At 39.8% G+C, this 285,440-nt stretch overlaps 19 protein-coding genes and 2 long non-coding RNA genes across 26 annotated transcripts in view; 8 read left to right on the top strand and 13 right to left on the bottom strand.

Moving 5' to 3' along the window:
* The window catches only part of LOC145468532 (uncharacterized), a 22,913-nt gene extending 14,075 nt beyond the window's left edge, over positions 1-8,838 (bottom strand). The window contains exons 1-7 of the mRNA XM_081452269.1: positions 8,657-8,838; positions 5,045-6,979; positions 4,023-4,144; positions 3,404-3,477; positions 2,893-3,041; positions 1,659-1,784; positions 272-595 (exon numbers count right to left, since the gene is read on the bottom strand). Coding sequence (XP_081308395.1) covers positions 272-595; positions 1,659-1,784; positions 2,893-3,041; positions 3,404-3,477; positions 4,023-4,144; positions 5,045-6,979; positions 8,657-8,723 — 2,797 coding nt within the window. The 5' untranslated portion in view covers positions 8,724-8,838. The remainder of the gene's footprint in view (positions 1-271; positions 596-1,658; positions 1,785-2,892; positions 3,042-3,403; positions 3,478-4,022; positions 4,145-5,044; positions 6,980-8,656) is intronic.
* A 2,600-nt stretch (positions 8,839-11,438) lies between these two features.
* On the bottom strand, positions 11,439-13,549 carry LOC145468934 (uncharacterized). Its single transcript, XM_081452648.1, has 2 exons — positions 13,301-13,549; positions 11,439-11,997 (listed from the first exon to the last, which is right to left on the bottom strand). Exons 1-2 carry the CDS (start codon positions 13,353-13,355, stop codon positions 11,588-11,590), a joined length of 465 nt encoding a protein of 154 aa, XP_081308774.1. The 5' UTR covers positions 13,356-13,549; the 3' UTR covers positions 11,439-11,587.
* Positions 13,550-17,722: 4,173 nt separating this feature from the next.
* Positions 17,723-34,020, top strand: LOC145467056 (uncharacterized). The gene is made up of 4 exons (XR_014042014.1): positions 17,723-18,292; positions 25,422-25,625; positions 28,688-28,786; positions 29,948-34,020. It is a non-coding gene; the product is annotated as an uncharacterized LOC145467056 (long non-coding RNA).
* Positions 34,021-37,370: 3,350 nt separating this feature from the next.
* LOC145467057 (uncharacterized) lies at positions 37,371-50,049 on the bottom strand. Of its 2 annotated transcripts, XR_014042015.1 has the most exons (4): positions 49,954-50,049; positions 49,334-49,436; positions 47,578-47,745; positions 37,371-41,049 (listed from the first exon to the last, which is right to left on the bottom strand). It is a non-coding gene; the product is annotated as an uncharacterized LOC145467057 (long non-coding RNA). The 2 variants fall into 2 exon arrangements; XR_014042016.1 differs by lacking the exon at positions 49,334-49,436.
* Positions 50,050-64,616: 14,567 nt separating this feature from the next.
* On the bottom strand, positions 64,617-73,323 carry LOC145467649 (ribosome production factor 1-like). Its single transcript, XM_081451228.1, has 8 exons — positions 73,110-73,323; positions 72,299-72,379; positions 71,601-71,696; positions 69,964-70,117; positions 68,233-68,315; positions 67,292-67,470; positions 65,866-65,992; positions 64,617-64,759 (listed from the first exon to the last, which is right to left on the bottom strand). Exons 1-8 carry the CDS (start codon positions 73,263-73,265, stop codon positions 64,718-64,720), a joined length of 918 nt encoding a protein of 305 aa, XP_081307354.1. The 5' UTR covers positions 73,266-73,323; the 3' UTR covers positions 64,617-64,717.
* Positions 73,324-74,685: 1,362 nt separating this feature from the next.
* Positions 74,686-85,339, bottom strand: LOC145467630 (ras-like protein 1). Its single transcript, XM_081451208.1, has 7 exons — positions 85,068-85,339; positions 82,015-82,165; positions 81,492-81,510; positions 80,582-80,601; positions 79,595-79,822; positions 78,447-78,542; positions 74,686-77,721 (listed from the first exon to the last, which is right to left on the bottom strand). Exons 2-7 carry the CDS (start codon positions 82,096-82,098, stop codon positions 77,587-77,589), a joined length of 582 nt encoding a protein of 193 aa, XP_081307334.1. The 5' UTR covers positions 82,099-82,165; positions 85,068-85,339; the 3' UTR covers positions 74,686-77,586.
* A 1,866-nt stretch (positions 85,340-87,205) lies between these two features.
* On the bottom strand, positions 87,206-112,239 carry LOC145468855 (3'-5' exoribonuclease HELZ2-like). 2 transcript variants are annotated; one of them, XM_081452546.1, is made up of 16 exons: positions 111,733-112,239; positions 109,563-109,808; positions 108,643-108,750; positions 106,634-107,024; positions 105,376-105,538; positions 103,238-104,222; positions 102,265-102,666; positions 100,776-100,851; positions 96,176-100,372; positions 95,029-95,505; positions 94,681-94,806; positions 92,980-93,638; positions 92,002-92,241; positions 91,212-91,368; positions 90,099-90,269; positions 87,206-89,492 (listed from the first exon to the last, which is right to left on the bottom strand). In XM_081452546.1, exons 2-16 carry the CDS (start codon positions 109,662-109,664, stop codon positions 89,362-89,364), a joined length of 8,385 nt encoding a protein of 2,794 aa, XP_081308672.1. In that variant the 5' UTR covers positions 109,665-109,808; positions 111,733-112,239; the 3' UTR covers positions 87,206-89,361. The 2 variants fall into 2 exon arrangements, with proteins under 2 accessions (XP_081308672.1, XP_081308673.1); XM_081452547.1 differs by having other exon boundaries at positions 109,563-109,805.
* Positions 112,240-112,271: 32 nt separating this feature from the next.
* LOC145468853 (uncharacterized) lies at positions 112,272-128,884 on the top strand. Its single transcript, XM_081452544.1, has 22 exons — positions 112,272-112,391; positions 112,486-112,602; positions 113,373-113,479; positions 114,147-114,290; positions 115,150-115,287; positions 115,692-115,756; positions 116,084-116,145; positions 117,022-117,137; positions 117,882-118,068; positions 118,841-118,927; positions 119,639-119,799; positions 120,417-120,548; positions 121,141-121,296; positions 122,119-122,203; positions 122,710-122,882; positions 123,862-123,945; positions 124,606-124,824; positions 125,141-125,259; positions 125,906-126,040; positions 126,687-126,789; positions 126,900-127,023; positions 128,153-128,884. Exons 1-22 carry the CDS (start codon positions 112,328-112,330, stop codon positions 128,380-128,382), a joined length of 2,808 nt encoding a protein of 935 aa, XP_081308670.1. The 5' UTR covers positions 112,272-112,327; the 3' UTR covers positions 128,383-128,884.
* Positions 128,885-128,957: 73 nt separating this feature from the next.
* On the bottom strand, positions 128,958-137,179 carry LOC145468854 (lactadherin-like). The gene is made up of 8 exons (XM_081452545.1): positions 137,005-137,179; positions 133,749-133,863; positions 132,182-132,398; positions 131,583-131,733; positions 130,642-130,841; positions 130,115-130,258; positions 129,876-130,029; positions 128,958-129,437 (listed from the first exon to the last, which is right to left on the bottom strand). Exons 1-8 carry the CDS (start codon positions 137,066-137,068, stop codon positions 129,193-129,195), a joined length of 1,290 nt encoding a protein of 429 aa, XP_081308671.1. The 5' UTR covers positions 137,069-137,179; the 3' UTR covers positions 128,958-129,192.
* A 5,251-nt stretch (positions 137,180-142,430) lies between these two features.
* On the top strand, positions 142,431-168,994 carry LOC145467573 (uncharacterized). Of its 2 annotated transcripts, none has more exons than XM_081451138.1 (21): positions 142,431-142,617; positions 149,122-149,248; positions 150,555-150,741; positions 151,858-152,008; positions 152,953-153,140; positions 153,580-153,726; positions 154,473-154,626; positions 157,276-157,581; positions 158,115-158,408; positions 158,993-159,277; positions 160,058-160,110; positions 160,380-160,621; positions 161,006-161,498; positions 161,947-161,992; positions 162,230-162,324; positions 162,865-162,992; positions 163,633-163,901; positions 164,525-164,591; positions 165,082-165,562; positions 166,448-167,084; positions 167,971-168,994. In XM_081451138.1, exons 1-21 carry the CDS (start codon positions 142,551-142,553, stop codon positions 168,123-168,125), a joined length of 4,572 nt encoding a protein of 1,523 aa, XP_081307264.1. In that variant the 5' UTR covers positions 142,431-142,550; the 3' UTR covers positions 168,126-168,994. The 2 variants fall into 2 exon arrangements, with proteins under 2 accessions (XP_081307264.1, XP_081307265.1); XM_081451139.1 differs by lacking the exon at positions 142,431-142,617 and adding an exon at positions 142,654-148,192.
* A 609-nt stretch (positions 168,995-169,603) lies between these two features.
* Positions 169,604-176,710, bottom strand: LOC145467576 (carboxypeptidase D-like). Its single transcript, XM_081451142.1, has 5 exons — positions 175,656-176,710; positions 174,497-174,748; positions 173,611-173,916; positions 172,919-173,040; positions 169,604-172,166 (listed from the first exon to the last, which is right to left on the bottom strand). Exons 1-5 carry the CDS (start codon positions 176,454-176,456, stop codon positions 171,575-171,577), a joined length of 2,073 nt encoding a protein of 690 aa, XP_081307268.1. The 5' UTR covers positions 176,457-176,710; the 3' UTR covers positions 169,604-171,574.
* Positions 176,711-177,310: 600 nt separating this feature from the next.
* Positions 177,311-181,593, top strand: LOC145467579 (carboxypeptidase D-like). 2 transcript variants are annotated; one of them, XM_081451147.1, is made up of 3 exons: positions 177,311-178,663; positions 179,085-179,456; positions 179,865-181,593. In XM_081451147.1, the coding sequence occupies exons 1-3, from the start codon at positions 177,470-177,472 to the stop codon at positions 179,865-179,867; spliced, it is 1,569 nt and encodes a 522-aa protein (XP_081307273.1). In that variant the 5' UTR covers positions 177,311-177,469; the 3' UTR covers positions 179,868-181,593. The 2 variants fall into 2 exon arrangements, with proteins under 2 accessions (XP_081307273.1, XP_081307272.1); XM_081451146.1 differs by having other exon boundaries at positions 179,085-181,593.
* A 5,039-nt stretch (positions 181,594-186,632) lies between these two features.
* LOC145468736 (uncharacterized) lies at positions 186,633-190,152 on the top strand. Its single transcript, XM_081452439.1, has 3 exons — positions 186,633-187,384; positions 187,924-187,982; positions 188,459-190,152. The coding sequence occupies exons 1-3, from the start codon at positions 187,180-187,182 to the stop codon at positions 189,473-189,475; spliced, it is 1,281 nt and encodes a 426-aa protein (XP_081308565.1). The 5' UTR covers positions 186,633-187,179; the 3' UTR covers positions 189,476-190,152.
* A 918-nt stretch (positions 190,153-191,070) lies between these two features.
* On the bottom strand, positions 191,071-192,827 carry LOC145467583 (uncharacterized). The gene is made up of 2 exons (XM_081451151.1): positions 192,654-192,827; positions 191,071-192,488 (listed from the first exon to the last, which is right to left on the bottom strand). Exons 1-2 carry the CDS (start codon positions 192,747-192,749, stop codon positions 191,634-191,636), a joined length of 951 nt encoding a protein of 316 aa, XP_081307277.1. The 5' UTR covers positions 192,750-192,827; the 3' UTR covers positions 191,071-191,633.
* A 1,312-nt stretch (positions 192,828-194,139) lies between these two features.
* Positions 194,140-205,582, top strand: LOC145467578 (EF-hand calcium-binding domain-containing protein 7-like). The gene is made up of 13 exons (XM_081451144.1): positions 194,140-195,161; positions 196,340-196,405; positions 197,020-197,165; positions 198,571-198,657; positions 199,033-199,197; positions 199,870-200,005; positions 200,868-200,959; positions 201,407-201,561; positions 202,400-202,533; positions 202,689-202,837; positions 203,404-203,619; positions 204,299-204,406; positions 204,849-205,582. Exons 1-13 carry the CDS (start codon positions 194,954-194,956, stop codon positions 204,921-204,923), a joined length of 1,737 nt encoding a protein of 578 aa, XP_081307270.1. The 5' UTR covers positions 194,140-194,953; the 3' UTR covers positions 204,924-205,582.
* Positions 205,583-207,621: 2,039 nt separating this feature from the next.
* LOC145467574 (zinc finger FYVE domain-containing protein 9-like) lies at positions 207,622-228,373 on the top strand. 2 transcript variants are annotated; one of them, XM_081451141.1, is made up of 19 exons: positions 207,622-207,816; positions 210,517-210,584; positions 211,100-212,286; positions 213,043-213,142; positions 214,074-214,277; positions 214,998-215,039; positions 215,464-215,517; positions 216,148-216,213; positions 216,764-216,837; positions 217,117-217,207; positions 217,791-217,888; positions 219,348-219,474; positions 220,023-220,105; positions 221,126-221,230; positions 221,983-222,130; positions 223,241-223,321; positions 223,720-223,882; positions 224,569-224,842; positions 225,287-228,373. In XM_081451141.1, the coding sequence occupies exons 2-19, from the start codon at positions 210,518-210,520 to the stop codon at positions 225,443-225,445; spliced, it is 3,123 nt and encodes a 1,040-aa protein (XP_081307267.1). In that variant the 5' UTR covers positions 207,622-207,816; position 210,517; the 3' UTR covers positions 225,446-228,373. The 2 variants fall into 2 exon arrangements, with proteins under 2 accessions (XP_081307267.1, XP_081307266.1); XM_081451140.1 differs by having other exon boundaries at positions 214,818-215,039.
* Positions 228,374-229,294: 921 nt separating this feature from the next.
* LOC145467584 (NADH dehydrogenase [ubiquinone] 1 beta subcomplex subunit 7-like) lies at positions 229,295-231,129 on the bottom strand. Its single transcript, XM_081451152.1, has 3 exons — positions 231,071-231,129; positions 230,769-230,937; positions 229,295-229,506 (listed from the first exon to the last, which is right to left on the bottom strand). The coding sequence occupies exons 1-3, from the start codon at positions 231,093-231,095 to the stop codon at positions 229,458-229,460; spliced, it is 243 nt and encodes an 80-aa protein (XP_081307278.1). The 5' UTR covers positions 231,096-231,129; the 3' UTR covers positions 229,295-229,457.
* Positions 231,130-231,571: 442 nt separating this feature from the next.
* LOC145467582 (uncharacterized) lies at positions 231,572-238,988 on the bottom strand. The gene is made up of 8 exons (XM_081451150.1): positions 238,676-238,988; positions 236,598-237,027; positions 235,685-235,738; positions 234,874-235,006; positions 234,060-234,138; positions 233,500-233,596; positions 233,032-233,088; positions 231,572-232,554 (listed from the first exon to the last, which is right to left on the bottom strand). Exons 1-8 carry the CDS (start codon positions 238,754-238,756, stop codon positions 232,475-232,477), a joined length of 1,011 nt encoding a protein of 336 aa, XP_081307276.1. The 5' UTR covers positions 238,757-238,988; the 3' UTR covers positions 231,572-232,474.
* A 1,264-nt stretch (positions 238,989-240,252) lies between these two features.
* On the bottom strand, positions 240,253-243,909 carry LOC145467581 (carbohydrate sulfotransferase 1-like). Its single transcript, XM_081451149.1, has 2 exons — positions 243,622-243,909; positions 240,253-241,642 (listed from the first exon to the last, which is right to left on the bottom strand). The coding sequence occupies exons 1-2, from the start codon at positions 243,656-243,658 to the stop codon at positions 240,426-240,428; spliced, it is 1,254 nt and encodes a 417-aa protein (XP_081307275.1). The 5' UTR covers positions 243,659-243,909; the 3' UTR covers positions 240,253-240,425.
* A 4,247-nt stretch (positions 243,910-248,156) lies between these two features.
* Positions 248,157-257,885, bottom strand: LOC145467577 (beta-1,4-N-acetylgalactosaminyltransferase 3-like). The gene is made up of 4 exons (XM_081451143.1): positions 256,795-257,885; positions 250,426-250,945; positions 249,032-249,176; positions 248,157-248,528 (listed from the first exon to the last, which is right to left on the bottom strand). Exons 1-4 carry the CDS (start codon positions 257,883-257,885, stop codon positions 248,380-248,382), a joined length of 1,905 nt encoding a protein of 634 aa, XP_081307269.1. The 3' UTR covers positions 248,157-248,379.
* Positions 257,886-271,045: 13,160 nt separating this feature from the next.
* On the top strand, positions 271,046-273,044 carry LOC145467580 (uncharacterized). Its single transcript, XM_081451148.1, has one exon. It carries the CDS (start codon positions 271,080-271,082, stop codon positions 272,715-272,717), a length of 1,638 nt encoding a protein of 545 aa, XP_081307274.1. The 5' UTR covers positions 271,046-271,079; the 3' UTR covers positions 272,718-273,044.
* Positions 273,045-285,440: the final 12,396 nt, after the last annotated feature.

Raw genomic sequence — 285,440 nt, 5'->3', positions numbered from 1 at the left:
AGATGGTCACGATACGCGATAACGCCTGCTCAGCAAAAACGACTGCAATGCATCCAAGCTTGTGTTTCATGTATTTCTGTCCGAGCCCTTAGGTATGTAAAACAATGTAGAGGTTTGACCATCTGGTTTCTTTTTAACTTGCGCCACGCCTCCTCCGGAGACTCTCTTTGGGATCGTCACGCAATCTTTCCTCCCCCATGCAGGAGGAACGCGTGACTCTAGTCAATGTCTAAATTGTTTCAAAATGGCAAATGAGGTATTCCATTTTTACCTTCTTTGATGGTAAGGTTAACTCTCCTTTCATCCCGTCCCATGACATTGATTGCCACACATTTGTAAACACCTTGGTCTACATCACGGGTGTTAAAGATCAAGAGTGAACCGTCTTGTTGAAGAATTTTCCCTCTTCTACTTTTACTACCATCATCAAGGTCTTCACTTTCATCAACTGGAGCTGTCGCGTTTACAGCGCGACCGTCGGGTATTATCCAACTGAATGTTGGTAGTGGAAGACCACTAGCGTGACATGTGAGTGTCACGTTTTCTTCAGTGCCAGTTTCGGTTGGTGGATCAACGTAGTAGATTGAAGGTGGGGCTAAAAATAGAGGTCAAATGTTAAAAGGGCTTTGTCACGCTAGTTGGACTCTTTTGTAATGTCAATCTTAAAACAAAACGAGCAATCAAAGTGATGGAGTGCGAGTGCGAAAGAACACAAAAGAATAACGATTAAGTGTCTTAATATACTGCCGTTGGCCCATGGCTCACTTTTAAAATCATTGAAGGTCTAGTGCTCAAGTGTCTTTGCAAGCACTTATGGGATTGTTTGGGGGCACAATGAACACGGGACGAAATGCCGACAGGAGTGGTTGCTGATTGCAGTGGGGATTTCAGAGTTAATAATAAGCTAGAGAAGGCATAAGGCATTATAAAAAAAACACATTCCCTTCCCCTCAGGTTATCGTGCACTTTCAAATCTGCGTTAAAACAAACAACTCATTTCCTCGCAAAAAGAAGAGAACTTTTCAACAATATTAACCCTGCTATATCACAAAACTGTGACTAGGGTATGTAAAAGATAGTAATGCTGCGGCACATTCTGATGATAGTGACATATTTTACGCAGTGATTCATCTACCAGCGCGTTCCAGGGTTCAAAATAGCGGCCGGTCAACGGACAATGTCCGGCCAGAATGGTGACTTGACCGGCCAAATACTTCACTCGCGGGTTCAATCTCGTTCCCAGAGTCTTCGTTCCCCTTGACCAGCGGTCGGAAAACGAGAACTCTGGGAGCAACCATTTCAGGCATGCGCCATAGATGCAGACAGCGCAGTGAAACTGGATGGGCAGAATCACCAGAATTCGGTTATCTCCTGGTTATTTCAAAATGGTTGCTCCCAGAGCTCTCGTTTTCCGACCGCTGGTCAAGGGGAACGAAGACTCTGGGAACGAGATTGTCGCGGGTCATGTTGACCGGTCACGTCATGTTGAGTCGGTCACGTTGTTCACTCTTGAATAAATAATCAAATCGTCAACGGTAAATCTTTGATTTCCAATCTCATTTTTATCATGACTTCTCATAAAGAAGAGAACTTTTCAACAACATTAACCCTGCTATATCACAAAACTGTGATAACTCCTGACTGATACCAAAACACACCTTGACAGAGTACACCATCACCAAAATATCCATCAAGACAGGTACAATTATACGAGCCAAGGGTGTTGGTACATTTTGCTTTCTCGTGGCACTCGTTGAGATCAGAGGCTTGGCATTCATCAAAGTCTGTTTCAAGTGTAAAAAAACAACACCCCATCAAAAAGGGAGAGGATATGTGCAACATACATGAAGTATATTTGTAAAAACATCATCACTTGAATGTAGCTTTTACAGTAACTGTCTAATTTCTCGCGCGCTGATTGGCTCATTTTTATCATCAATAAGAGTACAGACGGATAAGATTTTAATTTATGCAAGCTTTCAAGTTCAACTTTCAGCTGTCAAACTCTCAACGTTCTAACCAATGAGATTTTATGGACTTTTTTAAGTAGCCAATCAAAAAGCGAGAAAAGTTATTGACAATGTTCGCGTCGTTCTGAATAAAATTTACTTATCTATGTTAACGGCAAGTTTACGGCGTCTTTTCTCCTCATTTATTCCCGGCATTTGACCATTTTGGGGTCTTGTTATTGTACAAAACAAATTGACGTCAGTTATTTATGCGTCTGTCCTCTTATTGAAGTTTACTGCGGAACCACTCGCCAGCGGCTCGTGGTTCCACAGCCACTTTGACAATGTTATGACGCAATTTATCATCAATCAGGGACAGACGCATAAAAATCTGACGTCAATTTGTTATTTTGCATTAGTAGACCTTAGTAGGCCGCGCGATTCGCTCAATTAAAGTGCTCTATAAATCCTTTTTACCAAAAACTAAATAGCATTTAATTGTCCTTGAAACTATCTATAAAAAGTCAGGCATCGAGTCTTGAAAATTGAGACTCAAGATATATATATCGTCATGGTGTCTGTACTTGTCTTCTCTACCTCACAAAAAATATAGGTTACAAAAAAAACAACAACGGACAGAGAAAACCAATATAATTAAGGTTTTAAAAAACGTGGCAATTATTTCATTTCACTGAGCGCCGTTGGAAAAGAAAAGTATATTGCTATATATATATATTTTTTTTACAAGGGGACAAAAAAATTGCGCAAAAGTAAAGAATCTAAGGAACACCTTTTCGTTTTTCTCTCTAAAGAACTTTGATTCTGGACGAATGCTACGCAGTCAGATAAATTCAAAATAATAAAAACAGCGCAAGAAGAGCACATAAATACAGCAGCTGGAAATAACGAAACGAGCAGACAAAAACAAAAGGCTAGAGTGTACCTGTGGATTGAACTGAGCTGGGGTCCACTTGATATTTTCCCAAAGCGCCACTTTTCAGGGTGGTGTTTATGAAGGCAACCAGCTGCCGCTGATCGAATTGAGCCTCCGCGTCTATCTTAATGAGCATGCTCGATACCACACTACCATTGCTTGGCAAGAAGAAACAAAAAAAGCGAAAGGTTAATCAGGTAAAGCCAATAATTAAACGAACGTTTCGCCTGACTTTTACCGTATAACTTCAACCGTGTCATTTGTGAAACACATACAATCAGCACGTAAAATTAGCCGCTATTAAAAACATCTGAAGACGGCAAACTTTTTTAGTCACCGCAAGAAAAGGAATAATAAAACTTTTGGCGAAATCCTAAAAGTTTACGAAGTTTTAACGTTGTTTTCCGTTGGGGTCACTACTTTTGGGGATCCGTTGCCCTCGCAACTCTGCAGTGTAGACTGACAACATAACGTTGGATTTAGAACAAAAAAAAAACATTAGCAAATCCTAGAAGCTTACCTGAAAGATAGCGTTGTAGCTGCTACAAAGAATCGTCCAAAGTTTGACTTTGATTGAGTGAATGTTTTCTCTAACTACGAAAAAGAAATAGTTATTGAAGAAAAAACAAACTTAGCCTTCGACTCTATTTGAGAACAGAGTCCGCTGGCGAAGCATTGTGACACCCTTTGCTCCATGAGGAGCCTAAAGGATTAAATATAAGACAGTCCAAAATATTAAATGTAGAAATAGCATCAACTTGGAAAAAAATCCGACTTCCAGATGGGATTTGAACCCACGACCCTCCGTGATCTAGCCAGCTGCTCTAACCACTGAGCAGAATGGCAAAATACGTTTAGATTACTTTGTCGGACTAAGTTATCCCCAAAGAGTTTATCACGACAATGATGATCTAAAAATAACTCAGAGGTCAGTCTCTGTGTGCAACAGGTGACCACTCTCCTAGCTTCATGCTCTCCTGCTGACAAGGAGTTAAGCAACCTCGTTTCCAGTTTCTTTCATATTCCCGCCCTCTGGGGCTGGGAGAGAGAGACTCCGGGAACGTTGGGAGTTTAGAGGCGGGAAAACGGAAGGAATATAAGTTAGAAAACACGTTAACGTGGAGCATAATAATCTGTACCTCGAGTTCTAAACCGTCCGACAAAGATTTGAAGGACGGGGATTCCTTGTCTTTAAGTCCTGCCGAAAATCTCTCGCTTGTTACCCTGAATGACACTACGAAGTTAGTTGTCCTTCTGGAGTCTAACAAAGCAAAGGACAACGTTTAGATTAAACAAAAAAGTACAAATCAAAACAGATTTTAAAAAAAACAAACAAACAAACAAATGCTAGCTTTATGTTTTTTTACGGATTGGTAATTCATGAAGATTCCAGAATGTTTCCTAATCAGGAGCCTCAATGGCTCCTGGTCCTAATGTAGTTTAATATCGAAAAGCGCCACTCTGATGATTTCTTTTTCAGCAGAATCCGCACTAGAAAACCAGTTTCAATATCTAGTTTGTGGTCGTATCTTAATCACGTAATTAATCTGTCCTACCCACCCCGCCCCTGCTTCTCTTCATCCTTCAAAGAGCAAGCCTCTACAAGGACGTAAAATCTGAATTCAGAAATTTGAGTAAACGTAGCAAGTACTCCCGGCGGGGGGGGGGGGGGGGACTCCCGTATGAAAAGGGCGGAGGTGCTCGTTGTACATTTCAGGGGTTAAAAACGCAGTTTTGGTGCCTCTTAGAGTGTTCAGCCTCAAAAGTTCCACAGCGAGAGCTTTTGCGGGACCTTTTAGGGAACTGAGCCGACAAATTATGACAGGAGATAATGTGAATTATTTCATATATACTTCACATCAGGAAATAATGTGTTGTTTAAGAATTGGTATCTCTTAGGGGTGAAAAACATTTCAAGCCGCGCCCACAAAACAAGATCTTGGTACCTCTAAGGGATTCTTTTCAAAATTTCCGACGAGCACCCCCGTCTTTTTTAGATGGGAGACCCCCCGGGCAACTACAACGAGGCCTTTTTACACATAGCAAGAATTTCAGCCGTCTCTTTGAGTCGCGCTATCTTACCCTTGTGCATCTCAAGTAATCTTATGATGTAAAACTTCTTGCTTTAATTTTTCAGTTACATTTTTAACACAGAACTAACCTTTTGGTAAAAGCTGGATAACCTGTATTTGTTTTCTACTTTGTGTACACTTGTCTTCAACCGTCCACTCTCGATCCAGTCTCCCCACCTCGTCCGAGCAGTCGCCTCTGTATGAATCGCGGTGAGTGACTGTCACGTTTCTAGGACACTTGCTTGCGGTCACCTGAACGTTTCCAGTAAACTCTGGAACAAGATATTTCTTACGCCTGCAGGTGAAAGCCGTGTCGTCTGGAAAAGCGATTACGGGATCTTGCGGTGTGCTTATCTTTATAAACTGGCTAAGCGAGAGAACATTTTCACAAGGGTCTTCAATAGTCCACACGCGCTTAAACACATGCTCGCATTGTTGCCGCGGACTTACGATGCTGTCTTTGTGGGAGATGACTGTCTGTCCCCCACGTATTTTACAGACGCCTTGTGCCGAGCCGGTTGCAACGCCTGTAATTCCCGTGTTGGCTACAGTTGATGCCCCGCTACACGACAGCAAAGGCGTTGTCACGAAATCTCTCGGTACTTTAAAGTTAGGCTTTGGCGTGGCAAGATCTTCGTCGATGCGAGAATCACCATCATCGTCAACGCCATTGGCTAATTCTTCGTCTGTGGCGCCATCGCAGTCGTTATCGATTTTATCACCGCCTGTTGTGTTCGTTGGTAAACAGTCCCAATCTAATGGCTGTAGCCATTTCATGCCGACTGGAAAGGAAAATAATTTTTGTGAAGCCATACCGTACAGAACAGCTGAAAACGTATAATTAGCCAGTGGATTCTTGTAATAAACATGGTACACACCATCACTGGCGAGGTGAAGAGAAGCTCTAGAGAAACCTCCGGAAATAATTTTCCAGTCGATGCCGAGATCATCCGCGCCTTTTACACGAAGACCACTTCGAAATCTGGTGTCTATGACAACATTTAGGTAACTATCAAAAGCGTTGCCAGTATCGTCTTTAGGAACATAAACTGTGTAATCATTTGAGTACCATTTTTGGGGGGGTACTAAACTCATGGATGGACTCAACTTGAGTGTGTCGCTTCCTTTGGAGTATTGTACAACAAGACTTGGTTGAGAAGTTGATATGACTAAAGAAATATTCCAAGGTGCTTCAATGATATATTTATCTCCTTCGTTTAGCATGGTTTTGTACTGCATGTCAACATGGACAAGCGTAGTTTGCTCTGATGCTATGACATGAAATTCATCTCCCCCCTGACGGTTAGGCGTAGGGTTAGTTATAAATTCTAACCCCCAGTTGCTAACAGGGGGGATCTGTTCCACTAAGTGATTGCATGGCTGTCGATTCTTTGGCACCATGGCACAATCGTTACCAGAAAACACAGCGATTGGTTTCGATGACCTCACAATAGTACCGCTGAGATCAGAATCGCCCAGCACTTGAAATACATCTAACTCGTTCAAAGTATCGTTGATGAGGCCACCGTTTACATACCTCACCTCACCATAACGAACTCTACCATTCCTTGGAAGCCGTAACTCAAAAGATACAAAAGTGTTATCTTCCGTTGCTACAACCTGCACGATAGCGTTAATTGCCACGAAAAAGGTCGGAACAATGTAGTACATTCCGAGAGTGTCCACAGGCAGCCCAAGAAACCCTTCGCTCGTCCTACTCAAGATTGACAGTCCTTGCACTGACATGGGTTTATTCGCAGTAATCCGTATACCTTTCTTTTTCTCGATCCCAGTGGACCCAATTGTCCGCGTACTTCCGGGTAGTGTAATTTTTTGAATTCCTCCAGCTTTCAAGTTAAACAGTGTGTCGGACTGTTGCAGGAGGGCGGGAACATGGACACGACCTTGAACGTCCTCAAAGCTGGAGATGTAAAGGTTATTTGTTCCACCCATGTTGATGGGTGATCGTCCGGGCTGCGGCATGAAACTAACCACAAACTCTTTTCCTCTGTGATCAACTATGTCTGAAAAAGAAACAGAACGAAAACTGATTCATCTTCTCTAAAGTTCGTGCGACACATTCAACGGAAGTCTGCATGTGATTCTGTGTTATTGAGGGCAAAAAGTGCCTTGTTAAAGCCCCTTCTGGAAATTATCCCCGGATACAGGCTTCCTCCCCCCACCCCCAATCCCCCCCCTCCACGCCGATGACTCGCCCTCTCAGGTAAGCCGTTCCGTATTCCACCGCCTTCCGAGCGAAGACACTGGCAAGAGTTCGGTTGTAATGGAGTTTTGATCTTCGTATTGGACAACAATACATTGCTGATTTCAGCGCCACATTTCAAATTGTTCGGCTAATACTCAGCTCATTACCTAATTAAGCAATCGTGCTGTTTATTTTTTCTCTAAACTTCCGTCGGATAATAGGCCCCCGCCTTCTTCCCCCCCCCCGCTCCCCCCTTCCTCCTCCTCCCCCCTCTCCACCTCCTCCACAACCATTGAAACAAACGAACAAATTAACAACAAAGCCTATCCCAAATTTCGCCAAATTTCGAAAAGCTCAGTCTTTTGAGAAAAAAAGAAAAAATATTAATAACAATTCCCCTGAATCGTATCAATGCCGCAAACTGAAAATGAACAAAAACTAAAACACGGCGTGATGAGGGCACTATGAATAGCGTAACTGACGCAGTGAGGAAAAAAAAAACGATTACGTTGACAGAATAAGCTTTTATTATTACTACTGCAAATGAAGATCACCAGACCATAAATAGAAGCTTGACATGCATGAATAATAACTTGAAATCCTGTCACATTTCTCAATTAGGAAATTTACATACTTCCCAGCGCACAATTTTGCTGGGTTTACAAAAACGTTATCACACGTTCTCCGAAGACTACGAAAACCAACTGTTCAAAAACAAAGCAAAAATACTTCCGGACGAAAAATACTTTCAAATGCACGCAGGAATGATACCAGTGAGGACCATATTATTTATATAGCGCCTTCCTTCAGCTTTCAGCATTACAACTAGTTTTGCTTGAATGTGGATGAAAAGTCAGCACGTACTAAGAGAACCATAGACTACATGGTATTTAAGAAGGCAAGGATTATGGCAATTGTCCTCCACACGAAACGTTTTTAAAACTAACAACAACCTTCTTTCGGAGTGACGATTGACAAATTGAACCGAATTTTAAAAAGTTGTTATCGTAAGATTATAATTTCGACATGCTTCAATGATTTTCAGAACAAAGACTCAGAGCAGACAGTCACAATAGTGGGATGCCATTACATAAACATGATGAAAGGCAGTGGAGGAAAAAATGTCTTCCTCCTAATCATTCAAATAAAGTTTTTAATAGCTCTGATTTGTCAGCTCGAGAAGTTTTCATATAACTGCTTAATTAACGGAGTAACAATTAAGCTCACATGTGTTATGCTATTTTGTGAAGCAACCTTGAGTGCAGCCAACGTTGAACTTTCAAGCCCGAGAACTTTCAAGTCCGACAAATGTACAGCACATTGAATGGCATGATAACGTATTACAGACAGATGTTTTTATGTTATAGTTTTAGCGAAATCGGTGAACGAACAGTGTAGGATTTCATTTCCATCCGATTTTATTACGCATCGCATAACCAAGATTTGTGTGCGTGATCGTGTAGTGAATGTTAAGTTATGTCGCAATTTGACATACCTTGAAAGCTGATCTTTGAAGTCAGCATCAGTAGAAACACCACTGAATAGAACTTCACTCCAGCCATGTCGTTTAGTTCTGTCCCACGATTTCGAAGCAGCTCATTTCCTCAAACGCAGAGAGATCTAAATACGGTATGCTCGGCCAAATGCTGTGAGAGCTTTTTTTCCGATACAGGATATGACGAATAACACACCCAGATCACCGGAAGTCGATCGAGACAAACGACTTCGCATGACAGTCTGATGAGGATGTGGAACTGATCCAAGGAGTAACAGAAAGGAAAATTGAATAAAACTTGACAACGTTTGACAATTCAAAAGCCTTAGAGTTCCGAAAATTGCAGGAAATTGCAAATGTTTATCGAAATGTCACACAATAGTTCATTCTGCCGGAATGAATGGTTTCTACCGGGTTAAGGCTGCAGCAGAAAATGTCACGGGACTGTCGCTTTGAATCACCGCGATATTAATTTGAAAACAACACCATTAAGTCAAGCATGATAAGTGCCAGAAACAACGCAATATAACAATCGTATTTACATAACTGCATGAAAGAATGTTAATTTTCCCATACAACAGTGGGTTTTTTTGAAACGTCATACGTCACGCAACTCTCGGAAGTTACAATACACAATTTTTTATAAGAAATTTTTTTTCCGGCCGAGGCTGAATATTCTTATTTTTCTGCAGATTTTAGGCTGAAAATATTCTTGTGAATATTCTTGCCATTTCTGTTTTCGAATGTATTTGGTGTCTGGGTGGTGTTAAAGAAATTTTGGAGCCAGCCTGCAGGCATTAAAGTCCTTAAAACCTGATATCACGCACATCGCACATAACTTCTTTCAGAAATGTTATTAGCATCAAACATAAGGCTAGTGCTGCCATTTAAAGAAAGGAACAATTTCATACAGTTTAGTGAAAAACATATAATTGTATTATATTTACAAATTTTAAACACTCAAAATTATACTCTTTTCAAAATCTCAGCCTCGGGTATATTCTTAAAATATCTTACAAATTCGCAAATTTCAGCCTCGATATTCTTATAAAATATATTCTTATAAAAAATAAAGTGTGTAGTTAAGGAGCTCCACAAGTAGCTCGACATTTGTCTAAAAAAAATCCCAGAAAGGCATTTTTTTCGACCAAGTTGCTATATTGTTATGTATCGATCAAACAGAGACATCAACATCCCCTCGGGCATTTGACTACAGTAGTTCCCCCGCCCCCTTACCCCCGCGTTAGAGTTTGGAGCTGATGCAACAATCACCGTTTCTTTTCGTCACGTGGTCGGTGAAACATTTAAAGACGAGCATCTCTGGGGACGAGAATGCATTCATCAAGCGACATTGTAACTACAATTCAATTTACACTGTTATTCATTCTCGAATGTACCCTTGGATATACGTCGAGAAGAGGAATGAAGCTACGTTGAAGTGAAATTCTGTGTGAGTTCTTAGTCTGTCCGAATTCCACAGCGGCACCCAACGACCGTTTTCTCTCTAATGCTGTTAGATGCTGTTTTAGGCTATCTGGAGTACTTTTAAATTTTAGGTTGCACTAAAAAAATTTTATCTGTTCGGATATTCTAGGGGAACTTGAGTATTCTCGAATTTATTAGGGCTTTTTTGTCCATTTCCCGAAAATCTTAGGTCTTATCGCCTTCCGAAAATGATGGCTGACCTTTTTTCGCTACTCAAAACGACATTTTCAACAATCCGAAAACAACAGACATTAAATTTCTCATATCACGAAAGTTCGAGGTGCCAATTCTCTCAAGAAAATCAGAGGGGATTAAAGGCCTTCCGAACAGATAATTTACCGAAACGATCCGTTGGGTGCCCCTGATTCCAGTTGTCACAGATCTCCGGTATCCAGAAATTAGTGACAGATTTCTACCCTTAAGCAAGCCAAGCGAGTTGTCCAGAGTAAATTTTTCCCACGTTGTGTTCATTTACCGCCGTCGAGTTCCGTTTTCTCTTTCCGTTTCTATTTTCCGTTTCCAAAAGGGAAAGTTCAAGCTAGTTTCACAAGTGTCAAAAGCTTTTCTGAGGTCCTTTATGAGCATATCAACTTATCCCTTTATGATTAGTTCTGCCTCACTTGATCAAGCTTTGCTGAAACTATGTTGGAGAGCAGCCGAGATGTTATATATAGGTCTCGCAGCTTAAACCTGAATCCCTTTCAAGCCCGATTTTTTATTTATTTGTTTTGTTTTGTTTTGTTTTTTTTTTCAATTCAGGCGTTTTTTTCTTTTTCTTTTTTCTTTTTTTTTTTTTCTTTACAGCTGCTTAAGTTGTGTACCAAGAGTCCTCATGGGCCCGAGAGGATGAGTGAGTGTTAAGTTGTGTACATAGCGATGATGATAAAGATGTCTTCATTTCTTTCTCTGCAGTTCAAATATACGGTCTTTCACTTACATTCTTCACCATCTAAGGGTATATTGCGAACTCACGTGTACGTTACCAGCTCCCAATTGGTTATATTGCTGCGCCGGTATTGCAGAGGTCATGGGTTCGAATCCCGTTCAGGCTTGAATTTTTTGCTATAGGAATGGATGGATTCACGCAGAGAGACGCTAAAAAGACACACAGTTTACAGTTTTATTGAATAAAATGCTTACATGTTTTACGCTAAGACTACACTGCAAATAGCATTTAGCAAATCTAAGCGAGTAGTTTTATACTACTTGACTTAAATTAATATGAAGAAATTCTTACTATATTTTGAAATTAAACAAAACGATTATATAAATTCATACAAAGAAGAAAACGATTTGACTGATACAGGGAAAATTACTTCGTTGTTTGCTTAAGATCTCTATCGTACTACAACATCCAAAACGTCAACATATCAATATTCTCAGCCAGATTACAAACTAATGTGTTCACAAGTCAAGTATAAGAATCGTCAGAATATGATGTTCCGATTAGTAGTTGATACTAACAACTGCCAACAACAGACCAAAAAACAAACCCAGAACACTGCCGCTGGTAACAAGTGTTTTCCCTGAGCTCTTGCTGGAGTCATACCCAGCTGTATCGAGAATATTTCCTTTGTTGCATTCCTCTCCATAACAGCACTTTGCTTTGCATTCAGCGGAAGGCATGTGAGCAACTGGGCATACCTCGGTTATGTTTCCTTTTTCAAGCTGTTCACAGGCACGGTAAATTGCGCAGCCTTTGTAAAACGATTCGCCTTTCGTCGATCCATTGTCGAATACTGCGTACATTTGGAGGCATGGGTAGGTGTCGTAGCACTTTCGCAGTTCAGCAGTTTCCTGGCAGTCTTCGTAAGACTTCGAACTGGAGCAGAAATAACACTGTCGAGATTGAACACCTGTGGAGACAGTATGATTTGACTGATTTACTAAGTTATATAATAAGTCAAACTATTCTGGCATTTTGATTGGTTCTTACTTATGATCTATTGGAGGACAGACGTACAGATGACGTCAATGATCAACGTTTTTTTATCATTATATAAAACAAGTAGATTCCGTGTTGCCGTGGGTCTGTTCAGTAATAAATCACAGATGATGTCGAAATGTGGTAAGGACATAAAAGTGGCACACAAACCGTTGCCACTTTTTTGTCCTCATCACATTTTAACGTTATCAATGATCTAGTGAAAAGCACTCGATCAATCGATAAAATAAGCTAATTAAGTGCAAAATTGTGTTTTAGAAAAAAAAAAAGCACGTACTAATTTCTTGTGCATGTACGAAACCCTAGTATTTGAATTTTCCTGGCTTCGGCCGTCATTTAATTCCACAAAGAGAAGGTTGTAACTCTAGTAAGCAACCTACTGCTAAACTTCCGCCTTCTCTTCTCTTCTCGTTATAGGGTCACAACTTCGACTTTCCCCGCATTTCGACTTTCCTTGAAAAGGCCGAGTCATTATTGACATTGAAGCAAAGTTGGAGGTTTCTGGGAAACATACTTTCCACGAGGCAGAGCCTAGGAACTACAGAGAAACAGCAGAGAAAGGTCCGCATTCTCAACTGGAATAGGAAGCTGCCTTGCAATGCAGCAACAACTTTCCATAACTTTCAATAATTGTGTAATAGTTGGTAGTGTAATATCTGTTGCTACATGCGCATGTAAAACCCTCATTTTCGATGGCGAGTTCTAGGAATGTCGTATGACTCGCCTTAGACTGCAAACGATATTCAATGTCAACAAATTTAAGTCACAGATTTCGCAGGCCCATTTATATTTCCAGTAAAAATTGCTCAACAGATCTCTTGCCACTGTTAACTAAAAGCAGGGTTTTGTCAAACATTCGGATTTTTACCTTTCCTTCTCACTTATATTTCACGTGATATTTCGATTCGCCATAACGATCTTAATTCAATCGGTCATTTTTTACTGTGTGTCAACAGATACCCGTTCGGGGTGGCGGCCATGCAACAACCAGCCATCATAAAATAACTGTCGTCCCTCGATAGGACGCGATATTTTAATTTATGATTATGGAATAACTGTAGAACTTAGTCTTCTAGTATCCTATACTAAAGAAACACCTATTCTATGGCCATTCCAGTGGGTTCCCGATGTTTGCTTAAATTTATCAAAGCTATCCGTGTGTACAATAGGCTTCCGATCGCAAATTACTTTCATTTTGTCATAGTCCCACTTACCTTGGGCCCAGATTGAACAGAAGAACATAAAACCCACAAACAATGCGATTTTCATGATGTCTCCTCGTTTTATACTTCTAAAACACCCAAATGTTATCGGGTAAAGCCGCAGGGAGTATACAATCTTGTTGAATAGAATGAGAGTAAATAAGGGAATGAAAAGAATGAACAGTTTATAAAGCAAACTTACGAGGAAAACCGCTAGCCACAGGTGCTGCAAAACTCTTAGGCGCTAGCCTCGTACCTAGGCCTTTTTGCGCTGTGCAAAAATTTTTCTGGTTTAAATAATTATGGATTTGGCCAAGTCTAAAAGCGGAGCGCCATTAAAATACTAATCATTCACTCGATACAATAACCTTTAAAGAAATTTGACAATAAGCCATTTAACCAAACCGAATGAACTGAACAAATAAAACGAGGAAATCTCCATGAACACAATGGCCGTTTTTATAATAGAGGACGCATTATCCGTCCAGAGGGATAATGCGGCCTCGCCGTTTATATACTTAAGACGCATTGTCCGTCTGGACGAACTTGGGCAAACATTTGTACTTCGTCTAGTTATGCGTCTCTATTATAAAGACGGGCACAAGACGTATTATACGTCCAGACGAACTATCCTTCGAAATCCGTCTCGAACGACGCACTAGGAGTTCGTCTGGACGCATAATACGTCTTGTACCCGTCTTTATAATAGAGATGCATAACCAGACGAACTACAAATGTTTGTCCAAGTTCTTCCAGACGGATAATGCGTTTTTAGTATAAAAACGTACATTTTGTTCACGCACGAGTGTCAAATAGCAGGTGCCTCTTGAAAAATACTTTCTTTGCGCACTGCTTTAACAAAAACCTCGATAAACTACTTTGTATATATCATCGGGACTCCTGGTTTCAATATAAAGCCAATAGTAAACCGTAGAATCCGAAAATAACAATTGTTGTTTTTGTTTTGGAAGGCGCATGCAAGCCTTTAAAAGCAAAAATGACCGAACTTGGTAAACTGAATTACCAGCCTTTGTGTTACGGCGGACATCCAAACTGACTGGAATATATCACTCAAAAGAACTGAGATATGTTAAAGAGGGCACCGGGACATGAATAACGTGATCCCGCGTTACTCTTCGGGTAAACCCTCTTTTCTGCGCAGCCCGTGACGTGGAAGAAGCTGGGAACGACAAAAAATCCAACATGGCGACGGGAACTTGTAGTTTTGAGAGTTTACGAAAACCGAATCTAATAACTGTTTTATTATACATTGAACGAATTCGAAAAAAAAAATGGAAGTCATGGTTTTGCTTCCTCATCGACGGCAAGCAACACAGCACGCGAACTTGACATGATTACCCTTAGAAATCATGCACCGTGGTCTTACATAACATGATTACCCTTGACCTTGAGTGTCCTTGACATGATCATTGTATAATCTGCAGCTAGATGAATTGTACGCTTTCGGCCAATCAGAAAAGAGATAGTGAGTTCAATGGATAGTAATTAGTATTAACGGAGCTCAGGCGGCCCCAAGGGCCGCCAAGCGGAGCCCCATACTCATATGTTCTGTGTTCGCGTCCATTTGTGCAAAATAACAATTTTTTATCGAAGACGTTAGTGAGGACTTATTAGGGGTTTTTAGAATCTGGGATATGTATGTAAAACATAGGCACGCATGATGTGCATGAGTTATTATTATTTGTTTAAAATTAAAGGCCTCAGGATGTAGCAGCGTCTTGTGATTAGGTTAATCCCTCAGGTCTGTTTGGTTACGATGTACAGCAAAAGAATTTGCTTCACCTCAATAAGTGTAATATCAAGCCTAGTTTTATCAAGGTTTGATTTTGACAATTCGATCAGTAGCTTTGTTTATAAGAACTTCAGTGGAGCTGTTCCCAGCAAGACAGGTAAACATCATAGAGTCTGTAATAGTGGCTAACGGTAAAAGCAGATTGGTGGGTAATGTTTATGGACTCATTTTATAACAAGAACTAATTTAATGCAATAGCATCGCTTTATTCTGTTACCAGAATTGATCAGATTGATCATAGTTTCTTTGATTTTGACATCCCGAGAAACACATCAAATTAACATTGATTTTAAAAGCCATCCAAAACGAGAGGACACTTTTGAAGGTGAAACAACTAGACCTCTGTAACTCGCCAGAAAATCTGCAAAGTTTGGGAAGTTTCATTGCCACATAACTCTTTCCACGTCCGAAAGCCTTTTTTAGAAAGGGAATAGAGAGAGAGAGTACCTTAATTAGAAACATAAAATTTACTTCTGTTAATCGCGAAATCTGTGTTTTAAAACACACTGTCCCATTTTCCAACCAACAATTTCCACGAAGGACATTGTGTCCATTTTGACAGTGTACGTTTGTCGCATCCAACAAACTTTCTTGAACTCTACAAGAATTGTTTCATATTCAGTCGAAGGACCACTTTGGACATTCCAAAAAGTGGTCGCGTGCAACAACAGACTCGTTGTTTCAGCTCAGTATATGGCATTTTGCAATTGCTTAACGATCAATCGAGGCATTTACTGCATTTTAACGTTCTCTTTAATTTTAAACAGCACAACTGTCATTAAATAAATGTCAGACGTAAGTTTATCTTTTCAACGCAATAATTATAGGGAACATAAAATCTAGTTTAGTAGGATGATAGTAAATAAAGGGACATTTCATAGCCTAATATAACCCACAGCTGGAGCATCTCAACACCAATTTTGGTCTCACTAGAGCCAGGAGTTCAGGTAGTAGAGAGCCACATGTAAAACACATCAGAGCGCACGCTTCCGTCCCATTCCACTCACCCCCACAAACCGAGAGCCTGGAACAGGCTAATTTTGCAGCCGAGATAATTAATTCAAAATGTCCCATGCCCCAGAGGTTGCCCGAGGAGCCATGTTGAAGTTTCCAATAGGTCGGCCGCCGCCATGGAGTCTTCAGAAATGTCTGCACAATTTTCATACTACTACCTTTAGAAAAACTCCACAAAATATGAACGTTTTCAAATTCCCCTTATTTACTAAAATACTTACGACTACAGTATATTAAAATTCTCATGGAAACACAAATAACAGCAAGAATCACTGATTCAACAGTTCTAATTGCAACCACTTATCCCTGAAAAACTTTTAAAACGCACTGAAACAAAAAATCGTATAACTACCTTTCGCAACAACCCACGTTAAGACTTACAACAACACGGCGTAGTTTTGTCATGGGCAGCTGTACACAGGCTATTTTGTCACATCCTAGATGGGTATTAAAGGAGCTACGTCACCGTTTGAGCATCTTGAAAAGTTTAGCCTAAATTTTTCAAGTTCGTCGTTTGTAATCCGTGTTAATCTTCTCCATCCTTAACCGTCCTTGTTTCTTTATGGCCTATTATTATCTCTTTGGTGTTTTTCTATCTTAGTAAACTACGATTTTCAGGTTTCCTTAGCTTTAAAGGTCATTTTGCACATGGCCAAAATAACTCAAGATAGCGTGACTGAGCTCCTTTAGAAACAAGTTAGATAGCGGGTTGCTTTATGTTTTATTGTTAATTGTATTATTATTGATACAAATGATCCTCCCTACGGTGAAATTTCTTTACAACCGGGTTTTGTCTTCTTTTTCATCGCCCTGCAAAATCTCGTCAAGAAATAAGCACCACCCTCAAATCATGAGCGCTGCATTTTGAGTTTTGAGACGCGAAAACTGATTTCAAAAGGGCTGCGGTGCTTATTCGAGCAAACTCCGAAAGTAAATGTACACTAGGGTACGGTCATAGTCAAGCAGTTCAGTCTGGGATAGAGTTCTGAAATTAGAGAATTTAGGTCTACAGTAGAGTTAGCCAGGCACCTCAGATACCGCGTAATATTAGGTGCGAGTCGTAGCTATGTAAAGAGGGTCCCTAATAGGTTTGGCGGGATGCGGGGATTTGGCTTTTCTTTGAGGTGATATTTGGGATTCGAGCTGAAAACAGGGACGTCTGTAAATTCGAACCTGTAACGGCCACCTCTCCACAACGGCAACTTTTTTTGTACCATACATTCACTCTTGTTTTGACCTCTCTACAACGGCCACTTAAGACACAATTTAAGCGTGTTCAAACCGGCCAAAATGACCTCTTCACAACGACTGACAAACAGAGTATACAAAACCCCATTTTTGACTGGGCGTACAGCAATAAAAGTTCTCGAAACCTGTTCCGTGCCGTACATCGTCGGGTTGTACGGTACCATTTGACGAAAGGGAACATTAACTGTCTGTAGTATTTAAAAAAGCTTGCGGTTTATTAATTAGAAACTGAACATTTTGTTTCTGTTTCATATATATTTTTTCAAAACTGAAAACTTTTTACCCTCCCCTCCCTAATAAAATTGGTGTCATATTACAACCCTGCTTCTCCATGTGGAGAGGTTTGACTGTAACATTTAGCATTTATATAGGAACATTGTTTTTCCAGCCGAGGCTGAATATTCATATTTTTGCCGATTTTAGGATGAAATAATCTTGTGAATATTCTTAGATTATAGCGTATGACATTTCTGTTTTCGAATATATTTGGTGTCTGGATGCCGCATGGTGTTAAAGTAAGTTTGGAACCAGCCTGCAGGCATTAAAGCCTGTTATGACGCACACAACTTCCCAGTGCAGCAATAAATAACGTGATCCCGCGTGATTTCCTGGTTCCCGCGTAAACCGTGAAAAATTTTCGTGACGTTATGCGTTTTCCCGTGACGCGGAAGACACTGGTAAAGAGCAAACATGGCGACGGGAGTTTGCAGATTTGAGAGGATTATAAACTTATTTTGGTGCCAAAACCACGATTAATATGGCATCTATGGTATCATTTTACTTTTAAGCATATTTTCGTCGTTTGGTTGGATTTGGGGGCAAGGAAAATGGCTTTGACGGCTACAGAACACTGAAATGAAGACCACGTACGTACGCGTTTGATGCCGCTCACCAGCTCACTGACAATAGCCTGGCAAATTATTCTAAAGGTAAGCTTAAAAACAAAAGCTGCTGGTTACTGAATAATTTTTCTACTGGTGTTTTTCTGTTGCTATTACCTAAGTAAGCACTGAACTTGGTTGAATTACATTGTGAACACATTGCGCTTTTATAATTTATACAGCGGGAAATTCAAATTCTTACAACTGGCACGGGACCGCCGTGGTTTTGAACAAAAAGTGTCCGAGACTGACCTGTGTTTGAGCTTAAATAGGCTACAAAACTAAATCCCAACACCTTAAAAATCCTCTCGGACAATACTTAAAGTGGTACTATGACGAAAGTCGCATCTTTCCTATCGTATCCATTTTAAAACATAAGCAAGTACCCTGTGTGAGAAGAAAAATTCTGTTTACCATATTCAAATATCTCTTTTCGTTCCAGAGATATTCAAGTTTTTAAAATATGCAAATTAGCCCAGTGATGACATCATATACTCAACCAAATTTTGATAAAATAAGATGAAAAAAGACATCTCAGCCAATTTGTATCAGAAATGTTTGATTATTTGCAGTAAGATTCTACTACATGTGCTCCGCAATATGAGCTTAGCAGTTTGGTTACCATGGCAACATACTGGGTTCCAGACCTCCCCAGTATTAAAGGCATTTCTTGCCACCTTTGGTGTTCCATTTTGATATTTGCAAATTGTGCCTCATATGCTTGATCCAGCAAGCATATAAATATGTTAGCTCAAGTTTGTGGCCTCGTTTAATGTTTTGCGAGCTGAAAATCACCAACATATTGAAATCAAGTGGGTGGGGACTGGAAAAGAGTGAGTTGCCATGGGAACAGAATTTTTTACAGCCGTAGGTGTGTTTTCTGTAGAACTATTAGCCTACCAAGTTTCAATGGTCTGTGCCGCAAACTGACCAAGATAGCTCTATTTACATACTTGATATAAAATTGGGTTGAGTATATGACATCATCAGTCATCTCATTTGTATATTTTACACAGTTTTCAAACTTAAATATCTCCAGAACTAATGCAGATATTTGCAAATGGTAAACGGCGTTTTTATTCTTTCATTGAATTCTATGTGATACACCTAAAAAATTAAGGAGCAAAAATTTGATCATAGTACCACTTTAAGGTGCGAAAAGATGCTAAAAAAATAAAAGGTGCAAAAATTCTATTTTTTAAAAATTAGGCTTAAACACAGAGGATTTCCATCTAGCTATTATAGTTTGCTTTTTCATTTTGCATGTGGTAGCTCTGAACTTTTGGTTAATTATTTTAAAACTCTTGTATTTCGTTATGAATTTGAAATCCAGTGTGAACATGAACTAATTTAAATAGTACTGTGTCCATGTCCCTTTGTGCAAAATGAGAATTTTTATTAAACGCTGTGGCTAAAAAATTGATGACCGGCAGCCAGTCAAGGTTTTCAAATCACTAAATGACCGGCAGTCTGATATTTTTCTCAAATTTTAAGGAATTGAAGGAACCCATCCAATTCAAACTATCATATATGTCGATTAAGAACTGCCAAGCGATCCAGAAGAGCTGTATAGATTGCAAGTCTAACGCTTGGTTTACCGTCGGCTCAGAGAGCGAGACCATGGTTTTGACACTTCGGATATTTTGGATCGACTGCAGGTCATGGTTTTCAAATCACTAAATGGCCGGCAGCCTGATATTTTTCTCAAATTTTAAGGAATCGAAGGAACCCATCCAGTTCAAACTATCATATAATTATGTCGATTAAGAACTGCCAAGCGATGCAGAAGAGCTGTATAGACTGCAAGTCTAACGCTTTGTTTACACTCGGCTCAGAGAGCAAGACCATGGTTTGTGACACTTAGGATTTTTTTGGGTTGACTGCCGGTCATGGTTTTCAAATCACTAAATGACCGGCAGTCTGAAATTTTTCTCAAATTTAAGGAATCGAAGGAACCCATCCAATTCAAACAATCATATGTCAATTAAGAACAAGAATCTGCAAGATCGCTTTGCAGTTCTTATTTGAAATATAATTGTTTGGATATGATCAGTTCGCTCGATTCCCTAAACTAGGACTGCCAGTCATTTAGTGATTTGAAAACCATGACTGGCAGTCGACCCAGAAAAATCCTAAGTATCACAAACCATGGTCTCACTCTCCAAGCCGAGCGTAAACCAAGCGTTAGTCTTGCAGTCTATACAGCTCTTCTGGATCGCTTGGCAGTTTTTAATCGACATATGATAGTTTGAATGGGATGGGTTCCTTTGATTCCCTAAAATTTGAGAAAAATATCAGACTGCCGGTCATTTAGTGATTTGAAACCCTGACTGGCTGCTAGTCATTTAGCCACAGTGTTTATTAAAATGGCTCATTTTGTGGGTAGTGGGTTTTGTATGGAGAAATTAAGGTGACTGAATTGTCCCTGATCAGTTAGAACTGCATTGTTGTAGCAAGGAAATAAATTTTAGGAACAAAATGGATAAGGATGGCAATTGGTCTGTCCTGTTAAAAAGGGGTGGTGAATGGTTAATTCAGTCTGAGTTTGTGAGAAGGGGAGAATAGCATTTCCTTTACAATCTCAAGACATTTTGACTTTTTGAATTGCGAGACTGAGGCTTCAATAAGTGATTCAAATGCGTGCATGAGACATTGAGACTCTATTATGTTCAGTCGTCATTTACAAAAACAAATCAGGACTTTGACACTTCTTAGTCTTGCAGAAAAATTGAGACTCTGAGACAGTTTTGTGAAAAAATTGAGACTGCAAGACACACATACTGTAGTCACTGACAAACGCTGGTAATTGTAAAAGGGACAGGAAGGTGCAGATGATTCCTTTGCGTTTCAATTGATAATACTATAAAAGTTTTGAGTTCAGTAAATTTCTATCAGTATATTTTTGGGTCAGTCAGGGCTGTCAATATTATAAGATTTGAAGTAGGCAGAGATATGTAGAAAGTAGACAGCTATGGGGGCCGGAGGCCCAGGCCCCCCCACAGGCAAGGGTCTGGGGACTGCTGAGGTCCCCAGCGGGGTACAGGGACAGAGCCCTGTTGGGGGTCCAGTGGGGCAAACCCCCGGAAGCAAAACGAGTTTAACGTTTTGACATTGCCAAAAATTGCCTTTCCTCAGAGAAATTCCAACAAGTCTCACTTCTTGAAAAGAGCAGTATTAATGATTAGTCAGTTATTTTACATATTTATTCTCAGTAAGTTTTGAAGTAGATGGCTGATAAAAAATAGCCAGCCTTTTCCTGGAAACATTTTAAGGCAGGCCCTCTTATAAAAACAATAGAAGTTTTTGTCTACAAATGTTATGAATAAACTCGAGTTTGTTGGCTGGTGAAACAGTTCGATTGAATTTGTAGAATAAAGTATAAAGGAGGGAGATTTTCATTTAGTTCTCTGACATTTAAGGACGAGCTAGGGAATCTCAGTGAAAACTACCTCATAGGATTCCTACAGTGTTACCAGGCAAAGGTCATTCCGGTTCAGTTACTCTCATGAAATGCTAATTAATCGTATCAAGTTGTCTTGTGCAAAAAAATATGACACTTTTAGCAAACCTTGTGGTTGAAGTTTTAAAATGTTATACACTTATCTTTTGGTGTCTTAGAAACAACAGTGAAAAAATTATCCAGCAAAGCTTGTCTTCTCTTCACAACCATATTATAAATGTATAAGGCTTTTCAGTCACGGGCAAGGTCACACTGAAATGTTATGTAACAGCAGAGAGGAGTCCTGGTAACTACTCGGTACGCAGCGCGGACTTTGTGATATGATATATTGAGAAACCTACTTTGTCATTACTTTTCTTGGAAGAAAAGCCGGCAATTCGGAAATAAGATGCTTTACTTTTCACATTTCTACCAAGGAAATGAATATGCTGGTCAGACTTGTTCGGTATCTAAACTTTTGGTGTCATTTTGTGAGTGAAGTACATGTAGCCGGCGATTTTTATCAGAATACGTGGCGATGATCGCTGGCTGCCGGCTACTAATGACAACCCTGAGTCAGTTAATTATTCCAAGAGGTTTATTTTTCTATGTTCTATTTTATCATAAGAGCCAAGTGGCCCATCAGGCGGAAGCTTATCCCAGTTTCTGTAGCATGAAGTGACTAGGAGTATTTCTACTCCCCCCTGGATGGGATGCCAGTCCATCGCAGGGGACCTTACCCCCAGCTTTAAGTTTGCCGGTACCCATTTATATATCTGGGTGGAGAGAGGCACTGTGAGAGTAAAGTGTCTTGCCCAAGAACACGACGCAATGTCCCCAGCCAGGGCTCAAACCTGGACTGCTCCAATATTATGTATATAGAGGATATTACATTTTTCAACACAAGAAGAGAAATTTCAAATCTCTTTTTATTGTATAAAATTCTCACATTACATAGCAATGTTTTTGGCAATTTTCTAACAATTTCTGACCACTTTCCAAAGATTTCCGAAGATTTTCAAAAATTTGTCTGAAGGTCAGACAAAAGTTTCCAAACATTTTCTGAAGATTTCTGAATTTCTGAACTCAAGATAACTGATAGCCTGGATAGCAGTTGTTTCCTTTCCTTTTCCATGCGGAGAGATTGAACAAGCAATCGAGCAAGCGGGTGAACGAAGGAGTGTGCCTAGGATGAGAAAAAAATGGGGAGGGGGTGAGCAAGAAGGGGGAGGGGTGCAGATGGGAAGAAAAAGAATCACCTGCATTCAATTCCAAACATTTTACCGAACTCCGTTGGCTCACGAGCAGGGAGCAATAGTGCAATTTGATTGGTTAGTAGCCTGTCAATCAAAAAGTGGCATCAGAAATTTGACATTCATGCATATGTTGACATCCGGGACTGGACAAGATCAAAATACACATCACCGAGTGCAAGGAAACATTCAAATTTTCTGTTCAAGAAATGTTGAAAGATCTGTCACAAAGTGGCAAACACATTGATCTAAAACCAGAGCAAGAGTCTAGTCGGTGGACGGGATGTCCTTGCAATCCATTTATCAAATACTCGTGGGAGTGAAGGAGAAAAGTTCAAAAGCTTCTGGTCTGTCCAGTGTTAAATAGGGTTTACTGGCCTACACAACTCCTACGGCTCATGACATTTTGTATATTTGCCATTCTCTTTTCTGTCTCTCAACCTTTCTTTGCTTCACATGTGTTTATAAAAGGCACTTTATGTTGTGTTATTAGTAGGAATTTTAAGTAGAGTGGAGCCGTCAGACAGTGTTTTTGCTCATTTTTAGAGGCCCTATGTCTACTTGGGTACTGCTGTTATCTGCATGTCGCTTCACAGAGTTTGACACCTCTCTTGAAAATTTACCATGTGCTTACACTTTGTATTGGCTCATTTCTATTACAACATGTGTGTTAAAGTCTATAAGTATTGGCTTTCGAGGGAAAAAGTTTGACATACATATAATTGTGCACATCTGTTGTGCCGCCTGGCTTAGGTCGATTCAGTAGAACTGTTCACAAGTACAGTATGTTGCCTCTAGATTATATCACGATATCACAGATACATGTATCATCTCGTCCAGTTTTTCTTCAGAGACTGCCGTTTCTTTACTTTGAGAAAGCTATACATTTGTATAGAGAAGTTCTTATGTTTCTTGCATCAATTTGATCCAGCTTATGTATCTCCATTTTCCAAACTTTGTTTTGTTTTTAAATGAACAATGACAGGCGTGAAGCCTTATCATTATAGAATGGAAGAATATTTACATGCACTATTTGCTTTTAGCATACTCTATCAAGCTCATGCTGGGCACTTGTCAAAAATTATTCACCGGATGTTAATGATCATTGGTTCTCATGTGACTGTTGCTGCCTCAAGGGAGCGCGGCATATTTGGGGGCGTTCGGTAAAATGTCTGGGATTGATTGCAGGCGTTTCCTTTGTTCACCTCACCCCCTCCCCCTGCTCCTTATTTTGTGAATTTGCTTGCAGTTTTGTTCCCTTTGTTGCTTTTTTAGAGACGCCTGCTATGCAGACTAGATAACCAAAGATTACTGAAGACTTCCAAGGAAGTTCCGAAGATGTTTCGATCACATACCAACAAATTTAAGTGCATTTTAAGGGGAAGAATTTTATCAAACATGATATCACATGCTTTGAATGAAATGATAATTATCCTCACATGTGGGATATAGTTGTTATCGATTTGGTACCACTTGGTATACCAAGCAAGCTGAAATTCCTTTTTTTTCAAGCCTTGATGAAAACTAAAGAATTCAACTTTAGACACGGGACGTGCATTTAACCCCCCCTTCCCCCCCCCCCCAAACAGGGCCTTGCTTATACATCTCGTAGTTTACTCACCCCAGATAATTGAAGGCTTGCGTGCAAAAAGGGCGAAAATAGCATTTTGGGTCGATTTTTATTTTTTTGCAGGGTTGAGCTAATTTTTGGCCGACTGACTTGTTTTGACATGAAGAGCATCGTTGCGTAATTGTTTTTGTTGATTTGCCCTTCGTTTTTGAGAAATTACCTATGCAAAAAACCTCAGTTTTCCGAGCAGCATCTTTTGGAGCGAATCCTTCGAAGATGGATTTTGATGTAGCGCAAACTTAAATGGTTACTTTTAGCAGCTTCGACAGCACGGTTTTTTTAAATAGATGTTTTGATTTTTGAAAGAAGTAGAGAAAAAAAGAGATACCCTTAGAAAACCAGGTCTTTTGCATACGTTATTTTTTGAAAACAAAGTGCAAATCAACAGAAACAATTATGCAATGATGCTTTTCATGTCAAAACAAGTCAGTCTGCCAAAAATTAGCTTGATCCTGCAAAAAATAAAAATCAGCCCAAAATGCTATATACGCCCTTTTTGCACAAAAGCCTTCAATTTAAAAGTTTAGAGTGCATCACTTCCGACTGTTTTAAAATAAAATAACAGTTTGATTTGGATCTAAAAATGATGAAGTGGCTAAGAGATTTGATTATCTCCTCTGAATTCAGATCTCCAAATTGAAGCACTGGGAGGTTTATCAGTTTTAACCCTTCTCCCTTACTGTCACAGATAGAGTGAGGGGTTTCAAATTAAAGTTTTGGATATTTTATGGAATCATTAAGGCTATTGTTTGTTGTTGTGAAATCATGGCTGAACATGAGAGGACAGTACTATTTTTAACAGTAATTGTCTGACTTAAATGTTACATTAATGTGTACTATTTTCTTTTTTGTCAGGCTACTTGAGGAAGAGCTGGATTGATGTACAGTACATGTACGTACCAGATTAACAAGACATTACCTAGAGAAGATAAGGAAAGAAGGAAGGTTGCTAAAGACTGAAGTGGCAAAGAGACAGACCAAAAAAGAAAAACAATGGACTGATGCATGGCAACAGGTGCAACTGGAAGAAACCAAACCAGTTACCTTGACTCAGACCAGGTAAATACTGCAAATGACTGCAGAGTCATCCTGCTGTAACTCCAAGCAATGCCAGAACTGCTGTGACTATGAACTGCAAAGGTGTGGAAAAGAACCAGAGTTTTAAATTCACATTGGTGAATATCACGCTGGCCAACAAATAATTTGCAGGATAGCCAAATAATCAGCAGGATAGCCACTTGATTATTTCTCCTTCAGCTTGTCCTCTTAAGAGACTTTTCATTAAGGTGAAATAATGAGAATCAACACATTCCTGTTCTTGGCACAGACAAGCAACTGACAAATTAGACTTAAGCCGTATCCTGTGGGCAAAACTGCCAGAATGTTTATCTTTTCCAACTGAAAGAACCATCATGCCTGATTCTTGCATAAATTCGCTCATCATTGCTGGTGAGCTTTACATGTAACTCTCTCAAAGCCCAAAGTTGCTATTAAGTCTTTGTCTGCTGCCAATTTGATCAAAGTGTTCTAATGCTTTCTCTTAATGTTCTGACGGCTAACTAAGTATGCCTAACGGATGAGGAAAACGTTCTAACAGTTGCACAATTTGTTCTAACAGATGACTGGAGCCCTGTAACGGTTGTCTAACGGTCTACATCTAAGGACGTTTAACGATTGTCTAATGGTTTACATCTAAGGACGTTTAAGGGTTGTCTAACAGTTTTCATCTAAGGACTTTTAATGAATGAATAGCGTAGGTTTCAGTCCGATCTTATAGGCACATAATCCTGCCAAACCATCATTAGTCTTACACTCATGATTTTTAAAAAAATGAATCACAAAGTGCCAATTTCATCAGTTGTCGATGAGACAAACATTAAAAAAATACTTCCACGGTGAGCATTGAAAGCAAAACTTGGTGATATAAACTATCACTTCCTCATCGAGACAGACAAACTCAGAATTCGAGCCCATCGTGTGTGACGCGAACCTAGCATTGCTAAAGCCGCGTGTAAACAATTTAACTCGCCAGTCGGGGTGAACATTTTGTATTGTTTTACTCAAATGGATTTGTCGCTTGTACTTATTTTTACACAATGACTTTGTCGAGAGTTTTTTAAAAGTAACTGTTTTATCCAGCTGTGGATTCGCAAAAGATTACACTTTCTTGACAGAGCGTGCGAAAAGTGGTACCTTGTGAAGTCACGAAGTTAGTATCAAAGTGACAGGCATTTTTACAATAGCTGTCTAATTTCTCGCGTACTGATTGGGTCATTTTTATTATCAATAAGAGTACAGACAGATAAAATTTTAATTTATTCAAGCTTTCAAGTTCAACTTTCAGCTGTCAAACTGTCAACTTTTTAACCAATGAGGTTTTATGGACTTTTTCAAGTAGCCAATCAAAAAGCAAGAAAAGCTATTGACAATGCTCACGTCATTTTGAATAAAATTCACTTATCTTTGTTTATGGCAAGTTTACGGTGTCCTTTCTCCTCATTTATTCCTGGCATTTGACCATTTTGGGGTCTTGTTATTGTAAAAAACAAATTGGCATCAGTTTTTTATGCATCTGTCTTCTTATTGATGATAAATTGCATCATAACATCATCAAAGTCTACTGTGGAACCACTTGCATGCGGCTCGTGGTTCCCAGCCACTTTGACAATGTTATGACGCAATTTATCATCAATAAGAGGATAGACACACAAAAAACTGACGTCAATTTGTTAATTTGTTGGCACTGGTTTCATTAGATAAAGTTGTTTTTGTCACATACATGTAGTTTGAAATTGGTTTCTTCTGATTCAGAGTCGGACAACAGTCTATCAAAATATTCTTCTTTCCACCGGAATATGGCCATTTCTCACATCTTGGAAGATGTAAACAACTTTATGCAAATTTTTGAACCCGCACTTTGTGAATTGACACAGGAGCACAAGTTCTTGACACGTGATCAGTGTTTACTTTGCAGAACATCTTTATTCATTGCATGGCCATTTTGGTTGAGTTTTCTCCATGTTTGTTTCGTCCATTTATGGCACTTCTAAGGTATTTTTAACTTTCGTTTGGTCACGAATTACAGTAACAAATTACAAGCTCTTAAAACAACCGGACTTTGCCGAATAAATAAACCAGTTCATATAATGATGATCATTGTTATGATTTTACATGTCATTTCTGTTTTCAAAAGCAGCAAATGTGTCTAATGGATCCTAATGGCTTCTCTACCCTCGCTAATGGATACAGAGTTTTTGCTAACGGTTATGCTGTCCTGTCTAAAAGTCTGATGCTAACAGCTAATGGATATGTGTCTCTTGCTAACAGTTGCACTCTCTGTTCTAACGGCCTGATGCTAACATCTAACGGTTGGGCTAACGCCTCTAACATTTTTAAGAAAACTTTCTAACGGATGACTAACTGATGCTTAACGTTTTTGCCTGTCTAACGGATAAGCGTTAACGTATGTTTTCCCGTGCAGGGTCACAACTTAGAATTCTGTGGCCACCAGTAGCTGCAGAAGAGAACAAAAGAAAGTTCTTAAGGTTTAAGGCCGGACTCCTCAGAACAGTGTCTCCAACCGCTTCCTCCTCTCCCCCCCACCCCTTCTCCTCTCCCTTCCTGTCTTTTTCCCCCACCCCATCTCTTCACTCCCTCCTCCCATTTTATACCTGCTATGCAGGCTAAGAGATCCGTGGCATCTAAATAGACTGTGTGTAGAGAAACATTTTGACAAATTTACCCACAAACGTTTTAAGAGGGGCTTTGATCCAAAGAATGATCAGGGCTCGAAAAAAACTTGAATTCCAGCTTGCCCTTGGGACAAGCAGCTCTCAAATTTTGCTTGCCCTGGACAAGTCTCAGTTTACTCTTTTAATGATTAAGTTGGTGCACAACTTGCCTGATTACTTCACCATTAGGCAAGTGAGAGTGAAAAGTTACTTACCCAGAAGGAGAAACTACTTGTCCTGACGACCTAACAGCACTTTTTTCGAGCCCTGAATTGATCAATCAACTCTTAAATAAGTTAAGTTCGTTCGACATCTGTAAATGTACACAGTTACTGTGGATCATGTGTCAGGTCATAATCAAGAATCTTTTCTGAATGTTTTATTACACAGTCAACAATGGATGGACAGTGGAGAAGGCTGGAAAGACAGTGGACAAACCTGGATGGACAGTGGACAAACCGAAAACATTCAGACCTTCACCAGCCTGAGGTAATTGCTTGTAACTCTTTTTGCCAGTTATCCTGATCAAATTTCAGGCAAAGTAATGTCAGCCTGGTCAAATACTCATAGCTCATTACTTTGGAAAACCTTACTACTGACTCTTAAATACAATCATGTTATACTACCAACTGAGTAAAAAAACTAACAAGAATTCAAGGCTTTCCATTCAAGTGGAGCTCTGAAAATTAAGAACAACATTTATTATATAGACATGAATGTTTTACTGGAGAATACAACCCTCGTAAAATTCATTATAAATTTATGTCCAAGACTGTATTGACGCACTGTATTTTCCATATCCTCACTAGTGTAGATATTGATGATGTCATTTTGCCCCATTGCATTACACTGCTGTCAAACCTTACCAAACGCTGGTTGAAAGATGGCGAAGGATAGGGAAATCTTTTTAAGGATTTAATTTACTTCTTTGCTCGGGATTTAATTTTGGGAACTCAAGACTTTGTAAATTTTTAGGTCTCTTAAATTTAAACACCTGAAATCTCATTTGTATTTATTTTACATCAATTTGCATGTAAATTTTAGAATTATATTGAACTTCGCAGTCTTTATATGGGCTAGCTAGACTTATCTTTTTACTGCCTTTAAAGGGAGTGTTTCACGGTTCAGCGCATGTCTCTAAATTAATATACTTTTGTTCACTTCTTATCAGTGTTATTGCTTTAAAAACTCACTCAGATGTAGTTTAGTAATCACATGCTATAGTTAGTCATGGCAGGTACATGTACATTTATAGGGCTCCACTCGTGCCAGAGCTCTGCTATAATATGCCTGCATTGGAGGCTAATGATTAGACGATATAATGAGCCCTTAAAACAAACAGCTTTGCAAGAGTCCAAAACAGGATAGAGTTTGTGTAGCATGGGTTAGCAAGGTCTACAAATGAGTTGAACTAAGCAATGCACAGTCTTACCAGTAGGCAGTCATTAAAACTAGGTACAGGTAATTAGTGGATGAAATTAAATTATTAATAAGTAATTTTTATTTTATAATAAATGACTTGTAATTACAATGTTGTTGTTAAACAACATGACAATCCAAACAACTGGTAAAAATATTTATCTTTTTTTGGTAATTAATGCTTAACATGGGATTCCACAATAACTTATCCTTTTGCTTGTTTCGTCACAGGATGCTAGACAGCAGAGATCATCACCAGACGGCATGGACTTGGAAAGACAAGAAAATGGGCAACAGGCCAGACACAAAGGAGGATGCTTAAAGATTGGCTACCAAGACAAGACAACAAGATGGTTTATTAGCTAAAGTAGTTTGTCTATTTAATTGAGTATTTCCTATTTTGGCCCAGCCCGGGAGGCCTTTGAACGTGGGGTACAGCTGGCCTGGGGTTTTCCTCCTAGGGGCAAGTGGACGTACGGGGAGGTTTTTCACCCAGCTGTTGTTCCACAACCCCCGTTCAGGTTAGTTGGTTATTTGTTTAGCTTGATACAAACATAGTCTTAAACTAGATTTTCATAATAGACTCTTGGCAAACTGCTTGCATTGGTTGGAGCAAGTCAATCTGATGAACTCAGACATCACAAACTCACAAGAACAAGTAACTCTCAACCGATACCAACGACTACTTTTCTTTCACCCAACAAGTTGCTTTTTCGTGACCTCAACAAACTTTAACTTCAAACAGAACCAACACAAACTTGACTAACAGCAGATGGATTGAGACAACACAACATCTAACACTGACAACTTTACACCTTACAGATAATTTATTGGAGACCTGAGCAAACCAACCAACAAACTTTAATGTTAAACAGAACCAACACAAACTTGACTAACAACAGATGGATTGAGACTACAAAACATCTGACCTGTAACTTTACACACTACAGATGACTAACCAAACTTTAGTTTTAGACAGAACCATCACAAACTTGACTAACAACAGATGGAGTGAGACTTCACAATATCTACAACTGACAACTTTACACCTTACAGATGACTTATTGAAGACCTCAACAAACCACACAACAAACTTACACTTCAAACAGAACCAACACAAACTTGACTAACAACAGATAGAGTGAAACTACACAACATCTAACACTAACAACTTTACACCTTACAGATGACTTATTGAAGACCTCAACAAACCAAACAACAAACTTTAACTTCAAACAGAACCAACACAAAATTGACATTGACCTTCTCCCTAACAGCAGATGGATTGACACTGACATCTGAAGCCAACAATTACTTACATCTTGAAGATGACTTATTCACACAAAAAAAGATGACCTATTTACAACCTCCACAAACTGCCAAACAAACTTTTATTAACTTCAGACAGAACAAACACATTTACTTGATGAACATAATACTGTAGATAGATTGAGACCAGCAACTACTTACATGTGACAACTGACTTAATTATCAGGACCTCAACGAACCTAAAAACTGCACCTGCATGACTCTAGGACTTCATTGTAAAATGAAGAGACTGTCATTGATACTGCAGACTACTACTGACTGCTGCCATGTACCACGATCACCAAAACTACAGAAACTGCACAAGCTGCATACCAATGCAAGGATCAGCATTGAGTCAGATAATGTTATTATTATATGTAGATGTGTGTGCCACCATTGTTCAAACAAGTGCCTTTTTTGAGCAAACCACCCTAGCTGTATACTACTGCATGCGATTAACTAGGTCATTGATAGGGCTCAGAGATCTCTGTTACTGTATGTAGTTTTCACTCTGGTATGCTTTAGAAAATTATTTTTATTTGAAATAAATTATTCAAGATGTTGTTGTTTGTTTCATGATGTAGTCCCTTAGGATGTAGATTGCAGTGTTATGACTGCTTACTGCTGGTCTTCATCATCTTCACCTGACAATGAGGGCTAGCAGGAAGTAGTTAAGCACCACCATCTGCATCCTATGGGAATACATTGTGGGACAGACAATAACTCGCTTTACATTGACCAGCCACCATCTCTTTCACAGTAAATTTTACACTTTTTTTTGGATGCATATTCTTGAGAGAACTACATGCTGCAGCAAAGATCTCTGACTCCATTTAATGAACCAGTTAGTCAAGAAACCCATTCCATTTGGCTGATTTGAATCCATTGCTCGGTAAATTAATTTTTACTTTTGCACTTGTTTGTTCCATTTGAGGTAGGGTTGAAGTTTCCCGCATAAGAGTCCCTTGAGCAGTGTTTTTTTAATTTTCCCTTTACTTAGTTGTGTGAAGTACTGTAGTGAGTTTCTCTGAGACAAAATCTCAAGAATTAATTGTTTACAAAAGTTGACTTAAAGTTGTCACACAATCTGAAAAATTAATCATAAAGAAACAAACCAGTATAGCGCATATCAATTTAAACCATAATATCAACCTAGAAATTCTCTTATCTCATCTCTACACCTTTCTTATAGGTACTGATTGATCATTAATTTTTAAGAACATTTGAAGACAAAATGTTTTGTGATGCATGATCATTTGCTCAATTCTCACGATGTGCCTGCTTCACTTTGTGAGGAGAAACTAGTTGCTGATCATTTTGGGGGCTTAATTGGATTAAACAAAGATTGACAACAACAGATCATGTTCAACTAAATTTCAGTACAGTTTATTTGTTTGATTTAAAATGCATACTCTTTACAAAACACTATAGATACACATATGATGTTCAGTTAAAGAAACAAACAGGAAGCCAGTTATAGTAGCTACTAAGCAACTTTTGTCTTTTGAGCACATACTAAGGTTTCATTCTTAGCCTAAACTTTAAGATTAGAGGGTTTCAGCACAGTCAGCACATGTACAGGACACCCAGCTTTCCACTGTTCAGCTTACCATGAAGTTTGCTTCATTACGGGCTAAGATAAAAACTCTTAGAATTTAGCTAACACATTCTTCACCGCTCAAAGGGAAACTTGCTAATTCATTGATTGTCATTTACGTGTGTTTTTTTAGAATCAATTAATTTAACTGATGACCTCTAACAACAATCAACATCATGCTGCCATGCAAACTTATTACCTACTGTAGCTTTGATAAATCTTAAACTAATGTTTGTATTTTGAAATGTTTTGTCGAAACTTGTTTATTAGTTTAAGCCATTGATTTGTTGATTTTGAATATGCAGGCAGTAATTCAAAAATAATTTCCTTTTTTCAATTGCTTTTTCTATTTTAAGTGCTTGGCAACTTGATGGTGGTTATTTAATTCATAAACAAGGGAAGCATTTAATATTATAAATATGATAATCTTAAGATAGTCAGACAAATATTTTTTATTTTTCAATTTATATCAGTTTGGATAAGAATGATTTCATCTCCAAAACTTGGCCTGGGTAAACAGACGTCTTTTGCATTCCATGTTCAGTTGTCATAAGGACAGGAAGAGGGGTGCAAAATGACATCTGATAATTAATTATTAGGCTGCTACAAAATTCAGCAGCTTTGTATTGGCAATTTTCCTATTTTAATGACACTATTGTAATACTGGTAATTATAAATGCTTCCTTTGTTTATATTAGTTTACTTTGTACATATTATAAGTAGATCTGCAAGCTCATTAGCCCAAAATGAAATTACACATGCATAGAATTAGCACTTATTTTCAAGAAGAACAAATTAGGTTGTCGCGACTAACTAGGTGCAATGAGAGTCTTATTGTTGCCACTCCATCATATTTACCTTCTTGACTGAATTTATTACTTTCAAGACTTACCAAAATGTTCATTAATTTGCAAATGTTATATGCCTTAAGCCAAAAAAATACGACACTAGTCGATTGCAGAAAAGGATTGGTGGCATCTCACTGAAAGAGAATCAACCATTTTTTTTCACTTAGGAGTTTTTATAGAATTAGGCTACTTTTTGTGTTCCAAAGTCTTTAAATTTTTCTTTCATTTCATTTTCAATTTCTCATTTTTTGATTCAATTATCCTGGCTAATGGTAATATTTAATATTAAGATTAGACAAAGTAAGATCAACAGTCTGCATTTTTAACTTAAGTTATTGCTTTTTCTCATGTTTTCCTGTAATTTTAGTAATTTACAAACAGCATCTTGATGTTTTCACGTACATGTAAGTATAAAAAACATTTTTGCTAAGCCTCATAAAAAATGATCCCAGCATTAATTACACAACTTTGATTCATAATGCAGACTGTTGATGAACATCAATTTATTTTCATTTGATTTGCACAGATTGCTTGGTTCTTTCTTGGTGTTGCAAGTCGTCATATTTTAAGGCTCCTTTAGGCCTCCTTTAAACTTTTTTTCAATTTATATCCTTCACAAGTTGTAGGGAATTTTTTGTACTGTTTTCTTTGTTATGCTTGTAGGCATTTTTTTGCTTTGCACCCTAAACACACACAACACGCTCACAAACTAGCTTAAGGTTTCAATCTGGTGTTATTTTTTCCTTGACATGTATCACCAAGAAACAGCCTTTTTTTCTTTAATAATTTAGTGATAATGCTAATGAGCTTGCATGTATCTACTAATTAAGTTGGTAAGTTCTTAATTAATTCCAGGACAGAAGGTGGCACACACATCAAGACCAAAGATTGTTCATATTCAAATCTAGCCAATCACGTCCCTGCTGGGTTGTGGAAACTCTGCCTCTGAGAAGGTGTGTGTTTCTGATGTCCTCTGAAATATTCCAACTGAGAAATCCTGGGAAACTTTATCTGATCCTGTAATTCAAGCTGGGGACAGTTGGGCACTTGGAAGAGTTGGCCGTTTGCTCTCAAGTGGGGTGGACAGTGTGAAGGAAGGTGAGAGTTTGCTTTTCATGTCTTTAGGGTTTCACTTAATTTGTCACAATACCACACCATCAATTTCGGCCCAGCAAGATGCTTGTTTGCAGTCAATGTATCAGGAAATGTTCCACAACCGAAGATGTAAAACAGGAGTGCTGAATTGTGGGGCTCAAGGAAGGTGCATCTCTAGAGGAAGCATAGACAGAGGAGATCACTGAATTTCATCGGTCTGACCTGATTGGATTTTCACAAATGACATTAAATTGAGCTGAGTTACTGGGGGTCTCTCTGATTGAGTTGCTACTGGGTCAGGTTTTCTCTCTTTTCTAGGTTTTCATTAAATAAACTTAAACTTTAAAATACTAAAATTAAGTCCTATAGGCCTTATTGTAAACAAAACACATCATTTTGAAAAAATTTATTACTAAGCATTTTCTTAATTCATTTTCATTTTCTCTTTTAAGGAATTTCAAATGACTAAATTATTTTCATTCTCTGTTTTCATTTTCATATAACATAATTTTATATTTTAACAAAAATCTCTCATTAGTTTGACACTCCACAAACTTTAGGGAGGCTAAGCACCAACTTTTGGCACCTGGGTCTCTGGGACTGCCTTGGAAACCAACATGAGCTGTGATTGGGTCAGCTGTTGCCTCGGTAACCATCAAACAATTATAGCTCATGCTAGTTACCAAAACACTCCCAGGAATCCCTGTGCTGACAGCTTGTGCCTAGTCTTCCTGAGGTTTCTGGAGTGTTTGATAGTTATTCCTATTTGTCAATTGGCTATTTATTAGAAGCTAAAATATATAATAGGGGTTTGAGGAGTAATTCTTCACTGGTAGGCTGGTTAACTGTTAAGTAAATCGGTGACATTCCATTTAACAGTTAATTAGTCTGTCGATGAAGGGTAACTCTGAAACATCTTACATTGATTCTGAAGTGTTTGATAGTTATTATTCTCATTTGTCAATTGGCTATAAATTCATTAGAAGCTAAATTATATAATAGGGGTTTAAGTAATAATTCTTCACCGGTAGACTGGTTAACTGTTAAGTAAATCGGCGACATTCCATTTAACAGTAAATTAGTCTGTCGATGAAGGGTAATTCTGAAACATCTTACATTGATCATTATTTTAAGTACTTAAGTTAATACAATTTCTAACTAACCTAAGTAATCAAACAGGAATTTAATACTTTTGACCGCCAATTTATAAAGATATAAATTAAAATCAATGTAGTATTTCTATATTCTGAAATTTACTTTTTTTGTAATAATAATATAAATTTATAATCATATATATATATTGAGGGGGTGATACTTTTCTAGGTAGGTTCACAATTTATGGGTTTTTTCCTTTTTCCAATCATACCCACTAAAATTCAGAGTTCCACGGATGGTCACGCAATGCTCCTCCACAAAGTGAGCAGAAATTGCGTGAGCAGAGAAGTCACGGGTGCGAAGGCTGCAATCTCTTTAACGGGAATTTTTGATTAACAAACAAAAATATTTTAAACTTCTACGATGTAACTTATCGAGTTAATTAAGTTGGACTTTCAAACCATTTCAGTTCAAACTCGGCCAAATTAAAAAAAAAAAAAACTATCGCAACCAAATTTATTACACAATAATTTTGTAGTTTTAAGTCTTCGCGCGAATAAATATTTAATTTAAACACAACATAGCTTTAGCACATACTGACTCCAAATTTTTTAATACTCTTAGCAGCGATTCGGACCTCTAGCTTACTTTAGTTTTCATATAACAAGACCCGCTCAGCTTCGTATGTTAATTGCTCATTTCGGATCACAGATGTTCTCTGGAGAATTGTCTTTCTAATTATTCATTCATTCGCACGGGAATTTGATTTGCATTTGAATAAACAACTCTCCAGAGTAACGTCACGTGAAATGAAATAGGACAACAAACAAACAAGCTGATTAAGCATAATTAACTGAAACCTTTTGCAATATTTTTATTTTTAAAACAAAAATTAACCTTTTTTCGCTATATTAAATCGGCTAATTTCTTTCATCCAAATTAAAGAGAGATACCCGACATCGGTAGCTTCACAGATGAGAGACTTTTAGCAGCTTGTGCTCTTTGGTGAAGTTTGTGGAATGACGGTCGGTCGGAGGTTTGGTCGGAGGTCAGACTGGCGGATTCTGTTTTCAAATCTTTCTTTGATTTCAACGGTGATGCACTGAAATTGAGCGCCATACTTTAGCGTTTCAGTTTTTCTTGTCCTGGGTGCGGACATTTCCAACTTAAATGGGTTTTCATCGAAAATATTCCGGGAGGGCGAGCTTATCGGCAAATTATTTTTTTCCGATACATTGACTTGCGGATTAGCATCTTGAACCAAATTACGAATTTGGCATATTAATTATTTTTCACCTCATTAATTCCAAAATTACTCACGTGTGGCATTGTGACAAAAGACTGAGACCCCGGAGGCATGGGAAGCAAACTCTCACTTTCCTTTACGTTGTCCACCCCACTTGAGAGGAAACGGTCAGCTCTCCCAAGTGTTCAACTGTCCCCAGCTTGGATGAAAGGATCAGATAAAACAGACCAGGATTTCAAAGTTGGAATATTAAATGAGGACTAAAGAAACAACACCGACTTGGAGAAGCAGAGTGGAAGCAACCCATAAGGCAGGGACACGATTGGCTTGATTATTTTTTTTTTATTTTTTTTTTTCATTAAAGTAATGGACAAGAGAGAGAATTTTTATTTCAATAAAATATTGTTATCTTTCCTCCCGTGTTGTTTTATTTTGCAATCCAACCGTTTGAGTGAACCAGATAAACTCTCTAAAATAAGCCAAGTTCTGGAGAAGTCTTAAGAAAACTTTGCAGTACGATTAACACTTAGTTTTAGTAAACAGCTCGTTTTTCATGTCAATGTACGCCACAGATACGTCTTTTCAGCATTTCAAACTGCACAAAATATATTTTGTTACCGAGCATGCAAACCCTCACGTAAGGGTCGTCACGCAAAGGGACAAGCGTGACAAGATGTCACGTCCAGTTGCGTGACAATCCTATGTGCCAGGTTGTTTTCCTATTAAATTATGAGCGTATCTGTGGCGCACATTGTAACAGAAACAAACCGTTGACTAAAACCAGTCTGGAATCGTACCGCTTAGTTTTATTGAGACCTCATGATTACTATAAACGTAACCGTATCAGTCCCAAGCTGGACATATCAATTCTCCTTACTAATTGCCCAATGTGTTTTCATTCTAGTTTTGAGAATTTGGTGTTATATCAAGACAATATCCCAAGCTGTTAATTTTCTTTATTCCCGTCACCTGTCTGCTTGGAAATGTATTAATATTGTAAGGAGAAATAATGTGTCCATTACTCTTGGGACTGGGTCAGAGTACGTTTTTCAAAACCCTCAACTAAAATTCCACTGTGGCGCTCATTTCTAAATAAATCGCTGGTAAACTCGAGGAAAATTAGAAACCGAGTACAAAATGGATATTTTTGGTGCTTGTCGTGCTTAAATTTGCTGTCAACAAAAAGCGAAAAGGTTCCGAAAGCATGTCAAATGAACAACCAAAATACATCAACTCTAGCGACAGCATTCAATTTAACGCCAAAATTTCTGCGCGTAACTTTAATTCCATAATTTCCAAACTGGGAAACATCAAGAACTTCATTTGAGATTGCAGCAAAGTTGTTGTCAAAGTTACAATTTTAATTTGTGAAAACAACTTGGGCTCGAAATCCGAAAAACAAAAATATGCAAATTTCTGTACGCTGTTTGCATGCATCATATTAAATATCTACATCAATATTTTTGAAAGATCAAAACAATATTTTGAACTTAATTTCTGCAATCAGTTGCTCCTTAAATTTTCATTTTCTCTATGGCTTCAAAACAATTCTCAATCTGCTGGAAAAAAAATAGATTTGAAAGAACTGTTTTTCTTCTAACTTTGCTGTTGCTTGGAAAAATTGTAGCTGAAAGAAATCTGCTTTAGCTGAAGTTTCGAAATAGTTAGAAACATGTGCTTCTTGCCTTGCATAACATTACTTTCTTTTAGTAACAAAAGCTAAATCAGTCACGTCTTTAGGAAATGAGATGTAATGACCTTGTTCTTTTTGATTGAACAAGCATCTGTTGCCGAATTTAACGAAACCCGATCAAACAGTGGTGAAAAACAAGGAAAATGTTTTGAAAAACGTACCCATCAAGGTTTACAGTTAAATGAAATACAGTCAAACCACCCACAGGCGACCTCCTATGAATTTTGCAAAACCAATGAACTGCAAAAGAACGTTTAGCAATTTGGCTGTGCAAGACAATTCTGAAACTTGTATATCAGACTCGCGAGCTGGTCACTTTTCACAAAGTGGTCTGGTCGCTTAGAGAGGTTTGACTGTGTTCCATACCCCAGACATGCAATGTACTGTACCAAGATCACATGAATAAACAGAGGCTCTTTATAAAACTGAACTTAAGGACGTTCGCGCTAATTGTTTCTGCGCATGCAAATTCACACGCCACCTCATGCATCGAGCGCGTACTAAGTAATAAAATGAACAATGACAGGGCAGATGGCCATTGCTATAGCTTTGCCTGGATTTAACAACCTTGGACATTCGGTGACCCCCTAGTTTTCGTTTCATGGATCATTTTCTCTACCGCTTTTCTACGTTTAGCGAAAAAAATGAAGAAAATCTATCGATTAAAAGCTTGAACTTTTTGCAAAATGCATCATCGAGTTCTGTTCTTTTTAGCTCTTCGTTTATCAGTGCGGCGGTTTCAAATGCCTCTTGAAGGGTTAAGTTTCGTGAAAGCGTTGGCAACATTTGGAATTATCAACGCAACGGATTCAATTATACAAAATATTACTAGAATAGTTTGTCTCCGTTGATTCATCTTTGATATTTTAAGCTAAAAACCGTGGAGATCAAGCTGATTTACGAGCGCCAATTTTTCAAAATCACACTAGTTTTCCACGCGCTTATCTCTGAAACGAAGTCCGTCATCCCCAATTTTTTTTCCTTTCTGAAACAAGTAATTCATTATCTGTCCGCAGTAGAATTTTGAAGAAAATGTATCAAGTAGAACATTTTCGCGCGAACGTCCTTAAAATCAAGTACGTAACTTAGTTTGCCAATCAGGCTGTTTGTCTAAATTGGTGTCTGTCTGTCTGTCTCTTTCTGACTAACATGGTTGTCTGTTAGCCCGTTTGTTAAGTTGTCTGTTAGCAGGTTATCCATTGCTCTTTCTGCCAATACATCAGTCAATCAGTATAACGAAATGTTCAACATTTGGCCTTCAGCATTTGATCAGTCACTCACTCAGTCAATCCGTCCGTCCGTCTATCAGTCAGTATCTCAGTCAATCAGCCAGCCAGTCAATGAGTCGATCAATTGGAGAATCAAATCACCCAGTCAGTCAGTCAATCAGTCAGACAATCCAATCAATCAGTCAGTCAGCCAGTCAGTCAATCAGTCAATCAATTGGAGAATCAAATCAGTCAGTCAGTCAGTCAGTCAATCGGTCAGACAGTCCAGTCAATCAGTCAGTCAGTCAGTCAGTCAGTCAGTCAATCAATCAACCAAAAATTAACCAGCCAGTGTGGCAGTCAGGCAGTCAATCAAATAAATAATCAGACAATTGATCACTAGTCCCAGGCAGACAGGCAGGCCGTCAGTACGTCTGTCAGTCTGTCATCCAATCAGTTGATCTGTCTGTCTGTCTGTCAGTCCGACAGACAGTTGGCCAGTCAGTCTGGCAGTCCCTGGCAGTCAATCCTTTAGTCAGTTCATCTGCCTGTCAGTCAGTTAGTCAGGCAGTCAGACAGACAATTAGACCATCCACCAGTCAGTCAGTTTGTTTAGTTCATCAGTCGGCCAGTCAGTCAGCCTGTCTGACAGTCAGTTAGCCAGTCAGTAAATTAGACAATCCATCGGTCAGTTAATCAATAAGGCAATTGACCAGTCAGTCCATTTTCAAGTCAATCAGTCAGTCAGTCAGTTAGTCGGTTTATCAGTCCATCCATCTGTTCTTCCGTCCATCTGCCAGTCCGTTAGTCAGTCTGTCCGTCCGTTCCTCTGTCCATCAGCCCGTCACTCAGTCAGTCAATTAGACCATCCATCAGTCTGTCAATCAGTCAGTCAATCAATCAGGCAATTGATCAGTCAGTTAGTTAACTAGTCTGATGGCAGTGTAGGACTTTTGAATATGGCTAGAGAATATTTTAACAATGATTTGATGGACAATTAATTCAAAACAGTATTGTTAAAAAAATGTTTTATTTGAGAGCTCTTCAGTCTATTCATTGCAAAAATCAACCATGGCAGAATAGATTGCATCACTGAATTCAATTTATCAATGTTGAACTTGGCTTATTCAAGAGCTTTCTTTACCTGGTTCACCCAAAAGCTGGATTGCAAAACAAATCATGCAGCCCTTCTTAAGATAACTGCTTCATGCCTTGGTCCACTTTGTCACTGATGGCATCTGATCTGGAAAAGAAAGATTTAATACTTTCCTTCAGAGCCAAGTTAACTAACTACCAACCACTACACAATTCACAGAATTTAAAGCTATTTTAAACCTGCTTTTGTCATAGTTTTCATGATCTTTCTGGACAGCCTAGGTAAAATACATGTAGGTTTAAAAAAGGGCACCTAAAGTCAAACCTGTATTAGGCAGACACCCTCGGGACCCATGCTAGTGTCCACTTAATACAGGGTGTCCGTTGAAAACAGGTTCCTTCAGAATTCGTCTTGAAAAGCTTTAAAAGGGTCATATTAATATACATCAATATTGAAAAGGGTCAAATAGCATTCTCGTGCACAGCTGATAACCCTGAAATACTGTATTTCCATAAGCAATGACAAGTATGTGAGGTAAAGTGATTTAAGTATGCAGCATCAGTTTCTATATTGATCGAATTATGAGAAGGTTCACAAAATCAAACAATACCAAAAGTTTCGTAAAAACAAAACCAAATAATAATATATCGCATTTCTGTGATAGCTCTTTGTCTGCAGACTTAAATGACTGATCTTTTAAAATGTGGAAAAAAAAACTTGCGTCCTTTTGCAGTGTCTGTCTAATACAGGTTTCTAACAATAGAAATGACCATAAAAGTCAAGTTTGAGCTGTCTGCATCCACTTTATAGAGGTGTCCGTTGATTACAGGTATTTTTTACAGTAAATGTGGGAAAAGAAAAAAATGGGACTTGCACTGATGTCTGCTTAATAGAGGGTGCCCGCTTAATATGGGGTCCACTTAATACAGGTTGACTGTATGTTAAAGCTATTTATACCTGTTTTATGTCTATTCTAAAGCTATTTTAAGCCCATGTTACAAGGTTTTTTCCTATTTGCCTTCATTTTATGCCTGCTTTATGGCTATTTTCAGACTATTTTCGAGCTATTTAATTTTCAACTTGTCTCATTCATGCTATTTTAATTCTACATGTATGTTCTCATCAAGTAGCATAGACATTATTTACTATTTTAAGGCTATTTTTCTGTTTTAGTGCTATGTATGTTCTCGATGAAAAACACAAATAATATGCAGAGAATTTAGGTTCACAACTTCTAAAAGGTTTGTAAGAATTATTACACAAATAAAATATATTTTTACAAGTAAAATTTTTTCATGTGTGATTTGGAGTAATCCTTCATTAAAACACTTAATGTTAGGGCCAGTCCCCTAAAATCTGGAGATCATATTGAGAAACCTGTTGTGCGACGTCCTAATCTGATAGAAAATCATGCATGTAATTAAGAACTGAATAATTTGGACAAAGATCTTTGAGGGTATTGCAAGATTTTGACAAGGTCCTTGAAAATCTTAGCAAGATCCTTGCCAATGTCCCTGTGCATCTTGAACAATTCTTTATCAAAATCCTCAGAGATCCTGGTCAAGATATTCAAGGTTCTTTAAGGATCTTCAAGGATCTTCAAGGATCTTCAAAATTCTTGCCAGGATCTTTAAAGTTCTTGCCAAGATCTTGAAGAATCCTTAAGGATCATCAAGGATCTTCAAAGTTCTTGCAAGGATCTTTAAAGATCTTGCAAAAGTCTTTAAAGATCTTGAAAAGAACTGAAAATCTTTCAAGGATTAACAAGAACTTTGAAGATCCTTACAGATCCTTCACGATCTTGGCAAGATCTCTGAAGATCCTGGCAAGAATTTTGAAGATCCTTGAAGATCCTTGATGATCCTTAAAGATCTTGACCAGGATCTTTGAAGATTTTGATGAAGAACCTCGCAAAGATCCTCGCAAAGATCCTCAAGGATCGTTGAAGTGATATATCAAACAGGAGAGACTGTGTTTGACCACATTTCCAATCACCGAGAAGAGAGTTGAAAACACAAGGAGCAACAGAATATTTTTGACGAACTTCGAGGTGTTTGGAAATGTGGTCAAAAACTGTCTTGAGCGTTTGATATATCTTCTCAATCGAAACCAAAACTAAGGAGAAAACGGAGAAATAAAATCCTAAAAATCTATGCTAATTAAGATCATTTATCAAACACTGTCATGGTCATGACTTCCTTTGTTTAAACTTGATGAATCATTAATGAGTTTGAGAAGATCCTCGAAAGATTTTCACCAAGGAAGGGTACTGTCAAATGTGTTGTTCAAATGGCTAATAATTATGTTCAACATAATTGTATGAACATGGAATCTACTAGCTTTGTATCATATGGTTCTTTGACAATGTATAATAGTATAATTCAATATTGAAGTCCCTAAATAAAAGGCATGTTTCTAATATTGATGGTGATCAATATGGATTACATGCACGTATTTTCAGGAGCTATTTGCTGGAAATATGTTTGTAGCAACAATTGTTTGCAGGATTTTGTTTAACATCATGAAAAAAAACTAGCAAAAATCATAACAATTGAAGGGGTGAGTGTAAAACCATGCTAAGTGACGATTTTGAGTGAAATTATTTTTTTCTCAAAAGTACCTGAATTTTTGCATATGGTCTTCAATGTAAAAAAACATAAACATGGTCCTGTATTCTTGCGGCTGGTTTTTGCTTCGTTTTCAAGATATAATGTGTGCAAAAATACTAGATTTTCTCTGGTGGCCTGACTTCAGGTCTTCACATGTTAGAAAGTCAGCATCCAACCACAAAGATATTTTTTTCCCACTTAGCGAACAGTGAAATGTTCATTTCACGTCAACTTGTGACTGCACAGATATTGATTTCACTTCAAAACCAGTGAAATGTTGATTTCATGAGAACGCATGAGCTCAAAGATGTCGATTTCCCTTCAAACACAGTGCAATGTTGATTTCACGAGAACAAGTAAACTCAAAGATGTTGATTTCACGAGAACGCGTAAACTCAAAGATGTTGATTTCACAAGAACGCATAAGCTCAAAGATGATTCATCATGTTGATTTCATTTTAACACAGCAAAATGTTGATTTCATGAGAACATGTAAACTCAAAGATGTTGATTTCACGAGAATGCGTAACCTCAAAGATGTGGATTTCATGAGTACGCATAAGCTCAAAGGTGTTGATTTCACTTAAAAACACTAAAATGTTGATATTTTCACGAGAACACGCAAGCTCAAAAATGTTGATATCACTTAAAAAACACTTAAATGTTGATTTTAAGAGAATGAGTGACCACAAAGAGATGCTCATTTCACTTAAAGAAAACAATAAAATGTTGATTTCACAATAATGCGTGACTGTAGAGATGCTCATTTCACTTAAAAAAAACATTTATATGTTGATTTCAGGTCAATGGGAAAGCTCAGAGACATTAATTTCACTTTAAAAAAATACACATACAAGTTGATTTCACGTCAAAAGGCAACCTCAAAGACATTTTCCACTTAAGAAACAGTTAAATGCTGATTTCATGAAATGCGTGACCACGGAGATGCTCATTTCACTTAAAGAAGACAGTTGAATGCAGACGGACGAAAGCTCAGAGATGTTGATTTCACTTAAAAAAAAACATACATGTTGTTTTCATGTCAACAGCCAACCTAAAAGACAGTTTTTACCCCTAAGAAACAGTCAAATGTAGATTTCAAGGGAATGCATGACCACAGAGAAGCTCATTTGCCTTATGACAGAGCGAAATGTTGATTTTATGAGGCTTCTGAGGTTAGAGTTCTGTCCCCTGATCCCATAAGTTCGAAACACCAAATCATGCCGATTTGAAATAAAATTGCTGTTATAATCGGTTGCTACTTGTTAGCCATTGTCTGCGGTACTCCCTGTGTCCAAAACTACGTAAAATCCACTTCTTCTTACTTATATTGCTTCTAAAGCCACAAAATGCCCACTGCGCTTAATCACAATGCACGTGCGGAAAACATGGCAGTCGATGCAAGACATATTTTGTAAGTCTAAAATCAGTACTCGCTATCCAAACTTTGATGACGGATGTGCTTGGCAAATGGGCCACACTTTGAACACGAGAGGATTGTTTTCTTAGGCAAGAACTGCTCTTACACTTTGCTGCCTGGATCAATCTGACTTTAAACCCCAATATGCTGTTACCTCGATTGTATCAGATTGTTCGAACATCAGAGAGCACATTTTGGTTCTTTAACTTTAATTTTCAGGCTGGATATGGACCAAATTACTCCAATCTACTCAAAAAGCCATTTGAAACATGACAGCATGCCTTTCTAGAATAGGGTTTTATGACATTTTTGCTTGGGCATGCGCAGAAATCATTATTTTGAGAGAAAGTGACCTACGTCTTTAGGCTTTTTGTTTTTTTTCATTTTTTTCGCCTTTCCTTTTTCTCCTTTTCTTTTCTTTTTGCTGCAGTGATTGACCTTCTACTGGGGTTGCTTCCAGTTCAAAAAATTCTGAGAAAGCATCACCAAGACGGGCAATTTTTATCATGGAGTAGCCGCATGTAGTCAGGGGAAATTTTGCTCTGAGTTTTTCACTCAAATTTAGCCGATCACTCTGATCTGGGTATCATTGGAAAGATCTTTTCCTCCGGCAGAAGTTGAGTATAGATGATGCCAATTTTGGTCAAGAGTGATGACGTCAGAAGTGGAACAAACGCCAAGGCTCGTCATGGCAGGTTACCAGCAGCACAGGAGTCAATGGGTTAAATCGTGCTGATGACTGATGGGTTTATCAAGGCTTTATTATGCCTTTCAACCACCAGGCAGGCAGGCATGCAAGTTGCGTACTTTAAAAGAAAGCTTCAATTGTTAGTCGACAGAGCTCTAAAGCATCGCATCTCTTTTCTGTTTGATGGTATTTCCTTTGACGCCTGATCGATTTCATGCATGTGTTCCACGTCACAGTAACCAAATTGAATGTAAATAATGCTTTTCAGATTCTCATGCTGTTCTCTGACTTACAAGGAAGACAGCTAACTGATACTGCAGGATTTGATTTTGACTTTGAACACTATAAACTATAAACTATAAATGCAGAAGTTGTGCTTATATTCTTTTCAAAGCTGGAGATAAATAGAAGAAAGTTAAATGTCGGATGAAGAAATGAAAGAGGAACGATTTGCTTTATTTCACACGCAAATTTTCTTTTGACCACAAGAACTAATCTAATAATCAAATTGTCACGGAACAGAACGTTCTGTTGCCACCTTTAACATTAACAATAAAACCACTTAAATTTAAAATACACACTGATATTGATTAATACAATTGAGAAGCATTTCAATGCGAAGAATTGAAAGGAAACAGAGCTACTTGACTGAGAATATATCCTTCATCGGTGAACGAGTCCCCCTCAGAGACTGATAAAATTTATGCTTTCAGTAGGTGCCACGGAGTCTGAAACAATATTTGAGCAGTTTCCTGTTGTTTTGGGGGGTATTTTTTGTACAATTTGACAAGTTTTAATGCCACTTACTCGGGAAAGTTTCGGTTGCGGGTATGAACATTTTAATCTGTTTGATAGAGACAATTAAAGGATGAAACAACAGGTGACATTTCTTGAACCAAGTGAGGCATAATTCCAAAAGAAACGCAGTCTCAGTAGCATCCTTGTATCGCGCCAATGATACTAGAACACTTCCATATGACTTGTCTGGGTTCTACATGTACCACAAGGAAAAGTGCTCAACGTTAGTATGTGACTTGTGTGAAATGTATCTTCCACCTGGTATGTAGCTGAGACTAACGCCTATTAACCTGCGTATATGTTTAGAGCAAGTAGTAGTTTTGTTCTAAAGAGAAAAGTACCACAAGGAGAACAAAGGGTTTTCTGAAACAAATATAAAGCTTTTTGAAGCGATCAAAGAAGTAGTGTAGGTACATGTACCACTCATTTAACGTAGTGCTCACAAGTAGCTACCCCATCCTACCCCTCATCCTGTGAGCCTAATTAATCAATTGAAATTAATTAATTAACCAAACATTAAAGTTTACACATTATTGCTGTAAAGCAATAGTGCCTTATTGCCAAAGGGCTTTAGCAGACATCAACCCCCAAACCATGCACTAAAAACTAAGTGTTTTTTTTTAAAAGGTGTTCATCTTCCTACGGTAACTTTTTACGTCATGAAGATAAGCACAACTTGTAATCACCAATGATTGTGCATTGTGTGATACAGATATTGTAAAATTTTTCGATAAAGAGTGGTAATATTGATCTTTCAAAGAATAAATGATGCAAAGTGCTGAAATCTGTTGCCAGCCACCTTAGTCTTAAATTAGCAACTTTGTTACATAATTGAAAAAACATTAGTCGATGTTCCAGTCCAGAATCCAGTCGTTCTTTTTGAGCATGCAATCATAGAAACCCTCATAAATATCATGCACACATTGATATGTAATTGAAAATGAGAGTCTTTTCACTTCAATTTAAAGATAACTTACAGTTTTTACAGCTTCCAATTTGCTGCAAATGCCCTTGTAAACTATGAGCTAGCTGATGACATTGATGGACCACTTTGTGTGGAAGATATTTTTCAACTTTTCATTACAAAACAATTGTACAATCATTGAAAAGGCTTTTGTTTGAAGATGAAGTTATCCTTTAATATCAAATTCAACCCTTACCTTTTTCTTGATTTCCAAGCTCCAGAGGTGTTCTGACTGTGGACGCATGCCATCTGTCCATGTATAACTAAGCCAGTGTATAGTTCTTCACACGCGCTGCCTTCCACAGATGATGGAAGATCTTGTACCCAAGGCCTCCTGACTTGTTGAGGGAGACACAATGTACACCTGCAACAAGAGAACAACGCACTCCTGTTAGTTTCACAACGTGAATGCAGTTATATGGTAGCTGGCTGTTTATAAGACAGAGGAGGACAGAGTTTGCATGTTGACCATGACAAATTATGGACACTGTTGAGCAAAATAATATTATTGCTCACTGTTTTTTCGCCTTCCCTGTGAATGACCTAATTAAATCATCTGTACAGGTTGAAAGCTTTCCTGTATTAGAATCATGTGATTTGATTATTAACTGGTTTGTTCCGGAGTTATTACTTGCACTCGGACTTCTGTAGGAAAGCCTGAGTCATAAAAATATTAATGCAAGCCATTTTGTCTTGGTCGCAAAAAGGAGGGGTCAAATACATGGTCGTAGACGTTCCTAGCATAGAGCATGAAAACTGGGGATGAGAATGTGACAGACTGCTTTACAGCTCGCTCTTCGTGAACAACATAATATGCAGAAAGCTGTGTTTTGGAAAGAATCACACCTTACACATTCATCTCACATACAAAGATGTCAATCATTTTTGGAACGGGTCGGTACACAAATTATATTGCTTGAAAGCCTGCCAACTAAGCAAAGTTCATGCTCGTTCTCATGAGATAACATATGAGCCATGTACAAAGATGAACACCTCAGATGTTGAAAAAAAACAATCATCACAAACAGAACTTTAAAGATGTGGCAAACAGCATGTAATTGAATAAAGAGGATACTTGCAATGAAGCAACTTGAATAGTAAATATCTAAGCTGTCTAAGCGTAAATACTGTGTTAAAATATCCTGATTCTTTTACATTGTTCTTACTGTGTTCAATAACCTTACTTGTAAAGTAGGATTTGATATTTTTGTACGAAGCGCGAGTAAACACTTTTGGAGTGTCTAGTTTCCTGTAGTCCCTTATGACTGAATTCGTTTGACTAAGACCCGGGGAGGGTACTCCCAGAAAAGTTGAGTGGGGGTATGTGACCCACTTCCCAAAGCCCTTACCCTATGACCAAAATTTGCAATTTTTAGCTGGCACACTTGCCCTAAACATAAGTTGTGAAGGGCTTTTGTTGACAGTGCTATTGATAATGATGAAAAAGTAGCTTCTTCCAAAAACATACCCAATTCAAGACTAGAGTGCTAAAACCATACCCTATTTAAGCCCAAAATGGCCAAAATTGATACCCTATTTATGACCAAAACAGTGGAAAAACCATACCCCTTGGGGCCGCACTTACCTACATAGTCCATATAAGGGAGTACCCCCGCCCCCCTCAGAGACTAAGATAGATTAAACAGAGAAAGGTCATGATTACTGAGAGGGCGATAAGGCTAGCATTGCTTTTCATTCAAGTAAAAACCTTTTCAATCACAGTGCTTTCAATTCAGCCAAGTAAAAGAACAAACAAAAGTGAAACTGGAGCAAGACACCAAAGCAAAATCACCTGACCAAGTTGCATTAGTTTTCCTTTGCATTCTGATTGGTTGAGTAAGCCGTGAAAGCTTTTTAAAACCAATCACAGAGCACATAACTGTTAAACCAAAGCATCCCAGAAAACTAGCCTTCAACACTCAATTGAGGAGTATTAACGTAGCAGCACTTACAGCAGTTCTTGCTGCTGGTCTGTCAGATCCACCATAAGTTTGGAATACTATCACAGTTGGACTCCAACAGAACGGACAGTAGAATGCAATTGGGCACAAGATCCTGCAGTGAAGAACCTTTTGTAACTACATTGTAGATTGTCAATGTAAACTACCAGATAGAATTGATGCTACAACAATGGTATCAAACAAATGCGTGAATCAGCCCAGAGGAATACCTTTTGCTGGGTTTGGAGGGATTAATAAAGAGAGACTTACAAGAGAGGCAGGAGAAAGGGGTGGGGGTACCTATTTTACGATGAAAATATCCTAGGACATATTAAAATGGATCTAGTGGAGACCATTGGATGTTTGTTTCTTTATATATTCAGTAACACATTCAATAAAAAGTTACCATTAAAATGAGATTTGGTGGTGCAGGTCCAACCTTGTGAATTTGTTCCTTTGGTAAGAGGATGGAATATCCAGAGAGCTCAATCCAATGTCATCCTCATTGTAAAGCTTGCAAACTGGGAAGATTTTTGTCAGGTCTTCCAGGTGCAAATCAAGGCTGCTTTATGTAATTATTGTGGTTTCCTAACAAATGTAGGAATGTTCATTAAACAGAACTTTACTCTAACCTGTGATTTTAGAACACCATTTTCTATCATCCATCATGATTTTCAAGATATGCATTCCAGCTTGACCAATGATGTCATCGTGATCTTGCAATATTTACCTTTAATTGTAGAAAAAATAAAGTTAGTAATCATTGATTAACCCTTAAATGCCACACAGAGATAGTACATGATACCCCGGCGAGGGGATGGGGGGTGGTGGGCTCCCTTTTATGGGCTATGTAGGTATGTGCGGCCCCAAAGGGTATGCTTTTTCAGCTATATTGGTCATACACGTAAATAGGGTATCGATTTTGGCCATTTTGGTCATAAATAGGGTATGGTTTTTGCACTCTTGTCTTGAACTGGGTAGAAGGAGCTACTTTTTCATCATTATCAACAAGACCATCAACAAAAGCCCTTCATAAATTACGTTTAGGGCAACTGTACCAGCCACAATGCTCATAAATAGGATATCAAATTCATCAAGTGTTAAAGGATGAGGTTCAAGTATTAGCCCCTCCCCCCAAACCTAACATTACTACTAGAGATTGAAGCATTCATGTGTAAGACCTCATGGCCAAGAACAGCTTTATTGCAATACTGTTTCATTGCCTCTTGTAGAGGAGGCTACTCATGCTTTAAGTTCACTCAGGAGTTGAGCAAACGTGCATACCAGATAAGATACATGTAGTCCTAGTAAAACCTGGTGCTTAGTGAACTCCAGTTTTCGTAGCATCGAGTAGCCAAGAGTACTGCCTCTCCCCATGCCCCCATCCCCCTGAAAGGGGTGCTAGTCTATTGTATTGATTGTTTCTCTCAGTATTACATACATAGTTACATAGATACATAGAATTACACTTTATTAAATATGGTAGAAACATCAGTTACGTTACAAGATTGAGATAAAAAAAAACTGATTTACATGTTTGCCACGTGGGAGTACGAGGACATCAAATGACTGATTTCATTTTTTAAGTAAAAAAGATCTAATGGCTCTAATGTTAGATGGAAGGCTACATGTATTCCACAAAATAATGTGTTCCACTGTAGCAGAAACTACACTTTAAAAAATTGGTACAGGGCTTGGGCAGAGCTAATTTGTTTTCAATATTTTCGAGTCCATAGTCCATGCTGAAGGGTTTAAATAAGCCTTCCAGGTACTCTGGAGTCTGATCATTCAATACTCATAAAGTCGAACCTTTCTAAAACGGACATCAAAGGGACAGAGCGAAGTGTCCATATTAAAGAGGTGTCCATATTGGAGGGGTCACTATACGATGACGTCACTTTTAGTTCTCCACTGACAGTTTAGAGTGTTTAGTAAGTGAGCTAAAATCAGGCCTAAAAGTGAGTGTCTTGCGAATTTCTGAATCTAAATGATTAAGTGTCAATGTTTGTGTAACTGCCGACAGGAAATTGTTTATACCGCAAATTATCGACACCTGGTCCATGGAGTGTCCGTAATAAAGAAGTTAAATTTGTATGAATTTACTCCCAGTCCCTAGGGCCAAGATAAACCTTTTAGAGAGGGTCTGTATTATAGAGGTTTTTTTAGAGGAAATGTATGAGAATTTTGTCAGTACATAGGAAACTATCCGTATTAGAAAGTTGTCCATACAGGGCTTGAAATTGCGACTCATTGGTCGCCAATGCGACCAAAAATTGAGCACTGGCAACTTAATTTTCAGAACTGGTTGCCAGCTGGCGACTCGCATTTTGTCCGATAACTAAAGAAAACCACGACACAACTTTTGTTTTTAAATCTTTATATTAGGAAATCAATCGGATATGGTAGCTAGTATACAACTCACCTTTCCACCCCCAGTAAAATAATGTCTGAATATTACAAGATAATCGAAAAAATTGAACGTATTTCGACACATTGATACTGCATTCACAGCGCGCCATATTGTTTCAGCGGCTTCTTCCGAAACTGGGTTCGCAGGTGCACTTCAACACCATGTGCTTTTCATTTGCCGCGAAAGTGACGGCAGATACCAATCAGTTGAAGGAACTACGTGAGTTTTTACATGTAGGGAATGAAGATTCAGCCAAAAGGTTAATCCAAACTTTGACTCCTTCATCAGTCGTTGATGTAGGGAAGGTGGATTTCACCAAACTGTCGACAGCGAAAGGCGTCGAGGAAAGTAAGTCGAAAATAAAGAACGACACTTCGAAGAAGTAGCAAAGGGAAAATACGCAAGGACCCGTGTTTGTCTCACAATGAAAACCATGGACTTAAAATGTCTTATGCTTTGCTTCATTTAAAATGACTATGGAGACAACCATCACCTTCGGACCAGAGACATATCACCTGAGAACAACAGTAGCTTTGATAAATTAATAAAGATGGTAAATTTTAAGCTCGGTAATGAAATGTGAAGGTGAATTAATCAACATGACACGAATGTGGGACAAAGAAAAATTCTGAGTCCCTGACAGGAATCGAACCCATGACCTCCCAAACACTGGGCGGGCGCTCTATCCACTGAGCTACGAGAACTCATAACTCGTGGTAAAAAAAATCTACCATCTTTGTTAATTTATCACTACTCACGATGACTTTGATAGCGTTGATCCTAACAGTATGCAGGACACCTGTCATATATGAACTCAGTTAAATGACCTCACTCTCCATGAGTTCTCGTAGCTCAGTGGATAGAGTGCCCACCCGGTGTTTGGGAGGTCATGGGTTCAATTCCTGTCGGGGACTCAGAATTTTTCTTTGTCCCATGCTCGTGTCATGTTGATTAATTCACCTTCACATTTCATTACCAAGCTTAAAATTTATCATCTTTATTAATTTATCACTACTCACGATGACTTCGATAGCGTTGATCCTAGCAGTGTGCAGGACACCTGTCATATATGAACTCAGTTAAATGACCTTGCTCTCCCTCAGTTCTCGTAGCTCAGTGGATGGAGCGCCCGCCCGGTGTTTGGGAGGTCATAGGTTTGATTCCTGTCGGGGACTCAGAATTTTTCTTTGTCCCATGCTCATGTCATGTTGATTAATTCACCTTCACACAACAGTAGCTTTATAACTAAGAGTTACTCATGTTGTTTCTAATTGTTTTCGCTCTTCAATTTTCTGTTAGTCGCCAGCTGGCTCCCGAACGAAAAAGTTAATTTCGAGCCCTGCCATATTAGAGGTTCTGTATGGAGAGGTTCGCCTGTAGTTTTAAACATTAATTTCAATTTTTGCTTTTTAAACTTGCAGCCATGGGCTGAGCACAATTCATGTTCTACCCGTGGCTTTTTTTTTTTTTTTTTTTTTTTGTCACTGACCAGACCCAAACTTCCTCTCGGCCAAATTTTGAATCATGCAACCTGTGATGTTTATTCACCAAAAGCTGTTGAAACATTAATACAAGGACAATGTTACAGATATTGTTTTCTTTATTCGTATTTAAAATATATTTTCTTTTGGTTTTATTGAAGTGTTGGATTTAAAGGGAAATAATAAATATGCTAAAAACACTAAAAAAGGGTATTAGGTCAGCCACGGAATGCACTGACGTTGCAGCTTTCATTTTTGCTACGTGACAAATAAGATTGTGTTTACTTTGCAAGTTTATTAGCGCCTACTACGAGATTAAGTGTCCGTGGTCCATTTTACAGAGGGTCTGTGTTATAGAGGTTTTTTTAGAGGAAATGTATGAGAATTTTGTTGGTACATTAAACTCTCCGCATTAGAGAGGTGTCCGTATTAGACGTTCCATATGGAGAGGTTCGCCTGTAGCTTTAAACATTAATTTCAATTGCTTTTTAGCTTACTTATTTATCGCCTACTTATTTATCGTCTCTTATTTCTCTTAGGCTCCCATCCAAATATAATCTAAGGAATTCTAGCGATAAACTTTTACTTAGTTATCCGCCCTTTAAATCAAAAGCTACACCAGGAGACTGTTCTTTTACCTGTGCTGCACCGAAACTTTGGAATGCTCTACCATTTGACATAAGAAGTGCCAGCACTGTTAGTATTTTTAAAGCCAAGCTTAAAACTCACCTTTTCCGTCATGCATTTTTATCATAGTTGTTTTTATTATTGTAAGTTTACTTTTAATTGTAATTTTTGCTTTTTAAAATCATTGTAAGTTTACTTTTAATTGTAATTTTAGCTTTTTAGCCTTTTTATTTCGTTTTTAATCTTGTCATGCGCATTTGAACATTTTATGAAATTTGTGCATTATAAGTGTTATTATTATGATTATTTATTTCGCCAGGAGTGAGGGTCATTATTTGGAATTTTATGAGTATTTCTTGTGCATTTCGGCAAATGAAGCGAATTCTTTGGCTGTTTCATTGCAGCGAGTTAAGGTCATTCCACTGAAATAGAACCTGCATCGAGATTTTTGTACAACTTTGCCTATTGATTGTTAATATTGTAGGAACTTAAATTTTGAAATAAAAATGAAGGATCCCCATGTTCATATAGGAGCAACAGCACCTTGTTTATACCCAATAAATCCTTATAATAGCACCATGACTGTAGTCACAATTGCTTGCTAAATTCACATTTCCTACGATTGCTTTTTGTTTGACACTGAGAATTGGTCCATATTTATTATACACAGAGAAATTTATTACTCAATTCAAAACAACAGAAAAAAAATGATAGGTCACCATACTCGTTTGCGAGAAAATGACGATTTACCTCTATGATGAAGTCCAGCCATAAAGAAAAAGCCGCCATTTTTTTACTGTGCACGCGCTAATCACGCGTGAAATTATGCACAGTAGGGATGCACAATGCAATACTGGGGAATGACCTTAAGAGATTTGAAGAAAAATCAAATATTTGCCGAGGTAAACAAGGGCTTGCCAGAACTTGCATCGTTTAGGTCAGTGCCAGGGGAAAAAACACAACCATTCTACAATTAGCCATGGATAGCGTGAACCCTCTGATTGTGTGACTTGTAGCACTGACTACTTCAAAGCACAAACAATTTAAATTTTGACTTTTTAGGAAAAAAGCTGCTTATTAAAAGCGTTATTAATAGCGTGACACTTGTTTCCTTTTGGATCATTCATGGGCATATCCCAAGTGAACTTCCAGATTAAGACCATTACGTCATCATAGATTTCACAAAGGCTAAGAGTGATGGTGCAATAAGTTATAACTCAGTTTGTGTTGATCAAGTGATGTGTTTACAGTAATCAATGAGTCATCAAGGACTGCTTTGGAATGTGCACTGCATTGTGACTAAAGTATTAACAAAACAGTTAAATTTTAAAAGTGCGGTTATAAGATCTAACAGATCTTCTTGTTCCTTCTGATATACAGATTATCCCATACTGGCTTTAGGGTGGTAGTGCTAGAATGGTAATCAGACTCAGTGATAACCCTAATAGCACGATTTTGCAGTTTTTGTCATTTGTCGGCCAACTTGTTGTTGAGACTGTCCCACACAGGACAGCAATAATCAAAATATGGTTTGATAATAGCTCTATAGAGCAATATAGCTGTGTCTAAACAAAACAGCTTGAACCTTTTAAGTACACCCATACCAGAGGAGGTAACCTTGGCCCTTGTTAAGACCACATCAAATTTTGATCGATACAGACTCCTGAGGAGTTGGTGTGGAGCACTCTATCAATTTTGTGACCTTCAGTTTGTATATTAAGTGAATCACCAATGGTACTAGCAAGTCACTGACGTCTATTAACATTAGTTCAGTTTTTGCAATATTCAGGCTAAGTTTATTTACATTAAGCCATTCATGAAGGTTAGCTACTTCAATGTTTAGTGCTGATTCAAGCTCTGGTAAGCTACTGGCAATGATGCCAATGCTTGTATTGTTGGTATACATTTGTGGCAAAGCTTTACTCAGGCAGCTTGGCAAGTCATTAATATAAATCAGGAAAACGAGGGACCAATAAGGCTTCCCTGTGGGACACCACAGGTGACAGCACATGCAACAGACAGCTCACCATTAACTAGACACTTTTGCTGATGATCAGTTAGATAGGAGTCAAGTTGCCATTGATAACAGTTCATTGGTACTCAGTTAAATTTCTGGAAGGAGAGGGGCATTGTGAGAGAAAAGTGTCGGTGATTCCTATTAAGAAAACAATGCAATGATCCCAGCCTGGGTTCAAATCCAAACTGCTTGATCCATTAGACTGGTCACCACACCGCTACAGTAACATGGCCATCTACTAGCTTGCAAATTTACATTCATGAGAACAGTACAGGTAACAAGCTAATACTAACCCGGCTGAGTAACAAGTACAGTTAACCTCCTGTCAGTCTGTCTGTTTGTCTGTCCATGCTTATCGCGAGAACTTGACATTGTAAAATGAGCCGCTTAGCTTAGCTGAAGGACAAAAAAATACATCAATGGGATGGTGACATAAGGTTGATACATCGTTTATATATAGTTAATAGAAGGGGACTGGTTATGAAGCCCAGCAAACATCAAAGGAGCAAACAAAGATGCCAAGATTTATGTTGGAAGGTCCACCACCTTGCACAATTTTTTGTTTTGTGCTCATACACTATGCATCAATATTACGTAACCAACACATTTCTATTGGTTAGTTCCTCAGTACGGAGTAAACAACTATTGTGTTTTGTGGATGGTCAAGGCCAAAAAAGTGAACAAAAGCATACAACAAAGAACTTTGTTGGGTTTCATAACCATTCCCCTCTATTACCTATGGTTTATATCAGTATTTGATTACAATATACAGCAATATATGTTTTTCCTTTACTACATGTATAACCTTTGTAACATTAATTTCTCGTTCTATTTTTTGAACTAAGGAAGTTGCTTCCAAGTGATTTGCTGAGAGCAGGCAAATTTAACATATAAAATGAATAATTTACACTGCAGTGAAACGTACTGAATGCACGTGTATTTGTAATTTTCTCATTCACATAACAAATGATCAAGAAAAACACTTGGTGCTCTCACAGGTATCACTCATAGGGTAAGTCCTTATTCCACACACATTCATACATTTACCAGTCAATATTGGGGAGAATTGGGAAATGATAAAGACTGCTTTCTTCTTTTACTTGCCTCCTCTAGCTGTGCACTACAGAAGCTTATCAGAGATTCATATTGCTTCTGAAAACAGTAAGATTCAGCTGGTTTCCAAACTTCTGGTCCCAAATTAATTAAGGTCCTTGAGACAGATGCAATGTTGCCACAGGTCTCAAACATGGGTGAGGGATTAGTGACATGGTGAGCCTGAAGAACCTTCCAGTTAGTATAATAAATTGCTCACAGGTAAGTCTGTCTAGGCATGATAAGTTGTCAATGGTGGTGATGACAACCCTCACACCTCACCCCCGTCCCCTCCCCCCTTCTAGACCTGTTGCCATTTACAGTCAGCTCTCAATAATAGAAATGACAACACCCCTAGCCCCACACCCCCTACTTCTCACCCCCACCCCTGTTTTAGACCTGAGGATGTTTCCGGTAGCCACATTCATAGAGGCCAACAGAAAATATATCTTCTCAGTTTACAGAAAGGGAAAATCAGTGACGAGAACTTAATGATACACACATGATTTTGGGGATGCATGCACTCAAAGGAAAATGTAAGTGTTTTTCAATTTGTATGACATCAACGTGAGCACAAAAAGCAAAACCAAGAGTGAGTTTTCTTGCCTTTCCTAAGGTGAATTTTTTTTTTAAATTTGACTCAGTTGTAACCACATACAATTCCTATAAAATACCCTATTTTTGTTAAAATCTGTAAGGGCTAATCTAATATATTTAGAAGAATGACAAATTACAAAATATTGGAAGAACCGTCTGAACAACCTTGACTTTTTACCAATTCAAAATGTCAGGCAATATCATTTCCATGATGTGGCAAAGTATGAAAAAATTTCACCCATGGAAAGTATAAATATTAAGGAGTTTAGGCCAAAATTCTAAATGCACAATAAGAATTCTAAATGCGCAATAAGAACCTTTTATTATTATTATTATTATTATTATTATTATTATTATTATTATTATTATTATTATTATTATTATTATTATTATTAAAATGAGGAATATATCTGCCTGTCATTAGATGAGATATTGCCATGGTAACGGCCTTAATCCAAAAATTGACAACCAAAAAATAAGCCTTTACATTTCAACAGTACCCATACTGGTAAATCTCTACAGGGAAAACTTTAAGAGAAATTAACTAAGTTTCCTTTTCTAACACGCGTTCTATAGGGAGGGTGTTCGCAAATACCCTAGGGATCGAGCCAGCTTAATTAAGCTTCTTTCCCCGGGTTTAACTTAAAAGTTAACAGCTCCGAGTATTAGTCAGACGAAACAATCCATATGTAAAAGCAATTAACGTAACCGAATAAAACTAATAAATCATCACAGGTTGGTTAATTACCTCTTCAGAGAAGGCTTCCAGCGATACACTCTTCATTCAACGACAGATGATAGCCACAAAGTTCGCAAGTTCCACTTGTGGTAAAACTCTGGTTAATCAGCGGGTTAATGCTTACAGTACATGAACATAGATATTCTGGGCAACATAGATGATATTTTGAAGCTAAGATCTTTGGTTTAACCGATTTATTTCCAGCAGAAACTACGGAACGAAATTCAAATTTCTCTTCATTTCCACGTGCTAGAAAGTGTCTAACTCGTCCCCAGGGCATTCTCCTTGACGATTTTCAAAAGGGCGGCTCTTCTCCCCAGGGACGAGGCTGAGTACCTGAAACATAGGCACGCAAGGCGTGCTTGAATTATTATTTGTGTGTGTGTCTGAAAAGCCCCTAGAGGAAGCAGCATTCACTGGACTCTAAACAGTTATGATAAGGTTAATACAACAAGTCTCTTTGGTTACGATGTACAGAGCAAAAAAAAAAAAATAGAATTTGATTTTTTTTATAGGTGTAGCTTTCAAAACCTTCTTTAGTTCGTATTAAGTGATCGTCGATCGTCCGGGTGAGGGGAGTTCTGAAAAGAACTGTTGTTGGTGACTGATGACGTATCCACAACCTGAGCGGAAGTCATCTTCAGAGTCAAGTGAATACTGTTTGTCAGTCGATGGTGTTATAAGTTTGGTCCGTGGAAAGTGATTGCTCAGTTTTTTGGCTGTAAGACTCGTAAAGTTTGCCAGCAGTCACTGGTCGGTTTCGATGAGTCTGTTGTTTATTTATTATAATTTAATGGCGAAGACAACATGGAAAATACAAGCAATAAAAGAATAAAATGGCCATAAGGATGGTCAGCAAAAGAGACAAAGTCCCCATACTAGGCAGACCAGCTGACAAAAGAAAAAAAGGGAAAAAAATATTGTTATTTATTCTATTCTATTTCGCTTCGCTCAGCCAAATAGAAAACATTTCTGTTACAATTAGTAAAGGGTGACCGCGACCGCTTAATAGAGGTCAAAATTACAGTAATTAAGGGAAGTAATTTTCGGGACTTTGATAACTGACCATTTAATAGAGGGTGACTGCTTAATACAGGGCCGCTTAATACAGGTTCGACTGTATGTCTATTTTGGATCCAGTGGCCCAATGCTGTGGTCAGTACGTGTAGGACTCATGTAGGTTAAACAATCCGACAGTAGCGATAGGAAAAAGCTGCTGAATCCGAGTGTAACAGCGCCTAGTGGCAGATTATTGAGGGTTTTGTTCTTTAAAAAAGACACAGGCTCAAGCTTCAGCTGCGAGATGATCAGTCATCTTGCGTATAATTGTTTCTTTTTTTTTTTCGTTTTTCGTTTTCCTACTACATTGAAAGCGAAATTGGAACTTTTATTTTCGTTTTTCGTTTTCTCATGACCTCATTTCCGTTTTACAACTACTATTTCCATAAGACATTGGAAAATCAAGTTTGAACTTCGATTTTCGTTTTTCGTTTTCGTGTTCTATTATATTATCTCAAGACAGTAACCTATTAAGCAGACGGTAGCGATCTTTCGGCTTGTATTATTGCCTCCCTCTACTATCACAAATCACGGAATGAAATGGCTATTTAGGTCCCACTATAAAGTCAGAAAGGCTTGTCATGATCAATATCTTTCAAAAACGAAAGGCGAAAAAAGGAAATGACAATTAGAATTCTGTTGTCCAAAGTTGTGGAAATACGAAAAACGAAAATAGAACTTGGAATTCCATTTTCAATGCAGTAGGAAAACGGAAAACGAAAATGGAATCTCGAATTCCCTTTTTCGATGGGGTGGGTAAGCGAAAAACGAAACTGGAAGTCCGAATTCCGTTTTCCGTTTTCCCACATCGTAGGAAAACAGTTGGCACTACGGTAAACGCATTCGTCTGCTTAAATAGGTTACTGTCTTGAGATAATATAATAGAACACGAAAACGAAAAACGAAAATCGAAGTTCAAATTCCGTTTTTCAATGTCTTAGGGAAATAGAAGATGAAAAACGGAAATGAGGTCATGAGAAAGCGAAAAACGAAAATAGAAGTTCCAATTTCGCTTTCAATGTAGTAGGAAAACGAAAAAGGAAAATAAAAGTTCGAATTCCCTTTTCCGGTGGTGCGGGTAGACGAAAAACGAAACTGGAAGTTCGAATTTCATTTTCCTATGTCGTAGGAAAACAGTTGGTACTAAGGTACACGCATTTAGCATCATCTAAACACTCGGAGGCTTGGGAGAATTCTCGAAAGTTATGCAAACCCTCCACTACGTCTCGGGTTTGCATAACTGTCTCGAATTCTCCCAACCCTCCTCGTGTTTAGTGGTTATTTCGGGTTGCCAGAACCCTGATTCTTCGCAATATTTTATATATTTCTGTATTAATTAATGAAAAAAGGGTAATAAAGAGGATGTTGTTGTTGTTGTTGTTGTTGGAAAAGTGCTCTCTTACTTAATTAATTGATTAGAACAAGAAGAGCGATCGTTAATTAATTATATTATTAGTTATTTAACATACCGAATGACAGATTAGCTTAATTATTCCACAATTCAAAACAAATTTTCGTTTAAAGTTTGTCAGCCGATGTTGGGATGTGGGATGTTGTGTACATCTTGGACTCGCTCCCTTGATTGTTTATGTGTAACTTGTTTAGATAAGTTTCCTTACCGCATTCTCACATTAAGTTTTCTCCTTCCTTCCTTCTAGAGTGAATTTGTCTAAGAGGCCGTCGAAGTTTGCTAGTTTTGCAAAGTTCTTTACTACAGGTGTAGACTGAAGCTGAAGATTGAACGTTTTTGTTAAAATCTCTGTTGTCACGTGACAAACTTGGTTCAGCAGCCACGTTTTTGGCGCGAAAAATTCGCTTTGCTAGCTCACAGGGACTGAGCTGACCCTTCTCAAGACCTGGTGAAAAAAAAGGGGCCTGGTTTATACGCCGAATTTCGGCCATGTGGAATTCAATTAAACGAATTAAAGTCGACAGAAAATGTTCTCCAAATTGTTTTCCAATGTTCTCAAAATAAATTCTCCAAATTTGTGAAAATTAAATAAGTGCCGGGCCAGTTATGGCTTTTGCAAAATCGCAAAGTGAAAATGTGGTGAAAATTGCGTGAAAATACTAACCGATGAATACAGCTATAGAAGTAAATTTGAATCAGAAACAGTTCAATCCTTAACACAAGCTATGACTTCCTGAAAACTCGCGAAAATTCAAGGGCTTGTGCATGTACCCTTGGGCATTGAGCAACTTCTTGTCCCCCGGGGGGTGGGGAGTTTGACGACAGAAGTTTTTCAGTATTGGTGCGAGGCAGTTGGCACCATATGGGGGGGGGGGGGGGGAGGGGAAATTTCCCGGAAGTTATAGTCAAGCTCATCAAGGGCAGACAGCACATTTCTTTCTAACATTGTCACTCACACAGAGAGGCCTTCAAAAGCTTTGTGCTGTTTGAATTTTATCGGTTGTACATTTTAATGGTATACTGTAAACAGAGTGGGTCTGTGAAGGAGTGACTCCATCAGTGCTTAAGTGCTAAACTCTTTGTTTAGCTTGTACCATATTTTTATATTACCATTCTTTTTAAGGAACTATTGTTTTTCTTGTATTTATAGAATATTCATACTGTTTTTTTTACTTGATAATGACGTCCGAGAACGTCGAAATGTCGTGTATTTTTTAACTGTGTTCAAGAATTTCTTAAATGTTTTTAAGAAAAGTTTTCACGGAATTTTTCATATCTAAATGTTTTAAAAAGCGCTTCTTTTTAATACCGTAAACTGCCGCTTAAAAGCCCCTCCGATTATCGGCCCATCTGCCTGTAAACCAAAAAATACATCCGGTTATAAGCTCCCCCGGATATAAGCTCCCCTCTAACTTTCCTTGTTTTGAATTCGTTTTATTACGATGCTTAAAAGCTTAATTTTGCTTTTCTCAAGACGTGAGCTTGGGACATCTGTTCTGTCAGAAGTAATCATTTGTTTACTGGTAGATGGGCCTAAAGCTGCGGGGTGGGCAGGGGGGGGGGACTTCTAAGCGGCAATTTACTGGGTATGCCATCAAGCACAGACCAACTTTAATTCGACTGTTCTACAGAATGCTCACAATAAACGATTTTGTCAAAAGTCGACTGAAGCTAACGACGCAGTCGACGATAACCTGTACCGTCATAACAAAAACAAATTTTATGCGTTCACCACGGCTATTTTATCTGCCTATCTATCAAAACAAGACCTCTTTTTAGTGCCTTTGCCTTTTTTTTTTCCTATTGGAAAAAAAGGGATTTGGATCACTGGGACTGGGATTTAGACAAAAGGATAGGCTGGGAAATCGGGAAATGGGATTTTTTAAAACCACTCGCGCGCGCTACCCCGCATCTACATGGATTATTTTCGTTAATTCACCGTACGAGGTTAACTTCAAAGATTTGCCTTCACTACACAACCGAACACACTCAAAGGTTGAGGCATGGGCGCGTTGGTCAGCCAGGCCCAAGATAGAATGTCACAAGTTTCTTAACCGTCTCTTTTTACAAACGTACTATCCATGAGCCTTCGCGTACTACGCTCGCACCCAGTTCTCCGTTCCTTATCGGCAAAATATTAATTTATGTCAATACCGATTATCACAAATTACCTGATTTGCCTTTTCAACCGGCGATCATGTTGAGCTGAACACCACAGAAGTAAGCTGACATTTGACGTTCGTTGCGACCAAATTGGTTTAGGTGAAAGGCTTAGAACTTCGTAAGTGCGATCCTTAAAAAATACGCATTGGAACAGGGTGTGAGAAAGAGCTACTGAAATCAGGCACACAAAACTATGCTGTTGGTCACTGATCTTTTTTATAAAGTTCGGAGACTCCTAAAGGAGGCGTTACGGTTTTTGCAGGAGTAAATTACATGATTACATGAATGGGAATCTAAATCAAATAATTTCTTGAAGACATGAAAAAATTTCCTGATCAAGTTTGAGACATGTAGATGTGAAATCGGAATTAAGTTAGTGAATTTCAATAAATTGAAATCCTGGATGGAAAGGAAAGTGGTAACGTATTACTCAAAATTCTTCTTGGAAAATAGAAAATGCAAGCGATCATTAGAATGATTGTATAACTCAGGGAGCTGTTGATGAAGAGATTGCACAAGCTGGAAGATTTTTAAAGTTGACAGTAAAGAACTGACTTCTTTGCATTTTCTCAGGATTATAATAAAAGTGTTAAAGTCTTTATCAAGTTTGGGAGAACAAGAAAAAGTTGTGGCCAATGGCCTGCTTCGTTACCAGAACAATTAGACTTATTCGCCCAAACTTTCGCTCACGTTAAGAATTATTCTTAATGTGATTTTCCACTCTTTCTTTCCACAATAACTTATACATCATTGAAGAAAATGATGATTGAAATACAACAAAAACCTGCGCATAAGAACCCAGGTTTTTTCAAGCTAGTCTCCATAGGTTCCTATATAAATGGTGTTTACTCTGGAATTAGGCCACCTAGGTTCTTCATCAGGTTCTTAATTTCTATTAAAAAACAACTTGTACTCATGGGTGTAGCCTTTATTTTGAATCATTCAAACATTATATTGAATGATTCTAGTCTGCAGAACAGGCGTAATTTTTTTTGCGTATTTTAGGCGAACAGAGGCGAAAGCGAGGCGAGCGCGAAGCACGAGTCGCGCGCGAGGGGAAGAACCGCCCGCCTCGCTTTCGCCTCTGTTCGCCTAAAATAAGCAAAAAAAAATACGCCTGTTCTGCAGGCTAGAATCATTCAAACATTTTTGTTACCTTTTTTCGTATGGCATGTGATGTACTGTATTATATCTGAAAAAACTCTATACATGTAGTTTGAAGATAAGAACCCGTATTGATATTTTAGCCTAAAATGGTCTTTATGTGAAGGATGCTTAACTGGGAAATTGTAGCCTAACAGGTTCTTACACGTGCGGTTTTTACTGCATTGATGATAGTGATGATGGCAATGACGTCGAGGAAGATCATTCATCTGTTTGTAAGTGGTAAGTGATCAGGTGTCAGTGAACTGTTCTCTGCAGTTACCATAACGATATGAGTAATTTGCCCAATTTCATCTTGTGTAACACTCATTGTGATCACTAAAGGAGCTACATCACTGTTTGCGTATCTTGAAAAGTCAAGTCTAAATTTTTCAAGTTTGTCATTTGTAATCCGTGTTAATCTTCTCCATCCTTAACCATCCGTGTTCCTTTATGGTGTATTATTATCTCTTTGCTGTTTTCTACCTTAGTAAACTACTATTTTAAGGTAATTTTGTATGTGACTGGTCAAACATAACTAAAAAAACTGCAACTGAGTTCCTTTAATAAAAACAAAGGTCACAGTATTGGTAAGGCAACCCAACAAAAGTTCTCTGTTACACAATAAGACATTGTCCACCAGTCATTCCACCATCATCAAAGAAAGAACTTTTTACGGCTAGTATCCATCTCTTTTCTCTGCAAAAAGACAATAAATTATATGAGGCCATTACATAACCAAGGGAAATTTTTAAAAAATTGGCAACTTTGGGTTTTGCATTTCTGTTGCCAAGTACTTTGGATTCAAAGATGTCATACGGCTGCCCCTTCAGCACAAAACAAGAACGTTTTTTTGCGGAAAAGTGAAATGTACAGAGTACAGTACCCAAGCCTCCCTTGTAAAAGATCTTTCAATATTTACTTAGAACAATATTCCTCTCCTTTATACAAGAAAAATCACATCTCAACTCTCTCCCCCCCTCCTGCCACCGCCTCTGTTGAGGACAGGTACATTCACAACGGAAAAGGTGTTCTTACAATACTGAGAAGATACATGTTGCAATTAAGAAGGTAATTCATCAAAGTGACTACATGTATGAGCCACTGAACTCAAAAACTGAATTATGTACAGGTACAGGCCACTGAACAGAGTTCGTTTTAAAACACTGGTCAAGGGGTCCACTCACATGCAATGATTTCTATTTTTCACTACCTCACATGCACACTAAAGAGTACATGTACATTGAAAGTTGTATTTTGACAAGATCATTGCTTGATCATAAAAACTGTGGGTGTCACAGAGATCATTTCGAGTTCTTCCTGGTACTGTTGTCCAAAATGGGAAAAACAGTTTGTTTGGTGAAATGTGCTAGTTTACTGCACCTGTTAAATAAAACCGCTATCGAATGTTTGAACAAATCTAAGGATAGAAAATGTACAAACCAAGTCTATCTACCTACTACAGCAGCATTTGCTACAGTTATGATAATCATGGTGTACAGAACATTAATTTATTTTTAGGCTGTGTTCACATTTGGTGCCCAAACACTGGTGCATGGGCATCAGCACAAATTAGCGTTGTGTTCAGGCACTGGGTACTCCGAGTACTTAAGTACCATTTTGTGACTGAGCACAAGGTCCAGACCTTGCACTCCACACACGGGCACTGCGCCTGAATTCTGGTGTGAGTACTTGTAAAAATGGTTTGTTCACATAACTGACCAGCGAGAATTATCCTCGTGCACACTCAAGTGTGAATATAGCCTTAGTGTTATGGACAGCACTAGCAATTGAATAGAACAAACCTTGTGAACCCACTCATATTCTCCGAACTTGGAATCAAAAGACCCTCTTTGTAAAGAACGGAGTTTGAGAGTAAACCTAGGTCCCAGTTCCTGGAGTCCAGCCTTCTTCTGATTCTTGAAAATATATCTACAAAAAATGAAATACCGGTACCACTGTCAAATACTTATACTACGCCCCTTATTAAGCAGCCAGCCATCCTCCGAAATCATTGTCAGTAAAATACTGCAAACAAAACCCCTATTAACTGGCCACCTCTATTTAGTGGCTGTGGCCACCTTTTGGTCATACCGATGAGGGTTTTCCTGTTTTCTTTACACCTATTAAATAGTCACCCAAAATTACAAACATGTACATGTAGTTTGGCTTTGTTTTGGAACACTGGTGATGATAGATAAGTCATAAATAGAAACAAATGCCCAATGAAATCATCTAAACACATGTTTATCATGACTGCCTAGATTTGATTCCATGTTCGTTAAGCAGTTAAGCCTTATGGTGAAAAAAAATCTTCACAGTACACCAACCCCTATTAAGCGGCCACCTCCTGTTTCCCTGAGGGTGGCCACTTAATAGGGGTTTGACTGTAGAAATACCAAAAAAGACACTAATTTAGTAAGAAATTAAGAGAAAGAGACATTTTCACTTTACTAATATTAAAGTAAGCAGTAAAGTACTTTCAAAGAAAGGATTAAAAACAAAAAATTTAGAGATGACAATAATTTTTTCTGATTTACTGTATTTCTTGGGTTTTGATTTTTTTTCATGATTAAAATAACATTTTCTTACACATGTAGATGTACATTACAAAGTTTACATTGCAACATATTTACATTGCATCGAATCCTGCCACTTTTAAGTTGACTATTTGGCCACAGATGCTGCAAACCTATCAGTTAAGTTTACGAACTCACAGTTCACAAATTCAAAACTGATTACTAGCCACTGACAAACAGAAAAATTCAAATGTAAAGTTGGACTTCTGTATAGGTGAAGCCAAGTGGCCCATCAGGCCGGTGCTTATCCCGGTTTCAGCAGCACTGAATGCGATGCTAGTCCATTGCAGGATTACCCCCAGCATTAAGTTTGCTGGTGCTCATTTATACACCTGGTTGGAGAGAAGCACTGCCAGAGTAAAGTGTCTTGCCTAAGAACACAATGTCTCTGGCCAAGGCTTGAACCTGGACCCCTCAATCTGGAGGTGAGCGCACTAAACATGAGGCCATTGTGCCTCCACAAGCTTACATGTACTTTATTTTCCATCAAAAATTTCACCCTGATAATAATTACATCTACAGGTAAACTAGTCAATACCCCCTCTTGGAAAAAGGCCCCAATAACTTGAGACTCCATGAAAATACAAAACTGAAGCAGAGTCTTGTCTTCATAATTTTACCATGCATACAATAGGAGAGACATACACATTACCTGTGACGTCTAAAAAATATAAAATCCCTTTGATTATGAAATGTGACACACTGTCTGCCTTGAAACTGTGGATCATGAGGAAAGAGGGCTGCCAGAAGGCGGGCAACAGAATGACCAAGTCTTGTACTGAAGTTATTCAGGATGACTTCAGGCCTATGGCTTGTCATACGACCATGGTTCTGCAATGAAAATGTAAACATGCACTGTATTAGTGAGCGTCACTTCAGTGTTGGAGGTAACCTCATCATGTTAGGGAAGTGTATTGTGAATGAAGTGATCCAGTTTGTGTCCTGGCCGGGGACATTGTGTTGTGTTCTTGGGCAAGACACCACCCAGGTGTATAAATGGATACCGGTGAATTTACTGCTGGCAGGTAACCCTGCGATGAACTAGCGTCCACTCTAGTGGGGAGTAGAAATATTCCCAGTCATAATCTAACACACAAACCAGGATAAGCTACTGCAGGTACTGAAACCCAAACTGTTTCTCCCAAAAGTTCATTATTCTTAACGATATTTTGCTTGAATGTTCCCGCAGTCTTGGAAGTACAGCCCCAATTTTTGTTTTGATTAAAATAAGAGCCCTTTTGAAAATTTGTTTAACTTTGTAAGAAATATCGTTTCATTTAATATTTTGTTAAATTTCATCGAAAAGTTACCAAAAATTGAGACAAGCACCAAAATTTGTTTCCATTCTTTCTGCACAGTACTGTAGGCATTTTCATTATCCAGCTCTTCCCAGATGAATTCATTACAAACAATTTGTATTCAAAAGTACAAAAGGTAATATCAACCTGATTATTATTCAGCAAACTTGTGTAATGCTTGTATCAGACATGAGATCATAAGAAACTACTCCGTGAGTGCGGTTGGATATGAGATGAAAGATAACCAATGAAAACACTGAACATGATGATGGATGATAACAAGACACCGCATTACCTTGATATCCTTGCCCAATTTAACACTGCTCAATTTGAAGTGTGCAGTAGGTCCATCTGGTAAATGACTTATAATCATGGCATCTAGAGACAGTTAGCTAAGGAGAATCACACACGAAACACCAGTCTGTATTCTAATTTATCATACAGCTTGTTCTTGTAGCCGATATAACATGTGCTCTGATTGGCTAATTGTAGGGCATTATTCTCCTGTATTGCCCATGGGCCAGTTACAAGCTTGCAAAAACAAAGCAAAAAGCCATGTAATAAACAACTTATTAACCTTGAACGTTTGGTCTTTACGGGAAAATCGCTATCACTCAGTCAATATGCAAGGTCTCGGTCTAAGATTTTCCTGTAAAGACCTCACTCTCAGTTAATAAGCAGTTAGTAATTTTATTTTAGCAGCACAGTAAGAGAGCACAGTGGCTTAATAGTCAGTACATTGGATCTGGCATCATGAAGAGATCCAAGTTTGCATCCTAGCTACATGTAAGATGTAAGTGTTAGGGACGGACCATTATTTTTTCAGGAGGGGGGAGGGGGTTTGGAGCAATTTTCGGGGGCATTAATTTTTTTTCTCACCTATAGGTTGTGCATGAAATTTTTGGTCGGCAATAAAATGTGCAATAATTTTTTTAAAAGTAAAACACAGGACCTAAATAGCAAAAAGCACTTGCTTGATTTTTTTTGTTTCCATGGCTCCCCTTGCATGATTTTTTATTTTCAGCAGTTTCTGCTGTGTGCAGGAATTTTCTTTTGGAAATTCCCGAACCACCCCCCGCCTCCACCCCCCTTCCCCATGCTCAAATCTACATTTGATTTCATTGGTAAAGTTGTTAGACATAACACCAACGTTAAAAATTGTACAAAAGGTTGATTAAGAACAGTAAAAATATATCTATACAGTCGAACCTTGATTATCTGTACCTCGATCATGCGAATTTCTCGATTATCTGCACTTTTTCTCTAGTCCCAATTTTGCCATGAATATTTATTAGTCACGATCAAGATCCATAGCAATATTCTTTCAAAAACTATAGCATTGAAAAGTGCAGTCAAAAGCGAGTTTGTTTTGCTTTTGAAGAGCAAAAGCAGTGCTCGCACGGCTCGTAACTACTGAAGAACACTCGAATGAGTTTTGATTGGCTCAGATGTACAGTAGACCGTATTGTTTTCCAAACGATTTGTAAAAGTGCTGTTTCACGATTAATTATGTTGCTTTATTTAGGCAGTTTTGTTCTTCATTAACGTTGATATTTTCGAGTATCCAGACCCTCGATTATCCAGACTATTTTGTCTAGTCCCAACGAGTCCAGATAATCAAGGTTTGACTGTAGCTACTTGGACAGAATAAATATGAAGTAAATAAAATAGGGGAAATAACTAAAATACATAAATTAATCCGTAAAATACCTTGAAATCTTAGTCTTAAATGTCTCCAAAGAACTATTTTTAATAATGCCTTGTGGTAATTTGTTCCACATCCTTTAAGTACATGGAAAAAAAGGGAGATTATTTTATAGTGCCTCTCTTTGCCCATTAGTACAATGTATTCAATAAGATAAAATAAATTGTTACTAAAATATTAGAAACAAATACACAATGTACTTCATATCAAGGTTAAAATTCCCACTGGCAAGAGGTAGACCAGTTGGTTATTATTTTTTGAGCACGATCAAGGAGTTAAATTAAACAAACAAAAACTTTGTTCCAAAGACCAAAAGGATACTCGGTAATTTCCTGTCTTCATTGACAACTAAAAGAGCTGTAAATCCTTTCTCTTTTGCTTGAGGAATTATTTTCTTCAAATCCAGACCTTTACGTACACGGACTTCAGAATTAGGGATAATTCTTCTGAGCTCTTCCATGAACTGAACTGTTTTCTAATGATAACAATAAGACAATAATAAAAATAAATGACAACAAACAATTATAAATAATAACTACAGTAATTAAATATGTACATACAATAAATAAGTACTTGCAAAATGAGCAATAATTATATTTTCTCCCTTGTTTAGTTTTGATTGAAACACCCTAGACAGTGATTCATTAAGTTCCAAACACCTCAAAGTTCAACAAAAATATAAAATACTCCAAAGTATGTCAGTTTTTAAACTTTCTTCTCAGTGTATGGAAATGTCCCAAGACACTCTCTTGCGTTTTTGATAATTTACTGAAATGAACCCTGAAAGTTTATTCTAGGGTTAACGTTATAGATGGAATTGGTTTGGACATATAATGAGGAAGGTCAGAGAGGAGCACTGTTTTACAGAATTAGAGTGGAGGCCAGAGGGGAGGACAAGATCAAGACATCCCAAAACAACATAGAGGAGAACAGTCAAGGAAGAAAGGCATGCAGTTGGGTAGCTGTCACGAGCGACTGTCAAAGCTCTAGCAGCAAATCAAAGTGGATGGATGCAAGGTCAGAGAGGAGCACTGTGTTACAGCATTGAAGTGCGGGCCAGAGGAGAGGACAAGACCAGATCATCCAAAACAACATGGAGGAGAACAGTCGCAGAAGAAAGGCATGAAGTTGGGTGACAGTCATGAGCGACTGTCAGAGCTCTAGCAGCAAATCAAAGTGGATGGAAGGAGAGTGTCAAAGCTTTATGTGCCTTATGACATGATGAGATCGTTATACAGCTAAGGTGGGAAACACCAAGGAGGTGATCTAATTAACTCAAAAGGGAGATTAAGCAGGATTGCAAAAGATCACAAACTGAACCTAATGTGTCAGTGTCAGGAGTAACAAACCTCATTTACCTACAGCAGTATCTGAGGTGCTCTCCTCTGAAAAGCTCTGCTACTAGGTAAGAAATGATTGGAGAGTAAAGTAATGTACATAAACGTATAGAAAAAAAATTGTGACTTGTTAGTGTTGTCTTAGTGACCTCATTTTCACTGTAACAAGTGAAGAAGGAAGAAATCTTGACAAATTATGTATGGGAAATCACTTCTAATTCCACTTGCTACCACATTATTACCTATAATAATTATTGTTCTCATAACATCACAAGTGACAAATTACGCCTTAATTTTGGCACAAAATTTCTGCATTAATTTATAATTTTACATGTGAAATTACAACATCGCCATGGAAATGTTTGGTGCGAAACTTCTCGATACAATAAATAAGTCAAAATATAAGTCATTTGCCACCCATCATATCAAATGGTACACTCCTTAAATTGAGAAATAATCTTACTTTCAGTTTATCAAAATTGTAATTATTTCACTCATCTAAAGGCTTAGAAAATAATTGTAATTTTGACAACACACACATCTAATTATTTCTAGATTTCACTCGTCACCATTTGATTATCCATACCAATTTTCAATAGCCACTCCTTTCGGTCAACTTACCACTTTTGATCTGTCACTTGAGGTTATAAGAACCTTTGGTACCACCTCGCGTCTGAAGTATGTTGCTAGCTCATCACTTTCTTTGTCATGTATCACCTGTTCATCAGCAAAGTATATTATTATTTAGGATTTCAAATCCTTGAGGGGTGGTGAATGGTAAATGCAAGACTTTATGAGAAGGCAAGACAAGCGTTTTTCTTTGCCAACCTGAGACATTTTTTTACTTCTTCAATAGCAAAACCAAGACTTCAAAGTGTTTTAAATGTGAACTCAAGACGTTCAGGTTTTAAGACGTTCAGATGTCATTTATGAAAACAACAACAACAACAACAATAATTCAAGACTTTCTTAGCCTTGCAATAACTTGAGACTGCGAAGCCCCATGAAATTCGACAAACATTTTGTGAGACAATAGTTTTTGAAGGGCCATATGCCAACCCTTCCCATATGTGCCATGTTTATTTTTATAAAGCTTGCAAATAATAATACATCACTGCTCAGTTGGGCATTTTCAAAGAACAGCACTGCATGAATTTATAGAATGATGTAACAGTGCAATGACATCACAAATTACCATAAAGTAAACATGGCAGCAACCCTATAAAGAACCATTAAGTATCCCTTTGAGCTTAAACTGTTTTTAAGCAAATTTTCCTTTAAAAGCCCTCTAAAATGTGTACTGCATCTTGTTACCTTACCTCATCATCTTGTGGCTCCACAATGGTGTCATCAACAACACGAGTATTGTCAATAGTTCTTGGAATTTGCTTCGGCTGAGGCTGTCAGTAAAACACAAGGAACACTGTTAGGTTATTAACATTAATATTATTAAAAGTGACTTTTGCAGGACCCCGGAAAACTGTTTTCCTTAGTACTAGTTATTTGCTTCATCTGCCTATTAGTTTCCTAATATGCTTCTGTGTGGCATTGCAACATTTCCTGTCCAACAAAGAGCTATACAAGAATGATGAGATGATGCCTTTTCCTGAAATGATAACAGATAGGTGCTGGAGATGGTTAGGCCATGTTGTAAGGCTTGGGAATATCAACAATGCTAAGGTGTCTTTAATGTGGAGCCCTGAAGGTAGAAGAAGAGATACTGTAGACCCCAAGACAACCTACAATAGCATTGAACGGTTGAGAGTGAATGGTAGAGACTTGGCTTTACCTCGTGTACATAGATTGAAAATGTGGTGAAAGACCGTGCAAGGTCGAAAGAGTTGGCGTAGGGCCTTACACATCCCCCTGACGTGTTAGAAGGACGACAATAATGATGATTGCAATACTTGCTTTGCAAGAAAACCTTAAACCGCCCGTTGTATGCTGCCTACTTTAGTTACCATATTTATTCAGTTAAACGCTGCCCTCGAATAAACGCCGCATTCTAAAGCAGAAATATTAATAAATGCCATCCTCGAATAAACGCCACAAGTTTCAAAATCAAACACGTGCCTACAAGTGTGGCAGAATTTGTTTACATGTAAAAAAGTCAGAAACTTCGTGACTTACCTCTCCTTCCTCTTGGGACTCTTCCCGTTTCCTTTTCCGTTTCCTTTCTCTCTTTTCTTTTGCCTTCCTTAGCTTCTCTTTCTGATACAGCGTGCTCCTTCTTAGTTTATTCTTAATTTCAGAAAATGCAATCTCTTTCCCTTCCCTCGCCGCCATCTTTGTTGACAATACTGGTGCCAAGTCCTTCTCGTTCAAAATCTCATTGCTCGTTCCCAGGGTACCGAACAACTATCAAATGTAATAACATAACTAAAGCAAAGCGCGCGCTCTGATTGGTTAATTTAGCGTCTACTATTTGCCCATGGGTGTACGCTGCTGACGTGTGTGCTAATGTTTACAAAGCAAATCTTTTGACAGACATTGTTTCCAAAGTAATGGCCGACGTCCTTCTCTCAGAAATGCGAAACTGTCTTCACAGTTGTGTGAAGATGAAACTTTATCGAGTTACTGGTGCGCAGTCGGTTGTCATGAATGAATTTTCGCGCGCTTGTTTTCTCTTGTCATGTAAGACTACACGAACATTTTTTTGTGATGTAGCTCAATAAAAGGACTTCTGTTGTTCAATGTCTCAATGTTATGTTATAAAACAAATGGTAAACGCCATAGCGTGTACTATTGAGTTATGGATGCACTTGGGAGATTTGCTAAGCACTCAAGAAGCTATAGTCGTACTCGGCTATCGCCTCGTGCGACTCTTACGCTTCTTTCGTGCTTAGCAACCTCCCGCGTGCATCCATAACCCAATAGTACACGCTATGGCGTTTACCATTTGTTAATTTTCGCTCGCGCGCGATTGGTCTAAACACGTCACGTGATCGAATATTCCCCAGCTAAAACTGGGGAATATCCGAGATTATAATTCATCAAATATTTTCGCTCGCGCGCGATTGGTCGAAACACGTCACGTGACCGAATATTCCCCAGCTGAAACTGGGGAATATCCGAGAATGTTTCCAACTTTCAAAACTGCGTGTGTGGCGAAAAATATTTAAAGGAAAATAACTACAATAGCCTCCATTTAGCGCAAAAATATGCACGGATATTTGTCCTTGGACATTATCTGTTCCTTGAGGCGCACAGTTTTCCTCGAGCTTCTCGGAAAACTGTTCCCTTCTCGGAACAGATAATGTCCGCGGACAAATATCCATGCATATTTTCGCGCAACAGTGGAGGCCATTGTTTATAAAGTTCTCCAATTATCAAAACTCCATTGGACATAGCTCACAGTTTTCCTAGCGCTCTGTTCGCTATTTGGAACAGATAGGCACAGATAACTTCCGAAGAGTTTACTTTTGTGCCAAATGGAGGCTAATGTTTCTACATTCTTATGGCCGTGTCTCCCAAGGAAGGTTCAGTACTACACTAACTTCGCGAATGCGATTGGATAAAATCGATATTGATCGCAGTATAGATTTTTTTCATTTAGACTCGACGATTTTGAAAAAATTTTGCTCCAATTACGCCTTGCTCTGTCACGTGTAAATTAAGAAATTTGCACCCAGCAACGGTCATTTTCAGTAAAAAACAAACTGCTTATAAAATGCGTTACATTCAGTACATTTCATTTGGCCTCATGGTTGGTGCGCTCGTCTCCGGATCCAGCGGTCCGGGTTCGAACCCAGGCCGGAGACATTGCGTTGTGTTTTTGGGCAAGACACTTCACTCTCACAGTGCTTCTCACCACCCGGGCGTTTAAATGGGTACTGGCGAACTTAATGCTGGGGGGTAACTCGAAAACACTGACCCCCGGTCCACGGACCCCCACTACGGACCGGGTGCGCGGACTACCTATGGACCTGTCCACGGACTTCCCCTACGGACCCCCCTCTACGGACCACCACCCCCCCCCCCAGAAAATAGAATAAAAATAATAAATAAATATTTCAGTTACGGGTTGTCTAACAGGTTAATCATGACGGCGAAATTTCGAACGTTACATTGTGGGAATCCTTCAGGAAGCCTCCGGGAAGCCTTTGGGAAACCTCTACATTTGTGCTCTTTCCCCTCTGCCATTTTGTTCAGCCAATTCTCTCGTGGGTTCGCGAACTCGTTCCAGGTATCACAATTTGCTCAGCGGAATTACAGATACAAACAAGCTTAAACGACCCCAAAACACATCTTCCATAGCCGGATTGAGGGATTGAGAATGGAAGGTAAGAACGTTCCTTCTTTTTTCCATCGGCTTCTCCTTACGCTGAAAACAGCTTTAGCGCATTTTTTTTTTTTGCGGGGGAGGAGTGTTAAAACCCAAGTCTGTTACATTTGCGCAGTGACTGTGTAACTCTCGAAAAATCACCGACACGAGTAATCTATTAGACAACCCATAAGAGAAATCTTTATTTATTATTTTTACCTTTTTTGGGGTAGTCCGTAGAGGGGTCCGTAGGGGTAATCAATGGACCGGTCCGTAGGGTAGTCCGCGGACCTGGTCCGTAGAGGGGGTCCGCGGACCGGAGGTCAGTGTTTTCGGGTTACCCAATGCTGGGGGTAACCCTGCAATGGACTAGCATCTCATCCAGGGGCGAGCAGAAATACTCCTAGTCGCTACATGCTACAGAAACCGCTTCTGCTACAGAAACCGCTGTGCCTGTCCTTATTACGCTGTACCTGTCCGTGTTACGCTGTACCTGTCTGTGTTACGCTGTGCCTGTCTGTGTTACGCTGTGTCTGTCCACGTTACGCCGTGCCTGTCTGTGTTAAGCTGTCTGTCCGTGTTACACTGTCTGTCCGTGTTACACTGTACCTGTCCTTGTTACGCTGTCCGTGATACGCTTTGCCTGCCCGTGTTAAGCTGTGCCTGTCCGTGTTAAGCTGTGCCTGTCCGTGTTAAGCTGTGTCTTTCCGTGTTACGCTGTCTGTCCGTGTTACGCTGTGTCTGTCCGTGTGACGCTGTGCCTGTCCGTGTGACGCTGTGCCTGTCCTTGTTAAGCAGTTCCTGTCGTCCGTGATGGAGTTTGGTTGCGCTGGCCCTTGCGTGTGCCCGTGCTATTTAGGAACCAAATATGGACCCTAATTCCCTTTACAACCGTCCATCTCTCCGAACGAGAGCGATAGACAGTTTTGATTGGTAAATAGGCAGTTGCTTAAAGGTGATAGATTTTTGACTGGACTGTATCGGTTTCTCTCCCCGTGCCCTTCCAAGCTTTTCGTGCATGGCCTGGGAAGGAAACGAAGGTGTGATCTCTTCCTAATAGATTGTTTTCGATATATTAAAATTCAGCTTGGCAGTGAGGCCTAGAGGACACAAAACAAAGGAAATTGAACGAGCATGTTTATTCATTTCCTTTGTTTGTGTCCCCTAGGCCTCGCTATCAAGCTGAATTTTACTGCATCGAAAGTAGTCTATTTTCTCACGCTTTCTCTTCGAAGGGCACTTGAAAGAAAATATTAACGATAGACCTCCAAGGAGACGAGAGAGCTGACAAAGGATATTAGGTAACCGATCGTTTCGCCCCATAACCAGTTTGCTTCACCGGGACTGAAAGTTTGAAGACCAATGTAACAATATTTTAAAATTTCTCTTTCTTTAAACAAAACTAGCGAAAAAGGACACTTTTTGGTCTATCGATCTGAGATGAACATTGACATTCTTGGGTGGACTTTTCAACCTAATAGTACCCCCCCCCCTCTCCCCTCCACTCCCCTCCCCCTCCTGTCATATTAATCTCTTCCAGGCGTTCAAATACTTTAAGCGAAGCGCGAAACATGGCACATGAAAAAATAGGGTAGAAGGGCGTTGCCAAACCTCTCCTTTTTTGGCTCGCCGCTTTTTGACGCTACGCCCCAACTAAAGGAACGCCTGAAAACCATTCTCAGAAATAAATCTAATTACCTCAACACTTCAAAACTAAGTTACCACGAAAGTCTTTCATACATTTCCTTCTCCACATGTTAGCCATGGCCAGATAGTTTACATCATGGCCTCGAATGGGTCGCATACTACTCACATTACAAAGTAGGCAACGAGTAATCCCTCTTTCGCTTAGTCCGTCACGCGTGACGGGAAGAAAACCGCGCGAAAAAAATGGACGCGCGAAATCCTGAGGGCAAGAAGCGCGCGAAAAGCTTCTCGCCACCAGGATTTCGCGCGGCCATTTTTTTCTCGAGGTCATCTCTCGCGTCACGCACGAGGACTAAGCGAAAGAGGGACTACTCGTAGTCTAAGTACAAAGTTACCACGTGAGATCTTCCGCCCTTTTTTTTTTGCTGAATAGCGCGACATAAATAAGGGCAGAAACGTCCCAATTAACCTTCACTTGTTACTAAAGGCTCCAACACGATAAACTAAAATTGAAAATTCTAGGAGTATTAAACCTTTCAAGGTACACAATACCCTTTTAAGACCCGAAGAAAGCTGAGCTGGGAAACTTGAATGTGGAAGCTCGCTCTCCTCGGCAATGTGATCAGTATCAAAAGTCTTTTGTTTTTTTGCTAAACTGCAAAAGTTCATACTGTTAATTATATTTATCTACTAATCCTAGAGTAAAACGCATTTTTCTGGTTTAGGCGGTTTTCCATGATTTTTCGGTACAGTTCTTTCTAACAGCGCTGGTTGAATTCGTTGGATCTGCTGCATCATAAGCTGAAATGATTCCTCTACGTTCAAACCAGTCTGAAAAAGATAAAAAAGGTTTCTAAGTCAAGCTTAGTTACCTTAATGATGCAACCTCATTCCCAGGGCCCCTAATCTTCCCATCCTCCTCTCTTGCTCTGGAAGATGAGACCCTGGGAGCGAGGCTGCCTAAGGATGGTGTGTACTAAATACAAAGATTACAACCATGTGGAAAAAGTAGATGATAGCAAGGGCTATTGGAATCCACAAAGAAAACTGGGGGTAGCTTGGCTCCTTGTCCATAGCAGGGGTACCCCCAGTGCTTAACTGACCAACACCCATTTATACACCTGGTGCAGGGAAGTGAGAGAGACACTTTAAGAGTTAAGTGCCTTGCCCAAGAACACAATGCAGTGACCCCAGCCAGGGCTTGAACCCAGACTGCTCGATCCGGAGTCCAGCACATTAACCAGCTGGCCAATGCACCTTCAGCATGCCTATGTACGAAAGCCCAGAAGGGACTTCTGACTTCTGACTTGGTTAAGTTTGACTTGATTTCCAGGGAAATAAGTTGCATTTCAGAAATTGAGGCCTATATATTTTGAATTTGGGAGTCGGGGTCAGGCCTTTGGAGTCAGGATTGAGGGGCTTGGAGTCAGGAGTGAGGAGAGGGGAGTTGGGAGTCAGGGGTTGGGAGTCGAGAGTTGGAATCCCTCCTTGGCTTTTGTACCAATGGCAATGGGTACTAAATATTGCCTAAAATGGACTGCAGTAGGGGAACAAACCTTTGCCGATGTCTCAATTAAAGGAACATTGACATCAGAAGAATTGCAGTATTCCAGCACTTCCTCTTTATTCACTTCTCGTTCGCCCTCAAGATCCTGCAAAAACAACAATGACCACAACATTGAGCAAGTAACACAGTGGTACCCACCGAAACCATGACTCTATTTATTTTTCAGAATTTCCAGGCTTCTTAGCTTTCAATTATTGTAAACAAAAATGTGATTTTCTTCTCACTTTCCCCTCATTGTGTGCAGTTCATGTAATTCTACAGGATACATTGATGTAGTCCATGTGTAATGTCACTTTTCACTTATGGTTGTCATGTGCAGCATGATAACATGACTTGGTAAATACATATCACACAGGTTTTCCCATGTGAAACAACAAAATCTTAGGCCATGTTAACAAGGAGGAAGGGTAACCCTTACGGCCTTAGCTGTCCTGTGGGACACGATGAGGAATGAGATGAGGGTAACCCTACTACTCTGAAGTCTCAGTCTCACAATTAAACAAAGGTCGAAATGTCTCGGGCTCGCAAAGAAAAGTGCTAGTCTCGACTTCTCGTAAAGTCTCACATTCACCACTATTCACCACCCCTTCAGCTCTTAGGACAATATAACTGTTGGGCCACAAGGGACTTCTGGTGAACTAAGTCATCTTCTAGGTACATCAGTGACACTTATGTTTGGCATATTACTAGGATTAGCAATGCCAAAAGTGTCCTACAGTGTATGTGGAGTTATAGTTCACCTCTAAATTTTCTCCAATTCTTATTGGTTTAAATTGATCATATGACATGATAGTGTTCATTGGTGGAGAGACATCTGCCCATAGTGCCATAGTGTCTGTTTTCATTTTTTTAAATTCTACATTCAGCTTTCACACCTTTCATCCAAAAAAGTTGAAAATAAATTATTCAACATGATTTTTGAACTGGCACAAGGAAGAAAGTTTAGTGGTGAACAATAAAGACAATAGAATGTTGAAATCTCAAACTATCGCTCTCATAGCTGTGCCGTGGAAATCTGACGTTCTTAAAACTAGCATATTTGTTTTAAGAACATCAAATTTCTGAGGCAACTATCAGCCTCTATTGTTTAAATAGAGAAAGTAAGATCATAACAGATAACTATGCAATGGAACTTACCAATTTATTAGCCACTATGACCATAGGAATACTTGAAATCTGTTGGCGATCTTGAATAATTTTGCTTCTTAGATCCTTAAGCTCATGCCAACTTGATGTAGAGTTTATGGCAAACAGCACAAGGAATGCATCACCGGTGGCCACTGACGAGTCGCGGAATGAACTATACTCTTCTTGTCCCGCTGTATCAATTATTTCCACATCATACAGCTTGCCATTATATTCAATCTAGAATTTGAAAAAGAAGAAAAATCGGTAAGGCAAGTTTCATGTTCCAAGGCCTTTCTCATGGTTACCACAGACATGACTTTTCGAAATTCCCTGACTTTTCCCTGATCAAAATAAAATTTCCCTGAGCAAATAAATACAAAATGTCAGATCTAGTAGCGGCCTCTGGCCTCAACTTACAGCCCTCCTTTACACTCGTACATAAGACTGACAAGTTTTCAACAAATTTTACTTCTTCACTGAGTAAAAATATGGTTGAGATGCCAATGACCACAAATGTTTCTTCCAGCCTTCAACAGTATTATATCAGCCCTATTAAACTATTTTAATTTTCCCTGACTTTTCTTCAAAATGTCAATTTTTCCTGACTCAAAATAAAATTCCTTGACTTATCCTTGACATTGAAGAACTTTTCCTGACCTGTGGCAACCCTGCTTTCCGAGATATAATACAACTTAGAATATTATTACCATGTTGGTTCTTGGGTCAGATGCTTGACTCTCAATGTCTCTCTCCACCCAGGTGTATTTATGGGTACTGGCGAATTTAATGCTGGAGGTAACCCTGTGATGGACTAATATCCCATCCAGGGGAGAGTAGAAATACGAATAGGAAAATAAATAGAAATTACTCTTTTATTATGAGTAACAAAATCTAAATTCTCATTGTTCAAGCAAGTACATCAACAGATAATCATTTTGCTAGTTAGCTTTAAGCATGTACTTTCTTCCAGGGAATTTTATAATATTTAATACATACCTCCTTTCTGTATGTCTCCTCTGATCACCAAACATATGAAAAGAGAGAAAACAAAATAATTTTACTATATTCACTTTCAAATAAAGCTACCATTATTAAAAAGATAGTTAAATGAAGTAAATGTTGTTAACAGGTCTCTCTTGCAAACCTGTTTCCCAAATGTGAAAGGATTATCACAGATAAAATAATTAATATTATAATACATGTAGTACTTTTCTAATAGTAACCAAATAAAATATTTAGGATTTTCTCAGGAGCAAATTCACAGTTATTAATTTAATAGCAACAATGTCCATGCATTGTAGCCCTGTTCACTTTCTTTTTTACCAACTTAAAGTGTATATGACACAAAAATTTTCTTAAAGTATTTTCCTTCCTTGATATATGTAATAAACGAATACTGTTTTGAAAATGCAAAAAAAAAAATAATTAGGATGATTTTTTTGCAGCCGAAATACAGCCAATTTCCCTATAAAAGTGTCCCGGGAAACTGGAGACGAGAATTGTGTTTGTAAAGTCACAGTGTTTGATAACATTGCTGTTGTGGGAAGCTGCCTTGTCATTTCTCTTGCACATGGCTTCAAATGTGCCAGTGATTTGCTAGCTAGTAATGCTAATTTTCGACCAGGCTCATGCTTCAAACGTTTCCCTTTGTTTTCAGCCATATTGGTTTGTTTATCAAACACAGTGACGTCACAGACGTAAATCATGTGACATTTTGGATGTGTGATCTCTGGGACAATTTCAAGATGAAAGCAGGTGTATTTTGAATGAAAAAAAGGGGTTTCAAAATATTCTCACAATCTTAAAACTTGACAACCATTTTTCTAACATTATTGACAACCAGAATCAGCGAGAAAAAATGTGTCATATACACTTTAAGGTGGTTCTTCAACTCTGTCAGCCTTACCTAATGTGGGGTCATAGTACTGAAAAATGAATAAAACAAAAATAAGGTGAGTATGTAATCAATGTAATTTGGAAAGAGGATCAGTACCAAGACCAAGAGCAATCTGGAAGAAGATACAGGAGAGCAGAGAAAGCCAGAAGATGGGGAAACCAAGGGAAAACCTTGCAGTATCTTTAAGATGTTCAAAGACCCGCCAAATGTCCACAAAGATGGATCTTTCAAGGATGCGTAAAACAAAGGAAATTGTAAGAACTTAGACTGATCTCAAAAGAACACAAGGATCATGCAAGCAAATAATTGGATCCTTTAGGATCCACAAGGATTTTAAGGAACCAAAAAATAAATTTGTTGCAAAATCTTGCAAGATCCTTGAAGACAATTTTAAGCATCTTTGGCAAAAGACAATGATGATGATGAGATTAATGCTAAATCATTAACTTTTACCACCACAGACAAAAGTAACAACCTTCTCAAAGTTGTTTTTGAGATAGAAACAGCATGAAATGTGTCTAATTTAAATTACCTCAGTGAACTCATTCTTCAAGTATCGAATGGTTAAAGAGCTCTTGCCAACTCCACCACTTCCAACAACACACAGACGAAACATAACTCTCAGCTACTGTTGATTGCTTGACTAAAACACTTTTCCATCCACCACTGAAAGGATGCAAAACCTTACAGTAAGAGAAATCAAAACTACCCATTACAAACGTTTATTTCAACTAATCAATGCCTTTAAAAGTGTTTTTTTTTTACTTAATAAATATTCAATCATCCATGTCCATCTCTTCAATTACTGTGGTTTACATGATAATGTTTTCTGCAGTCCCCCAGTAGGGTAATAGTAAATGTGCCTGACTGCACTGTTGAGTTATAGTTCAAGCATGCAGGTTTTTTTTTTTTTAAATAATAGGAGGTTGTAGAGAAACATGAAGTACGGCTAAGTGTTTCTTGCACTTCAAAATTCTAATGTGCTAATACAACTCAACAATCACAAGAACGCTCGATTATCACTCCTTTCATAAAATATTTCAGAAATTACCAGCACTCAAAGTTGTAAGGCAATCTGCATGCATTCTAGTCTAACATAACATCACAGATGTGGTAAAAAAACTTTAACGAGACATAATCTGATCATAGCATGTGCAATAATTATTCTTGGAACATTTAGTCATAATTGTACAATTCTCATGGCAAATTGATAAAAAGTCAGCGCTCTTTTAACAGACACCTTTATAAGACAGGCAACTGCGACCAGTCCGGATGGTGTCTGTCTTAGAGAGGTTCCCATGATAGCAAGCGCCTCTCGGAGATGATTCCCATATGAAAAGGTCAGGAATGCTTGTCAGGAAATTTGAATTAAACCCCTAACAGAGACCAATCTGGGTGTGGCTCGAGGTTTATTTGATACCTAAATGATACCAAATAAAATGGAATAGGCTCAATTACCAGCCCCTGCTCAGGAAGGGAGCCCCGGCTACTAGACTGCACTTGAGAGACCAGTGGAAATCAAGCCCAAAATAGGAAATAAGAACATTTTTTTAAACATTTTTAACATTATTATTTCTTTGAGTGCACCGTAATAGATACTTTGACAGCTAAAAATAGTGGCGTTTCGTCATGAACACCCCAAGTGAGACAAGAATCCTTGATTTATTCCCCTAAGTGAGACCTTTTCACATAGGAGCCCCCTGCCCCCACCCCCCGGCAACAAGTCCCTCTCCTCTCCAAAAAACCCCATCCTCGTGTCTCCTCTCCCGCCCCTGTAACACAACTGGGGAAACAAATCAAGGGGTGGCAAATGGTCCTTCAAAAACTCTAGTTCTCGCAAAATTTTAGTCAAATTTCACGGATCTCGCAGTCTCACTTTTTAAGCTTCTATGTGCATCTTGGACTCAATTTTTTAATAAAGCTGTCTTGGAGTCTCAGGCTGTCTTTGGGCTCACAAAGAGAAATGTTAGTCTTGCTGTCACAATAAGTCTCACACTTACGATTCACCACCCCTAAATTAAATTAAATGGTGAATGATTCTTGATCATACTGTCATGGCTGGTAATATACATGAAAAATGCCGGTTGATTTCAATTAATTTGTACATGGAGTAGGAGATAAAGTAGGAATAGTAGGAGATGAAGATGCCGTGTCAGGTAAAATAGTTTTGAACCTCTAGGCATTATGTGTCTATCAATGTTAAACCCAAGGGGTGCAGGGGGGAGGAGATCCCAGGCATATGTGGGGCATTTGACTATGATTGCCTTCCTCACCCTTGGGAATTAGATTAACAGTCTGGGCTCCAGGGGTGGGGCAAGGAGGAATGGAACCATATCAATGAATAAAACAACTACTTCTCACTACTCACTTTCAATATAAATTGATGGAACACCTCACTTTGTGGAGATTGCATTATAAACCGTAGGAATTCTAGTATTTTACATCCACTGACAGTGAGAAATTATGACCCTCTTGAAATGAATGGAGGCCTACAGGACAACACACTATGGTGCTATGCTGAGGCAGGGATATTTGATCTGATTTTACCCATTTTACCCGCTGAACAGATCTAGACAATTTGGAATTTCGCTGATACAATATAAATTCATTTTTGACTAGGCGTTGTCCTCAGTGTTGCTTAAGCTCCCTATTGATAGACGCATTACATGGTGTCGCACTTGCCATCACACTGATTTAGAAGACAAAAAACAATGGAATTCTCCCCCTCACTTGTAAGCAATTGACCTAGTTAGCAAATTATGCATAAAAATTTGCATGTATTTGACAGTATCACTTTAAGAAGTGAAGACACCCTTGGAAGTATTTATTAATAATGTTATTCACTGCTGTCATATTGAATTTCATGTCAATTGTACAGCACTGAAGCAGGTCAAAATAGCAAACACTCACAGGTCTCCCAAACTTCTCAAAAATCAAAGGACGCGGAAATAATATCAGTGAAGTGAACATGTCCATGTTTGTCTCTGAAAGGCTTCCATGGCGTTGATCGGGACAAATTTAGCCCATACTTTATATCTGCCCATCCGCCCCAAAGACTGAACTTGCCATTTCGATTGCAGCACAATTAATCTCAAGCTTACGTGCGGTATACAAAATTAGTCTTAAGGGAAGAAATAAGCTAAACTTAATAAACTGTTCTACAAAAGCAGTGACTCGTGGTGAACACTCCTTGTATATATATTCGCTCCATTTTGAAGCTATGGAGATCTTTGACAAAGCTAAGCCAACCTCGCTTTGAAAAAAAATAATAAGTGTTTTCTAAATATTTTAGCAAGGTATCACTGTTGAAGAAAATGCTTCTGTAGAACAAAGGACGTTAGGGAAAATTAAAATAATGTGATACGAAATTACGGTATCAAAGAATTCATCAAGTTAGCGTGTTTTATAACCCTGATCAGTTACCGATAAGCTTCTAATTTACAGCACAGGAATTGCATTTTTTCGCTTAGTGAAAATCATGTTAACTGCGAGGTTTCGTGCACGTTAACTTATGATCAAAAACAGTTCTTCATTAGCATGTTTGAAAAACAACTTGGTCGAAGGGAAGTAGGAAGCTTCACTTACCAACTCAAACGGTTCGAAGCCTCGCGCTTGCTCCGAGCTTGTAAGAAGGGCGATGCAAGGATTCGACCAAAACAACTAAAGACGTAAAAAAAACGCGACTTAAAACCTAGAACAGCTGCAAATTCCATTCAATGGAAAACCCTCAGCATCCTAAACCTGCCCTCGGTAAATACTTGAAAACAGTCTTGTACAAAAATACATGACGTCATCACCAATCAGCAATGAGCTGCACACGTGCTAAAGTTGTTGTTTGTTTCCCTGTGGATTACAAACTGCGCACCGACAAAGTAAATTTTTAAGAAGTGTGTACGACAAAAAATTACGAAGTCTTATATATACCTCGGACATATTGTGTTGATAGTAAATTTCCTCAAAGAAAATTGATATTTTTTCTCCAACTTCTCAGCCATCTGGAAACCGGAAATTCCAGTTGGAAAATCAAATGGTTCGCGCCATTCCGTTTGGGAAGCTTCAGAAAATATGGGCTGTGATTTGAGGTGATGCTATTTTTCTGCTCTTTTAAGTCTCTCTAGCTGATGTGGATATACTTTACAGCGATTCCCTCTCCCGCAACGTGGCATTCAACTGTTTAATGTTTATGCCTGAAATTTCCAACCGGATGGTTTTTGTAGATGGTAAGCACCCCTTGCTTTCTATCAGTTCTCAATAACTGTTTTGAGTTTTTCTGAGGATGTCCTTGGCCCGTAAGAACGTGCCATAAAAATATAACAGCTATCGTGCTGAGTAGCTTGTTTGTCAAAAGGCTTCTTATTTTTAGGATTAACATATCAAAAACACGGAACAGTACAATCCTGAGGAAATAATAAGAAATTGTTGTGATCATGAAACGAAAACAAGTCCCGGAAGGTCGTGCGCGCCTGACTCACGTTTCGCGTTTACGTCTCGCATTTCCGTCTCGCGTTTCGCATGTACAATGTTAGAAAAGGTCTAATATAATCATGAACGAAAGAACGTCTTTCTCTTAGGAGTGGGAAACCAAGAAAGCGATAAATAACTAGTAAAAATGGCCTCGTTTCAGTAGAGTAAGCGACCAGACAACAAGCGTAAATATTCCCGTACAAAATATTTCCATAAATATTCCCATACATACTAGTTATCCGGGTAGTTATTCAACGGTCTCTCGTGGTATACCATGGACTAACCCAACGAGTCGCTAGTATTTTCTCGGTATACACACTTTAGCCTTTAGGCGAGTTTGAATGCCGCGAAAATACTAGAGACAAGTGGTACATTCCATGGTATACCACGAGAGACCGTTGTATAACTATTTTATACCATGCCATAGAAAATACAGTGGCCAACAGAATCTAAGCGACATACACGCGACGCATGATGGGAAGTTTGGGCGTAATACCGTTGAATATAAAACGGCTTTAACGAGGAATAAAACACAAATAGCGGTGATAAACATATTAAACTTACGCATTTTAATAACTTGACGTTTCGTATGCTACGCAACATACATTTTCAAAAGTGGAATAAAGACCGTTACAATTTTTGAAAACTATATATGAAATGTAAATAGGGGGTCTGGAAACGAGATTGAGAAGCATACAAAACGTCAAGTTATTAAAATGCGTATGTTTAATATGTTTATCACCGCTATTTGTGTTTTATTCCTCGTTAAACTATGATGGCCCAAGAACAAAAGCCTTTATAAAACGGCTTTCCTGTGTTCTGATTGGCTGTATTTTCTGTGGCATGGTATACAAACTCATATTTTCGCCATAACCTATATTACACGCAACATAGTCTTCAGACAAATGGAACTTGGGCCGCGTGTAATGCCACCCGCGATCCATTCCCGTTAAACGTGCGTCCCAAAGTTAAAAAGTTAAAACACGAGATAAAAATTAAAAAAGTCACTTAATTTAAGTGCCATGGCATTTAACGCTGCTGTGGTAATTGGGGACACTTCAAATAGAAAAACAATTCTTGTAAATAGAACTGAAAGCTTGTTTTTAGCCTGCTCACGGGCCCTCTAGTTTGTCTTGAGTTCGTCGAAAGTATCAACCGCATCGTCTGTGGACAAACTAATTTGTTTAACAAAAAGATAGAAGAAAGTTAAGAGAGTCAAACTGAAATTGCCTGCTATAATGAGGGAATTTTTTTCTACTTCACTACAAAGTGCTTTCTTTTGTGCAATGTTTGGAGAAAGAAATTCGCCGAGATGAATAGGAACCAATCAGATCCTCCTTTGTCTCAACCTCGTTCCCATGGCCTTTTCCAAGCAAGAGAAAACGTCATGGGAACGAGGTTGGCTTTGTCTTCTTTTCATTATCAATCAGTTTACTGTATAAATGAATTGTGTTTATGCTTCAGGCTGTGATCAAATAGTCGAACTGTAGCATTCCAGTTGTAGTTTGGTATTTATTTTGGTCTGATGCTGAGACGGGTGGTCAGATGGTCTGAAACAGGGTGTTGTTGATTTTATGCCAAGGGAAATAGCGCAAACATACTAGAGTCGCACAAGATTTGAACGAGCGAGAACTAAAAGGGTGGGGAAGGGGGGCGGGGTCGGACATTGGAGAGTGCTAATTTGCGCGCATGCAAGAAAACAAAACATCTGTGACCAGACTAGAAATAACGGAGAGTTCGAAATAGCAGAAGGTAAATTACTGGAAAGAGGAAATAAGAACATTTTAGACTCGTAACCTTGAGCTCTTTCAATTTCACGTTTCGAGATTTCCTAGGCCTGTCCGAAATTGAATGGAATGGAAAAAGTTACGGGAAAAGGTTTCGAAAATTTTGAAATACACTTTGGGTGCGCCCTCTTTGATGGAATTTCCACAGTTATCAAAATTGTGTCCTGTCGCGACTGATGTCGGTTTTAGGCTCCCCAGCGACAGTGAGCTCACCTGGACACGCGAACAACACGCGATCGAACTGAAACAATGATGGTGGCCTAAGCAGTATATCACCCGGGGGGTAAAGTCTGCATACGAGCCAAGTGGCCCACCAGGCCGGAGCTTATGCCGGTTTCTGTAGCATGAAGCGACTAGGCGTATTTCTACTCCCCCCTGGATGGGATGCTAGTCCATCGCAGGGTTACCCTCAGCATTAAGTTCGCCGGTACCCATTTATACACCTGGGTGAAGAGAGAGGCACTGTGAGAGTAAAGTGTCTTGCCCAAGAACACAACGCAATGCCCCCGTCCAGATCCGGAAACGAGCGCACTAACCATGAGGCCACCGCGCTTCCTATCACCTGGGGGACTCCCACACACACACAAAAAAAGACGGGGGTGCTCGTCGCACCTTTTAGGGGTTAAAAAGACGGTGTTGGTACCACTTAGGGTGTTCAGCCTGTAAAGGTCCACAGCGGGGGCTTTCGCAGTACCTTTCAGGGTATTGAGCCGAAAAAAAATATATTAGGAGATATTTGACAATCAACTGATTTTTAATTTTTTTTTTCTCATTTACAATCCTTGTTATCGCTATAACAAACTGTGAAAGTGTGCGTTAATGTGTTGCTTTAGAATTGGTACCTCTTAGAGAAGAAGAGCTTAAGGTGGGGAAAGGAAGGCAGGAAAGGAGGGACGGAGGCACCGATGGTGTAAGTTAGAGAGAGCACGAAAAGACGAAGAGAGTTACGCTAATTCATCTTCAAAGGCAAGTAAATTGCGTAATTTATTACAAACATGAGCGCAGTTTTCAACACTGTTTACTGAAATAAATAAAGTAAAAATATTCTTGAAATAAATCAAAATGGACATTATAACTTAAATTGTTGTCCAAGACTTATAAAGTTAAAAATATTGTTTTAGAATTTTTGAATATTTTTACGTAAAAGCGAATTATTAAGGAGATGAGCTTCTCACTATATTTCTACCTGTTATAGTACGACAAGAATTTGTAAAAAACTGTAATTTCTCTTTTTTTCATTTCGTCGTTCTCGTAGCATTCAGACAATATTTCTCCAACTACACAAACTAGATTCATTAATATAAATAAGGACGCTTATTCGATTGAATTCAAACACCGCAAATCAACGAAACTGGAGGGTGAAGAAGTCTCTACTACAATTTTCACAGACAATGTACAGATAACCACACCTGTAAGCCTTATACAGGAAGTGATTCAACGTAGTTCCCAGGTCCTCTCATCTTCCCGCCCTACCGGAAGAGCGGAAAGATGAGAGAACCTGGGAACGAGGTTGGATGTGATTCTAATCTAGATGCTAAATATACACAGCTTTAATCCAGATGAACGACCTAAATTTCTGGCCATGGAGTGAGGGAAAAATAAAAGACACCAGGTCTCTTGTTTGAAGATTACCGTCTCACTGTAAAAGAAGGTTGTATAGATGACAACCAGGATGTTTCGTCCACCAAACACTCTAATCTCTGACAATGGGTTATCAAACTGCTCCACATGCTATGCACTGCGAGCAAATGGCGATTACCTGGCAACACAAAAACAAGTTAGAAAGCACGAACTGCAAAGGGACTGGGAAAATGTGTTTGTTGCAGTCTGGGTTCGTAATAGACAAAACCCCATAATATAAAATAGTGCGTTTTCATTCACGTGGCCAGCACACATGCAAATTTATTGGAACAAAAGGAAGTGTTTACGTAAGAAAAGAGTTCAACTCCCACAGGATTGGTTTGGTACACCCACATGGCCGCCATTTCACTGTTTTGGAACACCAATATGGCTGCCGTGACGTCATGTGGAAACGCTCCATTGTGGTAATGACTAGACAACAGAGCCAGCAATGTAGCTTGGGAAATGAGAAACGCGATGCCTGATGTGCGTCCTACGACCGCGGTGCGTTATTTTAACACATTTCAAAGAAGGAAGACAGGAGTGACGAAAGTCAAAAGACAAATCAAAAACTGAAGGACAAATACCATGAACAGAATTCTTCACTGGAAACTCACAAACTCAAGCTAATTCTGGATTGCGTTGCCACCACCCCTGCTCATACTGGACCTAAGTAGTGTAGAGTGCGCATGGCGTAATGAAAGTTTCCGAGCCCGCCGTTCGCAAAACTATAGCAAGAACTCACCGATTATCACAAGCCCGTGCTTTGCACGAGTTAGAGCCACATTCATTTGACGTTCGTCTATTAAAAAACCAAGATGGCTCGTTAACCACTGTTGGTTTTCTGCACTGCCTGTGAGCTGCTCCACTGGCAAACTACGAACCGTGGACAACACTACGAAGTCTCTCTCAGCACCTAGAAATTAAGTGCCAACAAGCTGTTACTTCATGTATACGAATTTTGTTGTCAAACTACCCTTGCCCCTTCCGCCTCCCCGTAAGTCATCCTTGCTTCTTTCTAGTTTAGTAACCTATTTCTCTAATATTTTTCTGTCTTAGTTAACGTATTAACCTTCGCTTTCTGTCTCATTGAAGGTAATTTTACAAGTAAATCTAGTACTCTTTTTGTGGGCTCGTAAGAAAAAGATTTGAGTACCGTAGCAACATTAGCTATCGCTAAGGCTCCTAAAGGGACTTTCTCTTTTCAAGAACTCTTGAATCTGAAGGAGCGGCACGGGAGAACTGCCATAGAGTAGTGGGTTTATTTTAAATCGTAAATCAGCAAGCGCACATTTAATAGATTAAGAGACTGTGTAATGTTAATTTCTGTCGCAAAAAGGTAAGAATGAAAATTATTTTTGGCGGATAACTTTACGACTATATAATAATATACCTAAAGGCAATTATTTTCTGTTCATAAATTGTCTTGGCATAACATCATGGAAAGGCGGTGTTAACTTGGTACAAAGCTGGACGGAAGCGAGTTCCTTGTGTGACTTTCATTAAACTACGACAGATTTCGAGCTAACTATGAGTTCTACGCGTTCAAACCACTGGAGCCTAAAACATATTGACATAAGAAGGACGTTGGGTCGTTATGTTTGCAGTGTGAACATCCTGACATAATGACATAAAGAAAAAAACTGATCTTTTCGTCATGTCTTTATGTCGATGTTCACGTTACCGACAAGAGCGATTACGTCATCATGTTGTTTTGTCGCGAGTGTGAACCAGGCCTAACCGGCCAACGGGGAGGGTGAAAGGGGGATTCTTTCAGAGGCGAGGCATAAAAGCCGGGCCGTGCAGGGGGCGGGGGGATTAATAAAATTTTTACGATCGCTGAAAACATAAAAATTACCTTGGCCAGCAAAGACGGAGAGAACTTCTGAATTACACGAGTTTAACGAGGTCTGAAGCGCTCGGGATATTTTAGCTCTTTGGGCAGAGTACGGAGTAAGTACAGATATCTGTGAGGAATTTATCCCATGGGACATCAGGTACCTTACAACTCGTAACTACACAAGAAAATCAGAAAAACAGACAACATTAACACAATAACTCAGGCTCCTAAGAATAAATTCCTCAAACAGGGCTGTCAAGACGTTTTCAAGTAGCATCCCTCATTTGAAAGTAAGCGGTAGACTACTTTTCGAGGGCAGAAGGTACTAGCCTTGTAGGGGAGTCTGCAGGCATGTTTCCCAGGCATTTCTGAAATTCAGACGCTTTGAAATGCTGTTTTCAGCGTTTTTCAGTCAGTATTAATTTGGGCCTAAAGGAACAATCAAACCCATGACTTTTTTTTTTGCCGTGTTTTAAAATTAACAACTTTTACTCCAAATCTCAACGGTCTCAATCAGAAAATCTTTCATATACGTAATCTTCCTATGAATTTGGCGTTAGCATTTCATTCTGCTCTGCGGAAGACGAGAAGACCTTGGTAGTTTTCTCCTTTGCTTTTTTTTTCCTTCCATAACGCCCGGATAATGCCATTGCCTTGTTGATTACAGCTTCACATTCTTTTACTGGTGGCCTCCTTATGGAAATATGTAGCTTCTACAGTTTTCCAGTGTCAGAGTTAGAAAAGTCCCGATTAGAGTGACATGAGTCACATGACCAAATTGGACAAACCGTATACAAACAACACTTACCACTGCCTCAACCTCTTGAGGGTTGTGCTTAGACTCCTCACGGCCCTCGGGTCCCGTGTAGTCCTGGGGACTTTCCTCAGTCCCCATGACATGACAAAAGACGACACGAACGTGTGACCCCCCGGGCCAGAATCCTGGCAGAAGTCCAACGGACACGTGTTCTGGGCTGGTAAGGTGAGAAGCGTCCTTCAGCACACCTTGATAGAAATGTTGTGATGGAAACTCCCTGATACTAGGATGCTAGTAAGAGAAAGAATTAGAAATACAGGTTATTGACCAAGCGTGAGGTCAAGATGACTGGATATTGGCCAAGCTCTTTTTTTTTTCCGTGTTTGTTGGCAGAGACAGAGTCGAAGTCCATAAACTCGCAAAAAAAGAGCGAGGCCAATATCCAGCCATCTTGACCGAACAAGCTTCGTCAATAAAGGATTTATTATATGGCTTTGAAAAAAAATTTTCCTTACTGGGCACAGCGGGTAGTCCCGAGCGGGCAAGATAGCGCCATCTTGCCCGCTCGGATAGCCAATCACAGCGCGAGGATTTGGCTCATCTTATAGTAAAAGATATTAATAGGACCATCGATGAAATACGCTTTCACAACTCATTGTCGCAAGACGCCTAGCAAGTTCCCCTCTTCTCACTAATGAGGCCCCTCTCCCCTACCACCCCCTCCCTTTTCCTTCACAACCAAAGTCAATAAATAATAAACTTCAATGCCGGTGCATTTTTACAGTACGATTTCATCATATCTATAATCAAGAAAAACCGTAATAAATCACGAATATAACTAATCAAAGTGCAGAACGAAAAAAGTAATAGTAGATTAACGACCTTCCTGTGTTTACTAAATTATGCGACTACCTATCTCTATTACGGGTACACATGGGCTAGCTGCCTTTAAATTTGCGTACAGAATGCTTTCAGGACAGTAAACATATCACAGCATTATCACTATTTCTTGGTACTGGAGACACTTACCATACGATATTGTGTCTGCAACATGCATGAAGAGTAAGTCTTGCCAGCAGAAGGTTCGTGAAACAACACTTCAAACAAGGACTTGGAAAGACCAAGCTTACGGGGAGCAGAGCTCATGACCACGGCACCCAATTGCTTGTGGTCACCTAGCAACACGACTTGCTGAAGCCGCTGACCAGCTGTACTAAGGGCCACTAAGCTCTCTGCCTCCAAGCACATGCTGGCTTCGTCTATTATCACGTGACTGACACGCGCATGGCGCTTGACACGTGAACTACCTGCCTCGATGCACGTGCACAGGATCACTTCAGATCCGCTCTCAGCAATTTCGTAACCTTCCGCTTCATCTAATGCCCGGTGAAACTCTTGGACTTTAAGAGACAATTCCCTTCTGTTTTTCTCGTGATCTTTCACAGGACCGTTAGCAACAGTTCGCTTCCTCAACTGCATCACTTCATTTTCGATTAATTTAACTCTGGCCGAGTGTGGATTGCTCTGATTGCGGATTCGAAAGTGCAGAGCGATCCCTTCACACGTCTTGTCCATGACACTTTGTGCGGATGACAAGTTTGTTCTAAGAGACTGTTTGAAAGTTTGGTCCTCGATTGTTCTTCCATAAACACGAAGGACCTTCACTCCGGGCACGGTTTGCAGCATTCCTACAAAAAATACCACAAATTCAAGCATCCATAATTAAGTAGATTTGTTTTTATCAACTGGGTTGATAATGTGAATTGGCCACCGTAAAGAGATTCGAAAGCTGACGTTTCGAGCGTTAGCCCTTCGTCGGAGGGAATCCAGTTGAGTTTAGATTCGCTCCGACGAAGGGCTAACGCTCGAAACGTCAGCTTTCGAATCTCTTTACGGTGGCCAATTCACATTATCAACCCAGTTGATAAAACCAAATTATCTTGTTATATTCCCCATCGACGCAGCACCACAGTCTCCAGTCTCTTTAGAAACTTACCTCCTCTATTCATAATTAAGTAGGGCGTCTATCTATGCGCTATTAATTTTCATTATTTTATTTCCAGTTATAATCATGTAAACACATTACTTCTAGGAAAACAATGGCCAATCTCCTCTGCGAGAAGGGAATCATGGTAGTTGTATTCATCATCTTGGACTGGATATTTGTTTTGATGAATACAACTACCATGATTCTCTGCAGGCGAATCTCAACCTCGTTCCCAGGGTCTCTCATCTTACCGCACCCTGGAGCGAGCGATGAGAGAGATGAGAGACCCTGGGAACTAGGTTGGGCGAATCTCAGAGACGGAATTGGCCACTCAAAATTTAAAGAACATTATTTTGTCGAGTTAGGGAGATCATTTTTTTGTTTTTAGTCAGCACGAGGCTCTGGGGAATAAACACCACAAACTCAGTAGTTATTCCCCAGAGCCTCGTATCGAGGTCTATTGTTTTAGGCTGAATTTTAATATAGCGAAATTGATCTATTAAAAACCGCTCTATACGTTAACAAGTTCAAATTTTAATTTCCTATAAGGGAGTCTCCTCAGTCCCCTTTCTTCTGACAACAAACCGGAGAGAGAGGGCACTGGGATCGAAGCTGACTACAACCGACGTCTGCGTGAATCTCGTTCCCAGGGTCTTTCTTCTCCAGCCCCTGGGGCGAGAGAGGGCTATGAAGAAGAGAGAGCCAGGGAAGGAGGTTTCGTCAGTTCAGGAGACTACGCTTACTTGCAGCAACATCTACAGCATGGTTCGATGGCGCACAGAACAATACTTGTCCTCCATTGCCCCGTTTTCTGTTCACTGCTGCAAACTGGTAGGCGATCTCGACGCCAGTCCAGGTCTTCCCTGTACCTTGAAAAGCAAAACACAACCAATTGTTTATCATTAACCGCTTCAAAACCCGAACTAATGGTGGGAAAACATAAAAAAGGGTGTGTGGTGGCAAAACAAACAGCCCCCGGCCCCGGAGTAAACAGTTTAAACGTAAATAGTGAAGTAATTCAAAGTCTCAAACATTCATGGTAATGCCAGTCGTGTTAGTCGTTCACTTCCGCTGAGTTGTCTTTTAAATACCTGGTGGTCCTTGTATCAGCGTCAACGGTGAAGCCAAGGCATTCATAACTGCTTGTTCCTGTCCGGGGTTTAGAGTAAGAGTCGTCTTGATGTCCTCTTTTGATTGCCCTATAAGCCGGGGATTCCGCGCAAGGTACTTGGGAATGTCCCTTCGCAGGAACACGCTCCTGATAAGTTCCGTGGCGGTGCCAAGGTTTTTCACTGCACTTATCATACGGCGGAAGGACAACCCTCGGGCGATAACCTCCATGCTACAAAGCCACGAAGTCTGATCCAGGTTATCAACGGAGAAACCGTCAGGGACCTCCACCAGGTTGATTTGAATTAAGTCCCTCTCTTCAGTACTATCCACATTACTGACACAGCAGTGGAAGATACAAGGTGAAACATGACTTCTAAGACATATGAAGTCTCCACTAGACAGCTGTAGCCCACGGGCTATACACAAGGTTTTGGACAACGTGAACTGCCCAACATCTGCGATGAAAGTAAACCAAATCACCATTTAAACGATTTAAATGTTCGTTAATAGAACTGAAACGTCTAGGTGTATAATTGAGCAATCGTCAGATCTCCCATGGCACACATGATCGGAAAGATTTGAAACACCTTCCAAAAAGTCTTAGTGAGCAGTGTTTATCGACTGGCGAAATAAATATATAAAAAAAATTAAATTAACAGCAAGAATATCGCAGGTGGACAAACCGGAATTTTTTTTAGCCCCAAGAGTGTGCTGACAGAGGATTCCACGGTATTCCCTTTAACAAGTGCATTAAGATGAAACTAATACGTCCATAGAGTAAATACACTCTGTACCGTTGTCACTTGTTAAGTTCTTTTATCACCTTTCACCAGGCATTTCTGAGAATTTTCTAATGGGTTCGATATTATTTGACTAGTCAAAATCTGAGTGTGTGTTCATGCCCGCGTGTGTGCGTGTTCATGCACGCGTGTGTACGTCAGTGGGAGACGCCCTTTCCACGCGTACAACCTTGACTTGCTATTGTGTAAGTTGATTGACGTGACATATATTATTGTTTTTCCTACGTCTCCCACCCACGCACACACGCGTGCACATACACGTGCGCACGTAGGCGCACACGCGGGTACGGACACACACTCAGATTAGTCAGTGTGAGAAACTTACTGTCATTCCACTGCACCGACACATTTTGAAGAATGACTTGCACCGTGGAGTCTGAATTAACACTAGAAGTGGCAGCCTCGCACATCAACAGTGGCAGCATAACTGCTTGATACTCTCGCACATCACTGTAGACTGCTTTTGTGGATGACATCTGTGAAACTCCAAATGACTTGGTGGGATGACGCCGATGCCTCAGGCAACACATAATGGAATCAGTAAATTTAACAGCCAGGATAGTCGGCCTGAGCAATCCACGATGCATTTCAGCGCCCAAGTAAACGGAGATTGCGTCACCTCTGCGGTAGAACTTCGTGTGGGCGTTCAAATCATCATGCAGTGCAAGTGAACTCATGGCAATGGATTCTTCAGGTGAGTTGTTGCCACTGGTATTCAAATGCGTGTTTTCAAACGCAACCACAGCTTTCGTGTCGATCATTTGACGCCGTTGGTTCATCTGATGGAGGTCATCAGCACGGAATTCTTGCAGGAATTCAAGCCAAAGTTCCTTAGGTATCTTGAGAAACTGTCGAGCAACCCCGGAAGAAGCTTCAAGTTCAGCAGAAGAGAATGCGTCATAGAGGGCGTCACCTTCTTGGCTGGACTCTTTTCTGAGACTTTGGCCTGTTACGTTAATCTCCAGAATGTTCCAGCTCAATACCAATTCCTCTTCCTCTTCCAGCCACTCCCTGGATGACGGTTTGCAATCATGTATCCTAACATTCCTGTTAAAAGAAGAAACGTGATCCACTTCGTCCCCTCCTAACAGCAGGTAGTCTGGCGTGAGGCAATCGACCTTGGCTACTCTCCACTTGGAGTCTCTTCTTAGCACATCTGCCCTGGACACGGCTGCAAGTTGGTTCTCAAAACAATCTACACGTGTAGTCATCATTTGGCACTGCTCACATATGCTCTGCACTTGGTCTTCCGTGTAGGGCATCTCTGCGTCCTCGAGAACAGCCAATAAGATGCGATGAACAACAATGTCCATGTAACGACGTATGGGGGACGTGAAATGCGCGTATGAAGCTACATTGAGAGAAAAATGGCGCTGCAGGTCCGAAGAGAGAGTGGAGGAAACAACATAGCCACTTCGTTCTTGGACAGAGGCCAAACGACTCAGCACTTTACCAACACCGGATTGGCTGTCATGACGAAGAATGGAGAGAGTCACTTGTCCAAGGTCTTTTTCATCTAAGGCCGCCGATATTGTTTCCCATGTCTTTAAGTTAATGTTAACACACTCGTCGCTGCACTGCTGAGGTTCGTCACTCGGAGGTTTTCGTAAAGACTGCAGAGTGAAAAACTGACTTGGTTCCATACCTTGCTTAACACATGAGTCGTGAATATCACGCAAAAGGTGGGTCTTCGGAGGAAGTTGTCGGCGTAGTGGTACCAGCGTCTTGGCCAGAGGGTTCTGAAGCAGTCGTTCGGCAACTGTACGGTTACTCTGAAGCATAAATTCTTCCACCATCTTTTCAGAGGACAGCACACCACATTTGGTGACATCAGGCTCGAATGAGACATAGCCTTGACGAACTCTTCGCGTCCACATTTTGAAGGAAAGTTGACCCAAGATTCCGATACCCTTCTCCACACTCTCTGGGACACCGTCGGCCTTTTTCCCAACAAGAATATCCTGACACTGATCAAAGGTTAACTTGCAGCAAGACTTCACAACGCTGCGACAAATTTCAGGCCGTTCCACCTCTATTCCGTCTTCATTTAAATGAAAGATAATTGAAATGGCCAGTCTTTCTTCATCGGGAAGCAAACTGCATAGCTCTGTACTAACATAGGAAGGCAGCATTGGATTGTGGTAGGCCACTTCGGTGCTTCCATACACAGAGGTTCCATGCGAGAGGGCAGCCTTGTCTAAATTGGAATTCTTGGCTACGAAGAAACTGGCATCTGTAATGTGAACACCCACTTTATACGTTCCATCAGTTTCCCAGCAAACACTCAGTGCATCGTCAACTTCAACACATGATGCGGGGTCTATGCTGAACACATCATCAAAATGCATCCGTTTGGAATGCTCTGCCTCAGGAATCTTCCATCCTGGAGGAAAATCCTTCTTAGCTTCATTCTGGATTTTCTTTGAATGGCTTCTATGAATGCCATGTTCTGCAAGAAGGATCGGGATGGACAAACGTGGATCTCCTCCTTCTGTGAAATAGTGCACAACAAAGCCAAGAGGGTACCTGTAGCTTGCTCCCCACTTCATGAGCTGCACAAGAAATAACTTTCCTTCCGTTTCCGCAACAAAACTTGTAAAATTTATTCTGCCATCCCTCATGGCGAAAACAGCAACGCCAGTCTGGCCTTGATGATCTCTGCTTTGTAGGATGACAAACTTGGAGTTGCTCCTGTTGATGGGCGTCATCATGTTCTTATCTTGGTTGTCCAGCCTGCAAACTACCTTTCGAGGATGCATTTCTTTCAGAATTGCCATGACTTTTCCTTGAGGATCCGCTGAACCCTGATGCTTGTGGTTGACGACTTCCACTGCAACTATGTCTCCATTGAATGCTCGGTTAATGTCAATGCGGCTATTGATGCGAATGTCGGGGCAGTCTGGGTCACAAACCTTGGCTACTGCCGTATTGCCATCGCTGAAGTTGTCAATCTGTAAACAACACGCAACAAGTTCGCCTTTGGCCAGTTTGGATTGAGTCTCCTCCTTTCCTAGATGTTCCTCATTGATGGAGTAGCTCTCAATATAGACGGTGCTCTCACTGGGCTGCAGGATCCACCCCTGTAAAGGTGAAGTGTCCTGGCCTTCACTGGTACAAGTCGAGGCAATTTCACTGGAAAGCCGCGAAGAGGTGTCCCTCGTTACCGTCTCCGAAGAAATAAGGCTTTCCTCAGCATTGTGGTCGCTTCTGGATGTTAGCGTTTCAAAAGCTTTAATATAATCTTGGACAATGGGGTCCTTCTGCTGGGCACTGAACCACTCTTCTGTATCCGAATCTTCAAAGTCATCCTCTCCGTAGATCTTGTTCGAGTCAGATGGGTTTGGTCTCTCAGAATCATCACCTCTTGCACCACCAACGTGGGCACTTTCAGATTGCTCACTGCTCGCGAGGCTGCTAAGAGAACTAAGCAGTTTGGAACGATCCTCAACGAGATTAGCTTCTTTCTCAGCAAGGCTGATCTGCCTTTGAATGTTTTCTCGAAGAGCGTGGTGAGCTGGTGAATGAAATGATGCTTTTAACTTGTTTAAATGATCTTTTTCTTTTGTGATCATTTCCTTTCGGCTGGTCAAGTTAGAATCAAGAGACAACACCAGCGCCCTCAGTGATTCATCTGGTGAAGAAGGGTCTGGCAGAGGTTTGGTCTGACGACTTTCTTCTTGCTCTCTACTGGGCATTTGCATCACTCTGAGGTTTTCATAGCTCAAGTTGGGATGGACAACAGTTGTTGCAGTCTGCTGAGTTGATGTCATGTGTTCTGGCACCTTTTGTTGTGCAAATACCCCGACTTGAGAGTTATTGGGCACAAGGTGTTGACCTCTGGGCCAGGGAGCCAATGGATGTGGCAAGCCCCCTTGTTGTGGCAGATGAAGCTGTGGTATAAAACCATTCAATGGATGCTGCTGAAAAGGATTTGGAATTATCGGAACAGAATGCAAGGGGAATGGAACAGCTTGCACAGGGATTCCAAAAGGACCAGGATTTCCAGGAAAAATTGGCCGTCCTGCGAAGAGACCAGCATTCTCATGGATTGGACCAATTGGCAAGAAAGGAAGGTTTGAAGTAGGGGCTGGGATAGCTTGTCTTGGGAAAAGAGAACCTAGTACTTCTGGTGCTACATTGACAAGATTGTTGCAGGGTGAACCACTACCTCTGTGTACATTTAACGCACTTGGAATTTGCTTAGACTGTGATGTGTTGTTTTCTCTGTCATTCTTTGCATCCTTGGTCATTCTTGTCACAGTGTCAAATGGCAGGCGGTAGTGAAAGGTTCCATTGCTGTTACACTTGCTGAGGATCGTCTTCCAACACACTCGGCATTCCCCTACAGAGCAAAGAGCCACAGGATCCCCAATCACAACAAGGCGGTAGCGAGCCCTCGTGATGGCTGTGTTTAGCAACTTACAATCAGACAGGAAGCCCAGGTTCTTTCTGCTTGTTACATTCCCTTTTGTACCACTTAAGGTTCGCACAGTGCTGATAAATAGTACGTCAAACTCTAACCCTGCAAAACCAAATAAGGTGTAAATTTGTTAAATAACTTTTCAACTCCAGTGCCCAAAACCACTTGGCGATGCCGCCTCCTTAATCACCATCGACTGATGACCAAATTTTCACTTGACTCTGAAGGTAACTCACACTCAGGTTGTTGAAACACCGGTCAGCAAGAGCAAGCCTTTTAAACATTACCCTCAGGTGGATGGTCACACTGGAAGAATCACAGCGACTTCTCAATTATGCTTTCCCCCAGGGGTGCTTGTCAGAAATGTTATAGAGACATCTTAGTTTTAGGAGCAAGTCTCAAATTCATTTTTATCCAGAGGCAGTACAAGTTGTTAGTATTACCCTGGGACTCCTGGTCAGGGTGTAGCACATTATTTTTACAGCAAATATGATTATGAAATTACCTTGCACATTATTCACACCTTCCACCTGAACACCTCCTAAAAACTTGGCCCGAAGAAGCCTCCTGATTTCTCTCACCTAGCAAAACGACAATAAATATTTGAAAAATACTATGAAGAAATCGGTCCAAGTTTCCCTTCAACTTTGGTGTTTTCATTATTTAGCTCAACATACAAGAATGACAACTGTTTTGATTTTGTTTTTGTTTTTGTTTTTTTTTGCACATTGCTTTGTCTTTCTACACAGATCGTACTTCGGTAAATCAAGAGTAAGAACATACCAGGAATAACAGTTACTGAGTTGTCTGCAATGGACTAGCATTGCATCCAAGAGAGCAGCAATACAAAGGAATTTAAGATAGATTCAAAGTCTATGGATTATAACTATACACAATTCAGTAACTGCAGCATGTTCTCACTTTTGGTCCTCAGAAGTTGTTCATTTCTTGAGCCTAGCCGTTGTCTCTCTGCGACAGTACGTAATCCATCGTAGGAAAAACGATGGCGGCTGTACATCTTACCACAATGCCTTGCAAACCTAACACAGCCTATAAGGCACTAAGAAAGCCAAATGTTTATAATATTTGTCCCTGTACAAAGGACATTGCGTAGCCTGGGTTTGAAGATTTTACAACGTTTCTGTACGTTTTTATAATCGTTTTTAAAGTTGTCGTGCGCTAAGAACTGTGGGTAAATGTACCAGTCGCCATCTTTTTTCCTACGGATGATTGGCTCAGTTTAAGCAATGCTTAGGTCTTCATTTCCCACATACGTCAATATTCTAATGGCATTTGGATGGAGGGAGGAGGTGCACAAATGCCAGTTTTTATTTAAACTTTTGTCTATTTGTCAGTTGTCGGGTAAATGTTGGGCCATTTGTCAGTGGTCAGTTAGCCCCATCCAGACCCTCTTCTAAACTTGTATATTATTTAGGAAGCCTGTGAGTTAATTTTGATAAGAGAATCAACTTTGTTCTGTAAGATTTTTCGCTTTGTTTGCTGTTCTACAGATAGCTGCGAAAAGACCAAGACCTAGTAAGAAGACTACAATGCAGAAACGTTCGTACTAGACCCAGACCCTTTAGCGCTGCACATCTAACTTATCTAACAGTAGCTGTGGAACCATTGTCTTAAGTCTTAAATTCCTCATTACACTGCAATATGCCATGGAAGCAACAGTTTACCTAAAAGGAACTACGTCACGGTTTGCGCATTTTAAAAAGTTTAGCCTAAATATTTCAAGTTAGTCGTTTGTAATCCGTGTTAATCTTCTCCATCCTTAACCATCCTTGTTCCTCTATCTATTTTTCTATCTCAGTAAACTACGATTTTCAGATTTTATTCAATTTAAAGGTTATTTGGTATGAGGCCAAAATACTGTGGCTGAGCCCCTTTAAGCACTGACAGCTATCAGGCTTCGTACGCCCCTAGGATTAATCGGCCACAAGTAAGTTCTTCTTGGAAGAGGTCAATCACTGCAATGTTTCCCATACCTGAGTTGGATAAGGCGCCAGTACACAAATTCGTGCTGGATTTGCATTGCCCCAAACTTGAGCTGGCCAGAGTTTTATCGATTCTTCCACGCGGTCAGCAACTTCAGCAGCTTCTCCCCTGTTGAGAAAAGATGGTGGCTCATCTGCAATCTCTTCCTGACCATGGACGCCATAGAAGACTACTGAATACGGCAGACTGGCTGGGCGTTTTAGATTCGCAATGAGCGTGTCTTGATAGAACAGATGCGATGGTATATCCACGATGTCATCATAAGCACGGTAGTTTTGCAGTAACAGAACTTTCGATCTTGACATTGATGGGTACAATTCAGACAAACGCACCAGAAGAGAACGGCCAAGAGCCAGCCGTTGACAAACTTCAGACATGACAGGAGGACTGAGCTAGACAGTAAAGAGAAAAGAAAATCATACTTACTAACAAGAATCACTTGTTGAAAGTATGTTACAATTCTGACTATCGGCCGACTATTGGTCGACTGTTAACCGACATGTCCGCCGACACGTTGGTGGGATCGGGTCTTTACCTTTATAGACCCAATGCACATTTAATACAAAGACCTCTTATTGACCGAGTTCAAGGATGATACTGTAAGTTAACGATTCTTGTTTTTTCTCTTCAATTCACGCGCGCTTCAGCGAATTGCTTTTCAAACCGCTGTACAAAGAAAACAGCTTGCCATAAAGTAGAGAATTCATTTTTCTTAAGTCTGGCCAGGAAAAAAATTCAGTTCACTTTCACCAAAGCTGACCTATGCTCAACTTTGGCATGTGCATTAATCAAAAGTTCCGGGAACAGCTGCCCCAATTTATCAGCAGAGTTTTACAACAACCATTATGTGGTTGGAGCCTTTGGCCCCGTCCATACTACACTGAAGAAGTACCCCCGTCCTTTTTATATGAGTCCCCCCCCCCCCCGGGACAGACCTCGCGGTCGGTCGATAATTTTACATACCTGTAGATGATCTCCTGCTAGGACTATCTGAGAATTATGACCTGCTAAGCACAAGGGAATGATCGTTTCTGCTTCCATGGCTTGGGCAGCTTCATCGATAAAGATATGCGTGAAAAATCCACGTGGCAGATCAAGTTTAGCTAGGGATGCTGCTGTCACAAGAGTTGTCACCACAATTTGATGGTTCATCATTGCTTCCTTGCTTGGCATGGCAAATTTTCCAGTGTTCAAGTCTAACAGACAGTACTGGAGAACCACATCAGAGACCGTACTGACAAAACGGTTTTCCCAGCAAATGCGGATGGGTTTAAATCTGGATGCTGATATCTTTGATTCTGTAAGGAAGGGGTGAAGGTGATTTTTGATGTAATGATCAGCAGCGCTGTTGGAGTGAGTGCACAGAAGGATTCTGTAATCTGCTTGACTGTGTAGCTGAGTAGAAATTAGCTCTTTGATAGCTTCCGCGATAGTTCTGGTCTTCCCTGTTCCAAAAGGACCCAGAATCAACAACGGAGGTCCAGGGTGTGGCGACAACATCTGTTTTAACGCATACATTTGAGACCTGTTCAACAGCTTATTACAAGAGTGATTTGACCACTGCTCATTGACTCCTTGTGGAACAGTTGGGAAGACTATGTCAAGGCTTACATTCTCCACAGCCCAATGCATATATTGGTAGGTGTCAATAAAGCGAAAACAAACAGAAGCTGGCAGTGGTCTTTTAGATTTCAACACTTTCTGAAGCTCACTGCTAGCTCGAAGCAAAACACGATTTTTTCTCAAACTCTCCACCACAACTTCATAGAGTATTGGGTTTGACATGCCGTGCGGTTGAATTCTAACCAGAGCATAACCTCCGCGACTGATCAAGAGACTGGCATCATCCATTAGATCTTCTTGAACTGGTAGAACAAGGGTAACTTGGGAAGGGTCGCTTGCACATTGCTGTGTACAGTGGAGAAGGTCTGTGCAGTGTATGGTTAACCTGGAGAAGAACAATGCAAAACCAGTAAAACTCATTTCTAAAACTCATTAATAACTCATTGAGTTTAAACAAAGAAAATTATGATCATTACAGTGTTTGGATATCTGATGTTAATAATTTATTACAAGCTGTAGTTTTAGATTGAGAAGATATATCAAACATGAAAGACAGTTTTTGACCACATTTCCAAACACCTCTAAGTTTGGAAAGGTGTTTGGAAATGTGGTCAAACACAGTCTTTTGAGTTTGATATATTACATGAAAATACACTTCACTTGCACATTTATTTTTCTGCAAATCACACTCATTTTTATAAGAAAAGTTTTTATTATATGGCTAGCTCCGTGAGCAGGTAAGATGAATCAAATCCTGTTCTGTGATTGGCTACCCAAGTGGGCAAGATGGAGCTATCTTGCCTGCTCTGCATTACCTGCCATGTCCTGCAAGAAACATTTCCCCGAAAGCCATATAATAAATCCTTTATTGACCAAGCTTGTTCAGTTAAGATGGCTGGATATTGGCCTCGTTCTTTGTTTATGTACCTCGACTCCGTCTCGGTCCATGAACACACACACACACACAAAAAAATTGGCCAATATCCAGCCATCTTGACCTCACACTTGGTCAATAACCCATACATACGAGGACTCATTTTTGAAACAGAGGCAAAAAGCAACTTTCAAATGGTATATAACTTTTTTTTGGCCTGATTTTCTGAAGCATGAAATACTCAATTTGGATGACATTTGGTTGTTCAACATCAACACTAAGGAGAAACTTAGGAAATCAAAAAAATCAATACTAGCACAAACATGTTGCACCAACAGTACTGTATGTCAAATTTCACAGCCTTTCCAAATCTCTGCCACCCCTGAACAAATTGTTTGACAATGAGAGAGTTTTTTGAAAATAAAAACTAAGGAAACAGACAAAAAATTGGCACAATTTTGCAATCAATTGTTTCACACTGGAAGCAGGGGGAGGAGGGTCTTTAGCTCACAAATTACACCACTGGTTTTCCAGCAATAGTTGTGTAAACCCATAAAATACTTGTTTTTTTGTCTTGCCTTTGCTACATCAAACAGGCAGTACTTGAACATGTAACCCTAACCCTAACCCTAACCCTAAAGTAGCCTGGAAATGATTATAGAACCTTGTCATTTGGCGACGACGCTCAAATTCTTCAACATGAAGAAGCATGTGGAGACGTTGTCTGTAATGTTCACAGAGCAGGCTGTCCTCAAGATGATCAAAATGGCCACATTCCAGAGCAGTTCCAAGGCTAGGTGGAAGCTGAAACTCAGATTTCCTATGCACTGAAAAAAAACCAACAACTTTGACACTGAAATTACATGTGTGCATGTAAGAGAATAAAAAATTGGTTCAAAAGATAAGGAAGTTCAAAAACTCAAGGGGAAACTAATCACAATTTTTTTTCCCATGGGAGAAAAATTGCCTTGAATAATCAAGAGTGGAGTTAGAGAGATGCATAAAATCACTGAAAAATAGGAAATAAACAAACAACTATAGTTGAAAACATATGCGGCCCCAGGAAAGATCTATACCCACCCAAAGGAAGGACATTAGACAATCAAGGGGGGGAGGAGGAGGTTGAAACATAAAGTTTTAACAGGACAGAATAGTGAAGCCAAACCAAAATTTTCAGCATAAATTGAGGAAATAATAAATTCATTTATTGTTTTCTGAATCTCTGGCTCTTTTTCTTGAACCCCCCACACTTGGCACTTTCATGTTCCCTCACAAAATACAGCTGAGATGACAAGGCCCACAACACAAGTTAAAAAAATTCAGATGGAGTCAATAAATCATTTCATTATAATTATGGCTGTGTCTCACAAGAACTGGGAACTACCAAATTCATGAATTTGATTGGCTGAAATCGATATTGAAAATGGTCTAGATAGGGAAGTGGTAAAAAGCCTGATGAGGAAAAAAGTAAAGAGAACAAGCAAACTGTGGCAGATTCAAGTTCAGCTCATCGCCATTTGCAAGCAAATGTCAGCTAGTACACACCAGTTTACATTAAACATATTAAATTTTTCTTCTTTGCCACATACTGTACAATGTAATAAATATCTTTGATTATTGACCAAGCTTAGTTGGTCTGTATAGAATCTTGACCTCAGTCATTTGTACAGACCTCACAGCATTGAGTCTGTACTCACGACCTTCTTCAAGATTCTCCCATACAGACTTCCTGCTCTGTTAATAAGAGCTAAATACAGAGAAGAATAAAAAATTTTGCTTTTGCTAAGATCTTTTCAATATCATTTTTGGTGACAATAATTTAAATAAAGTGGTCCCAACCTTAACCAAACACATCAAGAACATTGTATGTCCAGTTCTGGAGAAAAAGAGTCAATACACATGGTCGCCTAAATGTACTGTACCTTGCGTATCTTGAGGATCAAAAGGCACCACTGTGTGTTTACTAAGCCATGACAGTTCACTATCATCTTCACAAATCACAGGATAGTGGATTGCATGAAGGAGGTTTAGCTCTGGAGCAACTACTACCCCAAGCTGCCGAAACACATATGGCCGCTCGCCAAAATCAAACACAACGCGTTGTTGAAAACTGCCATAGTCTGCCGACTGAAAGCGGAATGTGATTTGGTAGCTTGTGATTGGACGGCCAATATCATTCTCCCACTCCTGGCATCCTGGGGGTAGGATCTGCTTTGGATGGCCATTTGCATTCACCTCCACCATGCTGTACTCTGGGAGATATGGATCCAGTGTTAACACATGGCGTAATCTACACCACTTGCTGACACGACTCTGAAAGAAATTTATCCACATTATAGTGTAAGTACGTGTGAGAGCATACTTAAGCTATTATTTAGCTTATTATGTACATGTTATATAGAAAAAGCAAAACTTATGTGTGGCAGGGGTTTCATGAAGGCTGGGCAACAGGCAAATTGATTGCCCAACTGGTTTGACCATCTAGTGAAAAGTTTTTCTTATAGAGAAGTTCAGTTCAAATACATGTAGTTTTGTCTGGCTGTGAAAACCAGTTGCTCTCCAGCTAAAATGTTCATGAAACCCCTGAGTTCAATTATACATGTTTTCCTTTCCTTTCTGAAGAGGTTTTAGTTTTCAGTCCAGGAGAAGGGGGGGAACCTTGTGAAAGGGTTGGGGATGCTTGTTGTCTCACTTAAGGCTGTAAATCATGGATTTTGGTTTCACCTAAGCCTGGTTTTCACTAGCGGCACAAGCACAAAAGCAAGCAATAGGGATGACCCAAGTGAAAACGAAATTCGACGCAAACACAAGCACAAGCAAAATCATCCAAACCTTACACCATTTTGGAAAACTGTTTGGGCATGAGGTACTCTGGATCCAGTGTTTTCATTGGTCAAACATAACCATGTGTGGTAAATATCCTTGTGTTTGTGTTACGCCTGAACGGTACTTCATTTTCACTTGTTGCAGCGCTATTGCAAGCACAAGGAAAAATTTTGATCCTTGTGCTTGTGCTTGTGCTTACAGCTGTATGCCTGCGTCAACGCCGTTTTCATGGTGAAATAAGAATTATTGTGGTTGCACTTGTGCTTGCATTGCTAGTGAAAACCAGGCTTCAGGGTGTTCGGGACAAAATGCCACTTTTGTTTAGCTGACTAGGTATCTTTTAGGGTTGGACTCAAAGAAGTAATTAAAAAATACTGCCTGACTGCTTCAAAGTAGTATCTTTTAACGGTCAAATAAAGCCCGAAACACTCCCAGATTGATCTCTTTTGATGTTTAATTCAAATTTTCTGATGAGTGTCACATGGAAGTCACCCCCAGGGAGGAGGGGACATGTGTGTGTTTCAATTGCTGAAAGGTTTCAGGGGTGTCAGGAATTGAGACAGAAGAACTTCCCAATTGCCACAACATTGACTGGGACTCTGCTCAGTGCTTAACCTACAGTACAAACTATTTTCAACGACTGTCTCTGGAAAGCTGGTACACTAACCTAGAACAAACGCCTCTTAACAGATGTCAACAACTACCAGCACCTTACAAACGACTTATCCATGACGGAAACGAAACCGACAAACGGACTTCTAACAGACCGACTTAACAATACACGGACCAAAAACCGACCTATTTGACTAACAATAGACAGATCGAAACCCACCCACTTTACACAAGTCCTTCAGCCAATACCATTATGGCTATACTGACCAATCACATTCAACGGACCAGACTTATAATATCATCGACTGACAAACACTATTCACTTGACCCTGAAGATGACTTCCGCTCAGGTTGTCGAAACGTCAGTCACCAACAACAGTTCTTTTCAGAACTACATTCACCCGGACGATCACACTATACGAACTGCTTTATACTATGTTAGCCACAACAAATGTCTATTAAAGAAACTACATTAAAGTGTAGAGGCACTTACACTTGACGACACCACAAAAGTCCAAGTAACTGGTTTGTTCTTGTCAATGTGTGGAACAAACAGTTTTTCATTGCAAAGAATGCTGTGATTTCCACTCATTTCAACCATCTAAAATAGTATTGAAAACAACAAGTCATTATTTACGGTTAAGTCCTCTTGAACTTCTGAAGCTTTTGAAACATAAAGAGATGATACTGGGAATGCTAATATTATTGTTTACATGAAGGGTGGCACCCTGACTCCTAACACAGCAAGAGACAAAATCCAAATTAGAGATGAACAGGTACAACTACATTGCAAAAAGTCTGCACCTGGCGAAGTATCTGTACCACCAAAGCTTATCCCAGTTTCTTTAGTATTGAGTGACTAGGAGTATTTTTACTCTCCTGTGGATGGGATGCTAGTCCATCACAAGGTTACCCCAAGCATTAGATTTGAGGGTAGCCATTTATACACCTGGTTGGAGAGAGGCACTGTGAGAGTAAAGTGTCTTGCCTAAGAACATAATGCAATGACTGGCCAGACCTCAAGACAATGTACATGTACATATATGCTTGATTCAGAGTCCAGCCTACTAACCATTTGGCAGTAGACTACCGCCTCTCTCCTCTGAAGAGGCTCAAAGGTTTTTTTTGGGGTGGGGAGAATCTGCTTAAGAATATGGGTGTAGGCACAGCATTACGTAAAGGGTGACAGCATAAGGCACCGCCCAATCCATCCAGTTGACTCTGTGCCTGCACTCACCTCACACAGCAGCTTTCTATAATGAATGTTTTGAAACCCTGCAGAGGAGAGAGGACTACCATAACAACTCTCAAACCACCATGTCTACATCCTACTCTTTACAAAAGACTTTCCTACAAGTGGTTTGCTTTTCATTCGTAAGGTAATGGATGAGTTTGATAAAGCACATTGCTTACCATATTGCTTTCAGGAAAGCCAATTTCCTTCTGACGTTCTATTTCCTGTAATAACATTGCAGCAGCAGATAGGGTAGGCCTTGAATTTTGTTGTAAGAACATCTTTTCTCTGTTACTTTACATCCGTTTGTGTATATATTTACATGCAAGATCCTTGAGACAAATATTTACAACTGAAGAACATACAGAGCTGTCTAGCCTTTGAATCCACTGGCTCTGTCACTGTGACCATTTCCAAGGCAGCTACTGTGGAAGAAATGAGTATGGTTAGCTAAAAACATAACGTCAAAATAACAGGTAAAGGTAAAGAGTCCATACATTGTATATAAACCCTAAACAAGGCAAACACAAGGATCAAAATAATTATTGCACACTATACTTGCTTGCACACAACTGCAGGGTCCGAAACTGCGCTTTCCTGGTCGCCAATGCGACTAAAAATTTTGCACTGGCGACCAGAATTTCACAACTGGTTGTCAGCAGGCGATTAACTATTTGATGCCACGATAATTACACAAACAATAACTTTGATTTTTAGCCAAAGCAATTAAGATAAAATTCAAAGCCGCCCGCCAATTGGTCACTTCCTTTTTACCTTTCCGCTGCTTTTGAAGTATAAAACCGATTTTCCTGTTATTATAAATCTACCACAACGTCTCACAGCGATGATCAGTGCGAAGCTTCGCTGCCATGTTTTTTCAGCAGTTTTCCCATAACATACGTATTGCAGACGCAAGAGGTCACGTGCATTCTTTTGTCATGAATATTTATCCAGGCGATGTGATGTCCAAAGATGTTCTGAAATCTTTCCGTAATTTATTACAAGGTGGAGACAGAATATCCGCAAAGAAATCAGGTGAAGATTTAGATATTCTCTGGGCATCAAAAGGTGGAAATGTAGATCTGTCAAAGTGGTCAAAAGATGATTTCAGTACTGGTCTGATTCCTGATTACATCGATTGCAAATATTTTGCTGGCAAGCCTGTGGTGACCAAAAATTTTGGTTTGTGTTTTGTTGCAAGGGAAAAATTTTATTGACACTTTTTGGCGACCACATTTTTCCATTTGGCGACTGACAAAAAAAATTTCAGTCGCCAGTTGGCGCCTGCTGAAAAAAGTTAATTTCAGACCCTGAACTGTGAGACTTATGTAACTACACATCAGTCTTCATTGCGCCATTGGACGCATAAGGCCTGTAACTACACAGTCCAGCAGTCCAGCAATAATATTATTGTTGTTATCATAAGCACCATTGTAAGGTTTCTAGCTAGGAATTTTTAGCTGCATTGAACACTTAAATTGACACAAGGATCAAAATAATAATTATTGCACACTATACTCACTTGCACATAATTGTGAGACTTATGTACATGTATGTAACTACACAGTCCAGCAATTGTTGTTATCATAGGTAGCATTTTAAGGTTTCTAGCTAGGAATTTTAAGCTGCTTTAAACATTTAAATTGACACATTGTTTCTGTGTCAGATCATCTTTTGTTCTACTCAACTGGGTCCCAGCTGCCTAATCAGATGTGTAACCGCAATGCAATGGACATGCAAAGACAGATAAGATTGCCGGTGTATGACATTTGCAAACTGCAGAGTGCAGACTTTCTAACTAATAGGGTATTCCGTTTTCGTTACCGAGAGCTGACCTTAAACAGGCTAACCTGAGACCTATTCAGACTAACCTGAGTGACATTCAGGCTGACCAGAGCGCTATTTCATAGTTTAAGTGTAGTCTGCAGTCTACAGATGTCATACAGCCTCATTCTCTTCAAGAAACATAGATGTGTTATTCGTACCAATAATACAGCTGAATAATCAAGTGTCTGTAGTAATCTAATTTATTATTTGTGTCAGTTTTGTGAACACTTAAGAAAATTGAAAACACTCATTTACATAATATAGATTATGCTTTGTAAAATTTCTCTCGTATGCTCAAATTTACAGCGTGTTTTGGGTAAGACATGGCGTCGACTCAAGCGACGATCTTTACGAATACACGTGTTTGCTGAGAAACTAAGGCCAATTTATTCAATAAGAACACCATTGTCATCATCATTCATGGTATTATAAATCCCTTAGGAGAGCAAACCGAAAAACGGGAATTTTCCAGGCCAAAGGAACTCTTTTAAAACCACTCTTAGATGTCATTAAACACCATACCTTCAAAATCAAACCATGCAACTGTTCAGAATTCAACACTGCATCCAAGCTACTGTCGCTTCGTCAAGTGTTTCATGTCTTTCGTGGGACACATGCCTCTGACTTCCAGAGACTCTCTAAAGCACGACCAAGCAAGGTCGCCGATGAAATTTCTTGTTATTCCTTTCGATATTTTTACGGCGAAAACCGTTCACAAAACAGTAAAAGCTCTTGGCGCTCACTCCATCTTGAACGATGTCTCGTTTCCAGTACTCTATGCCTCCCTCTTGCTTAAGATGTCGTGACTGATATCGGCACATCGTGACTGGACTGACCGATCAGTCACAAAAATGGCATTAATGAAATGACAAAAACTGCTTGAAAAATCGAGTGAAGTGTCGAATGAAGCCAAAGCTGTTAACTATCGGAGTTTCCGTCCTCGTTTATAGACCTTTATAAGCCATGACAGTATATTAGATCACGATTTTTCACTGGACGTCTTGTGACGATTACATGACACTCTCACGCAAGTCCGCAAGTTCTCTACCTTGACCACGAGAATGAAGATGGCGGTTTTGCGTTGCTGTGTGTCACCCTTCTGATTCGGAAACCTACGATGCAGTGGTCGAGCTTGGTGATAGGGAATTTCCTCGTCTTTTACAAAATTTTTCTATGTTTTGGTTAGTTAAAATGATTTTACTGGTGATTTAATGGATTGAAGTGAAATTAGTGATGTCACTCAAGTTATATAAACCGTGAACTTACATTTTTCAGGAGCTTCGAATGTAAGCAGCAGCATCGATGACCTGTTAGTTTCTAAAGAAGAACTCGAAATCCTAACTAAAAAACCCACAGGAAAATGGCCCTTCTGTGTATTCTACAGAGATCCAAGTAAGTCTTTAAGTGAGTAATGACATGTCACTTTCATCTAACAAAACCATCATTTTGTCAATCTCTCAACCAGTCAATCAATCAATCAGTCAGTCAGTCAGTCAGTCAGTCAGTCAGTCAATTAATCCTTTGGTCAGTTTATCAGTCACTCAATCCATCCATCATTCAGTCAGTCAGTCCTTTCATCCGTCCCTCTGTCTGTCCATCTGTTCGTCTGTCCACCCATCAGTCAGTCAGTCAGTCAGCCAGTCAGCCAGTCAGTCAGTCAGTCAGTCAGTCAGTCAGTCAGTCAGTCAGTCAGTCAGTCAGTCAATTAATCCTTTGGTCAGTTTATCAGTCACTCAATCCATCCATCATTCAGTCAGTCAGTCCTTTCATCCATCCCTCTGTCTGTCCATCTGTTCGTCTGTCCACCCATCAGTCAGTCAGTCAGTCAGCCAGTCAGCCAGCCAGTCAGTCAGTCAGTCAGTCAGTCAGCCAGCCAGCCAGCCAGTCAGTCAGTCAGTCAGTCAGTCAGTCAGTCAGTCAGCCAGTCAGTCAATGCCAATAGATCCATTCCAGGGATCCAGATCAGTAGATCCCGTACTAAGAGAAAATAGGAACAAGTGATACTATGGAGAATTTGAATCTTGACCATGGCACTTAGAAGGGTGAAATCTCCAAGTATGCTATTATGCTGCCTTAACACTGTATAGAGTCTATATAATTACTGAAGTTGAACAGCAAGTGTAACAAAGCTCACTTAATTTAATTTTTTTTAATGTTTTTAGCAACTGCTTTGTCAAGGCTTGAGCAGAGTTTTGCTGAGTTTCTTAGAAGTCTATCAGAGAATAGCGCATTTAAAGAATGGAACATTGTAGCATTTAACCTTGACAAGGTAAGCCTTTCAAATGCTTTGTCCCAGTGTTATTTATAAACGTTTAAATGAGGGGGCTTTGCTCTATAAGCTGACTTAGAAGTACTGTATCTCACATCAGTTATTTTAGGCTGTATTGCCATGGCCTATACCTAAGATACAGTGTAAGCCAGCATGACACAGGCAAACTTAATGCTGGGGGTAGTCCTGCAATAGACCAGCACCCCATCCAGGAGAAGTACAAATACTCCAGTAGTCACTTCATACTACAGAAACCAGGATAAGTCACGGCCTGATGGGCCACTTGGCTCATATGCAGACTTCGCATTAAACTTAAGATATTCTGCAAGTTAAGGTAAGGTAATGTAAGGCAAAGTCTACATTGGGCCAAGTAATACATGCTACCAGAGTTTTCTGGTTTCTATTAGTGTTAAATGACTAAGAATATATCTACTCTCCCCTAGATAGATGCTAGTCCTTGACAGGGCTACCCCCGATACCCATTTGTACACCTGGGTGGAGAAAGGTATTGTGGAAGTAAAGTTTCTTGCCCAAGAACAAATCGCGATGACCCCAGCCAGGACTTGAACCCAAACTACTTGATCTAGCATCCAGCATGCTAATCATTAGGCTGCCTGAAGTGTCAATTCTGTTTCTTTATTGTGTATGCTGACATTTTTCTGCATAGGGAATGTTATCATGGGAGGGCCATCCAGGGGCTGTTCCTCTTCTGCAGTGTCACATTGGAACAGCTGAGTCACCATTGAGCTACCCATCACCCAACAAGGCTCACAGAACAACCAGCTCATTACATCAGTGGTTTAAAAATGTGGTATGTTTATTATGCAAGAACTGTTAGTGATAACACATAAACATAATTGACAACTACAGGATTTCTTGGTCAATGACGTGAAATGTTAATCCTGGAGGTGTTACGTGGAGCAGAGCTGTCATCAAGTTTTTGAGTCAGCTGTTACCTTGATCATTGCATCCATAACAAATGTGTTGCTTTGTAGATGAATTTTATCCACAACAGGTGAATTAACCCAGTGCATCGAGGGCCCATCACGATTAGTCCTGAAGCCATAACAGATGTTATTGGTTACAGCTTCAACCATGACAGCCCTTGTGGAGGGGCAAAGGGGGAAGAGAATCTGAAAGTTAAGGGGGATGAATTTTATGAGAGTTGAGAAAAGAGAAGCCAGGAAGTGGGATTTCCAAGGTAGTGCAAAGAAGTGGCCACCGTTTTGTTAACAAGCACTCACTGCTATGCTACTCACTATCCACATGAGCAGAATAGAATAGTCAGTAGCATAGGCCAATCAGGGAGTGGCATTCATGATAGAACACTAGTAGATTTATACCATGTCTAAATAAATCCTTTTTATAGGTGTCTTTTAAATTCTGGATGAAAATACAAATTACCAGATCTCTCAGGCAACTTTCTGTTTTGAAGGCAATTTTGAGTTAATTATTGTAAAGTCAAAATGGACCAAAGAAGTCACAACCCCGAAATTAATATGTACATGTTGATGCTACTGCAACCCTTTTTGTGTCTGAGATCTGAGAAATTTATTTTTTGAGGGCTTATTTTGAGGGAAAGGGGTTTGTTGTTAGAAATAATTTAACTGTTTATTTATTTACTAGTTGTTTTATATAGTATAAATTTATAATAACGTTGTTATGGACAGAACAAGATGTTTACCAAAAGACTACCTCTGGTCAATATCAATCATTTGGCTGGCGTGGTTGTTAGTCATGGAGGATATACGGTGGTGGGAATTCCTGGTCATTTACATCACCAAACAGTGGAAAATACACTCAGGAAGGTTAGAACTACACGTACATCAAAATAAGAGAAAAACAAATTAAAAATTGTTCGAGACTACACATTCACGTTTTTTGCAATAAGCCTAGACATCATTTAAGTTACCGGTACAGACATTGATTGCCCTTTTTCGATTGTTACCAAGCAACAACCAATCATATCGTCTAATGTAACAGTATGAAACCAAGTATTTCTTTCCATATGTTTAGAGTACGCATACCTCTTATGCACCTGTTGTAAAACTGAATACCAGAGAACTAAACTCATAATTATAAACCCAAATGATTCTCGTGATTAGGCAAGTTAGTCTAGTGAAACCCTACTAGTAAACTAGGCTAAGTTCTTTTGCCCATTGCTTTTAAAAAGTTTCAATTTATATTTGGTTGTTGTTTACTCTTTATGCAGTTGGCTAAAAGTTGGAAAGACAGAATAAAAGTTTTTGTTGTGATTCCATTCACTGATGAGGAGATGTAAGTTGTTTTGTTAAACTAAAAAGAATCGTGTACTATAAAACATGTGTACATGTACTGTGTATTATGTTAAGCTTCCTAGAGAAACAAGAGAGTTGCTCATTAATTTTCCAGTGACAGAATGTACTAGGAAAGTCAAAAAGACTCTTATTATCTTTGCAGAAAGCAATGGTTTGTAACATTTAAACTCAAGTGGCCTCTGTGGGTCGAATATGACTACATGTTTTTTCTTTTTTCTTTTTTTATATTGGAGACCAGACTATTATTTGAATCTACTATAATTAAATACTTGTATTACATGTGTATTTTATTAAATCCCATTAACAGGTTTATGATGCAGATGTACAATGTCAGTCAGCTACCTGCAGTTCTAGTTTTTAGTTCACAAGGTAGATTATAGCATCACTAATAATATTATTCAATCAGATCTATCCCTGTATGTTGTTGTTACAATGTTTTCAAAACTAGGCACAAATAAATATTATACAGTGACTTAATCACTGGTTCCAAGGGAAACAGGTAGTTTTGGTTTTCTGAGAATCTCGATGTTTCCTGAGACAAAAACAACTTTAGAGAAAAATCAAGATTCAAGGGGAAAGGAAACAAGCTGTTTCTCAAGGGACCAGTGATGTGTTTTGTTATACATAGCTCAAATTTACAGGAGGAGTGAAAGTAAACTCTGGTTAGTGTGAGAGTGGGCAACAATTACTTAACTGTTGCCTGCCAGGAGATATTTAGATTTATAATGTAACCATTGCCACAGGATCATAATTAATCAAATGAAACAACGTGTGTTACATTCAGCTCAACTCCAGCAGGTACATAGTATATTAATATGTTTTGTCCCGCATGACTTTATCCAGCACAAAAAGTCATACCACTGGACGTTCATCCCTGTTGCATGCTCTTAAGGGTTAATAATTTCATTCCAATATTAAAACTTACACTGTTATCATGTACGCAATGAATGACTACAACAGTTATCAAAGTCTTTGAGGAACCTATTCAGTTACTGTTCATTCGTTCATTTATTTGCTTTTCCCCCATGGAAGGGATTTCCCCCCACCCCCTCCACTCCTCTGGAAATTCCAGTGAAGCTTCAGTACACTTCTTTAAATTTTTGGTCTTCCAGAATTCCCCACCCCACAGGAAATTCCAGTCCCTTCTGTAGGGGGAGTATGGATATTTTCTGGAACTGCACATTCCAACTACCTTTATTGTTGTTGTTGTTGTTTTTTTTTTTACAAATAATTTGCTTCTCCCAGAGTGGAAGGAAACAGAAAAACCTTTGCTTGTGCTGCAAAGTGTTGGTGAGGTAGAGGAGAGAAGACTCGAGACCATGTTGGTAACTCTTCACAGCCAAGCTTCTCAGCTGAATCTGGTCAGTGTACAAAACCTGTATACTGTAGGCTTTTCACAATGAGCAATGAAAATGTATTCACATAATTATTTATAAAAATTTTGAAATTTAATTACAAATCAAGTGAAATGATTTTTAACAATAATTGGATACTTCTTGGTTCTAGCCTATTATCATGATTTGCCAGCATCGAGAAGATCAGTTATTTGCTGAAGAGGAATGCTGAGGCAAGACAAACTGACGGCTGCTTGCAGGCACTTTCAAAGAGCAAATTATTGTGATTTGTTAGCTAATTAGTATGTGGCAAACAGATCAGTCATTTGCTAAAGCAGAATGCTTTGACAAATAATTGATCTGCGCGACAAAATGCCAGCCACCTCTGCATTTTCGAAGTGTCTATGAAGAGGATCTAGATAACACTAAAAGCCTGGATTAGACTATTCGCTCTTGATTTCTATGAGTGATAGTTAACTTGCCTATCATGCAATAGAAATCTTGAGCTCATAATCTAATTGTTAAATTGAGCATCATTATTCCTTTCAGTTCCAAATGCAGTTATCAAAATTGTCCAAACACAACTCTTCTCTTTCCTATGGAAAAACAAAAAAGATGAAATAAAGAGAGCAGTTATATATCAGCCTCTGGCAGAAGGGGGATCATTATTGTTAAGATTAATAACCTATCTGAGAAACACTTATAATAAGTTACTGAACAACATTGTTGTACATGTATGACTTTTTTTTCTTGGGTTAAACATTTCACCAGGGCAATTTCATGGAAGAAGTTTTAGAAACAAAACATCCTACACCACCAATGGCTGTGTGTTTCTACTCTCCAAGAAGCCCACGCACACTAAACTACTTGAATGCCTTTCACCGTTCATATGACACATTTACAAGAATGCAAGTCTCTCTGCGATTTGGAATGCTCAACATTGTTGATCATCCAGAAGGTATGTTATTTAATGTCATGACCCGTTTTAAACGGAGAGTAAACGGACACTAAACAGAAAGTAAACGCTTTGCTGTTTAAAACAGTATTAGCGTTAGTGTACGTTTTCACTTTCCCAGTCATAATGATGACATGGAGTCATCGGAACGTCGTTCACTTTTCATATCGCTAATTTTCATTGTTAATTAATTAAGGTAAAGATCTCTGAAAATAAGAAATTCATGAAACAAAAGGAAATTTTCATCAAAATCTAGTCAGAATTGCTTCAGTCTTAATCTTTTCTCTTCACGATCAACCTCTTTGACCAGAGAAAAGAGTTCAACATATGATGCATAACAATACATCAACAATATCCTCCATGCACCAAAGCTACACATGTAAACCCCCAAAACCTCTAATTAGGAAACACAGGGACGATTTGCCTTGATAAAATGCAGTGGTGTTAACTTTTGGGGTTTTAAGGTTATTTCATGTATATAAAAAACAGCATGAAAGACAAATTAAATAACACTATTCACACAACACTAAATTAACCTTATCTGAAATTGCGATTGGTAAGGCTGACTGTAGAATGTCACAAGTTTTTCAACCATTTCTTTTTAACAAAATAATGTAATGCACATAACCATGTGCCATCGCATACTATGTTCGCACCCAGTTGTCAGTTCCATGTCAGCAAAATATTAAGTTATGTCATTACCGATAAGTTAATATATACTGGTATTTATCACAAATTACATTAATTATTGCTTTTGTTATATAATTATATTCAGTGGTGTCAAGATATGTACATGCATCAGATGTGTATGCTGTTCCATTTACTGTGGTTTTCTGGCAGGAAAGAGAATTGACTACACAGAGTAAGTACGTGTAGAAGTAAATTGGTGACTGTAAAATTCTATAACCACACATCATTAATGGCACTACACAAGTTGTGATAAAATTTGATGGCTGTAGATAGTTAATGCATGAATTTACTAGTATCCTCACTGGTAAATTCCTGACACAACCAAGTATAACAATCTCATGACTCGCAATTGGACCTGGATAATGTTGGGGGTACATTTAGGTTAGTGGCAGATTGTTTGAACAAAGGTAGGTAGGTAAAGTCCACATATGAGCCAAATGGCTCATCAGGCCCGCACTTATCCCAGTTTCTGTAGCATTAAGCAACTAGGAATATTCTACTTCCCCCTGGATGGGATGCTACACTGTAGTCCATCACAGAGTTACCCCCAGCATTAAATTCGCTAGTACCCATTTATACACCCGGTTGGAGAGAGGTACTGCGAGAGTAAAGGGTCTTGCCCAAGAACACAACACAATGGGCTCAATCTGAGGTTGAGTGCACTAACCATAAACCTAATGTGCCTCCAGTGGGGGGAGGGGGGTAGCAATACTCTACATACACCTCGCTTCATGCTATAGATCCCAGGGAAAGGTGTGGCTGCATAAGAGATTTTGGCTTGAGAGCAGACTTTACATTCAGATTCAGTTTCATATTTAATTTTGTTCCTGCAAAAACTACTTAATGCTTATTGGCCTATTTTGATAACTTATTGAACAAACAGGGTTTACAATCAAACAACAAGTATTCGACAGGGACGTTCCCACACCTCTGCTTCTGTTTGAGTTTCTGCAAATGCTGCCTCTCAACCTGTACACAGCTCTACCAGAAAATGATGATGATGATGAGCCATACAATCCTTGGAAAGAAAGTGATGATACCAAGGTGTGTCTTTAGAAACAACTAGAAGCTAGTAATTAATTCAGAACCATATTTTTCATTGGTTTTGTGAAGATCATCATAATTATAATTAATTGTAATAATTACTACTAACAATTATTTCTCTGATCACCGAAACTGTAATGGGCTTGATTACCAGCTGCTGTTCGGGAAAGGAGCCCGTGCTCCTCCCACAAAAGCTGGACTCAAGAGAGCGTTGGAAATCAAGCCTAATCGAGAGACAGAGGACAAGTCAGTGGGATCTGTCTTCAGGACTACAGTTGCACCTCGCTATTTTAAACTCTGTCATCTCAAACTCCCTGCTATCTCAAACTACGGACATTTCCCTTGAATGTACTTTTTCAGTCATTTACTATCGGCTATCTTGAACATCCGGCACCTTAAACTATTTCTTGTTTCCCTAAAGATTTTGAGATAGCAGGCTTCAACTCTATGTGGTCATATCTGGACTTATCCAAGATAGGGCTGATCCCTTTTAGTCAATCCTCAAAAATGTCATAAAAAATTTTCTTCATGGATAGAACAGAAATTGAAATTATTCTCTTACAATCACAAATTGCAAAGTCTTTTTAACAGTGATTTTGATATTATGTGGTTCCTAGAATGTGTGCAACCTTTTGCTACAAGATGCGTGCGCCATAGGAGATAACAGTACATTAATAGACAAGACAGGTTTTCAGCAGAATGACGTCATGTTTGGGCCACCTTTACCTCCTCCTTCATGGCCGACTAAGGTGAGCATTGATATAGCAAATTCTCTTTTGGAAAAATTATTGCTTAATGTTTGCCTCGTAGTATAATAATACAGCTCAGTAATTTGGAAATTATTTGAGCGTGAGGCCACAAAAGACCAATTTTGAGATATTATTAATTCTAACTTGGCCCCAAGGCTTAGGAGAATAAAATGAGAGAAATCACATCGAGGTTGAGGGAGGAGTAATTGATTTCTTTTGTTTTTTTCCCCCAAACCTCAGACCAAATTTGAATTTTGATATATTGAAACTGGCCAATTCTAAACTGTGGGCAACAAGTTTATAACTTCAACTAGTTGAAGCCGAAAGCTTACCTTTGAAAAAAATTTCTTAACCAGAGAACCTTTTTACAAAGATGACTTTTAATCCTGGTCACTCTTCCATTTTTAAGGCTACTAACCTCAGAAATGTGTAGACAAGAACTCAAAAAATTCCATTAACATGTGCCAATTTTTTTGTCCAGAAGGCATTTTTTAAACCATGTAAACTCCCAAGCATTTTACCCACTTGCCCATTCTACCTTTTTTAGCACTGTACTTCGTATTCTGATGTTAAGTCTGAATGTCTTTATTAGGCTAAAGTTCAATCAAAGGTGAAAAAGAAGACTTTTCAATTTGAATATGTAAATGACCAGACCTGGGCTTCACTCATAGAGCAGTCAGTTGGTCCAGTGAAGTCATACTCTGCTCTACCAAGGAAACAATCATCTCGTTTGTTTTCTGTAGCTTTGGTAAGTCTGTAGCTCTGTTGAATTCGACTTGGTATTCTAGCCAAGTGAGTGAGTGAGCAAATTAACGTGTACGAAAAGGAATACCCGCGTGTCGCGTCTCCTCGTGCAAGGTGATTTTCGCGCGCGCACTCGCCCATTCGACTCACCGTCCACAGGCATACATACTTACAGTCGTAGTCTACTCGTTTTGAACCTTTCGCTTGCGGCTTCAAACCTCAAAGTCAACTAGTGTGGTTCTACAATATACTGTTACGGTTTATAGTTGATGAAGAGGGAAATATTAAACCATGTGGGATTGGGTTGAAAACTCTTGGTGGTGTAGGGTGGCGGACAAAAATATTGAGGGGAGAGATTTTAGACCCTGTTTTACCGTTGTAGCGGGAGTGAGGGACTGTCTCAAGTCCTCTGGCTAAAAACCAGTCAACAACCTTCATATTTAGATGATATTGTTTAGTTAAGTTTACATGTAGACTGACTTTAGTCTGCCTTAGCTTAGTAAGAATATCAGAGTAGCGACAGGCCCTTTACAGTCAAGGTTGCCACGTCTAAGTGGGAAAAGGGAAAAGAAATGGCTCCTCGGCAATTTTGACTAAGGACGCTTGATAATTAATGATGTAGTCTAGGAGAACATGCAGCTTAGAAAACGTGGCTTTTGAGGCAAAACGTGGCACAGTAGAGGAAAAGTCACTAGTTTTGCAGATGTAATAGAGAAACAGTAACATTACATCATAATTCTCTAGGAATGCTGTGGCAGGCTTTTGATGTTGGAAGACTCACGTGTCGCACTGGGGTAAACACTGGTTCCTTTTTCTTTTTCTGTAGGTTGTTTTTCTTCTAGATGGCTGTGGTTACTGTGCCAAGATTTTGCCAACAATTGAGAAGGTATCTCTGGATGCCAAGTATTTAGGTGAGTACTGTAAAATTGTTACACAGTAGTTTGTCATGTTGTGATTACGCAGGGTTGCATGGCATTGTTGTTTTAAATTTAATAGTTAAATTTGTGAATTCCATTTTGATATATTCAAATAGGTAAATCTTGCTTAGCATTGGTGTCCTCAAGTAGAATTTTGGAGCTAGATGGAGCTAAATGCCTTGACACTTACGTTAAGTTGTCATTCATTCTTCGGAAACGCTTTTACGACGTCTACTGCTCAAGTATCAACGAATGAAGACTGGTGCTCAATAGAGTTGTCGTGCAATATTGTTGTGAAGTTAAGAATGTTTGCGTTGTACAAAATTCTACCTTTAAACGAAAGAGAACTTCAAAATGATGGGTTACTAAGATAGAAAAATACCAAAGATATAATAATAAAACAGTAAAGACCAGGGATGGTTGAGATAAGGGCAAGATTGTGATAGATTTCGAATGATAAACTCATTGTCTTAATCATTGTCGTTTTGTTTGCTTCATAGGTGCTTCGGTGTTCGTGCACAACTGTTCATCAGATCCGCTCACCTGTGAGAGATACAGCATTACAGGCTATCCTACACTCACTGCATTCCGCAGTCTCAGCTGGTCTACTGTTGAGAGTTGTTCAAGTTCTCACTCTACTTACCTCAGACTTGACTACCACGGAGTTGTCTTTGTAAGACTTCATAATTTAGCAGCTAGTTTAGCCCTATAAGCATCAAAGTAAAAACGTACCACCGGCCAAAACCGCGCGAAAATGTGTGACAGGTTCCAAGCGCAGGAAAACAAGCAACGTGTTCCAAGCGCGCGAAAACGTGCAACAGGTTCCAAGCACGTGAAAATGTACAACGGGTTCCAAGCGCGGGAAAACATGCAACAGGTTCCAATCGCAGGAAAACTTGCAACAGGTTCCAAGCACGGGAAAAGGTGCAACAGGTTCCAAGCGCGGGAAAGGTGCAACAGGTTCCAAGCGCGCGAAAACGTGTAACAGGTTCCAAACGCAGGAAAAAGTGCAACAGGTTCCAAGCGCGGGAAAAGGTGCAACAGGTGACAAGCGCACGAAAACGTGCAACAGGTTCCAAGAGTAGGAAAACGTGCAACAAGTTCCAAGCGCGGGAAAACAAGCAACGAGTTCCAAGCTCGCGTAAACGTGCAAAAAGGTTCCAAGCGCGCGGAAACGTGCAACAGGTTCCAAGCGCACGAAAATGAGCAAGCTCCAGCGCGGGAAAACAGGCAACGTCTTCCAAGCATGCGTAAACGTGCAACAGGTTCCAAGCGCGCGGAAACTTGCAACGGGTTCCAAGCGAGGGAAAATGTGCAGCAGGCTCCAAGCGCGCGAAAACATGCAACAGGCTCCAAGCGGGCGAATTCAACAGGTTCCAATCGCGTGAAAACGTGCTATCGTTAAACTCTAAGAAAAACGGATTATTTTTGTTTTTCTCCTGATTGGGTGAAGTAGTGGCTCGACTCAAATTGTAGCCACGACAAAGAATTCATAGGAGAGTGTTAGTTGTTGAATTGTCTCAAAGACAACGATTTCTGAACATCGCCAATGCCATTCCTTATAATGACATCTTTGTATCACATTTTTTCCAAACTTTGTTCTAATGAAATATTCAAATACATGTAATGTTGCCTTTTTTCTTTATTAACAGGCCAAAGATGTTTTGGAGTGGTTATCAAACATCAGTCAACCTGTCGTAGATAGAACGCACATGTTTGACTCAATTCCAGACATGGTATTTGTTGTAATGTTCTTCAATACCTTCATTAATCTATTCAGGCACTGAGGCTCATTTTAGACTCAAAATAAGTGCCATGACTGGCAAGGGTGTGGTGTTTAATAGTGGCGATTCTGTTAGTATTCGATGAGAAGTGTAGTGGGTGAATTAAATGCTGTGATGAAACAGCATTCCCATCAAGGGGGAAGTAGCACTACTCCTTATGGCATCCTAGGTTCAAACACGATTATTAAAGCTAGTTGACGATAATAATGAACTTTGATTTCAGTTTTGCAACTTTCCATTGAGCTTTTCTGTTAATATTTCAGGTCTTTCAGTTTTCACTACTTATGTCGAACTCCTCAAAATATTGGGAGTAAAAAACACTTGTTTTTTTGTTTTGATGTTTTTCTAGAAGAGGATTAAAATCTCTCATCTACTGCAAACTCGGTATAAGTGTTAATCACCTTTCGAACAACTGGCCTTGGCGGGGCGGGGGAGGGGGGCGGGGGTTGGGTAAAGAAACTAAGTTAGCCGCTGGCCTGTTGAAACTATAAGCAAACGTTCCACCCAAAATCGATAGAAATGCGTTTTATGTCGAGCTCCACGTGAATTAACATTTATGTGAAACTGTTGTCCCTCTGTACTTCAATATCTGAGTTCCTTCTCTCTTTTCAGGATGTGGATGTCAGGTTAATTGGTACTTTGTACACGCGGTCCTTAGCTCGCCGCTATCTGGCGACAACTCTCGTGAACAAGTGGTATCCATTTAACTGTTTTCAGCTGGTCTGCGAGCTTCTTTATGGTCGAGTACCATGCTATGTAACGTACACTCGAGATGTTGTCGATGACGGTAGCAAGGTGAACGCTAAAGATCAGGATCTTGTTTTGTCGAAGGTGAGTTCTTTGCAGAAGACACGCTGTTGTTAGAGACAGTTTCAACTCTCGCCCTTGCGGACAACCCACTATTAAGACAGAAGCTACATCCCCGTACGACAAAACGAATCGACTTATCAATCTTCATCGACGTCAAAAAAATTCATGCCAGTATACTTTTTGTAGTTCCACAATTAACACAAACTATTAGATAACTACTATTTGAAATGAAAGGATCCGAATATGTCGGGAGGGCGTTACTCTAGCTTATTCTTTTTTTTTCGAGATTCTCTTTGTTGCATCATTTCTAATCTGTTTTTTCCTCGTTTGTTTTTAGCTTGAGCTTCAAAGAAGTGATGGTGTGCGAGTCAAAGTGTTTCAGTTGGGTCAAAATGTGGAATCTTTAATCAACAACCAGAGGGACACGAGACTGCACATGTTTCACGACACTCACAGGTTTGTTCTGTCGAATTCGTTCAGTTGTCTTAACCATCTAAACGGATCTAGCGGTATTGGTGGTAGACTTGTCATAAGTCGACTTCTTGTTAGCACTTATCTTACTGCGAGAGGTCCGTGTAACGTCTCTGATTGGTCAAATGAGGAAAAAACAACCAATCGGAGACTACTTCATGGGTATGGAATATTTCAGCTCATGACTTCTTTGGTATTCTTCTAGATTCGATGGCTATCAGATTTTGAGGTTCGCCACAATTAAGTAAACTCATCAGCAATAAATGGGCTCGGAGAATGGTGCCTGAATGGAAAGTGGAGCCCAACAGCAAACTGAACCGGTTGTCCAGCAGCGAAAACACGCGGAATGACTTGACACCCGAAGTCGAGCTGTAAAATCACGGTTTCCCTGCACAAATTCCCCGGCCACCCCGTACACCACCCTGAAGGAGCTGCTGGTCAGCAAAATTGTTTCGTGTTTAACTTAACCTGAATTACATTTAGCCACTTTAAAAAAAGTTTTTCATCGGGAACTTACTCAAAATTCGTGAAGCATAATGTTATTTATACATCTATATCATTACACGTCAATTATATTTGAACTAAGCAGTCGGCATTGCAACTTGAATCACGTCAGAACTTGATGTTTCAGATACGACTTGCCAAAGAACTTCAAGTGTGAACACGACCACAAGATCTGCACTGACATTGCCGTGCGCTTTGTTCAAGACCACCGGCGTCTTCCAGTCCTTCACATGACGTCAGCGGCATTTCACACCAAGTTAGGGTCAGTACAAGAGAGCAAGAAAGCGAAAACACGAGTGAACGAGAGTTAAGCTACGATTGTTAAATGATAATGAGGTTTCTTCAATTCTCATTTACTTTCGTCGGCGCGTGGTCAAACTTGCTGAAAGCGGGTGAGAGTTGGCCTCTTCTACGCATGCTCGTCAAATGAGAGAACTCCCGTCGACTCTCGTGTAAATTTAAGCTGGTTGATATTCGATGACGGCGCAAGAGTGAGAGAGAGTGGAAGATCAAACGATAATAGCAGATTGATTTTTTTTTCTGTCTTACTGTTACGATGATTTTGGTGCATTTGTGGACAAAACGTTGCTAAAATTATAACTACCTGTGCTCATACACGAAATATGACAAGAACCAATATCAAGTTGAAAATGTTACGGAATTGGTTGCGAAATTAGAGCAGATTGAAACAGGGTTTTAGAAGTTTTCTCAAGGCAAAATGTTTAGAATCTGGGAAAAGAACCTGCCCAACTTTTACTATTTAAGATCAAAACCTATTGCTTATTACAAAACCTCTTAAATATAATATATCATTTGGCTTTTGACGTTTTAAAGGCATGTTCGTGACAGTGCCCCCTTAAATTGCATTCTCTGACTGATCGTAACAGTTTCTTTTGTTTCTTTTACAGTTCTGAGGAGAATGCAAACTTTGAACCCTTTGCACACAACTTGCCCATTTTATTTGCACTGGCACACAAAAACAACGTATCCAAAGACAGCTCTTTTTACAAGGTATGAAAAACAAAATGTCACGCCTGAGTTAAAGGAGTTGCGTGACAGATACGTCACGTTTCAATGACAGACCAACGAAAGGCAGTTCAACTGTATGCTGTTTTTCCTAGGAGCTTACAGAGTCAGCTTACGCTATGTATAGCGAGATGGTTTTTGTTACCCTGGATATTGATGAGTTTGCGCACTGGGCGAGCCGCTTTGTACCCAAAGACTATCATGCCAAGCATGCTTTTGGTAAGTAGCTTTGTTTGACTCATTAGCTTTAGAAGTCTCATAAAAAAAAAATCGATATAACGTGGGCAATTTTCAGTTAAAAATCGGCGTATACTAAGGGGACATGGTGCGGGGAAGTGAAGTTGGGACAAGCTCCTTCATGTGTACGCATAGGACGCGTGTTTCAGTGACAGTATGCAAGCTGGCGCACACGTAGCGGATATTGGTTCATTTCTATGGTATAGCGGGGACAGTTTGCAAAAACAGTCCGCGCGATGCGAAATTTAAAATTGAAGTCTGCCGTCATTTGTCCCTGCTTCATGACCCTCGAATTCAAACCAGCTGAATTTCATTCAACAGTTTGCGGGAACACAATTTTGTTCCCACTTGTCAGACTCGTAAGATATATTAGCAAGATACAAGCCAAATAATTGTATCCTATTTTATGATGAATATTTGGCTATGGATCCGATAAAAAGTGGCATGTGGACCGGGTTCGAAACGTATTGTTCACACTACGTTTTGGAGAGGTCTTTAGAACGTTTTAGTGTGACCTGGGTGAAATACTGATTTACACTAGGCCTACAACTGTATTTAGTTTGTTTTGCACTATAAACGGCTTCCAAAACCTGGCCCCAGTTGTTTAAAGGCTTGATAACGCTATCCAGTGGATAAGTGTTAACAAAACAAACCACGCTATCCACTGAATAGTGATTTATCCGGTGGATAGTGTTATCCACCTTTCGAACAACCTGGGCCAGAAGTCTTTTAGACTTCTGCCATAATAGACAAAAACGGATAATTCTACGAAATCATGGACACCAAATTATTGTGCCTGTAGATTTTTTCTTTTGGACCTTTTTGTTTTGCCCTTTTCCATTTAAAGTGTAGACCACGAGTAGTCCCTCTTTCACATAGTCCGTCGTGCGTGACGCGAAAGAAAACCGCGAGAAAAAAAAGGGCTGTGCGAAATCCTGGGGGCGAAAAGCGCCAGGATTTCTCCCACCCATTTTTTACTCGCGGTTTATTTACCGTGCTCGCTCGACGGACTAAGCGAATAAGGAACTACTCGTAGTCCATTTAAAATTTGGCTCGGTTCCCGAGTTCCTTTTCCTTGTAACCTGTAACAAAAGCTTGTCCCTTTATTTAGGAAGACAAGCCGAGAACGTTCCAGCGTTATACCACTACCCCCGGTTGTGCATTATTCAACACCAGGATCACCAACATGCCGCGTTCTATCCTCCTATTGAGGAAATGCAGAGGCTGGGGACTAGAGTCCAGGCACGTCTCGACCAGATCACTTCCCAACAGATTATTAAGTTTGTTCAGGATTATTTAAAAGACCCTGCGACGTTAATTGTGAAAACTGAATTTTTCTAAATGCCAGAATTTAATGTAAATATGAGAATATCAAAGCTAGCTTGTGACTTTGCCATCTTAAGGGATGTAGGCAATTCCCGGAGTAGAAGGTCTGTAGTTGCTAGTTGGGCAGTAGGCCACAACCGTATTCCCGGTATTAGATTGGAACTAGCTTGCAACTGAGGCTAATGCAGGGAGTCTTTTCAAATGCAAATGACATTAATCTCTTTTTAATGATATTCCCCCGCATGAGCCTCAATTGCAAGCTAGTTCCAGTCCAGTACCGAGAACACGAATATGGTCCATTAAGGGAAATGATTCTGTAGAGAAAATGCCCTTTCGATGGAGATAGCATAAAGTTAAAATGGTCTGGATCAAACATGATATAGTTAGAATTCTGCAGCAATTCAATACTTTGCTATATACAAGAAGGATATTTATTTTTATACCTATTTATTTAAGTTTTATTACTTTGTAATAGTTTGTACTTTTAACTTTTTACATAAATGAGCTGTGCTTATTACGCGACTGTGTTTTTGTGTGAAATTCTACAGCGTTTCTGTTTCTTGTTTAATACTAACTGAAGGACATTTTTTTTTATAAAAATCCCTTTTGTGGCTAATTTTCGTTTTAAGCTGTCTCTTTTCTTTGCCTTAACGAAATAACCACCTGTCGATGAGCGTAGGTTCCCTTACTCCGCAATATTTAAATTTGCTTTTATGATCAATTCAATGCTTTGCCGCTTGTTCGCCGCTTATCAGAAAGCGAGCTCCGTAGCGCTAGTCATCTGCGGAAGTCTGGGCACGACTCGAGCCAATGCACCTGTAACAGCTATTTCATAACAAACGTTATCAGTATTAACCATACAGTCGCTAGCCACACGGGGTAAGTCGCTGTGTTTCTTACTCCGTTTGAGTAAATTCTCCTGACTTCCTTTGAAAATCTCGGGTTTTCCGGTTGCGTGAATGTGTTTATTGTCTTATCTGATGTGACAGCTCCTAAACCAGTGTGTGTCTGATCTGATGAGGACGCTGCAGCCGTCGTTTTTGGAAGCGGGTCTGTCGTCCTGGAACATCCTGCAGTGGTCATAAGCAGTAAATATGTTTGAGTTAGTCTTTTTAATACATCTTTAGTAAACTTATATTTTTATACAATACATCTACTTACATTATTTAAAATACTGATACTTAGCGACTAACTTTACAGTACATCTACTGACACAACGTAGAATAGAACACAGCTACTTTACACTACTTGCAATACTTGACATTGTTTACAATACTAACACATCTACTCTACACCACTTACAATACTTATGCAGCTACTTTACACTGTTTACGATACTAAACCAGTTGCATTATACTACTTGCAATACTAATAGCTACTTTACACCATTATTTCTTACTTTATATGTCTTAATTTTAATACATGATAGTGGAGGGAACACTCGGTTGCCGCCATGTTGAATTTTCACACTAGAGTAGGGGCTGGGTTCGATTTTATAAGGAACGTACCTTGGTAAACCTGGCACAAGTAAATTTCCACCCTCATGCATATTTGACCGAGTAGTCTCCAGGCCCTCGGGTTAAATCGAACAAAACGAGCTCTGATTCGCCGCTCAAACATGTTCTTGTTAACTGTCATCTCGTCCCAGTTTCCACGGAACACCTGTGAATCAATAACAAAATTTGCTGCAGCACCTCGACAGTGGGAAAGTCGCATTTTAGTAGATATCGTTGTCTCTTATTCTTACCTTCGCCTTCCCAGAGTGATTGCTGTAGGTTTCCCACAGTAAGCCGTCCAAACTGTAATTTAACGTATATTCTGTTACCCAGGTCCCCATCGAAGAACCTTGAGTCGCAACGCCAGAGATGTTCCGAACCTTTTTTAAGTCGACCTGCGAAAATGGTAAAATGTTTACTAAAACCTTCACGGGCTATATCATAAACATGACTTCGAAACGTTAAAAGTCAAAAGACACATTTATATCAATGGAGACTACAAATAATTGTGTAGCTTTGTTAAAAAATTACTATACTAGTGCATTTAATATTTAAGCTATTTAAGTGATGCTATCATGAATTTCACATGCACCAGGTTTTAATCTCAAATTGTAAAATTCGGGCAGAATGTTTCAAATTCCACCCTTGTGTCTTGGAAAAATTGCTAAATACCAACTGCAATTTGTTCTTTGTTCAATTCAATTCTTTATCTTGAATGAGCGAAGCTTTCTTTGCAGTTGTTGGAAGTTTGACACATAAACGATGTGTGGACTGGTACCTGTATGTATTGGAACACATCTTCAGTCTTTGCACACCAGCTCCCCCACAATGTAGAACCATTGACTTGTTTGACCTCGTTATTGAGCCTGCCTTGTGACGGGTGGTGTCCCTTGATAAAACTGGACGCAGAAACCTGTTCATCAGGTATTTGCCTTTTCTCCAATCCTGCTGCAGCGCGGCAGTCCTTGTAGCGACCGTCTGTCGAAGGATTAGTGAAAAGAAGAATCAACTTAGTGCTTTGTGTTGATTTATTGAAATCACTAACCCATACGTTTAAACCATCTGAAATACCAAAAAAAACACTCTGGAATACCAACATGCTTTGAAAGGCTGGACACCAAAGTGCCATCTGACCAATCACAGCAAATGTAAATGACCAAATAAACCAATCAGAACTCGAGGCGCTTTTGCAACACCAGTGTCAAGCGCAGGAAAACATGCCACCCGTGCCAAGTGCAAGGAAACATGCGCACGCAGGCATTAATTACAGGCGCGTAAAAAAATCTAACAAGTATCAAAGGCAGGAAAACATGCGGCCCGCACTAAGCGAGGAAAAACATGGTATCCTTGCCAAGTGCGAGGAAACATGCAAGCTTTGTCTGTCGCGGGGAAATAAAACAGGTTAAAGGCAGGACAACATACAACCCGTCCCAAACGCGGGAAAACGCACGTCAGCCTAGTCATGGCTAGTTTAAACATTGATCCATCCTGATTGGTTGATCAAACTCACCAGGATTGGTAAGGGCACTTTGCATGCGTTCTTTCAACCAATCGTTGAGCTCATCAAACAAAAATTAAGATAGAATTGTATTTTGTTTTTTAAATTCTTTCAGTGAAACTGTTTTTTTTTTTTTTAAATAACCCACTCATGAATGTGATTAGCAGAGACTCAGAGTCAGAGATGCGATATCTCCTAGTTATGGACTCATCTGAATTTACCTTTCGTGCTACATCCATAAACTTCTACTCTCATGCACGCGGTGCCGTGTGCATTCCATTCCAATGCTCTGATTCTTATCACTTGTGCTATGATAGCCTCATCTAGCTTGTTTGTCACGACGGAATTGTCATCGCTGTTTCCCTTCAGTGCCTACGAAAAATTCAGCATGTCGTTAGAAATTTGTTACATGTCTGAAATGGTCTCTCGTCTCCTATAGAAGCTGGAGTCTCTCAGATTATGACAGACTGGGCTCTGACCACTCAATTCATTTTCACATGATATTGCCTGTATCTTCTGTTTTGTTGACATTGTTGCAATGTTTAAAACAATTTTAAACAAGGGCGTAAATTAGTGGACTCAGATTCCTTCTAACACTGTAGGTTTACAACTTAGAGAACCAGTTTGGCTTTTGTTTTAGTTTTTGTTTTCTTGTTTGTTTTTTCCATTGCTCCCACCTTGAATAACTGTGATGCATATTTCGGGTTCAAAAGTATTTCCACATGTTTCTGTTTTCTTCAATTCTTGAATGATTTTCTTTTTATGCTACTGTTGCTGTTGTTGTTCTTAGAGGCAATGCTGTCTGAATATGGATATTTACCGTGTGTTTGTCAAAAGTTTGATATGTTTTCCAGCTCACTCCGCCGTCACAACTGTAGTTTAACGAATACTTTTTGACCCAGTTCCCCAGTGGATAGTCTAAGCCCTGCGTGGCCACGCCTGTTATCACTGTTTCTTGGCCGAAATCAATCTGCAAGTATGGATTATCGTCCCAGTCCATCGCACACCAACCACCAAAGGTCTGGTGCTGAATACGTCTACACCGGGAAAACACGAAGAACCAGTTAGTAAGTTTGTTCATCTTTCAAAGCGAAAGAAACAACATCGCGGGGTTAATTAATTTAACATTAGAGCGGTTTTCATTTGAGTGTCGAAAAGTAACTGATTTTGCACCAACTACGCTACACGATTGGCTTAAAAAACTCGCGCCACTTTTTCGTCCAATCAGAAGTAAAACCAAGCTCACTCGCACTCGTTTTCTCGCGCTTTGCGTCAGCTACATGTAATTACTTTGAGTTTTTGATTGGTTCACTGAATTGTCTGCGTCCTTTGTGATTTGCTGGAGTAATTGCTTTGGTTTTGGTTTTACGACACTCAGTTGTAAAATGCTCTATCCTATGATGGCATTTAAAGTACTTAAAGAAGCTACGTCACGGTTTGGACATCTTGAAAAGTTTAGCCTGATAAATTGTTGAAGTTCGTCGTTTGGAATCCGTGTTAATCTTCTCCACCCTTAACCATCCTTGTTTCTTTTCTTTGGGTGTTTTTTTATCTTAGTAAACTATTATTTTCAAGTTTGCTTCAATTTAAAGGTAATTTTATACGTGGCCAAAACAAATCAAAATTCCGTGAAAGTGTATGCTTATCTATTAATAAGGTGGATGAAAGCCGAGTGTGTGACCTTTCAAAGGAAAGCTATTGAGTAGTACTTTCACGAAGTACTATCACATACTCTGTAACGTGGTTCTAATTTTAAGTTTGTAGGTGAAACCCTAGTGTGTGACCATTTAAATGAAAGCTATTGTGCAGTACTTTCATGTGGTATTGTTTATTCTGCTGTAAAAAGTGGTTCTAACTATGAAGTCTGTGGATGAAACCCTAGTGTGTGACCGTTCAAATGAAAGCTGTTGTGCAGTATTTTCATGTGGTGCTGTATATTCTCCTGTACAAGGTGGTTTTAACCTAACTTTAACGTTTGTTGATGAAACCCTAGTGTGTGACCATTCCAATGAATGCCATTGAGCAGTACTTTACATTGAGCTACAACTTTTGTGCACGAAACCCAAGTGTGCAATAATTTGATGTTGTAATGTTTATTTTGCTGTGAAAGGTGATTCAAACTTTTAAGTCTCGCCTGTAAATAAAATCCTAGCTAGTGTGTGACCGCTAAAATGAAAACTATTAAGCATGCAATGCTTTAACGTGGTAAGTTGGACTTTCATCTTGCGAGGTATTTGTTGGTGAATTCAACAAAAAATACGCAATTTTTCGGTTAAAATGCTTTGGGTTTTTTGAAGCAAAAGAAACATGGAGATCTTATTAAAATCCAACCAAGGAATTCACAAACATTGCGTGCTGTACTAAACATCACACTGGTTCCCGCTCACCTTTTGTTCCAGAGTCTGCCGGCAAAAGGCTGCGTCCACACCGAGTTAGAAGACGAGGCAGTAATCTGAGAGTCCCGGATGTCGCCCGTGACCATTCCCAAGGCAAGATTACAGTCTGTACAATGGAATAAAACACCATTAACTTTATAACAAAATAAGCCTCGAATCTTTAGTAAACTGAGCTAGAAAAGTATAAAAACGTAACAATCATTAATCACGAAGAAATATGAGGGTAATTAAGGTTAAGAAATACTGAAAAGAACTACGAATGATGATTTAAGAAACATGACGTGGGAAATTTTTCACGATCTACGTGCGATCAACGACCTCCATAATACGCGCTCAAAGCTAGAAAGTGAAAATGTGCGGAAATATCAAATTTACCAAGGGGAAAAAAAACAGTATTGAGATAAGTAGGTATTTTGAGTAGTTTTGCAGCCCCATAGAGATCGAATGTAGGCCCGCACAGTTGATTTATGATTTACGTACAACAAGGGCCATATGTTAAGCCGTTCTATTGCGGTATCACAAAGTAGGCGTATCTGAAATGAATCTAGATTGAGCTATGACTGGTATTCCACAAGTTATTTACAGTTCAAGTGCCAGAGTTTGATTTATTTTTTCAAGCTCTCCAATAAATAATTGATCACTATTGTGTTTTTTCTTTTCGCGAGTGTTTTATTTTCGACAATTATGTCAGTGAGAACATGCGAAAGTTTATTCTCAGAACGTAGAAAAAAGTCAGTATTTTCTCTGTGCCAAAACGGGACATATTGAACCATTATCTCGCGAAATTGGAACCTGGCAGTCTTCCGACTAGTCTTGGGAATTCACTTTCTATCAAGTGAAACATTTACCTCCGTCGAAACACAAATTCTCTTTTTGACTTGAGTACGGCGAATTCGAAAATAATTTTCCATGACTGTTATGAAAGGTCCTCAACGTGGGATGATTAATAAGGAATGTCTAGTTCAGTTGGAAAGCTAAGTTATATTAGGTAGAAAGTTGTTCAGCGAGCTTTTCACTTCTTGAGCAGAGCGCTAGCCAGGAAACGAAGCCGTGGTAAAGGATGCGAACATTTCAAAGAGCTGACGGTTTTCTCTCATGCAGTTTTATTTAGTCTCCTGAAAAGAGAACGGCGTGGATCCCAGGAAAGTTAAACTCCTGCTTTAATAATTGCCATTCATTATCCATTTGCTGTCTTGATAAAGATGTGCACACTTTATTTTCACTACTCAAACCTCTGCAAACAATTTAAAGGCCTTTTGTTCACAAGTAGCTTAAGTTATAGGTCACCGGCAAGTTATTACTTCACTAAATAAATAAATGATAAGTAGCTATAGTCTGCTCAAAATAAACGACCTGTTTTTCACAGGCTTATGTTTAGTAGTAATTTAGAGGTAGGCAATTCGGTCAGTTGCCTACGGAATTTTAACTTATTTTCAAGCTCTGCTCGTTCAATGATTCGTAATTAGCATGAATACGGTTTAGAACTCTTCCTCCCAAGTTTCAGAATTTTTTTACCTTTGCAGACAGCGGTGCATAAGTAAGTGGAATACTCCAATTTCGAGCGAAGAAAACTGATTTTCGAGAACGGTTAACCTCTTCAATTCCAAATTTTTACTTGTCATTACCGGGCGATTTAAGCCAGAGTTTTTTCGTACTTTATCCAATTTTCACACCGATTTGCAATATCTTTATTCGTTCCTTCAACTTAACTTAGTATTTTATCCTGTAAAAGTTAATTTATATAAAGTTAAAATATTCGAGAAGATGATAAAGTGAACTGATATTCAATGAAGGCGTGTCCATTCCTACCCCTGTGTTCAGAAAAGTCTTCTCCAGAAGCTAAAGACAGGCGTGTCAAATGAAAAACTATCATTATTAAAACATCATTCAATGCTTCTTATCCTCTACTTCAGGTATTAATTGTTGAAATTCCATGATTTACAATTAGTCTAACTCAGTAGATCATCACAGTGATACAGTGATAATCCTGAAAATGTATGACGTGACCTGCCTTGACAGCGCAAGTGTTTTCCAAGGTTAGACCGTTGACAGTAATTAATAATCATTAATCTTGTTCCTTGACAGTCCATCTCAAAGTGGTTTCCGGGGCAATTTTATGTCTGCCGCTCGGGAAAGCATGCAACGTCCAAATTTACACATAATTAATCATTTGGAGATTTCAAATGACGCGCCGCCCAAAGAACGCTTTGCTTATCTCATAAATTCAGAAGGCATTTTAGAACATGACGAAATATTTCAAGTTAATTCTTATTCTACTTATCACGAATAAAATCACTGATTAAAAACCTAAAAACAGGCAATGAAATATCAAAATGTTTTCTGTTGTTTTTTTTCTGTGTGTATGGCATTGTCGTTAAAATTTAAAGTCCATTACAGCCCAACAAAGTTATGTTCGGTTTCGCGTAAATAATTCTGAAATTGTTTTAAACGATGCACTTGGGTTTTTTGTTTACATAAACCGGCAAAGCACTTGTTTCGCAAGGAATTATATACTCCCTGATTGTAACAACCTTTGTAAGAAAACGTAGCACTTTAAGGTTGACAAGTATATTGACTTCAGAGAACCTCTAACAAGGTGACTAATCTCTTTGTAATCCTCTGTTGTTAGCAGAGGAAAAACCGGTTATCAAAGGAACTATCGATCCGGAATCAGTCTACAAAAGGGCAGGGAAACTCTGCTCAGCCACCAACTACAAATCATACAAACATCTCAAATATAGTATTCGAGTTTTAAATGATCCTTTGTTGTATATTTGACGATTTTATCGCGGCTTTTCGAAGCGCAATCGGCGAAGGTCCGTTCTCATTCTCCAAAACAGGAACGAAGATTCACTGCAGCAATTTATCGGCCAATTCACTCACGGTCACTGCAACTTATAAACAGTCAACTTGTCCCAATTGTATCAGTAGTAACAAATGATATGAATCTCTTACTAGAATAGAATTGAAAGACCTTCTTCACAGCTTAAAGATGCACATTTTACATGTTTTTTGTGTAAGAATGAAGGTATATATAATATAATGTTGATGTTGATCTCTGATGAAGTTTATTGTTCAATGTTATCAAAATATAGAATGAGTTCAGAGTTCTCATGTGTTCTTTAGTAGATTATGTAGGGATTTTCCACTGCACTTTCGGTTTAGTTTTAAGATATTATTTAGTCTTATTTAAGCACACTTCTAAAACCATCTAAGAGACAGTCATTCAAGACTCGATTGTACTCACCAGACTCAACATGGTGGATGAAGGAAAGAATAAAAGCGATAACAACGCCTGTAGATGCAGCCATCTATTCCGTAGCAATAGTCCAGGTTATCCTTTTATAATTGGCGAGTTGTGAAGAAACAAAACGAGTCCTTTTCTGTAACCTTTTCGTTGTAGGTCGTTGTGTAATGCTAGCCGACTGGTCGGACAAATAAAGAGATAATTAATCTTCGTCAATTACCGTTCTGTCTCATTTTGGTATGCGCGCTAGTTTCAATTACGTGATGTTTTATGAAAAGATAAAATATAAGGCAGCTTCTTCGGTAAACAGTCAATCTTACTTACCAAGTACAGACTTGGAAACTAACGTGAGGTCAAAATTATCATAGAAACATCCAACCATTCCTCAGCTATCATTCCATTAAATTGAGCTTCTACTTTGGAATGATAGAAGATACCGGAGAGCATCGGAAATCCGTTCACCTAAGTAATTTGCCAAACTATTAGCTACTCGTTTTTTTCGAGTATTCTGGCAGTCACCGAGCTAGCTTATTAGTAACTTTCCTTTGTTGAATCAGAATTATTTCATTTTTATTTAGTTCAGTATTTTTTTTCATTTTTTCAACTCACTTTATGATTTTGAACATGTTTTTTCAAACCTCTTGCTTTCTCTCAACTTTATTCATTTCGCTCAGCTCGCGTGTCACGTGACATGTTTTGACCAATCGTGCGGGAGCGGCAATTTTCAATAGTCTGGATTCTGCCCTTACTGCATGTAAGAAAATAAAAGTATTTAGCTGTGCTCATAATGCTAGAAATTTATAGTTGGCTTTAGGCTTGTGGAACTAGACAAAAATTTCAAGCAGTTTAAGACCCACGTACGGAGACTAGATCTAGACAACATCCTAGATGGATGCAGTGGCTGCCATCTTTGTAACTCATAATTTTAATTTCTCTTATAGGACTTTTCTGCATATTATTTTTAGATAGTTCTGTTAGGTGTCCCCTATTAGCAGTGGGGATTCTCCACTGCTAGATGTAACTGACACGGTAATAAAGTCAATATCATCATCATCATCATCATTATTATTACTATTATTATTATTATTATTATTATTATTATTATAACTAGAGAACGTTGGCCGAAAGTTGCAGTCAGTTGCATGAGTTGAGAAATGGGCTCAAATTTGAACTGGTAGCTCAGAAATCGCCGAGTATTTAACTGATAACTAAAATTCCATACCCTAACCATAAAAGTCTTACAAATATCAGATCGAGAGGTCTAGGTTCCAGCCTCGTTAGAGTTCTTGTTTTTTTTTGGGCAAAGCATTTTACTCCCGCAGGGTATCTATAATGAACTAAGCATTAAGTACTAAGTACTAAGTACTTTGCCAGGGAAAAGACCCTGGAAACGAGGTTGCTAAGTACTTCACCCTTCCGGAAATTAAAACCGGAGAAATTTTTGCTTATAACAATGTATTAGCCTTAACGGACCTTGTGTAAGGCGCAACAAAAAATCTTCGGTATTATGTATATATCGTACAACGCCGGAAAATAGCCGGAAAAACAACGTTGAATCAATATTGAAGGTAAATTAAAAATGACCTACTTACTAAATTTCTTTAAATTGTCCTGACCAGGATCATATGACGGAGTAATTAGCATGTTATTTTCCCCACAACATGTAACACTGCAATGTCGTTTCATTCCCGGAAACAACTGTTCTTTTTGGAAAATCTTTGTTGAGTCACCCTTTCAAAGTTTTTCCGAATCTTGTCACCCAATCAAAAGCAAGCTCGAGTACTCACGAGTACCAGTACTGCGCAACCAGGCGCGCCAGCATAACGTAATAAGTATACGTCACGTTGCTTAGCAACGCCGGTGACGAAAATGTCGTCATTAACTGATACTTATTCCCCCGCGTATTCAGTGCAGGATAGTAGTGAGCGATTGTATTCTATCTATCAACATCATTTTCCTTTGAGTTCCCAAAAGAATATAAAAGTTTTATTTTTGTACTCGATCCGGATATAGTATTCTTGACCTCACAAACTTAACTGTTCCACAAAAAGATGCAAAATGGAATTCCCGCCTCAATCCGATTAATACCACTGGCATGTCATTGGTATGTGTACGTCCTTGGTGTAAGTTTCTTTTAACATAACTGGAACCTTTCCGGATACAGGCAACCCTTACCACAAGCTATATTAATAGACTTGATATATTACTAGCTTTCCTTTTCAGGAGGAATCTTATACCCAGAGGAAAAAGGCGACAAGCATGTGTACACACGATAAAAAAAGATAATAACACAGACGAGGAGGTGCAGACGGCGCCTAGACTGAAACACCTCCTAAAATACCCGTGTCATAAATATAAGACGTCCAAATATGCCCTAAGATACTCCATATAGACACAATAAAATGCGCTAATCCTCACCTTAAGCCCGAAAGTGTTTCTTAAAACACCACCCGACCTAATGAATGTCACAGAAAGGTTTTGGCTCCCAAAAAAAACGTTTGTTTCCGATGTCATAACAAATTGAAATTTCCGTGTCACTTTCCCGTCAATTTAACTCTTCTTTCCTCCCCTCTCCCTGCCCCCCACCCCGTCACCACGAGAAATGCGTATGTTTATTTTCGGCCAGGTAGTACGTCCTAACCGTTAGAAGCAAACTTCGTCTTTATAGGCCTTTCCGAGACAGAGTCCATGCCTGGAAGTAACCTGTGTAAGTCCAGCGTTCATTCCTATTTGCGGACCTATTTGTTAGACCGATTCGTCATTCCGCGACTTCTTAGGAGGAAATTTTGTCTGATGATAAGGGGAATGGTTTCTAGCAAAACTGTTCTGCTGTATTAGCGAACAAGGCAAAACCTTGAAATCGTCTCTTTTTCAACTTGGACATTGTTATAGAAATTGACCGCCAATGTAAAGCTATGCCACTGACGATTCGGGCGTCAGCCCGTCTGTTACCACCATATAAAATATCCTGAAGCCTCACAAATCTCAGGCATAGAAAGCCCTGCTATTATATGCCATTGAAAAAAAAGCTCATAGATTTAACTCCGTAAAGAACCAGCACAAAGTAATATACAGAATACAGATCACAATGATTTCCCATCATTTTGAATGAATGACATTTCTTTTTCGTTATAACTGTTGTCTCTGTTTGATTATAATTCAGAGTCGTTTCATTCAACACATGTATGTAAGAGATGCGGCCGTGCTGTACATTTTACTGCAAGTATGTAACTTAACTTGGGTTACTTTAGAGATTCATCATTTTATGTTGAGACACTTGTACCATACGATATTTTCTTTTATACCTATTCTTTTTAAAGTTGTAAAATGGTTCGTACCATTTTCTTTCAAACGTACAAGTTTTTTTACTTTTCCGATTAGATGTCTCTCTCCTACCTGCTGCCAATACCTTGACGATTTATCCAGCAAATTGAAATACGAAGCCCAGGGCTTTTTGGAAATTTTAAGGATCTTTAAGGTATCTTGGTAACATATAACGAAAGCAAAGTCAGCGAGAATTAAGATAAATTTGACAAAGTTAAGTATCTCGATTCTTGTGACTCGGTTGTCCTAACGGAGACGTGCAATTCCACATGACCCGAGGTTTCCAGGCAACCAAGCTCGAATACTGGAACACACAACTACTTTAAATAGTCTTTTCAAGAACAAATATCCTGATATATCATAAAGCAGAATTTTGGTAAAAAAAAAAAACAACAACGTGGCGGAAATCCTGGCAGCCGTATGGACAGCTCAGTGATGAGATATTTAACGGGTTAAAACGGGCGTACACATGCGCTAAGTAAAGGCAAAACTTGGCTTTGTTTTAATGTCTTCTTTGCTGTTTATTAATCAATCAATCAATTTATGATTGCGTGCCGGGTAAAAGAAACAGGGAGAGAAGAAAATTAACGAGAAGGATACTTGAAGAAAGACTGTTTCAGTTCGTTTTTTCTCTTGAGAATCTGCGAGTCTGGAAAGAAGTTATTCTTAGATTATTTAATGATTGATAAAATGTTGCGTGGCAATCGATCGGTTAGCGCGAGAACGGGGCGAAATTACAACTTTTTATACGATTGTTTGACCGTCGTACTGTTCCATGGTCAGTATACCGTACTGCTTGAATGAGACCTATATGAACCCATAAAAAACTTTTCAGTTCAGTTTTGGACGAAGAGGTCCACACAAAAACAGAACCAGACTGCTTCATGCATCTGAGCCCTGCTTGTAAGAACCAATATAATTAAAGGGAAAAAGCAAGATTTTCCTAACTTCGTTTTAAATTTAATGGCGTCACTATTATATCCACGTGGGAACCGAGTTAGTAATTTTCATTCCCTCTTGTATATTTGAAAATAAAAAAAATTCGATATATCTCATATATTATTCTAGAGCAAACTAGCTTATTTTAGGCCGAAAAGGCAAAATCTATGACTCTTTCGGGTTTACACAACTAAAAGACATACACTTTTAATTAGGCCTGCACATAATCTGGTAGGACGTGAGACCACTTTAATATGTACCCCGATACCGCAACTCCCTTTCTCTGTCCCACAATTTTTTTTTTTTTTTTTTTTTTTTGGTTCCAACATTCTAAACTGGTAACCCATATCTATATGTGTGAGTGGTTTATGGTTTATCGCAGTTCCGATCGTGGCGTGGCGATCCGCCGATCGATCCACCAAGAGTGAACTCTAAGAACCTCTCCAAACCGCCAAACGCGTAAGTATGATGTCGAGTCGTTTGCGAACTTCCTAGGTGGGCGGAAACACGCTATCACCACGCACCTTCGATTGGCGCGGAAAACGTAACCCCTCAACCCCGTTGAAAGATGTCCGGAGGTGTAACCATTGTATGACATGACCGATCAGTCACTTACAAGAGCTTTGGTCTTTGAGCAAACTAACATAAGATGGAAATTATCAAAAGTAAATTACGTGCACAGATAACCTTTTTCAACCTCAATCGTTCTCTTCTCTGACAATTCTGGATTTTTTTCCCTTTCTCAGCGTTTTCACGGCAGGTTTTATAGCTAGAAAGAGTGAAAGTTGTCCGACCTTTGTATCTTTCATTCCTCGCGTATCATCCCGTATTTATAGCCAGCGTATGATTGATGATTTTCTACCCCTCTGCAAGAGCTCTGTCAGACAGTCTGGTTTTTGATGTTCAGCAGTTTCGTAGTCAATTATTAATATCAGATTAAATATGAAACTTATATCATAGGGTAACAAAACTGTTTCACAGCTTTTTAATTCCAACGTTAAGCCCTTCTGAATATAAATAATGTTGATCTGTCGAATTTAGATGTTCTTGATTGTTCTGGGATGTCCTTGAGACTTGATAGCTTTGTTTGTGTTTGTGCCTATGTCATTTCCACCCGAAATGTCAATCAAACCGAAAATAAAAATCCTATTAGTGGATTGAAACACAATAGCTGTCTTGTGTGCCCCCTTTGTGTGAAACGCATGTCTTGTCGAATTGTACATCGAAATAATTGTCTCCGAACAAACGAATCAGTTTAAATCGTGAAAGCTTTACAAAGAGTTATGAGGATAAAGCCATACTTACTTTGGGGACTTCTCTTAATTTCATGGATGAGGGACGTTCATGGAGGTAAGAATCTCGAAGTAGTCTTTGTGTGAAGTTAGCGCTAATGGAGTCACATACCTCGAAAGGAAATGCGGAGCTGTTTCGGTATTTGGTAATTATTTCACGAAAATGTATAAGTTGGGATTTAAAACGTTGCTCATTCGCCCGTTGATAGCTTCGGTAAATCACTGCAACCCTTTTGTTGAGCTAATGGCGACTTCTAGGAGTGTAAATCGAAGTCCTGTTTTGTCTACGAGAAGCGTACCGCGGTCTCTTGTTGAACGAATAATATGACCCGATCAGAAAAGTTGTTTGTTGATGTCTGCCCAGTTTGTCTACATTTGTCTCTTTGCCTTCAGTTTGATATAATATAAATGCTAGAAATGCCTAAAGTAATAATTTTGCGAAAGACGCGAAGTTCGTAGAAATTCTCAAGCTCGAGCTCTGTATGTTCTCACTGTTGACAGCGACACTCCGGGTTGTTTATTCAACAAAATTCGACTAGACATAAGCTACTAAAGCTTTAGTTTTTTTCTCGGTAAGATTCCAAGCGTGCAGTGTAAATCTTCAGTGGGTTTCATGCAAGAAGGGGAATTTCACTGAAAAGCTCTCAGCGAAATGCAAGCGTGACCACATCAACTCACTTTTCCCGTGAGATCGGCCGATTTGAAATCCCAATTCTTTCCGTGTCCGCTATCTTTAGACTTCTTAAAGCTCGGTTTAAGTTTGTGAATGAGCACTCGACAAGGCGTTTTTGCAACTCCAGGCGTTAAAGACTACAAAATAAAGCTTAGCTTTTTCTCGTGGAATAATTTTGACACGTCCATTATACAGCTTAGCCACCCTTTCAATATTTGCACTTTCTCATTAGCGAATTGGAAATGTAACCAACAATTATTACTTTTCACTTTTTCGCTCTTTTGTTTGCTTCGGCAATTGTGCTTAATGTACGAGATTTATGTGGGAAAACTAATCTGAGTTGCGGATCCTAAGTAATTGGGTTTCACAGAGAAACCGGTAATCTGGTGATAAAATATCCAAGTCGCACGGGGGGCTAAATTTCCTTTCACTGTTTCGTCGGCGCAGAAGCAACAACAAAAACTTGACATTATATCATTCATGGTATGGACAAGGACAGAAAAGATTCACAATTCTGACCTTCCAGTACCAGAGAAATTCTACTCTTTCAATGCCGAACTTCTCTTCCAATTTAAACTAAGCCTTTTCAAATGTTTATTCAACAACGTACTCAGTGTTTTTTAACAGTTTTATCTCGCTCAAATGTAAGCTCGGCGCTCACCTATGCTATTGTGTATTGGAAGTCACGTTTTTAATCAGGTTTCTTCCTTTTTTCCACATGAAACGTTATTTCCCGTAGCATTCGGAACGAACTTATCTCGTAAGTGCAGGTTTTCACCTGTAAGAGTGCCGGCTCGTGTAGGAGGAAAGCTGAAAATGTAAAGCATGAAAAATATTTCACTTCTTAGTCAGTGTTATATTTAATTCAGTGAAAAAAGTTGTCGGACTTTTGGAGACAGACAAAATACGTGGTAAGGAGATTATGGCATTCACTACGGTTTATGAACCAACCAAGATAACTTTTAAAATGAAATTCAAAAACTGAATTTTGAGACTGAATACAGCTTTATTTGTTGAGTAAACAAATTTGGCATTTCATGCGGACCCACCTATTTTAATTGGCAGTTAATTAAGAACAAAGCTAAGAAAAGAACAGACAGTTTAACCATAGGCAAATAATCCAATTACGCCTAAAAGTTATTTTGCCTTTCACTTTATGTCATATTGAACAATTATTTTTAGCGTCTTAATTATGTTTTGCATAATTTTTATACAGCCTTTTGTTTTGAACTTTTATGTTATGATTCATGGCTTCAGCATTGCCTAAAATTTGCGTTGCGTCATTCAACTGACCTAGAATGCCAAGATTTGCTAGTATATTTAAATGAAAAACCTACTTGGTGAATTTGATGCAGGCAATTTGCAGCTCCCTTAAGTTAATTATAATCCATATTTTTTTTTACCACCTTTATTGTTTTCTTTGGGTTTTTAAATTTACATACATGTATGTTATATCTAAATGGAAATATAAGTTCCAAACCACTAATTGAGTACTACTTAGGTATAAAAGCCCTATCAAGGACCTCCTGGGTTTGGAAGGGTAGAGGGAAGTAGTGGAACAGAGGGCACAAGCTATTAATTTAAAACACGGTCACTCCGTACATAGTTGATACAGGGGAATGGTTTTAAAGGGCAACAGAGTTCATTGCTGTCTGTTTTTGTTCCCTTTTTTGGCCTTGACCATGCACAAAACACAAGTTGTTTACTTTTGTCTGAGGTACTAACCAACAGAAACGTTTTGGTTATCCAACTCATACATAATGTATGAATGCAAGACAAAAGATTGTGCATGGTCATGGACCTTCTAACATAAACCTTGTTGTCTTTGTTTAATCCTTTGTTGTTGGCCAGGATTTGTAACCATTTCCCTCTATTAACTGTGCTCAGTATAGTAGTGTTTTGAAAAGATATGGGTATTTATTATTCATCTTGTAATAATATGCATTAGTCATGCCATCAAAATAGATTTAGCTGAAGTTTCCTGTTTAGAACACTTTTCACAGAAAACAACACCAAAAAAAAAAAAATAAATGCGGTGGTTTGTTTTTTTTTCCTTCTGCAAATACAAGTTCACAAAAGACTACTTAATTTGCACTTAAAAGTACATGCTGAGAAAAAAAGGAATCAAACAGCTACTAGAAAAAAGGTGTCAACAGTTGCTCTTCTATAAGTTGACGAAGTTATTTGAACCATTTGATATAGTGAAATTGAACTTAATTGTTCTTTTTTACCATATGACATTCAATCTGAAAACTTTTTTCTAACTTTCAAAAGCAAGATGTCAAGAAAAGAAATCACAGATGTTAGAAAACCCAATCTGAAAATTGTGGCATTGGTCGACAAATTATTTCAAAATCTTTTAACTCGATATCCTTGCATATGTGCATAATAATTATATGCATTTTAGTACAGTGAGTTTATGGGTACATGTGATGTTAGTCTGGTAAGGGTGGAGCTTACACTGATTTAGAGGACAGAATGTTTTGGCCAAACTTTCAATGTCTTCCACTTAAATTAACTAACTTTTCGTTTGACACCGCGTAATATGTTATTGTCACTCTTTTTTGCATGCATTTACCATATTTATCAAATATGAAACTATTTTTTTAAAGACAATTGGAAACTGTTGACAAAAGATACCATTGAATATAGTTAAGCTTTTATGACACTTAATTTTGAGGGGTTTTGTTTTAATTGCGAACATTGTGAAAATTATAACTCCCAAAACTGCAGCAAAGGAAGGTGCTTTGTGGGTATTGTATGAAAATGAACTATTTTGGCCACCTTAACAGCCTCGCAAGTCATTCTTTCCCCTTCTCCATTTAATCTCCTCAGACAATTTTGAACAAGAAAATAATTATATATTTACAGTTTGATAAGGCTACATATAGTTTAAAAGTGACGTTCCTCATCTGTACTTTTATTGGAAAAATTAACTGTTTTATTCTGAAAGTCCTGAACAACTTCAAGCATAACTTGACTTCCAACAAATAATCAATGAAATGATAGATGTAGCAAACTGTACCAAAATGAGCTGATGTTTATTTTACATTCCATACTACAAAGGTAGTATATTACAGTAAGTCTATCTAGATGTAAGATTTTCTTCCAAAAGTATTTATCTCTATTGCCCTAATGTATAAAACAAGGGCTGTTTCATTCCGTGAAGTTTAATTTAAAACATTTTTTTTTATTATTAAGATTGATCGGTCTTCAAATGGGGTATGTATGAAAACCTTACAAAAGAAGCGATGGGACAAGGCTGTTAGATCGTTACTTTAATACGGAATATTTTTTCAGTACCATTCCACTGCACTCTTTTTTTATATAAATTATATAAGAATATATTTTATAAGAATATTGAGGCTTAAATATGGACATTTTAAAAATGTTTTAGGAATAAACAAGAGGCTGAGATTTTGAAAAGAAGTTAAACAATATAATTTTGTGTGTTGAAAATTTGTAACTACCAAAGCGCAAAACTAGCCAGAAAGCAACAAAAAAAAAAACAGCACTAGCCGGGCAGGCAGTCTGGCTACAAAATTACTACACCAAATACATTTGAAAACAGAAATGTCATACGCTATGATCTAAGAATATTCAAAAGAATATTTTCATCCTAAAATTGGCAGAAAAATAAGAATATACAGCCTTGGCCGGAAAAACAACACTCTAATATAAAAGAGTACAGTGTATTAGCTTTTAGGATTTTTATCTCAAAATTGTGCCTTCATTACATATATAGATTGTAACGGTTTATAAAGATTGCATTGAACCGTAGAAAAATTATTGGCAACGGCCTTAGGTCGGAGACTTATTAGCAGGAATTCTACAAATTGCTATTTTCTTTGCAGCACTACCAACACTGCACGTCCTGTAAAATGGCTGACAACTCTCCATTGAAACAAAACAAAAGTCGAAGCGTTTATTGATCTGGTTGGTCTACAGAGCATCGTCCACACCCTAACACTCGACTAGCACCCTTTAAACGTTGTGATTTTGCCATGAAAATTATGAATCGAAACGCATTACATTCACTGGCAAGTTATTGTCTAAAGTCGTTTTGCCCTCCCTCGCGTTGGAGAAGGAAATTATTGAATGCTAAGAACGCTAGTAAAGAAAAATCTTGTATCGAACCGATTTGCGTGTGACCTTTGTCAGGTGTAAGTGTTTGTTCCAGTTCTCAAAACAGACAAGCCAGAAGAATTGAGAAAAAGCAAATATGTCAGTGATGTCATACAGTCGACTTCATTTAGTCACGTAGCGTACAACATGAACTTAAAACTGTAATGTGAACATCTTCCACGTTTTCCGCGATGTTTTTGTGTCTTTATTTTCGTTTTGGACGAAAAGTTTGGTTACGAAAGTTCCCACTCGTTAGCGCAAGGACGTAAAAATGCGAACTTCGCTAAATAATACCGGATGAGCTGGGCTTTCAACTAGTCACGATGTCTGACTCAACGGAAAAGTTTATTTGCCAAGGATTAGTCCCTCAAAATAACAACAGGGAAAAGTCTTGCATATTTGTGATAGCTGAATGATACAGTCACTACGTGAGTACGGGATGAAAACTGAAGGCCTTATCTATTGACGCAAACACGGATTCTTACGCGCAGAACGTTTGATTCTTTTGTTGCAATAATCACAAATGGTGATCTAATTTCGTGTGTTTGTTTGACACCAGTTTCCTAAGATTGCCTCGTTGTATCATTCATGCCCGAAATTAGCATTTCAATGACTAGCGTAGTATTTTTCACACCCAGTGTTTGTATTTTCCGGTAAAAGATGATTAAAATTAAATTTCTTTTCTGCGCTTTGACAGAAGAGTGCGTAGTTTTGTGAATTTGAATCGACCTAGTGCGAAGCGGACAGAAAACGTGTCTCACTCTGTCTTTTTATACTATGACCCGTTTGGCCACGTTAGCTGGTTTGATTTTCATCACACAATCAGCGTGTTACGGTAGGTTAAATCTCTTTTAGGGGGCGTTAATTAACGAATTTCCAGAATCGATGTATGTTATTCAGTGACCACAAGAAAAATTGTCTTTGAAAGATATGTTAAATCTCGTCGACTTTTACAGTGATTTTAGCCATTCCCTTAGCGTGCTAGCTGACGGGAAAACTTTTCATTTTACATTTCTCTCCAACCCGGGTATTGCTATGCTTGAAAACGTGAAAATCATACGATTTACAGTTGTTGTCAAGATGTTTTAGTACTCGGTTTTCATTGCTACTTTGTCCTATACGGAACATTTTCTGAGCGACAAAGTTTCTTTGGTTTGCGGGTTACGTTGATTTTCAATTTTTACGAGATTAGTTTCTCTCTCTTCCGACTTAATGTTCTATTTCAAAGGTGAACTCAAATGAAAATATAATACCGAATGTGTATTTACACTTCTTGCTACCATGTACTGCGTAAATCTTAAAGAGCTCTTGCAAAAAACGCTTAGAGACATTGGCGCAACAATTCAAACGTTTCTCTACTTGCATTTCTCAGTGTTTTCTTAAACTTCAGTGATTGCCTTGCTTTTATAAACCATACAGGGTCGTGTTTACCCCAGGGTTTTGCTTTCTATTAATTATAAATATAAGTGAATACATCTTTTTATTTTGAAGGCTGCGTGGCCGAGTGGTTAGACTTGAAATCCGGAGGTTGCGGGTTCAAGTCCCGCTCTGACCACTAAGCTGGAGTTGTTTCTCGGTAGACCCTCGTTCAACTCCTTGGCCACTCCCGTCAGTTGGGATTTTTAAGGCTAATGTATTTATTTGATATATTTGTTTCTTTCAGTTTAAGTGGCATGCATGTGAACTAGCCATGTATAGCTAAGCTCATTGTTTGACCACCAAAAACAACAGCATTTGAACGCATCTGTTTTTTTATCTTGGTAGCTTGTTCTACAGCTCTGGGAATGGAGAAAGGTCATATTACGAGTATTGGTGATAACCAGATCTCGGCTTCCTCACAATTATCTCTTCAAGCCAGACCATCTCTGGCAAGATTGAACGAAGATAGGGAGTAAGTTACTTACCTTAGTAGACACTAGCGCGCTTTGCGGGTAGAAACCCTTTTGGAACTGGCCAGTTTTGCACAAAAACAACCTTAAAGTTGCTCAGTCACGGTATTTTGTGTACTTAATTTTTGCCACGTACAAAATTACCTTTAAATTGAAGGAAACCTGAAAATAATAGTTTACTAAGATAGAAAAACACCAAAGAGATAATAATAAACCATAAAGGAATAAGGATGGTTAAGGATGGAGAAGATTAACACGGATTACAAACGACAAACTTGAAAAATTTAGGCTCAACTTTTCAAGATGCGCACACCGTGACATAGCTCCTTTAACGTTCCGAAGTTCTGATCCGAAAACAGGAAACATGTTTTTAACAAAGTGCGAAGAAATCAGCCAATTCACATACGTCTTATGTAAAAGGTAGCCTCTTCCAGGCGTTGAGTTAGTAGGGGTGCAGCGCGAAAAACGCGAGTGAAAAATAGAGGAGAAGTGCGACGAGAAGAAGCTTTCTCTTCGCACTTCTTCCCTGTTTTTTTCGCTCGCCGTTCGCGCTACGCGAACGCCCTTACGAACTGAACGCCTGGAAGAGGCTATATAGATGAAACCAGTTAGGATGAAATGCAGTTATTGAAAAGTGCACATCTTAACAAAGAAATGAGTTTTCTTAGTCATTAGCTAGTAGTGTAAGTTATCTCCAATGGCCTTCTACTGAATGACTGATCGTGGTAGTTATGTACGCAACTTCGGTAGCTTACCATCTACGGGTATATTAAGAACTCACAACGTGACCAGCTCCCATTTCGCTTAGAGCACTGCAGCGGTATCACGGAGGTCAAGGGCTCGAATCCCGTTTAAGCCTGAATTCATTTGGGGTTTTATTATCGCAGCTGCCTAGTCTAGGATGCGTACAAAACTGCGATTATCTAGAATGTCTTTAAATCTTTATCACGTTATTCAAATATATAATCTTTCATATATTCATTGGTTATAATGACTTATTGTTTAAAAAGTGTATATGGTAGTTTGAGTACGGTTCTAAACGACTATATAAGGTAACGTAAACAAAGTCTGCATGCGAGCCAAGTGGCCCATCAGGCCGGCGCTTATCTCCTGTTTCAGTAACATGAAGCGACAAAGAGTATGGTTGTGCTCCCAAGCATGAAATTCGCCGGTACCCATATATACACAGTACGGTGTCCCCGGCCAGGGCTCGAACCGTGACGAGGCGAGCGCTTTAACCATGAGGCCACCGCGACTGCATCGAGACTGCACATCCGATCTAAGTGGTATTATATGTTCTTATTCTAGTCTTAGAGGATGGTGTGCACGTCGAGACGATAGAAACCCGTATCTTCAAATCGACCTGCTGATGCCTCACACCATCACCAAACTGGCAACACAGGGAGCTGCGAGCAACTGGGTGAAGGAATTCAGCTTAGCCTTCAGTTACGATAACATAAAATGGTTTAACTACACTGTCAACGGGAATCTGAAGGTAGGTTTAGAGGTGACAAGTGGATTAAAGGATCTGTAAGGTCCTCTCTTGTTTTGTGTCTTAGATCGCGTTCTATTGGGATCAACCGTTTCTGGTTGGTTGGTTTTGTTAGTTGTTTTTTGTTGTGTTGTAATGGGGAAAAACCGTTTTCGGTTGGTTTAGTTGAAAAACCTTTTCGCCTCAAACCAGGTTGAAACGACTGAAAAATCATTTGCGTGATTATGTCGCGTGGTTGTAGCTCACGTAACGACTATTTCCTGGAATTTTCGCGTTTCAACGGAGAACGGTTGGAAAATTGTCTCATTAAGACACGTCAAAGGCATCAAGCCAAACCGGGTGTGATTGAAACGGTTGATCCCAATAAAGCACGACCTTATTTTATGGTCCTCATTACCTTATTCCTGACGAAAGTGTATTGTAATGTTTCGATCGAGGAGCTAATAAACTTTTGAACGGTAACAGTAACGATGGCCTGCGGGCAGGCTGGCGTTTGGAGAACCAAGGGCGTAGTTAGGGGGGTCCTGGGTTTCCTGTGACCCCCCCCCCCCCCCGTTTTCTAAGCCTGAAGCAAACAACCTACAACAGGTGGAGAAAACGTTATGACAATCTGGCGAGTACCCTCACTTGACACAGTGTGACCCCCCCTTTGAAAAATTCCGGCTACGCCCCTGAGAACATACGCGTTTCCGCGCCTCCCAGGCAGACTGCCTCGCTCGCCGACTCGCTGTCCACTCGTTGCGCGCTTGTGACTCAGGTAAGCCTGTTTGACGGCTACAGCAACTAGAAATACATGGCTAGAAGAAAGATAGACGAGGGCTTTTTTCTAGGCTGCTCGTGAACTAACCGAGCGCTTAGAGTAGGCTACTTTTCCAGCGCCTCACTTAAGCCGTTTAAGAATAGACATTCTACACAGCGTTTAGTTTTTCATGCTCGCCGGAAGCCTGTTCACGGGCTGTCTTGGTACCCTCTTATCTTTTAGCCAATAGCGTCACTCAACGCTCCTCCCAGCTCGTAGAGAAGAGATTGCGTGACGATCAACGAGCGTTGCTTGACCAGCCAAATTTTGGCTGAGGAGACCTTTAAGAGAAGATAACTTGATGTTGTGTTATTTTTCAGTATTTTAAGGGTCCAAGAAACCCATATCGGGCGGCATGGAATAACCTAACACAGCCACTCACGGCTCGCGCTGTTCGTTTTTACCCCGTGTACGATCCTGTTGTGTCAACCTGTCTTAGGGTGGAGCTGTATGGCTGTCTACCAAGTGAAGGTTAGTACATATGTAATATGAACGATCATTTTCTGACATGCTTTTAAATGATAGCCTCCTTAAGGTAAGCAGACCCGTCACGCTTTGGGCAAGGTAAGATTACGTGATTAGGCTACTTGTTTTCAAATGTCAGTCGAACAAAAGTGTTTAAAATGTTACTACTTCGTTAACATGATAGAAGCTACTTTAAGAGACTTCTTCTTGGATAACTGATTTGTAGTAATCAGAAGCTTGGAACTTTGGAGAACTTTCTAAATCTCTGATTGCCCAGGACATGTCCTGAAACGTTCGTCCGACGTTAGTCACCGAGGGAAAACTAAGAAGATCGCACTATGCGAACTACAGAAAACACAGCGATCGAAAATGTGGCTAACGTCTCGAAGTCTTGTAAAAGTGAAGGCAATGAACATCACGAGTGGAGCTGTTTGACCGCCTTCTGTGTCTTTGAATTTGCGAGTTTCGCGTGGAGTTACAACCGATCAGAAACGTGGATCCTGTTCTCCACAGAAGAACGTCACTAGAAATGAGCAGGCGAGAAGAAACCTTTCGTTTATGCGGATAAAGAAGAACAACTGAATCTCGGAAACTTTCACTTTTCATTTTGAACATTAAAATCTCGGGATTCTTCTGAGGTTAAGAATGATTTTAAATCTGTGTTTCAGCTAGTTTTACCGAGAATCTTTAGAAAATTAAGAAAGTAAAAGTCAATATGGCGGACTGAAGAAGCAGATGTTTCGAAGCAAGAAAGCTAGTCCGCCATATTGACTTTTACTTTGTTCATTTCAGTTCTGAAGAAAGCAACTTAAACTAGCCGAATCTTCGGGTTAAAATCATTTTAAACCTCGACCCGAGAAAGAGGGAACAAGTTTTGATTAAAGGAGAATAGGTTAGCAGTAGTGTTTTATGAAAAAAAGACTCTTCCCTTTTTCTCTTGCATTTCGCAGATTGTAACACTCCAGTCGGCGTTGAAAGTCGCAAGATCTCAGACCAGCAGATATCCGCCTCATCTCACTGGAATCAACATTACGGCTCCAATGGTCGACTTAACAATAAAGCCGGCGTCGACAGCTCCGGTAATCTGACTTGGGGAGGATGGTGTACAGATAAGCTTGATGAGAATCAGTATTTGCAGGTCAGTGTTAGTGAAAAACGTCCTTGCTATGTAAACATTGTGCTTAGGCTAATTTAGGAGAGTTGGACGGTCCAGGCCTGTCCCGTCCTGCGTTGTCCCTTTCTTGTCGCGTCCCGCGTTGCCCCATACTTGTCCCGTTCCGCTTTGTCCTGTGCTTGTCCCGTCCCGCGTTGTCCCATGCTCCCGCCACTTCGTCATCAAATCAGAATTAAAATCGAAACCAAACGTGAGCGACTCACAAGTATTTTCCCGCGCTTCGCGTCAGTTGCATGTTGCGTGTATTTTCGAGTTTTGATCGGTTCAGTGGATTGTCAGTGTCCTTTTTGACTGGTCAGGGAGATTACTTTGAGTAACACCTACTTTGAGTATGGTGTTACGACACTCAGCTTAAAGCCGTTTTACATTACTTATCAGTGATTGCTCATCTGGTGTCATTCAGGTTGATCTGGGTCGAGTGCGGTCCCTCTCCGGAGTAGCAACCCAAGGCTACATGTCGGGAATGTTTGTATCCAGTTACAGGGTGAATTACAGCACTGATGGTTACACGTGGCGCTCCTACAAGAACAGAGGAGACAGTCGCAGCAAGGTATGAGAAATCAAGTCCCCGTCCACATTACGCCGGAAAAATTTGAAAACGGAAGTTTCACACTGAAAACGCATCAAATGTTTTCCGTCCACAGTACGCCGGCGGAATTTAAAAACGCAACAATCACCGGTCATTTTGCATTTGTGTTTGAAGAAACCCGGGCAGGTAAATCACGTGATTATCGTGACGCCATCGTTTTAGAAAAGCTCCGTTTTCTAACATGCGCTCCGTCCACACGAAAATGAAAACCCGGCGTTTTCAGATTTCTCCGGTTAGAAGAGCGTTTTCGAAAAGCGCCGTTTTCGTGACGGATTAGTGTGGACGGTAGGACTAACCGTAGAAATAAAGCTGCGTTTTCAAATTTACTCCAGCGTAGTGTGGACGCTGCTTAATGCAGGGTTGTCACAGGTCAGGAAATGGATTCACGAACAAACGACAGCCACAGTTGTGCAGAAGAGCACTTATTTATTCATAACACAAGAACTCTGTTTTTGCGGATCAAGTCTACTCGGTTTCAACTTAAACTTACTATTGGCGGTTAAAGGGGGCGATAAAGAACTCAATATAGATAATCATTTGACTTTTGTAGCTTATACGTAGACAGTCAGTGGACTGGTCACGCGTTCCTCCGCTACAAGCTTGCGTGACGTGTCGGAAGAGCTTCTTGCAAGATGGGAAATAAATGACTAAAATACAGTAAATCCTGTAGAAAAGTTTGGTTAACTTGGAATTTGTTTTGCCTTTAGACTTTTCACGGTAACTGGGACAACGAAACAGTCATAAAGAAAGTGTTCTCGAGGAGGATATTTGCGCGTTACATTCGCTTCAACCCTGTTACTTGGAACGCAAATGGCTACATCTGCATGCGAGTTGAGATCTACGAATGCCTTCCAACCAAAGGTAAAGCTTGATATATTCCTGGACAATCAAGCAATCAAGTGTTTGAAAGCGGAATTACTTCATTATATACTAAATCTTTTTTTAGGCTAATGACGACATTTCTAAGTTAGGCTGAAACAGAAATTTGTCTTCGCGTATTTAGTTCTTGTCCAGTCGCGATACTTCCAAGCTGATAGTGATGACGTCACTCTGCTACGCCGCCTATGATTGGTTGTTTCTTGATTTTGAATTTTTGCGCGCAAGTAACAACCAATCAAAGACTCTGCACAGAGCTTCGTAGAGTTGCGTCATCGCTGTGCAATTTTTCGTTTAGAAGCTCGGAAGGCTCTCTAGTGGAGGAAAACGGATTACGCCGAGAGAGTCAGACACTTCTAAGTTTTAAGTGATATACCTCCATGTTCATTTATAAGGAAATAACAATGTTTACAGAATACTGATATATGCGTTAACGAGTAAAATAACCCGGAAAAATAAGTTCTTACAACGTTTACAGAGAACTTCTCGTCCAAAACTCGAGCTTCAGAAAGTTAAGCACATACCGTAAGAGACACGTAGTCCTGTTTTGGCGCTCTCTCTGACACGTAACGCTAAGCTATTTCCCTAGCGTTGCGTGACATAGAGAGAGACAGAACTGGACTTATGAGTCGCCGTGCTTATCACAACAAGAAAATCAATCGAACAATTTCGTTCTGTTTTCGTAATTTCGTTTCTTTAAGGTCGTACATATTTGACTTTGTTTGACGTTGATCCGTTTGCATTTTAGTTTTTTCGTTTAATTCATACAGCTTAAAAGTCCCATCATTTTTTGGCAAAAGATGTCGCCTGCTGTTTTAGAGAAATCAAGGTTTATTTATCGCCACACAAGTGTTTTGAACTAACTTTTCCTGTGACGCTGACGAAGATTTTTTCTCAAACTTTGTGCTCTGTTCACTGGCAGTATGCCGGCATATTGAGATAAATGTTAAAACTAAGGATCTGTGAAGAATATTTAACAGTGACATAGCTGAATCCGAGTAGGATAACAATTGTACTAGTAGTCACAATTTATAATAAAGAGCTTTATTATCCAACTCGACTCAGAGTGCAAGTAACGCGCCCAACGAGTACAAATATTTCGCGATATTTGTATTGTGGGAAACCGGTTTAGCAGGTTGGTTGTGGTCGTTGAATCTTCCGCCGCGCGCAACGGAAAACTGGGTCCAAAGTCTGGATTTCGTTGGATAATAAATCTCATATTAGACCTCTTTACCTTGGGCGGTTTGTTTTTCCATTACAGACCACGTGATATTCTCTAGAGAATTTTCTTTTATACATTTGAAAATAATTCATCTACATACACGGGAAAATTTGTAAGCAAGAATTCTCAAGAGTATCTTCACATGGTCTGAAATGGGGCAACAAACCGCCCAAGCTAAAAAGGTCTATTGACTCCATTTTGTGCCTTCCTTCCAACACATCGCCCCCTCTCCTATCAATGCCCCATTTGAATCGGGATCTTTAGAAAACAGTACCAGTACTAGCTCATGTACGAGGGTAGCTTTCAAATTTTAATCCAGTTACGTTCCTAGAGCCATGACTCCTTCTTGTCGTCAACCAGTTGAATAGGAGACTTTCAGTACCAGATTAATGTGAAACGTGATAATCGAAAGCATAAGCTCTGCGTTGAAACGTGTTACTCGTAATCAATCCCCGTTCGAAAGGTCCCTGATCAGTAAACAAGCGACCCTATTCCATTGGCACAGCCATTACTGTTTGAGTAAGGGATCTCTAATAATCCACCTTTATCTATTGATCACATTTTCCCTCCAGCACAGATTTGTGGGGCGAGTCTGTTTTGACAACCTCGGATTGTTTAGTCTTAGACGGGGGAAAAAAGCTCCGTTAGTACGTCACGTACCCAGCGAGTTCCTTAGCAACCTTATGATCTTGCTCCAAAAAAAGAAAACTCGCAAGGATCCTGTGTTCTTTTAACGCAATCTCGTATTATCCCACAGTAAAATTAGGGTTATCTGGGTTATATAATGTTTGTTTTCTTGCTGATATTCTTCGGAGTGGAGTAAAGTTTTGCGTGAAAACATTTTGCAAGCGAATCGTGAAGAAAACCACAAAATCGCAAAACGTTGGAACCCGGAAGATTTTTGCCACATCCTGGATTACTGCCCGGTTCGAATTCAATTTAAAAGTGATTTATTATCGAGAGAGATATTTATGTCAGTGACACAAGCTGCCGTCATTTCCTGTTTCCATACCAATTATTATTTCTTTCGTGTTTCTGTGGAACATCTTTAAATTGGAGGGAAAAAATGCCGAAAGCTTAATGAATACTCTGGCGACCTGTCTGTCGGTTTCTGTAGCATGAAGTGACTAGTAGTTTAGCTGCTCCCCTCTGGTTGGGATGCTAGTCCATCGCAGGGCTACCCCCAGCATTTAATTAACCGATACCCCTGCGTGGAGAGAGGCGAGGTGTTCTTGCCCAAGAACACAACACAATGATCCCGGCCAGGGTTTGAATCCGAACCGCTCCGCGAGGCCAGCGCGCCAACCATTAGACAACCACGTCTCACTTAAACTTAGTAAGTTAAAACTAGCAGACAAGCGTTAATCGACCTCTGGGCTTATCGTGACCTAACGGTACCTATTTTCTTGTAGGAAGCGTACCGGAAGTGAGCCCTCCGAGTGAAACAGTAGAACTGAACCGTACGAGCTCCGTCAACTTGACGTGTCTAGTTTCCGGTCAGCCGGGAGCACATATGGAGTGGTACAAGAACGGACTGCGGATCCCTGACCCACCCCTGTCCATCATCCGTCGCACACGATATGGCAACGGCAGCGTAAAGAGTGTGTTGACTCTAAAACGTGTCAAGTACAGAGATCGAGGCTCTATTGTGTCCTGTACGGCCTGGTATCCTTCACTGTCGATCAATTCGACACGGAATATTCACCTTCTTGTACATGGTATGTGGTACCGCTCGTATATTGTTTACTGATTATGGAAGACTGTTAGATCCCATGGTTAAGGAGTGCTGGTTGAGACACTTACCCTGATTTAAGTGAAACTGACTCCTCTCCACACCCTATCCCCCTTCCCTTCCTCCATTTCACAACCCCCCCCCCCCCCGCCCTATGATGTTGAATTTTGGCCTTCCCACCCGCCTTACAGTAAAGCTAACGCGTATATTTAACAACATTTCTTAGTAGGCAATGACCTTTTCGACTTTGAGACAACTGTTTTGAAAAGTCTCCAACTACTTCCGACCAATGTTTTATAGTATGAGAACGGGATTTGATTGCAAGCGTTTGCAAACTGCTAAAAACTAAAGCTTTATCCAAGCAATATATTTTACGTGGTTGAGTTGCTTGACTTTTGGATAGTTCTGCCATAAGTCGTTCTTCAGTTGTAGAGGTGTAGTTTTGAATTAGATTAAGCTTGGTAACGACTTCTTCACTTATTGAGTAGACCTTGTAATGAATCATTAATTCGTTCCCAGCTCCTCGCCCTGTCATGGCTATCATTGGAATCCAGTCCCGCACGGTACAGCTTCGAGTAACAGACCCTACTCCCACGGACACAGCGAAGTACATTGTGCGCTATAAAACACGCTCATCTCACTCAGACTGGGTACCAGTCTTACGAAACAAGACCAGCGCAGTTCGTGTTACAGTGATCACCTTAGACGGGTTACACCCTTACACGACGTACCTGATGGAGTTAGCGTCTCAATACAAGGATGGTGACGAAGGACCGTATAGTGTACCACATTCGTTTGCGACAGAACAAGCAGGTACGCTCTTTGTTTGTAGCTGATACAAGGTTCTTATAAGATTTTTTATAGGATTTGTCGAGAGACGATAGAAAGGCGATCAGGACTGAAGAAGCAAAAGGCCCCTTCACTCGGTTTCCATTCTACACGGTTTGAAAACTAGAACAGGCTGTATAGTTATACATTTCAGCCGTATTTGAATAGTAAAATCCCTATCGACTTTGCCCGCGAAATTTATAAATACAGGAATCAAGGGACCTAAAGGGGGGGGTAGAATGAAGAAAGAGGAAAGGGTGCGGGGTCTGAGGGGGCTGTTAAGAGCTCTGAGTCCTTGATGTTATCGATTTGGTTCTCCGAGCTTAACACTTTTCTCTTCTTGTAACCTGGACGAAAATCTGTGTTCTTATTCTGTCAATTCTGTCAATTCTTATTCTGTGAATCCGTGGAGCACTAATCGTTGTTCGTCTTGAAGCCTTTCCTCAGTCTTGTAGTTTTTTTCCCTGGAGTTATGGACTCATGAACCCCTCTTGGATCTTGAAAATTGTTGATATTTTGTATGCAGAATGTTAAGGTCGATATTCCTTTCTTTCCCTCGTGGTTTGTAGCCCCGAGTGGTCCCCCACGTGATGTCGTCATAATACCGCGTGGTAAAAACACCATCAGAGTGTCATGGTCCATCCCTAGTGCCAAGGACAGCAATGGAAAAATCACCAAATACGAGGTCGTGTTGTACAAACCAAATGGCGAGATGGAAACGTACGTGAATGAGGAGAAGACGCTGTCAAAGGACATTAGTGGCCTGGAAACTAATCAACAGTATTACGTAGGTGTGAGGGCTTACACAAGAGTGGGGCCTGGGCCCTACAGCAACAATCTCACTTATTTATCAGGTATTGAGACTAACTACATTTCAATGTTTTATTGAAAACGTCTTCTCTCAAATAAATACCTCTTAGGTTAGGAAAAATTGCGTCGTTTTTTCCTAGTAAACACTGTATTCGATAAAAACGTTAGACTTCCTGCTCTTTGCTTTAAGATCTCTTCTAAAGCACGGTAAAGACCCGAGTCTACTAAAACTTGTATGCTCTATTGGTGATGCTCCATAAAGGAGCTCAGTCACGGTATTTTGAGTTATTTTGGCCACGTACAAAATTAACTTTAAATTGAAGGAAACCTGAAAATCTGAGTTTACTAAGATAGAAAATCACCAAAGAGATAATAATAGACCATAAAGAAACAAGGATGATAAAGGATGGAGAAGATTAATACGGATTACAAACGACGAACTTGAAATATTTAGGCGAAATTTTTTAAGATGCGCAAAACGTGACATAGCTATATTAATAAAGCTCTGTAGGTCCTTTTGGGTGGGGAAGAATTTTCCTTATGCTTGCTGTGTGCAAACGTAAGAGTTAATGAAATTGGCCTTGACACAGACGATTCTCAATGTATTAACTCCAAAGCCAGTTTGATCAAGTTTTGTTTGTTTTATGTTAATCTTTATTGCAAATGTTACATTGAAGCTTTAAGGCTGTTACAAAATTGCGTTATTTTTGGAAAAGAGGGGCTTAGTAGAGTGGTTTTGGATTGGTCTGTAGACATATGGTTTTTTTTACTCTTTGCAGAGCTTTTGATGAATAGTATTGTGATCTTTTTTTTTTCTTTTCCAGAGGAAACTAACCAAGGATCGGAAATAACGCGTGCTTTGGAGAAACTCAACAGGGTAAGCGAAAGAATATTTACCGATTAAATGAAAGCAATTTAGACCTCCTTTGTGCACGTCACGCAGTTTTCGTCCGGCTAAAGATTGCATGACAAGGACAAAAACCTGTCACGCAACTGATGTAATTAATAATGATAATGATAATGATAATGATGATGATGATAATGATGATAATAGATATTTGTATAGCGCCTGTCCAGATCTGTTCTAAGACCTTTACAAAAGTAAAATAAACACAATAAATCGCCCTTGTTGTTCATCTTTCCTAGGTCCCAGTAACGGATACCAATGCACTTAAAGTTATGAAAGAAGTAAAAAATATTACATCGAAATCTTCGGAACTGCAAGAGAAGGATATCTCCATTACAGCACACATTCTTCACAAGGTGGTCAAGACAAACACCACGTCATCTGATGTTGGTGATCACGTGTTAGACACCATTAGTCACGTGATGGACGCTAAGACTGATGTCCTGCAGAAAACGCAAAAACAGTACAACACATCCGCTAAGTAAGTATTTAAAAGCGTTTTTATATCAACAAATCATGCCCGAGAATTGAAGAAGTGGGAACGTGTTGTGATGCTAACATCCATGACCATTCAAATGAAAGCTATTGAGCAGTACTTTCATGTGGTGCTGTTTATTATGATATACAAGGTGGTTATAACTTTTAAGTCTGAAACCCTAGTGTGCGACTGTTGAAATGAAAGCCGTATTGAGTATTCCTTTTATGTGGTTCTGTTTATTATGCTGTGCAAGGTGGTTCCAAATTTTAAGTCTGGAAACCCTAGTGTGTGACCATTCAAATGAAAGATATCAAGCAGAGGTTTTAAATGTTGCTATTTTCAATACCTAAAAAAACAATTAAAAATTTCTTTGTTGTCCCCTTCCAGATTTGTCAAGATTCTTGACGATTATATCGAGAAAGGTGGAGAGTTCAGCAAAAGTACCTCGAACATTGCTGTTCACAGAGAGTTAGTTAAAGACTCTTTCAGGGGTATTCATCTGACTGTTCAAACGAGCAAGGACAAAATCGCTATTAACGCGACCGTGAATTCCACAAGCGGCGAAGACGAAGCAAGTGTGACAATACCCAGGTCGGTTCTAAACTCCACCGATAACACTACGTTAATTGTTGTTTACTATCGCACAAGCGTTCTTTTTGCGCCGGAATATCGCAGAACTGAGGTCTGTGAGGATAGCTTTACTACAGAAAAGGTCTCCAAAGTGGAACGGTCGCCTCCTTCTTCGCGTTATACAATGGAAAACTCCAGTGGTGATGTTGTCACAGAGAGCAGTCCAGTGCTCGCTGCAAGTTTGAGGAAAAGACACGTGGCAAACCTCTCCTCGCCCATTATTATCAAGTTCCAAATGCCTCGTGACCAGGTGAGTTACAAAGGGTGAGAACGACTGCTGTCATTTTGGCGGGAGAAACCTGGAAGCCATTGTCAGTGTACACGCATGTAAACCCTGGTCATTTTGGCGGCAAACGTGGTAAATACGCACGAGTGAACCAGGGTCATTTTGGCGGGAAAACCATGGTAATTGTTGTGAGAATACGCGCGTGTGAACCGGGGTCATCTTGGCGGGAAAGCGTACGGGCGGCAATGCAAATGCACTAGAACTAACATTAAAGCGTTAAATGAAAAATTAATAAAAGAAATTGGGACGAATTACGAAACGTCCTTCTTACGACGTAACGTAGTGTAACATAGCGTGACTTTACGTGACATCGTGCGTTTAATGATTTACTCGACGGTAAGACCTATTGCTTTTTTTAAAAAAAAACTCTGCTAGAGCACCTTAGTAACTTGTGTGTTCCTTTGCTAAACAGATCATCGAAAACAGCACAAGATGTGTGTGGTGGGATTTCGAAAAGAGTAAGTGCGATCATTCTGTTGCTTCTTTTTGTCGTATCCAGAGATCGGTTTGGCTTTAAGTTTGAAGATGTTCTGGTTTATTCAAGGTCATACTTTGCGAGAAAAATCTTTTTCGTAAAACTAAGAGACTATGATCTCATAATCTCCCCGAGTCTCTTGATAAAACACTCCTCGTTACAGCACTCCTTTACAAGCTAATCTGATATTTGTGCATTTTGTATTGTTTTTTAAATCCAGATGGATGGTCCAAGGCTGGTTGTTCTCTTCGCGGCATAGTTAATGACACGATTATTTGCGAGTGTGATCACATGACCAACTTTGCAGCTTTAGTGGTGAGTATTCACTAGTTAACTTACTGTGACGTAACTTCCCTCACCCACCCAACCCCTCGCTCGCACAGACACGCCTTTTGAGGCATAGGGAATGTTGAAGGTTCCTTCACTCATTGCGATCCTGAAAGAAGAAGGACAGTCAAAGCAAACGCTAGAAGCAAAACGCTTTGGCTGATAATTCAATTTGAACCCAAGTTTTTAGGTCTTGGTCCATTGAACGTCCTCGTTTTCTCTTGAATTCCTGTTTGGATTCAGCTACAGCTCTTAAAGGAGCTAAGTAATGTCTGTGCTAAATCTTTCAAGTTCGTCGCTTGTAATCCGTTTCAATCCTCGCCATCCTTGACAATCCTTGTTCCTAAATGGTTTGTCATTATCTCTTTGGTGATTTTCTATTTTATATTAGTAAACTACCATTTTCAGGTTTCCGTCCAACTGAAGGAGATTTTGTACGGGGCCAAAACAACGCAAGACACCGTGACTGAGCTCCTTTAAACATAATTAAATAATCTCTAACATAGCGGCTTCTGTTCTTGTTTACAGGATGTCGATGGTCCTTCAACCAAGGCGTGTGGTAAACATTCCATGGTGTTGTCACTCATTAGCTACATAGGCTGCGCACTGTCTATTTTGGGACTAACGCTGACCATTTTCACTTTTGGATTTTTCAAGTAAGGCTCTCTTTAACCCTTTTCAATTTCAGATTTAAACCTTGAGCTGGGCTGATATTTGAGTCTGTGTTTGAAACCTACGTGTGATCACTCAAACAAAAGCTATTGAGCAGTTCATGTGGTATTGCTAATTATGGTGTACAAGTTGGTTCCAACTTTAGTCTGTGTATAAAAACCAAGCGTGTGACCATTCAAACGAAAGCTATTGAACAGCACTTTCATCTGGAACTCTTTATTATCCGGAACTAGTTGGTTCTAACGTATAAGTCTGTAGATGAAACCTTAGTGTGGGGCCATTCAAATGAAAGCTGTTGCGGAGCTGTTTACTATTTTATTCAAGGGGTTCTAATTCTATTATGTTGCAATGTAGGCAGTTAAGGCTGATTTAACTAAAAACCAAAGTATTCTAATTCTAATTCCATTTAAATGTATTATTGAATAGAAGCGTGAAAACTGAAGCCTGTTCCGAAGTCATCTGATTGAAAGAGAGTTTTCACTTTTCCTCACATATCCATTTTCGTGGCAATCCAAAGTCATATTTATCAAAGAACAAATATATACTACACTAACCTCACATGTTCATAGACATTTGTTTGTATTTGGCTCTAATAGTGGTTTGTTTTCTTTTATATAACCACAGAAAGCTTCGAAAGGATCAGATTGCAGCCAAGATTCTGTTACACCTGTGTGCCTCGCTTCTGTGTGTGCTGATTGTGTTTGTCGCAGGGGTGGAGAGGGGTGGGGTGTCTGAGAACGCATGCCGAATCGTGGCAGCGCTCATTCATTATTTCCTACTGGTCGCGTTTTTGTGGATGTTGATCGAGGCTTACTTCATGTACCAAGCATTTGTTAAAGTGTTCAGAGATTATGGTGATTACGTCATGTGGAAGTGTGCCGCAATGGGTTGGGGTGAGTCTTTTGTACATGTCATCGATATAGTTGGTATGAGCAACATTTTAGATTGCTTTTCACTACGAGTGGTGATTGGTTTGAAAAAACTCACGCCACTTAATCAACCAACCAAAACCATCCGTCACTTAGACTCAGACATTTTCCCGCGCTTTTTGTCGGCTACATGTATTTCCTTCGATTTTTGATTGGTCAACTTGATTGTCTGAGTCCTCTGTGATTGGCCAGAGTGATTACTTTGTTGTTGGTTTAACTTTTACAACACTCTGTAGTAACTGGCATCGACAGTGACTGCTGCTGGTCATTCGAGAACTATCTTAACTTAAAGGAGCTCAGTCACGTATTGCTGGTATTTCGTCCACGTACAAAATTACCTTTATTGGAGGAAACCTGAAAATAGTAGTTTACTAAGGTAGAAAAACACCAACTGAAAGAGAAAATAATAACCCATAGAAGAACAAGGATGGTTAAGTATGGAGAAGATTAACACTGATTACAAACGACGAACTTAAAAAATTTAGGCTAAACTTTTGAAGATGCACAAACCGTGGGTAGCTCCTTTATCACTTCATTGAGTAGAGGCTTCTGAAATAACAGTTTCTTTTTCTTGTTTTTTTACTCAGGTATGCCTTTCATCGTTGTAATTGTCACTCTTGCTGTGGATAAAAGTAGTTATGGTGGAAAACACTAGTAAGTGTAATCAGAAGAACCTAAACCTGGTGTACCCCGCTATTTAAAGGAATCTTTTTTAAAAGAAATGTTTGAAGCTGTATTTTAACGCTATCGGGAATTCTGGACTTTACCGACGTTCGCTAAAATAAATTTAGTAGAACCCGAGTATTAGGGTCTTAGAAAGGTTTCCAGGATAATTATTGCTCTTTACCTTTGTAGCTGTAGTGATTACTAAATTGTTTTTAATCGTGCAATTGAAATGAATGAGCAGTTTAGTACCACAGGTTTCAGAAGCACAATTTTTTCTTAGAAGTTAATGAAAAAAATTCGCTTATTTTGTCCAAATTGCACTTGAAAATATATTATGGTGCGCTATTAGTTTTGCTAGAAAAGACTGCATTCTTGCTTAACTTCATGAGCCTACTTTAAGACAGCGACGCTCGCACATAGTGAATAGCTACAGTGTTTAGTAACGTGAATTAACACGTTTTGGTATCATTTTTTTCAGTTGTCGTCTTGGAGACATAGCGTTCTTTGCGGCGTTCATGGCGCCTGTTTTGCTTGTTATTCTCATTAACACGGTCACGTTCTCGTTAATCATGTACAAACTGGCGACGCGCCCGCCAAACGCCGCTGACCCAGAACGTGGCTCCGAAGGGCTGCTTAAAATCAAAAGAGCGTTTGGAATTCTCATTCTGGTCGGCATCACGTGGATGTTTGGTTTCTTTGCCATAAGTGAAGCTCGTCTCGTGTTCCAGTATCTCTTCGCTATCTTCAACAGCCTTCAAGGCTTTGCAATCTTCGTGTTTTATTGCGTGATCCAGAAGAAAGTCCGTGAGTGTTGGTGGGCTCTGTTGACATGTAATCTACGCAGTCTCAAGAAGTCGAAGTCGCTGTTCACGGACTCCTACGACCGCAGGCGGTTGTCATCAGCCAGCAGGGTACAGCTTGATGCTATGAGGGCCAGGAGCAACACCGCTCTTTCTCAAGTGAGTCCCTCTTTGTCAGGGTTTCTGTTGTTAGTTTGCTGATATCGTCCCAGAAGTTCTTTTCGTAGCATAGGTCACGCGAGATTTGGGCGCGCGTAGGAGTAAGTTTTATCCCCGCACACACATTTCCTGTGCGCTCTCCTCGCGTCTAGCTTGTGTTACCCTGGTAGCAAACTATTAACCTTTTGTATGATGTATTTTATTTTGTTATCTAGATGTTTTTCGGCCATGCAATAGATCGCTCAAGGCGGGGGTAAACATGAATTTAAGTGAAATTTTAGGAAGTTTAAAGAGGGATTAAAAGGAAGAAAAGGGGTTTGGAACACCACCAGACAGTTGATTGCCCCCAAAAGGGCTCCCCGGATTGGTGGGAAACTGTTTGATGTACGTCTACCAATTTCTAACTTCAAATTCTAATTTTAAAACAGCATCAAATCTTCAAAATTTCATATTTCGATAAATTTTACTAATCCTTTGAGAAAAACTATTTATCCCCAAATATACCCAAAAATCCCCAAAAAATTTACAAAACAGCCCAAAACGTAGCTACGTGAAATGAGCAGGGAGATTTTTCCCTGCTTGGAACGTGAACGAGATATTTGCATTCAAACCATAATACCCAGCAAAAATACGGCCTTTATGTTAACCCCCGCCTTAGAATAACCTCATATAAAAGGCTAATTAGGGTCACTACTATCTTTTCTGTTCACTCCAACACTTTGGGCTCGTCTTTGCAAGTGTTTCGATCTAACCTCAAAGGGTCAGTAGCGATTTGAGTATTTTCACATTTCAAGTATTTTTAGGTATTTTGAGGCTGAACTCAATGGAAGCATTATTAGATGGCCATCACACTTCTAACATAATCACTTTTCTGTGTTATTTCAGGTGCTTCAAATGCCGTTACGTAAAGTGAGTAGTGTCCCGGATGTGGTTCGGGAAAAAGGTGGCACGAATAATTGTCATTACCATAGCAACATCGTTTACGAAGACGACCGACCGCAGATGCCTACTGTATCGATTGAACCAAGCGTCTATGAGCTGAGCGGAAGCCAGGCAGTAGAAGTCAACGAATCTATGGACGAACTTTCTGCTGGAATGTCATATGGTTCTGCGTCCAGGTCACCAAGTCTCAGGTCTCACGCAATCACTGTCAGGCAATCTCGAGACCCGAGCGTCCGCGGCTCTGAAGTCACGGTGAATTCTGCGAAGCCGACGCCAAAGGCTTTACGGGTACCACGCATCAATGGACTGCGTTCGGCTGGCGCTCTTAACTGGTCACGCGAATGTGTGCCCGTCAAAGAGACTCTGAAAAGAACCGTTTCACACACTCCCGAGGTCCAGAGACCGACCAATAAGGGCTCGTCTCTGAGAAGAACTAAATCTGCTTGTTCATTAGCTGATGATACACGGTTTAGCGCAGATTTTAGCGTATGCAGTGATCAGACTTCATGCGAATCGCTGAGCTCAGAGGCTCAAACACCCACGATAAAGAAGCATCTTGGTCTCCCATTTGACAACCTTGGTAAGTTTGAATTTCATCAGATCAAAGAAAAAACAAAAGCTCGAGACTTCTGTTTTGTAACGTATTGAAACCTGTAAGTGCTACTCAATAGCTTTCACACAAGGAATCACACGCTAGGGTTTCATGCTCGACGATCTCAAAAGTTAGACGTTTTACAGCATAATAAGCAGTACCGCCACTTGCAAGTACTCCTCGATAGCTTTCATTTCAATGGCCACACACTTGAGATTCATATGCAGACTTAATAGAACCAACATGTAGAGCATAGTACCACATGTAAGTACTTCTCAATAGCTTTCATTTGAATGGTCACACACTAGGGTTTCATTCACAGACTTCAAAGTTAGACCCACCTTGTACAGCATAATAAACAATACCACATAAAAGTACTTCTCAATAGCTTTCATTTGAATGGTCACACACTAGTGTTTCATTCACAGACTTCAAAGTTAGAACCACCTTGTACAGCATAATAAACAATACCACATAAAAGTACTTCTCAATAGCTTTCATTTGAATGGTCACACACTAGTGTTTCATTCGCAGACTTCAAAGCTAGAACCAAATTACATGAAAGTATAATTCAATTGCTTTCATATGAATGGTCACACATTTACTTAGACATCATCGAAAGTTTTAACCACCTTGTACAGCATTAAACCCATAATCTTTCCCATGAACTTGCGAAGAAAGTGTCCTCTTTGTACCTTGTCCCCTTGGGGGACTCCCTTGAAAATTGACAGAGCCATCGTTGGAAATTTCGAAAGAAACTTCCAAATGGTTCCAGAGGCTTTATTTTCTGGACGCAATTCCAATTTTTCCAATGTGAAAATTAGTCGAGTTTATTGTTTTACAAGCATTGATTGCATGTTGCTCTTTATTTCAGGTGTGCAAATTGTAGGTCCACTTAGAGGTTCAATAAGAGGAATCGTTGGATATGTGGAAACTACTGTAGAAAATTTTGACTTGTTGATTGACGCCGAGAGACTAAGATCAATGTCTTCACCGGACCCATCAGTCCATCAAGTGCAAAGACATTGATAAAGAAACGAAATAGAAGTATGACTTCCAAATAGACTGCGTCGAGTTGTACAAATTATTGTAAACACAAGACAATCGTTGACGATATTGAGTTTTGTTCCTGTTTTAAGGAACGTTCAACTGAGATTCTGGCAGCAATGGTCTACTGCGTCACGTTACGCTTTCTGGCGCATTGCGTGACAATCCAGGCAATGGTTGTCACGAAACGTCACGATAGGAACCCATCGTTGTCGAGCAGTGTGGATCTGCTCGTGTTTTCTTATTGGTCGAGTGGTCCGACCTGGTCGTATGCTTCGACCATTGTTTAATGACTGCGAAGTTTATATTGCTTGTAAATAATGAAATTTAATAATGTAAGCTTAGCTTCCGACTCTCCGGTTTTAAATCCTTGATTTAAGCTGGACAGATTGTTGTTCTCTCTGGAATAAAGGAATATAGATAATATCAGCCTTGCTTTTTAGTGCTTTTGTACCACCACAACTCTTCCCCTCCCCCGCCTCCAAGTATTTTTTGCAACCGCCGTTTGGGGTTACCAAGGCAGGGGCTGCGGATTTAGAAATTTGAAAGATGTTGGTTACAACTAAAATTTAGGAAGAAAAGGGAGATGCAGTCCTCTCCCCCTCCCCCTTCTTTATCGGCTTATGATAACGCATTTTCCATACCACTGCAAACAACGGCTGCAAATTACAACTACTGTCTAGTTCTGGTCCATTCCACAAACCCAAAACTATTACTGAACAAGAGAATTATCCATTTGTTCGTTTTTTGGGGAGAAGTGTTACTGAACAAAACCAAATTTGCCTCGGCCAATTATAAGCTGTAGCTAGAGCTACTACAATGTCCAGTCGTTTATCCCGATAGACGTCATTATAACCCATAACATATCTTTTTCTAACTCGCCATTGGTCTAACCACGTCACGTGACGAAATATTTGGCTAGAATTGGGAGATAAGTTCTAAGACGATAGTTACAGCGGTTTTCAATTGAGGGTCTAAAGTAATCAGGCAATTACTTTGGTTTTGGTTTTGCTACGGTGCGAGAATGGCTGAGTAGTTTTAATTGGTATGTGTTTTGGTTTTACGACATCAAAACGTACGTTTTACGTCTACGCGTTTCGTTTTCATCAAGCATTAATAGTTTGGCGGAATTGATCTGTATTATTTCTAAAAAAAATTATTTCACGTTCAGATAGTTTTCTCAAGTTCTCCCGCTGAACCAGTGCGGCCTCTTGCAAGAATACATTTTTGGCCTCAAAATATACACGGTTCAGTTTTTGTCAAAGTTTCCTCCAGAAACTTTTCGCAGACCAGCTCGCAATGAGGCAAACATTATTACTAAATTACAATTTGGAAAGAAAAAAGCCCTGCGCATAATTGCTGGCTGTACTCAAACAAACGATTGCGAAAATACATCTAATCGTATTAATGAAGTATGTGTTGGACTGTAGATCTAGCAACGAGCCGCCATTTTGAAAAACCACGTTAGCCCTGGAGGGGGTTCCCTGGGTTTGTTGTGTTTTCGCGCCAAAAACGCGGCTGCTACACCATGCGCGTCTTGTTCTACTCTCCAGTCTCTAGTTTGAACGTCTTAAAAAATTACTCATTGAAGAAGGACAGAACGCAAACAGGCTTCATTAAAAGGTAAATTACACGTAAGCCGTTTATTGAGTGCATGATTTTGGTTCGTTTTAATCTAGCTCGGGCAGAAAAGCAATAAAATTCTCTCAAAATAGCCCAGTTCTGTTGTAAAGAATCGTTGATAACAGTCACTTGCAAGACAGAACGGATAAGACATTATCAACGGGTTCAATCGTCTTGGTATAGCCGTATGTTTATCATCTATTTTGTTATTGATAATTCTTCTAAACGCAAGCATTTGTCCTACACCGAATGATGACAACAAACAGTAGTCAAATCGGCCCGACAAATCGAATCAAGTTGACATTTTCACATTTATCGTAGGCATGAGTTGTGTTTTTCCGATTTACGTTTCGGGTTTTGGGATCAGGTTCCATTGCGTTTTGGGAAAACTCTTTTTTGACTATTTATCTTTCTGTTTATAGGTTTGGACTGAAACAGCTCAAACCATACTCTTCCAGCGACACCCCACTCATAGTGCATAGTATTTATAGTTTATAATGGAAGGTACCGCCCATGCATGTGGATGCTAGAGTTGGTGAGGGCACAGTCGTTGTAAGCCAAACTACTCGCCTGGAGATGAACCCGCAGAGGAAACAGAAGGGAGGGCGGCCCGTGAACAGCTGACAAAGGAGGGTGGAAAGAGAGATGAGAGTGGTAGACCTAGCTGGCGACAGGTTGAGAAGTTTTGAGAGAGAAGCACAAGACAGAACCGGATGAAAAGGTGTCATGATGACAGACCTAACGCTATGTTGGTGAAGGGATTAAGCCAGGTAAGTGCAGTCACATTGTATTCACGGTTCACGGGTGGCGAGACGGGGAAGGGGCTGTAAGGGGCCAAAAGTCGAGTCCACTCAGGATGGCGGTCAACTGAACCGGATAATATATTGAACTTCTTTTATTGAAAAACATAATTTAAACTTAATGTTTAATATTTCCTCTACTTGTTCGAATACGAAATGTTTGGTCTTAGCTATAGGTTTACATGATACGCTCGCCGCCATGTTTTCTTCACGTTAATTGGTAACGTAGATGAATAAAAGCTACAAACGCTGCAAAGTTAAGCCCTAAATGATCTATAGCCTTTGAAAACAATTACTGGATTAGTTCTTGCCATGTCATCGTCATTCAGTAGCTGGCATCAGCTGCTCTGTTTGCCGCGTACCGTTCACTCAGTTCTTACACACGATATCGAGAGGTTTGTCATAATATATATTACTGGTATACCGTGGAATATCCCACCAGTCACTTGCATTTTCCTCGGTGTACAAATGCAAGTGACGAATGTACAACGGCTTTCCTGTACTCTGATTGGCTGTATTTTCTATGGCATGGTATAAACAGTAATATTATGTTATCATATCGAAGGAAGTCGTGCAAAACGACAAATGTATAAGAACACCAAGGAGATAACAATAAACCAGAAAGACAAAAGAATACCTAAAATTGAGGAAGACTGAGACGGGTGATAAGGGAGAGAAACGCCGCCGCTCCTTCCTCTTCTCGGGGAGGACGCCTGGGGACCGGAAACGAGAGTAAGGCGGAAATCGAACCTTCAAAATAAACCATCCTTCCAAAGAAATTGAAAATCTTTGATATATGATATGATATATGCATCTGTATCGCCCATTTTTCATATACAAATATGCTTTACATCTCTAACGAGTCTCTTCCGAAGTTTGGCTACATATTTTTCAGTTAAGCTGTACGTGACTCAGCTTGTCACTGTGTTTAAGTTAATTTTTGACATTCTAGCATAAGGTGGCTCTTGGGTAGTCACAGGTTCTAGTTACCGCGTCGTGTAACGACCCCTAATGCTTGACAGCTTTACAGTCCTTCAGCCTGAAGAAATATCCACGCTTCGGTGAGCTCTTAAAGTATCTCACTCCACGGTATGTACCGTCAGTTCCCAGTTTGTCATCCGTTAACAACTCCACACCGGCAATGAGATGCGCGTCATCTAACGGCAAGAGAGGTAAATGACCCACCCATCTTAGGTTGCCATTCTTCAAGCCCTTCTTTCCAACCACACGGCACGCCACGTTCGAGCCAATTAGCTTGGAAAATCGCTTGTCTGTGACGGCTACTTTCATTGGTACATCTTTCTTCGCCTCCACGGGTGCCGGCTTCTTCTCAATTTGAACAGTGTTCTGTTTAAGAGGTTTCGCATTAGTTTTGTTGCTGCTGAGTTTAGCTGGTGTCTGAACACTGGCAGGTTTGACTAGTTTAGCCGGTTTCTGGATAATAACAGGTCTGTCCGGTTCCTGTTTGATACGTGAAGAGTTCTCGTCACCACTCCCTCCTCCTTCTCCTGACGAATCGTCTGTTTTGTTTTCCTCGATCGATCCACTCCCCTTCGCAGTTTCCTCGTGAAGTAGCTCTTTCTCGAGAGACAACCTGGTCCTTAAATACAAGCAAGCAGAAAATCAAACAAAAATTGTTACATGAAGTATGGAAGGTCATCTGGGAACCGTGACTGTTAATATAACAGAGTTGAAAACTAAATTTTCACAGCACTCGCCATTCGGCAAGTGACTCTCAGAACTCACTAGCCCGGTAAAATTTTCACTGGCCCAGAAAGATACCTCCCCTTCACCCAAAAAATTTCCCCAATGGTTTTCGATTCACAAACCAAACGGTTTTTTTTTTCGGTATCACGTAATCAAGGACACCCAGCTTGCCATTTCGTGTTGAACTTTCTTGTTCTGGTCCATTTTCGAGACTCCTCATATGGATCACAGACCGATTTTACTAATTAATCCTTGTTTTAATCATCAACTGTGCTTTTGACACTCCTTGGAATTATTTCCACATTTCCGTAGCTTAACTGAAAAACAGCTAACTGAAGGACAGGGAAATCACCTGATTATCGGGACGTCATCGTTTTCGAAAAGCTCCGTTTTCGAAACGTTTTCCGTCCACACTAAAACGCAAAGCCGACGCCTGCAAATTCCTCCGGTTTGAAGAGCGTTTTCAAAAAGCTCCGTTTTCGTGACGGTTTAGTGTGGACTCCCCCTCCCCCCCCCCCTCCCCCCGCCCCTTACCGCCCCACCGAACTCTTTTTTGGGATGAACTGGACTCGACAGAGTGGCATAAATCGAGCCTACCTTCTCAATCAAAACCTTTTATTTCCTGAATTTTAAAAGCTAGCATACCTGTCGTCGAGCCCAGGGTGTAGGATGTGTCTTTTAAACGACTGTTCGTCTCTGTCATTATGACTTATTTGTATTAGATGTTCCCTCGGATCTCTGGTTTCATCGGTTATGTAGCTTCCAGTCTGTGTAACAAGTGATACACACAGTAACCTTCAGTGAAACAACGCCTATCCACCAACGAAAGTACTCCCTCCAAAAGGAAGTGTTCCGAATGTCAGGGCCGGGTTGATATAAAATACGACCAAAGTTAGCTTGGTTGATAAGTGCTTTATAAGCCTACTTTATGATATCAAAAAGACCTGTAGATTCTCCCTCCCCCCTCCCCCCCCCCCCCCCCCAATCTGATAAAATATTCGACCGGCCTTAAAATAATTTTAATTATTAACCCTGTCTCTCTTAAATATGTTTACTAGTAAAAGTGGTTTAACTAAACTAGGTTAAAACTTAGTTGCTCGTACCGTTCACACACCACACAACTTAACCAGGTAAAAACATGTTTGATTAAAATATGTTAGCAAGGTGGTATGAAATTTGTCTTCTAAAAATGACTGCAAAGCGTAATCAACAAATGAAAAAACCTAAACTTGATTTAGTTAAACTAGTTTAGTCGGTTTGAATGGGGTCTTAATTATGTTATAAGAAAGGAAGGGTTAAGAATCAATGAGGAATATACAGGCATTTTTTGAGCTTACCATGACACGGTCTAACAATTCATCTTCTCCTGCCACAAGTGACAGTTTTGTTCCGTCTTCCTGAGTTGGTTTTAGCGTAAAATTTAGGACTTTTCCTTCAGAAGCGCGTAACTCCACCAAATGTGTCTTAGGTTGGTAGCCTTTTGCTCTGGCCGTGATTTCATAGGAGCCTGGAACTAGCAGGCGCCAGTAGTCTCCTTCCTTTGACGTAGTGACGTCATGACGACGATCTGCGACGCTAATGGTCGCGTCAGAGAGAGGCTCACCTTGGTTGTTTTTAACAAATCCACTCACGCCATAATGTACCTAAGACACAATTTAAATGACCTGAATTCAACATTTTTCACAAAAGAAATTCATGGGCGCTGAGTAAATAGATCACAGACATAAGAACGAACTGATCATAACCGAGATGCTTGATATATTGTAATTAAAAGCAACAAATTGATATTTTGACGGTCTATTAACACTTTTCGGTAATAGCCATTTCCCTCTCTGAGAAGTGCCTGCAGAGAACCATGGTAATTGTGTCCATCAAAATAAATATCCAGTCCTAGATGATGAATACAACTACCATGATTCCCTGCAGGTGCATCTCAGAAAGGGAATTGGCCATCATGCATGAACCCTCTCCCGCACCTCCAATGTTCGCGCTATACGAGGGCTCCATCTTGTCCGATCGGTCGACCAGTCATATCTTGCCTGCTCTTGGAGATAGCCACGTGATATATTACTAGTTTCCTGGTCGACTTTTCGCTTCTCATGTTTCTAAGTATCGAGTTTCTTTGATTCTTGCGAGCATTGTCTATACAATCCCTTTAATTGCGAGTGCTGGCTTATATATGCTTTCGAGATATAAAAAATAGAATTAAGAGCAACTTCCTACCTGCTGTGCAAACTCGACAAGAGCCTTTTTGTTATCGAGCCAGTACTTCTCTAAGTCGCTGCTTTTAGGAAATCTATCGCAGCCTAGCTCTAGCGTGATTTCAAAGCAGTTGGAGTGAACATAGTTATAATCCTGCATGCCTCCTGACAGGCTGGACCAGCTGGCACCGTTCGTGATGCCGTCTATAAAGTGCTCTTCCTTTTGGTCTGTGCAATTCCACTTGGGGTTGGCCAAATGCATCACGGGATGTTCCTAGGACACAAATAAGGAATCAGACTTTTGAAAGAAGGAAGTCGTGAAAATTTAATTTTTTCCAAGGGGTAGTTTTATGAATGTTCGTTAGTGTAACATGCTGTATTTTTATGCAAATGGTATATTCCAATTTGAAATTTTGATTTAAAGGAGCTACGCCACGGTTTGCGCTTAAATTTTTCAAGTTTGTCTTTTGTAATCCGTGTTAATCTTCTCCATCCTAACCATCCTTGTTCCTTTGTGTTTTATTATTATCTCTTTGGTGTTTTTCTATCTTTTTTAACTTTTGTTTTCAGGTTTCCTTTAATTTAAAGGAATTTTGTACATGGTCAAAATGACTCAAAATATTGTGACTAAGCTCCTTTAAGCCTTCGGCTATCTCCAGATTTTAAGAAAGCTAAGTTCTTCAAATATTTTTCTTTCTAAAGAAAAGGGGCACTGGTGTGACGTCATAAAATCCAAAATGGCGCGCGGATACCAGAAACTTCTCACTAACTTTTTCCACTTCAAGAGTAAAATATTTTCGACAAATTTCCGATTCTGAACATTAATATAACAGTGAAAGTTATTTTCCAGTGGTAACCAATATATGAAGTTGTTTTTAAGTATTAAAAATGGTTTACATTCAAATTGTTCGAAATCGTGTTCAAGTTTCAATTTTTCTTTCTTACTACATGTGAGAAGTTGTTTTACCGTTTCAAACTAATAGTGACATTCAATTTCAAGAGCCTTATACGTAACAGAATCGTCTGAACTAGTCAATATCCTATAGGAGTAATTATAAAGGGACTGTTTTGGGGCCCAACTCTAATTGTCTTGTGCGAGTCCCTAAAACTTTAGCCCTAAAAGTCCTTCAATTTTCCATTTCTTGTTGTAATCACCAAAATAACAAGTAACAACAAGGCACCTGTGAGTATGTCTTGGCCAAATGTCTAAAAACGTCATCATCAGGTGTAGCGCTGTACAGGCTCTGTCCTGAGGGAGAATCATCATAAGGGTAAAGCGCGACCAAGGCTCCGCTATGCAGGCTCGCAGATAACACAAATGGGTACGTTTTGATCCACTCCATTACGGCCCTGACTTCAGACTGGGGTGGGCCTGTAGTGCTGGGAAAAAACTGATCCGGAAAGTTGCGATTTAAGTCCACCCTGTAAGCATTTCTCTTTCCGACTAGCTTGTTTCCCTTGCCGCGAACCGCTGCCATCTCGTACCCATCTGGATTCATGCTTGGCAGTATATGAATGCCAGTTGTGTCGACAAGGGTCTTAATCTTAGGGTCATTTTCGTAACTTTCGCAAAGGTACTTTATTAGTTGTAGTAACAGTTCTCGACCCAATGCTTCGTTGCCGTGAATATTCCCGATGTACTTGATTTCCGGTTCGCCAGCTTCGTGTTTACCAGGATTGTCGGAGATCTCCATAACCCATAACTTCCGGTTTTGTACGCTATAACCGATGGAGTACAGCCTAGCAATGTCTGAGTACTTCTGCGCAAAGTACTTCAAAAACCATGTCATCTCTTCATAATCATGGTGCTTGAATTCATTGACATTCAAAATGTCGACGCTCTTCCTCTTTTCGTCGTGAGTTGATTCTTTTTGGTCCCCGCCGTGAATCATGTCTAAAACTTTCTTAATTAAAGGATTGCTGTTTGCAAAGTGCGAAGTTAAAATTATGCCACACACTACAAAAGTCGAGAAGCGATACATTTTAACGTTTCTTCGACCGGCCAGACAATAAAATATTTCGCCTAAAATCTCGAGCGGTCAAACAACTTTCACTGTGAAATTTAATCCGTCTAATATGACAATTAGATCATTTGTCCATAAACTGACAGTCATCGATAAAACTTTTTTCAGTCGCTTTATTTAGCTGTTATCCTTTCACTGGGTGTGGTTAAGCGATAAACAATTATTTGCCGTAGAAGTAATTTATAGTGTTTACGCATTTTACAACAACCATCTCCTCGATCTGGTGCAACAGAAACTGAGACTGCACTTGTATTTTCAAACATTTCTGCCGCATTGTATTTCCACTGAAGAATAAACTTTAACTGGTCTTAACATAATTTTCGCTTATTTGAACAGTACTTCATCAAACAAATCAAACAAACAGGTTTAGTCGCAAATGTTTACTCTAAATAAATAAATAAATAAATTAGTTATTGTATGCGCAAATCATTGGAAACGCTTTTTAAGAAACGTTTAGGAAAAATTAAGAATTACAAATCCACGTTTAAAAACGATTATTCAACAAAATTTGGCGTTCAAAGGTGCTGAGCAGGTAACTTTGTTACCTGTCGCTTCAAAACAGGTGGCCGGCTAACCAATGCACTTAAAATCTCTTAGTTAACAGATCATGGACTTCTATTCCGCGTTGCTATACAAAAACACTCCTTGAAAAGCAATAAAATATATTTTTACTAAGCTGCAAAGCTATACTTTGGTTTGATATCGATATAGTGTTAATTCAAGTAAATAAGTAAATTATTGTTCAACTGTTATTGCTGAACACGACCACGATCGTTCACTAATGGTTAGCCGTTCGTAGAAGTGATGCGATGCACAAGGTAAAGATCATAACTAAAATGTTTAAAGGTGTGGTAGGCTATTAACCACTCCTTTAGTGATGTCAGAAGCGATGAACAAACTCTAAATTGATCAGTGTTCACCGAAACTGTCAGACATTTCAGCTGGATATCAGAACAAGGAGCACATCAATTATGCCTCATCTGAAGCTCCTAGCACTTTGTTTGGTTCTACAAGGCTTGGTACTTTCTGCCTTGGGAAAGCCACCCGACAAAGCAGCTAAAAAGATATCTTTTGCCAAAGAAAATAAACATGAAACCGAATCCGCCCGGACTAAGTCTTCAAACAACAAGAAAGAACCTTTTGCAGGCGTCAAAGACATCAAGCACAAACTGGACGTTGCAAGAGACGATTTCAAGGAGCATAACCAAGTAGTCACCGGAACAACTCCAAAGGAATTAGAAAACGATGCCAAAGAAGAAATACATGAGAAGAATATCAGCTTTAGACATCATAACTATGAAGAAATGACATGGCTACTGAAGGATTATTCAAGAAAGTACAGCAAAATAGCGCACTTGTATGACATCGGTATCTCGGTACAAAACCGCAAACTGTGGGTCATGGAAATTTCCAATAACCCAGGGAAACACGAACCGGGGGAACCGGAGTTTAAGTACGTTGCTAATATGCACGGGGATGAAGCGATAGGACGGGAGATGTTACTTCACCTGATAAAATACCTGTGCAAAAACTACGGTGTTAATCCCAGGGTTACCAACATCATAGACACGACAAGGATACATATTATGCCGAGCATGAATCCGGATGGATATGAAATGGCCGCCACCTTTTCAGACGAAGAGTGGAAGTCAAGTCGATCTAACGCGAACGGGATCGACTTGAATCGTAATTTCCCGGATCAATTTTTCCCAAGCACTAACGGAGCACCTCAACCGGAAACACGGGCGGTCATGAAATGGATCAATTCTATTCCCTTTGTGCTGTCAGCGAGTTTGCACAGTGGAGCACTTGTGGCAAATTACCCGTATGATGATAATCCCTCGGGACAGAGCGTGTACAGTGCTACCCCGGATGATGACGTGTTCAGACAATTGGCGCGCTCTTATTCAGAAGCCCATCCCACAATGCACCTCGCAAATGCCCCTTGGAAATGTAAAGACATCCCCCGAGAGCATTTCATAGACGGGATAACAAATGGCGCCAAGTGGTTCAGTGTGTCAGGGGGAATGCAAGATTACAACTACGTGCACTCGAACTGCTTTGATATAACGCTTGAACTTGGCTGCCAGAAGTTTCCTAATGCGACTGAGTTACCGGAGTATTGGAGGGAAAACAAAGAGGCACTTCTGAAGTATATTGAGCAGGTAAATTGAACAATACTGGAGTGGTAAGCGTGTAAGTCTTAAGATAGAAATTTCATTTCATAATGTCTCCTACAGGATCGTGAGTTTGAAGTAAGCATTACATGAGAAACCCAAAAAAAGGAATTTGAGAGAGGCTTCCTTCAAACGCCAAATGTCGCTCCTATGTTTACATCAGTCCGCAGTGATAAGCAAAAGGCAGGGGATTGGCGCGAGTTTTAAAGGGGAAACTTCAGGGCAGGGTTTTTAAGCGATATCTGGGCTTCTGATTGTTTCGAAACGCCGACATTTGTCGACCTTTTTCTAGCTTGTCTACGAATAACGTTTTTCGGTAACATGCTTAATCGACGTTATTTAGTACTATTTTCATGTCAAGTTACGTACAAATCAGATGACATAGTAATGTTTATTCTCCTTCTGTTAGGTTCACTCAGGTGTGAACGGGTTTATAAAGGATGAAGACGACCAACCAATCGATGGAGCGAGGATTACTGTTGCAAACCGTCGTCATGACGTATTTTCATCGCGTGACGGAGACTTTTGGCGTTTGCTAGTCCCAGGGTCCTATGAGATCACGGTTTCCGCCAAAGGATTTGAACCAGAGACCAAGTCATGTACAGTGTTGTCCGATAAAGCAGCTAAGCTTAACTTCACTCTTAAGAAAATGAGAATGAGAGAGCCTCGGCACCAGGTACAGATGGATATGTGGCCACGGGAACGAATTCTAAATGAAGACGATTACAGGCACATACAGGAGAAAGATCCTAGCCAGTACAGGGATCCAAGCCAGCACAAGGTACCCAGCCTGGGTTTTAATGATGAGCGCAGTGATGATTATGATGACATCCACAGGAGAATGTCTTATGATGGTTATGGACGGCATGCGCGTACTTTTCCTCGTCCGAAATGAAGTCCAGACCATAAAAACTTCCTTTAAACTACTGATAAGAATTGGTAACGCTACACACTAACTTCCATGTTGGTATGATTGAGATAAGCGGCTAGCGCTTATTGTTTTCTTTTGAACATTCGTGAATTTGATCAGATTTCTTATTGTTGGCTGTTCCATGAAAGACCAAGGATAAGGAAAACTGTTTCTGAGTTTTGGCTTTAGGACACCTAAAATTTCAGGCCTGTTACTTCTATCTTTTAGTCTCTGCTAACAAATTAAGACTACTTGCCTTTGTCCTCTATGTCTCCTCAGTGAGTGATAGGCGGAGAAAAATCTGGCCACCTTGATGGTGATGGCCGCGCGAAGTCTGGAGGCTAATAACATCACGCCAGGGAAAGGAAAAGCTGGAACAGTAAAAAACGCTTTCATTAATAGGAAAGTTTTTTAAAAGGTTCACTTAATACATTTGCTGACGTCTTTTGAAAATGGCATTATTGTCTCGAACCCAAATTCCGTTCTGGTACGGGAAAGAATTCTTGCGCCATAGAGATCTGGGCAAGAAGAAAAACTATCAGGCAAGCTAGACCTGGACACATGTCATGCTGTTGATTGACAGGACGGTTATCACTCCAAACAGACGGTTATCAATCCAAACAGGAAAACGCGCTTTTACACTTTTCTCTAAACAATTTTGGAAGTCTAGAGCTCTTTGAGCACGTTTTGAAACTGTGCATTTGCTCCAAGTAGATTTTGTTGTACGTTTGGGAGATCATGTGGGTGCTATTAGAGACCTTTACATTGGAATACGAACACGAAACTAAGTACGAGTTCGATTTTCGAAGTTCAAACCAGTGACGTTTCCAGAGCCCTAGTTCTTCATGCTGGTTTTAGGCAGAGAGGGTAGCTCATGGGATGAGATGGGTATGTGACGTGATAATGTGAAGCCTGCAAACTAGAATTAAAAAGTCGTTCTCGTACTCGATCTCGTACTCGTTCTCAAATCTGAAGTTCCTATTAATATTTAAACGTGAGTCCCGTTTCCATTTGAGAAATTTTCATACGTATTCAAAGAACAAAACCTTAAAGGAGCTCAGTCACGGTATTTTGAGTTATTTTGGTCACATTAATATAACCTTGAAATTGAATGGAACCTGAACATAGTCATTTACTAAGTAGACTAACAAGGCTGCTGTTTGGACTTTATCCTCTTTTCAACCCGTCAAAAATATGGGATTCTAATATCGACAGATGAAGTTCCAGGCGACAGTACACTGTCTTGATGTAAATAAAAAAAATTAGCAATGTATTAAGAAAAACGTTATTAGACCTGAGCTGTTGAATTTCATTTTAAAATGACGCCCGTATTAGACTAACATGGCCGATGTTTGACATCATCGTCTTTTTCACCCGCTAACGAGAAGAAATTCTATACTCGAAAGATGAAGTTTTAGATGACACTTTTAAACCTTGATATTCACACAAAAACTACCAAGCTACTACATAAAAAGTTGTTACACCAGAAAAGTTGCACTTCGTTTCAAGATGGCAGCCATATTAGACTCACATGCATGGCCGTTGTTTGACATCATCCGTTTTTTTCACCCGCTGAAGACATAGCGTTTTAACATTGAGAGATGAAGTTTTAGGTGACAGTTTTATATCTTAATATTCACTTAAAAACTACTAAGCTACTACATAAAAAGTTATTAGACCAGAAAAGTTGCATTTCGTTTCAAGATGGCAGCCATATTAGCCTAACATGGCCGATGATTCCTATCATTCTTTTTTTCACCCGTTGATGAGATGGGATTTTACCATCGACAGATGAACTTTCAGATGACAGTTTTATATTTTAACATTCACGCAAAAACTACCAAACTACTAAATAAAAAGTTATTAGACCAGAAAAGTTGCACTTCGTTTCAAGATGGTGGCAATATTATACTAACATGGCCAAGGTTTGACATCATTCTTTTTTTCACCCGTTGAAGAGATGGAATTCTACCATTAAGAGATGAAGTTTTACATGACAGTTTTACGTCTTGAAATCCACACAAAATTTACCAAGCTACTACATAAAAAGTTATTAGACCAGAAAAGTTGCACTTCGTTTCAAGAGTTTGGCCATATTAGACTAACATGGCCGATGTTTGACATCATTCTTTTTTTCACCCGTTTAAGAGATGGGATTCTACCATTAAGAGATGAAGTTTTACGTGAGAGTTTTACATCTTGAAATCCACACAAAATTTACCAAGCTACTACATAAAAAGTTATTAGACCAGAAAAGTTGCACTTCGTTTCAAGAGGGTGGCCATATTAGACTAACATGGCCGATGTTTGACATCATTCTTTTTTCACCCGTTGAAGAGATGGGATTTTACCATCAAGAGATGAAGTTTTACGTGAGAGTTTTACATTTTGAAATTCACACAAAATGTACCAAGCTATTACATAAAAAGTTATTAGACCAGAAAAGTTGCACTTCGTTTCAAAATGGTGGCCATATTAGACTAACATGGCCGATGTTTGACATCATTCTTTTTTTCGCCCGTTTAAGAGATGGGATTCTACCATCGAGAGATGAAGTTTTACATGACAGTTTAACATCTTAATATTCACGCAAAAACTACCAAGCTATTACATAAAAAGTTGTCAGACCAGAAAAGTTGCACTTCGTTTTAAGATGGCAGCCACATTATCCTTAAATGGCCAATGTGTCACATCATTCTTTTTTCACCCGTTGAAGAGATGGGATTTTACCATCAAGATCTACCAAGCTACTACAAGCTACTACAAGCTACTACAAGCTACTACAAGCTACTACATAATACTACAATCTACCAAGCTACTACATAAAAAGTAGACCAGAAAAGTTGGACTTTGTTTCAAGATGGCGACCATATTAGACTAACGTGGCTGTTGTTTGACATCATCCTCTTTCTAACCCACGAAAGAGATGGGATTCTAATATCGAGAGGTGATGTTCCAGGTGAGAGTAGACTGTCTTGACATAGAGGCAAAGACTAGCAGGTTGCTGAGAAAAACGGCATTAGACCTGAGATGGACTTCGTTTCAAGATGGTGGTCATATTAGACTAACATGGCCGAGGTTTGACATCATTCTTTTTTTTTTTAGCCGTTGAAGAGATGGGATTCTACCATCGAGAGATGAAATTTTAGGTCACAGTTTTATATCTTAATATTTTCACAAAAACTACCAAGCTACTACATAAAAAGTTAGTAAACCAGAAAAGTTGCACTTCGTTTTAAGATGGCAGCTATATAAGCCTAAAATGGCCGATGTTTGACATCATTCTTTTCTTTTTTTACCCGTTGAAGAGATGGTGTTCTACTATGGAGAGATGAAGCTTTGGGTGACAGTTTTATATCTTAATATTCACGCAAAAACTACCAAGCTACTACATAAAAAGTTACTAGACCAGAAAAGTTGCACTTTGTTTCAAGATCGCAGCCATATTAGACTCACATGGCCGAAGTTTTACATCATTCTTTTTTTCACGTGTTGAAGAGATAGCGCTCTAACATTGAGAGATGAAGTTTTAAGTGACAGTTTTATATCTCAATATTCACGCAGAAACTACCAAGCTACTACATATAAAGTTCTTACATCAGAAAACCTGCACTTTGTTTTAAGATGGCGACCATATTACACTCACACGGCCGATGTTTGATATCATTGTTTTTTTCCACCTGTTGAACCTGTTGTTTAACGCTCTTCAAGCTATTCCGAAGAGGGTAGCAGCAATAACTGTGTCTTTCTTTCTCGAAGATTGAAACCACGATGACCACGATGGATCCACGAACCCGCCACTATGATTTGTATCAGACAAACCTAAAATATAAACTTGTGCGATGTCATGTTTGAAAAACGGAAAGGAATCACTTTCGATGAACTCTCGTGGTTTATGAAACCATTTGCTCGACATGGCGAATCAAATTTGGCTCGGATAGAGTGACTGTCCTCGAATTTGATCGATAGAAGCGAACAGAACATGGATTTGCCGCCATGCTCTACCTCGCACCACTCGTTCTTTGATCGAATTTCGCGCGATGCATATACAGCTAGGCCTCTGGTTATAATATTAACTGTTTAAACTTTGTTAACCAGGCCATATATGGTTGGTGATCTGGTTTAGCGCATTAAATTATTCTGTCAAATGCCAAACGGCTCATACACCAAACACCCACAAATTGTTCAGTAATGACAGATTACGGCACATCTGATTAGCACAAGCACCATGACGTCACCGGAAATTAGAACCCATGTCCTGCTGGGTATTTCAGAGTCTCCTGAATCTCGCCATGAAAACATCAAAGAGATAATAATAAACCATAAAGTAACAAGGATGGTTAAGGATGGAGAAGATTAACACGGATTACAAACGACGAACTTGAAAAATTTAGGCTAATATTTTCAAGATGCTCAAACCGTGACGTAGCTCGTTTAAGTTGATCGAATGAACGTAACTTTTTACATACTCCTTCATAATCGAATCATTCATAAATTACATTATCATAATTATTCATATACTGCATTATTTAGCTCAGTGGGAGCCCCGGCGGAGTACTCCCTTATATGGGCTATATAGGTATGTGCGGCCCCAAAGGGTAGGATTTTTCAGCCGTTTTGGTCAGAAATGAGGTGTCGATTTTGGCCATTTTGGTCTTAAATAGGGTATGACTTCAACACTCTAGTCTTGAATTGGGTATGTGTCTTACAAGAAGCTACTTTTTCATCGATGTCAATAGGACCGTCAACAACTTATGTTTAGGGTAACCTGTGCCAGCCGCAACGGTCATAAATAGGGTGTCGAAGTTTTGCTCAGGTCTTAAATAGGGTAGCAAAAATCGCAGATTTTGGTCATAAATAGGGTAAGGGTTTTGGGTAGTTGGCCGCACACCCCCACAAGACTTTTCTGGGAGTATCCCACCTCTCTGGGCTGGGAGCAAGCGATGCTTTAATTTTCCCATAGACCAATTAACTGCATTATCAATCATTGTCAACGCTTTCTATGCAGACTAAGATTCCATTCAAATCTATCACGGCTCATTTCACCCTTTTAAAAACTTTTGTAAGCTGCACTTAGGAGGTGTCCATGCTGATCTCTCCTATAGTTATGTAAAAAAGGAAAACAGGCATTCACATTACTTAGCTATTGAAGCACATGCTGTGTGGTGCCAATGATCCTACGTTGTGCCAGCCGTTGCGCCTATTGTATCTTGTTTATGAACCATGGAAATGAAATTAAACTACGCATAAACCCGCAAGATTTGTTCTAAGTTGTTAATTGGATGGTGTTAAAACTCCATTATTATTTATTTATCAGACATTTCCGAGCGCTACAAACATGTTTTTGCTTTGTAACAGTGCCCCCGCAAAAGCTTTCGTGTCAAGATATAAACAAATAATGGTGGAAAATTTTTAAATTACATCTCCTGTGGCGGGTTACAGTGAAACTCACATTTAAATTTGAATGGATTAGTAGAGTCAGCCTGATATTACGACCTCGATGTCTGTGTTAGGGAAAAGATAAAACGAGATTGTATGGCGGCAAACAGCAGCCTAAGAAGGACACTATTCCATCATCTTCCGACACAAGACGCGAGGTACGTGCGTTGACGTTTCCAGCTAATAAATTGATAGACAGTTATAGATTGCTCATTAAAAAAGGCTCAAACTCAAATAAATATTTCCTAACCTAGAGTGGCTACTACGGAAAACAACGCTTGCATTTCACGCAACAAACAATAGAATAGGTCTCGTAAACTTTGCTGCAAGTTGTTTTTTTTTTTGTCAATTATACACCCAGTACAATTGTTTCAGCTCGGATGATTAGCTTATGAAAAATCCATTACTTTATTGTTTATGGAAATACAAATTGAATGGACTGCAGCAGAATGTTTCAGACAGACCTTTAAGTTCTAGATTAGCGATTAAAAAGTTGTTTCACGGTCTAGCCTCTAAAAATATAATTTTCTCCCGACTTCTAGTATACCGGCCGTCACCATTCCCAATTTTTCTAGCATGGTCTAAGCGCTGCTTTAAACGCTGCCCTCAAGACCCTGCATATATCGTCTGCGTCACAAATGCCGCGCAAATGCTTAAAATATTGTTACTTTGTAGATGTTAACGAGCATGCAGGGAAAACCAAATGATTTTTAGTGGTTCAAGAAGAGGATGGTTGCTCTATTCTCTAAAATCATCCTTGCAATCGTATTGTTATGAAAAGTTCATGGTTACATAGAGCAACACCAGTAGATGAAGCCCAATATCTTTGACAGTGTGGTTGCCAATGGTTACCCACGATCCTTCTTTGTAAAGGGCGAACAACACTACACGCTATCTTTGATCCATGTTCATATTTTGCCTCAGCCTTTAGCTTCCTTAATTCCTTTAGAATCCTAATATGACAATAAAAACAGTCAAGGTTTCTTCCAAATGCGCTCGTTTCTAAATTTTTATGTCCAGTATACTGTGAGTTGGTGGTAACTTCCAACATGTCCAAAGGGCTTCAGTCCTCGCGGATAAAGATCATGGAGGTGTCTGTTTGACCATGGCAGTATAAACCTTTAATCACAAAGCTTTTCATCATATTTCTGTATCCTACCTAATAAAAGCATTTAAACATTGCCTTTAAAATTGGTCTAGAGAACTGATTACAATGCAGGTCTGAATTGGTTTAGATGGGGTATCACATCTTAGGTCAGGTCTTAGAATAGGGCAGGGAAAATCGCAGATTTTGGTCTGAAATAGGGTCAGGGTTTTGGGAAGCAGGCCACACACACCCACCCAGAAATGTAAAAAAATACAAAACACAATCTCTACCACTATTCTAGTTCTTCATCTATGGATTCTATGCATTTTTTCGTTCCACAATTCAAGAAGAGAAACGCCAATAGAAATAATAAGGATAATAACAGTCACGAGTGATAAGCTCTTGGAATAAACGATTAAAACATTTCTTATTTTCTTAATAATGTGAATAGTTGAAAGCACTGTGATATCTACCGTGATTTTTTGGACATTCTGCTATTTAACGCTGGTCTGAGGGCCTGATATGCTTTACTGAATGGTTATGTTTTATGTAAGGACCCGTCCACACTACGCCAGAGAAATTTGAAAACGCACCAATAACTGGTCTTATTATATGGCTAGCTCCGTGAGCGGGCAAGATGAATCAAATCCTGCGCTGTGATTGGCTACCCGAGCGGGCAAGATGGAGCTATCTTGCCCGCTCGGGACTACCCGCCGTGTCCCGCAAGAAAAATTTCCCCGAAAGCCATATAATAAATCCCTTATTGACCAAGCTTGTTCGGTCAAGATGGCTGGATATTGGCCTCGTTCTTTTTTTGCGAGTTTATGGACCTCGACTCCGTCTCGGTCCATAAACTCGCAAAAAAAGAACTTGGCCAATATCCAGCCATCTTGACCTTACACTTGGTCAATAACCCATATATTTTGGATTTGTTTTCGGTCAGGGAAATCACATGATTATCGTGACGTCATCGTTTCCGAAAAGCTCCGTTTTCAAAATGTTTTCCGTCCACACTAAAACGCAAAGCCGGCGTTTTCAAATTCCTCCGGTTTGAAGAGAGTTTTCGAAATGCTCCGTTTTCGTGGCGGATCAATGTGGAGGGCAGGCCTAACCGTAGAAATAAAGTTGCGTTTTCAAATTTCTCCGGCGTATTGTGGACAGGGCCTAAGAATGTGTTTATATCTTTCTTACAGGAATTCTTTGAGTCTTGCTCGTCGTGAACATCTCTGTGGATGGGACATCAGCCAGCTCGTTCTTCTACACGACGACATAGGTCTGATTCCTTTAAAAACTGAAATATTCTGAACAAATGTATATATTTTGAAAACAGCCCGAAGAAAATATGCTCGCTGATTGGTTTAAATCTACTAGTCACTCAAAACTTTATCTAAATCCTCTTCACAGACAAAGAAGCAGCCCTAGCGCACGTTGCTACGCTACTCACTATCTACAACAGAATAGAACGTGAGTAGCGTAGCCAATCAGAGAACAGCATTCATGATAGAACGCTAGTAGATTTATACTAAAACTCGATAGAACACAGAACTATCACGTTCATATTCCTCAGAGACATTTTTATTCGTAAAAGGTAAACCTGACAGGAAGCAATAGGCTTCGAGTGAAAAAGATCTTAGCGAGATCTTCCAAAACTCAAATCTTCTGGTACAATATTTCTAAACCCAAAGGTGTTATTTTTCCGGCCCGAACGAGAAAGTCTACAGAAAAGTAAGATCAGATAAGTTTTGAAGAATGCACTAGAGAATATTGACTATTATTTTTTTTCTTTTCCCGATATACTGTTTACATAACTAGGAATTGTCGAGTGGTTTAACGATGAAGAACGACAAATATTCCCAACAGGTGAGCAAATCGTTCTCTCAGCACTCAGTATAAACAAACCTTAGGGGTTATTTTTCTATGGGTAATCATGATGCGGGTTTTGAGCACTACTGTTTATGGCAAAGACTTTTCAATGACCTAACCGGTCTGTTCATAGCAGAACAATCTTAGGAATTTTAACAAAAGCTCAACTATTTTTCAGCGTAATACATGTTGCCATAACCCCTCAAAATCTGATCATTTGCTTCAACTAAAAGTTCCGTCAAAGTCACGGGTTTCTGTTGGGCCATAATTACACCAATCCCGCCGTGTCCGGTCTTCGTTCCTACCGACTAAGGGAGGGAGGGATGGGAAGTGCGGGCTCAATTTCCTGAACAGAAGCTGTAATCATCTAACGTATCCGTCTGACGGCGAGGGAAGAGGGAGCCCGAAGGAGGGAGGCAGTCAAATAGCGGGTCTTTCCATCAGAAAAGCAAGTACCCTCCTTAAATAATTTCAATATGACTAGGTTAATAAACATTTTCATGGGTTTTACAAGTTTGTTCGTTGTCTTTCAGAATGGTGCCGTTCTTTATTTGGTCAAGTACCACCTAGAACTATAGACAAGAGCCGGCTGCAAACAGCGCTGAATGAGATGTCGACAATGAACACATTTTCTGGCCGGTTACTCGAAATCTGCTTGAAACGGCATATATATTACAACCACGAAATGATGCCTTTATTGACAGAAAGAAAACCTGACAAAGATATTCGAGAAATTCGGCAACATCTCGTTACTAACCAGCCAGGGCTCAAGTCCAAGGCAACCTCGTTTCCAGGACATTTCCCTTTGAAATTAGGAGGAGCGGAAAAAGTAAAAAGTCCCGGGAACGAGGTTGAGGCCAAGGTTGCCACGCCCGAACCTTACAGGACTTTGGAGGGGAGAGAACGTCGGTGTGAGGAATATTCTAAGCCCGTAGTGAATCCGATCTCTAAAATATGCAACTTGGAGAGAAGACTCGCAGCAAGAAGAAAAGCAAAGATTGACAAAGGGATGGAAGGACTACAACAACCTTTCACAACTAAAACAAGACTGTGCCAAAGAAAGATTTTCAACCCTTCCGTTATATCAGTCATGGGGGGAGTTAGTCCCGAGACTCCTACAGAAAACAGTCACGACACACGTAAAACGTTCTACAAGAAGTATTTGCAGTTGTTGCCAATTGACAGGGCGCTACAGACAACAAAACACGTCAAGACGATCAATCTCCCTCCTCTGAGGGAAAACCTAACACTTTTGCCAAAACTTTCCCATAGCAAACACTTGCAATACAAGACAGTCAGTTCAAGAGCTATAGATCAGAAAGCGGTCCAAAGTGCGCTTAAACCAGAGTTTTTGGTTGAGCAAGCAAAAGAGCCGCTTTTGGTGAAAGAAGACCTTCATGAATTGCATGGAGACTCAGGGCCTCAACAGGGTATTGCAGTCAACACGAGTATTGCTGTGACACGTCCTTGTTCTACGGAATTAGTTTCCAAGAACCCGTGATCTTTTTGTTTGCAATTTCTTCGTCATCACGGCCAAAACCAAAACTCGCTTCTTCACCAGTGCGTATTGAAATGTGTGACTGGTCTCTTAAGGTTAGGAACTTGCGATAGCTGGCGTAAAATAAGGTCCAGTGAATGTCACTTTATTTTTCGAGAAAAGTTCGGTTCCCCGCAGGTCCTCGATCCTCGAGAGGACGGACGTTGAGTGGGGGCTCATTTTGCCGAACAGCGGTTGATAATCGAGCGTGACACTTGACAAATAGAAGTGTGATCCGTTGATTAGCGTGACCAACACGGGCATAGATAACTCTCCCAATACGAACAAGACGTTCGAAATAATCCATTCTTGAAGTACTTATCATTTTGCTAGCCCAAATTTCCTTTATCCCCTTACTGAAAATAAGGATTGGTGTGTGGACTTGGGACTCTGGACTGAAATGTTGACGGTCACGTTATTTGTCATGAAGGTCATGTTAATTCTTGTTATTCAAGTCCATCGAGCAGAGTACAAATACAAAGTACAAATAATATAATAGTAAAAATATCATGTTGCCATGGAAACCACACGATGTTAGAGTGATAGCTAAACATTAAGCCTGAAAACAAGTTTTATTTTTATACTGAAAATCCAAGTCACTTGCGGGATATTTTATGTTGTTGAAAGCATTGTATGATTGGTACAATCGCTGATGTTTTTGGATAAAACAGAGTTTTACTCTTGAAGCTGGTCCGTCCTCAGACACTCGCATTTACACACTGCGTGGCATGGATAATCGCACTGGTCCAGCTCTTGCATGTTTGTTCCTGAGAAGCCTGTGGAGTTAAGCCAGTTCTAATGAAGAGAAAAACAGTGCGAAGTCAAATTCTGCATCAACTGCAACTTGTCAGCTTAAAAAGCCTTTACATCTTTTGCTTTGCGACAATTTATTTTACACAAACATATATATACCTTTTATTCACAGACCTTAAAATTTTTTGAGATTCAAAGAGGGACTTCACTAGTGTTTGAGCCTTGATATGCAATCTTCCTTGTTCATCCCTGTGTATTATCAACTAGAGTCTTGGAGTCCTGAGCCCTTTCAATTCCTTCATTAGTATTAACACTCCAGACTACCATAAGTTCAAGTTTTTCACTATGGACAATGTCAGTCAAAATGTGGATGCCATTCATATTCATGATATCTGCAGAATGAAGTCATCTTTACAGACCCTTCACAGGTATTTAGGCCTGATATATGCAGAAATTCTGTAGCATGGAAGGCTGAATTCTTGATTAAGCTGTGGATAAAATGCTTCCAAACAGAATTCAAGAACACTTTTTAGCACTTTTCAAAGACTAACAAACATTTTTCCAAGGCTTAAATTTACTGTTTTTATCCTTTCTGCAGTTGGCAGGAATTCACCCAACTCGGGGTTTCTCATGACTTCGTTTATGACACATATTTTTCACTTTTTACAGATTTCTAGCTGTGCAAAAACAAGAAGAAAAGAAAAGAAAAATAAGGAAAAATGAATGATGCAAATCAGAAATATGCTAGCCATTTTATACGATGTCTGCCCTTTTAAACAAGCAGAACAAAATTCCATGACCTACACAAATCCTGTTCTAATAAAATTACCGACAATGCCAAGTTCCACGCATTGCAAAGAAGCTAAAGCAAAAAATATAAATGAAAAAAAAAACTTAAAGCATATTTTCACGAGATAAAGTGCCACCAATTTAAACAAGGAAACCGTATCTTCCTAACTGCTTTAATTATGGTACAGTACACTTTCTGACATGCCACAGGGTAGTTCTGTCACAGATGTTGTCTAGATGAGCAACAGGATGAAGTAACAAACAAACACCAGAAAATAGTCATTTTATAATGCTATGCATTTATTTTAGTTTTGCCGACATATTAATGTACACATTTTATGAGTGGTATTTGCCACCTCAATAATAAGCTTTTTCCTCTTTCTTTTTTAAAATCCTAACTCAATATTAAGATTCAATTGAACCCATTTTCTTAACTGTCTTTTCTTGTTTGGGCACTTTTTCATAGAGTATAAAATTGTAAATATTACTTGATGGGTATCATTTCCCTACAGCTTCGCATAGAGGACCAAGCTGGAATTTCATACACGATAAGTTTCTCTTTTGTCCTTCATAGCACACTTTAGTAATGTCGTTTCATGTGAAGCGACAAGTGATCTGATCGCGAAAAGCTACGGTCGCACGTTGTACATTTAAATGGCTTAATCCCCGTATGTTTTCGGTAATGCCTTGTAAGTTCATCGGATCGCGCAAATCGCCAGCCACAGTCTTTCCAGTTGCACTGATATGGTTTTTCACCCGTGTGGGTTCGTTGGTGAGCTTTAAGATGCGAGCTTTTAGTATACGATTTATTGCATCCTTCGAATGTACATTTATGAGTCCTTGCCAATGTTCGCTTCCCTTTGGGTAACTGCGTTGGGGTTGGATCAGTGGAATCCTTCGCATCATTAGCATTTGAAGAGCTAGTTGCCTTTAATGTATTCGAGTTTGGCTTTGAAGAGCTGGAGTTTCCTGCAGAACCTTCGATCGTCAGTTTTGCCTTCGCCAGTTTGGTCAAAGACTCGGTACTCATTGATTCGTTGTCAGTTTGCGTGCCTTCCGAGGTCTGTTTGATGGTCGTACAGACAGGTTTCATCTCAACATCGGCGCACGTGAGTCCTCCAGGCTGGATGCAGTCTAGCTGAATTTCGATGTCAGAAGAAGACTCGCTCGTAGGACTGCAACTTGATAAATTATCAGGGCTAGAAGAGCGTAGTTCCAAGCAAATGACATCCTGTTGATATGGCAATTCGTACAACAACTCTGTATCTTTCAGCTTGCTTTCGATTAGGTCTTCCTGGCAGAAATATTTCTCGTTGTAATTCAGCTCGTAGTCTGAATCGAGCGAGCTTTCGGAGTCAAATGCACCGCCGTCATCAAAAAGGTCCACTTTGCCATTGAATTGTGAAAAATTCAAGCTATCGATGTCGAACCATATCTAAAAAAACAAGAATCGAAAGCGTTGGTTTCGTTTACTTGTCACTAGCGTTCTTCGAAAGTTCCAAAATTGACCAGCTAGTAACATACTACAGTACATGTCTGCTAGCTGCTACATCACGCAAGTTCTGCTCTTTCAATCCCACGGGCATCCATAAAGACTTACCTTTCTGAAATGTTCTTCGGGATTGCCTAACGTCTCTTTAGGCCGCAATAAATCGAGAGTGACAGTGGAAAGCAATGGGTCGACAACCGAGGACATTTTTGAACCTTTGCTATGCACGTTTCCAGCATGCCTTGGTTCACTGCACACAGCTAAATAAGCAGTTTCCTTTGACAAGTCACTTGCCTTTTTTAATGGCCATCTTATTGGTTAAAATTCTCGTTCAATCGAACAATCGATCAAGAGGAACCAATACGATGTATTTCTTATCCATATATGGGCATGACTAAAATAGAAACACAGCTGCTTGGTATAAATACAGAGCGAGTTCATAACAGCCCAGATTGTTCGAGGAGTCACGTCGGTGTGAAACGAAGCTAAACGAGGGTGAATCGCTAATTATGCGGAAATATTTCAAGCCAAAAAAGATTCTTTTGGTTGTGAAAATATGAGAGAAGAAGCAATTACACGGGCATAATTTAATAAAACCCAGCGGTAAAATACTAAGCTCAAGAAGGTCACGAATGACACAGATAACGCTTACAAATACAGAACAAAATATTCAGTATGGCGGGATTTGTTTACAACTATGTTGAATTTGTTTAAAAGCCCTTCTCGATATCCACATAGTGCAAATTTTTCGAGTTGCTATCTAATGAGATCATTCCGCTCGGAAATTTTTAATAGGAACTATGATTGATCAAATATCGACAGCATGTAGACGTTGTGCTATAAAAAGAAGACAATTAACTCGCATTGATCACAAGACTGTCATGTTTGTACAAATGGAAAATTACTGGTTGTCGGCCGTGAGCCATACATCACTGTATTTGTATACAGGAAATTAAAAACTCGGTCAAAGGACAAATATATGTGCACATACATGTTTGTATGGCTTGATCACATGTGGAACTTTAATGCATTTCCATAAGTGAACAGGACTGCGAACCATGGATGAAGGAAGGACTCACTTCTACACCATTACACCCTTATTTTATAATAAGAATATTGTTTTTCTGGCCGAGGCTGAATATTCTTATTTTTTTGTTGATTTTAGGCTGAAAATATTCTTGTGAATGACATCTCTGTTTTCGAATGTATTTGGTGTCTGGGTCAGTATTAAAGTATAAATTTTGGAGCCAGCCTCCACGAAAGCGGCGGAAATCGAGCCTAGCCTGCAGGCATCAAAGCCTGATATGAGGCTTGCAGAAATGTCATAAGTAACATAGTGCAGCTAACGCTGTTTTTGTTGCTTTTTGGCTAGTTTTGCCGTTGAGAGAAAGGAAGAATTTGAAACGGTTTTTTTCTATATTCGGTGTTTACAAATTTTCAAAATTATATTCTTTTCAAAATCTCAGCCTTGGGTCTGTTCTTGAAATATTCTTAAAATTTCACAAATTTCAGCCTTGATATTCTTATAAAATATATTCTTATGAAAACGAAAGAGTGTATGGCATTATATTTTTGTAGGAGCTTTATTTAGAGAACTAGTGACTTTCGAACTATCATAGACTGTGTATTCAATTAGGTTCTAATTTTTGCATCTTGCAGATTTAACTACTGGAATATGGATGTTTTTGCGGAAGAATGTTTGGGAGGAGATATTTTGGGGGACGTTCGCTTGTCAAATCGTGTATGCCGCGAGAATGGCAAAAATTAAAATCACCAAAAATGACATCACTCGAGAAGAATTCTAAACAAACATACCACGTGATCTTGACAAACACGGAAAAAAATCTTAAATGAACTCGTTTCTGTTCAATTTATTTCCCCATGGAATATAACTGAGCACACACTGGACCAAGACCCAATAACATTTTTCTCTAATTCAAATTTAGGAAATATGTTACTCTTTAAATTTATGTATAGCTCTACCACTGCCTAGCTCTGGAGGCAGAGAATATTGCCAATAAATCCGTCCTATTTCAGTAGTATGTCTTGAATTTTAAACTGTTATTTCCGGTTGTCCAATGTTTGGACTGAACGCGTACGCTTTGCCACGTGATCTGTCCTCAAACGAACTGGTTGAAAAGGAGTGCGTGACGAGTCAGCTCAGGAAGAACCATGACCAGCCCGGGAAAAAAAATTCGATGTTCGACCGTGCAAACGTTTAAAACTAGCTAAACTGGATTAATTTGGATTGTGATCTCAACCTGGGTGGTTTGCTTTGAGTCTGCAGGTCAGCCGTCTCAAACAACAAACAAAGATGGCGCCGCGCTGCGGATAACCGTGAAGATGAAGATGTAAACACACATAGAGGCTGGCTATAAAACGAAATACATTTAAGCCAGATTGTTCAAAACATGTCGGAGGTAAAGTTAGGGAGACCAGTTAGAAGGTCTTCCAATTCTAGTATTTCATCTAGAGCGTCCAATGTGTCCTTCTCGGAGAAGGTTCGGCGTGAGTCGACCGCCAAATTTGACAACTTCATGAAGGAATGCCGTGCGGCGTACCTGGCCGTTTTAAGTAGTACAACCGAGAAAATCACATCCATTGACGAACTGATCCTAGGTGAGAATTGCTTTGTTGTTTGAGCGGTTAACGTTATATTGTTCTTGTTACTGCATGTTTTAACTTAATTAATGTTGGTTGCTAGTCGTTGATAACTGAGAACAGCGGATGTACGGGTAGGAAGGGTGCAGGGTGAAGCAAGGTTTTAAGTAATAATGAGACACAGTTCAACACCCCAGAACATCCTAGCTTACCCCCTTCCCGACTTTGAAGTCAACAAACGAAAGAAGAAAAAAAAACAACTTCATTTTCAAAAAAGTATGAAAAACGAAAGTTTTAGAATTTATGGAAAGTGAAATTTAGAAGATTTGCTTCTTTGGGAATGAACAATAAAGGGACAATTTATTTTTAATATTCAGTTTCTTAGCATAACAAGTGACTCTAAATCCACAAATTCAAAAATTCTATCAGTAGCTCTATAATACAGCTTTAATCTATCGCCTAGAAAATTTAAAACTGGAATAAAATTGGGATTGAAATCCATGTAAGGTGCTGTGAAGAATGTCTGGGACTAGGAGAAGAGGGACTCCTTTATTTCATCTGAAATAGGGACCTGTGCTTGGTAGGGTATGGTTTTTAGGGTTTTTTGCTTTAAACGGAGTATGTATAAATCAACACTATTCAATAGTGTCTCAAATCAGGTATTGGTTTGAACATATTTTTGCCAGAAATTGTTAACCACTTATTAACTGAGACTGAGATCTTTATGGGAAAATCTCAAACCATATTGACCTCACTATCACCCAGTTAATGTGGCAAGTGAGGCCTTCACAAACACATGGTATTCAGTGCGAGGTAATGAACTTGTACTGTTACATATATAATTTGGAAATAGCAAAACAGATCAAAATGACTTCAAAACAGTCATGAAATCTGGATCATGAAGTAACCTGAGTAGATTAGTTTTTTGTCTTGAACAGGGTGGCTGCATGTGATCAGGGTTTGAAGGCCTTAGTGGTATCATCTCACCCAAGGCTATAAAAAGTGTCCCCTTCCCTCTTTAATGCTTGGAGTTAGGAGCTCGTAAGCAGCCTCTACCCTCGTATGTTTGCGATTTGTGCAAGTGGTGTAGGTCTGAGACGTGTGGAAAATCATATTTTAGTCTAGTATAGGGTCAGGATAAGTTAAGGACATTTTTTTGTCATCAGTCCCTGTTATTGTTTATTTTTTTATTTAAGCCCTTCAGTTTGGTGGAAGAAATCCTTCAATGAAGTTTGTACAAAAATATTGGAGACATGACACAGGTTAGATATTTACAGTACCAGACTGATAATTTTGACTCCTGGAAGGGGAAATGCTCATCATCTCCCGGCCAGAGTATTTCTAAAATTAAGTCAGAGTGATTGATTAGCATTATTTCGCTAGTGAACTAGTGTGAGGTCTGTATTGGGGAAATATTAGTGGAGTTTTTTTTTACAATTTCTTCAACCAAGCTGCAGTTGAAGACCATAAACTTGGGAAAAATGACGGAAGACCAATATTCCCCAATACAGACCACACATGACATTGTCTAACTGCATCAAGTAAATAAGTATATAGGTAATTGTATGAATGTGAGGGCAATTACACTACACATGATATTTGAAAATTCTCTTAAAATTGCATGAGCCTTTAGTTGAGAGTAATTTGAAAGAATTTTCAAAATCATGAGTAGTGTGAATCCTCAATTGCTTGAGCCTTTACCCGATTACTATTATATGAGTGGGAAAATCATGAAAGTGTTATAAGAATTAGTGTTAAATTGCCAGCACTCTGCCAATCACAATAAAGTAATTTTCTCAGTTATATAATAACTTTAAGTTAAGTTATCTAATGAGTGTAATGTGGTCACGATGCTTGCTGTTTGTCTTCTGAACAGATAGTATATCGTACAATGATTTTTGTGACATAATGAGGAAGGAAAAACCCCTGAATAAGGACTCTATCCTCAAGGCATTCAAATGTATTGACAAGAATGGTGATGGATTTATAACGTTTGATGAGCTGTTTACATTGTTGACCAAGGTATGATCCCTTTCTCAGAACCACACTCATGCATTTCTCAGATCTCTAGTTTCTATCAAATGGAGATGTAGTTTTAGGCAGAAAACTAACTCTTCTTCTTTTCTTCAATATTATGGTAAGATTTTGAGTTGATAATTTCTGCATCATGTTTGTATAACTGATTTTTTTCAAAGGTTTTTCAACAAAACAAAATTGTCCAAATTTTGTTGCATTTGACCTTAAAATCAGTGAAAACAGAATATTTGTTGGTAATCATGTGGCAAACAATATTATTTTTACTTCTTAGGTACAACATGTTTTAGGGACTATTTAGAAAAGGAAAATCCACTTGTTCCTAAAACAAGTGGACAGGTGGGACTTTGACTTTGCCCCTGTCAAAATTTTAAGTTGTGAATTGTTTTTATCACTAATGTGCAAGCCAGCAAGCTTCAATCCAGTGAGCCATGTACAAGGCATGCAAGTCAGGATCCCTACTCCCCACCCCCCAAAAAACAAAAACTAAACAAGCAAACTACATGTAGAACTTTTAATCTATTCATTTCATTTTTTTTTTTTTACCAGGGCCCCATTGATATCAGTTTTATAATTGAAGTGGTTACCCTGTATAAATATTTTCAATTATTATTATTATTATTATTAATATTATTATTATTATTATTATTACTATTATTATTAAGTGGACACTTACCCTGGTCCCGAAGTTAATGTGTTATATTTCCCTTTATAATGAACCGCTGTTCAGCGGACATCTCTATTAAGTGGACACGGACACAAAAATATATTGTATTTGGCTAATTTCTATTGTTAAAAACCTCTATTAAGTGGACACCGGACTGAATTGACAATGTGGCATTGGATTACGTCCTTGAAATAGTCTATTAAATGTACCTGTATTATCGTTGCTGTATGGAAAGGGCATTATTACAAACAAATTAAAGTTGGTAATGAAAGCCGATGAACTTGAACTCTGGATAGCTTCATTAATAACCTGGAACGTTATTACAGTACAGGGGAACCATTGAATGTTCATTGTTAACAAACATTGCGCAATTGTTATAAACCTTTATTAAACAGACACCCTCTATTAAGCGGACACTTGGGAAGGTCCCGAGGGTGTCCACTTGATAGAGGTTTCACTGTATTATTATTATTATTACTATTATGATAATCATAAACTAATCACAAGCTAACTAAGGTAAATTAGGCTAACCAGTGTACTTTGTTGGCTAACCATAATGCTATTAAATTTAATAAGCAAACCTGACTGTTATTCAGGTTAACTGTAATTGCTTTCTTACTCGTACTCTGTACAGATCTGACATTTAAGTCCTGGAATTTTGTGTACTACTAGCATTTTTCAAGGACTTTCTGTCATTGTTTACGGTCATTGTTTCTTTGCCTTTAGCAAGGAGAAAGGATGACTAAATCTGAGGTGCAAGAAATTCTTGATGATGCTGACATAAACAATGATGGGAAACTGGACTATAATGAGGTAAATATACAAAGCCCAGTTGGATGTATGTGCTGGAAGGTGACACACTATTTATAAAACCTAAAACCAGTCTTGGCACAGTCTGTTTAATGCTTAGAGCTAAATCTTTCGGTAAGTGGCAATAAGAAGATATCAAAGACATTTGCATTGTCATCTTTAATACCACTGCCCTATGTTTTTAAAACCCAAAAAGGCAATGTTTCCCAAAGTGCCAATTGGAAACTAATAATGAATACTAGTCTTGCAGGTTGTAGCTTTGCATTTTTTATTGTATCTTTTAAAACCTTGTACATATACATGTAACTTAGTTTGATTTGCTGCATTGGAAAAATGAATGACATAACAGAGCCATTAAAAATGGTTGTGTTTCTTTAGTTTGCAGCCCTGCTTGTAAGTACAGCAGATGACTGTAAACAGAAAAGCTTAAAGAAACTGGCAAAAGCTGACGATGATACCACTTCTTCGTACACACCACAATCTTCTATTAATAAAAGACAAAGTATAAACAAGCAAAACATTCAGGAACCTGACAACCTGAAGGTACAAGTTAAAAGAATATTCTCATTCTAGGAGCTGAGGAACAAGACGACTTATTGGGGGTAGTGTGTAACAAAATAAGATGAACATTATGACAATCAGTTTCAATATGTTACTCGCATTTTCACAATCACAGACTGTTGGGACATCGTAAAGTGAAAGCATGCAATTCTGACTGGGCATATAATTTATTGACTTTGTGTTTGCTTGCATAATTTTCAATTAAATAAGAAAGAAGGAAGAAAAAGAAACCTAACTTTTCACATAACTCTTCCAGAAAAGTAAGCTATTAATAAAACTAGTAAATTTTTATTGCACAATGTCATGCAAGACAGTGCCTTGTTGATAACTTGGAAAATATTGAACTGCCAATACTTTCAACAGTCTGATTGGTTGATTTTAGTAATTGGGGTCCTGAATTAACTTAGGTGTGTAATAATTATATTACATGTAGCTAGTAATATATAGTCTGATATAGATCAGGCAATTACTTTGTTTTTGGTTTTGGTTTTACTATGGTTTGAGATAACTGAGTAGCCTAATTGCTAAGTAATTAGTTTGGTTTTATGACACTCAGTTGAAAACTGCTGCAGTATAATTAATTTTACAGTTCTAAGATTACATGTATAAATTGGTGGCCTAGTGGTAAAATTTGTGTCATGTTTTCTTTATCAGGATTGGTACCAAGGATGCAGTAAGGGTAGTTTCTTTATTGATGGAGATGGTATCATAACCAGCCATCAGTTCAAACTACATCTTATAAAGGATTCTGATGTCTTTGTAACTATCCAACCCACTGCTAATAAGAAAGGTATCGGTTTGGGGTGTTGACAAACATTATTGACTAGATGATATGTAGAGACCTCATTAATAATTCATCAAGTTTAAACAAAGGAAATCGTGACCATCACGGTGTTTGGATATCTGATCTTAATTAGCATAGATTTTTTACGATTTCATTTCTCTGTTGTCTGCTTAGTTTCAGTTTTGATTGAGAAGATACATCAAACACTCAAGACAGTGTTTGACCACATTTCCAAACACCTTGAAGTTCGTCAAGAATACTCTGCTCCAAGTCGTATTCTCAACTCTCTTCACGGTGTTTGGAAATGTGGTCAAACACAGTCCTTTTGTGTTTGATATATTACTTCATGTACCTGTGAATGTAAACCCCTGATCCCACTCTTCTGTGGTCAGCTAATGAATCTTTGAATGAGATTTACAGTACAACACCTTCAACTGGGACCATTGGAGAATTTTAAACCAATTACAGCTCAATTGTAAATGAATAACTCTGAATTTGTTTGTGATCTCGCCAGTCATGTTCCCACAGTATGATTGTAAGCCGTTGGAACAGACAATTTGATTGGCTGCTAAATGCGTTCAAGTCTCATCGACTTCAAATAGCACTGGCAACAAACAAGCAACGAAAGTTTATTTTATTTGAAACCAGCACGCAGGAGATAACTCTTTATGTAGCCTTGATGTGTGAATATCTTCAGAGCATTGAAATTTTTCAAGCTAAAAGCAATAATAATGTTATTGCGAGTCATGATTGATCATGACAATTGCTTTTAACTATGGGGATCACTTCATTCATTGTATGTTTCAATGGTTGTTCAGACATGGAAGTAGATGACTTGCTCATACTCATTACATCATTGTTGACCCAGTTACAGATAAACTGAAAACCATGGACATGGCAGTATTCTGTGTGGATAAGAACTCAGAGCTGGTTACTTTTACAGAGTCTAAGCTAGGACCAGTAAGTTTTATATAATTTATATTTTGTTATATGAGTATGTTTTCACTGCCTGGCCATAAACACAGACCGGAACTGCAAGCTATAATAATTCTGTAAGTACTTTGCTTAAAAACAAATTACAAAATTTGAAAGAATTTACCAATTAAAAAGAAAAATAAATTTGTAACTTTAATTCAATTTGAGATTCTCAAAATGCAGCTAATGGAAGGCCAATAATGTTACAGTATGGAGGAATTCAGCCATTGACATTAGCAATGAAACACTGGACACTGCTGGCAATCGTAACATCAATTGCTCAACCTTGCCAATAGTTGCTTATAATTAATTTCCTCAATAAAGGTTTGCTCTCATTCAGAAATACAGTATATTGTTTATTCAAGTTGATTAGTAAGACTTATGTACTCTTCTTCCATTGTTTTATTTTTGTGTTATGTTGCCTTTTTGCAGAAATACTGTTTTCATCATGAGTTGGGGAGAGGAACATACAGCTTAATTTGCTTCACAACTGGGTGTCGACTTTCTGTCAGGAAGTCCACACCGGGCAAAAAAGCCAACCTTACCACTGGCTCTGGAGAAAATATGAAGCTTAGCAAGATGTTTAGGTAATTTAACTTTTTTCATTGGTAATTTGTTTTATATATATTAAATTATGTTATATATTTGAAGCAGGTATGCAGACTCGTTATTTGCAACATGTAATATGGAGCAAACTGAAAGATAATTTTCAGTCTGTACTGCGCACTCTCGAGAGTTTGTTTGCATTTTTTGTTTTGTTTCACGCAAGACATCACAAAATGTAAACATTTTGCAACTACTTACATGAAGTAACATCAAAGTTTCAAAACAACCACCATTATGGATGCAAAGTGGTCGAAGCTTTATGCTTCTTTCTTTCTCATATCACTTGATGAAACAACTTCACAGCTGTAAAAATCAATGAAGCTTTTGGAAAAAGAATTTGAAAGGCCTGAAAAGATAAGGTGTGTGGTTCATAACGAATAACATTGATTCGCATTCCATCGAGTGAGGCGTTAAAATGTTTATAAACATAAGGGTGCTGAGACTGCACAGTACGGACTGGAAATCATCTTTAAGGAACAAAAGAAGGAGGAAGATTAAAAAGAATAACATATGTTATTGTATTTAATGGATCCAAAACATAATATGTTAGTAAAATGTAATTAATAGTGGAAATTATGTTTTGGAATATTTTCTACACATAGAAATTATAATACCTACAATTGAAATTGCACACACACACATACACTGTGCAAAGTCTAGAAAATCATTAATTTGTATTACCGGTACATGAAACTGTAATGCCATGGAAAAAATAATAATTTTCTTAATTTTGGGATCTTTTGCATTTTGCAAAAATTCTATTTCCTCCTCTGCATGTGGTCGACAATTTTGCAAAATATTTTTTACTTTGTTTTGCAGGGAAGCTCTAACTGATATCTTTGACCGTTGTGACCTTGATGGCAATGGATACTTAAGTCGGGAAGAATTTGACTTTTTCCAGATGAAATCTGGTGGTGAACAATGTGATGATGATGCATGGGAAATCATGAAAGGTAATTGCCAAAAAAAAAAAAAACATTTTATAATGGATGAATCAAACTGCCTGTAGAAGATTGTCTGTAGGTGCTGAATGTTCAGTCCTTCCCTGAGACCTGTGTGTTTAGTCTGACTAAGACTGAACTTGTTACACACTGTTATTGTTTTTTAGATAATTTTGAAGTGAAAGACGATGAGATCACTCTGAAGGGATTCCTTGACCTGAACATGATGGAAGCTCAAGATGCTGATGGTGATCCCAATGACTTATGGCTGACTCTTGAAAACATGGGCTTCAACAAAGCTCTTGAGTTAGATCAGGTACAGTATACATATTTGTGGGATTAACTCAAACAATTTTGAAATGCAAAATTGCTGACTATTTTGTATGCGATGCTGATAATAGCCTCTTCCCCTTCGGACCCCCCTCCCGCCCCCCCCCCCCCCCCCAAAAAAAAAAATTGAAATTAATAATGGGCGATTCCAGAAAATATCCATACTCTACCACAGGCGCATGAGCAGCTTGTACTATGCCTTCAGAATTCCAGTGCAAGAAACCACCCAACTCCTTTGGAATTCGAAGATGGTGCCGGTGGTATAGGTATGGATGTTCTATAGAATCACCCAGTAAGTCTACCATAAAAGCATTTTGATCTCAGGGCGTATTATCACCAATTTTTATGGAATATAAGGATATTATCAGGGTATGATAGATATAGATATTGCAGAGGAGGTAAATGCACATGTTGTACCAGGTCTATTTATTATTAGTATAAATCTACTAGCGCTCTATCACGAATGTCCCAGAGACATTACAGTATTAACTTTCAGTCAAACACAGTCAAGTAAAAAGTTGTAACAAATGATCTTCATCTTTAACTTTACAGTCATGTCCATTTTTGCTAGAGGTTTTCTCTAACAAGTGTAGGCCAACTTTACAAGTGAACTCAATCCTAGAGAACAGAAATGATGTCGTGGAGAAAGCTGTAGTGACTTCAGTACTTAATAACATCTCCAAAAAGGAGAATGTAAGAGGAATGAGAGATCTTATTTTGTACAAGTATGAGAGTGCCATAAGAGTGACACTGGTGCTACAGAATACGGTAAGACTGCTGTGACTACAACTGTATCTAAAGGTTCATCAGGATCTGTGATAGATATGACACATTTTTGTGTGGTGTACAAAAAGTACTCCTTCAGATTTGGGGATTTAATGTGGAAGAACATGAAAGTGATCACTGTACGACCTCCCTCCCCCGGCCCTTTCCACAGAGTGACCAGTTTATACATGTAGCAATGAGCAGCTCGTGGAGATGAGGCTCAATACTTCACTATTATATTAGTTGACAATTTAAATGTATGCCTAGAGCCGTGTTCACTTGAGTGCTGAAAGTAATTGGTATTTGCTTTCGTTTCGCAGAAGTCTATCACGCTAAGCGATTGGCTTTAAACAACTCACGCCACTTTTGTCATCCAATCAGAAGTAAAACCAAAACCAATCGTGACTCAATCGCACAAGTTTTCCCGTGTTTCATGCCAGCTAGTTGTAGCTAGTTGTATTTGCTTTTAGTTTTGATTGGTTCACTAGACTGTCTCTGTCCTTTGTGACAGGCCAGAGTGATTACTATGGGTTTTGCTTTTACGACAGTGCCTACACACACGCATGAAAAACAACGCTCTATAAAACTACAAACTGGTGTGGTTTGGCAGACGCGACAAGGGTGTAAATTTGGCAAAGTTTGTATGTGTAGTTATAAAGTGACATATGTATTCCGTTCCCAGTCTCACAGTGATGTCGTTGTCAGAGTGGATTGCAGCAACAGTAAGAACTGTTTAAGCCACCGAGGTGACCTGGACTACACAATAAAGCTAGAGGCCAACAGCATAGGGGTAAATCGAATTATGTCAACTTTAGTCATTATTATTAGCAGTATATTATCTTTGCTGATCCTTTCTATTGTGTTCGTAATTTCTAGATTTTCAAGATACTAGTGTAATCATCCAAATTCCACCCCAAAGGCCATTTCCGAGTTACCTTGTGCCTCTGTTTCAAAACGAGTCTTCGTGCAAAACCTTTCATTTGAAAATGAACCTGTAGGCGGAACACATTTCCATATGAATGGTTTCGCACGAAGACTCGTTTTGAAACAGAGGCAAAAGGCAACTCGGAAGTTAATCGTCATTTACTTTTTGTCCTCAGTTCACTTTATTTGAATGTGCCTCACAGTGGTCAGAATAAGAAGCTTTCTTAGGTCCGTATATGGTCCCTGATTAGTAAGAGTAAACTGTGAGAAACAATCCACATGATCATTACGTTGTTTTTCTTTTGCAGGTTGTTCACCATTTTGTACCTCAGGACGCACGGAGGGAGTGGGGTGTGAAGCACTCCTTGACAATCGAACAGTGATATTCTTTACGTGCTTTCAGTTCCCATACTCAGTTTACACAATGTACAAATGTAAATTATACAAAAAATGCTGCGATATCATAACATTAAAGTGTAGATCAATCCTCTATCAGAATCCGTGTGATGAAATAGCGCCATTCCACTGCTACGAGTGCTGCAAAATAATATTAAATAACCAAAGTATTTATGCGTGAGCGAGCAATTCTTAAACAGGCTGTTGTAAGACTTGTAATTAATGTCTTGTGCGCAAACTGACGGGAAATGTACAATCATATTTCCAGTTTTAGTGTATTTTATACACCTGCTCACATTTGAACGAACAAGCAGAAAATAAGAAACTAAATAAACTGCAAAGCAGTGAACGAAGATCCTGGTTGATTGAACGTTGGATCTCACAGGAGATCTAATCAGCCAAACTTGAAAAGTAAAACAATGAGAAGTCAAAGACTACTGCAAGGCTGACACAACGTCGTATATTTAACACAACATTTCGGTTGGCCAGACCAGCCTTCTTCAGGTTTAGATGTTACTAAATTACGAAAAAAGAAATTATAATATTATGTAGTAGTTGGATGAGCAGAAAATGTCGACCCCATCTTGGACTTGCCACAAGTCGACCTTTGCGACGAAACGGCGAAACCAAGAGCTAGGGAGAAATTATTGGAAAGGAGTTTTACAAAGTCTAACCCTATCTGTCCAAGTTTCCCAATGTGCCGTATATACTGTAGATACTGATAGTACCATTTCACCCTTCCATTGTAATTTTATTGTGAGAGTTCATAAGAGTTTTGCCAGAATCCATAGAAAGTATTTTCTCTTCCGCATAATCGGTCTAAATTGTCTAAATTTACCCCTCAAGTGAAATCCCTCGGTTTTCAAAGTTAAATATTTTAAAAAATACTATTGATATGAATCTAGACATGACAACCACTCATCAGTTTCACAGCTGGGTTCAGGCAAAAGTAACAGCCTAATTTTAGTCGATTGACCAAATTTAAAGCATGAAAGTCATAAGACTATCGCAAGCCAATAGAAATCCACTACGCACTGTTGAGTAAAATAACTGTGGTGTTGCTTCATACTTAGTATGTAACCTAGAATTAGGATCTAGTTCACATCAGAATCATTCTAGCAAGAGTGCAATATAATAGCTATCTATTAGTAGCGTTTTTCAAGTTACCAACATTAGCATGCTATGCCGTTAACCGTGGGTCAGTTACACTCTGCTACTGCATGCTATGCAAAGCTATCCGTACTGCGTTTAGATTACCAGCGAATATTTGACACCTAAGAGCCTTTTGAGCCTTGTATCTAATTTCCTGGCAGTGTCACGCATCTTATGAGTTTTTTGCTCATTCCTACTATATCCGTACTACTTCATACCTAACACACCCTCCACTACTCATCTCATCTCTAACATCACACATATCACCTTGGGTTTGGCCTCTAGTTTTGTCTTAGTTTGTAAATTTAGTTAGCATCGGGCAGGCGAAGAGCCACCCTGTGGATATACTGCCCGAAATGCCATTATCATTATTATTATTATTATTATTATTATTATTATTATTATTATTATTAGTTTATTTCGAAGATTGTAATTAGAATGAATCACTTTCCGTGTTGCTTGTATGTGTAGCATGTAAAAGAAACTGCCTGATCCCAAACACGTGGTTTTGGACTGAGTTTGTGTATTTACAGTAGTGATTTAGATGGCACGTTAGTGTTTTTTAAGTAACTTGAGCTGAATAGACCCCGTATTATATTACAAGTGAATATATGAAAAATCGTATATTTGAACTGCGGAGAAAGATATGAAGATATGATTGATCATCGCAACTTAAGCAGTTGTGAAATTAAAGCCTGAAAAAAATTCAGGCCTGAACAGGAAGGAACCCATGACCTCTGTAATACCGGTGCAGTGCTCTACCAACTGAGCTATCAAGTCAACTGGCAGCTGGTCGCATTGTGAGTTCGTAATATACCTGTAGATGGTGAAGGATACAAATGACTATTTGAAAGATCATATATTTGAACTGCGGAGAAAGATATGAAGACAAAGTGACCAGATCCCAGTTGACTTGATAGCTCAGTTGGTAGAGCACTGCACGGTATCGCAGAGGTCATGGGTTCGAATCCTGTTCAAGCCTGAATTTTTTCATTGGTCTGGTCCGGTCTAATAGCGCGGGCTCCTCTCCCGAATAGCGACTGATAATCGAACCTATTCCATTTTTACCCAGACTGGCATCCCCCAGGGCATCCCCCTACCATTTCAAAGGGGAGTCCCCCGCGGGCCCCTACGACCCTACCTCGGCTCTGATTTGATATTTAGGCAAAATAAACAAAACTGAAAGACAGTTTTTGAGCTATTTATTGTAACCTACGAGCAGGCTATATAGTGTCTGGGTTTTAATTTGCACGCAAGCGCATGACTTTTGGCTTTTCGCTTTGGTGCGCTTGTATATATAATTTCGCCAGTGGAGTAAATTTTTGCCGAGAACATTTTTGCGGTAGCGTTTTTTTTTTTCGGGAATTCTTTTTTTGTGGAACGTGGGGAAAAAAAATAAACGAAAAAATCGCAAAAAGTGGGCCCAAAAAGTCAGAGCCCGCCAAAATTTCGTGCCATTTTGCGAGTCATCTCGTTGACCGTACACAACGTTCTTTTTGTGCAACTGCTGATCGTCAAATGAGCTCACCGGAGCCCGAGCAAAGAGCAAACTACGACGACGATGTGGTTGATGTAATGTGTGCATGTGCTGAAGCAAAATAACTTTTCTTTCGTGGCGAGAACAGTGTTAATTGCAGAGACGGGAGGTTGAACTACTGTTTTGTGTGAAAACACATTACGTCTTTCTTAAACAGCCATGTGAAATGATTTACACGCCTCCATCATCAGGTAGGCTTATAATTTAGCTATGCATGTTGGGTTATTTGATTGTTATGTTTAAATGTAGCGCTTGTAAACAAGTCCAAAACAGAGAATAACGTTCTAAAGCTCTGATAAAACTTTCTTGCTGAGTTAAGATAAAAGAAATATATTTATTTCTTAGCCTAACCCCACATTTAACATTGTCCTTTATAAGATTAAGCGTAAAGCTATTTTAAAGTTCGACATCATAACGAACTGTCCAAGATAAACATGTGAACATGTTCAAGCTTATACTGGTAGCTGAACGTCAGAAGGGTGCAACTGAGTCGTTTCCAGTTGTATTCATCAAGATATTGAATTAAGGAAGTAATGTGCAATTAAGTTGTGGAAAATAGTCAGAGATACTTAATTCACATAAATCTACTTGTGAACAAGAACATTACGTCATTATCTTTTGTACACAGTACGCGAATTTTTTGGAGACAGTGGTTTTGTTTAACAAGGGACTCTTGTTTTGACTGTACCTATACATGTTTGTCTGGACCGTAGTGGCAAAGATGTACAAGGTCATGTAAACAAAGAACTCTTGAAAAATAAATGAACAAAACTTTGGTTCAACAGTGCATTTAAGGTAATTCCTCTGAAATAAAAGTGACGATAGATTTTTGTTCAAACTTTGTCCACTGAATATTTGTCATATGATAACTTCAATTTTGAAATAAAAAAGGGGGTGCCCTGCTCATTAAGGAGCAGTGAGGCATTGAAAATGCCCCATTTTGGCATTATTTAATGCATATTATAAAAACGCATTCCCAGTAATTGTAAAATCTTTGTGAGCCCAGACTCATAAGAAAACACATTAAACTACAGTCAATACATTGTGTCGGACACAAATAAACATTTTAAGTTTGATTCAGACAGAAAGCTAAATCCTTGATTAAAAAATTGAACCAAATTTCTTGATGTGGTTACCGACTGCAAGATTGAAAAGACCACAGTGTATCTGCTATTTTTCTTATTTATTCAATTTTCAGCAATAGAAATTAGATCAGTCTTTCCTCACGCGAAGCTTATGATTAGTTGATTACAATGACTGGAAAAAAAATTGGGGTGCCCGTGCTCGTTGGTGAGCTAGAGCCATTTTTCAACTGAAAGACCTCAATATCAAGGCAAATCCGTCATGTTTTCAATATGTGCATGCACGAGCACGCGCTAATGACGCCATAAATTATGCACAGTAAGGATGCGCAATGCAAATGTGAGGAATGACCTTAAGACTGTTACAATAACTTGTATGAATCAAAGGTAATAGAATGGGTTTCACTGGAGCGTTGAAAGTAATCTAGGGGTGGTGAATGGTACATGTAAATGCAAAAACTTTGCAAGAAGGTGGAATGAGCATTTTTCTTTGCGAGCCTGAGACATTTTGACCTATTCAATTGCAAGCTGGAGACTTCAAAGTGTTTTAAATGCGAGCTCAACACGTTGAGGTTATGAGATGTTCAGATGTCATTTAAGCTTATACAAAAAACTAAATTAATTAACAAATCGGTACTTTGTGACTTTCTTAGCCTCAAAAAAAATCGAGACTGTGAGACAGCTTTGTGAAAAAAAGCGAGACTGCGAGATGCACATAACTGCGTTAAAAACAAAACTGCAAGACCCACGAAGTTCAGCGAAAATTTTTGCAAGACCCATGGTTTTTGACGGAACATTTGCCACCCCTAAATCTGCATTTGTTTTTTGTTTTGCTTTACCATGCCAAGTGATTACTGGCTTTGGCACATGCCACTTTGTCATCCAATCAGAAGTTAAACCAAAACCACACACACATTTTCCCATGTTTTACATCGGCTACTTTTTTTGCTTTGAGTTTTGTGTGGTTCACTAGATTGTCTGTTTTATCTGTGATTGGCCAGAGTTATAACTTTGGTTTTGGTTTTACAACACTCATTTTAAAAGTTCTCAAGCCATTTCCTTTATACATTGCTTTGGTGGTAAATCAGACAAGTTTGGCCAAGCCTTGTTTCATATTTTTGGTGAGATGAAGTCCAGCCAAAATACCAATGCTGATGGGGATACCAAATGAGTCTGATTTCTCACACACCGCTGGTAGCCATGCCAAGCTGACCGCTGCCGCCTGGGCTTTATTGCAAGATCAAAGCTAATACATGTACAAGTAGCATTATGCTAAACACTGGAAATAATGCAAAAAGTTTAAGGCTAGTACATTATACTGGTATTGTGTAAAAACTTAAAATCTTTGGGTGGGTGGGTGGGAAAGTCGGCTATGGCAGACACATCAAAAACAACTGCCTGCCTGATAGGTCACATGACCTATACCCAGGCCCCAATGGTGTGTGAGAAAAACATTTTTCATTTATTTCATTTCGCTCAGCTAGTGAAAAATTACTCTTATATGCCACTGAAGCACACCAAAAAGATACAATTAGGGAGGGGATTATTTAAAAATCTAGTAGAAGAAATGCATGTAATACCAAAAAAGTGAAACTGAAAAGTGTTGACACTAGGATTATGTGTGGAATTTATTGTGTTGTGAGGGAAAATAAATCACAGAGTCTGACCAAAACCCCATTTGTATAATCCTTTTGTCTGATCTCAGTGATTGGTGGTGCAATTAACATAATCAAACAAGTCATGGAGTATATGTTTCGTTCAGCAATAAAGATTTTTTGTTAGTCATGTGTGAAATGTGTTACATTGTAGCATGGCCAGTGCATTTGTTCCAGTGGATTTAGACAAGCTGTTGGATGAATTTGAAGAAAAAGAACAAGGTGAGCCTTGTGTCTTCCTATGAGATAAGAGGAAGAATTATCACGGAGGAGCAATAATAATAATGCTCTTCCATGATATTTATAGATAATTATTGAGATCAGTAATAGCTGTTATGAGACAAAAATTGTGAATAAAATTTAATAGGCAGCATAAAATTCTGAAATAGATTTTTTGTTAACAAGGTTTTCTCATAGGCTGATACATGTATTTCGGTTGGGCTTATTTTCAGAGGGGCTTATCATCAGAAGTAATTTTGATTGGTAGGCTTTTCAGAAAGAACTAAGTATTGGAAAGATTTTATGGACACATCAGAATACAGGATATCTATGAAACTCAATTTTTTAAAATACATTTTGTGAACTGCTTGTACATGCATAAACAAAGACATATTTTCAGTTCTAAAAGACAAAGATCTTTCTGTCTTTACAACAGAGGACTGTGAATACTTGTTGAATGGAGTGCTTTACACTCAAACCCTATTTTGATATTCTGATCCTCTGTCGCTTTTACTTAGAACCTGAGTTAGAACAGCCAGCTGCTTGTGTTGCCTCTGCTGCGGACAGGAAGCAGGCAGCAAGATTGAGCTTTCAAGCATCATTCCCCAGTATCCAGGAAGAGGTATTGTCTGATCAGGGATCTGATCAAAGTATGTTAGATGTCAAGAATGATAGTGACAGTGACAGCAGTAGCATAAATGGAGTGATACAAGCTGCTGAAGCTATTACAAACCAAAGTGCTGAACATCTTGTTGACAACGAAAACCTGGAAAGTCTTGTTGACAAGAATGCTATTGATGAACTCAAAGAAAATGGCGTAAATGAGCCAGTTAGTTCTGAGCACTTTGAACTTGATGATGAAGAACAATTGAACCATGATCTTGGCTTACTTAATGAAGAATCTAATGTGGTGACTTTGCAGTCTGAGGAGCATGCATTGGATAGCCAGGAGGCTGACAGTAATGAAATTGATATTGCAGAAGTACAGATCTGTAGGACAAGTGAGGAGGTTTCTTCACATTCCACACCAGTTTCGAACAGTGCTACAGATCAAGAAACACAATTTGTGAGCAGGGAAGAAAATGAAAATGACTTAGAACGTTTAAGACTGGATGAGATTCCCCAGAATGAAACTCCTGCATTGGTTAATTCAACTTTAGAGGCGGAAGAGACTCCCGAACAAGCTGTGATTAGCAACAGGTCTCAGTATCAAGACACTAGCATTCATGGCTATGAGGTAAATTCAACACTGCTAGACCAGTCGCACACTGTTAGTTATGACCAACCTGGATCATCCATTGTTGCGATGGCTGGAGATGGTGAAACTAATTATTTGGGGCTTAATGAAGCCCCTAACGCAGAAGCGCAAGATTTCTATGAGCAGAATGAACCTGGGGGTGAACATGTTTTTGTTGATGATGAATCCAGTTTAAGAGACTCTGAAAATGGTATAGAACAAGATAGCTTTAATACAGATAATGAACAACCCTCAGTTGGATCAGAGGAACGTACAGAGTCACCTGTTTTAACCATGACAATGCAGTCTCACGCATCATTAGAAGCTCGACGGATTAGTTCAGGAGAATCATGCCTTGGCAAAGTGCCACCCATTTGGGTTCCAGACTCTGTAGCTACGCACTGTATGAACTGTGGGGTGAAGTTTAGTGTTATTAAGAGAAGACACCACTGCAGAGCTTGCGGAAAGGTATAGTAAGTAACAAAATCTGTTACTTTTAATTTTATCAGATCATTATTACTGTATTAGGAGAGAGTGTCTCAGTAGAGCATTTCCCCAACTGTTGCCAGTGGAACATTAGTTAATGTGAAGGATCAGGGATAAAAAAAAAATAGTGTTCTCAGTTTATTGGGTTGTTAGAGTTGTTTTCCTGTTGGTTTGATTGAAAGGAGTAAATGTTTGTTGAATGCTTATCAACTACAGTGGAATCCCAATTTTTTTGAACCTTCAAGGGAAATGAAAATTGGTTCAAAAAATCGGAGAGTTTTGAGAAATCTGGGGTGAAATTATTATTACAGTGTTTGACTGAGGGAGGAAAACAACTTTTGGTTCGACATATCAAGTTATTGGGAAGTTCAAAAAACTGAGGGTTCAAGAAATCGGGATTCCACTGTATTGTAACCAAACGTAATTTGTGAAAAAGGGTTCCTTTTGGAAAGATCACCCAAGTTCAACTTGGTCTGCTATCAGTTGAAAATTAATCAACCAAACCACCCCAAAATGGTTAGTTCATGTAGAACATGGCTTCTTGGCAGTACAAAGTAAGATATTTCTTTCAAAAACCACATGATGAGTTTGAAATTCATGTTATATCAACAAGAAATGTTTCAGATGAAACATCCATCATCAGTTTTACAAGAGTACCAATTGAAGAGTCATATACTGTACCACCAGCCCTGAGATTAGCTGATTACATGACTTCCAACTGAAAGACTTTTATTGCAGGCCCTTTGCTCATCCTGCTGCAACATGAAGTTCTTGTTACCATACATGGATAACAAAGAAGGTCGTGTTTGCCAAGTTTGCTGTAATGCTCTGTTGAGAGGTAACCAAGTCACAATATTTCAGTGTGTACAATAGACCTTTTTCGACTGGGCGGTTTGTTGCCCCATTTCAGACCATGTGATGACACATGTACATGTACTCTTGAGAATTCTTCCTCTCAAATTTTCAAATGGTCATGTGCATAATGAATAAATAATTTTAAGATGGATAAAAGAGCAATTCCCTAGAGAATATCACATGGTCTGTTATGGGAAAACAAACCACCCAAGTGAAAAAGGTCTATTAATTGCTCAGTGTTTACTTCCATGAAATATCCATACCCACCCCTAGGAGGGTTATTTGACATTCCAAGGGGGAGGGGTGTCTCAAAATCCAATTGAGTTTATGAACCAAAATTGGAATTTCCAGAGGGATTGGGCCAGGGTGGATGGGTGAAATGAGTCAGTGTGACTCCTATACAGCCTCCATAACATAAAGTAACTTAGCGTATGTTTACTCCCCTGGAACAGAAGCTACTCTTTTGTACGTACATGTACTAATCTTCCACCATTTTTGTCCAGTTGCCCCCACAATTTGCCAGTAGCCATTTATACCCCTGGATGGAAAGAGGCATTGTGTAAGTTACATGGTTTGCTGAAGAACATGGCACAGTGACCCTGACTATGGTTCCAACTTAGACTATGTGATCTACACTGCATAGTGCTAACTGTTAAGCCTTTTTGCCCTACAAATTTTGATCACAGACAGGGATTTCATTAACATTTTCAGCAGGAAGGGAACTGATTTTTGCTGGCAGGCAAAACTTTTTTTTAATGAACTTCTTTCCAAGAAAATCTTTCCACTAGATGGTCAAACTTGGCAGGTGAAATAATTCTCACAGCTTGTCAATGTGCGTGGTGCCTAGCCCTTAACGAAACCCCAGCATAGACCTGGAACTGCTAATTTAGCTTTGGGCGTTGGTTCTTTTGCAGCCCAGACATTATTGGAAGTGGCAGAAAACCAAGATAATGTGCACCTTGCAAGTGATTTTGGCAGTCTGCCACAAGACTCACATGATGTACTCTTGGAAGATGTTTTGGAGGAAGATGAAGAGTTGCTAGATGACCAGCAGGAAATTGGAGCAGGTGCAGAGGCTATTGGAGATGATACAACAGATTTGGACTTGTCTGCAACAGGTACAGCCAAGAATTTCTTACATAAAATGTTATCACTTCAGTTGTGAACATTAAGAATAAACATGAACAGTAAGTATGACGTAAACTGTACAACATGATGATGTTATCATGGTATCATGGTCAAGTTTGAAATGTAAAATAAATCAGTGTTTTAATTTTGAAAAAATCAAGGCAAAATGTTGAAAACTTGATAATTTGAATTTCCACCATATTTCAATCACCTCTGAAAACTGATATTTCATTAGATAAATCTGTACATATATACTCTTATTTATCAAGGGAAGGGAGTGTCAAAGCTCCTGAAATACTTGACATGTACTAGAAACAGGCCCCTGCATTACATTATGGTTTGTAGAAAATGATTTATTAGCTAACATCAATGTGACAGATTATGTTAGATATTCAAAAATAATACTTGAAGAAATGAATCAAAACCACTCTCAGTTTATTAAGTATAGGAGTTGTAAGTCCAAATAGACTCTCAGGAGCTATTGTGACTGTAGTGTAGAAACAAGAACTCAGTGATGTACAATTTCCTAGGAGTGGGCGTCACAATGGAACAGACACCGCCAGTTCTTCCCCCATTACAAATTCCTGTAGCTCCACTCACAGACGCGACAGGGACGCCATTATCCACTCCAGCATCACCAGCTCTCTCAGATGACAGTGATTGTCTGTTTCGATTAGATGTTGATAATGTGCGATCGTTGTTGCCTCTAGATATCACTGCACTCCCTCCAGTATTGAAAGTTGTAAATGAAGGTACAGTGATGTTATGGTTCTTCGTAACAGTACAATGACTGGAAGTGTGGTTAATCTGACTACCAATAGCCCACCAAAATTTGGTCATTTCATCTGGGCAGCCGTAAGGAAGAGATTCTTTAAATTACAAAATGACTGATCAATCTTTTACTTGGACCAAGAGGAAGTGGCTTTATTATTTGGCCAAGAGCGGGCAAGATGAACTAAATTCTACACTGTTATTTGCTTCCAGGCTCAGACATGATCATGGAAATACTCTTGACAACTATTAAAATTTGTGTTTTGACTTGTGTCTTTTATTTTGACTTTGAACTGCTGGTAAACCTGTTTGCAAACTGCTTGAGCATACACTGTTGACAGATTGCAAGGTTCTACTCCTGTACATGTAGCATAATAAATATCTCTACATTGTATTGTATTTCAGAGATATCTATTCAGGAGAGGCCTGATCCTGCAGAAATTATGTATCAGATAAAAGGTGCTTCACTGTAATTTATAAGATTTGAAGTCCTCACTTTTAATTACATGTAGTATTTTGCGTATACAGTTGAACCTGTATTAAGCAGCACCATATTAAGTGATCACCCTCTATTAAGCAGTCACTTTTCAAAGTCCTGAAAATTACTTCCCTTAATTACTGTAATTTTGACCTCTATTAAGCAGTCACCTCTATTAAGCGGTCGCGGTCACCATTTGCGAAGTCCCAACAGGACTTTTCCTATTGTCTTGACCTGTATTAAACGGTCACACAGTGTCAATTACTTGTTCACATAGTTTCAAATAATCTAGCACACAAGGTCAAACAATTGATTTCCTTGTTTATTTTCGCAAATCTAATTTGAGGTCAAAATAGTGTCTTTTCATCACTGATTGTATTTGAACTGTTTTTCTTGCAACCTGTATCAGGCGGTCACCCTTTATTAAGCTGTCACTTAGCCATTCCCCGAGGGTGATCCAGGTTCATCTGTGCTCTGAGTTACTGTATAAGCGATTTTACACTGTGTTATACTAACAAGAGTATTAAGTGTCATAATTAATTTTTCATCAACAAAGTAAGAGAAAAGAAGTTAACACTTGTTTGTTTGTTTGTTGTTGTTTTTGCCTACAGGTCTCCATGAAACTGTTGTATTTTTACTCAATAAAAACTTGGTAGTCAAAGTTAGCATAGTGAAATGTGAGTATGTGAGACTGTGTAAATGTTGTAGGTCAAAATGAAATTCAGGTTAAAATGATTTTAACCTAGTTGTTTGATTCTAAATTTCCTTTGTCAAGATTCTAACCCTAATTATTCACGATCCATGAATAATTAGGGTTAAGAGACAAAGGAATTTCATTTTAACCTGAATTTCATTTTGGCCTACAACATAGACACTGGATTTTGTCGTTTAAACTTCTTTGCTTTGATCAGATACTAGACAAGTGCTATTGCATGTCCCTTTCCTTACATTTTTGTCCAACAATCATTCAGGGAATTTATACACTTACTACCTGGCCTAGGATGGAAAATAAAGTGTTATATACAGTCATGTACATAACATTGTCTAATAATGCCAGGTCTGTGATGCTTTCCAGTTTTACATACCCAAAAGGCCAGAATAATGGTCTACATGAAAAAAGTTAAGTCCATCAAGAAAAAGTTATTTGAATTACTTGGGATATCAGAGGAAAAGATTTGGAAACGTTTTTGAGATGACTTACCAGCTTATGTATATTCTTTGATCCAGTAAACTGTTGTGTAAAACGGAAGTGCTGGTGTTTTGTGACAGAAGGAATGGGAGCTGCAAACCAAGAGGAAATGGTAAAGTGTATGTCATTATAAATATATGAATAAATAATATTCTGGGTAGAGGTTCTATTCTTTTGTTTAAGATTCCATTAGTTAAACATGATTGCTCACTATGATGTGTTTTCCATCATCTGAGTATCTTCAGAAAAATATATAATTTGCTGGTTTTACAAGGGAAGCATCTTTAAGATTGTATAGGCCTGTCTTCTTACAGTATCTTCCATAACAACTTTTGCTATGTGATTGCCTAAGTTCTTCTTCATCATTGATTTAAGTTTAATTTCCTTCCAGGTGGTTTTGTTGGAGTGTCTTCGTAAAGAGGCAATGCTTCCCAAAGATGTCCTCTCACACTTTAACACAGCTTTTGCATATGCCAAGCAAGGTACAGTGACAGTCTTAAAAACTTTGTAGGAATTAAGATCGACCATCTAGATCCTTCACTTCTTTTATGTGTCAATTTTTTATCCATCATATTAATTTTTCATTCATCACTTACAAAAATGCATCTAATTGTGGCTACACAATGTACTTAATCACGCCTCTTGAACTTTTACACCGTCCCTTACCCTCAAGGTACATGTAAACTGTCAGAAGTCTTGGTTAAAGCCTTGTGGCCCATCAGGTTTATTCGGCGTTATCTACAGTTTCCATAACATGAAGTGATTAGGAGTATGTCCACCCTCCCCCCCCTGCCCCCTGCCCCCTCTGCCCCCCCCCTTTTGGATGGGATACTAATCCATCTCATTGTAACCCCCAGCATTTCATTTGCTGGTACCCATTCATGCCCCTGGGAGGAAAGAGGCACTGGGAGTGTTAAGTGTCTATAGCCCAGGAACACAACACATTGGTCCCAGCCTATGGTCAAACCAAACCGCTCTGGCTGGGATCTGGTGCTATTAGACCATCTTGGCTTCCACGATCATTATGTTCCCAGTCTAAATCTTGGTATATCACTTTGATGTCAGGTCACACAGTGTCAGAACTTGGTTACACTATTTTTGGTCAGCCCTTTCTTGGCAGTGGTGACAATGCAGGTTTCCTTTATGTGAAGCCATCATTTCAGGTAGGGATCAAAGCGCAGAGGATCAACCAAGTCCATTAAGCTAGAGCCCTGCTCAGAAGTAACCTAAAAGGGAACAATGAATGAAACAAGTTCAGTTCTGATTCTATATCTGTTCCCTTACCTGTTCTATATCTGTTTTGTATTCATTTGGCTAATCTGTTCCTTTTCCCATACTTGTTCTGTATGCATTTTGTGATTGTCTTCTGTATAAGGTTACTTCTGAGCAGTACTTTATGTATAAATCTGCATGCCAATTCAACTTATTTTTGAGTCAAATGCATGAGGTTTTAATCCAGTGAGTTTTGGGACTTCCCAAGATGATATGACGATTTTTGAAAGACTTCCAAAGAATCTGAAGATTTCTGAAGATTTCCTAAGATACCCAAGGTAGAAATGTTAATGATTATTAGCCCCACATATTTTCCAATCCTTGTGTCTGGAGAATTGCAAAATTTGCCTCATATTAATTAACATGATCTGCACATACTGTTATGTGGACTTTTGATTATTCAAAATATTGACTGTATCAATTTATTAACAAGCTGTATGGGTGAGATGGCAAGAAAAAGCATGATAAATTATGTACTTATAACTTGTAGACATGCACAAGACTTGTGTATGATTATGCACAAGAGTTGAATGTTATTTAAGAAATAGAAAACATGTACTGTGTTACATGAGTGGAAGTTTGGGAGAACGAGAAATGCTGTGGGAACACGAGCCACAGGCGAGCATTTCCACAGCTTTTTTTTAGTTCTGCCAAACTTTCACGAGTGTTTCTATACCTCAATAGAAACACGGAGAACATGTTTTTTATTTCTTTTAGAAAACACAGCGACAAAAAAAGAAAAACTTGTTTACTTTGATCATCAAAATGTAAATTCTCTTTGCATGTGCCATCATTATATCAATAGCTCGTGCTAGTTCTGTGTTTCTATCGAGTTATAGAAACATGATTTTTAACAAATCAGCATGTGTATTTTCTTAGGGCTGTTTTCTAAATAATTATAAAGATATGGAATTATTGAAAGAAGCAAAACTTACATATAATTATGAACAAAACGAAAATGTGACATAACTATGTTTACTTAATACAAAACTATAATTAAATGCAACTTTGTTTCTGATACAAAAAGAGGTCTGCCTCTGTACTGTGACCTTATTGTTCAGTGCTGGGTTGTTCAAAGCATGATTAAGCCAACCCAGGATTAGCAGAATTTTGATTTCTTTTTTTGTAACTTTTCGGTGAGGGTTTCAGTTTGTATTGTTTGTTCTTCAATTTTGAGTTTGAATAATTTCAAACTACACAAAACATATAAACCAGTGAAAAACATTTTTACGTGGCAAAAATTTAATACTTCAGTTAACTTTTAATCCTGGGTTGGTATTGACTGGCTTTCGAACAACCCAGCAGTTTTTCTTCTTGAAGATTAAGCCAACCAACCGTGTTAAATTTCAGTGTCTCAAGAACATCCCTGTGCCGTCAACACCTTATGTGGTAGGGTTACTGATAAAACGTCTGGAGACACCTTGGGCTCAACTGTTTCCTTTGAGACTTCAGCTAAGACTTGGGGCTGAGTTCAGATGTAGGTTTTAGATACATGTTTATTACATTGCACAATAATGATGGTTAATAATCAACTGGTAAATCATCTGAAAGTAATTAACTGCATGTGGTAATTGTAATTAGATCTTGATAGACTGGACTGCCTAGACTGGTCATTATTATCTTTTATCACCACGGGGGAGCATAGGGTGTCCACCAGTATCCTCCAACGTACACCACTGGCTTTCTCCCAGGAGTAGACTACTCTTCCCAACTCCTGCACCATGGACCGCTTCCAGTTGTTCCTTGGCCGTCCAGCTTTCAATCTCCAGGCCAGATTAACTGTAAAAAATGTCAATTGGAACGAAAATAAAGATTGAAAGATTAAAAGATTGTAGTTTGCTGTATGTGAGAAGTTGATACATTGTCTCAATCAAGTTACATCGTGCTTTTTTAAAGAGAATAATCTACTGCATTTAAGTTATGGCATGTAGTTTGCTCTGTGAGAAGATGATACATTGTCTTAACCCATCGACATCATAATTTTTTTAAAGAGATTAATCCATCAGCTGGTTTTGTTTGATATAGATTACCCCTGTCCGCTGTTCAGTTCAAGGAACAGATCATCAGTGTATGCAGAAGTTGGACACACAATCATGAACCTGTTAGCGGTATGCATCTATCTTTGTTTTCAACACAAATTAGTATCAGTAATCAAATAGTGATGAGTGAAATTAGGAAATAATTTCAGACGTATTTTGTCAAAATTCTTATTAGCTAAGCCGTGACAAATTATGCTTACAATCATGGGTGTTTGACTTGTTTACAGTATTGAGAAATGTCACACCAAACATTGCGATGGCAATTTTATAATTTTGCATGTGAAATAAAATATTTGGAATTTAATGTGGAATAATGTGGTATTTCAGGGTTAATTTGTAATATTATTAAAAATTAACCTTGAAATTCCTCACCAAAATTAAGGGGTAATTTGTCACCCATGATATTAACTACTTAACAGTATTTCATAAATGGAGGAGGGATCCCTGGGTCTTGTACTTTTGCCAGGCAGCAAGCACACGGATTGCATATGGAAGCTGGTATGGTAACATGAGGCTTTAGATGCTGCATCAGGAGTTCAGGGCTAAATCCTGGCTGGTTCCTTGTGTTGTGTTCTTGGATCATATGTACTAAAGGCATCTGCAGTCGGGAGTTAATTGATAGCCTCGATCGATAGTCTCGATCGGCATCTTGATTGGTACTTGACCGACATCCCAATCAATACTCGGTGTCTGACTTGTATGCATCAATCGAAAATTAGTCAACTGTAGACAGACTTTTGACCAAGATGTCGATGGAGTGTCGATCAAGTGTTAATTGAATATCGATTGAATGTTTATCGAGGGTATCAATCAAGGTATTGATCGACACTCAACCACAGATGCCTTTAGTACACATGATCCGTGTTCTTTAGCAAACTGTGTTTCTTTCATGGTGCCTGTCTTGATCTAGGGCCTGGCTTTAAAAATATATATACATGTATATGTCCTGCCCTTGGTAAGATGCTAGTACATTACCTCCCTTCATTTTTGCAACGCTTTTGCTACAATTTTCCAATAACCACTGATCAGAAGAAGCAGAATTGTCAGTGATATCAGTCTAATATTCTTTTGCTACTATATTTTTCTCAGGATTTTAAAAACTTCCAGTATACATTACCAAGGGTAACAGGACTTGTGATACACATGGAAGAAAAAAAGACTTTAGTCAGATTGCCACAAGACAGATATGATGAGGTAGACCAAGATCTTTCAGAATAATTACTACTTCTGGTCAGGGATACAGTCTGGTTGTTTTATTGTACCATTGCTTTAATTTTTTAATTGACATCTTGTAGTCAAAATAGCTGAAATGTTGGTGATAATTAAATTTGTTTCAAATGTTCATGGAAAAATGGAAATCATTCCACTGTAACATCAAGTGAAAAGGTTGTTTTTATGCAAATCAAAATCGGGTAGCATAATCCTAAGTCAATAGTCTGTGTTGTTTTTCACCTTTTCTCTGTTTTAGAGTTGCTTATCTGCCCTTCCCTTTACAAATTGCAGTACATGTGGTGAAGAAAGTGGTTTGGCTGAAACTTTCCAGAAATTGCTCAAACTACTACTTATATTTCTAGGCAGTGAATTTATCAAAGCTATCTTTATGTTACTAACCATCAATTTAGCTATTATGTGTCAATTCAGAGGACTGATTTGAGCTAAACCAGCTGCACTCTTTGAGTAAACCTACATGTACACTTTCGTCACAGGACGTCTTCACTGGGGTAAAGATTACCATGTGCCACCATTTCTCTCTGTTCCTTATTGACAAAATAAATCTTAGCAATATGCAAAAAGTTTGTCACATTTCAACGTAATTAGTTATATGATGGCCTTATAGCTTCCACCAGTATGCTACTCCAATATAACTACGTGTTGTATTGATATGCACAACATTCTGTAGTTAACTCTTTAAAGAAGTTGTTAAATTTGTTTTCTAATTTTGTCAGGTAGTGAAGATTCTTAATGCGACAGATGAACACGTTATGGCCCTGGGAGCTAACTTCAGTTTACAGGCAGACTCACACTTGGTCTGTATGCAGAATGAACAGGGCTACAAAACTCAAGCAATTAACATACAGAATCAAGCTAGGAAAGGTACCCTGCTGCTGATGCTGCAGCTATTTCTTATTTACTTTTAGTTAACAATGTATATGTGTACAGTCGACTCCCGACAACTTGAACTCTCGCTAACTCCAACCTCTTGACTTCATTCGACTTCTCTATAGTTAAATTTGATTTAAATGTACACTGAATGAATAGAAATACAGTAAACACCTTTCCCCCTTTATTTCTGGTCATTGTTTTGTTCTCAGCTCCCAATAACTCTAAAACTCCTGATAAGTCGAACCTTTTTCTGCAATCAATATCCTTTAAAGGTTCAAGTTATCGGGAGTCAACTGTATTTAAAACTTGTTAAACCCTTTTCACTTACTTCTATTTTCCATATCATAACAAGCTACATGCAGGAGTGTTGTTACTTCCCCTGGTTGAAGTGCTGCATGTAGTCTATTGCATTTTACTTGTCATTATTTTTTCCCAGTTTCTCTTAGAAATTGTTCTGTTGCCATTTACACTCCAGGATGAAGAGAGGCATTGTAAAAGTGTGAAAGTAACGTGCATTGCCCAATTGCAAAGTGCATTACCACAAGGCAGTAGGCCAATTTTGAGATTAAAAAAATTCAAGATTAGAAATCGTTCCTCTTCTCCCTTCTCTATGCTATTAGTTGTTTGTTTGTTTTCCTTTTCCTTTTTTTCTCTCTTTTTTTCATTTTTTCCCTGTTGTAGCTGCAGTAACATGTGTTGTCAGAATTAACTAATTGTTTTTACTTTTGTTTTCCTGTTGTAATTAAGTGTGTAGCACCTGGTGTAAATAAGTAGTGTATATTTTAGTAAAAATAAATAAACAAAGTAAAGGCCAATTTTGAAATATTAAAATTCTAGCATAGCAACGAAACTTCGGGACTAAACAAGAGAAATTGTTTATTTATAATTTATTCAACCTTGATGTATCTTACAGTTATTTCTTTTGTTTTATTCCTCTAAGCCTTGACTTCATGCTAGATTTTAATATTTTTAAAAACAGCCTTTTACCCCAGCCAGGGCTCAGATCTGGACTTAAATGGGGCATCATTGTACATGTCTTGCAATGTTTCAGTAGAAATGCTGCAAATTGTCCTTTTGACTATTTGTTGTTGTTTTATTTAGTGACTGGAGCAAGCTTTATTGTATTCAGCGGAGCACTTAAGCCCAGCAGTCCATTCATGGCCAAAGTCAACATTGTAGAAGGTCTGTTGCCTGTTTTCACCTTCCCAGTACTAAGTATAAATGTACTTGAGTAGTCCTACTGTGTGCTTGCTATGTGTGTAACATGTTGTTACTGTTGTATTGTATCTACTGTAGAGTGTTACAGTCCTAGACATTAGAGGAGTGTAATGGCTGATCATTACGAGAACTTGGTTCACTAAGCTCAATATATATTATAGTATTACTATCTTTTCACACATTCTTACTCAGCTACAAACATTTTCCCTGTGGGAAGTTTTGTAACATCATTATTTTATCACTTCCTTTTGTGCTGTCCCCCTGGATGGGATACTAGCTCATTGCAATCATTTCCACAGTATCTTTTTTTAAAAAAATGTGTTTGGTTCATAAAATACACGGTCAATTTTTTTTTTGTTTAGATGGTATTATGGTACAGTTAATGCCAGAAGTGATTGACAAGCTACGCCATGCTTTGAAGGAGATGCAGGACTATACCATTACCACAGGGATCCCAGGTGGGGGAGGTGAAGAGCTGGTCATTGTAGAGTGGGTCAGTCGTCACAACAACCCACAACAAACCAGGTATAGTTTGTACTGGTCAACAAAAGTCAACGGATCCCATTTTTGTAGGGGGGAGGGGAAATTCCTGAATGAAAAGGTTTGGGATGATCACCGTAAAATTTGAATTAAACTCCTAAAGGGGACCAATTTGGGCGTGGCTTAAGTTTATCCCTAACAGATACCAGTTGAAACAAAAATGACAGTGTTTTTATTTTTGCCTGGAGTGCAACCCTAAAAGTTACTTTGAGGACTAAAAGTACTGGTGTTCTGTTCTGAACACTATTTTTTTTTACACCCCTAAGCAAGATGACAAGCATTCCTGACATTTTCATATGGGACAAGTCTCAGTCAATGATTGTGTCAGTTGTCAGTGATATGAAAAGAACTGCTAAGTTACCTGCTTAACCACTCAGATTGGAAGTAAAAAGAAAAGTAAGCCTGATAAGTGTTATTTGCAGGTTCTTTTCCTTAATATATCCATAGCCATATTCCGGCCCAGTACCATATGTGGGTTGAGTTCATTGTTGGTTCTTGCCTTGCTCCGAAGGTTTTTCCCCTGGTACTCCGATTTTCCTCCCTCCTGAAAAACCAACAGTTCCAAATCCCAATTAGATCAGGATAGAAGACCTGCATGAAAACCAGCTAGGGTTGATGTGGCTTTCTCTCTAAATGTTATAATTTATTTTATTTATTTTAAATGTTCACAGTTTGTGCAGTCCAGTGGATGGCCTACAGCTTGACTCTTTTCCCAGTGTGAAGGTTCACAGTGGCTGTGACTTTACTCGCAAGAATATATTCAGAATACAGTGGACAGAGGTGTTCTTCTTAGGTGAAGGCCAACAAAGTGCATCACGGGATCTCAATAAACTGACTGGAGAGCTTGCCAAAGCATTTTGTCAAACACTTATGCCGCACTTGTCCAAACTTAGTTCAGACGGCTTCAGCTTCATTGGGTTGAGGGTGAATTTGGATCCTGATAGTGTAAGGCATTCATATTTGTCATTGAATGAGCAAAATCACAGATGGCCCCACTTTTCAGTTTTGTTTTTCTTAAGAGTGAGAGCAAACTATGAATTGGTTTTTGGTTTTTCTTCCAATTGGATGAAAAAATGGTGCGAGTTTTTTTAAGCCAGTCGTGTGGCGTAGCAACGCAAAACCAATTACTTTCTGACACTCAAATGAAAACCATGCAAGATGCTACTCCATTGCAGCTCAGCCTGCCATTATAGGTCAATACCCATTATAGGTTAATACCCATTCATTATCCCAGGAGACTCAAACATAACTAGCATTAACTAAAACCTCTCAACTTTGAGTCCCACCTACTAGCCCTAAGACGCCCTGTTACCAATTTCATGTAAAAAAATTTAGCATAAGTTTGCTTATGTATGATGTCTTTTATTCACCATATCTGGTTTCTCACAGGTTGGCTATTTTACAGGAAGTAACCAACAGAACTTGCCTGCCAGCATTATGTCAGATCTTGATGATGTCTTAGTCCCTGTTATTCACTCTGCGGCAAATAACCAGAGAGTCCGTTCTCTTAGTGTAGAATTGTTGTTTAAAGTTTTGAGGCTTCTTTGACAGACACAACTACATAATACCTCTCCTACTCTGAGGTACTGTAACTGCATGCAAGATGAGAAAAGGGTGGTATACTGGCCGCATCAGAAAATGGGAAGCAACCTGGAAATGAGCTCTTAGAATTTAAGTTACAGTGTACCTTCCATCAAACCACTCTATTATATAGAACCCTCTACATGTGGAACCAATGCAACAATGAGTAGGATGTTTGATATTTTAACAGCTCAACATCATAACAAACTACTTTTAAACTATCATCCAAAAACCACAATTTCTATTAATCTCAGAACTGAAAATCTAGTGATCTTGGATTGCTCCTTTTTTACTGAAAGCTGAGATCACTTTATATATATTTGCCAAATATTGTAATTTTTGAAAGAACTTTAACCTGCGAACCTTTATCATTACCTCAAGGTTTTCATTTACCCACAGGGTTGTCTTCAGTATAAGATACTTAAAGTGATTCATATTATATTAATAGCAGATAACACTGTACAGTTTATATCACATTAATGTGGCTTACTACAGTTTTTCTGAGGCTCAATAGCGTGCGCTACCACTTCCTGCCAGATGTGAGTATTGATTGCATGTACAAAAATGATGCAAGTAACCCTAAGAAGAAACGACAACCACTCCAGCACTTGAAAGGCGTCAAATCACTTTGATATAAGTAGCAATAGTTTTAAACTCTGTTCAAACATGTGTTTAAGCCTAGGGCCAAAAAAAATATGACAAAAAAAGCTCTATAAATAACCGGTAAAAGAACTCTAATTTACTCTTGCTTTCTCGCATGCAATACATGGCGTCACATGAGCGCGTGCTTTAGTAAATGACCATGCATGTTTTTCTGATTTTTGTGACGTCAGCATGACCAAATAAATGCTAATTTTCTTGCGTTCCCTTTGGTGAATTTTTTTTTAATTTGGCTCAGTTCTAACCACATACAATTCCAACAAAATACCCTATTTTAGTTAAAATCTGTCTGAACTAATTTAATATATTTAGAATAATGACAAATTACAGAATATTGGAAAAACCGTCTTAACAACCTTGACTTTTTACCAATTCAAAATGTCAGGCAATATCATTTCTATGATGTGGTGAAGTATGAAAAAATTTCACCAAAGGAAAGTATAAATATTAAGGAGTTTAGGTCAAAATGAGGAATACATCTGCCTGTCATCAGACGAGCTGTTGCCATGGTAATGGCCTTAATCCAAAAATTGACTACCAAAACATAAGCGATTACCAGTACCCATACTGGTAAATCTCTACAGGGAAAAGCTTCCTTCCCTTCCTTTCATTTTCTAACTCATGCTCTATATAGGGAGGGTGTTCGTAATTACTCTAGGGAACCACCTTAAGGGTTATAATGAATTTGTGTTAATTATTGGCCTCAAGAATAATCTATTTTATTTTGTTCAGTCTGCAAGTTTTTGGTGACTCTTCTTTACCAATGTTGTAATCACCTCTCTAAGGCTCACACTCGGAGACTTTTGTATTCTGGCAATATCATGATTTGAAAAATGCACAGCATCTCAAAAAGGGGAACTTTTTCAAATATATTGTATTATAGTTCTAGCAGTTGTAAATTTACACATATATGTATTTTTTCACTCTGAAGTTTTTTTTGGCTTTTTACAAACTGCTTAAAATTCATAGTACATTTAGGGTTAAATTTTCCACACAACACTACTTTCTAGGCATACATAACTGAGATTAATGTATGTAATTTACACATGACATCATTGCTATATTTATATGAACTAGAGTTATGCTTGCACTGATTATGCCGTGTAAACTTTGGCATAAGTTATCTTAACTCCTGCATGGCCAGTGCATTTTAATCTAAGGGAAGGTGAATCTTATTTCTGTTAAACATTGTAAATATATATTAAATTTGTTGTCCAGTTGCTACATATTATGTTTCTGAGTTACAGGTTTAGTATACATTATACTCAATACATGTAGTTAGATCAGTTTCTTTAATTGTTTGTTATTTGATGTCCTAAAATCTGCTAAATCAGTTGATTCCAAGGTTAAAGGCTGTGTTGCTAATAAGCTTGGGATTTGGAAGAATGGGTAAATAATTATTGTGTATTGAAAAAGTAAGCAACAATGTTAGGGCTTAGAACTTGTCATTAATATTTTATCTTGTTTGTCTGGTATATGCTAGGAAAGGAGCCAATGGTACTAAAAAATGTGTTATTAATTGATATTGCATCTTGTCGTGTGACTTGTGTTGGGATCAGGTCGGAAGAAAGTGTTTTAAAAATTGTTTTATTAATATAATCATAGTTAGTATTTTGGAAAGCAAGCCAGAAAGAGCACTACTTTAGCGACGCTTAAACGCTTTGCAACCAAAAAAGTGAACTGTTGCAGCACTGTGTCATTCGTGCGGACAAGTTCTCTAAACATGGGTTAACTTATATTCTTATTACATTTTTGCCTGACACACATTTTATACGTTATTATATTATTACACACTGTACTTTACTTGTGTTAGGAAAGACTGTCAGATAGGGGTCTTAAGAAAGGGATTACAACCTTATGTATTTTGTTTGACTTGTGTTGGGCATGAAATTTAGCCAGAATGTTTTTTAACAATTAAAATTTACTATTAAATGTACCTTTTTGTTTTGGGAAAGAAGTCAGACAGGTCTCGAGAAAACAGGTGATTGCTTTTTTTATATGAAAAAAAAAATATAATAATTTATAGAGTAAAACATAAAATACAGTTAAAATGAGATCTATTATAGGCTATCTTCAGCTGGTACATGTACATGTGGCTAATTAAACCATGTAAAATGATGTTTGAGTTGGTGTTATATTAATGCTTACATCACAGGAGTCATATCTGTGCTTATATTATGTTTCCTTTCATTCCCGAGCCCTGTCTTATAACATACACATGCATATGGTTCAACAGGTTGTTTTGAAACACCAGTTTACTTTTCTTTACTTAGTTTATAGTTTTATTAGTTAATATTAATCCAGTTTGATAATAATTAATCAACCAGTTTTAAGTATTCTGTGTTAAACAAATATTGCAGATCTGCAGTATAGTATCATGTTTCTCCTGAATTTATCCTCAGAGGGATTTTGGGACGTGTATGGATAGCTGAAAAATTAGTTTTCCAGTCTAGAAAAAAGTCTGGAAAATAAAGTCTTTTTTTTTTTTTGCATGGAATGGAATAACAAATCCCCTTTACTACCTTTGTGATAGGTCTTGCTTTGAACAATATAATAGAGGGTCTCGGGGGTAGGGAGCTTTGTTATATATAGTCTAGAAAATGGTTGTAAAATGTGGCTGACACTGGTGTGGTATAATATATGTGGTACTCAAAAATTCCCAGAAAAGTCTAAAATTCTGGATAATTATCTAGAATCTAGCATGTCAAAAGCAGCGCTCATTTCTTTCATGTTCTTAATATATAGATTTAGCCAAGCCTAAAAGCGGAGCACCTATTACTACAAATTAACTGGCTATGAGCCTGTGATCTAATCGAAAACCAGTTCTTGGCCAGTCAGCGGTCAACTTCAAAAAACACTTGACCTTGATGAGTTCTAAACCTTAGCCTGCTATATGGTCAGGTGATACTGGTTAGCAGATACCTTGAGTTGATAGGTGTCAATTGACCCTAACATGGATGTCCAACATCAAAGATGTATGTTTGAAACCAAGGCTGCATGCCTTGGTTGACCTATTATTTGAGTATGGCCGCCATGTTGCGCTACACCTTTTTTTTCATCATAGGGTGTACGTGCTATTGTGAGCTATTATGGCTTCACCTTTGAAACAAAGACTGGATGCAACATGGACAACTTACAACACACATTTTTGACAAATATTTATTTTAATTTCCTTTCAACTGTCCTCATTACTAGACGTCCAAGAAATCCATGACTATCCATTAAAAAATTGTGGTATTCATCATGTGAAGTTTGTTTGATAGGTCATGCAAACACCATGCCAATGTACAAGGCAGACAGCACAGAAGTGCATTATTTGTCACTGCTGAAGCTTTAGACGTTCTTTTTCTCTCACTCTGTGCAAGTAACTGTAAGAAATGAAATTCACAGCATAAAAAACAGATGTACACCAACTTAAGAACCACAGGTCATGACTGGTGTATGACATTTGCAGACTGCAGACCGCATGCTCTTTAACTGATATCGTATTCCCATTTTCATTACAGAGAGCTAACCATAAACAGGCTAACCTGAGTGATATTCTAATTCGGGCTGAGCAGAACACTGTTTAGGCCTTAAGTGTAGTCTGCAGTCGGCAAATGTCCTACTCCGGGTCACGACTTGGTCATTGAATCAGTTACAGTTATGGGAGCCAAACTTCAAAGCATCGTCTTAAAAGAAGAGACTTCATTATTGGGCGATACCAAAGGTCACACCCAAAATTGAAAGTCTGAACTGACAAACCGGTGTTTTGTGCGTCATATTGGGCAGCAGTGAAGTTTTGTTACATTATGCAAATATTCCTTCAATTCATAAAAGTGATTGAAGAATTTTAATACTATAAAGTAGCCTGCGCAGAGGCTTCGATTTGGGATTCACTCACGTCTCTACACCAGACTCCTCCCCTCTTCATTCCATATAGGGAGAATTTGTTCCCTGGGTTATTTTGATTGTTTGTTTGATATGGCCATGCCATCAGGAATCCAATTATTTTCAAATGGGATGAAATTCTCACTTGGTACACTAATATTAAGTTCAGTGTGTGACATTTGCAAACTGGAGCACTATTTAGGCCAAAATATGGTATGCAAATGCCATACACCACGTTAAGTGTAATTTGCATCATTCTGTAAAAATACTGTACAATTTGTGGCAGTACACTTGAGCAGGCTGTGCAAACTGACCTTGGGTTGTTGACCAAATATGTGCTTTTTCTGATGGCAAAAAAATTCCTGCCAATTAGACCCGAAGGTAACATTAAATGCAGGCATTTGACTGGAGGTATTCAATTTGCGGAGGAATGATGTACAGTGGTGTATTTGTTGTTAGAAGAAGGTAAGCTTATTCTGGAAATGTAAGTTAAGGTTAAATTTAGTTTAAACTGGTCGAGGATGAGTATACTTCTTTTCTATTAATTAGGAGAGAGCCCAGGAGTCGAAAAGCGCTTTAAGACCTTTTATATAAAGCTCAAGTTGCTTGCACTTCTGCATATACAAGAGGAAGTGCACATATAACTGTCGTGTACTCACAAAGTATCCATAAGTTATAAAGTGAAGAAACCCTGTTGTAAACAACTCAAATCAGAAATGCTTTAACTTTAATATCAATGAATCGCATCAAGTCTACTTACTCGTCATACTGACACCTGTCCCAAGCATGCTTCTCGTGTTGACATTTCCATGGAGCAAAGTAAGTGTCCTTCCTGCACTTTAACAGAGGTATAAGCAAGTGGGCACAGTAATCTCTGGCCGACAAGGGAATCTTCGCGTCCGCCATCTCTTTCGCTGTCACTTTCATAACTAACAAATATAAAAGGTTCTTCAGATAATAATACCTGTAACAAGTTTTAGAGCCGTTTATCAACGTTTTGAAGTTAATTTGGAAAGGCGTTATAGCTACTTTCTCGCCACATATTCAATGTATTATTCTCACCTGGTTCGTACTTCTCGTCCGCCATTTTGGATGTTTGGCTCACGCTACCCAGAATTCTTCTCGGCTCGAGTGTGCAAAAATAGGTACGCGATACGTACAAAGCCAGGGCAGCAACAAGAGCAGTTTTCTGGCCAATCACAAATTACAAAGTGTGGAAAAAGTGCGAGGTCTTTAAGCTGATCGCTTAAAACCAAAGCAAACGCGAACTATTTTCGACACTCAAGCAAAACCTTCTCTATTTGGCCCTGGTTTATTTTTTTAGTCACAGAATTTTCGTTGGGCTTGTTTTCAATACAGTTGGGGAGAGGGGCCTATAATCGTAATCAATTTTCTGTTTCAAAAATTGTTGGCCTTAGATTAGACAGACCTAATGCCTATACAGCTTTACATATCAATAATTACAACATCGCTCATATAGCAAGGCAATAAACAATAATATTCATTTGTAAAGTCTTTCTTTATCTTTTAATCTTCAATCCTCAAACGCCCTTAGACCCCTGTTATACATTTTACAAAGTAACCTGAAAACTCTTACTTCTATTTGCAAAATTTATACAACAGCTAGAAGGACAAAAAACTATAACTGCTGTTGTAGTAGTAATCAGTGTCAACAGAGGGACCTTCCTTATAAAATTACAGGACTTAATAAAGCCCTCTAAAAGGTAGATTCAGGGCCACGGCCATGGTTTAAGTTTATGTTTCTGATATGGATACCAAAGGGGTTTAGTGGAGAGTCTTTATAAGATATGAATTTTGATTTCACTGAGACTAAGTGAACTGTCCGTACTATAGAACTGTCAGTATTATGGAAGTCCCTGTAAGGAGAGGTTCAACTGTACCAGATGAATATTAGGCAATATAGGCCTGCAATACGTGCATAGAGCTAGTAACTAGTATGGATGCAGAGGGGTAGATACAATTATTATTGTCCAATCAAAGCAGCTTCCCTCGACAACAGTTTCATCTTTTTATTATAAATAGTTCATGTTCATTATTTTGTAGCTTACTTTGTAACATAACCATAGAGGTACCACATAGTGAAACAACTGACAGAATGTAAACTGGAGGACCCTAATACAGATGTATAAGTAATACAAAAACACAACTTTCACTTTTTAAAAGGAACAACAAGTATCCTTGCAAGTGGCATGTAGAGAGTTCACTTTCTCGCGGCTTCGCAGCTCACTGTGACAATCGTGGCTTCGCCTCTCACATACGTGCCCGCGCCACTTGCACTCAATTCCCAAACGTGAGCCTGCTCGCAGGCTAAGTTGTTCCACCCCTTGGTAACTGAGCTCTTGACTTGCAGAGGTAATAAAATTACAGTCCAAAACAACTCTTGAGTGATAGAAATGTAATCTAATAATGTTTTATTTGATGTAGTATCTAGAGCAGAAATCACAATCAATCTTTGAACAGTATTTTTACTAATTGTTCATGAGTACTGGGAATATAACCACTTGTATCCACTCTGGGCCTGGCACCTAATATGACGAAAAAGTACAACAAATTTTTTAATTCTTGTATTTATGTCAACACTTCAATTATGGCCACCAAGATGTTTGAATTCTACTCAAGAGGGGACAAATTATTCACTAACTACATGTGTTTGTATTAAGTTCTGAGGTTTTAAAAGAGCTTGCAGACTACTTTTGTTGCACTGATATAATGATTAAAGTGGAGATATACACCTCGCCAAAATCAATAGCCACTACTGACTTTTGTCACTCAACTCAGCAACTGCAACATGCTGTTCAAAGCAACACAAATTTAGAAGTTACAATTTTTTGCATCTCGCCACTACATATCAAAACCCTATAAATGTCTCTATAACTTGTAATACCCTCAAACAGGCTACCATGCTGGTTGAGATCCTGAACATGGGTGCAGGTTAAAATAAATTAATTTTAAATTAATTTTTAACTCGCAAAAACAAAGTAATGATGATTTGAGCACCATACCTGCATTTATGTTATTCATGTCCTGGGTCTTGCTGGTAGTCACTGGACTGCTGTTTGCTAGAAAGAAAATGGAAGTGAAAAAGGAACAACATCAGTGGTTGCCTTAAGTAAACATTTCTTTGCACACTAGGATTTCGTCTACATGCTTTAAAAACGTTTCTGAGCACTTTGTGCAACACAATCAGTTCCATGTGAAAGTATTGTTCAATAGCTTTCATTTGAATGGTCACACACTAGGGTTTGATCCACAGACTTAAAAATTAGAACCACCTTGTACAGCACAATAAACAGTAAGTACTGCTCTATAGCTTTCATTTGAATGGTCACACACTAGGTTTTCATATACAGACTTAAAAGTTAAAACCACCTTGTACAGCGTAATAAACAGTACCACATGAAAGTACTGCTCATAATCACAAGACAGCCAAGTTTTTAAAAATATGTGTGCAGTATGTATGCTTTACATACCTAGAAAGTCATTAGTCTTTTGGACCTCATCCATCAAGTCTTTTTTGTTAAATTCCTTACTAATTGCCTCCATCTGTGACACCAAAACACCGATACACTAACCAAAAGAAGGCATTCTGTTAGTCATGTACCTTGCTGGTTGATACAATTTCATTCTAGTGTTGTCCTTCCAATTAGCACCACCCTCAATGATAATGTTAATGCCCCTGTTAAAGACATTGTTGTAATTAAGCAACCCTGTTTTTCCTATCCTATCCAATATAAATCCATGCCATGAGGCACACATCGATTTGGTGCTAGAGCTGTGACAGCTGCCCACAACTGCCACTCGGCTGCTTGCCTTTTATTCTCAACTGTTCTCCTCCATGTGTTTTTTTTTTTTTGGCCACCCTGGTCTTCCCCTCCCCTTCAGCAACCCTGTTCTAATACCAACCACTTGGTTCTTAAATATGTGCCATGACTCTAGTGATCTTGGATTATTGATCCTGATCATCTCAAAGGAATATAATGCACCCATTTATAAAGCATGTGAACAATTAAACCAGCAAGGTCAATCCTACCTCACATCGAGCATGTTCTTGTATCATTTCACCATGGGCTTTTTCTAGATTTGCTACCCTAGCCTGGACTTCTTTATATCTTCAAACAAAATTCAGTAAACTGCACGTTAGGTCAGGGTAACAGTTGTAGAAGAAAGTGGTGAGCTTCCTTAAAGGACAAAAATATTCTGCTAATACTATCAACTGGTAAGAGATGCAACACTGGAACGACAGTGTGTTGGAGCTTGGATCAAGCTGACTAGGTTTATTAAGCACTTACTGATCTAGAGTCACTGTGTAGTGTACCAGTAACTAAATGTATTATTATTTTATTCAATAATCATTTGATTTAGGCCCTTCCACATTGTATATAAGCACACTAAGTGAAATTCTCTTTCAGCAAGTGCTCTTGATTCCAATATGCAGGGGCCACTGTTCACAGGTTAGGAAAAAACCCAGGTGCGATTACCTGGGGCAAGTAAAGTTTGCTCTTGGGCAAGTGAAAATAGAAGTTCAGTGGCCCCATGGGCAAGTGAAATTAGCCTCGGTAGTCTTACGAGTCTGAATGAAAATGTCAGCTTGATAAAATGATGATTTTCAGTTAGAGGCTATTTCAAAACTAGTTAACCATTAGGTTAAAAGCATGGATTAGTTAGGAATCCAAGCATACTTTGTTTGAGTTTGTCCTCTGATTTCCATACTGGCTGCGATGTCAGCAAGTAATATTTAAGTGGGGACAAGTGAAAACTAAAATTTACTGGCCCACTGGGCAAGTGGATTTCCCCTCCCAAAATTTTTTTCCTGTCCTGCCCTGTTATAAGAAGAGGAGCCATACCTTTTCAATTGCACATCTGATATAGCAGTAGTGGAGGTGGATTCTGGTCTTACAGCACTTAGACTATCAAGTAGTTTTCTCTGTGCAAGCCTGTTAAGACTTCGAAGAACTTCATCTTCTGTTTTATGATTGACTGAAATAAAATAATATACCCGGAAGAAAACAATAAATCAAATGATTAGTAAATGTGAAGGTAACTTGACCAAAGTTACGCCCAGGACCCCCACCTGAGGAGCTTATCTGAGTCTCCCTTGGGCTAGCATTTGGTTTCTATTACAAACAATAAACAATAACCCTAAAGCTTGGATCCTGGTAGGGAGGGGTGAGGTATGCATGTGCCTAGTTTTAATTTAAACCCTTTTTATGTTAGCATTTCAGAAGCCCCTCTCATCAGGCTAACCAGATGAGTGTCCAGGCATCCTGTGAACGGCGACATATTAAAAAAAGTTGTTTTATTTTTCCTCTGCTGCCTTATAAATTGTTCATTTGAGCAGGCCCTATAGCACATTTTGGACACCCACTTTTCATATCCTGACTAAAAGCCTGCCTCTCATTGCTGTCTGAATATCAACACCAGTCATGTCGTTCATTGTCATTTCACCAGCCTCCATGTTACTATTTCAATGTTGTGTTGCATTAGCCTCAGTAGCAAGCTAGTTCCATTCCAATACCAAGAATACAGAATCAATGTGCTCTATCTGGGCCACAAATTTGGGTCTTCTGATAGCCAATGAGATGCATGAATTTTGTTATAGTTTTGAAAGTGATCTTGTAATTACTTTACAACAAGTCTAAATTAAACTAAATTCACCTTTTCTCAATGTGTTGTGGATAACTTGCAAAGGCATGTGATTTGAATCATTTGCTATGAGAGAAATAGAACATCACTGAATAAATATAACATGTTCATAGTTACTAGTATCAAAACATAGTTAACAGAGGGAAATGATTAAGAAGCCTAGTAAACATCAAAGAAGCAAACAAACAGACTAGGATTTATGCTGCACATCTTTTGTTTTATGCTCATAGACTATGCATGAATTATATAATCGGAATATGGGCACACACTGTAACACCTCTAGTATTTTACCAGGTTTTGCACAGGGTCGACCCCCAAAATAACCAACAAAAGCATACAACAAAGAACTTTGCCAGGTTCTACAACCATTTCACTCTCTTAACTATGACCAAAACATGGAACAAACCACAACAAACCACACACAAACAGCTACAATAACTACTGTATTAACAGTCCAAGACCACTAACACAATAGGGTCACTGAGAGTACTTTGTGTTTTATCAGAAATGAACCACAAACCAGCAGGGAAAAAATATATAGGGCAATGGCTTTCAATTAAACTAAAAGTTACATGAAAGAATTCAGGCACTTCTGAGCAAAACAAAACCGACTCAAAATGACACAAACTCTCCTCTTATACCAGTCTTTAATTGTGTTGAACGTTACAGAAAATATGCATGCATCCATCCCATAGATTTTTTTTGGTTGGAAACCCCCACCCCCAATCCCTTTGGGTATTCCAGTTTTGGTTCATCACTCACTCATCCTCTTCGCTCCTTCGTGAGTGGAGCATAAGGCCACAGTTTTGGTTCATACTTACCATTAAAATTTTAGCTTTTAAACCCCCTTCTCCCGTTCCTTGCTCCTTATAATTTCCAATAACCCTCCTTGGTGTGGGTATGGAAATTTTCTGGAAGGGTATACCTTTGATCCTGGATAGACCTGGGTAATCATTCTCAAGCTGGAATGGTGTCTTAAGTATCTTGATTTGCTGTTGTAGGAACTTGCGGTCACTTTGCTCACCAAGTTCACCAGTATTGCACACAGTAATGTGTAAAGAATCACTCTGATCTGACAAGTGCAAGCTACCTTCTGATCCAGAGGAAGATAAGGATTCAGTTGGAATAACCTGCTCTTTCCTTTTGGTCCTTTTGACAATGGGTTGATCATTATCATTTGATGTTCTTGTGTCCTTCTTATTTGTTGCGTGGTCATGAACAGTGGTAGCTAAAAGGCTTTCGCTACTAGACCTCTGTTTACTCTTTTTAGATCTTTTTGACTGCCCTGTCTCTGCAGTATCAACAGTGTGTGGTCTTTTCCTTTGTGTTTGTCCATTCCCAGATGAATCAACTGTCTGTACATCAGTGTTTTTGAGATAAAAATCATGATCAGTAATTTTTCACGATTATTTTCCAGCTTGTTCGGGTGAAATTAGGAAGACCACCAAGCTGTGGTTGTCATGAAATAACTGTTCATGTTAGTGGACATAAGCTCGGGTTTTTCCCAAGCAGATTTGATTTCCACCCTCAGCCAAAAGCTTAATGGCAGCAAAATTATTGAACCTACACCAATGAATGGTGCAAGCTTGTAGAGTTTTTCTAGGAGCTCTGGTTTGACAGGAATTGCATTTTGTAGCCATCATATTATTACATTACATTAGAGACTGTAACAAGCCAGAAAAAGGCAACATTTGGGTGGTAAGGAAGCAAGACTATGGACTAAGGGCCTCTTCACATGAGCCTGGTCAAGCAGGCTGACTCAGTTTCCAAGATCTCGCCTCACCACTCTTTCGTTTGTAAAAATTTTGATGTGTTCATATGAAAGGCTGGGCTGGCTCAGTTACCAAGATCTTGGTTTTTGCGACCGAGATCTCAGTGACCGCGATGAAAATTTTCCCATGTGAACACTCCAGCCTGGGTGACCAAGACAAAACATTTGTGACAAAATACCTTTGCTTTCGCAACATAGCTGCCAAAATGGCATAATTTTTGTCGTGTGTGCATTTTCATTGCAAAAGCATGCAAATTAGCTTTATTAGTAAAGTTACAAGAGTCCACAAAGCTATGACAGTCGCGAACGATACGATGTTCTACCATTTTGGTTTTGTTTCTTGAATTTCATCCCGGTTGTTTGGGCTGAAATTTCCCCTATGTACAGACCACAAAATTTGTCCTGGTAACCAAGCCAGCCCAGTTACTGGGCTCAAATGAAGAGGTCCTAAGAGACAACAACAGAGCCCTCTTGAAAAGATTAAAGATTGCACAATTAGCTCGGTACTGGGTGTAGCAGCATTAGATTATAAATGATCTACAGTCATGGACAAAAGTGTTGTCACATTTGAGCAAAACAAATGCTTTTTGTTGGCATCCTTCTGTAATTTCAAAAAACGTCTTTTTTGTCCATAGCCAAACCCCCTTGTCTCTCCCTCCCCACCCCCCCCCCCCTAATGTTGAAATACGCTCCGTGGCAGGACACTGTCACATGGTTACAACATTGAAAAGGGGAGAGGGGGTGGAAATGTGGAAATTGGAGATTGAAAAACTCACGCATTCAATGAAAACAGCTCTTTTTCGGGGAGTGTCTCAACTGCTTTTGTCCATGATTGTAGGTGCCAAGTCCATATCCCTCTAGTGGGGTTGGGGGGGGGGGGGGGTCTCCCAGAAAAATTGACTGGGGCTGTGTGCAGCCCACTTCTCAAAACCCTTTCACGTCCTCAAGCTCACACGTTTCCTCAAGCTACAGTACACTCTCGGAAAACTGTTCGTTTCTCGAAACAGATCATGTCCGCGGACAAATATCCGAGCATAAACACTGTATTTTCGCGCCAAATGGAGGCTATTGTTTACGTCTTTTTATAAACACATGCAGGTTTGAACCCAAAAATCTTAATCACTGCTAAAGAAATCATCGGTGATCAAAGACAGATTTACTCCTTCATCTTGAAATTGTTTGACAAGCTTTAGGTTTACTGTTATTTCTAAAATACTGCAGAATCAACTTACAGTTTTAGAAGCGCTACTGTCATCTTTCATAGAGTGGCTACTTTTCTTAACACTCCGTCGCGATCCTTTGAAGTACCTCATTTTCTTTACAAAACGAGGAACACATTAAACTGTTCCTTAATCAGTTCTCCAGCCTGTGCTCAGTCTAGTCTGTGTACGATCTAGTCCTACTTTAATATACGGGTTCTACTCACCGCTCAAACGCAACCGCCATTTTGGAAATTGCCGCCGAGCCTCTCGTTCCCAGAGCACGCGCCCGGCCTCCCGTCAGTCTGGATAGGAGTCAGGGCAGAAAACACAGGGAGCGCAAACTCACAATTGAGTTTATGGTGTATAGGAAAAAGTTACTTGAGCGCTGTAAGTGGAACGTGACTCTGTGAAGTAAGAAGTGCTGTGTTACAATACCGACCGTCGAGATTTTGAGCGCTGAGCGCTGCATGGAAGTGGAACGTGACTCTCTCTGAAGTCAGTGTTGTGTTACACCTACATATCGAGTTTGAACAAAACGAAACGTTTAATCATTGAGTATACATTTCTTCCACTTTCAATTAAATTTAGAAATCGTACTTACTTTGTCTGCTTTCTGGTGTCCTTTTGATCTCTTTCGCTGTTTTTGGTGGATTTTGCCACAGGCAACACAACGGTATGCGTTGTCCAGAACAATTTTTCCGTGAGAGTTTGCTATGGTAAGGCAAACATAGCTTTGCACGAATTTGACAAACTCATTCACATGGCCAGCAACAGGGAAACCTTGAGAAACCTGGAAGTATTTACATAACAAGAAAAAAGTTCAACTCCCACTGCTGGGGTGGATGCAGAATTTTACAGAAGTGGGTTCGGGATACGGAATGGTAAAAGAGGTCCCGTTTAGGGGGACGAGGGCATCAGTCCCCCGAATTCTTTTAAAATTGAGGATCTAGGACATAGTATTTCCGGCATACTGAGATCCGCTCCAGCACAGGAACGCACTGGATTGGTTTGAGACCAACAGACCCAGTTTTGGGACACCAGTTAATCTCGAACCCAGATCTCACACTGCCAGCGTCAAACAGAGTGAGATCTGGGTAAGAGATTAGACACCAGTATGGCCGCTGTTTCATCGTTTTGGGGCAGTTATGGGACTGTGGCTGCCATGACGTCATGTGAAGACACTCTAATTAATTTCCTGTTCAAATGTATGAAAATACACTTCAACAGTTGTGATTGACAGTTAAACTTCAAAAACTTAGCACAGACTGCTAGCAGCCAGTCTTTTCTGTCAGGGGCAGATGAGTGAACCATGCATGCATGTGAACATCGAACGCCTAAATATGGCGGAAACGGGTTGGGGCGAGACGAGCCCGCTTGAGAGAGAAAAATAGACTGCCAGCAATATAAATTAGAATGGTAACATAGCAGGCTTTTTTTAAAAAAATGAAAGGAAATAGTGTATGACAATATTGAACTGTATTCAAGTGTTTCCCGATTATCGCAGTAGGAGACAATAAGCGCTATATTTTCTCCTGTTTTTCGTGAGACAATGGAGGACGACATGAAAATGTCTACATACATCCACGAACTTTATTTGATTATGCTCGAACTATTAGAAAAACAAAAATTACAACCGACATTTTGTGGAACTGCTGACGCAATTCTTGATTCAGCAAGACACGATACACTTTGTTTGCAGGTTTTTTAATATTTTTTTTTTATTTTTAAGCTTAACCCATATCAATAATAGTTTTCCGTAGAGACTTTAATTCAGTTCAGTTCAAACCAGCTCTTGGACGCTAAGGCCTCTAAGGAATGGTATATCTGCAGTTTGTAGCGGAATGTTTTCATTGTGTTGCAGATATTCAGAACCATTTACTAAAGTGTAACCTATATTTTTCATCAGTGGGCTGCAAGCCTGTTCAAACAAAGAAACCAGCGAGGGTTTTTCGTGAAATCGCCATTTCTCGGCTGTAGCGGTATCATCGCTCGATATAACCATCGCGTAGTGTCGCGCTTCTTCCATGCCTGGAGGTGGAATGCCTTTAATCCAGTTGGTAATGATATCCACCATAGGAAGACTAAAATATTTGTATATATCGAGCACTTCTTTTGAAATGTTGCTGATAATGTCTTCGTAACGGACCAGAATGTAGCGCCTTTTGAACCAGTTTGACCATTCTGCATGAACGTGATCTAAGTTTTCTAACACGAGCGTGCATAGCATTTGCGCATTTTCCTTCAGGAGGTTTATTCCTTCGGGAGGCATTGGCGTCTGTGTAAACAGATTTGCAGCTGGCTCCAGCGAGTAGAAATGTTTCGAAATTAAAGAAGAGAGGACAGCGCGTGGATCTCTGACCTGGTGAACAATAAAACAGTCAAACTTGTCAGGATCTGAGCGACACACCTGCTCGAGTTCACGAATTCCACCTTCAAAGGGAAGTCTTGTTTGCATGATCTTAGTGACTGTGATTTTTCGCGCGTTACAAGCTGTTCTCAACGACTCTTTGGTCAGCGGTATTGATCGATTATCCCATGCGTTGAACGGTCTTGCCCAGTCAGGGAAAGCTAACTCTATCGTTCTTTCTTCGTCAAAGCCACAAGTGAACAAGTCACGAAGCAGAGTCGAAAAGTCTTTTCTGTAGGCATCGTTGCTCGGCTTTTGTAGGGCACGCCACTCATTCGTATCAATGTCTCTTCTAAGAGTGTTCAGAGGTTCGTAAATATAAAACACATCGGGGTGAAGATTAAAGATATTTCCCACAAGTGTCGATCCAGAGCTCATATGCGTCAAGAGAATCACATTTAATCTGGTTTTGGTGCGGTTAGTTTTCACTACAGATGTCGGTATCACAGACTCGTTTCTTGCTTCTCTCTGTGGCGCTCTTAATCTCATCATCTCGTTTCCTTGACTCATGTATACAACAATCATTATGAGAACGCAAGTAACAATAGCGAAGAACACTTTGGGACTGGGGGATGCTGTGTTCATCTTCACTGTGTGGAACAAAAGAGTTTGATTAATTTGTGAGACACTAGTTAGTGAAGTAAGAGTTTAAGTGTAATTTGACAACTACCCTGCGTAACAAGTATTCTCGTGCGAAGAACTTTTTTCCACGTTCTGGCCGCGCGCAAATTGGAGCGAGAGCTCTCGCTCAGTCCTCGTAGACAGGGGCACCCAACGACCGTTTTCTTACGAATGCTTTTAAACGCTGTTTTAGGCTGTTTTAGGTTGCGCGAAAGAGATTATATCTGTTCGGTTATTCTAGGGGAACTTGAGTATTCTCGAATTTACTAGGGCTTTTTTGTCCATTTCCCGAAAACCTTAGGTCTTATCACCTTTCCGAAAATGATAGCTGACCTTTTCTCGGTACCCAAAACGACATTTTTAACAATCTGAAAACAACAGACATTAAATTTCTCATATAACGGAAGTTCGAGGTGACAATTCTCTTAAGAAAATCAGAGGGGATTAAAGGCCTTCCGAACAGATAATTTACCGAAACGATCCATTGGGTGCCCCTGTCGTAGACAGGAGCAGTCAATGGAGGTGAGAGAAAATTGAGATGACGGGGAAATTAATCGGCGAAGTAAAAGTTGGACTTTTCCTCGCCGAGTTTTTTCACCGTCGTTTTGACTTTCCCTCGACCCGCACCGATTGCCCCCGAGTCTCCTGGGATGCGTTTTTCATGTTTTGGCATGTGAAACTGTTCCCTGAAAAACGTAAGAAATCAGTGGCATTTCCGAGCGCTAAAAAATAAATGTTTCCCGGGGGAACTACGGGAGTTTGGGGGCCGGATCGGGCATCCCCCCAAACTCCCGTAGGGTACTCCATGAAAAATACACCCCACCTCCCTGTGAATGTGCTCAATAAAGAATTATTAAAGATCTCGGCTATTTAAGGAGCCGCTCAGCTTCAGCTTTTCACTAGCGCGTAAACATAAGCCGACTTGCGCATGCGCAGAGAGATGTTGATAATAGGCCACGTTCGATATATCAACATTGTAACATGGCTCCGAGGCTTTCATGACAACTTCTATTTTTCGTGGTGTTTTCCTTGTATCCAAGTCTCCTTTGGGAATTGAAGGACGAAAGAAACTTTATAAATTGACACCATGTCCTGAAAGCCTCGGAACCGGGTTAGATTGATATATCGAACATTAACGTGGCCTAATAGCGCCTTTTGTTAGCGAATGTCCTAACCAGACGCGTCGCTTACCAAAGTTCTACTTCATCTAAATATGTTTCTTGTGCTTATGCAAAATAAACAAATATAAAAAAATATATATAACTGCGCAAGAATTTGAAAGTGAGATGAACCGCCACAAATATGAAGAAAATTCGTTTTCAGATCCTAAGCTTTTGTGGATTGTTTTTTTTTTTTTGTAATCTGCGAGGTTGTTAGCCTTGGTTTATATAGAAGGCTTCCGAATTAGACAGGTCTTCATTCTTCGCGCAATGCAATACGTGGAAATTAGAATTCGAATTATTCTGATAATTAATTCAGGTTGTTTATCGCTAGATTAAAGGATATTGCGCTTCCATGTATTTGAATCACTTAGACTGCTACTTCTTTGATGATTTATCAGGGTGATTGATGATTTATCAGCCAGGGTTTGGGGGTATACGGTATACAGGGGAATTTTAATTCCAGTATATGGTATTTTGACGCCACAATTGGACCTTTTAGGGGTATGATGTATGCCATGTTTCTCCGAATTTTGGTATTTTGCATAAATTTGAAGGGAAATTTTGGATATAATGGGTTTTTCTTTTCAGTTATATTGGTGTACCACTTCCCCCCATTGCCGACCCTGACTTATTTCTTTTAGGCTAGGCAAAGGATAAGAAAGCAATGAAAAATACTGCTTCCATTATCAGTGTCGATCTTTTACCAGCAGAGATCTTGGTAATTTTCTGTTCAATTAACATTTTTAACAAACAGAACAAAATTTGCAAAAATTAGCTAGTTATACCTTCGTTTCCACTGATGGCGTCGGGAACAGTTTTCATACGGCAGCCCTTATATTAACAGCTTACCAGCGTCACATATCGTTCGTGTGATAAGTTCATATTCCTTAGCAGTTTTGTTCGCGTCGCAAACACGCTGAGTTTGACATGGAAACAATGGTTTCTTGGATACTTAGGCAAGCGAACGTCAGTAAACCAATGGCAAACCAAGTTAGAGAAGTTTTTAATTGATCAATTTTAATTGCTAAGCACGACAATTAGAGGTCGGCACACACGAGGGGACTAGCTAGTTCCTGCAACTAGTCCCCCTGAACAGTTTCCACCAAGGGACTGGTCGTAGGGACTTGTCCCACGTACAGTTCACACGAAGCGTTTTGAGGAACAAGTCACAGGGACGTGTCCCAAAAATTCAAACTGGTTTTCGTGGGACTAGTTGCAGGGACCAAAGCTGGTCCCTGCGACTAGATTTTGAAGCAAAAATGGTCAGTTCACACGATGGGACTTGTCCCCGCGGCTTGTCGCAGGGACTGGTCGCAGGAATTAGTCCCCTCGTTTGTGCCGACCTTAAAGGAGTTACCTGACGGTTTGTGCATCTTGCCGGAGTCTAGTCTAATTTTTTGAAGTTCGTCGTTTGTAATCCGTGTTAATCTTCTCCATCCCAAACCATCCTTGTTCCTTTATGGTTTATTATTACCTCTATGGTGTTTGTCTATCTTAGTAAACTACTGTTTTCAGGTTTCCTTCAATTTCAAGGTAATTTTGTGGGTGGCAAACTGAAGAACTCAAAACTCCGTTACTGAGCTCTTATAAAAGTGTCACTCTCCACAAGAATTATGTGACCGACCAAAGTACCTAATTTTTTTCATGAATCCTAACCATTAGTCGCGCTCATGCCGATCAGCATAAATGTACTCTCCGATCTAACTTCCAATAAGCAAGTTGACATCAAATGTTGAAAGGGGCCGAAATTTTGTGTTTAGGTTTCAAATTACAAAATCAATGTTTTAAATTCTGTTATATTTTTCCTTTGGAAATCACCCCGAAGGCTTTATATGAAGGCGAATGTCCTTATCCTAAGAACTGCTAACCATAAACTTTTTGCGAGAACTATTGCCAAAACTAGAGTTGTCCTTTGTAATTAAAACACCTGATATCTTAATCTAGGTTGTTTGAACAACAAGCATAGGTAAGTAATAAACAAATAAAAGGCTCGAAATTTACGAGCGATGTTCCGTTGTTATGTTAATTAAGAATGTTCAGTTTAGTTCAGCTATATATTCATGAAAAGGCAGGGTGATATCAAACTTATTGATTCGGTCGAAAGTTTGTGTTGAGTCTTGGTTTATACTTAGAGTTTTAACTAAAAGCGGTATGCTTATAAAATGTTTCAATCAATTTTGTTGCAAGAAAATATCAAGATAGCCGGTTTTGATGGGCTCCGAAGGCGAGCTAACATGAGGTAACGTGGCAGATCAAACGACTTCTTGGAATGAGAACCCCCCGGGCCCAGAGGGTACTCCCAGAAAAATTAAGTGGGGGTGGGCGGCCAGCTTCCCAAAACCCTTACCCTATTTAAGACCAAAATCTTCGATTTTCCCTACCCTATTTATCACTTGTCTAAATAAACGGCACGCAATGCATGCAGAAGCGATGACGTTTAAAAATTGTTCCTAGAAGATTGGAACATGAGCAGACAAACTGATTCTTAAACTTTTGGGTTAGAAATTTTAGGGGTTTACATTTAGGGTAGTCCATCGGTGGTTCATTCAAGTAGTTCATGTACCAGGTCCATCTTGTTAGTCCATGTGCTAGGGGTCAGTGAAAAGTACCAACCCAAATAAAAAGCACTCCACTGAAAAGTTCCTCTCTCTGAAATCAACACCTTATTATCTTTAAAGATATATGGCAAAGCTGATTACCTCACCGCAAATTAATTTGTTTTTTTAACCATCTACTTGTCCAAGAAAAAATCATTTTCTCTTGACTCGTCATATCGCGTGTGCGACCCGCTTGTCTATCTAAAATTGTATGTATCGAAGATATGTTATTATGAGTTTGCCCGTGAGCGTAAATTTATCCGACACTGTATAAACCAAAATCCACCCCCAAATCTTCGTTTAAAAGCTGAAATTAAAAGCACTTCGCTGATCCTACAAACAGCAAAGGAAAGCCGCAAAGTACAAGTTTCTCTCTCTGAAATCGACACCTTATTATCTTTAAAGATATTTGGCAATGCTAATTACCTCACAGAAAATTAATTTGTTGTTAACCGTATACTTGTCATCAATGAACATTCGTATTGTCTTAACCCTGACAAAACGATTATCGATTGTTTTGATCACAACCACTCTTTCGTTGACAGAAAATATAAAACAGCACATTTCCAAAACTTCATAAAAAACTGCGGAAAACTGCAAATGAATCGTGCCCTGACTTCATTATCACTACTGTAAACTGTTTATTTCAGTGCTCATACAATGCTCATTCAATTCACTTCAAGACTGGCAAAAGTACAACTGCGCTACCAATCCGTAAATTTTATGTAGACCCTTCAGCTATCGCGTGTACGACTTGCTGGTCTATCTAAATTTGTATGTATGGACGATATGTTCTTATTACGAGTTTGCTAGTGAGCGCAAATTTATCCGACACTGTATAAACCAAAATCAACCCCCAAATCTTCGCCGGTTTAAAAGCTGAAATTAAAAGCACTCCGCTGATCCTACAAACAGCAAACGATGACGTCACACAATATGTCATCGCTTAAAAATCGATAACCTATTTAAGACCTGACCCTTAATCAATACCCTGTTCAGTTCAGAGCTGCCTTAGATTTAGTTTCCTAGTTCAGACCGATGCTAAAGGTAAGATGATCTCTTTTGAAAAACATACCCAATTCAAGACTTGAGTGCAAAATCCATACCCTATTTATGACCAAAAGGGTCAAAATCGATACCCTATTTATGGCCAAAACGGCTAAAAAAACATACCCTTTGGAGCTGCACATATCTGTATAGTCCATATAAGAGGGTAACTTCCCCCCCGCGGGGGGGGGGGGGGGAGGAATGAGAGCCTAACGTACTGTATAGTGATTCCTCTGAACCGCCACCCAAGCCTTTCAATGGTGCTGAGTCGTAGCCTTATTCCACATGCTGTTATATAAACAGCGCATTGGAGATCCTTAGACCTCGTTCCGCACACTACGGCGGAAAAATGGAATACGGAGGCTTCACTCAGAAAACGCATCAAATGTTTTCCACCCGCACAGCGCCGGGAATTTTGGATTTGTGTTTGGGGAAAACTCCGGCAGGGAAATCACGTGATTATCGTAACGTTATCGTTTGCGCAAAGCTCCGTTTTCAAAATGTTTTCGGTCCACACTAAAGCGCAAAGACGGCGTTTTGAAATTCCTTTAGGTTTTGAAAAGCTCCATTTTCGTCAGGGGTTAGTGTGTACGGTAGGCCTAACCGTAGAAATAAAGCTGCGTTTTCAAATTTCTCCGGTTTGAAGAGCGTTTTCGTGCCGGATTAGTGTGTACGGTAGGCCTAACCGTAGAAATAAAGTTCCGTTTTCAAATTCCTCCGAAGTAGTGTGGACGCTGCCTATCATCTTCGACATCGCAGAGTCTCTTTCATAATCATGCACAATCATGTCTGCTAAATGAGAATAATTGCAAGGGCAAATTTCTCCAAAAAGGAGTGCCCCAACTCAATCAGATACTCGAAAAGCTGTCTGCAAATGAGCCTAAAGCCCATAGAGCTAAAAACTCTAACCCGTGGGACGCGAATTAGAAATCAGTTTAAAGGAAAATAATTGATGAAAATTTTTGGTTTGTTATCAATGAGGAAAGGTTTCCAATCTTTCGGCCTATTTCAGAGGCATCGCCAAGTAGACAGCTTATATATCAAGGCTAATGAGGTGCACAAACAAGAAATGATATAACATGATGTAATCACAGAAGAAGATCTAACTCTCCAGAGGCTTTGATTTGTAGCAATTCCCGGCAGGTCATTTGTACAAGATAACTACTTTATGAAAGCTATTACAATTGCTGAGGTGTTTTTACAGTCATGGCCTGGTTTCTTGTTTGAGAAACCTAAGAGCTAACGACCGGTCTGTTTTACCCATGTATTGTTGTAAACAGCCACAACAAAAAGTTTATAGTTAAGCAATAGGGCACTTTTTCCGTGTTTACGTAGCCTCATCTAAACACGAGATAGTTATGCAAACCCGAGACGTATTCGGGTTTGCATAACGTTCGAGATTTCTCCCAACCCCCCCGTGTTTAGATGAGGCTATGTAAACATGGAAAAAGTGCTCTATTGCTTTTATAAAATAATTCTCAAAAATACGCGCGAATCTGAAACGTCACAATCTTGTTTACATACTCTCATCTAAACACACCTATCGACCAATGAGAGCGCGCGTAGTAGCTCAGTTATTTTATAAATTACACTAGATTTCAGCAGTGCAGGAACTGCGTCTCGTTAGAACAAAATGCTTCATGGGACCATGCATGGTCTCATCATTTTCCAAAGTCTTTTGGTTGCATGCTGTTGTAATGAAGGCAGTGTACCACACAATGGATCACTATAGTTGCCTTGGCTTTTGAACTTTAAAGTTGTCGTTTTTTCATGTAGTGAAGGCGTAGTGTATGCCAAACTAGGCCAAAGCAAACACGATACTTAGAGTCTGCAGTATCACGGGATGAAGCTGTGAATCGCGTTGTCAACGTCTTCTTCAGTATCCAAGATTATCACACTCTAATTCCACATTTTTTGCTTGGAGTGATGATGATGATAAAGTCCCGGATGTCTGATTCGTTCCACTTCTATCGGTAACATAAGTACGCGGTCTAGTAGATCCCAGTCTTCCCCGCCCCACTTGTGTTGGAAGTCTTTTGTATTCATTCCTAGCGATATAAAGAGACAGTGATTGAGAGAAACAAAGAAAGGGAAAGGGAAATTCAGTGTAAATAGGAAGCCACTGGTTTAGTGTTGCTGTATCAGGGCTTATTATACTGCAGTCTATAAAGTGTGCTACATCCATGATTAAATGCCCTCAGGAGGACTCCGTTATGAAAAGGTCGGGGATGCTCGTCGGAAAATTTGAATTGAACCCCTATAGGAGTCCACACTGGGCGTGGCTCGAGCTTTATTTGACGCCTGAAAGATCCCTAAAGGATAACACTGAAAACGGAGTAGGCTCCATTATCAGCCGCTGTTCGGGAAAGGAACCCGCGCTAGTAAACCGGACTCCTTTAAATATGAGAGCGCCCCCCCCCCCCCGCCCCTCCGGGGCTAAATTCCTCCATACCTCTTGTGGTCCATAAAAGTAAGCTTGTCCTCCAGCACCCACAAAAATATTCAGTAGGAGTGACGTCATATATTATGGACGGAGACAAGCTCCACTCACCACCAAATCTGTCCCAGTCTGCTTTATAAATCGACAGAATTCCATAGCCATCTAATTGCCAAAAGCCTCGATGTTCCGTGGAATAGCTATCACAGGCCAAACGGCCCACTACAGGGAAATAAACCATGCGACCTGCAATGGTGTTCTAAGAAATAGTTGCGTTTTTGGTTAGAATTATAGAAAACAGTGAGAGAAAATACCATGGCCTTAGTATACAGCGCCCATCATCGTCTTGTGCATCAACTACTACTACGATTATTAGTTGAGTAAGGCGCGGCGAAAGTTTGGTGACCAGGATTTAAAGTTCAACTTGTGTTGTTGTCACGTGCAACTGGCTCGGTTTCCAGCGGCAACTTGTCATTTGACGTCATAGCCTGATTACTTTCTACACTAAATTGAAAACGGGAGGGAGGATCGCGTCAACCTTAGATGGTTTGCTTCTACGCTCTAGAGGGGTTTTTAATTGAGTGTCGAAAGTAACCAGGCTTTGACTTTCGTTTTGGGTTTACTACGATTTGAGATTGGCTGAGTAGTCTAATTGGTAAGTTATTGGTTTGGTTTTGGTTTACGACACTCAATTGAAAACCGCTCTAATGACATCAATTTTGGCATTGATTGGAGGAAGTTTTGCCCGTCAGTTCAAGAAGAGAAACAAGTCGCGTAAATTCTCTTTACAATATCAATACAATGTCCAGCAAACAGGTGATAAGAATAGATAAACTACTCAGCTTAAGCGTGTTTTCTTGATATAAACCCATATTCTCTAAACTAATTTACAAGGAAATGTGTGGAAGCTAGAAGGGACAATTCCTAATCAGATGTTGGGAGTTAAAGGGCTAATTATTTCTAATCGACACACCATGCGAAGATAAATTTGCTCTATAGTAATATACATGAAAAAATTACTCGATTCTGATTGGCTGAGAGCAGTGCAGTTTAAGTGTAACACTAGTGCAAAAAGTTTAACACCGGTGCAAAAAGTGTAACACCAGTGCAAATTACACATCGCAATTCTGGATTATGATTGGCTGAAAGACAGTAGGAAATTTTCGAAGCCAATGATATTACGTAAAATGATGAGGAAAATTTTGTGCGGAAACTTTGAAAAAAGTTTTCTGGAATGAGAAAAAATGGCTTTAAGAAAGGTCTTCCTGCACTTCCTCCGCGCAAATTTTTTCATGTTTATAGTATTAACAAGTAATCATACGGTTTTTCTCGTTCAATTTGGAATCAATTTGCACTTGTGAGTTTTTCAAAAAGCTGAAACTGCACTCGCCCAAGCGGCTCGTGCAATTTCAGCTTTTTGAAAAACTCACTTGTGCAAATTAATTCCAAATTGAACTCGAAACCGTATGATTACCTATACTAATGATCCACATACATGAAGTACATACCATTCGAACACTGTCCATAATGTCTGCGGGAACATCAATATGAAGATCAAACAGGAACACTATGTCATGCGCACTTGGAACTTGTTCAACGGCCTTGTTTAGGGCGAGAGTCTTATAGAATTTACCCGTTAATGAAACAATAGTATGTCTACTGCTGAGAAGAGATGTGTTAAACGCCTTGCCCATATCAATATCTTTACTTTCAAAATCAACAATTATGACATGAAAGTTCGTATCACCGGTTAATAAGCTGGCATCAGTCAGCTGATTAATAAAATAATGTAGCCAGTTTCCTTGATCCTTGACAGGGAGAATGAAGTACACCGTAGCGTTGTTATTCCAGTCCATTCCCTCAGGAAGACACAAAGAGTCATTTGCCTTATTCTGATACACGTGTTCTGAAAGTCGAAATGATTGATTGGTGTTATGTAAACCGAGTTCGAGGTTCAGCAAGAAACGATCGCCTTTCTTGGGGTCTGGCTTAAGGATCACTTTGTGGACTTTTTTCAAAGAATAGTTCCTGAAATCACACAAAAATGAATCTTACAAAAACAAAAAAACCGAGACAAATAGACATATGAAGTAATTAATTAAAAAAACAGAGACGCATGAGGTAACTAAACTTATTATATGGGTAGCTCCGTGCACGGGCAGGATGAATCAAATCCTGCGCTGTGATTGGCTACCCGAGCGGGTAAGATGGAGCTATCTTGCCAGCTGTGTCCCGCAAGAAAATAGGGTTCTTTATCCATATAATAACTCCTTTATTGAGCAAGCTTGTTCGGTCAAGATGGCTGGATATTGGCCTCGATTTTTTGCGTGTTTATGGACCGAGACCGAGTCGAGGTCCATATGGTCAGGGAAAAAATATTCCTCAAGGTCAGAGAAAAGTCAGGGAATTTTATTTTGAGTCAGGGAAAATTGAAATAGTTTAACTCGGCTAATCTACTACCATTGAAGGCTTATTAGTCTTAATGAACGAATAGAAATGAAGGCTGTAAGTTGAGGCCAGAAGCCGCTACTAGGTCCGACATTTTGTATTGATTTGGTCAGGGAAATCTTATTTTTATCAGCGAAAAGTCAGGGAATTTTAAAAAATGATGTCTGTGACAACCATACATATCATTGAGCTGCTACACAGGCCCAAACTGGGACGTTGAAGTTTCATTCTATAGCTGGAAACGCGCGAATAAACTTGAGTTTTCTCACGGTTTTTTTTTTTTTTTTCCTGTTTATTCAACCGAAGACCATGGCCACACTCGCGACATATATAGGTTAAGTAAGTGAGAAGTACAAATAATAATGATAATGATAACGATAACGATAACGATAACGATAACGATAACGATAACGATAACGATAATGATAATAACAATAATAATTATAATACAATAAAATATTTGCACGCAAAGGGTCACGTAAAACGGTTCAGTTTGACCATGACATAGACTTTGATCACGCCACTGTGGTCGACAAGGCTCGTGATTATCATAAGAGACTTTTTCTCGAGGCCTGGTATTCTCAGAGAAACCGAAATGCGGGCAACGAACATATCCACATTACGAGTATTTAAAAGTCACTCGCGTGATTTGTTATGTCGCTCAGCATTCGCTCGTTACATTTCGCTAGCGTGGTAGGCGCAGAACTGTGAAGTATATATGAAATAATTCATATTTGAACTGCGGTAGTAGATGAAAGTGAAGAATGATCATTGCAGTAAATTTTCCAATTTAAGCAATTGGAAAGAAGAAGCCTGAAAAAATCAGGCTCCGTTGGTAGAGCATTGCACCGGTATCCCAGAGGTCACGGGTTCGAATCCCGTTGAAGCCCTGATTTTTTCATTCTTCTTTCCAGTTGCTTAAATTGGAAAATTTACTGCGATGGTCATTCTTCACTTTCATAGCCAGTAATGTCAGTTGGCTTTTTAAAGCGACGAAGATCGAAGTTGTTCGGTCGAAACGTCTTTGTATAAGTAGCTATAAACGTTCTTCTAACGTTTTAGTAGCGTCAGTGTCAGACACAGCTTGTATGTATACTACTCACCATAAAACGTTTGGCATGAATTGAGTCTTTCTGTGTATTTAAGGGGTGGCGAATGGTACCCAGAAAATCGTGGATCTCGGAAATTTTTGACCTGATCTCGAAATCTCGGAAGCTTTTCTGACGAGTCACGAAGTCTCGTTTTTCATGTGTTTCTTTCGGTCTCGGAGTCTCGAATTTTTTTCGCAGGGTCTCGGAGTCTCGGATTTGCTTTTTTAGCAGAGGTTCTCCGGGGAGGTATCGCGTTGGGCGAGCAGAGTCAGTGTTGCTGAGATTAAGCATGGCGTTTACGCAAACGGCTGCAAATACGGAACTTTTACTTTTCTTTACCTTTGCTTCTCTTATTATATTCACTCAGTCCGCGCGCACACTCATTTGATCAGGTTTCCGCTGACAATAACTATGCGCACGCTTTCGCACGAAAACATGGTCGGTGGACTGTATTTTTAGCCAGTTAAGTCAAAGAATTCAAGTAACTCGATTTAGATTTTATAAGTGGTTAGCATAAGGACGTGCGATTGTAGTCTGGAATATACCGGCGTGTCTAAGACGGTGTATTCTAAGCTACTGTAGAATACCGTTTCGCAAAACAAACACAATATTTTACTGTAATGGTCTTTGCAATAAAGGAGCACTATGTCACCTGGAGAACTTCTGGAGGTCGCAGAAAATACAAATGTAGATATAACCTGTAAATAAGACGTCTTAAAGAAAACGACTAACTGCATGCTTACTTTAATTTACTTTACTTACATTACGTAGTGTTCCTACGATGTGTTTGGTAATCCAACGTTTTGTTCTCCTCGTCCTTTGTGGTAAGTTTCTTCACATTCGTGAGTCGTGCGCCATGTCGCCTTCTAGAGCAAGCTAAACACTTTACTTTCACAGCAGTTGACCTGCACCTCTTTAGAACCTCTATTTTGATTCATTCTTGTCAATCTGCAACTCCTTTGTTCTTTGGGCTAGGGGTATTGTTTGTGTTGTTAACCTGTTGTTAATTTTTTTATTGTTTCGTTTGGCCAATTATAAAGAACCTTGTAAACGGTGCAGATCGCCCCTTTCACAGTCCCTCTGTCTACCCAGGAGTATAAATGGGTACCTGCCAACTGTCAGGGAACTTTACAAAATGCTCAGTAGGGGTTAACATGCGTCGAACACCTCGTCCTTACATGTTCAGCCACTTGACACGTGAAGTACTTTACTTTTATACCACATTTTACACACGGCGAGCTTCCCTCAGCACACAGACCTGTCGGTTGAACAAACGATGCAGTCTTTTCGCAGCCATCTGTTTATTTTTAGTGGTGCTGCCTGCTCGTCTACAAAAGCTTACAAACACTAGTCAAACTTGTTCCAGTATTGAGCCTAGGTTTTTATCCATTTCGCGGTCGAAATTATCGTTTTACTAGGTTACTCACACAGGTGGCCTGTGCAAGAAAATAAGTTGTCGGCGAATTTGTTCACACCATGACAGCCGGTCACTATGATGCTTCATGAGTCTTCCATTGCGCGGTTAAAATACAAGCTAATACAGTTTCAGAGTAAAAGCCTTTCAAACACACAAGCAAATGCATATGTAGACCTACTTAATCGATGCTTACAAATAGCAAGAGCTAGTCAAGATACATCTTTTTTTCTGGAGACACGAGAATAATAAGCCCGGGCGTCTTCATGAATAATCATGTATGAATAATTACAAAGTTAACAATATACTTACATTTGCTTTTTCGCCGTTTCTTGTCCTCCACCCTCTCCTCGTCCATAACGTGTTATATCAACCAGTACGGAAGGTCAAACAATATTTAGTAGCTGAAGTTAGATCGCGTAGTAAGCTCGAGAGACTAACGGATGATCGCCGATGAGAAGCTATGAGATGTTTGAAGCTAGCTGACCGGAAGTTGATGACAGCGCGTGACCTCGAAAGTAGCTGAAAGTCGGGTCGTGATAGGCCATAAAAAGGTCGAAATGTTAATTGCTGCGGAGCGAGCGTAGCGAGCGAGCAGCAACATAAACAGGATTTAAGAAGAATATATAAAAGGGGATCCAAATTCTCGAATTCATCACTTTTTACCAGAATGCATCGCATTTAACCAGAATGCACTGCGCCACTTTTTACCAGATTGCGTTGCGCCCCCACGAACTACAGGAGGGCGCCTTTTCGCGTGGATTCCAGTGAGAAAGATTAGTGGTTGTGTTTTGCTCTGATTTACCTGTAAAACGATGTGAAGGAGATTGTGCCTGCTTTCACAACTCTTGCTTTTGTTCTTAATGCATGCAGTATGTGACAGTTTGTAAATCTGGACGATTAATTGTGACATCTTAATTTTAAACTTAGTATGTCATTTCTTAGCAGTCTCGCCTATTTGGCCGAATTCTTAAATGAAGAGAAATCGTCGCTCCTAAAGCTTGCAGAATAAGTAAAACAAACGAAAACCGTAGAACACGCTAATTTCATATATGCTGCGATCTATTCCTTTTCATCCAAACATGAATTTAAGCTAAAGCTTTAGCATTTTCACACATCGCGATGGACGCGTCCTCGACACAGTCTGTCAACATTCTTGAGACATTTAATACGTATCAATACAGAATTTATAAGTTAGATTTCTGTTCCTACAACTTCCACATCTTTCGATTTCCGCGATCTGGTAAAGGGGAGATTGATGTGTATCTTTTTATGTTCAAACATGGGTCAGATCACTATGCGCTTTTTTGTCACGATCCCTTGTCATACCTCGCTATCCATGTGTCATCATGTATGAAGTTGTAGATGAATCACTGCGTAAAATATGTCACTATCAATAGAATGTGCCGCAGCATTATTATCTTTTAGATACCCTAGTGCATAACTAAATAGTTGACGTTTATCTGTGACTGCTATTTTGGTAGTTCAAATACCTTATTACATGAAATTTTCGCGACACATTAATTTCGCGATTTTAAGGGTCGCATATTTCGCGACACCTTAATTTCGCGATTTTGCGAAAATTTTTCATTTTGGCTCACTTTAATTTCTCGTTTTTGAGTGAGACACTTATTTCTTTGTCAATGTTATTTAACATGTCCCTGAATTTGATCAAACAACTTAATCAACAATGTCCAAATAAACAAAAACGCAACTGATTATGTAAACAGTAACAAGAAAGATGTTCTCACAGTGTCTACAAGGCGCGGTTTGTAGTTCATACTTGAATATTCAAGTCACGTTTTTAGTGGTCAGTTGACCTCATTATCCATGTACATTAAATATTCCTTTCTGCAGGCTCCCAAGAGAAACTGTTGCCGTTTAGTTTCACGACTGATGCTGTTTAACTGTTTGCGTAAATGTCTTGAAACGGATCAACAGGCGGTAGCACTTCTTTTGCAGGGGCGACGGTAAGAATGGAGGCATCTACCAAGAACGTTGAAGCAATTGAAAGGTTTAAGCAACTAGTGGAACAGCACTACAAGGAGCCAGTAAATGGACAGTTTGAGGATTGTACAAAAGAAGTGCTACCTGGAGTGGAGGCGGAAAGAAGTAGTGATGAAGAGGACCAGAACATTACCACAGAATAGTTCAAAATGATTGTTATAAACGTGTGTAATGGTAATAAAGTCGCAATTTAATTATTGATTTAATGTGATTCACTTAATTTTCGCGTCATGTTAATTTCGCGACATTTAATTTTCGCGTCACTTAAATTTCGCGATTTTTTTTAAATCGCGAAATTCGCGAAATTAACGTGTCGCGAAAATTTCATGTAATAAGGTAAACTACAAGTTATTGATTGTATAATAGTTTTGACCAGTTCCCTAAATGAGATTCAGTTTCAAGCGACCAAGAGCCCATGAATCTCACGTCTCGGGCTCGGAGTTTTGCATAATTCAGGTCTCGGGCTCGGATTTTCCGAAATCATTAAGGTCTCGGTCTCGAATTTTTAAACAACGGTCTCGGCGTCTCGGCAAGTCTCGGATTTTACCATTCGCCACCCCTTATTTAACGCAGCATCCAGTTGCTTAATGAAGCTTAGCGAACAGCATCTCAAAAACTAAACAATCGAACTTTGATCTGCATTTCTTTAAAATAGAAAATTAGTTGTCATCTAAAGCAGACTTCGTCAGTCCGTTTGGTGTGGTTTCTTCATTATGTGTTGTAGTTACTTCATTATGCTGTGTGGTTTCTTCATTATGTGTTGTAGTTACCTCATTATGTTTTGTGGTTTCTTCATTATGTCTTGTAATGTAGTCCTGACGTGACGTGTTTTTATCATGATGTTGTGTAATAACTTCATTACGTGGTGTGGTTTTATTGTGATGTACTGAGGTTTCTAAGTTAATTGCTAAACTTACCTAGACCGCAAGGAGTGCACAAACCTTTCCACGACTGAGTGAATTCTGTTCAAATCAGCAAGTTGATTAGGTTTAGGCCAGCTTGATCTGTAATCGCTTTTAATCATGTCTGTGTCATCTTGTGGAAACACATGTGATCGTATTGTCAGCGAAACACCCTCAAACCGCTTAAGTTTGTGTCGCACTAAAAAACTTGGGCTGTAAGGACATGTCGGAAGCAGATTCATATAGTCTTTCTTGTTGATAACGGGAAGTCGATGAAAATAGTATAAATTACTCTCGCTCTCAAGTGACGTGTTTCGTTTTTTGCCCGCGTGAAGGGGAATTGATTTGTGATTGCCAGCCCCAGAATAATTTGACAAGAACGCCGAGGAAATGACTTCAAATGACGAATTCCTGTAAGACCAATAAACAGCAAAGTGGTGGACAGTGCCAGAACCTTGCTTACTCAAAGACTCGATGTAATATTTCGTCCCGGCGCGAAGAACGATTTCCTTCGAGATGTGGTCAGGATTCAACTTGTAGTCTCCTTCTTCAGTCTTGGTCATTGCCAGACTAGAATCAACGCGCGCGATCATCTTAATAGAAGCGGGATCTTCATTAGGACTCAGCCACAGCTCTGATGTATCATCTGATTTGATGGCAAACCTATACTTGCCGCTTCTCTGAGGAAGGACAAATCCAAAAATCCTTACTCCACTGTTTTCCGCATCGAGAGGTTGAGTTTTGCGAAATTCCGAAATAAAAGAACGTTTGTTCGGATAGTAAGGAAAATGAGGCCAGTTTCTCAAAACATCGATGTCCTTTCCACATAATTCAGACCACATGTGAACGTTCAAACTTTCAGCAGGCGCTCGGGAATCGAGTTCGTGTTCGTTCGATGCGATGACTGCAACATTGTTATCAATTGTTCCACTTGTTTCACAAACACATGCTGTTGACACTTTTGCAAAGCTTGTTTGCTTGACAACCGGGGTGGCGAGAAATATGAAATATCCTATGAAAGATACAACAATTGTCAAAACTACGTATGTTCGACGTCGCTTAAGAAATAACCTCCTCACAGGAAAACGAAGTGGACTTATCGCCATTTCAAGTATTGTGTTACTGATTCTAATTAGGTTATTAATGAGGCCCTGTTAGAGGGAAATTCCGACAAGCGACATGGCCTTGAAACGGCGACACGAGAGCCACGAACTGGCGACGAACGACAGGCTACTCCAGCGAAACGGGGAAAGCGACACCAATGTCAAAATAGACCGACAGCGAATTTCGGATTTGTCAATGCAGTGAATCTGTTATACAATAAAGTCAATAAACGGTTCAATAAAACCAGTTCAATGAGTCATAAATACGTCTCATTTCACCGACTGAAATATATTAACGTCATTAATGACATTAATTAAACATAGGCACGCAAGACTGCAAGAGTTATTTTTGAGTTATTTTTTTGTAAAAAAAATACCTCTTAGTCGGCGCGTCGGGTATGTTATGGACGGGTCAATGGGTGAGTGAGTGAGTGACTGAGAGATGTATGTATGTCACACCAATCAGATTGGATCTACTATGAACAGCCAATCAAATTTCTTGTTGTAAAGGTAAATGGTACGTGAGAAACACAAGGTATGTATAAACACAAGGACTTTGGTAATTGAAAAATAAAGAGTGACGTGTATGTTGCCGGTTTGTGATTTTTAGTCCGGTTTGGAGGGGAGTGTGACAGTTACATACGTACATTGGGTTGTTTTAGAGTGCATAATTTTCAGTGTAATGGTGGCTAGTTATGAACGAGATGAGTCATGAGTTTTGAAGCAGTTCATGAGTAGTAGGCAAATGGCACGAGATATTTTTATTTTTAATTACAAAGGGTAACTTGATTCTTTTGTTTTTCACAAGGAGTTAATTCAATTAGAGGTCACGAATCGTCGGTTTTAGTTCTTAGGACATGTTTTAGAGGAGACGAGACTATTTAGATTTGAAGCAGTTCTAACGTTTACAATAGTAAGTGCAGATAACGATTGTTTTGTTCTTATTGCATGCAAATATAACGAGATATTTTTATTTTTTAGTTACAATGGGTAATTTGACACTCTTGTTTTTCACAAGGTAGTAAATTCAATTAGAGCTGACGAATCGTCACCACTTGTTCCCATGAGATGTTTGCTATTTTTAGTTACAAATGGTAACTCGACCCTTTTTTTTTCATATGGGAGTAAATTCAATTAGAGTTTACAAGTTATCGGCTATTGTTCCCAGGATATTAAACAAAAAAGCTTTCATTTCTAGAGTGTTTTTATGTCTCTGCAGTAGCAGTTTAATATTTTTATTTGATGGGCATTTTATGACATTCTTTTTAGTCCAATATTTTTAAAGGTAAAAAGTATGAAAACTGTTCAAATGTTCTTTGAAGACCGTGTGGCACCAAGTTAAAGTGCAATTTAATTAAATCAGACTTGCAACGTGTCAGAGAGGCTTTTTCTCTTTCTTTCAATTTTCGGTGAATTAGTGTCGTTGCGTTGTGTTGTGCAAAAAGGGTAAACTTACGACTCGTATAAAATGCGAAAAGTTCTCTTAACTTGAGTATTTTTGAGCAAAAATTCCTCTTGGGGGCTGGAAGGGCTCCCGAGGGGGTACTCCAAGAAAAATTGGTTGGGGGTGTGCGGCCCGCTTCCCAAAACCCTTACCCTATTTATGACCTGACCAAAAATTCGAAACCCTATTTACGACCTGACCCTCAAATCAAAATCCTGTTTCAGACCTGCGTTATAATTAGCTCCCTAGTTCAAACCAATGTTAAATTACCGTAAACATATAAATTTGTGAAGGGCTTTTGTCGATTTTCTTTTCGATAATGATGAAAAAGTGGCTTCTTCTTAAAGCTTACCCATATCAAGGCTAGAGCGCAAAAACCGTACCCTATTTATGACCAAAATGACCAAAATCAGCTAAAATCGATACCCTATTTATGACCAAAACGGCTGAAAAACCATACCCTTCGGGGCCGCACAGACCTATATAGTCCATATAAGGGAGTTCCCCCCCCCCGGGGGGGAACGGCTACGTGATCGGTGAGTGAGGAAGTTATGCATGTGCGCGTGTCAGACCAATCACGGTGTGGGTTGTATCAAAGAACGAATAAAATTGCCTGTTAGAAAATAAGATGGTATCTACATTAATCTGGAGACGTGTCAGATTACTGTAGTTTGTTCAGTCAAACATTTTATGGCTTACTATTTAGTTATCTTACCATTACCGATGTAACATCGTATGTACATCATAAACTCCCAGTTTCTTTCTTGCTGTACATCGCAACCAAAAAGACTTGTCAGATCAACCAAATCATTACTGTAAACAGTTCCATGAATGCTCCTATCTCCAAGACTTATAGTTCACAAAAAAATAACTCTTGCACGCCTTGCGTGCCTATGTTTTTGTGAAGTCTCGGAGATAGGAGCATTCAAGTATCCAGTTACCTTTGTAACTAAAAATAAAAATATCTCGTTGCATTTGCATACTACTAACTCACGAACTGTTTCAAACCTCAAGGCTCCTCTCGTTCGTAACTAAAATCCTCAGCCTAACCCACAGAAAATGTCGAAGTAAGCCCAATATATGAATACTTCCTCCTCTTTTATAGAAGAATAAATATGGCCGTTCTAAACCGTGTCGGGATCAGATCTTCTCACATACCATTTACCTTTACAACAAGAAATTTGATTGGCTGTTTATAGTAGATCCAATCTGATTGGTGTGACATACATACATCTCTCACTCACTCATCCATTGACCCGTCCATAACATACCCGACGCGCCGACTAAGAGGTATTTTTTTTTACAAAAAAATAACTCAACAAAAACTAATATCCAACTAGGGATCGTCACGGGAGGAGGATTGCGTGACGAGTGCTAGACCCACGTGCGCGCGCGCTCCAACTATCTGTCATCTGTTGGAGATATTTTTTTTCTTCATCTGTCGCGTTCGTGTTACTGTCGTTACTCCCAAGCGATTTCCGATCATTTCTTATTTCTTCAAATAGGTCACTTTCAAGTGCCACTGACTGGTCACTGACGGTCACTGACGGCATCAACATGGGCAAACACAAAAAGGTCAAAAAGCACAAGAAGGAAAAAAAAAGTGCGAAAAATCAGAAAGAAGAGAGAGACCAGGTGAGTTCAGATTAAAATAATGAAGACGTCAATGAAAATTAGAGGGATGTTACTAGTCGTCGAGGTTACTTCTCTTGTATGTCTTATATCATTTCCAGTTATCTAGTTATCATTCCCAGTTATCTAGTTCGGCAGTTGATTTTTGGGTAGATGAGAAAAGAGAAAGTGGGACGAAAAGCGGCAACTAAGGGACCTCAAGGAACAATATCATCAAAAAGTTAACGTAGCGTTGAAACTCTCAGAGAGTCATTATGTTCATTGAGAGATTTTCTGAAAGAGGTCAACCCTGAGTTCGACAGCTTGGCAAACTGGTCGCCATCTTGACACTTGTTGTGGAAAACTTTTTCAGCCAAATGCGCTCTAGAAACGACATGCCGACTGCCTTGGAGTTTGCATATCTATTTGCGCCCACCATTCGCGAGTCATTGAAGCAACTCACTGACAGTGGCTTTGTCTACTACACTTCCCGCACTCTTATTATGAAGTACCAGATGATATGAAACTCCCGTTTCGAGACCTGCCATCCTTGTCTTCTGTTCCATCATCAGTAGAAATGGCAAAAGATGATCAGAAGTTAATGAAAGACTGGAGGGACAGCTTTGGTAAACCAGCTCGTCAACTAACCGTCCGGAGCCAGGGTACCAAAGACAATGTCGGCACTCTTCCATTGTTTGCATACTCAACACCAAATCCTCAACCAAGGCCTTTAGATTTCTCCGCTACTGATGACCTCGCCGCATCTGTTGGTTCTAGGAACACAGAGACGCAGCCTGAGCCTGATGCTGTGGCAAACATTTTATTCGAAGCCAATAGTGTGTTGATAGTGAAACGTGATCACATACATTCGTGGAACTTTCAACAAAGGGCCCTTCCTTGTTGGAACTGTTGAAGCTGACATAAGCGACGAGGAACAAACTAACTTTTGTGATGTTCAGTTATTTGTTCCCTCATTTGAAGATTTTCTTCTTTTTACATTGAACGGAAAAGCACTAATTCATCGAGATGCTATAGCAAGCAAAGTGGATATAGGACATTTTCAAAGAGGAGACAACTTTGTCAAACTGACGGAGATGTCGTGCGAGACATTTCTTAGACATCAAAATGAAGTGGAAAATTTTCTGCCAGACAAAGGAAGTTGCGAGGAGACCAGCGACCTTGACTCCGAAGATGACAGCCAAGTAGACATGGTCTTTGGCTGAATGTCCTTGTGTACATCATCTGGAAGGAGTGTCATTCGCCCAGACCGTTTGGACCTCTGAGTAGAGCTTTTCAAATAATAGCATAGGCGGACCCAAATATACACTATTATTACTCCACTGCTGTTGTGTCTTCAGTGACTTCAGCTGATGTTTTAATATTCTCTACACTACTATCATGTCAAATTTGATACAAGGCATTCACTTTTAACTGGTAGTGTCACATCGATTCGTTATTTATTGGGATCATTACCAGTCTAGCCATGGATCGAGGTTGAATAAACTGCACCTACAAAAACTGAAAGTCACTCTGGTCTCGGTTTTCAAATTATCTTATTATTATCATTATCATTATTATTTTTTTTGGCAAAATATGGCTAGAACAGACCACTTTTTCAGTCAAACTTTGATTGATTTTTGTTCTCTTGATGTTTGTCCTCGTATTGTCAGTTTTTTAATAAACAAAGGTAATATGATGTATTATGCACTTGTATAATTTCGTCTCAATTGAACAGGGTCGAATTCCCTGACACAATTCCTCTAAGACGAAATTCAGACAGGCGACATAAGAACCTTACGAAATGCCGACATAGCTGCTTGTGAAATTCAGACAAGGGACCTTTACAGCCCCCTAACAGGGCCTCATTAATATATTGATATGGATATGTAAATTCTTTCTTTGAGTAGAACGTATCTCGTAGAGCGTGCAACTCAATCGATTGAGGAGCATCAACTATAACTTCAGAGAAGTTCAGGTGTCGCGAGTAACCATCGTTTTATAGCTGCAGAACTGTTTCGTATGGTACAAAGACCACATTCATCAGGCAATTTTAACGACTGAACTGTTGAAATTGGAAAGCTGGCAGTTCAATACGAAAATTTGAATGGTTGCTATAGTATGAACTTTTCATTCAGACAAAGTGAGAGAGTGTGTCTGTTGAAAATCTTGTAGAGTGGATGGTTTTTCTGGAAGCATTTATCGACGATATGGATGAACTTTCTACCAAGGTTGGTTTTAACGTTTGAATCGAAAGGAAGATTGTACCATGTAATGTTTCTTTTTCTCTTTCTTTTGTTTCTCGGGGTGGGTTCTGGATTGTATGTTAGTTTGTGATCATATCCACGTTCTTTGCTACGTCGTATGAGCCAATTGTAACATCAAACATGTCGTTTGTGTTCTTCTTTGGCCCCATCATCATCCACGCAAGAAAATCACTCCGCCGCGCGAAATCCTGGGGCGAGGAGCGCGCTCCTCACCCCCAGGATTCCGCGTGATTTCTACATTCAACGAGGTTGGCTGTATGCCAGCTTTAAGCGATGATGCTTTTTTTAAATTTATTAGTAAATCTTTCCCAGATTAAAAAAAAACTGAGCTCCCAATTAAGATCAGTACTTTTGCAGGTCTTTGCTTATAGGATAGAAACTAATAAAGAGCGCCTTAAATGAAAAGAAGACATAGCAAGATGGATATAATTTTTGGTCAGCCTGGTTCGATGTCCTTCCTTAAAAGGTCTTTTCACACCTAACTTGGTTCAAAAGGGGAAAAAAGAAAGATTGTACGTAAAAACATCAATGGAGTCTAACAGAAATATGAAAACAAAAAACAAAAAAAAACGGCGCAATGGATGTAGAAGGTATGACATTTACTACAATTTCTAAAATTCTGGCTAGAAAATTGGAACATAAACAGACTAACGTATGCTTAAACGTAACTAGAAGTAACTGAAGGTACAACCTGTTTGTGGAGTGAGGAGAAGTGAAGAGACTGAGACAGGATAAAAAAATAATGCACAGAGGAGCGGCGGGACTGAGCGAAATCCTTTCTGTTGTTTCGGTTGATGCCCTTTGTAATTCAATGCAATAAAGTCTAAACTCCTAAATAGCACCAAACGAAGAAATTTGTCTCCCCTAACTTTTAATTATTAGCTATTTAGCCATGTTTGCAGCCCTCAATAAGGATCCATTCAGAAGAGTTTCAAGTCACACAAAAACACATCATTCAGAAGCAGCTAAAACAAACATCAATTACTAAATGTTCCAATGCACAATAAAGATAGAGGTGGCCATTGGTCTAGTAAATAATCTCAAACAAGTTATTTCGCAGGGAGTTGTCTGTATTTAGTTTAATATTCAAGCATGATTTCTACGAAAGTTTTATTCTTAAAAGACACAAAAACGCATTTCACTGAAACATATATAAATAAGAAATGTATTTCAAAAGCCACCACTTTCTGGTTATCATTTGAATACAGCTGATATTTGTTTCACCTGTCTGCTTGGCTTCTGATGCAAAATATAGCCAAAAGGGTCATTGAGTGATGTACACAGCATTGCAATGATCAAGAATTGAATGTTGTTTGTTCAATCACTACTCGTTTAGTGTAACATATTGACATATTACAACATAAATACAGTAAAAACCAACGTCACGTGCAAGAAGCTACATGTTTTGAGGTCTGGCAAAATAGGTTCTTGTATCTTGGTGTAGCTATTGGCAATTTAGACTAAGTAGGATTTTCATTAGGTTCTTAATTTCTATGAAGGAGATATATGAGTTGATTACCATAAAAATAAATAAACCTAAGTTTCAAACCGTTTGGTCTCTGAATATACAGTAGTATTTATTATTTATTATTAGGTTCTTACATAAATACAAGCGGGGTTTTACTGTAACATAAATCTGGAAGGATGATCGATCAGCAGCCTTGGTCATTACTGATCATCACTGTCTTGACTAGTAAAACATATATTTCATCTTGCATGTGTGGTTACCACTGCCTATTGTTCAATACTCGTAAATGCATTGATAACTACGTGAAGTAAGGCCAATACACTATTGTTAACCATTTCAGACCATTTCAGTGTTCTGCAAACAGAATAGAAGGGGTGGATTTATAATCAGATTAAAAAATTATGTATAATTATTTTTAATCATGAATTAGAAAATCATTATTTCCAAAATAATAAACCCATTTAAATATATCACTTCACCTCATTAAATCAGTTATTATTTACGACTTTTGCTCCTGTCATCGGTTAAAAATGTAAATATTGTGAGTAAAGTACTGAAGTATCGTACTCCAGTATCAGCAATTGTACAGTAAGTAGATTTTTGCGTTACAGTAAACAGTTTGCAGCGAAGAAAATGGAAATTGGCAAAGCAGTAAATTGATGTTGGCAGAGTAAAAAAGACTCAAGCAGTACATATATTTAGATTTTGTTAGACGTTGATAAGTACAGTCTAGATCATGCTGGTCCGTATAAAGTTTGTGATTATAGAATGGATTTGCCCAAAATAAGTCTCTTTGTCCTAGACTTTGACCGGACGCGAATTCGTTTTCGGTGCCGTGATTGCCATCAATGGAACGACATGACGGTTGACGGACCACGTGGTAAATTAGAAACCAAAATGCAAGACAACTAAACCACGTCGGGAAGAAAACAAGGTTGAGAAAAAACTAACAACATTCAATGATAAAAATCTCATATTAAAACCAAATTGAAAAGGTTTCTGTGGAGCAACTCGTGAATGCAACTGGAGTCTGCGGTGCTCCAAGTTCATCAGCGGCTTCGAAGGCCCGCCCTGTATGTTTTTTTGAGACAATAAATAGTTTCTGGTAAGTTGGCACCAGTTATCTCCTCATAAGTCTCGAGTTCAAGTCATAATCTTGTTATTTTAAGATAAGTATCCCACTCTTATATCCCACGGGTATCTCATGTCCTGCATACTCCCGGTGAACCTGAAATTTGAATTGACCAATCAGGCTCCAGCAGGCGGGAAAAGCTGTACTGTCGTGACGTAAAATGCAGGTTAACAGGAAAGGCATCGAAGTCGGGCAACTTTTCTCAGTGGAAACGGCATTACATATTCACGAAAAGGGAACTCCAAAAACCATATCGGATTGTAAAAAGTTAAAAATGTGAAACATTTTTTGCCTCCAATTATTTTATTTGGCGCCAAAACTCGGTCGCCCGCGTTCGGTAACTTGCTCCAAAAGCGCTGTCGCCAGGTAAGATAGTAATAGTTGTGTTATTTTGAACAAAATATGCTGCTCCTCGGCAAATTAAACCCAGGATTCTCGAGCCAAACATTAGAAGAGGCCAAAGTAAATTAGCATTGTCTTTACTTTTTTCCGGCTGCGAAGAAAAAGACCATTATCGTGTCGTTTCGGTAGGACAGCTCGGAAATATTAGCTTGTCAAGCGACTCTGAAATTCGAGCTTAAATAAAGTTTATGTATGCCGCTCGTATTGCGGGCGCAGCCAGGCGGTCTTATTCACGAAAGTTTCTCAGCGTTCAACCCGGCTTCCAAATTTTCCCGCCGAAAAGGTGACGCGCGCCAACCGCCAATAATTTTTCCTGCTCTTTTCAGATTTTGAGAGAAAATTTTCAAATATGAGCTGAGAACCAAATATTATTCTCTTGAATTCGAGAGGGACTTTCTGTAAACGTTGAGGAATTTGTCAACGGTATCCAGAAACCCATAAACGGCAAAGGAAACAGCTTTGGACATTGCAAGACCTTGTCACGTCCTTGCAAAAGAAATATTTTCAAACAATATTTTTCACGGCAAAGCGAAGGATTCACCACCGCCCTAACTGGACAACAATTTATGCCATTTTTTATTAACTGTCACCAAACGCAGACGAAGGCTCGTGCCATGGTAAGGTTAAAAGCTCTGAAAGTTCTTGTGTGTAATCAGTCGAAGTAATGAAAGCCTACTGTTTTGTAATTGTTTTTCTTTTTCTTTTACCTGTTCTGCATCGACTTCACCTTGGGCTGACACCTTGTCGAGGTGGTGAAGCTTGCCTGTCTCAAGGACCCAACGAGCTGTGCCGGCTGGGACTTCTGTCCCTGGCAGGTCTTGCCATGCCGGCCGGACTGGTTGAAGGGTAGAGGCCTGACTAAGAGCAGCCCTGGTCCTCCAGGTTGGGAGTTGGGCGGTGGATTAATAACCCGCTCCTGGGAAAAAAAAAAACAAAATTATCACAGAAACTGAAACTAGTATAGCCACTGCGCCCTATTGTGGGGCGGCAGGGGTACAGGATGTCAACGCCCGGTTGGAGCGGAATGCGAAGCAAAGAATGACGCTTAAACCGCCGATGCAGTGCGTGTGAGGATCGGGCAGTGGAATGTAAGGACAATGTTTGAGACGGGTACGTGTGCCCAGGTGACCAAGGAGATGCGGAGGTACGGTATAAGCATTATGGGAGTAAGTGAAATGGGATGGAGCTCCTGTTGGAAGTTGATGATGGCCAATGGAGAAGCTGTGCCATACTCAGGAATGGATGAAGGTGAAAATCATGATAGAGGGGTTGGCTTAATTCTATCTAGAGATGCTGCAAAACGTCTACTAGAATGGGAACCAGTGTCTGAGAGGATTATCAGGGCCACGTTCAACTCTAGGTGGCAGCTGGTCACCATCATACCATGCTATGCTCCAACAAATAAAGCAACAGAGGAAGCGAAGGATGACTTCTGTGAACAGCTACAGGCAGTTGTGTAGCAGGTGCCACGTAGGGATGTCAGGATTGTTTTGGGAGACTTGAACGCTAAGGTGGGGACGGACAACACAGGCAGAGAGGAGACGATGGGTAGACACCATGGAGCAAGAGCTGAAATTAATGACAATGGTGACTGAGCGGACGTCTGTCAGGTAAATTAGTTGGTGATTGGTAAAACACTGTTCCCTCACAAGGATTTTCAGAAGCGGACATGGGTGTCTCCTGATGGTGGTACGGAGAATCAGATCGACCATTTTAGCAGGAGATGAAGGAGTTCGCTGCAGGATGTTCGTGTCAAGCGTAGGGCAGATGCTGGTTCAGACCACCACCTGCTGCTAGCAAACGTCAGGCTAAAGAATGTAAAAGTAAAAAAAGGGGAAACTTACAGAGTGCATTTTGAGGTCAGTAAGCTGAGAGATCCAGAGATAAGGGACATGTTCAAGCTGAGGCTACACAACAGATTTGAGGCTCTGTTGCAGTTGATTGAAGAGAAGAAACTGCCTGTGGAGGAAGAATGGAATGGAGGCAGATCGAGCAAGGCTACCTGGAGACCTGTGAGAAGGTGCTGGGTCGGGAGAAGACAAAAAAGAAGGAGTGGATCAGTAAGGGGACCTGGAAGATAATTGAGCTAAGAACGAAGCCGAAAAATGCTGTGAACATGGCCAGGACAAGAAAGCAGAGGAGGGATGCGAGTAAAAGATACCAGGAGCTGAATAGAGAGGTGAGGAGAGGCTGTAGGAAAGACAAGAGGGTGTATGTGAAGTGAGAGGCCGAGAGAGCTGAGGAAGCTGGAAAGAGGGCTGACATGAAGACCTTGAACGAAATCATAAGAAGGCTGAGTGGCAGATTTCAGAGTACTTGTAAGCCGGTGAGACATGAGGCAGGTGTGTTGCTCAGGACAGTGGAAGAAGAGATGCACCGGTGGAGGGAGCACTTTGAAGGAGTGCTTAACCATGAGGAGCCGCCCAACCCGTCTGAGGTAGAGCCAAGTGACGAACTAAACATCAGGACAGGTCACATTACACGTGCTGAGATCAAGAACTCTATAAAGGAGGTAAAGAACGGGAAGGCACCAGGATGTGACAATATACCACCAGAGGCAATTAAGGCTGGGGGCGAAATGTCAGAGGAACACACATATATAGTGAGGGTTCTGGCACAGCACTCACGCAACACAGTGCAAGCGTAACACAACTCCTCATCTGAAGATTCGGAGTTGTGTTACGCTTGCACTGTGTTGCGTTCGCTTGTGACCAGAACCCTCACTATATATGTGTGTGTGTGCTGTGCCAGAACTGCGTGTGTGCTGTGTCAGAACTGTGTGTGAGTGCTGTGCCAGAACCGTGTAACGCAACAGCAGCGAAATAGCGGGTCCAGCGAAGCTGCAAAGTCCGTAATCAATATGCGCGGATGTGCCGTTCACTAGTATATACAAAAATGCGCCAGAATTTTGGGGAGTTATATGCACTGTGTATACGCCGACATGGCTGCCGGCGGACTTTCCGAGGCCATTCAAAGTCTCCCTCCAGAGATTCGTGAGATGATTCTCAAGGAGTTCATCGCGCTAAAAATTAAGGAAAAAAAGAAAATGGGGTGGGACAAGGTCCACGAGCATATTTCAAAACTGCCATTCTGCGAACTCAAGCAGTAGATAGCCCCCATGATAATATGTTTCGATTATCCTGACTGTCCTTTCGAAGGGAAATGTTCCCGCTGTTTTGATGAGGGAAATGTTCATGTAATGTGGATGACTGAAGCAAATTATCTCCATGAAGCAAAACCTGAGTTCAAGGGGTTTATAACACCATGTTCCTGGGGTGGATATGATTATCACGATATGTTTCTTCCCGACGACGACACACTGTTTTAGCGAAAAACTTAAGCATCCGCCTCAAGCAAAGCAGCGACTACCTTGCGCGTAATATCGCGAGCATCTTCCAGCCACTCAGGAGTGAAATACTCGTGAACGAGAAACGCGACCAAGTGGAAGCAGACAATCATGTTCGTATTACATGCAAACAAAACCGTCTGTTTCTAAAAGTCAGTTCGAAGCGGGGGGTGCTGTTATTTTTTTTTATCAGATCGGCTTCAAGTTTGCCGCGGATGTCTTTTTCTATTTTCTTGACATCAACCTCGGTAAGCGCTCTCTTTGATGGTTGGCGAAGCATCCTTGCTCGGACCTGATCTTTCAGAAAGTTATACTGCTGAAACTCGGAAAGGATGGTGTCAAACTCGTGGGAAGACACTTCGTTGTTGTTCAAAGCGTTGGAGAGCAGTCTGTTGACGGTATCCCGCTTGGCAACGGCGAGCGTGGTAATCTCTTGATGTTTCTTTATTTTCGAGTCGAGCTTTTTACTGGCGATTATCAGCCCCGACGAAACAAGAGCGAAGCATCCACCAGCGCCGCCAAGAGGAACTGCTGCCGGCAGGCCAACCACAGACAGAGCGGAGCCAAAACTCGCGCTGGAAAACGCTGCGGAGAGAACGCTGGAGCCGGCGGCGCCCCAATTAACGAACTTTCTCGCGCGTTTGTATTTTTTTGCAACGAGGCGATAGTGGTGGACCTCACCGGCCAAAGTGTTGGAAATCTCGTTGACCTTCTGCAAGCGGAAATTCTGAGAAGGCTCCGCCACCACTGGATATAGTGGCTCGGCAGGCGGCGCGCTTGGTGGCAACAGATTTGCCGAAGACATTGCGTATATATAGAAATTTAATTTAACTCTAATTCAAAAAGAAGAGGGAAGCCCTTGAAATCAAAGAGTTCGCCGTTTTCATCTTTCACGCTAATAGTGATGCTATTTATGGACTCGTCTGTAGAGCAGTCTCGCAAAACCTGTTGCGGAGAACCCTGGTAGCTTACCTTTTCATAAGGCTTCCCTTTCACATCAAACAGGGCTAATACATCTGACCTTTTGCTATTGAACAGATTCCGTTCTGTGTCGATCAAATTACAATGAATAAAATATGTCGTTGGAGCTGTAAGCCTTTTCACGAATGCCATAAAACCCAAATTTCGCCTAATATTAAACAAACCGGCTAAATCGCGATCAAGTTCAATCGGTTTTCCACCAAAATTTTTGATTACAAGCTGGCCAAGAGGTTGATTTATTTCTGTTACAAGGTCATATTTATATTTTGCGAACAGACCTTGTATTTCTTTTGCCATGCTTTCTAAATTATAATGCCCTGGGAGTAATTTACTAACTGACAAAGCTTTATCTTTGTTTTTATCTCCCAAGGAGGCCGAACCTTCTTTCTTCAAAGTGTCCCAGCTGTTGTACAAACTGCAAGATATGAGTTTCATGAAATCGACTCTCGGTATCGGCTTTTCAAAATAGATAGTCTGTCCGTTCTGTTGCGTGACAGTATTGAGAACAACCATTTTTATATTCAACAAATAAAATTGTGTTCAAATAATATGGCCAATTTGTGGAATGGTCCTGCGTTAAAAAAAGCGGAGGCGGCGAAGAAAAAGGCGTGGACAAACTTTTTAAACCGCTTCCCCAAAGCGGACAAAAGCCGGTTCGTTTCGCAAGGAAGCGTTGACGAGAAAAATAACTTGACCGCGGAGGTGTTCTTCAAAGAAAGCGAAGACTCGTTTCAAAGCGTCTTCGGCTCAGACAGAAAATATTGGAGCGAGGAAATGAAAGAAGCGCTAGGTTTGGGGGACGGTGGGGGTTTTCCTTACCAGCTGACGCCGCTTGGTTCAAAAGTTTCCCTGCCCATCCCTGCGGTACCTTTCGACGGCAAAGCGCCAAGCTTGAAAAAAATATTCAACGCCGAAATCCAAATCTACGTCACGCCTGACCAATATTTCACGACAAAACTCAGAGAAATATTTCAAGACACCAAACTTAAACACACGTCTGGAACCGAATCAAAACACTGGTTAGGAGGGCCCGACATGAAATATTGGCCGCAACAGCTCAACTTCGCGGTTTTCTGCGCGACACAGGGGTGCGGAGTTTCTCGCGAAATCTTTGACAGCGGGATGGATCTCCCCCCTCAGATAAGAGCTTTCTACAAATTCCACGTGTACTTCAAGGTCAGGCGCATTTTGTACCAGCTTGGAGGAATTCAGAGCGTCAGCGCTTTGCCCGGAGACCCGCCTTTCAACCAATACAATAATCATTACGACGTCGCTTCGTACAAAAGGATATGCAACGAGTTCGGCATTGCCCCCTCGAGCGATTTTCGCTTCACGCACGGGGAAAACCACGGTCTTGGAAGCGTTTACGTGTACGCGTCAGGCGCGACTAAAACTGACTACCAATACCCGGGATGGAACAAATTCAGTGATGAGGGCGGGAAAGCGATAAAAGGGGACTTGATTTATTACATCGAGCCGGGGGCCGCTTCTGATACTCAAGCGGACTGGTTTGCACCCAACACAGCGAATGGTTTGACGCAGGCGGGCTTGTCGCGAATCAACCAGTCAATCGAGGCTTTCGTTTACTGCATCCTGGGCGCGCAAGTCAACGTCCGCAGCAGCATTCTCGGTTCGGGCGGTCGGGCGAGAGAAGCCCAAAGCGAGTTCTTGGTGCTGATGGAAAGCGCGATCACACAGCCCGACCTAGCCGCGAGCGTGCAAAGGTACCAGCTCGCGGTGGATCAAGCGAAGGTGAGGCTCAATCTCGCTGTAGCCCCTATGGCCTGGCTCATGCCCGCGCAAATGATAATAAACACCGCAAGCACAATCGGTTACAACAACAAGCTGAGACAGGCGGTCTCCGGGATGAAACTTGGGGTGAACAACGAGGTAAACCCGGAGACGAAAAAAGCTGGGCTCAAACCCATGGCAGGCGGCCCGTCAAAAATTAACCCTCCCAACAGCCACCCGTCCAACCCGATTCACAAAGCCGTAACAGCCGAATCGGGGCGTGGGGTTCCACCCCACAGGAAACCATCTTCGTCCGAAACTCAACAAGCGCAGCCACCGGCTGAAAAAATAGAGCCCGAGGCTCCAGATAAAACACCGCAACACGAAATTAACAAAACGGCTGTCATTGTCGGTGTAGTCGGATTATCGGCGTTGCTGTCCATGGCTTGGCGGTAAGTTAACGCTGCTTCTTAAAATATTTTTCGAACAAAAAGGCCACCGCGGCAAGAATGAGCAGCCAGGTGTGCTCGGCCAGAAATCCGACGACTTGGCCGGCGGCTTTGAACAGGAAGCTCACGATCGAGCCAATCAGCCCGGGCAGCAGAGAACCGAGTTTCGCGGCAATATCTTTGAGGCCATTTCCCAAAGATTTGCCGGTGGCTTTCAAACCTCTGGTGAGGGCCCCGATGACAGCTCCGATTGTGGTCCCGGCGGCGAGAAGAATAGCGGTCAATGTCACGCCATATTTTTTGAAGATCTCCTTGACCCTTTCCAAGAGAGGCCGCCCCCCGCGCCCTTTCCGCAATCTGAGTTTGCAAACGCGCGATCTCCTCGTTTCTTTCTGCAACTCTGCCTTCTGCGTCTTCTTTTTCAGAGGGCGAGGCAATCTCATCTTTGATGATCGCCTGGTCTTCCTCGTTTTGGCGCTGCAGCTCGCTTTCCTACTCTTTCAGGTCGTCCAACGTTTTTGTTTGGTTGTACCTTTCTTCCAAGGCGTTTGTTTCACTTTCTTTTTCAGCGAGGCTGGCCCTGAGTCTGTCAACCTTGGCTTGTTCCTTTTCTCTGTTTTTTGCTTGTTTTGCAAGCGAGTCCAATTCTTTTTTCTTGTTTTCGAGATCGGTTTGATGGTTCTTTTTCAGTTCTTTGAGCCTACGCAGATCTGCTTCACTTTCAAGGTTCCAACCTTGTTCATCCTGAATGGAATCGATCTTAGCGTCGGTTTGCTCTATTTTACTTCTCAGAACTTCCACTTCTCTCTTTTCTTTTTCTCTTTGCGCAGATAATTTTTCCGCCTGTTGAAGTTGTTTTTCAGCTTCTTTCAGTCTTTGGCGTTGTTCTCTGATTGTATCTCGGTCTTCTTTTATTATTTCACTAGACTCCGGCCCAAGTTCATTTTTGAATCTTTCCGTAAAACTTTTCATTAAACCTGACTCGTCTTCTTTTAGAATCTTGTACTCAGTATCTTTTTTGGGCCCCCGCGCCACGGCAACAATTTTCCCTCAAGTTTCCCAGTGCCTCTTCTGATTCTGATTTTTTCAAAGTTCGCTTTTTCGAATTGGCTTCTAATCATATCAACAGCTTTTTTGAGTTTTTGCCGCAAATTGCTTTCTTTTTGAAGATCGCTGATTGAAGGTGTTCTTCCAAGCAAAGGGGTTTCTTCCTGATAAGAAGTGTCAGGAAGGCCGGACTGCTCGTGCAGCGTAGTACGCATTTCCATTTGTTCGCCCTCGTGGTAGGGGCCGCCAGGTTGGTAGGGAGTGGACGCCGCGCCTGGCTGAAAAGGTTGGGTTCTGTTGACCTCTTGTCCGTCATCAGAATCATCGTGGTCAAGCCGATTGTCAAGGTCCGGGTCTTCGTAGCCAAATTCGCCACCGCCTTGCGCCATAGCAATATATTTAAGCCTATTATTTTTCAAATTAGAAATAATCGCCGGTGTTTTATACACAATGTCAGTTGTTCCAGAGAACCTTCGCCCAACGTACAGCGAAAAGACCGTACACGCCATGAAGGCCGAGCGCGCGGTCAAGCGAATCACCTTTAACCCCTCTGAAGCCAACCCCGGCAATACGCTGTACGTTTACGTGCCCAAGCTGAATGAGAACGAGGTTCTGGTGCCGGGCTCGCTAGCGCTTGTCTTTGACATCGACCTTTCTGGAGGGGAAGCCAACAACTTCCTCGTCCAGAACGTCACGCGGTCGTTGAAAGGCTGGTCGTGTCGTTTGCGGGAAGAACCCTGCAAGACACGGTTGGGTACGACATCTACAAAACTTTCGAAGACCTTTTCCTTTCGCAGGAAGAGCGCGACAACAGGATTCTCGAAGGGATTCAGAGCGAGGATCTGTGCAAGATCCGCTCAGACGCGGGAGACAAGAAAACCTCGGGCGTCGACGCTGAAAACAAGCTGAACGAGGTATACGGAAAAAAGTACCGGATCAGGCTTGACCATCAGATCTTAACCGACCACGGCGTTTTCTACCCCCAGGTCCTTTAAACGACCTCAAGTTCGACGTAAAACTTGCCGAAGCTATACACGTGGTCAAAGGCTCCGACACAACAAAGCTGAAATACAAGCTGAAAAACATCCAGCTCGAGTACAAAATAATCCGCAGCAAGACTCTGGCAGACGAGGCGCGCAGCGTTTACACCAGCGGTAAAGAGTTAGTTTACGACCACGTGATGCATGACAAAGAGGTAGCCTTCAAAAAAGACACTGACCCGAGGATCACCATCAAAGTCAACGCCTAAAGAAGGTCGCTAAAAGCCCTCCTCCTCCTGTTAGTAGAGCCGTATACTGCGGGCGCCAGAGATTCAGAAAAATTCATCTTCCCCGATCTGACGAAAGTCAGTGTCACGGTCAACGGCTCGCCCAACATGCTTTACAACAACGGCATCGAACGCAAGGACATGTGGGAAGAGGCCCGCAACTTGTTTGTGAAAGAAAAAAATAAAACGGAGCACATGGATATGACAAAGTTTTACATCGGTGATAAGTTCGGGCTTGTGATTGATATGCGCACGATGGCTGGCCAAAACATGCACGGCAGCGGCACGCGCATTGTGAACAGTACGGACGGTGTCCAGCTGGAAATTGAGCGGAAAACCGAAGGCTCAGGCGACGTGAAATGCCACGTATTCGTCATCGCCGACTCCCAGTTGAACCTTATGGGCAGGCAGCTTGAAGATGTGCAGTATTGAATATGAACATGAACCCCCGCAAGATACCCTTCAACGCTCTCATCGTGGGGCCGACTAATTCTGGCAAATCGAGGTTCGTTGTGGACCAGATCTACGGCCCTTTCCGCGGAAAGTTCGACTACATCGTGCTCATCTGCCCGACGTTCACACACAACAAGACCTACCACCGGCTTGGCGAAAACGATCCAAGAATGGATGTGATAGTCTGCGAGCAGCACGACGTGGAAAGGTGGTTGAAGCTCGTGAGATGGCTTTTCGTGGGCACCAACACGCTCATAATCCTCGACGACTGCGCGGCCTCCAAAGATGTGAAAGGGCGTACAGGCGAGCTGGTGAATCTCGCCTTTTATGCCCGACATATGGGCATCAGCGTGTGGGTGCTGACCCAGAAGTTGACCGGCATAACATCTTCCTTCCGGGAGAACGTGGCGGCGACCGTCCTCTTTTACACCTCCTCGGCCAGGACAACGAAAGCCATCTTCGATGATTACGCCGGCGAGCTCTCCCCGGATGAGTACAGAGGATTGATTTCAAAGCTGAAAGAGCGAAAGTTCTCTTATCTTGTGTTCGCGCTTCGCCACCCATACGGGATAAAGCTATTTGAATAAAAAGATAAAAGTTGAATATAATCTTGCACAATGGCCGGAGAAGACGCCGCGTTAGCAGACGTTATGAACCTTCTTCAAACCGAGCCCGAGCCATCGAGTGGTCCCGCAGGTGGCCTTGTTCCAACCGCCCCCGGACCTGACATTCCTGCTCTTCGCGAGCAGCTGGCCGTGCTGGTGTCCACAGGCAAAGCCAAAGAGGCCATCGGAGTGCAGCTAACCCACGAGCAGGTGAAGCGCCTGAGCGACAAAGAGGTCGAGAAATTCACCAAACGCTACGAGACATACGTGGGCTCGAAGACAACGGAAAGCCTGATCGACAGCTTCATTTTTCTTGCAACCAAAGTTGTCGGAATGACCGTCAAAATCAAAGACATCGAGGCTTATCAGAAAGAGCTCAGAAACGACTACATCTTGAACAAAGAGCTCTCCAATCTGGCCGGCAACCTTGCTTTGAGATGCGGCCGGTTTCTTGCCGCGGCCAACGCGGTGTTCATCACCACGAAACATGTTGATTTCAGTCCACAGTTGCCGGAGCAGAGCCACCCTTCTCGTGATGAACACGGATATCCGCTTGAGGGCATTGATGAAGTACCCGGATCAGCAACTGCTGAATAACTGGCCAGCATTCATCAACAACTGCTGAGGGCTTGCCGACAAATTGTTAACAATTAAACTTTTTTATATGCTTATAATACTGTTCGTTTCAGAATGTCTACCGAACAATCCGATAGCGCACCTAAGGTCGAGACCCAGGCAGCACCTGCCGCCGATGTCACACAGCAAGCGACAACTCCGACTGCAAACACGCAGCGCGTAAAAAATCCAAAACGTGTGGCTGCTGGAAAAATGGTTGCCGAAAGAACTCGGCTGGCCCGGGAAGAACAGAAGAAAGCGGCCGAGGCTTATCACGCGGAAAATAAAGCGAAAGACGCCACAGCGGCCCCCGAGCCAGCCCCGACTACAGAAGGTGAAAGCCCGAAGAGCGAAAGCCCAAAGAGCGGCGGCCTCAGCGCCAACCAATGGATCGCTATTGGCGGCATAGGCGTTTCACTGCTCGGGATCTATTACAAACGTGAAGAGCTCAAGGCAATGGCCAAGCCCGCGTTCGACAAATTCAAAACGCCGGAGCCCGCGCCTGAGCCCGGAGCCGCCTGAGCCCGCGAGTGTCGAGCCATAACCTGCTCGCACGACACGGCCAAAAGGATTTAAAAAAATGCTTTGAACATTTGCGCGTGATGTATATCGCGATGTCGTCGAACCCATCCTTTGCGCATGTTCTCGTCTCTACAGGCGCAATTGGCGGAATTACGGTATTATGGCTCGAATTTACCGGGAAAGCTTTCCATAAGGTGGTGCAACTTTCCAAAGAAATGTTTGCTGATAAGGCCGCAGAGGAAAGAAAAAGACAAAGAGAAATAGACCAAGAAGTAAGAAGAAAAGTATCAGAAATAATAGAAAGAAAAGAAGAGGAAGCCGCGGGGAAGACAGATTATTTTTTTTTTTAAACTTTTGTTCTTTCCTCATATCGAACGCACCATGTCTGACAACAAGCTTGTCAATACCTTAAAAGACGCCGCAGTTCTCACGGGATTAGCCGCGGGCATCGGCTGGGGCACAAAAAGGTTGTGAAAGAGAATTTCACTTCTGATCCCAGCAGCAGCTTTATGAATTACGTGAAGTTCACCGTCGTCATGGCGGGCAGCATTGCGCTCAAAAAGTACCTCGAGGACCAGAAAATCCTCCTCGACAGCGTTTAGAAAAAAAGAAAAACGTCATAATAACGCAATGGCGCGTTCTTATTTCCACATCAAAGCCCTCACAACGGCTGCGCTGGTCTTTTTTGCATTCAGTATGATCCATTTTGCCACTAAAGCCATTGATTTTGTTTGGAGTGTTAAGGTTGTCACCCGTGAAGACTCCGATTCTGAGTGTCAAGACTCTGATTTTGAGGATCTTGATACTGAGGAATTCCCATTACCGGAGAAATGCGCTTCACCTCCTCCCTACGAACCCTCGCCGCCGCCATACGAGAACAATTAAAAATAGATTTTATAACATATACAATGGCGAGCATCGCAATCATGATTGGCGGGGCTGTGTTGAACGCCACGGCTTTTATCGGCGACAATTATCTTGCGAGGGCGCTTGGCGGGGGCGCCAAAGCCGCGCTTGAAGAAAAAAAGCGCCACGACAAGGCTCTCGAAGATTATCAAGCGGCTTACACCAAATACACGCGAGACCGGACACAACTTCTCGACTGGATCGCGACCAACGCGCAAACGAAGGAACAGGCCACGCAGAACTTCACCAACACCGACTACGCCTTTAAACTCTACAACCAGGCGCATCCTGACGAACAGATGGTACCCCCCAAGGAGCCCAAGTTCTCAGATTTCTATCAGCCAAGCGAGCAGCAGAAAAAGGGCGAACTCGCGTTCGTGGGCGCCGGGGCGCTCGCTCTGGGCTACATGGCCTTCCGGTTCCTTTAAACTTTTTTACGCCTTACTTATATGGACGCCAAACTCTCAAAGATATACTACGGCCCCGGGGGCTACTGGAAAGGAATCGCCGCGATTACAAAATTGGCCGAGGCCGCCAAGGTACCTGAAGACACCGCAAAAAAGTGGCTGATCAGGCAAGCGCTCTGGCAGATATTCCTTCCCGCGCCGAAGCGGATTCCTCGGCCGAAATTCGACGTTCCAACGCCCAACAAGGTCCACCAGGCGGACCTTCTTTTTCTGCCGCACGACAAGCTCCCTCGCGGCCGCAAAGTTTTCAAATACGCGCTGACCGTTGTCGACGTGGCCAGCCGCTACAAAGAGGCCGAACCCCTGACTTCGAAGAATTCTGATGAGGTCGCCCAGGCCTTTCAGAAGATTTAAAAGCGCTCGCCTCTCGAATGGCCTGAAATGCTGCAGGTTGACCCCGGGCGCGAATTCATGGGCGCTGTCACAAAAGAGATGGAAAAACACAAAACCTTCATCCGGCGCGGGCGCGTTGACATTCACCGCGACCAGGCCATTGTTGAACGTTTCAACCGCACCCTGGCTGAGCGCTTGTTCGGACACCAGTACGCCGTGGAGATGCTACTCCCTGAGGGCAAGCGGTCCACTGCCTGGGTGAAAAGACTTCCTGAAGTTGTTTCGGCTTTGAACAACGAGGTCACAAGCCTTATCGGCAAGAAACCCGCCGTCGCCATCAAAGAAAAATCTGTTTACGCAAGACTGTCGACACCTTACACGAGGCCTGTCGGAAAACGCGAAAAAATACTCTCCTCTCTTGTCCAAGTTCGTTATCTCTACCAGCCCGGCGAGCTTGAAGGGGGCGTGAAAAGAGCCACGGATCCAATCTGGTCTTTGAAAGTTTTCGGCATTGAAAGATCTTTTTCTAAACCGGATCAGCCCGTTCTCTACTATCTGCGCGACGGGCCCAAGCGCGGCTTCGTGCGTGAAGAGCTGCTCGTTGTCCCTCCAAACACACAGTTACCCCCAGAGCAACTTTGAAACTTCGGCTTCCAACCCTCTAAGTTCATCATCTGTTAATGTTGACAATATATCCATGCAGGTGTACCCGTAAGCTTTTGTATGGATACCATCGTCACCTATCCATCGCTTTGAATCAAATGGCGAAAGCGAAATTTTGTTAAGATGCATACCGTAGATCTCGTGTCCCTCGCTTCGAAGAATGTTCATTCCATGCCATTGCTGCTTCCCACCGAAAAGCGTTTCCTTGTAATTTTCATGCGTTATTTGTTTCTTGGCAATGTTCTTTTTCACGCCCTTCGCTTTTTGGATATTTTTTTCGTCCGCCTTCAAGATGGAGTACATTTTCGGTCTCAGACCAACGTACTCTTCGATGGGGGTTCCTGCACATTCGTCTTTCATCTTGCCCAAGACCTTTTTGTTCGTGTTTGAGTGGAGAGGATGCTCCTTCGAGTAGTCGCTCGTGTCGTAAAGGTCCATGTTGTTTTTCATGTCTTCGTAGACGTCTTCTGTTTCGATCAGAATCAGAAGGCTGTCGGTGTCCGTGTACAAGAGCTCGCACTTCGAGCCGTACTTCTTTTTAAGCTTGTTGTAAAAGAAGTCGTACATCAGGATCTTGCTGTTGTCGAGGATCGTCATCCCCGTGTAGACCGGCTTGTTGAGAAGCAGCTTGCTTTTTCGCATGTCAATCCCCGCCATGTCGTTTGAAAACAAAACATGTCTTAAGTACAAAGGGCTGGCGATCAACTTCCTTATTTTGTCCGTCTCGTTGCTGCGCACTATTCTTATGTCAACGCGGTTACGCAGGTTTTCCATGGTTTTGCCGAAAACGGAGTTGTTCATGAGCTTGTAAAAGTTCTTTTCGAAGACGCTCTTCGCTTTCTTCCTGAACTCTGTGTTCATCCGGATGTACGGCTCCATCCAGCGTTCTTGTTCGAACTGTAGCACCCTGTGCACACGCTTCAGTTTCATGCCCTGCTTCAGATCAAACTGCAAATTTCTGTAATGCACGACGTAGTTCTTTTTGTCATGAAGCGTTAGCAGCAGCTTCTTGCTGTCCGGAGGTTTCAGATCCAGGTCTTTCATCAACCCCTTTTGGTAGTCCGACATCCACTCCTTTTTTGCGGCCTTTTTCTCCGGCGCCAGGGGATAGCTGTTGTGCTCCTCGTGCAGTTCTGGCCGGTATTCGAGATCGACCTCGAGAATGCACCCCTTCTTCGCGTTTTCTTTTATGCCAAGAATCTCCTCCTCTGTGGGTATGTCGCGTTTCCACTTAAAACCTCTTATCGGTAGAGGCAAACTCATCGCCCATCCGTAAAGATTGTTTGCGTCGTGATACATGATGTATTTTTTTGGCTCGCTGGGGTCGTAGCCTGGTACAAGCGGGTTGTTTGCCTTAGCGTACCTGTTGCTCACCATGGAGATTCCGCCCCGCATTCCCCTTTCCACGAAGAGATGCATTTCGTAGTCTGTGAATAGCTCAAGCTCGACTCCTGTCTTTTTCAGTAGTGCGTCTCAAGAGAGGCCTGGCGACGTGAAATAATGCGCTGGATCCAACCCGTACTGCTTAAGGCACAGGTTTCGGAAGTTCTCAAAAACATCCACCAGCAGCGCGACGTCCGTTTTCACGTAAAGATTGTGATAATCGCCCAGCGTTTTGCATTCGAAGTACTCCCAGACAGCCTGCGCGTGCGCGTACTCTTCGTCTGTTATGTGCTCGCCGGTCAGCTTGCTGTAAAACTTCTCTTTGTCCGGAAGCCTTGTCTCTTCGAATCTCTCCAATGAGTCCATGTACTCGTAAGGGTAGATCCCTTTTTTGTAAAGCAGGTCGCTGCCTTTCGAAATCGTTGATGTTATTTTCAATGACTCCTTCGGTGTCGCTCTTACAAGTGAATCGAGGCTTCCTTGCAAAAAGGTCAAGCTGTCGATGAAACGCAGACCTCCGACCGAGAATGTGATGTATTTCTCCATGTTGTTGGCGACGCATTTCACCTCTTTCTCCAGCTTCGACATCGCTTGCATCAAGTGGTGCGCGTCGTAGCCCCTCAAATTGTGAAATACAACTGGTATTGGGTCCGTCTTGGGGTTTATTCGCAATTTCTTATTGCATTCGCTGTGCGCGGCTCCGCGAAATCTGCCAGTTATGTGGCAATGGTCCTTTACCGCGTCTCTGAAGTTTTTCTTCATCAAAGGTTCTGCGCAGAACAAACATGTTTCCTGATTTTTTGCAACCCATTCGTCAATTTTGTCTTTTTCTTTTCTTTCTCTTTTTGGGCCAACAAATTTTATTTCTTTGAGCGCCGCGTAATAACAACCTTTGTGACTTTGGCCGCAATAGCTCCCTGTGTCATGGTCCCAGATGGGCATTGAGTCCAAGAATTCGTCTTTTATCAAACTTTTGTTACAAACGTGGCAGTCTTTTGCGTTTTTGAATTTTTCCCAGTCTTCGGCCGTCATATCAATCGGTTTTGGTGTGGCCAAACTCTCTCTTATTTTCTCCTCTTCCTGCAGAATGTCGATTAAAAACGTTCCCACCGCGTTTTCGCCCCTGTAAGTATTCGAACCAACCACTTTACCGTCGCTTCTTACAGCCATGTATGAGTACCCACATGCCTCGTGCTTTTCGGTCTTCTCTGTGTAGCTTGTTTGCATTCTCTCACGCTCACAGCCCAGAATCTTTCTGACAATTGCCTCAAAGTCCGCATAAATAGTGAAAGGCATCTTCATCTGTTTTTTGAAGTTTTGGAAAGAAAGGGTGTTTTCCCCTTCTTTCGGCATCTCAATCCTTGTCGGCACGCCGTTCACACCGTTGCAATATTTTTTGTGACTCACGAGCAAGTCTGCTCTTGAGAAACCGGTCAAGCACATCATACAAAAGTGCTTTGCGTTTCTGTTCTTGCTCTGATCGAATAGCAAAGCGCTTTCTCTTTTTACGTAACAGCAGTGCTGAATTTTTCCTGACTCGATTAACATCAGGTTTATCCGCGGCACATCCGCTTGTTTTTGGCTGATCCTGTGCACAATCACGCAATCGTTTTCCCAGCCAAATACGTTTATTGCGAGTTTCGGGTTTTGTGCCTCGAGCTTTTCAATCTGTTTTACCGGGGTTGGGAAATCGATGCCTGCGTAGTTGATGCCGTCGTTGACCGGATATTTGCTCGGTCTTTGCGGGTTCTTTCCATCTCTTGGAGGGAATAAAGCGGCTCTGAGTGCATGCTTAAGGCATTCGTTGTCTTTGTTTTGCACGTTGATTATTGCTTCCTTTTTCGCCAGTTTGGCGGGAAGAGGCAAATAGGTCCCTCCGCGAAGTGGCTGATAGCGCGCAACATTCACGTACGCGACCTGTATCCTTTCAACCGCCCATCCTGATCCCATCTCGGACCAGTGTTCTATTTCTCCTTTTGCGTTTTCAATGAATTCGTCAAATTTTTGTTTTATCTTTTCCTCATCGTTCCTTCCGAAAACGTGCGGTTGGTCTTCTTTGAAATAATGCCCCATGAATTGCGTTTCGTCGTTTCTTTCTATTGAGAACTTCACTTGTAACCCGAAACTTACTTTTACGCTGTTTAGCCTTTGTGTTTCTTGGTCAACCACATCGGTGATCTTTTCTTTGTTTTCTCTTGCGAACCTCAAAAGATCTTTATTGTTTGGGTTCCTTTCAGATATAACCATTCTCCACACACGGAGCCATTCTTGGAAATCGTTTTGGGATATTTGGAACCCGTCGTATAATGCGGTAATATCGGGTCTTAACGGCTCGGGAAGGTTTGTTCTTTCCTCCCTCGGTATTGGGCCGTAGAACATTTGCAGAACATCGGACGAATATCTTGCGGCAGCCATGTCGGCGTATACACAGTGCATATAACTCTCCAATAGGAAAAAAAATTCTGGCACATTTTTGTATATACTAGTGAACGGCACATCCGCGCATATTGATTACGGACTTTGCAGCTTCGCTGGACCCGCTATTTCGCTGCTGTTGCGTTACACGGTTCTGGCACAGCACTCACACACAGTTCTGGCACAGAACACACGCAGTTCTGGCACAGCACACACACACAGTTCTGGCACAGCACACACGCAGTTCTGGCACAGCACACACACACAGTTCTGGCACAGCACACACACACATATATAGTGAGGGTTCTGGTCACAAGCGAACGCAACACAGTGCAAGCGTAACACAACTCCGAATCTTCAGATGAGGAGTTGTGTTACGCTTGCACTGTGTTGCGTGAGTGCTGTGCCAGAACCCTCACTATATATGTGTGAGGAGGTTCTTTTGGATCTCTGTAACCAGATATGTAGTAAGGAGCAGGTATCAGACGGGTGGAGGAGAAGTTTGCTGATCAAGCTGCCAAACAAAGGCGATCTGAGCCACTGTAAGAACTGGCGTTGCATCATGCTTTTGAACATGACAAGTAAGGTGTTCTGTAGAGTGATCTTGGAACGTATCAAGACCGCACTGGATGGAAAACTGCGATAGGGGCAAGCGGGAGCAAAACATTGAGTGATAGTCTTCCTTGTACATCAACTTTATAGATTTTGAGAAGGCTTTCGATAGCATCAGCAGAGAGGGATTGTGGAGGTTGCTGCGCCACTACGGGATTCCCGTCAAGATAGTTAACATCATCAGAGCTATTTATGAGGGTTTTTCTGCGCAGGTGGTACACAATGGAGAGAAGACCAAACCATTGAACGCGAGGACTGACGTCAGACAAGGCTCGGCCTTCTATCTCCCTAGCTGTTTCTGGTTGCCCTTGATTGGGTGACCAGGACAGCCTTTGCCAGAAGAAGTGGTATATAGTGGCCCTTCACAACATCTTTAGAAGATCTTGATGACGCAGATGATCTGGCCTTACTGTCGCACAGAGTGCAGGACATGAGAGATAAGACACAGGCCTTAAAGAAGCAAGGTGCAAAGGTAGGACTGAAGATCAATGCTACAAAGACAAAGATGACGCGTATCTGTACCAAACGCAGCGATGGTGCATTCATCGAAGGGGAGCAGGTCGAGGAAGTGGACGAATTCGCGTTCCTCGGGAGCATTGTTAGTAAGAAGGGAGGTACTGACGAGGACATCCAGGCACGCATTGGCAAGGCAAGGCAGGCATTTGCAATGTTGATGTTAAGTGTCACCCTCTTTAAATAACGTTTGATTGATTGATTGATTGATTGATTGATTGATTGAGGCCAATGTGGCGGGCTACGGCACTGACAACTAAGACCAAGTTGAGAGTCTCTGGGTCAAATGTGAAGGCTGTGCTTCTGTGTCGTTCTGAAACTTGGCGGCCAGGGGATTGAAGCAGAAGTTGCAAGTGCTCATCAATAAGAGCCTGAGGAACATCCTGCGGATTTGGTGGTCTAGACGAATACGCAATGAGGAGCTCTGGAGACAAGCATAGTAGCGACCGGTAGAGCAGGAGATAAGATAAAGAGCTTGGGGTTAGATTTGCCACACGCTGAGGAGACCAGACGGATACATAGCTAAGAGGGCGATATAGAGTGGAACCTACAGGAGAAGCGCAAGAGAGGCAGACCCCAGCACACCTGGAGGCGCACAAGAATGGCAGAGTTGGAGGAGAGACAGCTCACGGAGCAGGAAGTGAAGCGCACTGCTCAAAATAGGGTCAGGTGGCAGGCACTAGTGGACGACCTCTGTTCCATCGGGAACGAAGAGGGTTGAAAGAGTGAGTTCTGCATCGAATGTAGCATAACATTTAGATCGAATATTCGTTATTCCTAGTAGATTTTAACAACAATAAGCACTTAATGACTGGCCCCGAGGGAAACAGTGAGTTTTGTTTCGAGGGGAAACAAAACTCACTGTTTCCAGCGGGACCAGTCATTAAGTGTTTTGCAATACCTCCCAACTCGAAAATAGAAAAAATGCG

This window comes from Orbicella franksi, chromosome 14 (assembly GCF_964199315.1).
Source record: "Orbicella franksi chromosome 14, jaOrbFran1.1, whole genome shotgun sequence".
NCBI classification, from domain to species: Eukaryota; Metazoa; Cnidaria; class Anthozoa; order Scleractinia; family Merulinidae; genus Orbicella; species Orbicella franksi.
This window is presented reverse-complemented; position numbering and strand designations above follow the sequence as displayed.

Excerpts from the sequence above, each read along its gene's own strand:
- LOC145468934 (XM_081452648.1), bottom strand. The coding sequence starts at position 13,355 with ATGAAAATCGCATTGTTTGTGGGTTTTATGTTCTTCTGTTCAATCTGG. Across the intron at positions 11,998-13,300 it reads CTGTTCAATCTGGGCCCAAG|GTGTTCAATCTCGACAGTGT; the intron begins GTAAGTGGGACT and ends CTGTCTCCACAG.
- LOC145467649 (XM_081451228.1), bottom strand. The coding sequence starts at position 73,265 with ATGGCGGCGAGGGAAGGGAAAGAGATTGCATTTTCTGAAATTAAGAAT. Across the intron at positions 70,118-71,600 it reads CAAGTGACAGATCAAAAGTG|AAAACAGTTCAGTTCATGGA; the intron begins GTAAGTTGACCG and ends TGTTATCATTAG. Across the intron at positions 65,993-67,291 it reads ATATTTTTTAGACGTCACAG|ATATATTTTCAAGAATCAGA; the intron begins GTAATGTGTATG and ends CATTTTTTGTAG.
- LOC145467630 (XM_081451208.1), bottom strand. The coding sequence starts at position 82,098 with ATGTTTCGTCTGTGTGTTGTTGGAAGTGGTGGAGTTGGCAAGAGCTCT. Across the intron at positions 79,823-80,581 it reads AGGAGACATACAGAAAGGAG|ATTGAATATAATGGCAAGCT; the intron begins GTATGTATTAAA and ends TTCAAATTCTAG. Across the intron at positions 78,543-79,594 it reads TCATAGTGGCTAATAAATTG|GATCTTGAGGGCGAACGAGA; the intron begins GTAAGTTCCATT and ends TTGTTTTTGCAG.
- LOC145468855 (XM_081452546.1), bottom strand. The coding sequence starts at position 109,664 with ATGTTCTTACAACAAAATTCAAGGCCTACCCTATCTGCTGCTGCAATG. Across the intron at positions 108,751-109,562 it reads GCTTTCCTGAAAGCAATATG|ATGGTTGAAATGAGTGGAAA; the intron begins GTAAGCAATGTG and ends ATACTATTTTAG. Across the intron at positions 100,373-100,775 it reads AGGTGTGAATAATGTGCAAG|GGTTAGAGTTTGACGTACTA; the intron begins GTAATTTCATAA and ends TTGGTTTTGCAG.
- LOC145468853 (XM_081452544.1), top strand. The coding sequence starts at position 112,328 with ATGCAGTGGTCGAGCTTGGTGATAGGGAATTTCCTCGTCTTTTACAAA. Across the intron at positions 117,138-117,881 it reads AAGCTTCTCAGCTGAATCTG|GGCAATTTCATGGAAGAAGT; the intron begins GTCAGTGTACAA and ends ACATTTCACCAG. Across the intron at positions 126,790-126,899 it reads AAGACAGCTCTTTTTACAAG|GAGCTTACAGAGTCAGCTTA; the intron begins GTATGAAAAACA and ends TGTTTTTCCTAG.
- LOC145468854 (XM_081452545.1), bottom strand. The coding sequence starts at position 137,068 with ATGGCTGCATCTACAGGCGTTGTTATCGCTTTTATTCTTTCCTTCATC. Across the intron at positions 132,399-133,748 it reads GGCAGACTCTGGAACAAAAG|ACGTATTCAGCACCAGACCT; the intron begins GTGAGCGGGAAC and ends TTCCCGGTGTAG. Across the intron at positions 129,438-129,875 it reads CTTGTGCCAGGTTTACCAAG|GATGTTCCAGGACGACAGAC; the intron begins GTACGTTCCTTA and ends TGACCACTGCAG.
- LOC145467573 (XM_081451138.1), top strand. The coding sequence starts at position 142,551 with ATGAGGATAAAGCCATACTTACTTTGGGGACTTCTCTTAATTTCATGG. Across the intron at positions 159,278-160,057 it reads CAATCTCACTTATTTATCAG|AGGAAACTAACCAAGGATCG; the intron begins GTATTGAGACTA and ends TTTCTTTTCCAG. Across the intron at positions 162,993-163,632 it reads TTCACTTTTGGATTTTTCAA|AAAGCTTCGAAAGGATCAGA; the intron begins GTAAGGCTCTCT and ends ATATAACCACAG.
- LOC145467576 (XM_081451142.1), bottom strand. The coding sequence starts at position 176,456 with ATGTATCGCTTCTCGACTTTTGTAGTGTGTGGCATAATTTTAACTTCG. Across the intron at positions 174,749-175,655 it reads TGGCCAAGACATACTCACAG|GAACATCCCGTGATGCATTT; the intron begins GTGCCTTGTTGT and ends TTTGTGTCCTAG. Across the intron at positions 173,917-174,496 it reads TTGTCGAGTTTGCACAGCAG|GTACATTATGGCGTGAGTGG; the intron begins GTAGGAAGTTGC and ends ATTGTGTCTTAG.
- LOC145467579 (XM_081451146.1), top strand. The coding sequence starts at position 177,470 with ATGCCTCATCTGAAGCTCCTAGCACTTTGTTTGGTTCTACAAGGCTTG. Across the intron at positions 178,664-179,084 it reads TTCTGAAGTATATTGAGCAG|GTTCACTCAGGTGTGAACGG; the intron begins GTAAATTGAACA and ends TCCTTCTGTTAG.
- LOC145468736 (XM_081452439.1), top strand. The coding sequence starts at position 187,180 with ATGCTCCGTTTTCGTGGCGGATCAATGTGGAGGGCAGGCCTAACCGTA. Across the intron at positions 187,385-187,923 it reads TCTTCTACACGACGACATAG|GAATTGTCGAGTGGTTTAAC; the intron begins GTCTGATTCCTT and ends TTACATAACTAG. Across the intron at positions 187,983-188,458 it reads TCCCAACAGGTGAGCAAATC|GTTAATAAACATTTTCATGG; the intron begins GTTCTCTCAGCA and ends CAATATGACTAG.
- LOC145467583 (XM_081451151.1), bottom strand. The coding sequence starts at position 192,749 with ATGTCCTCGGTTGTCGACCCATTGCTTTCCACTGTCACTCTCGATTTA. Across the intron at positions 192,489-192,653 it reads CCGAAGAACATTTCAGAAAG|ATATGGTTCGACATCGATAG; the intron begins GTAAGTCTTTAT and ends TTGTTTTTTTAG.
- LOC145467578 (XM_081451144.1), top strand. The coding sequence starts at position 194,954 with ATGTCGGAGGTAAAGTTAGGGAGACCAGTTAGAAGGTCTTCCAATTCT. Across the intron at positions 196,406-197,019 it reads ATATTGGAGACATGACACAG|ATAGTATATCGTACAATGAT; the intron begins GTTAGATATTTA and ends TCTTCTGAACAG. Across the intron at positions 198,658-199,032 it reads GGAAACTGGACTATAATGAG|TTTGCAGCCCTGCTTGTAAG; the intron begins GTAAATATACAA and ends GTGTTTCTTTAG.
- LOC145467574 (XM_081451140.1), top strand. The coding sequence starts at position 210,518 with ATGGCCAGTGCATTTGTTCCAGTGGATTTAGACAAGCTGTTGGATGAA. Across the intron at positions 219,475-220,022 it reads ACTTGGGGCTGAGTTCAGAT|ATTACCCCTGTCCGCTGTTC; the intron begins GTAGGTTTTAGA and ends TGTTTGATATAG. Across the intron at positions 223,322-223,719 it reads CAAAGTCAACATTGTAGAAG|ATGGTATTATGGTACAGTTA; the intron begins GTCTGTTGCCTG and ends TTTTTTGTTTAG.
- LOC145467584 (XM_081451152.1), bottom strand. The coding sequence starts at position 231,095 with ATGGCGGACGAGAAGTACGAACCAG. Across the intron at positions 230,938-231,070 it reads GGACGAGAAGTACGAACCAG|TTATGAAAGTGACAGCGAAA; the intron begins GTGAGAATAATA and ends TATATTTGTTAG. Across the intron at positions 229,507-230,768 it reads GACAGGTGTCAGTATGACGA|TTACTTGCACAGAGTGAGAG; the intron begins GTAAGTAGACTT and ends CATTTCTTACAG.
- LOC145467582 (XM_081451150.1), bottom strand. The coding sequence starts at position 238,756 with ATGAGGTACTTCAAAGGATCGCGACGGAGTGTTAAGAAAAGTAGCCAC. Across the intron at positions 234,139-234,873 it reads TCAGATGTGCAATTGAAAAG|ATATAAAGAAGTCCAGGCTA; the intron begins GTATGGCTCCTC and ends TTTTGTTTGAAG. Across the intron at positions 233,089-233,499 it reads AAAGACTAATGACTTTCTAG|CAAACAGCAGTCCAGTGACT; the intron begins GTATGTAAAGCA and ends TTTTCTTTCTAG.
- LOC145467581 (XM_081451149.1), bottom strand. The coding sequence starts at position 243,658 with ATGAAAACTGTTCCCGACGCCATCAGTGGAAACGAAG. Across the intron at positions 241,643-243,621 it reads CGCCATCAGTGGAAACGAAG|TGAAGATGAACACAGCATCC; the intron begins GTATAACTAGCT and ends TGTTCCACACAG.
- LOC145467577 (XM_081451143.1), bottom strand. The coding sequence starts at position 257,885 with ATGGCGATAAGTCCACTTCGTTTTCCTGTGAGGAGGTTATTTCTTAAG. Across the intron at positions 250,946-256,794 it reads GTGCACTCCTTGCGGTCTAG|GAACTATTCTTTGAAAAAAG; the intron begins GTAAGTTTAGCA and ends GTGTGATTTCAG. Across the intron at positions 248,529-249,031 it reads AGACTGGGACAGATTTGGTG|GAATGAATACAAAAGACTTC; the intron begins GTGAGTGGAGCT and ends TTATATCGCTAG.
- LOC145467580 (XM_081451148.1), top strand. The coding sequence starts at position 271,080 with ATGGCCAATTTGTGGAATGGTCCTGCGTTAAAAAAAGCGGAGGCGGCG.